The sequence below is a fragment of the Gouania willdenowi genome, chromosome 6, assembly GCF_900634775.1.
Source record: "Gouania willdenowi chromosome 6, fGouWil2.1, whole genome shotgun sequence".
Lineage (NCBI taxonomy): Eukaryota > Metazoa > Chordata > Actinopteri > Blenniiformes > Gobiesocidae > Gouania > Gouania willdenowi.
The window spans coordinates 56,577,675-56,866,032 of NC_041049.1; the positions used below are offsets into that span (position 1 = coordinate 56,577,675).

The following is a 288,358-nucleotide window of genomic DNA, read 5'->3' on the forward strand; positions in this document are numbered from 1 at the left end:
CAACACAGCTGACAAGAACGTTCAACAGTCAAATTCATAGATCCTATTATCACACTGTCTGTATCTGATATCATGTAATACTTGGATTTTTATATGGTTAATATTTGTAAGATACTTTTGTCATCAAACAAAAAATTGCATTTTGTCTCTGGATGTGGCTCCATTCATGACTTTTTACCAATTTCCTCAGTTCCTCCAACATCTCCCATGACAGTGAGGGAATCATATCCACACGTCTTTGACTCCTCCACATCAAAGTCAGCAAAGTCCAGCTGGAAAAATAGCAATGAAGCTCCAGTTAGTCAAACTGCAGCCAGGGTTGTGGTCAGTTACGTTTTTCATTTATAATTACGTCTTCAATTATTTATGTTCAATTACAATTACGAGGACCACCATTTTTTTTCTCCAAATTAAACAATTAAAACTACAAATATTACTTTCCCCCTGAACGTCCATTATAATTACGTTATCAGTTACAGTTCATCACAATTACTGAGCTTTCAATAACTAACCTCATAAACTCTTAAATCAACTGTAAAATACATTAGAATTATTATCTATCATCTCATTTGTTTTTTAATCTCTTGGTTACCTTGTTAGGCATCCCAATCCATGAAAATATTGTTATTAATATTTTTGGCGTTGAGCCTTTTTTCTGGCAGTATACCCCTGAATTTTAATTCATTTGTAATTAGTAAAATGATCCTCAAAAGAACTGACAGATAGTGGAAAAGGTTTATAAAACAAATTTTATTTATTTTTAATATATTTATTATAAATTATAAATGACACCTTACAGACCATGTCCATGCCAATTATAATTAAAAAGTCAATTATCTGAACTCAATTACAACGAGAATGTTTGCAGTGCAAGTGAGGATACAGGTGGTGGCCCATGTCATTAAACATTTAGCATTAGCCTAGCATTAAACTAGCATTAGCATTGGCTAACATTAACATTAGCCTAACATAAACCTAGCATTAGCCTAGCATTAAACTAACATTAGCATTAACTAATATTAACAATAACCTACTATTAGCCTAGCCTTAACATTAACCTAGCATTAGCATTAACCTAGCCTTAATTTAACATTAACCTATAGCATTATCCTAGTAATAGCATTAGCTAAAATTAACATTACCCTAGCAATAACCTAGCAATAGCATTCACCTAGCATTAACATTTGCCTAGCATTAGCCTTGCATTGATCTAGCATTAGCATTACCCTAGCAATAACCTAGCATTAGCCTAGCATTATCTAGCAATAGCATTAGCTAACATTAGCATTGGCTTAGCATTAGCATTGGCTTAGCATTATCATTAATCTAGCATTAACCTAGCAATAGTAATAGCTAACATTAGCATTAGCCCAGCATTAACATTAGCATTACCCTAGCATTAACCATCAGACAGCTGAATATTTTAAAAGTTGAATGGCTGAACAGCTGAGTTCAAATTTGAAGCCATTAAATCTTAAAACACTGAAATTTGCAATTGAAATTAATGAAAACATTTTTGAACAAAAAAATGTATGACAAAAGTACAAAATCCCAAAAGTACAAGCTCCCTAAGCGGAATTTTTTGTTACAATTTTTGATACCTTAATAGTCAAACTCAGTCAAACTCTGAAGGTGTTGAAACGCACCAAAGTTCTGACGGAAGAAAAAATTGGATAAAAATGAAATTATGATTACAACAGCAACAGATTTTTCCAATTACAATTACTGTTTGAATCACGTCAAAATTGGAATGAATGATCAATTACGCGATTATAATTACAATTGACCCTAACCCTGACTGCTGCTGTATCAGGAAAGATAAAACTGTGTGTTGCACCTTCACCACATGTTGCTGTGGCGCATGGATGACACAGGCATTGCTGTAGGGTTGTGGGTAATTTGGGGTGTGGATAGAAGACTGATCCTTCACCAGGATGACTGCCCCACATCCTGACTGCATGTGCACACAAACACACAGTCATTAAAGTGTGTTGAATATACACAATGATTCATCTTTAGCGTGACACTGTAAACTACAAATTAAAATGTGTTGTTTCAGCCTGTCTGCCAAAATGTGTGTGTGTACAGAGGTGTAAAGAGTACTGATATATCCTACTCAAGTAGAAGTACTGTTACTTGATTGAAATTGTACTCAAGTACAAGTAAAAGTAATTCATACATAAAATACTCAAGTATAAGTAAAAAGTAGCTCAATTAGATAGTACTCAAGGTAAAAGTTACTAGTTACTTTCACCTCCAACATTTATTTTTGGTAATAAATCTTGCCACGGTTCCCTTGCGTACAGTAAAACATCCCGTGTATGAACTTAAAAAAGAAGAGAACATGATTTATTTCACACACATTTTACATGTATAAAATAAAACATTTGTCAAAATGTACAATTTTTTAAAAAACAGAATAAAATAACATCAATTAATTCATTTCAAAATAATAAAAAAAATTCTCAGGCTCATATAGCTAAATTCACATGCTCTAAAACAGTACTGTGTCACATGTGCCATGTGGGTAACAACATAATAGGTAGAAACTTCAATTTGAACACAAAAAGTGGCTGGAAATTGATAAAGAAAAAATGCAACAACTAAGATCATATGGAATTATGTTAAATGAAATTCAAATAAAAAATAATAACCACAAAAAACAATAATTTACTCAGGAACGGTTGGGTGTAGAAATGTAACTAATTACTTCACTTCTTTTAAAATTTGAAATATATTCAAAAAAGTACCCATAAAAACAACTACATTACAGTAACGTGAGTACTGTAATGAGTGTGTGTGTGTGTGTGTGTGTGTGTGTGTGTGTGTGCGTGTGTGTGTGTGTGTGTGCGCGTGCATAGGGAATAGAGACAGCTCGTGTGTTTGTGGATGTCTTGTGCAGCTCATTATTGTGTCATGGGACTGTCTTATCACCCTGGTTGCCATGACATTTCCCGTGCACTGACAAAGCAGCAAATAACTTTGTTTACAAGTATGGAGTCAATAATAAACGAGTAAAGATGTGGCGAATAAATTAATTCAACAGAAGACATGGAAACAAGTCCATTCCTCTCAGATGTATTGTAGGTGTGTGTGTGTGTGTGTGTGTGTGTGTGTGTGTGTGTGTGTGTGTGTGTGTGTGTGTGTGTGTGTGTGTGTGTGTGTGTGTAGACACTGTTGTGTTTCCCACCAGGATGAAAGTGTCCCCTGACAGCGTGATGCCTAATTACAAAACCACTTCCTGCCCTGCTAATGTCAGAGGAGAAGAGGAGCTCTGCATTCTGGGAATTGTTCAGTAACACCGGGCTGAGGACCGAACTGCCACAAAGTATGGCTGAAAGAACAATGGGGAAAAATAAAATAAAGTAAAAAATATAAATGTTGGTTACATTTCATTGCAGGTCAAATCTTTTAATTCAGCTCATTTGGCCATTTATATTGAGCTCCAAATTAACCCTCCTATGATCTTTGGGGTCAATTTGACCCCATTCAATGTTCATCTTTCAAGAAATAATAGTTGACTCTTTTTTGTTTTTGCTTCATATTTCATGACTTTTCCTAATTTGATTAATTCTGCGACCTTACATTCCTACGCCTACAGGGATTTGATACATTACACGGGGCGGTGACGGGTGGGTGGGTGTTCATATTCTCATTTTAGAACAGCTCTTTCACAGTGAAAGTGACGTAGAGGAGGATGTGTCTGAGACAAAGGACTTTATAGTGAATAACCCCAAATATGTTGCAAAAAATTAGATAAAAATAGTAAATAAATGTATTTCCTGGCACTGCAGGAAATGTCATATCATCATCACAACCAATAGGGTTCACACTCTTGTGGTCATAAATGTTAGTAAATTTGAGAAGATTTGAATGAAAACTATTCAAAATAAATTAATTGTAGTTTAAAAGTTTGGCCTGATGGTGGCACTAAAGAATAGGTCAAGGTTTTATTATGAAGGGGTTATTTATGTATTCAACAAATAAATTAAGTGCCTCACACAAAAACTTGGTCAACAATTTTCTGAAAATCATTTTCTGGAGGCAAATATTCGTAGGGTCAGATTGACTCCAAGGGTAAAATATGTTAATAATATTTAAAAATAATAGCAGGGTTTAGCATGATAGATAGTTTTTTTTTTTAATAGCTAATATCACTTCCATGATGAAAACAGAACCGTGTTCGGGCCAAACTCACCAACTGGCTTTCGGGTTCCTACGAACACCGTGAGTCGATCATGGTGACAATGTGAGTCGTTCTCCAGATCAAAACTCCCAAACTCTAAATCAATTCTGAAACCTGGAGGTGTGGTGAGATGCCATGAACACAACCTAAAGAAAGATAAAGAAACTGCTTCATATCCACAACTTATAGTTGGGAAGTCCAGGCAGAAAAGTTACGTTGAAACATGTTTGCACTCACTGATTGTTTTCATAGCGATTACCAGGAACAGCCGGGTTTTTAATTACCCCCTCCTCATCAGATACACAGCCATCATTCACACTGCAGAGCCCTAACACGCAGACAGACAGACAGAACATCAAAGAAGTCCAAACAGGATGTTTATTATAGATGAGGAAGAGCTGCTGTGATGAGAGGAAAAGCATCTCACCTAATGAAGTCCTTCCTTGTTGCTGCTCAGCTTAGGCAAACGCAAAAAGAGAATATTAAAGTGAAAAGCATCAAGCTGCAGAAACACTATATTGTACACAATACTGTAAAATGATTGCAATCCTCGTATGAGTAGTTCTGAAAAACCAATTATTCTACATGTAGTAAAAGAGTTGTTTGATGCACATCTTGTGAACGTTCCTCCTAAAGTAAAAGTAAAAAGTACCAGAGACTTAGGACCTGGTTTTACATGGATGTGCATAGTCAACAGTAAAAGGGCTTTCTGTTGCGTTACGATGGAAAAAACACTACCTGACTTTTGTTCTTAACCAAACAGGTGTACGACACGTGTGTTAACAATATAGAGCCCAGATGTTACAAAGACACTTGTACTACACAGTAAGGGTGGAGAACAAATATGAATGCTGTGACAGATGGGAGAGCTACAGGTGAAAGGCCCTTTAATGGGACAAAAAGTGAATCAGTGATCTGAATGGGCGTATCAATATTGATTGTTTTCAAATTCTTAAATAGATAAGGGGATATATATATATATATATATATATATATATATATAATTTTTGTTTGTTTTTTGAAAGGAATACTGCATAATAATAAAATGTATTATTACTGTTAATAATAATAATAATAATTTCCTGCAGAAAATGCAAGTGAGGATGCATAGCTGAAACTCACCACTATTTGGCTGCTGGGGAAAAAGGAGAACCTGACGTCGTCCACCAATCAGGAGCCAGCAGTAGCATTAACATAGCATTAGCATTAATACTAGTTTAGCATTTGCCTAGCATTAGCATTAACTAATCATTAGCAATATTATTAGCCTAGCATTAACCTAACATTAGCATTAATTAAGCATTAGCAATAATATTAGCCTAGCATTAGCAATAACTAAGTATTAGCAATAATATTAGCCTAGCATTAGCAATAACTAAGTATTAGGAATATTTTTTAGCCTAGCATTAGCATTAACTAAGTATTAGCAATAATATTAGCCTAGCATTAGCATTCACTAAGAATTTGCAATAATATTAGCATGGCATTAGTAATAACTAAGTATTAGCAATAATATTAGCCTAGCATTAGCCTTGCATTAGCATTAACTAAGTATTAGCAATAATATTAGCCTGGCATTAGCAATAACTAAGTATTAGCAATAATATTAGCCTAGCATTAGCATTAACTAAGTATTAACAATAATATTAGTCTAACATTAGCATTAACTAAGTATTAGCAATAATATTAGCCTAGCATTAGCATTAACTAAGTATTAGCAATAATATTAGCCTGGCATTAGCTATAACTAAGTATTAGCAATAATATTAGCCTAGCATTAGCATTAACTAAGTATTAGCAATAATATTAGCCTAGCATTAGCATTAGGTAATTATAAGTGAGGATGCCTCCTGCAAAAGGTTACTGTAATATAAGGAATGAGATGAGATCAGTTTTCTAATGAAGTCAACGTACTTGTGACCATGTAATCTATCCATGATCTCAGTGCGACCCTCATTAATAAATACTTCTCATGGTTTAACACAAAGTCATAACCAAAGTGTTTCAACAACTGATTAGACAAAAACGGCACGGATACCAAATGGAGGAAGAAACATTTGAATAACAAATAACAACAAGTAACACATTTTGCAGATTTGATTGTGTTCAAATGTACCATCTCTGAGTTTGTCTTTAATCCAGGGAATAAACAGCCTGACGTCAGTGAAAACACAGGCCGTACCTGGCAGGCGTCTCTGCCTCCCCTGTCTGGACCAGCACATACAACCGTTTTATCCTCCCCCAACCACCCATAATGCAACTCGTCTGAGGTGGTATATTATAGTCAGGCAACGGTAGACAGATCGGCTCAACATGAGCTCCTATTTTTTTGTGTGTGTGATTTAAACTGTGATTAGAGTTCAGAATCACACGATCAAACAAAAATATTTTTATCATCTCAAATGGAACCTACCCATTACAATGTGTTGATCCAACTCCACCAGTGCAATGTCATAATTCATCGGCACTGCATGAGTGTAGTTCTCATGAACGGAGACAAACTTGATAGGAATCACTTGCTCCTCTTTGTCCTGCACAAATTCTCCCACCACAACTCTGACACGGCTGAGAAACTCCCTCAACAGAGGACACAATGAACTCATTAGTCCATTATCGAACAAACCAGAACACATCTATAACTTATCATTACTGATTACTGTGTTTTTACTGTAACAAAAAGGAGAAGCAGTGTGCAGCAGTCATTATCCACCGCTCAGCAATGACGGCCCCTCCACAGAAATGAGAGCCACTCTTCTGCAAAGACACCTGAGAAGTGACAAAAGCAAAGAAACAGGCGAACAAGAAAATCATTTTCTTTATTCAAAACCCAGCAATACCTTGATACATCACCATATTATTTATTTTAAATATCAAGACAAAACAATGCAATCCTGCGGCACAGCAAACCATTGAAAATAAATACAACAGTTTAAAAATCTGAATATTACACTATAATACAATATAACACCTACATTAAAGCAATGCAAAAATTAGTAACAAAAATATTAAAACCAAAGAACACAATGTGCAAATAACACAATAGAATTGAACAATAATTTAAATTAAATAAATATAAATATGGGCAGAAGATCAGTGGGTTTAGTTTCAGATTTTTAATATTAATATTTAATTAAGAGAGAACATGTAAAGTGATTGTAAAGGGTATATTTCACATTTATTATACCTTTTTTTAAAAAAAATTATTATTATTATTTTGAATTTTTTGAAAGGGGTACATTTTGGCACCCCTCCAGCAGATGGCGCCCTCGGCAGCCACCTGGGTTGCCTATCAGGAAGGCCGGCCCTGGTTATTATGTACGTTAAACTGCTCGATGATGATGAGGATGAAGATGACCTGCTGAAATTATAATGTAATACTAGATAAACCCAAAGTGTCTTTGGTTCAGGTCATTATAACTCAGGATGGGCTGGTCGGAGTATTTCATTAACTCATGATCAATTTCTTAGGTTTAGAACTGAGCAATGAAGGAGAACATTTTCAATGAGCGGCAATCACCTGAATAAAAACAACCCTATAAACAAACATACCCCTGACAAACATAATGTCATTTTTGAAATTATTTTGTTTTGAATAACACTGCTTTACCACAAATAATTTCAATAATACCTGGCCAAGGGCAAACAACACGAAACGATACACAGAGTCTTTAAAATGTCACATCCACCAGAGTAGAATCATTCAGAATATCTGTTAAGTTTTGACAGTTTTGTAAACCTCTCAGTTTTAAACGTTAATTTTAAATTTGCTCCAGAAATACTTTGTCACTCGGTATAAGCAAACAAACCAGTCGAATGAGAACCAAGCCTACGATTACCAGTAACTACCAGATACCAAAGCACAACATGAACAGTTCCTTTTAGTTATAGGCACTAAACTCTGGAATTCCTTGAAACACTGACAAGTAAAACAATGGCTGAAGCCAAAACAAATCTGTTAACACTAGGGATGTAACGATTCACTCAACTCCCGATACGATTCGATTCACGATACTGGGTTCACGATACGATTCTCTCACAATTTATTTTACAAAATGGGACTGTAGACAAATTTTTTTCTTTGGGAAAAAAAACTAGAAAATACTGTACTATTTTCCTTTTATTTTTCATTGTCAAAAGAATTCCTTTATAAACTATTCAAAACAATGCAATTTAACTAAAAATAAATCTTGAATGAAATAAATAAAGGAATAATACAAATGAAAATGAAGCCTATTAATTTAAATTCTGGTTCTATAATAAACAATGCAAAACTGCATAATAGTTCTTTTTCTTTTAAAAGTGCAACTGAAAATGTATTTTGTGCCTTAACAATTGGACTTTAAAAAAAAAAAAAAAAAAAAACGATTGCACTGATTTATGTCATATTTGTTTGGACCAGCAGAGGGCGCTGGTAACACAGTGGTCGGTTGGCATGCAGATATCTTGCAGTGAAGAAGAGAAGCTATGCTAGCAGACAGAGCTAATAGAAAAGCGTGACTTTTACAGATATTCAAGTAATATTACAGATATTCTTTCGGTGCTAAAGGGGTAAGGAATCATTTATTAACATATTTAAGAGTAGAAGGCAGCCAGAAAGAAAGTATTAGCAGACTCCGCCCGCCGCCTACACTTGTGTGAAAAAAGTACTGCGATTCAATTTTCAGAAAATCGATATCAACCGTGATACCTATGAATCGATTTTTAACTGCCTTACGATTAATCGTTACATCCCTAGTTAACACTGATTTCACACCGGGCGTTGTGTTTTACTGTGTGTCTGTTATAGAACGTTTGTAGTTTGTATTGTATCGTATTTCACAGTTGAACTGAACACAAAAAACCAGGGACCAAGTTTGTAAATTAGCCTTAGCTGGAAAGTTGTAACAAGTCATTTGTATGAATAAATGTATAATGTAGGCCATTTGTCCTTGTGATTCAATAAATATCTAAATAAAATTAAAAACTGTGGTTGTCACAAGTAAAGCACAACTAAAAGTACACAATCCAAAACAAACAAACAACTAGTTTGTTGTTATAATAGAAGCTAATTGTTAGCATTAAACTTTAGCGGTTGCTCTAACTGTGTCAGAGCTAAATGGTAAAATGTGATAATTGGAATAGGTAGGCCTATACGTAAATACTTCATTATACAGATGCTGAGACATTTTTCTAAGTGTATTAACATATACATTTGTAAATGGCCCTTGAACTCGTAAATAGTCAATATGAGCAGTTATTGCCCTGCAGCAGGATTAAACAAGAGAAGAAATGTCAGTGACAGACAACACAAAACAAATAATTCTTCCATAGCTAAAGACTAGTGTTGTGCTCAAGACCACATTATCCAGGACCAGAATACACAAAGACCAAGACTTTTGGTCGTCGAGATTAGTAGTCAAGGTTGATCCGTTAAAGAGAAATCTCTTTAGTTTTAGTTTCTTTCAAATACATTTGACAGACAAAAAAAAGGAAAGCATGAATCGAATAGATTTATAGTTTTACCAAGTTCTTCTCCTCATTATCACATTAATAAAGTTGAAGAATAGCAGAAATCAGTGCTGGTCTTGACTGGTCTTGATGAAAAATCCAGAGTCTGAGCACTCCGAGACCGAGAAAAGACGGCGTAAAAATGCTTTTGAGTCCGAGACTAAACCAAGATCTTTAGAATGTGATCTTAAGACCGGTCTTGAGTAACACAACACTACTAAATACAATTGAAGGAAGAGAGATTGAAAGTCTGACCAGACATGGGTGAGATCCACGAGCAGCTTCGGTCCCTCCAACCACCCCTGAAGAGAAACTCATCAAAGAAGCCCCACATTTTGTAGCTGGCGGGTAAAGTAAAGCAAAACTCCTCAGAATATGAAACACCAAATCCTGAAACCAGTGCATCCTTTCAGAAATGACAACAATTCCTTCCTGTCCCTCACCTGCATGGATGTTTGCAGAATTCACCCACGAACAAAAAGCGAGCAGAGCAGCAGCCGTCTTCATCACTGACGCATGTTTCAGCAACGTAAAGAGCAATGGTTTATAGAAGCCCAGAGTGTGGAGGGGTTAGCGCTCGCTCATTAACATGGCACTAACTATAGCAGGATGGTGACTGGTGAGTTCAACGATCCCTATAAAATGAACTGCAGAGGTGTAGAGAACATGTTTGTGTCTTGGCGTCATCGGTGGAGCAAAAGGACGAACCATCATGAGAAGGCAGACATGGATGATCTTAAAGGTTAAAGTCAATGTATAAGCTGGTGCAAAAACAAAGAAGAGAAGAATATGTAGAAAAATTCAGGTCTTTTGGTGTGTCTTTTCAAAATAGCCTTAAAGTATTAGCATCTTGTGGCTTACTCTCAAACTAAGGGCCAATTTTCTGGTTAATTTTGAGACAAAACCTTTAAAGTTGATGTAGGGAACAGAAATAAAATACTCCGTGTTCAAGGCGGATTGACAAAGGTTACCCTGGAGGAAAACACCGACCTTCCAGAGCCCCCTGCGGGTCCATTTCAGACTATCCGAAAACCAAGCACATATTTGCGAGTAATCCGCCTTGAACGCAGTATTTTATTTTGAAAATAATCCCCCCAATTTCCATTGTGTTGTGGCTTTCTCTGTTGTGTTGTGACTGTTGTTGGTGTGTTGTGACTGTTGTTGGTGTGTTGTGACTGTTGTAGGTGTGTTGTGACTTTTGTCGGTGTGTTGTGACTTTTGTCGGTGTGTTGTGTTGTTGTTGTTGGTGTGTTGTGACTGTTGTTGGTGTGTTGTGACTGTTGTTGGTGTGTTGTGACTGTTGTAGGTGTGTTGTGACTTTTGTCGGTGTGTTGTGACTTTTGTCGGTGTGTTGTGTTGTTGTTGTTGGTGTGTTGTGTTGTTGTTGGTGTGTTGTGACTGTTGTTGGTGTGTTGTGACTGTTGTTGGTGTGTTGTGACTTTTGTTGGTGTGTTGTGACTTTTGTTGGTGTGTTGTGACTTTTGTTGGTGTGTTGTGACTTTTGTCGGTGTGTTGTGACTGTTGTCGGTGTGTTGTGACTGTTGTCGGTGTGTTGTGACTGTTGTCGGTGTGTTGTGACTGTTGTCGGTGTGTTGTGACTTTTGTTGGTGTGTTGTGACTGTTGTTGGTGTGTTGTGACTGTTGTTGGTGTGTTGTGACTGTTGTTGGTGTGTTGTGACTTTTGTTGGTGTGTTGTGACTTTTGTTGGTGTGTTGTGACTGTTGTTGGTGTGTTGTGACTGTTGTTGGTGTGTTGTGACTTTTGTTGGTGTGTTGTGACTGTTGTTGGTGTGTTGTGACTTTTGTTGGTGTGTTGTGTTGTTGTTGGTGTGTTGTGACTTTTGTCGGTGTGTTGTGACTTTTGTCGGTGTGTTGTGTTGTTGTTGGTGTGTTGTGACTGTTGTTGGTGTGTTGTGACTTTTGTTGGTGTGTTGAGACTTTTGTTGGTGTGTTGAGACTTTTGTTGGTGTGTTGAGACTGTTGTCGGTGTGTTGTGACTGTTGTCGGTGTGTTGTGACTGTTGTCGGTGTGTTGTGACTGTTGTTGGTGTGTTGTGACTGTTGTTGGTGTGTTGTGACTGTTGTTGGTGTGTTGTGACTGTTGTTGGTGTGTTGTGACTTTTGTTGGTGTGTTGTGACTGTTGTTGGTGTGTTGTGACTGTTGTTGGTGTGTTGTGACTGTTGTTGGTGTGTTGTGACTGTTGTTGGTGTGTTGTGACTGTTGTTGGTGTGTTGTGACTGTTGTTGGTGTGTTGTGACTGTTGTTGGTGTGTTGTGACTTTTGTTGGTGTGTTGTGACTGTTGTTGGTGTGTTGTGACTGTTGTTGGTGTGTTGTGACTTTTGTTGGTGTGTTGTGACTTTTGTTGGTGTGTTGTGACTGTTGTTGGTGTGTTGTGACTTTTGTTGGTGTGTTGTGACTGTTGTTGGTGTGTTGTGACTGTTGTTGGTGTGTTGTGACTGTTGTTGGTGTGTTGTGACTGTTGTTGGTGTGTTGTGACTGTTGTTGGTGTGTTGTGACTGTTGTTGGTGTGTTGTGACTTTTGTTGGTGTGTTGTGACTGTTGTTGGTGTGTTGTGACTGTTGTTGGTGTGTTGTGACTTTTGTTGGTGTGTTGTGACTGTTGTTGGTGTGTTGTGACTTTTGTTGGTGTGTTGTGTTGTTGGCACTACTATGTGTTGTATGGTGTAGCTCTGTAAGCCCTGTGGATCATGTTTGTGGCCCACAGGGTGTGCAGGGCACAGCACATTGTGACTCAGTGTTGTGTGGAGCTGCAGAGCCCATGTTACCAGGCGGGGCTGTTGCTAGGTGTTGCATGGACAAGCTAAAAATAATTGAGTTTTCAGTAGAGCCTTCACAACATGTACAGTACACCTCATTTGATTCTGAGCATTGTTTCCTTCACTTTATTACCTGCACACATTTACCTAAAGATAAATATATAGATACTAAACAACAAACTATAGAGATGAAGAAAAAAATAACAAGCTACTTTTTAGCATTATAATAAAAAAATAGATTAATTTGTCATCTTTAGTCAACTTTAACAACATTATATTTAATTTACCAACAAAAAAAAACAACTTATTATGGTGAAGTCTTTTTGTTACTTTACCAACCTTAACGTTTTAGTGGATAACTACAATAAACCCATGTATTCATCTTATGACCAACTTATGACTCCAAATAACCTAGCAGGTAGTTCCCAAACTGGGGGGCGGGACGTGATAAAACATTGAGCATGAAAAACAGATTTTTTTTTTTTCCCTTTGCACTTAAATAAGTTTATTATTACTGTTCTAAGATCATTTTGTCATTTTTAGGAGTTTTAAAGAAGAATAGTCATCATTTTCACCTACCTCAGGTCACATTTCTTACCATTTTGTTGACATTCTGTTGCAATGGGGGAGACCCTTCTTCACACCAGATTACAACAGAAAAAGTCTGAGAACTACTGCTAACTCCAGCTTGATCCCAGGAATGGTTTCACTCTGTAGCAGATAGTGACAACTGCACCACCATGCATTTAGTCTGCACACACAAACCTAATAAAAGTAGATACAATTTGAAACAATCGGGTTCTTTATCTGCTTTGAGTTTAGAACATTTATGAAGCACTGCAGCCTATCCCTGGTCCATCAGAACAATACAGCAGACACGAACGATTACCAACTAGTACATACAGTATTTACCCTTACAGTCATTTAAACTCTCCAAATTAATTGACCTTTTTGGCAGAGTGAAAGGGAAACATAACCACCCATGTATACTTTGTAATTGCAGAAGAACAATTGTTAATGATCTGTTCATGAGATTTTATATATACATCATAACTCACCTTTTTAAATGAGCTTTTAACTTATTGTTTGATTATGTATTTTCTTTTGTTGTTGTTTGTTTCTTTTTTGACTTGTAATTGTTTTAACTGTAAGGTGTCTGATTTTTTTTTTTTTTTTTTTTTTCAAGCGCTTATAAATAAAATGTATTACTGTTTGGGTTTTTTTCCATTAATAATAAACTCTTGGAATATTAAAAAAATAAATATATACAATAAAGTGATTTTTCCGTTGTAAGATAATATTAATAACCTAAAGTCTAAACCCTATGGAGTTCAAATGACATTAAACTTGAAGAACAAGCTTCATGCGGCTTAATGCGTCCCTTTAGGCCAAAGTTCTTTCATTTCCATATTTCATTTTGTGGTTTGATACTTTTTGCACTCGACGCTCTTCATTGTGTTGAGAAACAAACCCTCTCTGTGCGACACTTTGCTTGGCAACCAGACCCTGATGAAAGCAGTGTAATACAGTAATCAGGTTACCCACTTTAAATGAGCTCAGATAGTCCTAATTCTTAGTTCTTAGGTTTCTAATATATTGTCTGATGTTTAAAAACCAAACTACACTAACAAAGGAGTCAAAATGTCGATTCTCGTTCAGTGGGATACAGATGCTAATCCAGGAATAAACATAGACCAATCCTTCCATTCAGGGTTGAGCGTAATCCTGAATGGCAGCATTAAACGTTAATGTCGCTGTTGAAATTGCCTCTGCTTTAATCTGGCATCCAGAGCGTGAAGTGGTGGGTGGATCTGTTATGCATCACAGGAAACAGGTCATCTGGGCAGATCCAGACTAACAGTTTACCTAATAAAACTGTCAATCAGTTCGTCACTGTAGTGAAAACCCCAGATGGAGAAATTACACTCAGACACTGGTAAACAAATGTAACTCAATTTAAATCCCTTTAACTTGCACCTTAAAATACTTATAGTCAGTGACGTGCAGTCAGGGTGGGCATGGATAATTGAAAACGTAATTCGAACTGAGAAATGTAATTGACCCCAATATATCACCACGTGCAACCAGTACAAGACAAAACCGCGTCTGTCGTGGTAGCATTTCAGAGCATGGAGGATGCTGCAAGACGTTTAATATCAACCATTAGGAATGAGTGTATCAGGTTTTTTCCTGCAGTCTGTGCCTTCTCCTCGCCCTCTGAGGGCTCTTTTCTGTTCCAGGTGTCTTGATGCTGGAGCTGACAGTTCCTGATCAATGGTTCACGGCTCAACTAGTCTGGGACACTTGAATGGTTTATCCTTCTATCCTATTCTGTTTGCCCCTCTGTTCACTAACCCCAACCAGTCGAAGTGGACGGCTGCCACCTCTGAACCTGTTCTGCTGGAGATTTCTTCCTATACAAAATACTTCCCACTGTCGCTAAATGCTTATTCATGTGGATCTTGTTGGGCTTTTTCTTTCTTACTATGGACATTCTTTTCTTTTTTTGTTAAGCGCTTTGAGATGACTTTGTTTTAATTTGCACAATATAAATAAAGTTGAATTGAAACCTGAATAAACCTCTAGCATAGAACTGTTGATTGAGAGAGAGAGAGAGAGCAAATACAGGAAATCTACCTGAACCACTGGAAAGAAGCAACCCAAACCCAGAGCAAACTGGAAGTACACTTGGCCCTAAACAGGAAATACATGACGGCAGAATAACTGAACACTGTGACCAACCCACAGCTCAGGAAAATCATGACCTGGTACAGACTCAGCGAGAACAGCCATAGAGAAAGACAGACACCTGGTTCCCCCGAGAGGACAGACTGTGCACCCACTGCCAGGTGGAGACCGAGCAGCACTTCCTGACCTCCTGCCCCCCCCCCCCCCCCACTACCAGGACTAGAGACACACTTCCCCCTAATCACACACACCCACACAGACTTTCAGAACCTGTCTGATGTCCACAAGAAAAGGAAGTCTAACGACCTTCAGCCCCCATAGACCCTACAGTCCCATTACACTTATGTATATAGACAGTCTGCCCATGCATGCATGAATATATACATATGTAGGTGTTTGTGTACATGTATTGTAATAATAATAATAATAATGCATCAGTTTTATATAGCGCTTTATCATAGACACTCAAAGTCGCTTTACAAAATGAAGGCATTATTCTTTCACTCCACACTTAGTGGTGGTAAGCTACTGTTGTAGCCACAGCTGCCCTGGGGCAGACTGAGATGTGTATATATATGTATATACTTGTACATCCGGACACACTGTATGTGTGTGTATAATAATAAATGTAAAATTCTGTACAAAACCTTTTCCAATTTTATAAACTTAATTATAAATTTTGTTCAACATACATACATACATATATATATACATATACATATATATATATATATAAAACCTATTTTTTGTTAATCTTATTGTTTTGCACAAATGTAGCTATTTTATAGCATTTAATCTTTTCGTGTGTACATGGTTCTCACACTTGCTTTGGCAATGTAAACCTGTTTTCTCATGCCAATAAAGCTGTTATGAATTGAATTGAAAGAGAGGGAAAAATAACAAATGAAACCATTAAAAATAGGGTGTTTTTTTTTTAGTTAAAAATGATAATCATAATAATGATGATGAAAATAATCATGATTACAACATGAACTGAAAATACAAGAGTCAGTCTTGTTCCCATACCAGGCAGAACTTGACCGGAAAAAATAAAAACTATAAAATAAATCTATTCTTTCTACTTATCTTATCATATTTTTTCAAATGTATGTTATCATTCATTCATTATGCTCTATAGTTGTTTTTTCCACAGTATTCTGAGCAAAATGTTGTACTAAGACAAAGGGGGTAGTTGATAGAGAAATAAGAAGAGGACCACTGTTATATAGGATATTTCAATAAAGCTTTCATACTATTTAACAAATTAATACATCGCTGAATTTGAAGGCCAGGGAAACAAACTGATAAAACAGAGGTAATATCTCTACAACACAAACCATTTAAAAGCTCGGCCTAAGCAATTCAGCCTCGCTGGAAAGTCCTTGACCAGTTTTTGGTCACCACATGAAAAGCCTTTCTGTTCCTGTTACTAGTTTATTTTACAAAAGTCGAACAATGACGTACCTTATCCACAAAGTGCATTAGTTAGTATTATCAAACTATTTCTTAGGCAAATTAAAACACTTATCACAGAATACAGAAAATGTTAAAATCACAATAGAGCCTTTTTTCTACTCATGAATAACAGATCAATAAAGATCAGTTATCATACAGTAACTTATGATGACCATTAACACAGTCAGGGGTTCAACACATGCTTTTTCTTTGGTTGAACGAGAACAGAAACACCGTATTTTTCGGATTATAAGGCGCACTATCAATGAATGGGTCTGACTGGGTCTATTTTCATAGATAAGGCGCACCGGACTAAAAGGCGCACCGGTTTGTTATTATTATCATTATTATTATTAAGACACATTAAGCGAAACAAAATAGTCTGATAAGTCAAACTTCATTCAACTCATTAACAATAACTCTCAACATTGTTCAGGTTTAACACATAAAATATAGAACATTACACTCACTTTTTCAGTTCAGTATGTTGAAGCACAGTACTGGTACATATCACTCCACGAGGCGCCTGACTACGGTAGCCCTAAAGTGCCAAAAATCCATCAAGAGGTGCAGCTTCATAGTTTACCAAAGTTTTACTACAACATTTTGACATATTCATTTCATACATAAGGCGCACCTGATTATAAGGTGCACTGTCAATTTTTGAGAAAATTAAAGGATTTTAAGTACGCCTTATAGTCCGAAAAATACGGTACACATGCACTCAAAAGTTAAATCAGTTCAGATAAACTCTTTAAAGGAATCTTCTTGCACACTAGTTTCATGTGGTATATTGGATAAATATATTACTTTTTTTTTTTTTGGAATAATAATTTTGTTGAGCTGAAAAATGTTCTTGAAAATCTTGTCTGCTTTAATTTAGTATTGCCCAAATATGCAAATTGTGCAGGTTTTTAATGGAACTTTTTCATAATGAACTTTAAAAATCATTTTCATTTTTGCTTTTACCATTTGAACGCATTAACCCTTGCTAACCCTGAAAAATTAATGCAGAGGTTTTTTTTTTTGATAAACCTCTCCAAAACACAAGAGCAATACAAACTCACTGCACTCAGCCTGAACAGCAAAAAACAAAACAAAACATGGACAGCATTTAAAAACATATCCAACTAGGGATCCATTTAAACCAATTTATTATCATTTATTATCTACATATCAAAAGATTCACATTAACCCCTTTATCAGACCAGCTGGTGCATGTATACACATGAGCCAACCAGTGTCGTATTTGAGACCACAGGAAGTGTTTTGGCTGAACACTCTGCCAAATGGCATGCATTCATTTTGGAAAGAACAAAAAGACATTTGTGTCAAACACCAGAACGTCCTTATTGCTGCTGTTGAGGGAATAAATCAGACGCGCTTCTTTGCATCATAGAGAATCAGTGTTAATAATCCAAAGATTTGTGTGATGTTGATGGCTAAACATTCGTGTGATTCCGAGAACAAACGTGTACACATTCCCTCTACAAAAGAGTTTGAATGCAACCATTCACAAATCACACATCCAACACACATGCTTCCGAAAAATGGCCATCACTTGCTGAATATTACATTACAGCATTTATAATTTCGTTCAAAGTCAGAATGAGAATTTGCTCTGTGCAAACGAATCGCACTCACTGTATTACATTCAAAATGGAGCAAAGGCACAAAGAAAACACACACGCGCCAGTGTAATCAAACAGTTCTATTAGCATGAACTGCTTTACATCAGCTGGACAAAAATTGTTACATATTTACAGCAGGTGAAGTTCATACAATAAGCTTTGGTGGTGCTTTTGAAACTTAAGTAGAAGGATAGATAATAAAAAAAAAATAGACAAAAACATACATACTTACTGCAAGTCTTTGAACATTGACAGAAGTTTAGGCACATTTCAAGGTCCGTTTTCAACTCAGCCACGAGTACAACGGCTCATGCTATAGGAGTGAAAGTTACTTCCTTGACAATCACAGGACAAACATAAAAAAAAGAAGCAAATATGGCCTAAAAATACACAGGAATACAGGTGGATTTTTACGGCTCACACCTTTTTTAATAACCAAAGCACAAAGTGTTATACAAACGGGTTGTAAAGAAAAGAAAAAAAAAAAAGGGTGTGCGCATCGCAGCAACAGGTTTTACACTTTACACTCAAAAGTCATGAATTAGGACGTATGTCCAAACTGTGGGATAATGAAGCCAATAGCTACTGGGTAGATACATTAGGTTTGTATATTTGAGTATGTGAACAAAAAAAAATAAATGCTTTAATAGATGCTTTTCATAAGTGCGACATCATTTGCTAACAATTTATAGCACAGTTTGATTGGTTCAAAGATTCTTTCTGTCGTCTCAATTTTACAGTTTATAATTCATATTAACAAAAATAACAGAACAAAGGCCTTTGGCATAATGCTTTGCGTGGCCACGAGCTTCAAATATAGAAGACATCACATTTTAATAGACATGAATGCCAAGAGGCTGATGTCAAATTACAAGAGCTTGATGTTTTACGAGCCAGATAAACAAAGAGATAAACAAACTTTAATAGAAGGCAACAGAAGCATTCGTTCTAACCCCACATTAAAGGCCCGTCATTGATTGTCTATAGAAAAGAAAACCCTGAAATCACCTCATAGCACTTGCAGTTGATTCCATAAATCAACCAGAGCCAGCTTTAAAATCTGCTCATGTTGACCATTAGTTTAGGAAAGGGATGTGGGCGACACAAAAACCAATGTATCTGTATTTAAAGGAGCTGAAACGCCTAAAAAGTAACATGACAGATGCCGACATGCAGGAATAAAGACGAAAAGAAAAGAAAAAGAAGCTGTAAATAAGACTCCGCGCAGGCAGATGAATTAAATGATTTCCAAGGACTGGAGAAAAGTTCGAGGACGCACTCATCACTGCAGTCACGAGTTGATCAGCTGAGAGGTAAATGTGGTAAAATAATAATATTCTACCAATGACATTCAGGAATAAACCCTGTAGAAAACGAGCTGATGCAGGAATTCAGTCCACAGGCACCGACGTAGAAAAGCCGCTCCTCAGGCCCACAGGGGGACACACACAAGTTGATACTAAAATGACGACTTTGGGTGAGGAGGGATTGTGTAGAAACGAGCTCTTCTTTTTAGTAAATGTATTTTCACATCAAGCTTTTAGTGAAACGGCTGAGCTTAAAATGGCTGATCCTGTTTTTTTTTTTGTTTTTGTTTTATTTCCAATGCGTAGGTGTTCCATGGGAAGACGTCCAAACGCTCCGTACTCACACAGCTGATTTAGCACTGAGCTGCTGTCGGGTGTACACATACACACCTCTTGTAACACATGTTCAATAGAAAAAATCTGACAAAAAGCTGAAGGGAAGAAAACAAAAGGAGGCGTTTTGTGTGATAGACGAAAGCTTTGAACCATTGGCCCACGGAGCTTGATCCAGTCTGTTGCTTTATGCTGGGTGAAGGCTGCAGGTTATAAAGCATGGTGTCCAAGGTGTACACAAGCCTGAGTGCTGAAGGTTTCATTAAACCCTTTAATCATTTCACACAGCGGCTTTCCTCAGGAGGCATCTTCATGGCGTAACATTATAATATTTAATCCCATATTTATTCACCAAGTACATTTAGGTTTTAAAGAAGTTTGAGCTTGAACCCCTATCATCCTCCTCCTCCTCCTTGTGTTTACTTTATTTATCACGCACACGCACACGCACACAGCCATGTCCCGAGCCCATTATCTCATGGTGGAGGACGCTCTGAAGTAGGAGAGGAATTTGAAGCAGAGGCTCACCACAAAGTACCACACATTTCTGGCCATCTGCGAGCGTGCGATGAAGACTCGCCAAATCAGCACCACCAGGATGGTGTTGAAAGTGTAGCGGATGTTTCTCAGCCTGAGAAAAAAAAAAAAAAAAAACACCCATGAATGTCAGGGTCAACTATAATTGTAATCGTGTAATTGATAATTGTTAGGTCCAAATACGTTAAGACCGTTGCTAAAATGTGAATGTTGGGTCTAAATACGTTAAGACCGTTGCTCAATCACATCTCAGGGAGAAAAACACTATCTGACTTAAAGGCGACCAGAGGCAGAGAGGTGCGAGCTGCAGCTCGGAGAAAAACCCAACAAAAAGAGACACAAAAGTCCGATATAAGTTGGATTGCTCTGATGGTGATGCCTCAGAACCAGGTATTTATTATAGAAAACATAGACCACACCCAGAGGGCTGTGCAACAGCGCTCTGGGTGCAGGATTAATACCATATATGGTAACACAAAAACTTTGGGGGAGAAAAAGGCTCATATGTCCATGCAGTGGGTCACATACCCCCACACTGGCCCAAACTAGTTTAAACCAGCTATGGTGGACAATGGATATGTTTTGCAAACACACACACACACACACACACACACACACACACACACACACACACACACACACACACACACACACACACACACACACACACACACACACACACACACACACACACACACACACACACACACACACACACACACACACACACACACACACACACACACACACACACACACACACACACACACACACACACACACACACACACACAGTTAATCATGGATAATTTCATATTCTAACTATCGTTTAATCATTTAACTATAACTAATAAAGTAATAAAAACCACACAGACTATAACATATCTTACAATAATCAGTTACAATTATGTCGCAATTATAATTGTAACTTTAAAAATCAGTTGCATTCGTAGTCGTAATTAATTTGTAATTTACTTCAGATAATTGACTTTGTAATTGTCACTGCCATGAAAATTCTATAAAAATTGTCAGATATAATTTAACACAGAATGTTCTACACAAGTATTTAACAATTATTAAAACGTGTTACATCAAGCTTTCACACATTTTACCATTTAAAAAAATTTAAATCTAGGGGTATAATGACACAAAAAAGGCTCAGACGCCCACACCAAAAATATTAAAATGTACATTTTCACTAAATAGGAAGCCTAACAAGGAAACCAATAGATTGTAAATGATACATTTTTGTTTTTAATGTATTTTACAGCTGATTTAGGACCTGTTATCATAAGATATGCTGAAAGTGAACTTTTATTAGGTTATTTATTTCAGGTTCAGTAATGGTCATTAATTGTAATTGAACTTTAGTAATTGAGAACATAATTGTCTTTCCGAGGATAAAAAAAATAATTTTAATTGGAAAAAATGCTGTAATTGTAATTGAACATGGGTAATTGAAAATGTAATTGTACTTGAAAAATGTAATTGACCCTGACCCTGGTCAGAGTCATGCCTTTAACTTTTATCTGTGTATGGTTTAGACATGTACATTTAGCTTCTTACTCACAGTGTAATCCTTTTGGCTTTAACAGCTTAGTAGATTAAACCTTATATGTATTTACAAGTGGAAAAACAAGTGATTTGTAATGGAAGGATGGAGCGAACTTACTGGTTTATCATCCATATGATGACCTAGATGGAACCAAAACTGCTGAACAGTTGCAGCAGGACGGTATGAATATCCATCTGTGTGCGTGCGTATGTGTGCGTGTGTGTGTGTGTGTGTGTGTGTGTGTGCTGAACAGAATAGAGCTTTACTTGTTGAGGTGTTTGCGTGCAGCTGGAAGCCCCGACAGCTCTTCATTGAGGACATATTTTTTTGTGCCCATGCAGTAACTTTCCATGTACTCTGCCCAGTGCAGCTGCCGCACATCAAAATTAAACATCTAATGGAAAAAACACACGACATCATTTCACACAGAACAAGTAAAAATAAATATTGTGTGCGCACACATGAATGACTGTCCTCAAAGACTAAAAAGTTGCGGTAGTTCTCTACTTTGGAACTATTTCCAAACAAATGTTTTAGCAGGAGTAAATTCTAGCATCATCGGAATAAATGGTGTGACTGATCGTCCAGTGTGGGACTGGCAGGCAGTATTCTGTTGAAAACAATGCAGGCTGACATCATTCCTCATACATTTCAAAAGGCCACCCGTGTTGAGGAGAACAGAAGAAGAATGCTGAACAATGTGTGGTTAACGTGTGGGTGTTACAGTTTACTTAGTGATCCTGTTATCATGTGACTTCTGACAGCATCACATTACAACAGGAGCACTAAGAGAGCGCAATCCTCTGCCAAGTGCTCTTTGTAATACAGTAGTTCCAGCAAAATTCATTTTGTCTTCTTTTTGAAAAGTACAAGTAAAGTGCCCGTCGGAAGTATATATTCATATTGTGGGAGGAGCTTAAGTAAAGTTGTCAATTGTGTCCAAATGAGCTTGTGTTTGAAGGTTGGATGTACAAAGAGGTGTGCATACTCTGTAGTGTTATAAAGGGGTATATGTGCAGATGCAAAGTAACATATCGTGTGCGATTTCCTTGTTTTAATTCCATGGGACATGCGCATGATAAATTGATAAAGTTTGCACCAATGCTGCAGTTTAGGTAGAATCTGATAAAAGACACATAAATTAGTACAAATTAAACTATTTATTTAGCATTTAACATCTCTTAGTGCAGGGGTGCTTATCATCCAAGGTTAGTAATTAATATACTTAAACAGATGTAACTTAGCGAGCAGACTGAGAATAAAGTCATCTATAAATCATGTGTGTGGCCCACACTTCAAGTCTCACACATTGAGACTTCAGAGATTTGCACTGCACAGCTCCGCCCCGGTGTGTGCCAGAGCCAATCACCGTGGCGAGCTAGAGTCACGTGTGTGGCCAAAGCCAATCGCTGAAGAGCTTGAGTAGCTCCGTGAGCACACACCAGATGTGCGCGCACACAGCCAAGCAGACACATGAGAGAGGAAGACAGTTTAAGGCCCTTTGACAAGTTCTGAGCACCTGTGGACTTCTCTTTTGAGGAAACACTCTTTGACTGTTCCTTATTTGGTGATTACATTTCAAAACGTTTTTTTTTTCATATCACCGCGGAATCAACGCTGGTTACACCGGATGGAGAATTAGATCAGAAAGGGGGCGGACCATCTGAGAAGCCGCACAGCCCACTGAGAGAGACAGACACAGACACACGTTATTCTCAGTCTGCTCGCTAAGTTACATCCATTTGTATATTAATTACTAACCTTGGATGATAAGCACCCCTGCACTAAGAAATGTTCAATAAATAGCTTTATTTGTACGTATTTATGTCTTATCAGATTCTACCTAAACCACAGCATTGGTACAAACTCTCAATGTATCATGCGCATGTCCCATAAAATTACACCAGGGAAATCGCACACGCTATTTTACTTTGCACCCACACATACAGTATACTCCTTTATAACACTACAGAGTACAGAGTATGTACACCTTTTTGTACATCCAACCTTCAAACACATACTCATTTGGCCCTAACTGACAACTTAAACTCCTCCCACTATATGAATACATACTTCCGACGGGCACTGTACTAATGTATATATGAAGTAATAAAAGAAAAAAAATCACAAAGAAATACTCAACTGACCTGAATGAAACTATTCCTTAGTTGCTAGCAGGATAATTGAGAAACCAATGCAACACAAGTTGAGTAAAACTTCAAAAAGATCGGTCATTTATGAATCGAGATATGATTTTTTAAAATTCCACCAATGATGAGAGATTAAGAGATGGGGAATTTTCGATTTTTCAAAATGATCCGGAATCAAAATATTGATCTCGATCCCCTTTAAAATTTCATGGAATCTTTCATGATGTAAGGTCCATCTTTGGTTAAAATTTGGTCTAAAACCATTTAGTACTTTTGATGTAACCTTGCTAAAAAAGTCAAACAAACAAACGTACAGAACAGTGAGTGTTTACGTCCGCGTGTCTGCTGACACTATGTATTCCCTCCACCTTTTAACCTGATTATTACACAAAGGAATCCAGTTTGTTCCCAGTTATACTTGTCCACTCTACCTTCTTATCCTCTGGACTCATGTGGGACAGCAGCATGGCCATGTTGTCGTTATTCCAAATCCAGGAGTGGCTGGTAAAATACTCCAGAACCATCATGGCTTTATGGAGGCGACCAATGGTCTTCATCATTCTGTGATGATGATAATGATGACGAATACGAGGCAAGAACAAAGCAGTGAGATGACACACACTGTGTGTAGCTCAGGGGTCACAGCACATTTCTTACCAACATCACCAAACAACATATTTTTATTCCAATTTGTGATCATGAGCGTTAAAGGTCAGTACTGTGATATTGTTGCTGTCTTTTTAAAATGAGTACTTGGGCATGGTTGACAGTTTCTGACAGGCTTACAGCAAATCCAAATCAAAAGATGCTTGTTCAAAAGAATTAAATGGAAACGTTGACAGCAACAATACATTTTCCCAGAGAAATTGAATCCAAATTTGTAACTGAAATTTCCAACACCAACATCAAAGTAGATCAAGTGGTTCAGAAATTTTAAGCAATCAGATCTGACAGACGTCACAAAATTGCATCCTTTTTTGCATAACGATCAAATCGGCCCATTCTCCTGATGTTACAACCAGTTTCATCAGGAGGAACGTCACATTCATCCTACCAAAGGAATTTTCTCATCAGATTAAGCCACTTTAGTTTCAGAAGATCACAAATGGGTATGACTGTTTGAAGATGTACGAACAGAATACCAATTGGATTATCAAAGAATCCGAGCCTTCAAAGTGCGTCGCGTGCTACACGGACTACAATGCAACAGATTGACTTTTTAACAAAAGATGAAAGAAATGCTTCCATGTTTGATCTTTGCAGCAACAGAGGCATATTGAATGACTTGGACTCTTTCTGCAAAGATGAATGATTTAAACAACATGCGTCGGCTGATCAGTGCATGAAGGCAGGAAAATGGATCTGGTGCCAAACCCAGTGGAGAAAAGGCCTCAGTTTGAGTTGGTTTTGAAGCCAGAAGCATTCCAGACAGTTTAATACAGACCCATTAACATTTCACGTGGTAGTTTAACAAGTGTTAACGTTTACCGTCTGAAATACTTTTGGCTGAAATGACTGATAGAATCAGGAAAGGGGAAAAAAAAGTGGACAGGACAAACATTTGGCATGCAGTGATGTTTTCAGTGGGATGTGAAATGTCACCCGCTGAACACAACGTTCTGGATTGGCCACGAAGTCTAATGGACCCTGAAGCTTTTCAGTGATTGGATGATGTTTGGGGAATCATGGGGGAGGGGGTCCTTCTCAGCACTGTTTGATTGGAGAAAAGTGAAGCCAACAAATGCTTAGAGACCAAAATCTGATCATCATCATCCCACACAACCAGGCAAACAAACACAGTCAGGGAAGGTGGGAACATGTGGGGAAAAGCTGGGGGATTGTTCAGTAAGGTTAAAAAAAGGGAGGTGGGATTCAAAAGGTAGCAGTTGCAACCTTACCGGGGCTTGCGGCCCATCAACCTGAGATAGCCGTCATAGAGCAGGGCTGGTATGGTGTGGCTGACGGCGGTCCAGTACTGATTAGTAAAGGGGTTGGAGCGCAGATTGACATTGGGCCTTCTGAAGGCCTGCTCTAAAGGATTGGTCTTGAAGGTCATGTTTATACAGTTTTCTGAAAAGAAGAGATATGACGAGACAGGAAGGACACAGGACGAGGTGAAGAAATGGTTCCTCTTCCTGCTAATGCTATGATTTTTAGTGCTGCAAGACAGAGTCCTAAAACCAAGATGTAAGTTTGACATTTTTTGCACATCTTCCTCCTGATCTCATTGGGTTTCTGACTAGAATGCCTGAACGGCCTTTTGGGTTTAACTATATTTCTTATTTTAATCTAAGAACACAAACGGGTAACCTCAACAGAGAAGATGGTCAATCTGATCAGATCTGCATCTGATCTGATCACACAGATGTTAATTAGTTTAGGGCAAGTACCCCTCCTTGTGCAACTACAAAAAAAAAACAACTATAGAGCATAATGATGAAATGAATGTGTTAACACACATTTTTGAAAAATCTCATTTTGTAAATAAGTGGAAAGAAACGGTATTTAGTGCCTCCTGAATAGATTTATTTCTATAGTTTATCATTTATGGTCATCTCCCTCCTGATGTAGGACCAAGACTGACTTTTGTATTTTTAGTTAATGTTCTAATCATCATCATTTCTATCATCATTATGATCATGTTTAACTAAAAAATAAGCATTATAAAACCCAGTATATTTAATGCTTTCATTTGTTAATTTTCCTCTCTCTCTTCCAAGTACCCTCTGTAGTGCCATCATGTACCCCCATTTGAGAAACACTGGTGTAAGGCAATTAATAGCAATATTTAATAGAAATGTTATTAATAAAACATAACCAATAGTGATGTGTGCTTGCCAATATGCAAACCCTTCATGTGATTTTAGACTACTTCCTGCAGCACTTTGTTGAATGTTTTGATCAACGAATGACTTCCAGTTTTTTTTACATTCATAGTCTGATTATCAAATTGCTGGATAAACAAATGAAATGCCAGTTCTTAATTGAACAGGACTGTCATGGATTTGGTGCCGACATTGTGGAAACCCAACCTAAAATGGCAGAGCGGAACCCATCGGTGGGTTTTACGCTCTGACCCACAACAAAGAGATCTGTCAAATGTCAGCTTTGGGTGTTAGGTTTCTAGAAGAGAAGAGGAAGGACAGAGGTGAAGCAGCCCGAGTGCGCGTGGATGTGTGAAAGGCTTTTGTCATTAGAAGAGCGGAGGGTCCGAGTGCGTCGTCGACGAGGTTACCTGGGCTCTCGTCCAATCAGCCTGAGATACAGATCATAGAGGAAGGCCGGAGCTTTGTGGCTCACGGCGATCCAGTACTGATTGATTAGGCGATTGGTTGTGAGATTAACATTGGGCCGGCGAACCGCCTGCTCAAGGGGGTTCCTCTTGAATGTGGATATTACATGGTACTCTAAGAAGAGAAGGTTGTTCAACACAAGGCGTCAATGAGCACATTTTCAACACTTTTCTTCCCCTTTGCTCTAACACCTGGTAATATGCTGGGTTACAAGATGTTTTTAACTAATGGCAAAATAAAGAGGTAACAAAACAAATTGATCGATTAGCTGTTAATCATTATCATATGATGAAATCCAACACAAAAAACACCCTATTATTAGGAAAACTGATCTCTCCGACATAGTCTATGACAATTAACTCAGATTAATATTACAAAATCTTTCCATTTTCCTCAAATTACTATTACATAATATTTTCCTTAATTAAATAGAAGTTGGTGACAAAAACGAGGACAGTTAAAGAGAAGACCCTGTTGTCACTGACATCTGTCACTTTTTGCTGGGATATGCTTGGTTTCTTTCATATTTTGTCATTTATATATATATGTAGAAGTGCAAACTAGGGAACAATAATGTTGAAATTACTTGTTTTCTTGCATAAAATCTGTGGCCCACTTAATATCAAACTGTCTAGGACAATTATGTCAGATTCTCTTTTTCTCTAGTGGTTTGAAAAAATATATATGTATTTTCTCTCTTCATTTTGATGAAAACGAGAGAGTTGCAGTTTTACTGGCAACAAAAAAAAAAAAAAACTGTTTCATAATTTCTTGATTCACAGAAGGACAGAATCTAAAAACCTGAAATCCCAACTCAACAATTTGGATCTGGTTATACTGGAATGCAAAACACTGCAGCACAAAGAGTTAATCTACTGAGCCAATGCCAGTACTTTAATATGACTGCTCTAAACCAGTATCCACTGAGGTGGTGGGGGGGATAAAAGGGACAAAAGCTTCTGGTATAGGTGTGGTATGCAATGGGTCGAATTACAATCACAGTGTGCATGTCTGTAGACAGTTTGCCTAAAGCCTCCTTTGGGCCTTTGAAAAAGAGTAAACATGTATTCAACAAACACAGTAAAAATGTAAGGTTCCATACCGACTTCTCCCCAGTGAAACGGGTTGATCCCACCCGTTGTGCAGTTGTACACAAGAATGTTTTTGGGCCTAAGAGACAAGAGACAAAGAATTAAAACATTCTACAACAGTGCATGAGCAACAGATGCATAGGAACCTCCCAACCTGTTATGAGTGTGTGATCCAGAGTACCAGGCTGCTGCCAACGTGGCATTAATGACCACGTCTACAGGCACCAGGTCCGCCACAGCGTCATTTGATGCTCGCATTGTACGCAGAATCCCCTTCCCTGCCTGTAAGTGCACAGGAGAATAGCTGTGATTGGAAGTGATGCTGTAGAACAGACATAGGAATCTGTGTACACTTTATTCTTTGGTTATTCCGTTTTAAAACTCAATCAAAATAACAAATAATCGTTGTGGCTATTTTTGTTTTTCTGATTTAAAACCAAAACAGAAATACAGAAAAACCAAAAACCAGATAAGCAGTGTTTTTCTGTTTTTTTTTTTTTTAGAAAAATTGTTCCGTTTGTGTGATGTTTTGATATTTAGGGGGAAATTAGAGCGAGATCTGAAGTCCGCTGCATCTCGTTTCCCTCCACGGGTCCTGGACCAGGTCTCCTCACACAATAGGACTGTTTAGGATTTATTTCAGCAGTTTTCTGGTCCTGCTCATGTTTTCATTCAGTCTGTGGATGTTTTAGCTCGTAAAAAGCTGCTCACGTTTATGTTTTGCTTCACTGTGTTACGGTCCAAATAGTATCCAAATAAACTGGTGACTATCTACTGTGAGGCTGGTGTAGGAACAATAGATGTTAGAACTTCTACCATTTGACATTTTGGCAAAACAATTACAGCTTTTTTGATGGCAGTAAAATGTTTATTTTGCACGTTATAAATACCGCTAATAACAGCCGTCAACACACACAAAAGCTGATTACAAGAAACAAGGAGCACCAGTAGATTCATTACACCACCTCTGATTCCACATGTGCATGTTTTACGTAACATCCATTCTTTGGTTTTGATTTATTTATGTATTAATAACATTTCAATTCACCAGTAATGTGACTTATGCGTTGCTTTTTTTATGTCCGGACCGGGAGCAAAAGTCCGCCCAGTCACCAGTTAATCTAGATACTATTTGGACCGTATCACTGTTCAGTAAAGTTGGCAGATATTCACAGATTCAGACTTCCAGCATCAATAACGCTTTAACGAAACGTCATTGACACACAAATCACACCTCTGCCATCAGTGTGAGGACAATATGAAACAAGATCATTTTATATCAAACGCAGCAGAATAAAAGTCCGTCTGTCGGTCGCTCTGTGTGGTGAGATTAAAACATGAAGCTCTCATCCTAGTTTCCCCGTAAACATCCAAATATCACACAAACAGAACCAGATTTAATTTTAAAACAGAAAAACGCTGCTTGTTTGGTTTTTCCATTTTCCTGTTTCTGGTTTTAATTTAATAAAACAAAAAAAAACAATCCGTTTTCTTTATTTTTGATATTGGTTTTGAAACGAAATAACCAAAAAACGAAAGGTACACGGATTCATAGGCAACTGGCGACACATTTTTACTGTTTTACAAAAACCTTTTACTTTCATTTAAGTAGAATTTGTGTTTGTAGTCTTTTTAAAAACCTAAAAGCTGCTCTTAGATGCAGCTTTCCTGCAGCAATATTACAACCTAAAAACAAAAAAAGGAAACACTGAGACAACATTAGGCAATGAGAAGCCTTGCAAATATTCTGAAGGAGGTTAAAAGCACTGAAGGGTTCATTAAGCAGGAATTTCACAAGCGGAGGATTATTCACAGAACCACAAAACAAACTTTCCTCCTCGAACAACGATTGAAACCTCATCACCTTAAACAGACTGAGTAACATTCAGCCACACAGACGTACTTATGTACACATGCAACCCAGTGGTATGAATTCCATACCTTATAGTTCATTTTTAATAACAGTGTTCATTTTGAAAGTACATTTTGAATTAATTTTAGTCAAAATTAAGTCAACAGGACTATTTCAGTTGTAGATTAGTTTTAGTCAACTAAATGAAATTACAATTTTAGTCAACTAAATCTGTTACACATATAGTCGACTAAAATACAAAGCAGAATAATTTATTAAAGGTTCAATTCCCATATTTGATCATATAAATGTTTGTAAACACACACAGTCAGATTTGATGTGAAGACCACATAATCATGAGTTCTGATTGAATTTCGTCCCATTTGACAAAATTAGAGTTTAGTTTTTATTAGTCGACAAAATTATAAATATATTTTAATATAGCTTTCATGTGATTTTTTAAAATGATCGTATTCATAGTCTAGATCAGTGTACGTGGAGCTTGGTGTTTTTAGACATTTTGTGTGTATTTGAATTCATTTTGTCTATTTTCTTGCCACTATGGCACATTTGTGTGTGATTTTCCAAGTCATTGTGTGTTTTTGTTATACTTTTTGTGTGATCGTCATCATTTTTTAAAATGTTTCCATCATTTTGCGTAATTCTGTTGGCATTTTGTGTGTCTTTGAAGTCCTTTTGCATATGTTTGTAGTCATTTTGTGTGTTTAAGTGCTTGTTTAGTTTATCTTTTCTCTCATTTTGTGTGTTTTATGAATTATTTTTTGTATTGTTTTTAATGTTTGTGTTTTTGTTGTTAGTTTGTGCACATTCTGTGCATTTTGCTGTCATTTTGTGTATTATGTTGGGCTTTGTGAATTACAATTCTGTTTTGGGGCCGAACAAAATGAGGCAGAGGGCCGCCAATTGCCTATGTCTGGTGTATGTGGTTGCAGCAGCTATTTTGACGGACAACGTATACCATAATTATGAGAAGACCATGTATGAACTGGCCCTAGAGGGCATGTGTACGGAAACATAAGCGAAGAAAGGGATAAGATGTGTTTGCATGCACACGGTTAAACAAAAAGCAAGTGATTGACTGACTGTAATAATCAGTAGAAGCTGTCACAATGTCAGAAAAGGTTATGCCCGCCCTTAGAACAACAATGAACAAACGATGCTCTCAGTCTCCATGGCCACGTTTACACGGGAGCTTTAATTCCTCTTTAAAGCGGAATAAAAGTTAATTCCTCTTTAACCTGACCTTTAAACACATTATTCCAAATTAGATAATTCCTCTTTCTTGATGACACTAAACTTGGGTAATTCCGCTTTAAGTTAATTTGGATCATTTTGCGCTTGCGCGATGACACGCGGGTGACGACCTAATCCGAGATGGCGACGGCACGGACTCCAGGACTATTTAATAAGAGCATTAAAAGACATGAATATAATGAAAAGAGTGGATGGACGGAGGCAAAAAACATGCAGACTTTCACACGAACACACACGGACGGTAAACGGAACAGGCTTCACTGGACGGCTGGCACTAGGACCCAGAGGCGGAATAAATGCGTCCCCGTACTGTGTGTACAGGCTGTAATATAACTATCATTTTACCTGTTGTTAGAGCTACTATCTTTACCAGGAAGCAACTATTTATTCCTGGTGATTGTTTTCCAGAGTTTTACTGGGCTTTTTACCAGTGATTAGTTCCTATCTCCCTTCTGCGCCGCGGTCCAAACTGAAACCGTGCGTTATTGTGGAGCTGCTGCTTCAAAACTACAATTAAAGTAAAGTGAAAACAGTTCTCATGTGTGGTTTTCTGTGTTATAGCCGTCAATAAAAGGTTTGTTGTGTGTTTTTCCTGATAGACGTGATACGTCACGTTCTCCCCCTGTCCAATCAGAGCCTTCCTAACCCCCAGACTTAAAGCGTAATTATCTAAAGCCGAATGAACCAGTTTTCCATGTAAACCTCGTCCGGGAATTACCGTTTCCATGTAAACACAAAGCAGAACACTTTAATTTGGAATTATTTAATTCGGAATAAATAATTCCAAATTAAAAAACATGTAACCGTGGCCAATGTCAGAAGCACCTTCTTCCTCTCTCTTTTCTTTTTAACCTCCCATTATTACTTACTGCAATGAATATTCCACTGGGCCCATTGAAGTTGTCAATCCAGCCCTGAAACAAAATGAAAGAAGAAGAATTACAAACCTATTGCAGAATTAAGTGTAAACCAATGAATGAAACACAGCTCAGTTTAAAAAAACGTGAATGTTTTTGCAAATTAGGTTCATTATTTACAAAATCCTAATCCATTAATGGATCTTTGTGGATTTGTTGGTTTGTTTTTTTCTATTTTCTTAAGAATTTTATATTTTGTTACTGCTTCGATATGACTATTGTTGTAATTTGCTCTATATTAATAAAGTTGAATTCAATAAAATTTGATTTTACAACACAAATGCACATATATAAAGTAGACCAAGACCGATATGGGACTTTGTGGCCAATGCTGATATAAGGGGTTTTAAAAAGCCAATATCTAATGTATCTGCCAATAATCAATATATCATTCAATAGCCCATACATCAGCTGCTATAGAAAACAAGAACATTGTTTTATACACTGTATACATGAACACAAACTGTTAGAATATTAAAATGTGATTCAAAACACAGGAGCAAAACACAGCTAAATTAAAATATAGAACTTTTATTAGTAACACTGTCAACATAAGGACCACTGAAAAAATAGAAAAGAAAAGCCAAACTATATTTTTAAAATACAATGTAAAAAAAAAAAAAAAATAAATAAAAATGTAACTGTAAACAATGAACTAATGCACTTCTCCCATTGTCGTCATTTTGTATTTTTTACTGCGGATTCAAAAATGGGGGCTTATAATGCAGAGAGCACATCACAGACTAGGGCTGAACGATTTTGCAAAATAATCTAATTGCGATTTTTTTCCTCAATATTGCGATTTAATATGCGATTATTTTTTCAAGCCTCTCTTGTCATGTATTTTTCAATGAACACAAGCAATAAATCAATCTGTTTCATAATAAACAATTTCAGATTTAGTTAAACTTTAAATAAATATGAAATATACATTTTAAAGCACAGATTACAACAACAAAGCAAACAAATCTGTGGCTTTACCTCTTCAACATATCGAACTAACTTCACGTTTCGTGAAACACGTGGACTGCACTTCTTAAACACTCTCTGAACTTAACAGGACAGTGACTATAAATAAATAAAATAAACAAATTTAGAAAAATAAAAATAAAGCTTACTAATATCCAGTCAGTAACATCACACATACTAAAGTGCAGGGAATGTAAGAACTAATATCTGCTTTAACCAATTGGACGTTTTTCAGGTAAATCAAACTCCCAATGAACTTAAAATAAATTATTACAAAAAAATAAGCAAAAAAATTTAAAAATTGCAGCCTTTGTGATTAGAAAATTGCATTTTCTGACATTGTGATAATAGCGCAAATGCAATTAATCGTTCAGCCTTAGCACAGAGCCACAGAATTTTCACACAGCAAAAAAGGTCAATTCATCAGTTGCTGATTAATCGGTCACACTATTGACGGATGTTATTTATTTGGTGGTAGCTAAAATCACGCTGTAATATAAAGTCTTGGGAACTATTTGTCACTCTGTCGTTTACATTACATTAACAACCTAATCAATTAAACAACAGTTGAATGGTTACAATTTTTTGAGCACACATGACTAGGAGAAGACTCCAACAGTCCTCCACACTCCCTAAATCCCTGCTCCAATCATCAAAAATGCAGCTTTAGACTGAAATTTAGATCAAGTCCCAAGAGATTGCAGATATGACGTTTGTGAACACAAAGGCAGTGTGTTTTACCCACAACACTGTTTGAGGATGTCATCTAGGAAATATTACCCCGCTTTAATACATTAAACATTCATTATGGAATATTTAGCTAAATAGGACAATCTGTCAAAGCAGGAAAAAGCATGAATAATGACAGAAACTGGTTTAGTTTTTTTTCCAAAGCAGCCAAATATGAGACATAATACCAGTTACTCACTGGGAAAGGTTCTTTCCAACTGGCCCCGACAATGGAGGGTCGGACAATGGCTAGGTTGAGGTTTCCAGCTTCCTGTTGCACTAAGTACTCAGCCAAAGCTTTGGTGTAGGTGTAGGTGTTTGGACGCTTTCCAATCAGCTTTGGTGTCAGCGTGGACACCAGGTCGTCATCCATCCAGCTGGAAGGAAGAGAAATAATCCCGTCTTATTGTCAGACAGGGGCAACTGGTGGCCCAGGGGCCACATGCGACCCACGAAGTCCATCCATCAAACCCGCTAATTCCCGTTTATCAGGGTCGCGGGGGTCTGCCGGTGCCAATTTCCGGCTGACCCACAAAGTCAATGCACAAAATTAATTCAAAAATCATACACAATTACAGAAATATACACTAGACAACGTCAATACACAAAATGACTTCAAAAACACAGGAAACGGCAACAAAACAAAAAAACTGAAAACTAGGAAAAAAATTACAAAACAACATCAAAAACAGAAAAAAAATAGACAAAATGACAACAAAAATACACAAATTGGCTCGGAACACACAAAACAACAAAAACGAAATGAGTAAAATATGCAAAATGACTTCAAATACAAACAAAATAAGAAAACATAAAATTTGAAAAATATATACAAAACGACCACAAAAACACAGTAAACGAATACACAAAAAATTACTCCAAAATCACAAAACGACAACAAAAATACCCAAGTTGGCTCATAACACACAAAACAACAAAAACAAACAAAATGAGAAGAAAATACACTAAATGACTTCAAAAAACACACAAGACAACAACAAAAGGCATAAAAAGAGAGAAATAGACAAACTGACCAAACTCATAAACTCATTGTTCTTCCCTGTATTACTGCTCTGATTGGTGATTGTTCTAAATGCTGACATGAAAGTTGAAAATGTTGCCCTCAGATCAGACAATCACATTTTTGTGGCCCTGCTGTGATAAAAGTTGCTCACCTCTGCTCTACATCATTAGGCATCTCCAGCTTTAACCAGTTAGCTACAAATCTGCTACACCAGTAGGCTAACTGGACCTGGATGTATGTGGGTGATCATGCAATTTTAGCCTTGTAATGGACAGGTAATCTGGACAAAGTGTATCCTGCATTCCATTTATGCCATCTTCAGAACCTAGAACAGAGGTGTCAAACTCAGTTTAACTAAGAGGCCAAATATGGACCAGTTTGATCTCAGATTGTAGGTAGAAAAAAAAGCTAATTTGCCATTATTTTTGCACTTCTAAGATTAAATGACAAACAGTATATAAGGCTTGTCCAAAATATGTCTTTGCAGAATCTTCACTTCAAAAAATCCTAATTGAAGGGAATTTTGTGATATATTTTTATAGAAAGAACCCACAAGTGTTTCTAAAATACCAAAATTTGAGATTAAAAAAAAAAAAAAATGTATGACTACAATAAAAATGAACATTGGAAAACATGCACTCTGGCAAATATTGTCGCGTTGCATTGAATTTGTAAATTTGGAGAGACTGAGATATCTACATGTGAATTACTTTGTAATTAATGTTTCCATTGTCATTTTTTATTTCTCCTATGGGCCCAACTGGATGCACCAAAGGGTTGGATTTGGCCCCCGGGCCTTAAGTTTGACATGTGCCCTAGAAGTATTCCACCATAACAGTCAGTTATGTGGCTTTTTTGACATGAATACGACTTTGAAAGTTTACCAGGCTTTTAATATCAGTTTACTGACAAGTTATTTAAATGGTGTATCATACAATTTTTGATTTGGAATGCAGGGAAGGGAGAAAGCTCTATTTCTTGATTGTCTGAAAGTGATCTTAGAATGGCCTCACTCCTTGAATCAGTGACAATAACATTAACATCAAACAAAATCCTCCAAAATGTAACTTGCAAGACATTAAAACTGTACCCGATAATATTCAACCATTACGTCCGTTCACTGCCTAGCGTGGTTGCTATTTAGGAACACGGTTTCTGCTTACTCCAGAGTATCGATGAGCTTGCGGTAGTTGACGGGGGGAGGGTAGATGATCTCCTCGATGACCTCTCGGTCACAGTTGGCGTAGGCCGTGGACACGTGAATGAAGATCTCCAGGTGCTTCATTCTGTGGGCCAGAGCTAGCATCTTCTGGGTTGCCAACACGTTCAACTGCATTGCATCTCTGGAAAGAAACAAGACGACCAGATGAGATGTGCATCAAATTAACCCCAAGAACTGCATGTGTGGGCGAATCGTTCTGTTATTTGCTGCACACCCTTGCAAATAAAAGACAAGTAAGAAATATTTATCAGTAGGTAAAAGAGTGGAAGCATTGTTTAGTGATATCTCACAATGTCACATGTCCATTTATTTACTAATCAATATGTCCATATCAGCGTTGGAGTCAATTACATCTATGTTCAATTACAACTAAATTATGATTATGGTCACCATCCTTTTTTGCCAATTACAATTTTCCTAATATTTATATTCTCAAATACTAAAGTTCAATTACAATTAATCACAATTACTGAGCCTTTAAAGGGGACATATCATGCTAAATCCACTTTTTTTAGCCCTTAAATGCATTTTGTTGTATATTTAGAGTGCTTAGAAGTACAGAAAAAATCAAATTAGTCTCTTCAGGTGCTCCGTAGATATCTTTATATTCTGTTTTGCTCATATTTTTCAATCTGTTTCGATTTTTCTATTCTCTATTACGTTTTTTGAACTATTACATCACAGTATTTGCAGCGGAACTGCCAAATTAGGACATCAACTCCAGGTCCAACACTTCGAGCAATCCGCCATTTTTATTTCTCGCTTTTATTTTGTAGTCCAAGCTCAAGGATGCCGAAGTTACGAGAGGATAAGTCAAAATGTTCGGTTGTTGGATGTAGTAACCCACACGCTCATTACACCGTCTCCCAGCATCAGAACCTTTTCAAAGTGCCTGGTTGAGTTTTATTTTTTATGGAAATGTACCCACATCTGTGGTTAAGGACATTTTTGTGTGTGCGAAGCACTTCAAGGATGACTGCTTCAGCAACCTCCACCAGTATAAAGAAGGATTTACAGAAAGACTTTGTCTGATTGAGGGTTCAATTCCTTCTATCTTTGGAGACGACGAACAGAGCACTTCGGTAAGCTGTAAATAACGCTAAAAAGTGTGATAAGACGTCCCTGTCATTGTTTTGTTAGCATTAGCAGTTGCACCGTCTTCAGACTTCATATGTTAGCGCTGTGTGCTCGTTTTAGATCCTTGATGATATGGCCTACGTGATTTAATTTAAGTCTAAAGTTTTCATTAGTCATTTCATTTTGCCGTTTTTGTCTTTGAAAAGACTGTATTAAAATGCATTTCGTGACGTTAGCTTGGCGCTAGCGTTAGCTCGCCGCTAGCGTTAGCTCGGTGCTTGTGTTAGCTCACTTGTTAGGGTTCTGCAGGTTCATCATCTTCATTTTCATCTCGCTCCGCCGGGTCCGACTCTGGCTCGAACATGTAAGGCTGGATGGACAAGTCTTCTGTTGTTGACATTTTGTAAATATCCTCTGAATAAAAAGTTTATGCACCGCTACATAGCCGTATCTCTTCTATCAAACTACAAAAATGGCCGAGCAGGGTGGAGTTGAACCGAGTGTCACCTGAAGAGGGGGCGGGGTATGGAGTGTCTCATTTGCATTTAAAGAGACCGCACCAAAACGAGTTGCTCTCAGACGCACATCAGAAAAGGGGTAGAAAAGGGGTGGAGCTATAATAATGAGGAATTCAGACCCAAGCATTGCAGTTCCACTTTATATAGACCACAACTGTATGATTTATATGTAAAAAGGAAGGATTTAAAATATATGTCCCCTTTAATAAATAAGTCCATAAAACAAACTTCCCCTTGTGTTAGCGTTCTGCACTTACTGTAGTTTTGAATTACATTTAAGACCATTAGAGCACAAGAATGAGCTGGTCTTTCCAGTGTACTAATGTAACGGAGGTCTGACATGTAAGTTGTGTCCATCACTAATCTATCATATAGCATCATACAATGGTGCAATTACCTTTGACACCCATTTTGCAGTATATATATATTCTTTAAATAATAATGCATCAGCTATTGAATGTAACATTAAACAACAACTAACTTATAGGTGCTGGTCATATAATTAGAATATCACAAAAAAGTTGATTTATTTCAGTAATTCCATTCAAAAAGTGAAACTTGTATATTTTATTCATTCATTACACACAGACTGATATATTTTAAATGTTTATTTCTTTTAATTTTAATGATTATAACTGACAACTAATGAAAATCCCAAATTCATTATCTCAGAAAATTAGAATATTACTAAAGATTTCTAGAAATGTTGACCAACTGAAAAGTATGAACATGAAAAGTATGAGCAGCGACATCACTCAATACTTAGTTGGGCTCCTTCTGCCTGAATTACTGCAGCAATGCAGCGTGGCATGGAGTCAATAAGTCTGTGGCACTGCTCAGGTGTTATGAGAGCCCAGGTTCTGATAGTGGCCTTCAGCTCTTCTGCATTGATGGATCTGGTGTCTCACATCTTCCTCTTTACAATAACCCATAGATTTTCTATGGGGTTAAGGTCAGTCGAGTTTGCTGGTCAATCAAGAACAGAGATACTATGGTCCTTAAACCAGGTACTGGTAGGTTTGGCACTGTGTGCAGGTGCCGAGTCCTGTTGGAAAATGAAATCTGCATCTCCATAAAGTTGGTCAGCAGCAGGAAACATGAAGTGCTCTAAAACTTCCTGGTAGACGGCTGCGTTGGCCTTGGACCTAAGGAAACACAGTGGACCAACACCAGCACATGACATGTTACCCCAAACCATCACTGACTGGAAACTTTACTCTCGACCTTAAGCAACATCGATGTTGTGCCTCTCCTCTCTTCCTCCAGACTCTGGAAGCTTAATTTCCAAAGGACATGCAAAATGTATTTTCATCAGAGAACATAACTTTGGATCAATCAGCAGCAGTCCAGTCCTTTTTGTCTTTAGCCCAGGTGAGACGCTTCTGATGCCGTCTCTTGTTCAAAGCTTGACACAGGGAATGTGACCCATGTTACATACGTCTGTGTGTGGTGGTTCTTGAAGCACTGACTCCAGCTGCAGTCCACTCTTTGTGAATCTCCTCCACATCTTTGAATGGCGTGGTTATCCCTATTGCTTGTACACTTTTTTCTATCACATCATTTCCTTCCCTTTGCCTCTCTATTAATGTGCTTGGACACAGAGCTCTGTGAACAGCCAGTCTCTTTAGCGATGACCTTTTGTGTCTTGCCCTCCTTGTGCAAGGTGTCGATGGTCGCCTTTTGGACAACTGTCAGGTCAGCAGTTTCCCCACGATTGTGTAGCCTACAGAACTAGACTGAGAGACCATTTAAAGGCCTTTGCAGGACACCAGGTGTCTTCAATATTAAACCTCTCCACAATATTCTAATTTTCTGAGATACTCAATTTGGGGTTTTCATTAGTTGTCAGTTATAATCAACAACATTAAAAGAAATAAACACTTGAAATATGTCAGTCTGTGTGAAATGAATGTATACATTCACAGTTTCACTTTTTGAATGGAATTATTGAAATAAATCAACTTTTTCATGATAATCTAATTATATGACCAGCACCTGTAGTGCCATGCTTAATTATAAGATTAAAATTTTAATTTCAATTTGCAGACATTTATTAAAAGCGATGTACAACACAAGGTGTTAGGGTTAAGGTACTTGCTTATGTCCAATAGTAACAGCGAAGGTTGGATTTTAAACATTAAAATAAAATAGGCTATATTTCCAAAACAGTTAAATTATTCCATGACTTTTCAAGACTGCCATGAAAAATGTAATTGGAAAACTTGCTTTACAACTTACTTTTGTTAGAAATATTCAAATTGTATTCAGGGTAACTTATTTATAGGTCTGTATATTTTGTATAAAGACAACCAGCCAATGAATGAGAATGAGAAAAGTAAAAAAAAGGACCAACTTGAGTGGCTCATTAAAGCGGATTGTGGCGGCACAGTGGAAGACGATGTGGATGTTTTCAGTCAGGATGTCCTGCTCCTCTGTGGACAGGTCCAGCTCCGGCTGTGTCAGGTCACTTTTTACTGCAATGATCTTCTCAGCGAAGGCCGGCTGCTCTTCCTGCAACCTTTCAAACAACTGACGGAAAGAAAAAAAAAAAAAAAAAAACTGGGGTTAAAACAGTAAATATTGGACAGTTAATATTTCAACATTATTGCGCAATAGTTTGCACTTCCATGTATACTGTAAATTATATACAGTATGTAAATACAATATCCAAAATATAAATGGCAAATATCAGTTCCTTCACTTTAAAAAATGAAATCCCTGATTGTGACTAATTTCTGTGTAGCTTAAGATAATGATGATTTTAGAAAAAAGTGAAACTTCTTTAGGCAAATATTGTGGCGTTTTATTGATGTTGTCATTATAGAGTAATATGTGTCAAACTCAAGGCCCGAGGGACAAATCCCACCTTTTGGGTCATCCAATTCGGCTTGCAGGAAAAAGCAAAAATGACAGAAAAAGGGAAATCATTGTGTAAATCATACTTAACAATATTTGCAGGAGCTCACAGTTTTTCAGACGCTTATATCGCATGATCGCAGTCATTTTTAATGTTAAACTGTTGAAAAAAAACAATACAATTTTTACAACATCTTTTGTTTTCCTAAAAATATTGCCTAACATTACCTTTAAATAAATAGTAATTGGTGACAAAAATCAAAGAAATTTAAAGTGATGACCCTGTTGGGACTGATATTTGTCGGTTTCTTACATATTTTGTATTTTATGTATACGTAGAAGTGCAAAATAATGATGAAATTACTCGTTTTCTTGCATGAAATCTGTGACCCACTTGAGATCAAACTGCTCCATATTTGGCCACTGAACTAAAATGAGTTAAACGCCCCTGATTTAGAGGGACTGAGTACTGTATTTTGTTTTAGTAATTTACAAAATGATTCATGTTTTCTCTGTCATTTTTACTTTCGCCTGCAGGCCGAAATGGATGCTCTAAAGGGCCAGATTTGGCCCCTGAGCTTTAAGTTTGACACATGTGGCTTAGACAATTCAGCTTGTAAAAATAAAAATAAAAATTAAGCACTTAATTTCTGTTCAACATTTTACATTTCATTTTAGAAGAAGAGCTGAATCAGTGACTGTTTCTACCACCATCCATCACATCCAACCTATTTGTAAAACATGTCAGAGGTAGCGTCGCATTTTATCTCCAGTTCACTACCTTCCAGTCCATTTACTAAGTCCTGATGAAACAACAATAATTAACAAAAATAATGCTGACTCAAGTAAGCCACAGATTTTATGTGGGAAAATTAGTCATTTCAACATTATTGTGCCCTAGTTTGCACTTCTACATACACGTAAAACACAAAATATGTAAAAAATCAACAATATCCAAGCAATAAGTGATAAATAGTCTCAAAAGGATCTTCACTTCAAATTTCCTTGATTTTGTGAGCAATTTCTATTTAATTAAGGGAAATATTATGTAATAATTTGAAGAAAATGTGAGATTTTGTTAGAATTTTGAGTTTTTTTTCAACAGTTTAACATTAAAAATGACGGCAATCATGCAATACAAGCACCGAAAAAAACTGTGAGACCCTGCAAATATTGTAGAGTTTCATTTACACAATGATTCAGGTCATTTTTTTATTTTTATTTTTTTTACTTTCTCCTGCGGGCCAAATTTGATGCTCCAAAGGGAGGGATTTGGCCCCTTGGGCCATGAGTTTGACACATCTGCCTTAGCTGCATTTCATCCCCATTCAAATAAATGGCAAAACTTCACCATAGATAATAAAAGTCTGGGCTATAACAAATTAAATAATTACTTTTTAAAGCAGCACTAAAAAAAAATCATACCTGCAAACGCTTGGTATCAAGGGCTTCAATTTACGTTTTCCAAATTCCTTTTCAGGGTTTACCAATTTCCACGTCACAATACAATTTTTGTTACTGTTTCATCATCTTTCCCTGTTTAGATGCTTTTACTGCCTATTAAACTGCCCAAAATCAAACCAAACATGCTAAATAAGGTTAATAGGGTCAACTACTGTTATTCATATATATATATATATATATACACACACACACACACACACACACACACACAGGGCTTTAAATTAACTTTTTAGATCACCAGCCAGCATGGCTAGTAGTACATTCTTAAAGTTAATAGCCAACCAGATTTTCCACCAGCCAAACTTTTTTCCAGCAAAAATAAACTAAATTATGAGCCACAGAATAGATTTAACCGTTCACGTTTCTTTAAATAGTTTTTTTTTTAGTCGATTGGAGAAATACATTAAAATGATAAAAATATAAACATTTTATTTAAAAACAATGTTGTAACAATACTTAAAAGGTGTAACATGGAACTTTGGGTGTGTCGGAGAAGTGAACCTTTTATAAAGTGTATTATCATAACTTAATAAACAAACTTAACTCAAATGAAAATTGGATCCGTGGAACACTGAAGTTAATCAGTACTAAGAATTACATGTAATGTAGAGAAAAAATGTTTTACTAGCATGCATGCTTAATGTAAACAAATCCCACTCCCACAATCTGTATAGTGCACATTTTAAAGGTGAACAAATGGTAGAATACCAGCCACTCACGACCCGACTTCCAATTTCTTCTTCTTTTCAGTTCATCTACATTTTCCCGTGTCGGCAGCAGCCTTCCTTTTATGGAGTTCAGGTTTTTCAACACCCGATAAATATCTCCATGTTTGTTTGTTTTTCCCAGTTAATTTTACAACATAATTCCAGCTCCTATTGTTTGTTTTGCGCTGTTATGTTTGTCTTCTGATACCACAATCACGCTAACGTAAGCACGTAGCTAATTGTTAAATGCACGTTACGACAGTGTTCATGGGAAATGTAGGATTAGAACAACAAGCAGTGTTGCCAGATGCATATTACCATTTAAAGTCTAAACACAAACAAAAACCCTCAAATTTCTTGGCTGAAAATAGCCCAATCTGGCAACAAAGACTTTCCGCAGCCTGCTGATTTAAACGGCAGCAGCGGTGCTTCATTGTTCACCAGCCAAAATGGCTAGTAACGCTACAATGTTACCCGCCAAAGTTAACTCTTACCCGCATTTGGCGGGTTGGCTGATGTTAATTTAAAGCCCTGTGTGTGTATATATATATATATATATTTATTTATGTGTTTATAAAGGGTGTAACAATACATGTATTTGTATTGAACCATTTTGGTACAGGACGTTCGGTTCGGGTACAGGGTTGTGCACAGGTGAGTTCTTGGAGTTCATGTTTACTCCCGCCTGCAGCTGCATGTGCAGCCCGTACGTCATGGCTAACGCTAGCGAGAAACCAGAGCTGGAGGACCCTATCCTGTCGCTAAAGTCTCCTGCTTGGGAACACTTCAGCTTCCGGGTGAAATACTGCAACGGAGAAAGACCAGTGGATAAAACGAGGGCAGTACGCTGACATTGTTCAGTTGAGATCGGGTATGTATCCGGCAACAGGACAAACATGCTAACTCAATTAAAACGGCATTGTATTTTTTTTTTAAACTTAAATACATTGTTGGTTTACTAAAGTTTCGAATAAACAACAAGCAAATTTATGTTTTGCATTTTGTTCCATCTGTACCGAAAATGAACCGAACCGCGACCTCAATACCGAGGTACGCATCGAACCGTGATTTTTGTGCATCATTACACCCATAATATATATATATATATACATACTTTGTGAAAGACAAAAATCTGTTTGTAGCTATTTTGTATTCTAATTGAAACCCAAACACTTGAATTGTCTACAGTCCCTTATGCATCAGTAAATAATATAAAGGATCTCTGCAAACTAAAACTAAATACTGATATTGTCTCCATTAACTTGAGAGTACATCATAAACCCTCAGACGCGCACACACAGGACTAGTAATTATATCAACAGATACACGCCTACCAGTATCGTGTTTAAACACGCTCGCACAATCTTGTGCTAATTTGACATTGCAATTCCACATGTGCAGTGTGCACACTGGTGGTTCAACTGTCACACACTGTCACATGCTAGGAACAAACCAAGCTTCAGTTTTTGTCACCAAACTAGTTTGGTTTAGCTATTTAGACACATTTCTTTGTTTTTAAAACTGCTGTTCAATTCTTTTAGGACTTCCCAATTCATTACCGCACAAAGGTTTATAGGGGAGTTGGCATTGAAAGTGCTGATGGTGCATTACTCACATTAGTGACGCACCACGTTCACAGCTTCTGACACAGCAGGTGCAAATATCTGCAGAGTCCGTGTCTTTGTACTTTCTAGCCTCTCTCATGCTCACAAACAAGAGTTTGTCCACGTCTTACCTTGGAGTTGATCATTTCAGAAATGCGGGCCTGAGGGCTCTGGCCAGCTTTAGATCGGACCATCACGTACACGGCTTTGACTTGTGGACAGGAGCGCAGCAGCTTCTCCAGCAGCACCTTAGATAGTGAACAAGTAAACAAGCAAGAGGGGTTCAAAAATAGGCTTTTATCTTCAAACATGCACAAACAAATAAAGCTTGGGATTGTATCCTTTTTAGTTTATTTATTTATTCCTTTCATTGAAAATACAAACCCATTCTCCATTTACATCAAATAATATCACAGTCCAAATGAAACATTTTCATGATTGGAAAAAAGCAGTAAGAAGAATAAAATTCTTATCAATACATAGTTAATGACCCCACCAAACTTCCCCATCAATCCACGCCATTTTCACTATTCTCTAATAAATAACACAAAAATGACAAATCAAAATGTAAAGCATATTTCTAAAGCATATTGGCAGATTTTTCTTTTGCCCTATACTTTTTTTTTTTTAATTGACAAATATTTGTACAAACCTTCAAATCATTTTCTTGAGCATTCCACAACCTTTTACTGACAACAGACAAACACATTAGTCCTAAAGAAGTACCAGCTGCTTGGTGTTTAAAATCAAAGTTCCTCCTGTGATCATCATTCTCAGACTGGCAGCGTTCTTCTTCTGGGTTTAAACATAAAAACTAATGTTTGCAGTTCGATTATGTCTTTAAATTGTAATAATCCTGATTTGATAAATAAGGAATGTGTACGGTCTCTAAAACAAACTTTGTAAATAATTCTGATCCTTCTTTTTTGTGACAACATCAATGGTGAAATGTTACTCGTGTGCAGCAGTTAGCTAACCTTTTACGTTAGCCAAAAGCTGTTAGCCAACTCTATGTGTTAGCCCACATCAACAAAATAAGTGAAATATGGCAAAATAATAGAACAATATGACATTCTCAAAATTTTACAAGGTAAAACATACTTAGATTTGTTTAAAAAAAAACAACAACTTGATATTGTGGTTTAAAGCTGCAAGAGACTGTTTTTTTTTTCCTTTTTAAATCAGAATTGTGCAGTGCTGGTAGGAAATATGTATTGCTATAGAAAAGTGGGAGGATAAGTAGCTTGATGGTGGGACGTCTGGGACATTTAGATTTGTTGTGAAATGTGTAGAGTGATAACTATTGTGTTTTCATATATTTTGGCTTTTAGCAAGGACACTGTATGGAGTTCAACCCCATCTATTTCGATTCCAGTTTGTTGTCCTCGCGGATCCGGATCTCCTCAGACCGGAACAGACTCGGTCTGGACTCGTTTAGTGTCATTAATCCACAAGAGTCAGTTTAGATTCACACGGAATTTGTAAAGCATTTATGAAAATTCCTTGCTTTTATAGAGAGATAATTTATTAACGGCATCATTGCAGTCCAAACAAATCTGACATCACACACCCTTGAACCAAGCAGCAAACATGTGCACATTCCGTAAGCAACAGTCACGGTTGAGGTAGGACTGATGACATCATCACTGTAGAGGAAGGACCAATGTTCCAATGTTCTAATATTCCAATGTTACAAAATGGGTGGGGCGTAGGGGTCGGCTCTCCAGTGATTGGCTCTGGCTACGGTGTGCAGTGATTGGCTAGGTAGAACCAATGTTCCAATGTTCTAACTGATGACATCATCACTGTAGAGGAAGGACCAATGTTCCAATGTTCTAATATTCCAATGTTACAAAATGGGTGGGGCGTAGGGGTCGGCTCTCCAGTGATTGGCTAGGTAGAACCAATGTTCTAACTGATGACATCACTGTAGAGCTCTGACTGATGCCACTGTAGAACTAAGACTAATGACATCATCAAGCTGGACTGATGACATCATCACTGAGTCCAAACAAATCTGACGTTGCTCATTCTTGAACCAAGCAGCAGCCATGTTGAAACTCTCAGGTCAGTTTGATCCTGATCCGCAGAGATATTTGAGGAACACACAGACAGACAGACAGAGATTCATTGCTTTTATAGAGATAAATTCATAGTGTAGGCCTCTGAGATCAATAAATTGAAGCTTATTTGCGGATGAAATCCAAAGAAAATTATAATCTCCAGCGTCTTTAAATAAATCATTAAAATTAGAGTGAAATCTAATCTGTGAGGGCTTCATTAAGGAGGTCTATCATTCCCAAGTATGTGTTGCATTTTGTTACCTGCTCAAAGAGGCTTTCTGGTGTACTGAAGTGCAAACATAAGAGACACTACAGCTGCAAACCCCACATGTGAAGACACGTTCATCTGAATGAGAGTAGACAAAGCCTTGGTGACGTGCCTGCCTATTACAGCAGAGCAGACCAACACTAGACGTGATTGTGACACAACGCATTGACACACATAATTGGTTCAGCTCCGCCATGTGCTCTGGGTCACACCCTTTTTAAACCGTACCTTGCCCATGAAGCCCGTGGCCCCAGAGATCAGCACATTTTTTCCTGCATAGTAATCTGGGATGGTCACCATGATGTCTGCAAACTGTTGATATCACTCCACCTGCAAGATGGCAGCATAAAAACAACAATAACAGATTAAAACAATGTTCAGATTAAACTTTCAACAGCATTCTAAGGTATTATTGGAGCTTGTTAAACCTGCCTTTGAAGACGTTTTTATTGTTTGTCAGTTTTTCACCCAAAGGGCCAAATATTAGCATTTCTTCCAAGAAAAATGGAAAAAGTTTTTTTGCTACAAAAGTCTTGCTACACGTTTGGAATGTTTGTAGCCACATTTGTACGCAAAATATATTCAGAGGCGCTGTACAAATAAAGTTGAATTGAATTGAAAGTAACGGATTATAAGTACCACAAAACTGTCAGAGTTGCTTTTATGGGTAGTATGTTTCTAAATAAGTCATTTTACTTGTATGTTTTAAAAGAAGTAAAGTAATTTATTACATTTCTACACCTAACCGTTACTGAGTAAACTATTATTTTTCATTTTAAGATGATCAACAGACATTGTGAAACTACAAAAAATGGAATGACCAGACAACAATCAAATGTGTCACATCATAGCCGACCAACCAGATTAAACGTAACCCACAGCGCCAAAACAGCATTGAATGCTGTTATTTTCTTTGTTTTAGAGTTCATAAAGTTAGCTTTACTTAGAGCCTGACCTTTTTTTTTTTTTTTTTTTTTAATTGCACTCGTTGTTATTTTATTTAAAAGCTTAGAAGTTTAAAAGTTCAGGATTTGGTCTCTTCCATTTTAGGTTTATTAATGAGATGTTTACTGTACGCAAGGGAACCGTGGCAAGATTTATTACCAAAAATAAACGTGGCAGGTGAAAGTAACTAGTATTTTTTACTTTGAGTACTAATTAATTGAGCTACTTTTTACTTGTACTTGAGTATTTGATGTATGGCTTAGTTGTAATTGAGTACAATTTCAATCAAGTAACAGTAATTTTACTCGAGTAGAATATATCAGTACTGGATATATCATCTGGTCTTGTTTTGTTCCTAATGCCACTAAACATCCATGTAATTGCATGGCCTCAGCTGGGCTTGTGTGGCATTAGCAGCTGATCATTAAATGTGGACGGGTGATAAATGCTGATTGGAAGCATCACATTCAGTCGAGTGGAGCATAGGAAAGTGCGATATTTTATCGTCAAAAACATTCTCACCGGTAAGAATTTGTCATCCCACGAAATAAACGATAAATTCCCATGTCGGAAATTAGTGAGGGCCACGGGCCATTTGTCCCTCAATTTAGCCAAGAATGCTCCTAAAAATCCTCATCCCATTGGCCAAAACTGCCCACAAGTTTGTTGTCAACAACTTAGTATTCTCTGGAGAAGAATGCTGTTCACGGCAGCGGAGCCTCCATGGTGTGCACTACCGCCGCTCCCGCCCCTCAGCCCTCACACCCACCCACCCACAGTCATCGGTGCTCGTCACGGCTACCTGAAACTGCAGAGCTGCGATACATCATGGACCCCTACTGGGTTAAAACCATCCAACAAAGTGAACCAATCCAAGTTCCTCCATCAGATCCACCCAAAGTACCACAAACACAGGGACAGAGATGAACCCGCATGAACGATTATGAACTGGAAACTCAACTAAAGCTAACTATGCTAAGCTAACACACTGACACACTCCATATAAGGAATAGACCAAGTAAAACCACAGAGAGCCAGGGCTTGTTTATGGTCAGATTTAACACTTTACTATGGAAGGATTAAAGCTAAATATGTCACACGTGTAAAATAAATGTTAGCATAAATAATAATGTCACTATTCATCTGTCCCAATTTGTGAAACCCAATATTTTTTAATCATATTTCACGTGTTCACAGAAAAAGCTGGTCCCATTAGACTAATGTAACTATTGTGATTATTACACATAAATATACTGAATGATTAAATCATCAGCTTGATCTGGTTTAATTATAGGAAATCAGAGAAATATTTATCAATCATGACTTTATGTAACTCATTATCAGATAATGAAACAAGATTCAGCAACAGTAAAAATACTAATGGAGTTATTTTTGCTTTTCATGTGCTTTTTTTTTAGAAAATAATTGTATTTCAAATGAGGAAATAAATGAATTACATACAATAACACTAGTGATCCACATGCACAAATATATTCCATAAAATATCAGCTCATTAACTCTTTGAGTCAGCAGCTATTGTAGCCTTTTTAAATGTGTCTCGTGTATTTATTTATTTGTGTTTGTAAGGAACCTGTTTACACTAAGTTGTGAATTTTTTTTATTTATAGTTTTTATTTATCGTGATTTTTATCGTTATTGTGATAAATACCAGAAATGATTGTGATAATTTTTTTTGTCAATATCGCCCATCCCTAGTGGAGCAAATGCATTAGGCATGGCGTAAACGCAGGCAAAAAAACAACTGTGGGTCAGCTGGGGCTCAGGTGGTTAGGACACTTCATGTATGGTGAACTTTCATTACTTAATGGTTAGAAAACCCATTATGACTCATATTTACCTATTCACACAAGCACAAACTCACTCAGGCATCACATTCTGAGCTTAGAAAGGCAGCGTGCAACGTGTTTGATCTATTCTGGTAGCAGGAAAAGAATTGATAGCACCATTAATCCATCTTTAGACATGTTTTCTATGTCACAGGACGTGTTGCTGGCCCATTGCAGGATTCTTTTGTCTAAATATGCTGCATTTATTTTATGATCTTTTATGATTAATGGGTCTTTTCTTGAAAATCTGTAGTTCATTACCTTACGGCCCATTTACTAGGTCCTAGTGATCCTTACCGGTACATGTGCAGAAACACAAAAAAACTGATACAGATAACGCTGACTTTTGTTTTTTGCTTTGTTTCTCTTTTAGAGAATATACAACTTAATTGCTCAAATTAATAAAAAAAACAACACCATTGACAGTTAAAGTCAAGACTATAACAGACTTATGAATTACTTTAAAAAAAAGATTCACAAAGTCTTTTAGAGCAGCACTAAAGATTAATCATGAAAACTGGAGCTATACCAGCAAACGCTTGGCTGCTAGGGGTTCAATTTTCAGTTTCAAAATTTCCAAATTCCGTTTCAGTGTTGATTTATTTCCGCGTCTTGTTACAATTTTTGTTTCCATTTCTTCATTTCTCCCTTTTTAGATGATTTTACTAGCTATTAAAGTTCCCGCAACCGAACCAAACATGCTAAATACAGTATGTTTAAAAGAGTCAACTGCTGTTATTAATTTAATTCTACACTTCAGATGAATTACAAAATCGGTATGTTACACTAAAATCACTCAAAGTTACATCACAAAAGCAACGTTAGCCTAGCGACACTGCTAGACCCCCAGCTACGTGTTTAAAGAGAAAATGTATGGTTAAAATATGTGACTTGGTCCCAAAACATTATTTTCAAAACCTTTAAAGTCTGTGTAAAGTAAATTCAGCCATTTTCTTCTAAACACATTAAATAGGTCATAAATGCATTCCTTAAAACACGTAAAAAGCCATTCATCCATTTAGAATTAATTGTGGAGCGAGGTTTCACAAACTGAACTTCAAATTTCTGTGTTCAGGATTTAATGTAACGGAGCCCTCATTGGTATAAACCCGACCCTGCTGCCGAAACACACAAACCTTTCGTGGCCTCCAGCGGGCGCGATTCAGCCCCGAGCCAAAAACAAACCACATATTCGGACTCGGGGGGAATAAAACGCGTCCGCTGATGTCACATTTTCCATGAAATTAGCACTTTTTTTGCACCATGATTGTGTGTTTCGCCACTAGCGGCCGCAGTTCTGACTCTACCCGGGAGAGATGCACATATTCGGACTCGGGCAGAGCAGACCTTGATCCGAGCATTTTTGGAAAACCAATGGGAGAAGCACTATCGACGCTGGAGCCGCTTTCACACTGCCCATAGACACAGTACAAGAAAGCGGCGCCCTTCGCGCGCGTGGGTGTGGTTCCAGAGTCTCTAACTGACACGCCCCCAGCATTTCAGAGCAGAGAGAAGTGCTTGTTTTTCCTGCATTTTGAGACCAAATTTTACAACCTTTTCATCTGTCAAATTTGGCTCAGTGGTCAATGACACATGTTTCTGTGGTGTGACAAACTCATAACACACATTTATTTCTGCTTTACACGGACTTTAATTACTGTCGACCGGCTAATCACCCACAAATTTCCACGCAGGCATGTGATTGGAGGTGTAATGCTTCTGCCATGATGTGTCACCAGGTAAACCAATTGAATGCAGTTATAGTAATCTGAACCGCTTGTTCATCACAACATGAAAGAAGAGCAATAATATGTATGTATATAATGGTATAAAACATTAATACTGAATAAAGATAATAAAAGGTATTGTATATATTGTGAGAAAGAATATTAACTATTTAAATATTGCCACACTATATTTTCTATTCAAAATTCAATTGATGATATTTGTGTAGTAAATATTAAATAGTATATTATTAGTATTATGTACATGCATATGTATGTATATATGGATATCTCTATACGTCCCGTTCTTTGCTTACCCGGGGTCACATTTTAAATCATGTTTGCAGTTTACACTTTAAACGACTCCATAACACACAACTCTGACTGTACTAACTACTGACGTATTCCACATCCACGCCATAAAGCAAGGCTGAGGCTGAAGTGGAAGAGCAGGTTATTGGGTTCATAAAATGGTGCTTTGAACTTTGACCCTCCATTGCTCTTTGAAAATATTATTATTGAATCTTAAGATGCTCCTATAGAACAACAGATGGCAGTTTTGTTTTTCACAAACTAAATTCAAATTCAGAAAATGCCAACAAGCAAAGGTTACCATACAGATAATCATCATTCACCAACAGGAAACACAAGACAAAAAGACAATTCTCAGCTTTAGCTGCAAACGTTGCGGCAATTTAACAAAACCTCACGTGAATTATTTGAATAGCAAAGCATTACTGCTGCAATAATTACATAAGTGAGGGTGTAAAGCAGCTTGTGTAACGTGGAGCTTGAACTATGTTTGCAGATGATTTAAAAACAAAGCCAAACAAACTGAGGAACTAAAGGAGAGGCTGTGGTCAGAGGTGCTTGAGGCTGATGTAGCTACAGTTAAACCAGTTATGCTTCTTTCAATATGGGAAGTCATTCAAACTGCACATGATGTTGAATGATAAACTAACTTTTTTCAAAATAGGATAGTAATTTACGAATACACATCATCACGTGCAGTCCTCCCCATTTGGAAAGTGACATCAGTCGTTTCCTCTTTATGTCTGACTTCAGCTACTGTAGTAAGATGAACAAACAGTGAATAAAAGGCACACATTATCATCGTGAACACATGACCTGGTGGGCGGGCTCTGTCAGTCTTCTCACCACAGCAGAAGAGGACAGTGGCTGACTTTATGACGGACTGTAAGACGTTTGCGGCGGTAGAAAAGATCGGTTTCATATGCAAGGGTCGGCCGATCGTCGATTCCCCAAAATAAGGGAAATCGGTACCAATCGATCAGCCGACCGACTGTTAGGTGCATCTTTATTTAGAAATGTTGGCTAGTAACAGAAAAACATGTTTTTGGGTGGCCGCCATTTTGAATTGTCCAATACGGCGACCCCATTGAGAATTTGCTCCGTCTCCCGCCAGATTTGAATTCAGCAGGTCAAAAACTGTCTGCAAGCTTGTAGACAAATTTTCACAATTCTTCCCGCAACAAACCAGACTACTATAAGAGACAGCACATGTGAGTGAGTTCTATAGTTTGTTTGGGGGAGGGTCTGGGTTAGGACGCACTCAGCGATTATCTAACTGAGTGTTTTATCCTGTTCTGAGAAGTAGAGAAAGCAACGACTCCTAAAACGAGTATTTCAAAACAAATTAAGCTATAAAGAATAAATATGGTATAGCAATACAGGCGACATTGTAATTTTCTATATCGTCAAAATAGAAAACTAGATACATCATGAATCTTGATATATCTTTAAGTCCTATTACACACTGTTTTTACAGTGCAATATAATCAAAATTCAGCTCAATAAAAGTAAAAAACTAAATCCGTGTTTAGTTACCAGTACTTGTTTTATCTTTCCCCAGTCCAGGGTAAACAGGTGGAAAACCAGTGGGCATGTGCAGTATATGGTTTATGAGGAAAAAAAATTGACAATTGTTTCAAAAAGATGCAATACAAAATCCAACAGTCACTGATGCTAAAAAACAACTTTCGGCATTATGTTTTGTTTTTTTGAGCATAGTATAGTTTTATAAAGAAGACTTAAACCGTTTATATATATATATATATATATAAATAATAATAGATTTCATTTATAATGCACGTTACATTTAAAGCAAATCTCAAAGTGCGACAAGTAAGGATAGTAAGGATGCACTGATCGATCGGCCAGCCAGACCACTCAGTATGCAGCATTTGAAGCGAGGAATCAAGCTAATGCTAAAGCTACAGCTAGCAGTAAACAGAGTCAAGGATCCAGAGAGCGCTTATCAGTGAAAAGAGCAAAACTACTACGAGGAAAATGATGGAGTTCATAGCTTTGGATTTGAATAAAAACCTTCAACTAATGTATAAGTGACTGTAATAAGTGAGAACAACTAACCTGTGTCATTTTCATTCTGTCATTACCCATTGACTGATGAAAATGTTACACATGACGCACTTTATTATTTCTGTACAATGTTTGACTTTTAGTTTTTGTCCTGTCAATTGTTGCAAGTTATTTTTAGAATAATATTTTTGACATTTAAATAGCCACAAAGCTGCTGCATTTGGACATTTTTTTTTAATTTTGCTCGACAAGGAAACTTAAAAATCAGGACACTTTGTTCGTGGTTTATGATGTTTTGTTAGTTTGTCCTGTAGATTATTATGTTATCACCTACCCCAAACCCTGTGATTTTCTTTATTTGTTAAACCTAAACACTGCTGTGCACTTTATTTTAGTCAAAGAGCTCCAAACAGGTCTGCAGTGTAACTTGTTGGACACGTTTATTTAGTTTTTAAAATGTGAAAAATGAAACGCTAAAGAAAGTGATATAATTTAGTATTTTGGACAGCAATGTTCTAAACTTTTCATTCATATTGAGATAACTACCTCATGTGCAGTTAAAACAACATGTTTGTATTGTTCCACTGGTATTGTTCAATGTTTTACAATATATTAAGATTGGAACATTCAAGGTGTATGAAAAAAAAAAACCTGGAACGGCCAAAATTGGTATCGGCCGGTCAGGCTTTAAAAATCACTGATCGGCCAGAAAATTGCAATCACTGCACACCTACTGCATAGGAATAAAAAAAAACAAATGAAAAGAAATAGCTGAGGGCTGCTAAAATAAAAAAAAAAGGGTGGGTGGGTGAGTGGGGGACTGCATCGTGGAGCAAAATGTCCAAGTTGTCTGTTAGATGGAGAGTTTGATGGTAAGTTTTAATTTACTTGGTGTAAGTTTAGTCGGGCTTGTTTTAGTTAGTCGACTAAATTCAGTTTAGATTAGTGATCGTCAAATTCATCGGCCAATTTTTGCGTGTTTTTTATGTGTATCGACATCGGCTGATGCGCGCTGCTGCGTTCGCCGATCCACATTATATACAGAGCGGCTGCTACAGGCTGCTTGTGTTGCTGGAGACAGGCTACAGAGCCCCTCCCCCCACTAGCAGAGCATGAAGGAAGCTCTTAAACCCCAACGGCAAGTTTTAAACTTTCAAAGCATCTTTTAACTGTTTAACTTAGCTGTTGTTCCATGGATCCAAGTGTTGTTGTCGCTGTTGTATTTAACGAGCAGCTGGCTGGAGGTTTGGAGTGTGTGCATGTGTATCTTTCCCTCTCTGCTTCTCACTTAGCGCTGCGCTGAGAACAAGTTTTTAAAACTTTGAGAAGCAGTTTCTGACTTCTTTGAATATTTATTCCTGTTAATGTTGATGCAATTTAGAACAGAAACAAACAGTTTGTTGCTTAATGCGCATCTGACATCACGTAATTTTCCTCTGCTAATTTATGTTCTGGGGTTGTGTTGGAATTGACTATTATTCATGGCTTCTTTTCGTGTTTAATACTATAATTATATATCTTAATACTCAATAATCCTGTTAATAAAATATATCTTCAGTCAGGCCAACTTTTGTCAAAGCTATTTTCAGGACATTCATAATATTTCATGAGTGTCTCACTCTATTTTTTTTTTTTACTTGTTCTTGTTCTACATCCCCTGTTTTTATCATTTGTTAAATATGTTTTACTTGGTGTCATTCTACCTCACCTTTGTCAATTTCAATAAATGTTCCTTTTTTAGAAAAAATGAGACTTGTAGCATTTATTATCATCATTGTGTAATTCTTATGATGTAAATTGAGGGAGCAAAAGTAGTATCGGCTCCCAATACCGGCTCAAGACAATCAGTCCGTATCGGTCGTCGGCTAAGGCTGATGGGAAAAAAAAGAAAATCGGTATTGGCATCAGCCCTAAAAAATCCATATCGGTCGATCCCTAGTTTAGATGACTAATTGTATGCGGTTTTAGAAAAATCCTGAATAAAATAAATCAGGAACAATAATAACTTTAAAAATTTGTATTTTAGTTTTACCCTAGTGAAGTAGTTTAATAAATGTCAAGAGCACAATAATAATTGTCATTTTTCCACATGCATTGTTTTGTTCAGAAATGTAATAATAAAGTACAGGCCCTTTAAGAGTTAAAACATGCTTGTCAATTCTACGCTGGCTTTTTTTTAACAACAGGAAAAGAAAAAACACACACACACCTGAAGCACAGGAATCTTATTGCATAGAAATCAAGATGAGCACCTGGACAGAGGACTTTCCATACAGCTTCTGGCTAGCCCAGCTAAACATGATGAGAGACTAAAGACGCTCTAGGAAAGCATGGCCAGCAGCTCTCTACAACACTCTTCCTGTCCTGAATTTGTTTGATTGGTGACAAATAGATCAGCAACAGATCCAGATCCTAAGCACAAAAGATTAGTTAAACTGAAAAGCAGCAGAAGGCAGTGACAGCAAAGCATCAAGTGCAGGTGCTCATTGAATTAAATGCAGTGATTTAAAAAGTGAATAAGTTAGGAACATAGTGCAAATAAAACATAAAAAGCAATTGCCTAAACGTTTAATAACAATTTGGGGTTTTTTTGTTTTGTTTTTTTATATTTGGTGCCAGAAACAAGTTTGAAACTTACACTAATTTTTGCGTACACAGCGCTTTTTGTTTCACATATTTTGGTGAGCTATTATTGCAAGTTACAATGTAAATTGTAGTATTCAGGCTTCTCGCCAGCGCTGTTGAGCATTCTACATGTACGCGCACGGACATGAATACCGTCTGGTTGAAACGTGTTCGGGCTTAAAGAGACATCAGCTTTCATTTGAATTTGAAAAAACTTCGGAACTTTGGAATAAATAGTTATTTCTTGTCTATACAGTGTCTGTGTATTTATTAGTCAGTTCCTCCAGGATTTCGCGGCCAATTTCTGTGATTGTTGCGGCCTAAAATGCCTGATTGTGTGGCAGCTTTAAAAAAAAAAAAAAAAAATGTGGCAAAGGTTGCCGCATTTTGAGGCTTTATTATTCTCTATAACTTTACCTAAACTGGTCAATTTGCCAAAAAACCTGATTGCCTTTGAATTATTTCATAACAATAGAGTAAAGAGCTCAGATCCACAATAGTTTAACAAGACATGGATTATTTCCATCACATTTTAAAGGTTTCCAGTGCAGAGAATATTACAAAAAATCTATTTAAGTTTTTGCAGAAGAGTCTCGTGTTCAGCAATTTGTAAATTTGTGCATGGAGATACCACCAGGGGGCGCAAGCACCAATGATATTGGTCACTACAACCGTTTAAGACGGTACCTGTAATGAAGCTCTATCAAATATCATATATAATAGTAGAAGTTTAATAAGGTTATTTTCTTTAAATGTCCTTCTAGAGCAGCAGGAGGTCATTAAACAGTTGCGTTCGTGAGACATGTTTGACTAGGGATGTAACGATTCACTCAACTCCCGATACGATTCGATTCACAATACTGGGTTCACGATACGATTCTCTGACGATTTATTTTACAAAATGAGACTGTAGACAAATGATGATTGAAAAATATTCCTTTATTTTTTTGGGGGGAAAAAAGCTAGAAAATACTGTACTATTTTCCTTTTATTTTTCATTGTCAAAAGAATCCCTTGATAAACTATTCAAAATAATGCAATTTAACTAAAAATAAATAAATTCTGGTTCCATAATAAACAATGCAAAACTGCATAATAGTTATTTTTCTTTTTAAAAGTGCAACTGAAAATGTATTTTGTGCCTTAACAAATGGACTTTAAAAAAAAAAAAAAAACATCATTGCCCTGTATTTACATCAGATATTTGTTTGGACCAGCAGAGGGCGCTGGTAACCCAGTGGTCGGTTGGCATGCAGCTAATCTAGCAGTGAAGAAGAGATGCTATGCTAGCAGACAGAGCTAATTGAATAACGTGACTTTTACAGATATTAATGTAATATTGCAGATATTCTTTCGGTGCTGAAGGGGTAATGAATCATTTATTAACATATTTAAGAGTAGAAGGCAGCCAGAAAGAAAGTATTAGCAGACTCCGCCCGCCGCCTACACTTCTGGATAGCACCCCCTGCTGTTAAAAAAAGTACTGCGATTCAATTTTCAGAAGATCGATATCAATCGTGATACCTATGAATCGATTTTTAACTGCCTTACGATTAATCGTTACATCCCTATGTTTGACACAATTTTGCTTGAAAGAGTCAGTTTGGCTGTTGTGACACAGTCTGTAACCAGACTAAATGGTGATTCCGCTCGCACCGGAGGACTCCCGGCTGCTGATGGTGGCTGCCGGCTTTGGATGTTGATGTGGCTCACACAAGCCAGACAGACTTCACCCATGTCGTGCCGCCAAATCGACCGTAATCTTTAGTCAGATTGGTTCAAATTGCGGGAATGATGGTGGTGATTGGACAAAATTGCAGGGCCGCGCAGAATTCGTGGGGATTGGCTGAATTTGCATCAATAGCTGCGATCACAACATTGCGAATTCCTGGAAGGTCTGATTAGTGGAGGACCTATACCAAGCATGAGTAACTCTAACTATATTCATCATCACCTTCACCAATTCAACAAATAACTTTTAGCTTTAAAGGAAGGTTGGAACAAAGATTAAAAAAAAAAAACACAACTTTAGCTTTACTTCAATAAATTTGGCCCTCAGAGTGTTATAAATGTCACGCAGTAGGCGCTCGCTTGTGCGCCACGCGATCCCTCAAAGCTGGGAAAATTTCCTGTTGATAAATCTCAACTGTATATGAAGTATAACCCTAAATAAGCTGTATGGGAAATTTTAAATTTTTAAAAAAATATTTTTAGAGGAGAATTTATCTGCATTATCGGCTGCACTTTCCTGATGACATTACCTATACCTCTGTATGATCTTCTGCTGTGTGTCTGGTTGCTAATAAAGAGTGAACCTGACAATCTTGGGCCAACAAGGGCCTGGTCTGGCCTTTGATAGAGTGCCCATGAAAAAAGCCACAGTGGATTATAATCAGAGGATGAGGCTGCAGCACACCGTCTGTGAATAATTGATCGAATGCATTGTAAATGCTTAAGCTGAAGTACCTGCTGCAGTGGTTTAATGGTTACTTTACTTTAAACGATGGTCCAGGGGGAGCAGTCAATCGGAATAAATGTGAAAATGGAGACAAGGATTAGGTGAAACCATTTGCAGACATCTGTCTTGTTTAAATATCTTTATTTGACAACTAAGTGACGTGACACCAGACAGTCTGCCATCCCTTGTTTTATTTATGCAGAGTCAAATCTCAAACAAGCATTTCATGAATCACTTATTTTCAGATTTTTCTTATTATAGCCCGCAGCCTGAACTGTTGTTCTTTTTTCCCCAGTCGACCACAATTTGGGAAAGACAACAAACAATGAGGAGAAACAATGACTTTATGTGTTTCAGTAGAGCATGAACTCGCATTTTGAAATCAATATTCTGCATTGTTCCAGATAAACAAATGCTCATTGTCCCATCGCTATAACAGAAACGCCTGATGGTGTTTTTATTGTAACATTTGAATAGAAAATAAAAAATAGAGATAGCAGAGATGGAGAAATGCTCCGGAGCAATGAAGACGAGCCACACTTTTTAGGCCGTCTCACAAAGCCACATCAGTTCCACATGGCTTGCAGGGACTTGCACAGTTGTACTTCTGGTCAAATCACCCACACGAGGAATGTCATGGGGTAGCCAACAGCGAAAGTGAGCCAATGATGGGTAAATTTGAATACTCAGCTATACCTCAGTGCTTTAAACTCATCTTTGGTCAACAAACAAGCAACAAAACACTTTCCCATTATCAAAATCAGGGGTCACCAACCTTTCTGAAACTACTTCATAGGTAATGTTAGGGCTGGGCGATTTTGCCTAAAAAAAATCTATTTATAAAGAAAAATTCGAGTTTCAATTCGATTTTTGATTTTTTTTTTTTAATGCACTTAAAAATGACTGCAGACAACAGATTTATTGTCAATAGTGCAACTTTATTGCTGTGATTGTCCTCAAGAGTTAAAATGTATAGAACAATCCCAAAATAAAAAGTAAAAGATTCTCTGTCATTCAACAATTTCAAACTTTAACCCAGGTTTAAGCAAAAGTACAACAGCAACTTCAGAGTAGATTCAAGCGAAAAAGTTCAAAAAAATGTGGTGGGAAAAAAAAAAAAATTAAAAAAAAGTTTTTTGTTTTTTTTTTTAAACTCGAATTTGCAAAATAAAAATAATTTTTATCTACAAATTCGATCAAATTTTTAGATTTTAGATTTTTTGCCCATCCCAAGGTACAGTATAGTCTGAAGGGCTGCCAGTTACAAAAGCACTTCTAAAATACTTCATTTTCACGGTTTGTACATTAAGTAGAAAGTGAGATAATAAGGAAGGCTGGCAGTAACTTAAAAAGATTGGAAATGTTGATTTCAACATGAAACACACTCTCTCCAATTATTTCATTTTCAATGAATTTTATAGAAAATCCACCTGGCTTTTTAAAATACATATCTGAAATATCATATTATATATAACATACCACCGACCAAACACCAGATCTGCAACACCTAAAGACTTTTGCCACAATGTTTCAGTGAAAATAAACATTTAAAGATGGTTAATTTAATACAAAAACTTTATCAGCAGTATTTAATTTTACTAAATAAGAACTACATCTCTCATAAGTATTGATCTTTGTGAGTTTGAATCCTGGAAAGTAAATCAGATTTTAGATAGAGCTCATCATTACTAGTGCTTCTGAGGGCTGGGCGATATGGACCAAAACTCATATCTCAATATTTTTTCTCAAAATGGCGATATAAATATCGATAATATTATTTCAAATGAAGTCCGACCAGAAAGGCAATTCTTGATCAAATTTGCTGATGCAAAATGCTACACAGGTTCATTTATTAACAAACAGCTGCACAATATGTGCCACTTTTGGCTTTTTCACCTGTAAGGTTAAGGGACAGCACGTGTGAGTGAGTTCTGTAGGGGTTGTTTAGGGGAAGGTCTGGGTTAGGACACACACAGGAATCCATCCATGAGCTTTACATGCTGTTCTGAAAAGTAAAAACAGCAACTCCTAAAATGAGCTATAAAATATATGTATCTATATATGCAATATTGTAATTTTCTATATCTCTAAAATAGAAAATGATATATCGCCCAGCCCTAGCCCCTCACATGGTCTATTTAAAAAAAAAAAAAAATATATATATATATATATAGTCAATATTTTTGTGTATTTGTGAAATATTTATGATGGCAGTGTGTAATGCCTGCAATATTTATATATGCACAGGCATTTTATTTTCATATAATCTGTTCAGATCAGTGTTCAAACTGACACAATAGGAGAAATTATTTTTTCTTATTTTTGTGCATTGTCAGAAACTCAGGGTGATTCATCCTTAATATTCTCACTTACAGTTGTTACAATGCCGTCATTATGTTGTCATGGTTACTTTGAGACTTCTACACAGTAGTTTCAGTGAAAATAAACTTGTTGCACATTATTTTATGATGGCAGTGTGTGACTACATTTTCTTTTTTTCAGTGAAAATGTGCAAAAACACTAATAATAAATAATAAATAGGTTTTTAAGCAAATAGTTTTGACTCAATTTGTCCTCTGAATGATCAATATCTTCTGATGAACATATACAGCAACTTGATTTTTCATCTCTACGTTTCATCTTGATATCAACTGGGTAGAATATCGCGATAATATCGTATCGTGACGCAACATCCTTGACAATACTCACCCCTATCAACAAGAACATTACATCATTCAACTTTCTTTAAACTAATGAATGGTCTGGGTCTGGGTGTGCGTGCGGGTGTGGGTGTGGGTGTGTGTGTGTGTGTGTGTGTGGGTGTGTGTGTGAGATAATCAAAAGCAGCTCTCGTTTACAAACTGTCTCCATGGACGCTGTTTGCATCCTATACAACGTGTACTACTGGCTATGTAACAACCGTGTAGCCAGGTGATGCTAACATGTCCATAGCCTGGAGCAGCAGGTCTAGTGTAATATTCATCATCATGTTATTCATAAACACACACAGTCTAACATACACTCTGTTAGATGTATATGACTTGCTGTGGAGTGATTGTACAATACACATCTAGTTGAGCATAGCCTTAGTTCAGACAGGCTGCGGACGCCAAGCCAGCCACACCTCAAATCAACCGACCGTCCAGATTGGCTCCCTATTGGTCAAAGCATACAGGAAGCACTACTTAAACCGTGACAGCTGCCTCTTACGACCTCAGTAACCATCTCGCAACCCACCTCCGCCCCAACTCCTCCAGGTCACTATGTATCCAACTAACTGGGGGTCATTTTTGTTATTAACATATGCTCTGATCTGTTCCAGGGGGTTTCTGCTAACCGCTCTCCTTGCTTTAGCCTTTAGCTAGGGCTCATGGAAGGTCAGGGAGGAGTGCTCTCCCTACCTCCGTCTTCCACGTAAGCCCGTGGAAAGGGCGAGGAGGTCCCAGAACAGACCCATACCGCCAAATATACAATTGCATGCATATCCATGTAAAGCGCTCAAAGCCCCTATATACTGTAAATCCTAATGCACATTTATTGTAAATCAATCATTTATTTTGACCTAAGTGGTCCTGACTGAACTGCTTAAATGTACAGTCTTTCCCTTTGTACAGCACTGCTGTGTTGATAAAACAGAGTTACGCAGGTCGACAGTGTCATGCATGACATACATCACAATATAATGTATACAAGACTGTATGCAAGAACATGGTGTCATTTTTTATAGGAGGTTCCACAAACTACCTATAAACAAAAAAAATAATGAAAAAAAAACATTTATTTTATCTGGGTTTCATATTTGATGCGTTTGAAAAATGCAATGGTTTTTGTTAAATATTTGAAGAATGGAGGTGGGTTTATTTACAAAACCATTATGGCCGCCATCGTCTCTCAATTGCATATCTTACTTCTGGGCTTTTATTGCCACAATGGTAATTATCAATACTGTACATAAAGACATGAAATATCACGCTACATTCAAAAAATGAAGAATTTGATTTTGTAATTGGTGCCCACTTTAAAATGAGTGACACAAATCTAACTGGAACTTTTAAATACTTTAAAAGTAACCTTATTATTAATAGTTTAGAGATATGTTAAAAAAAAAAAAAAAAACATTCACGGCAAAATATTATTTACAGTATTTCCTTAGTGATTTTACGACTTTAAATTTCTGTTGATTGTTTGAGGTTTTTGTTCAATATATTCATATGTCTCAGGTTAAATAAAAAAGGGCCATGTCTATTAATGAGACATGAAAATGAAGATGAATAAAAATATAACAGATTAATTAAAAATACTAATAAGGTGGCATGTCAGAAGAATCACTGAAAAGAAAAACACAGACAGAATATTGCAGAGGTTCCGTGTACCCCCTTTGCAATTTTGTGAGAAAAGTGTAATTTAAACAAGCATATAAAATACAATATAATAATAATAACAGTACGTATGATTCGTGTTGATATTGGATCGATATTGGCCAATACTCAAGGCTGCAATATCGGTATCGTATTGGAAGTGAAAAAGTCCTATCGGGACATCCCTACGTATGAGTGAGTTGTGTAGTGTGGCTTGTTTAGGGGACGATCTGGGTTAGAAGTAGGGGTGTTGAAAAAAATCGATTTGGCGATATATCGCGATATTACATTGCAAGATTCATTTTTTTTTTTTTTGTACCTTTATATAACCAGGAAATTATTTTCCACTGCAGGAGACATTGCAACTGCACAAAGAAGTGCTAAAACCTGGGCATGTTGACCAGCTTGTGTTTTTTCAATAAAATCTAAGAAGAAAGAACTAACTTTCTGCATTTATTTGTTGTTCTAGGCATAAACCTCAGTTAAGTTGCACTAAAGTCAAAGATGGTTTAAAAGCCACAGGCAGATTGTGTGTTACTTTTTATTTTAAGTTGTTGGCACATGGCATGTTAAAGCCAATGTTTTGCGTGTAAAATATGCCAATAAAATATATTTCATACATAATGTTCTTATGAAGGTGTACACATTTACAGAGCAGTTGTTTCTGAAGGTATATATTTATTAAAAAAAAAAAAAAAAAATCCTTATACTTTAATATCGGGATATGTATCGTATTGTATCGTGACATATGTATCGCCAAAATAGAAAACTCGATATATCTTGAATCTCGATATGTTGCCCAGGCCTTGCAGTTCATGTTAAATGTGTCCATAAAATAGCCTCAAAACTCAAAAGGAACTAAATGGAATTGATAAATATTTCCGAGTACCCCCATGCAATGTTCTCCTGTACCGCTAGGGGGTACGCGTACCCCTGGTTAAGAATCACTGGAATATTGAACCAAAATTTCAATGACTGAGTTCAGCCTCTTCATAAATAATAATAATAATAATAATAATAATAGGTCTGCAAACGGGATTAAGAGCTAAACATTTAGATTAAATCAGATGCTTATGGTGAACCGTTTCCCTGACACATTATTACTGAGATGTGCATGTGTGGTTGAAGAAAATCAGCCCAAATAACAACCAGTGAAACCAGAGCCCAGATGACAAATCCCAGACAGCGGATCCAGTGTTTGACACGAACACGACCGCCTCCCTTCATTACCTCCACCGCGGCCGTTTTAATGTGATTACCGCTAAAGCAAAGTGATGAGGCTCCGCTAAGCCTCTCCGTAAATGAAAAGTGTCTCTGAGATCCAGGCTTTATTCAGTCGAACCTCAACAAACTGGATGTAACGTCTCGTCAGGAAGGAGGTGAAGAGCTGACTGGAAACAAACTCAAGACTACAACTTGTTCCTAAAAATACGCGCAGTTTTTTTTTTTTTTTTTTTTTACACAACACCCCGCATTGAACTTGGCGCATCTTCGCTCGTGCTTAACGCAGTAGTTTCCGCTTTAAACCCGGTCGAAGGCGTCACATCGTGCTCGGTTGTACGTACCCGGATTCCCGATGCTGCTGCTGCTGCTGCTGCTGCTGCTCGCCTGACGGACTTGGGTGCGTGTGCTGTGAGGCTCGGTGCGGGCCGGAAAGGCGTCACATTTACTGAGAACCGCTAACAGTGACGGAGGCAACGTAGAGCAGGAAGCCCGGAGAATAAATGAACCGCCCCGACGTCAAGGGAGACGGCACAGTCTCAGACCCACAGATAGGAGCCCAGAGTGAGGTCTCACTCCTCCAATAAGTTCTGTACATTCACTGCAGTCAAAGCTGCTTGGAGTGCAACACATTTGAGCTAACACCAAAACTGATGAGAAAATAGAAGTATGGAACATTTAAAAATTAAACCTGTGTCACACATAACAGTCCTATGAATAAGCAACTATTCCTAACGACAGTTATTTACAGCAGTGGTTCCCAACCAGGGGTATGTGTACCCCAAGAGCAGACATGGGCAACAGGTGGCCCCCAAACTAATGCACAAAATGACTGAGGAAAAAAAAAACATACAAAATTAAAGAAATATACAAGACCAGGGGTTCCCAAACAGGGGTACGTGTACCTCTGGGGGTACAGGAGCACATTGCAGGGGGTACCCAGAAGCATTTAAAAATAAATAAATAAATTTAAATCTGGAAAATGTTCCTCGTTCTTTTTTAGGCTATTATTTGGACAAATTCACCACAAACTAGCAGTATTATTGTTACTACTTTTATTGATACCACTCAATAAAATACTATTATTTTCTTGGAATTTATTGAAACGGGATTATTTATTGCTACAGAGGCCATTTTGTCAGACTTCTGAAAGTAGGAGACAATAATTAGCAACATTTTACAAAGGAGACCAAATGTACTTACAAATGAAGTAATCACCTAAAAGTTGCATTGTGTGTGTGTGTGTGTGTGTGTGTTTTTTTTTTTTTTTTTTAAAGAAAATGTCTAGAGATATGTTAAACACAGCCATAGCCCCCGGGACTATGGGTATGTTTCTGGATCTTTTCTACATAAAAGTAATGTGCCTGTGTCTTCACTGTGTCAGGATTGGTTTAAGCACTCATTGACTCTTCTTTCTGCTAGCGTGGGTTCAAAACCCACTTTCAACAAATGCATTTTCTAATTTTAACATATTGAACAGGACAAATTCTACCTTTAAGAATATATATCTGACAAAAAGAAACATTTTACCGTATTTCCTGGGTTAGGATTTGGGTTACAGTGAGGGATAGGGTTAAAATAAAATGGTTAGCGGTGTAGCTAAAAATAAATATGAGCTAAAATACAACTGACGGAACTTTAAGTCACGTGGTGCACATATCACGTGACCTAAACTGGGTATGCATAGAGTGGCAGTCTATGGATGCATTTAACGTATCCATAGCCACGGCCTTTTTTAAATTCCCCTTTACTTGAACATGTTGCAGCAGGTACTTGGAAATATTTAAGTGACTATATTCCCAGGTATAAAATATGTATGTATGAACTCGAGGAAAAAGTTCATTACTTAATTTTACTTACATCTGAAGATGTAATGATGAAATTCATTCGTAGAACATCAGGGGAAATATCACTTCTGAATATTAGATAACTGTAGAGTTTTGAATGTATAAGCCACTGTTGCTTTAGCTGAAGAACAGTTTTTTTCTTCTAAATTTTATATGACTAATGAAAATAACATCTGATTTTTATCATACCAATTTGGGGTTGAGATGACTTGATAAAGTGGATGGATATTAAAAAATAAAATAAAATCATCCATAGATCTGGTGAGAACAAAGATCACAGTGGGGGCAACACAAATGTGACTGTATCTGATCTGAAGGCTAAATTATCAACATTCACGTCAGAATTTAAAATAACGACCAATCTGAGCATTAATACAGGAAATAATAATGAGTTTCTGTGTGTTTCAGTTGCTGTTTTTTTTTTTCGGGGTTTTTTTACCTTTAATTTTTGTAAATTCTGGTTCTTGTGTTGTGTGTTTTAGGAGTCATTTTGTATGTTTTTGTATTGTGTTTTTGAAGTCATTTTGTATGTTTTTGTATTGTGTTTTAGGAGTCATTTTGTATGTTTTTGTATTGTGTTTTAGGAGTCATTTTGTATATTTTTGTATTGTGTTTTAGGAGACATTATGAATATTTTTGTATTGTGTTTTAGGAGTCATGCTGTGTATTATTATTGTACTATTGTGTGGTATTATCTCCCGCCACAAAGTGTGGAAGGGGGATAAAGGTTTGAGCTCCATGCATCCATCCGTCCGAGTTAAATGGGACAGCTTTTCTCAGAAACTGTTTAAGATAGAATAACCAAATTCAGTGTGTGACTTCAGGGTATCAATGCCTTAATGGAGTTCGAAAATGAGAAGCGCACACTTATTTTTTCTGGAATTGTTGCCCTTGTTCCATTTTTTGGACTCTGTTCGAGGTATCTTCAAAGGGGACAGCTTTTCTCAGAAATTGTTTAAGATAGGATAACCAAATTTGGTGTGTGGCTTCAGGGTATCAATACCTCGATGGAGTTCGAAAATGAGAAGTGGGCAAATATTTTTTCTGGAGTTATTGCCTTTGTTCTGTTTTTCTTTACTCTGTTCTTGGTATCTTCAAAGGGGACAGCTTTCCTTAGAAACCTTTTAAGATATTTGGTAATTTTATAATCTGATGTGGTAATATTTTCTTATGTATACATCTAAGTTCTTAGATTTAGGACATTTAGGAAAAGGTTGAGTTATAATGACAATCAATCTGGCGGGGGATGTTGATGACTATGTCTTCTTGTTGAAGTTTTTTTTGGGTCTTTTATTGTCATTTTATGTGATTTACTGTCATTTGTGTGTTTCTAGATTTTTTTTGTTCAATTACCTTGGGGGCCGCACAAAATGAAGTCAAGGGCCACATATGGCCCTTTGGCCACCAGTTATCCATATCTGGATTAAAGGATCTGCAGGAATTGCAGAGAAGGCCAAACAGGTGATGCAAGCGATTTGTGAAAATACTGTACATTTAATTCATGTAAGAATTACTTCTACTTTCATTCCTGGAAGATTGCTTAAGTATTTGGCTTTGAATATTGCTTAAATGTCAGTTTCAGTATTGATAGAAGAATTTGGTGCATACCTTCAATCTATGGCTCTCAAACACTTCTCTTATCAATATGATATCTCTTTAATATCCTGGTGAAAGAAACAATAATATTAATTTCTTGTAATTTTTTAAAATTTAATCTCAGCCAAGAATAGGTTTGTTAGATATGAGTGCAAGTGAAAAAAACAATAGGTGCTGATGATGATGATGGACGTGGAGCCGTTTCTTCCTACTATTCTTTGACATATCTTATCTGTGTATTTTAAATGTTTGTCACTCTTTTGATGCAAAGCCTCTGCATTCAGGTTTCTACAGCCGAAACAATGGCACAACAACTTCCTGCAGCATAATAACATTTCAATTATTATTGTAACTCTCTATGATCTGACCCCCAACCCCTGTAACTTCCTCAATAAATCTGTGCTCCTTTCCCACAAAAAAAGAAAAGCCTGCCCTCTACTGTTCTTTTCAGTTATTTACCAAACTGCTTTCTTTTGGTTCAACTCAAATCAAGTCTTTTATTAGATAGTTTATCATAGAAAGTATGTGTTTCTAGAAAAGGCATAAATAATACACTGAGTGCAAGAAATCTTGGTTCTTTGGTCTGATTTGTCCTCATCCACCCCTACGCTCCACACATGGATCCACGGCTGGAAGACAAAAATATAATAGATACTTACACCAAAATGTACACTTTTAGATAAGATTGCAACAAACAAAAAAAGGTGAACCTGTGAAGTTGACAGTGGAGGAGGTCAGCACAGGGACAGTGTTCCCAGGGACCCTCCTGGTCCCATGCCAGCATGTCCATCAGCAGGTTGGGGTGACTCAGACACGACTCCCCCTTTGATGGTCTGGGGTTGCAAATTGGAAACAAAAGCTCTGATGGTTGCAGAAAGGGGACAAAGAAAGGAAGTGGGTCATTTTTTTGCACCTTTTTTGGCCTAGTAAAAACTAACATAAATAGCTCTATGCTTGTAAATGAATGCAGGACTGAAATACATGATGCATTTTTTGAACGACCAGGGTCTGTCGCACCGTCGAATAAAGCCAGATATGAATCTTTTCTATAGACATCATTTTTCAAAGGTACATTGTCAGTTATTTGCAATGTCTACCAAATTAATTTTCTGAAACACTATGACAAAATACAACATTAAAATACATTTTAATAACTGTTTTGCACTGTAAAATCATACAATACCATTAATTTTTGGGGTATTGTAATGTTTATATGCAATTTTGACGTTTTTGTTGTGTGTGCGTTCGTTAAATTAACCTGACCCGACGACGTCCGGAAAAGACGTCTTCTCAACGTTGTTTCAACGTTGACTTGCTCAATGGGAGCTTGACATTAATTATTTCTTAAAAAGATCGCAGAGCATAAATGTTAATGAAGTACACCTGGATATATACTTAGTGACTGTAGATAATACTGAAGAATGATTTTTAATAAACAGAAGCATGTGTCAATGACTGAGTTTGGCATTGCAAGGCTGTTTAAATTTCATATGTGAAATTGCTTCAAACGTTGAACGTCATATCAAGGTCCAGATGAGGTCGTGGTCATGACGTCAGATGCCGACCTATTTTCAACGTCATATAGACGCGCAGGTGAGGTCCAGACCGACCAACGCGTTATGAACGTGATCTGGAGGTCCTTGGACGTCGGATGTCTAGTGGGTTAACATTGGCAATAAGTTTGAACGTATTAGCTGAACATGTTAAAGGTTGAATGGTTTGTAATTTGTTTGCAAAGATTTCAAGGTGAAAACTGGAGCAGCTCCTCTAGCTTAACAAGCTGTCCACTATAAAAATGGGAAAAGTCAACACCGTTTCACAAAATATTTAATAACTCAAAAAGTTTAAATGATAAAAGTACACAAATCTCGGGAACTTTCTGAACATTTTGATAGTTTATTTGTCAAAATCGGACAAACGGTGTAGGAGGATTTAACGCAGACGGGAAAAAGAACAGATAACAGTAGTGAGGATGCCTCCTGTATCCTCACTAATAATCAGCACAAATATTTAATTCAATGTTGACAATGGGACAAAAAATGCAAGATTCTGAGCCCTGCTCTAAATTACTGATAATGCATTGGCTCACCTCGTAGAAAGGCACAACAGAGGTGTGGCTCACAGTCATTCTGACCCTGACAGATAGTTCCCTCTGTTCCTCTGGTGGCGTTCACCGTACACTGGCCCCACACACACATCTGATCAGAGCAACACTCCTCATCTTTTGTGCACGGCTGTGTAAAGAACACACATTCAGACATGACACGATAAAGATTTTCACAATAAATTAAAAAATAAATAAATAAATATTTTCAGTTTACAAAAAAAAATCTAACTGTATAAAAGTTGCCACCTTATGATTTCCCTGTGTGTTGATTCATATTGTAATTAAGCTTCCTAATCAGAGTCATTTTTGTTACACAGAAGCATTAGTACAGAAGCATTAGTGTTAAAGGTGAAACGTGATCCATTTAAAGACTCACCATATCTGTTGGTATGCAGGGGAGGCACTTGGAGTTCTCAATCTCATACAGGCAGTATTTCAGCTCGCCGCAGTCCTCGTCCACCATGCATTCCTGTGAGTTCAAGGGTAACAGTTCTAAAGGAGAACAGTGTACAAATAAAACCTGCCCCACATAAGCCAAAATGACCAATAACACAACTATGTAGATAAACTAGATAAATAAATAGACTAATGGTTTACCAGTGCTAATACTGGCATTATATCACCTACAGAAAACAAAGATATGCACAAAAAAACATTTCATTTATTGACACAGGTTGACATTCAAAACAAGAGCATAAGACGTTTCTCTGCTGTCAGTTCTCGTAATTCGTCCCATAGCTCCATGTATTCTCAGTATTTGGGATTCCAACCTGCAAATGCATACAGCTCCTGTGAAACGCTTCCTTAAAGGCTCCTAAAAACACACTGCATGTTGCTTTCTAGTCCAATGAATAACTATTGCTGATTTTTTTTATGCCTGGGATGTGAAGAATGTGATTTTACATGCCACAATAACAAATGTAAAATAGCACAAAAACATCAACCATTGAAGGCAGATGGACTTCAAATTGAAGGCGGATGGACTTCTCTGTCTGCTGCACAAACATTCAATAATGTAGAAAACAAAATAAACAAAAAACTTTCTGTTTCACAAACTTTAAAACCTAATGTTATTTTCCCCCATAATCTAATGTCTCTGCTCCGTCAGGTTCCTTCTAAGTTCCTGCAGCGCTGTGTCACACACACTCTCAGATGTGAAAATTGTTCCATAATGGATTATTCTGGCCTGACGCTCCTTGCATCAACGCAACACAAGAGTTTGACGGTCAAAACATGTAGAGAAAGACACAGGAGCTCCCTGGAGCGGTGCGTCCGGAGCGACATTCACGGAGCCACACTGGACTCCAGCTGCATTCATCTCTCTCACACCCTCTGCATTTTCTTTCAGTTTTTGTCAATATTAACAATTGTTTAATTGAAATTATTTTCTTATACTAGAAAGGTTAACTGGAGTTTTTTTTCCAATCTCCGCTGTGTTTTGTGTCAACATTCAGTGCAGCTGATCTCTGCGTGTGTGTTTGCACCAGCCTGTGGCTCGTTCCAAATTTGATGAATTGCATTGCGTCCACTGCATTAATTTATTTACATTTCCTCCCCACATTTTTTTGCTCCCCTTATTAGATACTTTACATATTCATCAGAGGGAAACAGGATAAATGGATTGTGGGCACATTGTGATGCGCAGAAGACGCGCAGTCCTGATTTCCTGGGGTTTTTACCCCTTATTAGCACATGGAGTGACGTTTGCACACGTTTTATAGATGGAACAATCTCCCCGCTGGAGTGAAGCTTTTATTTTTAGAGCTCCCCCTGCTGACTAGCTGCAGTATAGGTCATAAATGCCGCCTCCTCAATGATAACAGATGGGATGTGGGTCAAACTGTAAACTTGATGTAGAGACAAAACAAGGTGACATTATGGATGAAAAGGGAAAAAACTTCCAAACACCTTCGAAAGAGGAACTGTTCTTGAACTGGAGGAATGCTAACAACGTCTGGCAGGGAACAAGGCCAACACGAACAAAGATAGAGGACAACACTGACTACAGACGGTTCAGAAGAAATCAAGAATGTTTTGACCAGAGAGACATGTAAACCCATGTAAATTTGCGATGGTAAAACAGGGGACGGGACCCGGATAAGCAAACTGCTTCTCTCGTCTCCTTTTTCGGCATGTACAAAAAAGAAAAAAAAAGAAAATGTGAATGTAACCATGTCGGAAATAAACTGAATAAATAAAAAAAAAAATAATAAAAATACTCGTCACATAATTTTTTTCCAAACCTAAATTCTGCTTTGATCAATAGTTATTATCGCCCTACATTGTGTTCAAGTGTGTATTTTTTTGTGAAATTTGTTTTAAATAAGTTATTTGAGGTTGAATAATGAGATTTTACATCATATATGACGATGATTGACAGCCACGGATCTTGCGTAGCTCTCTATGTGAATAGCAGTTAGTCGTGAAGGAAAGCCGAGACGCCATTTAACTAGATATTTGAGTTGAAATATATTGTGGTTTTGTACTAACCTTTATGATCTGAACGAGACATTGGTAGAATTTCCAGGGGGAAAGATACTTATGTTCTTGGTGTAGCTGGGCTGCGTAAGTCATCAGGGCAGTACGCTAAATGGGCGGGGCGTGCGCAGACTCTGGTTCCAAATGACATCAAATTTGCAAGACGGAAGCAAAGAACGTTGAGTGGGAACAGCTACAGTGTGCGCTACTGGAATGAATCATAACATAACCTAACCGCTAGAGCAGACATGGGCTTGTCTGTGAACGGTCGCATTTACAGACCTTGGAGTCGCTGTTAGTTTACCAATAAATGGGAAGAGATTCGTCGCCTTTATAAGTATTGACTAGGCCACTGGGAGTGAGGCCCACGGCCAAGACAGGCTGACTTGATAATAATGTATCATGTTTTTCTGCAGTCAGTGCCTTCTCTCTCTGCTCTGTTTCAGGTGTCGTGAAGCTGATGATGGCAGTTCCTGATCTGTGGTTCACGGCTCAACCAGTCTGGGACACTCTGATGTTCAATCTCTCTATCCTGTTCTGTTGGTTTTTCTGTCCACTAACCCCAACCAGTCGAGGCAAATGGCTGCCACCTCTGAACCTGTTTCTGCTGAGGATTTCTTCCTGTTAAAAGGGAGTCGCTTCTTCCCACCGTCGCAAAATGCTTGTTTATGTGGATGTTGTTGGGTATTTTATTTCTTATTATGAATTTTATATTTTGATAAGCGCATTGAGATGACTTTGTTGTAAATTGTGCTAAACAAATAGAGTTGAATTGAATTGTTTTTACACCGTTGCTGCCCACTGCTCCTCAGGGAGGAGTTAAATGCAGAGAACACATTTTGTGTATGTAGCTCGCATGCCTTTAACTTCGAGTGAGTGGGCGTGTATGTTGACTGTGGAGGCGCAGCCGGCAGCAGGCACTTCTTGGAGGGGGCGGTTCAGAATTCATTGCCGTCACTAAAGTCTGACCGATCGTTTTACAGAAGAGAGCAGAGCAGCAGCTCAGAGAGCAGGATGAGTGAGGATTGCTCAGAGACGCAGGGAGGAGCCCAGTAATAATTTAGGGGTGTTTTTGATAAGGAATTAACATTGTAACAAGGCTAAAAGCTCAAAAAAGGTGATTGAGCATTATATAGGCCCTTAAAGAGTAGTAAAAAGAGTTTCCTAATATGGCTTTTGCAAAAGACCCCAAACTTGAAAAACTGAAATTAGGAAATGGAAAAGAGTGATACTAGTTTTACCCTCTGGGCTTCACACTCATCTGCATACACTAGATATTACATTGGAAAACAACACAGTGGTGATGAGTTATTTGCTTTATCCAGTATGATTCACATCATGAGACATGCCTGGATAACAACAGCGCAAATGTTCCAATTCATGAGACAATAGGGATTTCAAGTCTCCATAAAAAATGTTGTTTCAGCTTGCTGAGGAACAGCAGGAACTCAAACAAATTTTTCACAGTCCTGTACCACTTCAGACATTTAACCTAAAGCCATGTACATCCCACTCCTACACACTTAAAAAAACATAATAATGTAATGTCAGATGCAATGTAGCCCTATACAGTGAAATGTGTTTATCCTATTGAGGAATAATATATAGTAAATAAAGAATGATAATCAATAAAACATCTTGTTCAGAGTTATCACTCAATTGTTTTAATAAATTAGCCTACTGGCATTTCCAGAGGATGCACAGAACTCAGCAATGTTTGGCTGAATTTGAGAGAGTGAGTCTTTGATCTTTCTTAATGTAAAGTTGTGTTCTGTATTTTGTTTTCATGTTTGTCAAAGCTAAAAAAAAATCCAGTACGTGATGGCAAAGGACATCAAAGTCTTGACAGCACGTTTGGCTAGCGCAAGAAGCCTGATAAGGTAACAAATAGGAAAGAAATTAGATGATAGATATTTGTTTTTAGTGTATTTTATAGTTGATTTAGGACCAGTTATCATAAGAGATGCTAACAGAAAGCTAACACAGGAGGAAGGTTAACTTTTATTAGGGTACTTATTTCAGGCTCGGTAATTGTAATTAATTGCAATTGATCTGAGGTATTTGAGAACGTAATTGTAAATGACTTTATGAGGATAAAAAATAATTGTATTTTAATTGTAATTGGAAAAAATAAAAAAAATGCTGGTTACTGTAATCATAATTGAATTGTAATTGAACATAGGTAATTGAAAACGTAATTGTAACAGAAAAATGTAATCAACCCCAACCCTACCGGGGGTACCCGTACCCCACTTTTGGAACATAGGGTAAAACATGTCATTTCATTACATTTACACAGACAGAGTTGATAACTAAATGTTCTATGTTCTATATTCTGCAGTAGGAGACTTAATAGTGTGACTAGTCTGCACATGTCAGCTGGAACGGTGTCGGCCAACAGAGAACGAGCGTTCTCTGGGCGAGTCTCTTTTCCTTCGTCCCAAACATCCTATCACAGTGTTTGCTGCTGCCTGTGGGAAATCTAGGAGCAGAGCCAAGTTCCTGAAACGCTGCACATTATTAGGACTTCCTGGACCATGTCAAAGTCAGCAGCAGTGATCTGTTTATTATTAAACTATACTTCGCTCAAGCTAATGTGCCACAGAAAAAGGGAATATTCTCAAATGTTATGCATGGCCACTGTGTAGGGGTGAGTGAGTGTGTGTTGGTGATGCATAATGGACTGGCTTATAGGATTGAGGCACAATCTGTAATAGATCAGTGTTTTGAGAGCTCCAAGCATTGTAGATCACATCCCCCTCCTGCTGTCAACACCTGAGGGAACAAGCTCTCCCTACAATATGGAGAACAAACTGTAAAAAGAATAATTATAGATGTCTGTTCCTTATGGGTACTATCCACCACTCCATGCAACAAAAATCTGGAATGGCCATCATTTATATTGGCATTAAACGATACCAGTGTAAAAAGATCGACCCTCTAGCTTTATTTCCTCTCCTCACTGAACTGACTGCTGCGCTTTCAACAAAAAGGCGACCTGGCTGTCTGTATCTGTATCTGTGTAAGTGCTTGTTCAATTCAAGTTTATTTATACAGCACAAATTACAACAATAGTCATTGTGCTAACAAAACATAAAATCCTTAAGAAAAATTAAAAAACCCAACAAATCCACATCCTATCCTAATCCTAGTCCTGTCAGTCACAGCATGGCTCTCCATCTTCTTCTTTTGATAAGTTTTATGTCCTCCCGTCTGGTGCTTTGCATTTTCTGTCATTTGTTGTAGTGTACTTTTTTTTTTTTATGAAAAACAAAATCCAGAAAAGTGTGCACTGAAGGGAAGAAAATGCATTATATTTAAATTGTGTTTATTTAAAAAAAATCCACATATGATAATGCTTGTTTTTTGTTTCTGTCACCTATAAACTATTATTAAAACTAAAATTTATCCCCATTAATAACAAAAGAGTAGGTCCAAACGTATATGGGCACACCCATTTTTAAAAAAAAATAGTGATTAAGTGCGCAAATTCGGATCTGATCAGGATGAAACTCTGGGGGATAAATGAGGAATAAACTCGACATAACTGAGACAATTTTCATGAAGATCGATCAATTACGAACCGCGATATGACTTATTGAAACTTTGCCAATGATGAGAGAAAGAGATTTTTCTTTTTTAACTGATCCAGAATCAGTATAATGATCTGGATCACCTCTACAATTTAATGGAATCTTCCATGGCGTAAAGTCTATCTACAGTTAAACATTTGAAAAAATCTATGAAGTACAAACAAATGAAAACGCTCGTGCTGCGCAGACTTTCGAAAACGCCCAATTTCATGCTTAGCTGTTTCCATCACTGACAAAATTTGTCATTGTCAACGACCGCGTATGCGTGACTTGGCCCCCAGGTTTTGCGAAGCCCAAGGAATGTTATGAAGGATGACGGGCTAATGCTATCCTAGCTCAGCGCTGACTTTCAGAGATGAAAACTAGAGAGAGAACTTTTATCTGCTACTACCACCTCCTCGCTGATTCTCCTCCACGCCAAATCCTTCCGAGTCCGGTCCTGGTTATAAAGACCGTGTCATACAGCTCCAGGTGGTCACACACAGCTTCTACTCTATGGTTGAATGGGTGAACAGACCGGGGTCCGTGATGACAACAAAGACTCTGATTGGCTTTCGTCTTGCAAAACAGCCGCAGGAGTTCAATATTTTCAACTTTTGTGAGTGTGCGGATATGCGTAAAATCGGGAGCGCGCTCGCACGGCCAACGAACTTGACGTGCGGACCGCACCACACTGCCGCACTGGAAAGATTTAGCATCTGGGACGCATCTATCCATTGACTTTGTATGTAATCTGGATGTACGGACATTTCATGACGCATTCGGTGTGAACACAGCATTAGATGTCCATTGTGACAATACACCTGGATCTCCTTGTAGAATGGAAGACGAATAAATGGAGCATTGCATAAAGAGCACACAGATGTCTTCATCTTTTCTATTGGAAAAGCTGTGACGTACTGCTTTCTTTTATAGATTTTAAAAGCATGATACTGTTTACCACTAAAAAAGAATCCCAACGCAGACTGATATAACTTTAATCTTCAGTTTCAAGCATATTCCCTTTAAAGTCATGCTTAGCCACAGTGTAGCTTCATGTCTTCAGAGTGGAAACTTCTCCACAGACTGTACAGTGGCCTGCTCACAGACTTACCCACTTCCCCAACATTTTTTCCATTAGCCACCTCCATTAACACAACCACCATCTGTACGACTGCCAGGAAAGTAAAAGATCAAAACTGTCGTTGTGAAGTAAAATGGCAAAACAGGCGGCAAGCTGTGGTAATGAGCTCAGTCTGAGCAGTGAAAAGTATGGTTAGGTCTCGTTGCTGGATGAACTCATAAGAAAATGATTTGGGGCAATGCAGCCAGATACAGAACACACTGCTCCTTTATGTGTCCTCGAACAAACACAGTAGGTATCAGGATATCAAAGGAAGAGGACTGAAGAAAAACAGGATTTAAAAAAAAAAAAAAAAGATAAAGGAAAGCTTTTGAGCTCAGAACAAAAGTTGACTGATTTTTGGCCAAAAACAACAGTCTGACAGTGATTGAGCAAAAACCCAACAAAGCATCTTGAGTCATTTAGCTATCCACTGAATCATTGTAATGCCACAATCTCAAAGAAATGACCCACGGCCTCTCTGGATCAATTGGAGAGTCTAAAAGCAAGACATTTAATGTGAAATTCTTCATATCTACTGCAGACTAAACATAGAGCATAGAGGGTGACTCACATGATTCACTGTGTTCCACTGACCACTGATCTCCACATGGACGTGTGAAAGATGACTTTCTCCTGTTTGGTTGTTGCTTTTCTACAAAAAAGAAACAGTTTGTTCAACAGGTCTTCTCACAAACAACAAAGACACTTCCCTGGAAATCATATACTTGAGATTAGTGAGGCTTTAAGTTGATATTCTAGTGTGTGGCTGTTGGTCTGAGATGTTCTGTGTCTCTTTTTCACTCCCATTTTGTCGATGCCTGTGTGTGTGTGTGTGTGTGTGTGTGTGTGTGTGTATGTGTGTATCCGAGTGTGTGAAGTAGCTTCTCACAGCTGTCACAAGCAGTGTTCATTTTGACATTGAATTTTGACTTAGTTTTAGTCTTTTGACAAAACTGCAACTTAGTTTTAGTCCAGATTTTGTCATCAGGCCTTTTTCAGCTATAGTCTAATTTTAATCAACTAAATGGCATTAGGATTTTAGTCAAGCATAAGAGTTCATGCATTTTTTAAAGCTTGAATTACTATTTATCAACCTGATAATGGATGGTAATAAGGCTTGTCCCACCTTCCACATAACAAAAGTACTTTTGATTGGATATCTTCCAAAAAAGAAACTTAGTTCTGGTTGGATTTCATGAAAGTTTTTCACCTGGGCTTTCCCTTATTGAGGTGTTTCAAACTCAAGGCTTGCGGGCCAAATCTGGCCCAGCAGAGCATACAATTTTGTCCGTGGGTTTCTTTAATCACTTCATATATCTTTAACTGATTACTTTACACCATAGGAAACTCTAAGTAATTTATATAAAGAGTTTACCTGCGGAGGAATAAACCAGTGTACAGTAATATAGAAAAAGCACTAAAATGACTATAATGAATGTAATATTCCTGTCAGTCGGGTCTCTGGCCTTGTTTCATAATACAATTTAGCTTACAGGAATATTTTGAATACAATATAATTTAAATATAGGGAACCTTTTTAAAATAGGTAAAAGAACTAAAACACTCAAGATGAATGGTTAATGATAGCAAACCAAACGTGTCACCTTACCTTATCAGTTCTATCCAAGACCTGAACTGAACCATCTGCATTTTTAATGATCTTCGTGGTTTCGTTGAAATAGTTTGGCCACAGACTGAGAGAATTTGAAAGGGATTTGGCACTCTCCGTGTTGATCTGCTGTCAAATGTACAAATGTTAATAACACGTAAAGAAAATCTGCAGCTACAAATGTGGAAAAATAATTTCAGTTTTTAATATTCAAAGGCTGACAATGAGCTGCAAACAAGCAAATAATGACATTATCCTTTTTTTTTTTTTACTTATTAATTAACCTTCCCGTGACCCTGAATAACAAGCGGGTCTGAAAATGGATGGATGGATATTAATTAACTCCTCCCCCCAAAAAATTAAAAAATAAAAATAAAATAAATAACTAAATTGACTTGTAATCTGATTCTGAGATCTAGGTGTTCCCAAATCATCTGCAAACCAACTTAATAGTCAACAAATATTAAAGACTAACAGGTATATAGTAAATTAAACATAACAACTATCTTAAAAAAAAGACCTTAAATTTAAAAATCCAAACCAAAACACATGTTTAATCAAACATTGTCCTTGTTCTATTTATTAATAAATCATTTGATTTGAATAATTGTAACCACAATGATGACTTTGAACAATATAAACATACTGCAACCATGAAATCTGACCAATAAAGCATGACATCACCCACAATGACAAACATTCAACAAGTCGTGAGTGTAAAATAAGTAAAAATAACTGTTGTACAGGTCGATGGGTCAATGATGTGATACATGTTCTGTCTACTGCATTTATTTCAGTTAAAAAAGGTTTAAATGCATAAAAATAGACCAAACATGTATTATATCTCCCATATATGCACTCACTTTGAATTTCCCTAAAACATGACCCATCTGAAATGTATTCTATTTATTAAAAGTGTCAAAATCATCGCTAATATTAGGTAAACTTAGTCCGATGTGGCCCATTTTAGGAAATATTATGCTGTGAAAATCCTTAAACATCCTTGACTCAGACAGAAAAGGAGTAAGATAAAGGCAAAGTGAATGGGGACCTGGTCCACAGCCTCCTCCAGGATGTGCTGAGTGTCCTCCATCAGCTCCTCCACCTCCCGGAACATATCGTTCAGACTGACCGGGCCTCGCTCCACACTGTCCCGCAGCTTCACCGCCCGGTTCCCGCTCCCTAACCCGCTCAGCACCGACACCAGACACACAGTCACACCCACAGACAGCAGCGTGAGCCCGGACATCTTCCCTTCTTCCTTTATCCACTCTGTCTGTCTCTCTGTCTGTCAGTCTGTCGCAGGAGCAGAGCACTGTGACGCACACAGGACGCACAGCTGCGCACAGCTGGATTGGTTTTTATATGGAAATGATGAGGAATGGAGGGCGGGTATCTGTCTGATGGCGAGGAGTTTAATAAGTTCATTTTTATAGAATGTGACCGTCATTATAGTAAATTAAAGGTCTGGTAACATGTTCACATTCACACAACAGCTAATAGAAGGTTAACTACATTTGGCTCAGAATACTGTGAAAAACCACTATAGAGCATAATGATCGAATGAATGAGTGACAAAACACATTTTAAAGAATCTAATTTAGTAAATAAGTGGAATGAAACAGTATTTAGTGCCTCCTGAAACTAGAATATTTGAATTTCCTGAAGAAAATGCAAGTGAGGATGCAGGTGCTGGTCCACGTCACACTGCAATAGCTTAGCATTAGCATTAACTAGCATTAGCATTAGTTAGCGTTAGCATAATCATATTCAGATAGCACGCACTCGTCTCGCCGATGTCGGCCTCGGATCGTGCGTCAGCGTTCTAATCCTAATGCGTCATTTTATGTGTTTTTTTCCCCCCAAATCGGTGATAGCACTTAAATTGTAGAACTGTAAAATGTCAGTTTTTGTGCTGCTGAAAATACATTTATGATCATGAACTGTGTCTCTCTTTATTTTGTCCACACATAATAAGCTATTTAGTGGTAGTATATAGTTTTTTGTTGTTGTTGTTGTGATATTGCCATATTCTTATCAGATTTCAGTAAATACTCGACTATGGATATGGAGATATTTATACTAATTGAATGATCCGAGCTAATTAAAGGTTCATGTAAGCTGTAGAGAGGCCACGCTGAGCATCTTTAATCCATCGTCCAAACATCGTCCAAACGCCGATGTCTCCGCAACGTCTGCCCATTGAGCAAAGGCTCGCCATAATACGTCTCGCCGATGCAACTTCATTCATCGTGTCGACGTCAGCAAGATGTATGTGTGCTATCAGGGTAGCAGTAATCTAGCATTAGCTTAGCGTTAGTATTAGTCTAGCATTAGCATTAGCTTTGTCACTGCCTAATATTTTCACAAACTGGATCCTTTCAGGTCCTAACAAACTCTCGAGGACATCTCTACGACAACGCCGTCCCACGCCAATGGCATCGGAGACGAACTGTGTGAGAGAGAGCAGCAGAGTGAGTAAACAGGCCTTCCTACAACACATACATAACCTGTTTTTTCACCGTCTCCTCTGGCTGCAACTCTCCCCTTTCCCAGCAGATGGCATCAGTAGGCGAGCCGTAAAGGCAGCGCCATCTTGTGGCTGACCTGTGATCTACTCATCCACAAGACAAATTCCCTGCGCTAACGTGCTGTTTTATTGAATTGAATGTTGTGTTTGTTGGTTTTTGTCGCAATGTTAGCTGAAGTGTTTTTTCATGATCCCAAACTCCGCCCCTCAAGGACCTAGTTTGGTTTTTTGCCTTTTTTTACCTCTTCTTCTTACCCATTGTTTCATATTTCTCATCTATGAACAGAGTGCTGCTCTGCTGTGGCTGCTCCCCAGTACTCCCGTACCTGTCCCCCCATGTGGTTTGCTGTTGTCTTTCATGTTTCTTAGTCGGGATGTAACTGAAACTGAATTGCTCCTTGGGGACAAATAAAGTATTCTGAATCTGAATCTGAATCCTTTCAACACATGCGCGTAGACTACGTCACTTGCTTCACTCGCAATCCATACAACACTGCTGAGAAGTGATATTTGAATGTAAATCGACCATACGACGTTTGTTAAATATTTTAATAGTACACATTTAAATATGTGACTGTTTTGTGGTGTTTTTAATTGTTCTATAAAAAAAAATGTTAAAAAACACAATACACAACATTGAAAATTAAAAACCAAAAAGTAAATAAGATAAAGCAGATGGACGCGAAATGTGTGTCCATCTGGTCGGCCTATTTTCCGGTAGTTCATGTACTATTTAATTAAAAGGTTGAAACCCTGCTATTTGAAAATAATTACAAATTTATATTTTGAGTTAATTACGATTTATTTTGGTTTTTCTCTTATTTTCTGACTGTATTTTTATTCTTTTTTTTTATATTAACAATTAAAAACATCACAAAACAGTCACATATTTAAATGTGTACTATTAAAATATTCACCAAAAGTTGTATGGTCGGTTTACATTCAAATATCACGTCCCAGGATCTTTGTCGTAAGCATTGCGAGTGAAGGAAGTGACAAAACTATCAGGCCCGTAAAAAGATTGGGCACTGACTGCATTAACCTAGCATTAGCATTAACCTAGCATTAGCATCAGCCTAGCGTTAACATTTACCTAGCAATGGCATTAGCCTAGCATGAGCCTTTTCACACTCTGGAACTGTGCATGTGCGATCTGGGGGGGTCATAGGTCGAGACTCAAGAAGGATAAAAATGTAAACAAGCTCCGTCACTCTTTTGATATTTCCAACCTAACAGTGTTTGTAATTTTATTCCAGAGATCTTTAGTGTTTATATTATTATTATTACACATATTCGGACTCGAGGGGGGACCAGGGACTTCCGCTGAAACCCCTTTCGGCCGATCTGAACACTTTTAAAAACCAATGGGAGCAGTTCCAAGAGATTTCCAAGAATGTGAGTTCTCACTTTGAAAAGGTAAAATCACAAGGAACACCATTCCCTAACCAGGTCCATGATTATTTCTATTACGCTATTATTTAAATTCAGTTTAAAAATTTGAAGGAAGTGCACAAGATGGACAGTAAACAGGCCGATAAGTGAAACAGCACCGTTTAGTTAATTGGTCACTGTTTACAAAGTCAGGAAAAACTTGCGTTTTAGGCTTGTGTGCAGCATTAGCTTTAGCAGCTAACTCGACATATCTTTGGAGACACATACCACGTTCCAGCAAAAAATATTTCAAGGAATCAATGGTCTAATGGTAAAAGTAATCTAAATCTCTGTCAGACTCGTTGTCAGCCAAGGCAAGTTTATCCCTTTTGACCATTGAACCATTGAACGAGAGCGAGATTTCCGAGAGTGTGAAAAGGCATTAGCACTAACCTAGCAATAGCTGAACATTAGCAATAACGTTGAAAAAGGTTGCAATGGCTTGAAAAAATTGAAAAAAGTTAGCAGCACCTGCATCTCACTTGCATTTACTTCAGGAAATGCAAATGTACTAGTTATTGCTACAGTTTGTATCATTTACAGCTCATTTCCAATTCACCCTTTGCATTTTCAATTAATGTTCTAATCAAGATAATTGCTCTCTCTCTCTCTCTCTCTCTCTCTCTCTCTCTCTAAGTACCCCCTGTAGTGCTATCGCGTACCCCAAGTTGAGAAACACTGACCTACATAACGTAGTGTAATTCTAAAATTTGTCTGAAATGAGTAATTTTATTTCTTTTTTTATTTGTATTTGGCAAAGTTAACATTAACAATAAGTATATGAGTTTACATTTTGAAAGACATAACAGGGAAAACAGAAAACCCTCAAGGGGTTTAAAGAAAAAGGCTCCATTAGGTCAGTTAAGCTTTAACTAAGAGAAAACACAAAAAAACAAAAAAAAAACAAATAATATTTACAAAATGCAATATTACATAGAGAAACTCATCAGACTATTATCCTGTTTCTTAATTCCTTCTAAGAAACCTTATAGAGGCTGAAGGGAATTCCATGTTGTAAGTAATTTCTAGTTTTGTGGTTCTGTCTGTTACTATGTAAATGATGCTGATGCGTTGTAAAACATGTGTAACTGCAAATTAGAACCGCTAGATGGCAGTCTTTTAAAAAGGATTGTTCTCTCCTAGTTCCCTTCAGAGGACAACATCTACAATATAATAGTGTATTGTATTATTGTGGTGATTGATAGTAATATATATTATTATAAAAGAGAGACTCTAAAAACAGTGTATTTTTTTTAAATGTATGAGAAATAAGATTTATTTTTTGTAGTTGTTTTTACAAGCATCCGATGTGTCGCACAGGTATTACAGGTTTGACTATTTAAACTTGTTTGTAATTCCTTTGTAAGTTTATTGTTCTTGCAACGAACCGCGTGCATAGACTTAAGACAATTAACGACGTCAGAACCCTAATTTTAGAAAAAAAGTGTCATTACTTGTTTTCAGGCCGAACTAACTTTAATTAACACAATCCTACTAATGAAATGGGCGTGAAATAAGGTAATTTACAAATGCACAACAACCTTGAAATAAAAGGTCCGGTTTTTGCCTTCAAAATAAAAGTCTCAGAATGAGACAAATCTACTTAAAAGAATATTCAAAGTAGATGAATAAATGTATAAATGAACTAATGTCAATGAATGAATTCCTGCAACAGACTAATATCTTCCACCCAATTATGAGCTGGATAAAGATGATTTAGAAAATAGATGGATTGATGGATACGTTTATATATTACTAAATTTCATTTACATACCGATATACTATGATAACTAAATTTATCACTTGTTTGGGCTAATCATGTATCTATTTGATGTGTTTTCGGAGCAGCGTATTATGAAAATACACAACCGGAAGTGCATCAGCTTGCTGTCAGGTGACTTGACACCGGTCTAGAAGCTGTTCTCACGCGGACTGTCTGTGTGCACCACTCTCATGACTCAGTTGTCATGAGTGGAAACAGACGTGGATAAATCACCGGAGTACCGACATCAATGAGCCAGCATCCCCAGAGGACAGTTGATGGTCTCACGGTGAGCAGAGAAAGCGGCACTGCTGTCACCCGCTTTAATGAAGCATCCGGTGCGAGCAGCTGACAGCGTTCCAATCCTCTCTGAGCGTGAGTATAACGTGAACGCTTTTATATATCACAACTGCTGTTTTAATATGTTGACTTTATGACGTTGAGCTCCCACAAAAAAGTCTGACACGAGCAGTTTTATCGTGTCTGTGTTTTGCTGCTGACTTTTTAAACACTCACTCACGCTGGTAGTCAGAGGTGCAGCAGGTGAACGGACCAGAACTGGGCTCGAGGAGCTCCTGTCGCCAACACGTGTTTGACCTCTTCTACCTTCAGATAACTACACCTTTAATTGTTCCAGGCTCTGCATAGTCACTCCTTAGTCTGATTGGGCTGTTTTTCCTGTCGTTCTGTTTGGGTTTTATGTAGAGGTGTGAATTGCCTTGCCCGATACACAGGTCACGATGCGATATATCCCGATTTTAAAGTATAACGCGATTATTGCAAATTTTCCCACCAATATATGACTTAAGAAACAACTAATCTGTAATTTTGTACACCTTCATGAGAACATTATGTATGAAATACATTTTATTACCATATTTTACCTAGGGATGTCCCAATAGAACTTTTTCATTTCCGATATGATGCCGATGTTGCAGCCTAGCGTATCGGCCGATACCCATATTGATCTGATATCAGCATGAATAATTAGGGATGTAACGATTAATCGTAAGGCAGTTAAAAATCGATTCATAGGTATCACGGTTGATATCGATTTTCTGAAAATTGAATCGCAGTACTTTTTTTAACCAGCAGAGTGTAGGCGGTGGGCGGAGTCTGCTAATACTTTCTTTCTAGCCGCCTTCTACTCTTAAATATGTTAATAAATGATTCAGTACTCCTTTAGCACCGAAAGAATATCTGTAATATTACTTGAATATCTGTAAAAGTCACGTTTTTCTATTAGCTCTGTCTGCTAGCATAGCTTCTCTTCTTCACTGCAAGATATCTGCATGCCAACCGACCACTGTATTACCAGCGCCCTCTGCTGGTCCAAACAAATATGACGTAAATTATTGCAATTTTTTTAAAGTCCAATTGTTTAGGCACAAAATACATTTTCAGTTTCACTTTTAAAAAGAAAAATAACTATTATGCAGTTTTGCATTGTTTATTATAGAACCAGAATTTAAAGTAATAGGCTTCATTTTCATTTGTATTATTCCTTTATTTATTTCATTCAAGACTTATTTTTAGTTAAATTGCATTGTTTTGAATAGTTTATCAAGGAATTCTTTTGACAATGAAAAATAAAAGGAAAATAGTACCGTATTTTCTAGTTTTTTTCCCAAAAAAAAATAATTGTCGACAGTCCCATTTTGTAAAATAAACCGTGAGAGAATCGTATCGTGAACCCAGTATCGTGAATCGAATCGTATCGGGAGTTGAGTGAATCGTTACATCCCTATGAATAATACATACTTTTATTCCTTTTTTTTTTTCTTTAATAAAAAATAATAATGAATTATTTTGTAGTGTGGAATGTTAGAAAAGGCTTGATCAAGTGATGTTACTCAGAGAACAATAGTCAGCAACAGTAGGTATGAGAAAAAGTGACCCATTTATTATTAACCAATTGGTTACATACATTTTAACCTTCAACATAATATCTATAGTATTCTACAATTGAATAAAATAAATAAAAAATGATTGGGAAAAAGAATTTAAAAAAAAATTGAAAATAAAATTGGAAATTCAGAAATTTGAATCCGATATTCATTTTCAGGATGATATTGATATCTGATCGGGACACCCATAATTTTACATTCAAAACATTGGCTTCTACATGTCATGTGCCAACAACTTAAAATAAAAAAATAATATATAATCTGCCTGTGGACTTTTAAACCAACTTTGACTTTTGTGCAACATGACTTTAGTGCAACTTAACTGAGGTACGTATATGCCTAGAACAACAAATAAATGCAGAAAGTTAGTATTTTCTTTTTAGATTTTATTGAAAAAACACAAGCTGGTCAACATGCCCAGGTTTCAGCACTTCTTTGTGCAGTTACAATGTCTCCTGCAGTGGAAAATACTTTTCTGGTTAAATAAAGGTAAAAATTTAAAAAAAAAAATTGTGAGATTGTAGCCTAGGTTAATTTTCATCCCTAATCCCATATAAGGGCATACAAATATTGAAAACATGAATGCAGTCAAACAAAGACTTGAAATATAACTATGTGTCATAGATGGGCAACTTTGATCACAGCATTGGCCACAAAAATGTGATTTTTCTGCTCTGAGGGCCACATTATCAACATTCATGTCAGTATCTAGAATAATGACCAATCTGAGCATTAATTCAGGAGGACACAAAGGGTTAGGTCTTCTTTTTTGTTGTCAGTGTTCTCTTATTTTGTCATGGTCTTTTGTGTTTTTGCATTAATTCTGTGTTTTAGCTGTTTTGTGCTTTTAGACAGAGAACCACCAGATGCCTATGTCTTCTATATATTGTTTAAAAAAACAACTTGAAATACAGTATGTTTAATACTTTGGCCAATATTACATTTTTTTTAAATTTTTTTTTTACCTTGTGGTGGATTATAGACATATTTAAACATTAAATGTATTCATATAGTGGGAGGAGCTTAAGTAGAGTTGTCAATTATGGCCAAATGAGTATGTGTTTGAAGGTTGGATGTACAAAGGATGTCTTTTTGCATAATTATTGTATTTTGTTGCCATTGTTGTTATTCTGGAGTCATTTTGTGTATTTTTTTTGCATTTCTGTTTTCATTTTGTGTATTTTTTTTTGTATAAATATTTGGTTTTGTGTATTTTGACTCATTTTCATATTTTTGTTGTCGTTTGGTGTATTTTTCTGAAATATGTGTTTTGTTTTTTTTGAGTGAGTGCGTTTGTGTGTGTGTGTGACTTGCTACCTGTCCTCCTGGTGCATTGTGGGACTCTCTCCATCTCCTCTGTGGGTTCTCACTCACATGCGCATGCACATACTCTGTCACAGGTTTTTGAAATGCGTTTTGAGAGGAAAAAAAAAAAAAATGGACCCGGAAGTACCACGACGCGAACGAAGTTGGGAGCCATAATCCAAAACAAAATGAAAATAAACATTTTGCAACACCAAATAAGTCCAGGATAATGCATGCACACACTCAACCTATGTGCAAGCAGTCAAAAAAGTTTCAGGTCAAACAGACAACGCGTTGGGGAGAAATTCGCTCCACAAACACGCACGCATGCGGAACTTCCTTGATTTATTAGAGAGATCATATATTGTTTTTATTTTGAAATTCATTTGTGGGTGATAAATTATTTATTGTTTTGTTTACTCTGTATTCAATGCATGTGTCAAATTTCACCTTATAGGTAGGGCTGGGCGATATATCGAATATACTCGATATATCGCAGCTTGTAGTCTGTGCGGTGTTGAAAATGACCATCCCGTTAAACTCACGGACTTTTTTTTGATTTTTTTTTTTTTTTGATTTTTTTTTTTTTTTTTTTTTTTTTTTTTTTGAAATGTCATCTTAATGACAACATGCACAAAAGGGCACTATTTGTTTTAAAATATTGTAGTGGCATTATGTACAAAAAGTGCACTTTAATTTTGTGTTTTGAAATGCCATGTGAGTTGCATCCTGCACTAATGTCTTGTTTTGAAATGTCTCTGTGACAATTTTGCACAGAACGTGCACTTTCTGTTGACAATTTTATGTTTGAGCCACTCACTGTTTAATAAATACAGTTATGTCAACTTTGACTTAGTTGTGATATCCCCTTTTTTGCATGAAAGTTTAAAATTGGCATATATTAATGCAGTATGATCAAGAATGTTTTAATGTAGACATATAGAATCATCATACTGGTGTGATTTTGTGCATCAAAGTGTTAATTCAAGGGTAATGCAAAATATCGAGATATATATCGTATATCGTGACATGGCCTAAAAATATCGCGGTATTTATAAAAGGCCATATCGCCCAGCCCTACTTATAGGTGACTTTGTCATTGGTCAAGATTGATAATTCATTATAAATTACAATGCAGACTCAGTAAAAAGGGAAATGTTGAAACTGTTTTAAGTTATTCACATTTTCTGATTAATCTTATATGGTACACCTTCTTTATTGTTGGTCTATAGATCGCTAACAGGTGGCATTAGGTCCTCTGAGACCTGAAATCAGTCAGGCAAAGACGACTCATTAGCATGTTATAGACAGCTACTGTTTCATTAGCTGGATAAACTTTCTCTCTTTTGCATGTGGGAAGAAGAATGGATCAAACATCATTGGAAATAAATCAGCTTTCAGATTTATTCAAGTCTTTGTAGGCTGTGTAGGAATGATTTTTACTTGCACACTGTATCATAATAATTCCTCTTTTGTATGGATTATGGGTGTGAGGTAAATCGGCTTTAGAAAAAACAATTGTAGCAAGTAGTAGATTACAGGCACTGATTGTTTGTGGGTAAGAGGCGGAGCCTGGTCAGCAATGAGGACTCGGGCCAGAAGTCCAGGAATTCGTGTTTTTCTTCAATAAAAAAAATGTTTTGATCATAAGTATCAGTCTCATCAGTAAACAGAACACATGGGAGTTAGTTTTCTTCCTTCTGATGATCTTTTTTTTTTTTTAGCTATAATTTTTGTGTTTGCAGCTTTGTGCTCAAATCCAGCAGGGCATTATGCATAGCATTAAGCGTCCCTGAGCAAGACCCTTAACCCCAAAACTTTCTTCCCAGGTGCGTGGAATGTGGCCACTGTTACCACCTTTCACCATAACGTGATCCTTCTGCTGAGTAATATTATTATTTATTGATTTTTACCTCCAACAAGATGCTAATATTCTCACCGTTTGTTTATTTACATTTTTAACCAAAAGCAGACCTTATGTCATGGAAAATTCCATTACATTTTGGACGTATTCATCAATATACTGATTCTGGATTAGTTTGAAAAATCGATGCATTCCTATTTCCCGTCATTGGCGAAATTTGAAAAAATCATATCGGTTTGTAATTGATCGATCTTTATGTAATTTGACTCAGTTATGTTTGATTGGTTCCTCTGTTTCCTCACAGAGTTTCATCCAGATCTGAGCTGGATTGCACATTTCATCAACGATCAGGATCACTGATCCAGATAACTGCCAATATCTGGTTAAGAGGAGATTTGGTGCTTTGCGGAGGTTTGAGCGCTCTGAGTGCTTTTGTTCTTGTTGTTTCAGTTTAGACAATGAGCACAGATAGTAGTTCTATAGCATCAGACTACATCTACGTATCCCATCTATGAACTATATCAAAATATGAAATAATGTTAAAAAAAAAAAAAAACATGATTTGTTGCATTAATGACTGTTTGCACTTTAAGGTGCATTAATTAAGGCCTTGCTTTAAATTACCATTATTAACTCACTGAGTGCCATTCACGTCTAACAATGTTAATTGTGTTTTTCGGCTTAGGTTGCTAGGAGTGTGACAAAGCTCTCCGGTGAATATTGAACTTGTACCATGATGTAGTGACCAACTGGTGACATGTAGGTGCACCTTTGGATGAGAGATCACCTGTTATGGGCAGAGCTCAGAGGGAGAGGAAAGGAGTTTACGAGACAGAAATTGGCGCTACAGGAGTTGATTCTGAAGTACCAGCAGCTCACAGCAGCACACACTCGACCAGAGCATTCATGGAACTTAAGTGGACTATTGAGAGTGTCATGATGGTGAGAGAAAACTACCGTATTAAAAAAAAAAACGGGGCAAGCGCTGACACTCGGCATGTCCAGGATGAGGAGGAAGTTGTGTGCGCGGAGAGACTTGGAGAACGGCCAAAATACAGTAAGAAATCATTCAATTCTGACATAGATAGCAAAATAATAATAATGATGCCATCAAAAGCCTGGTCTCAGTGTTGTTTTTGTAGTTTTATAGAAGGAAACAATGTTGAGGTGTCACTAAAGCAAAAAAAAATGCTTCAAAGTCACTAATAGGTTTTTTCAGAAAAAGCTGCTTTTCTCAGCTTTTTGTCACAAACTGGCGATTTGTGTGAGACTTGCCTCTATTTAACTGCTGAAGAACGAAACAAGCTAGAAAGAAAAAAAAAAATAAAAATTCTGATGAAATTAGAGACTTTAATCTTTCAGAATCTGGTGTCAGAATTCACATTAGTCAAAATGCTTTAAAACAGCTGGCACTGAGGGAGTAGAAATTTTGAAAATGGCTGGCACTGAATGAGTTAACCACATTTCTGCTTTTGTTTGTGCTTTCACCTCCAGCCTAAAGTAACATTAGGTTACTGTTTATATAAATAATATAACTGGTGCAATTACTTAAAAAAGTAAATATTGTGTAAAATAAGATTAGAAATCGTTGTAAAAATGTTTTTGTTGTTTTTGTCTTTTCATCTCCACTTTGTACCGTGGTCTAGTCCTCGGATGCTAATCTACAGGAGCATCTCATGCTGGTGTCTCCTTGTTATCTGTTAGAGATGGAAAAACATTCAATTGTGTTGCATACTAGGCTGTCATTTCCTGAAATGAGCTTTTGACTTATAAGGGGGTGTCACTGCATGTATCGGCTCAGGGGAAAAAGCAACGAGACGAAAATACACCAGGGAGCCAACGTCACTGTCGCACCAAGCTGAGATCCAGTGTCAGAGGAAGCCCACGTTAGTGTTGTTGTTGGATGATTGAAATGGCTTTTGAATGGAAACTTGTTCAGTTAATAATCTTTGTATGATGTTATTGTGATAGTAGTAAAAAAATAAACTTTTACTCATCATTTCTCTAGTCTAAACAGTGTTGTATCAGGCAACTATTTAACAGGCAGAAAAATCAACAGTTACTCACTTTTTCTTGCTGCTCTGTGAAGCATTTCAAGTTATTCCTGTTTGGCATTATTTTTTAAGGTTCGCTTTGGTGTCTGATTTTTGGAGTTTGAATGGATTGAAAACATGATTTGAAGAGCAAGGGGGTTAGCAAATATGTATTTGAGAAAATTGTTAACCAGAATATTTGCATTTGCTGGCTGCGTCACACTACATTAGCTTAGCATTAGCATTAACCTAGCATTATCATATAACATTATCACTAACCTAGCAGTAGCCTAGCAATAGCATTAACCTAGCAATAGCCTATAATTGAAGTAATTTGCGCTTCATAAATAAAGTTGAATTGAATTAGACTAGCATAAACCTAGCTTTAGCATTCGGCTAGCTATAGCGTTAAACTAGCATTAGCATTTGCCAAGCAATAGCATTATCCTACCATTAGCACTAACTTAGCATTAGCATTAATTTGATAGTCGCATTAACCTAGCTTTAGAATTTGCCTAGCTATAGCGTTAAACTAGCATTAGCATTCGCCTAGCAATAGCATTATCCTAGAATTAGTACTAACCTAGCATTAGCATTAGCTAAGTATTGACCTAGCAATAGTTTAACATTAGCAATAAGGTTGAAAAGATGAGAAGTCACAAAAAAAGTAATAACTCAAAAAGTTTAAAAGTTAAAAATTATAGAAGTACAAGCAAACATCTCAGGAACTTTCTGAACGTTTCGATAGATTAATTATCAAAATCGGACAAACGGTGTAGGAGGAGTTAACGACAGATGGAAGAAAAAATGGACAACAATGGTGAGGATGCCTCCTGCATCATCACTAATTAATATAAAACCAAAGGAGGTTCAGTGAGGAAAACGTTTATTTAAAGATCAAAAGATCCTAAAATCTTCAGAGAAGTTAGAGCAGGGCTCCCTCCCGTACACTCTACACCCATTCAGGGATTAAATCTTATTCAACTGCTAAATCTTGCTTCCCATGGACCCATGGGTATAAAATGTAATCCTAACCAATGCTAAGTCTAGACAGTGTGATGCATTGTAGATCTATGGTGCAGCTATCAGAGATTGTAAAGCAGGGATGGGATGTTGTAATTTAGTTTATTTTTCTGCATTCATATTGTTGATTCGTGCGTTTTTGGGGTCACTTTCTGTATTTTTGTTGTGTCTATGTTTGTAGTGTCATTTTGTTGACAGTTTGTGTGTCTTTGGAACTATTCTGTAATGTGTTGTTTTTTGTGTTTTTGTAGTATTCTGTCTAAGTAGTTGTTGAGTCTGTCTTTGTTGTCATTTTGTGTATTTTAGGAATTTTTTTGTGTACTTTGTGCAATTTCCTGTCAATGTGTCTGTTTATGTAGTTATTTTGTGCATTATGTTGGGCTTTATATTTCTTCCAACTTCTTGAAATACCATTTTTGGGGATTTGATTTGAGGGCCACCAGTATAAAGTCTGTTGTAACAGATCCGTGTATTGTTATTTCCATGCATTACATCACTGTACTATGCTCGCTTAAACCAGTTGTTGTTTAAGTCTACTAATGTATCCTTCCTTAGTGCGCTTATCTTCCTTTAAATGTTGCGCTATCATGGGTTCACACTGTGTTGAACTGCAAACTGTAGTGGGTGTAATCCAGGCAAAGCTAAACCTGTGGTCTGGTATTATTACGGTAAGGATTAGGAGTTTGATTATAGGGCCCGTATCTACGGACCAATTAAATGTTTTCTCAGTACAAAGAAGCATATGGTGCTCAGACAAAGCCAGACAAACTGTCTGAGGGACAGGAACATGTGGTGAGACACCAGGTTTGTTTTCTTCAGTCGACCCGTTTTTAGACAAATTTTTGCCAGATTCAATTACGTAAGGAAAAATTAATAAAAAGAAGTTCAACAGTTTATTTTATTCTAATCCTCCAAGATCAGGGCTAGGTGCAATTTGCATGTTGTTGTGGTATTTTGAGTTAATTGAAGTTAGGGTTTCCCTCCAAAAAAAGCAAAACTGAACATTTTTAGAGTGGCCTTTTATTGTGGCCAGCCTGAGGCACACCTGTGCATTAATCATGCTGTCTAATCAGCATATTGATTTGCCACACCTGTGAGGTGGGATGTTCTATCTCTGCAAAGGAGAAGTGCTCACTAACAGATTTGTGAACAATATTTGAGAGAAATAGGTGTTTTGTGTACTGTAGTCCCTCGTTTATCGTGGGGGTCACGTTCTAAAAATAACCTGCAATAGGCAAGATCCGCAAAATAGTCAGCTTTTTTTTTTACAATTATACAAGTTTTCTCAGACAGGAATGAACATTTCTCTCTTGTTTAAACTCTCTCAAAGTTCAAACCTTCGTAGATTTTAAACCACAAACCTGTTTTCAAACATACAGTCACACTGCTAGCGATCAGACATTGATGCAGAGCGCATTCAGAGTCTTTGTTGACGATGACATCAGGCCGTCAACACGGACACCGGTCTGTTCACCCATTCAACCATGGAGTAGAAGCTGTGTGTGACCACCTGGAGCTGTATGACATGGCCTTCATAACCGGCACCGGACTAGGAAGAATCAGTGAGGATGTGGTAGTAGCAGATAAAAGTTATCTCTGTAGCACTGAGCTAGGATAGCATTAGCCGCTAATCACATCAGCTTTTTTCACTGTTGGTTTATGTTTATGAGAGGAGAAAATAGAGCGCAGCTCCTCGCTTCAGCAGGCAGTGAAACTCACTGAGTTGGATGTGTTACTGGTGGACGTCACACGCCTTTTTATTTTTCAGCATTAAAGTCACTGTTTATTCCTTTGAAAAATGGCATCACCATTAGTGCAGTAGTTAACAACACTATAACCTGCACTGACTTTGTGGTCACTTCATTTGAATAGATTTGAATTTAGACTCTCTGCAGGTTTCGGCCACAAACACGTCAGAATTTTCAAATGAATAGATTTTCTGTTTACCTATTTCATAATTGCAACTCCTAATAAGTCATAGAAACTCATATATTATGTCTTTATTCCTCTTTAATTATCTATACAGTTTTTTGGTAAAAAAAATAAGCATAAGCGGATATCACTTACTCAAAAAAATGTGTAAAAAAAAAAAAGCCTTTATTTTTCATTTGATGGCTTTCAATTTGTAAAGATCAGCAAACATTACATACATAAATTATTTTCTAACCTTAATAAATAGTGAATATAGACATCTCATCCATTGCAAACTTGTAGAACAGGCTCAACACTAAAAAATGACACTGATTTTATTTTGTGCAACTCGCACAACAGTGAAGATAACTCGACAAGTTCAGAGGGTTCCAGTCAAAAAGCAATCAAAATATATATATTTTTAATTTGTCCCTGTGAAATACTACAATTTATATTGGAAAAAAGTCCAGATGGGGTTTTAAATTTAGGATAAACTGCAGAGTAAATTTAAAAGAAATCAATTCTACAGATTTTAAACATTTCGGACAAGTATAAAATTCAATACTGCACATTTGTTCTCAACACTTTGGTCTATGAATCTAATACTAAATAGATGAGTTTGATGCTGTTTTCATTTTGTAAACAGGGCATACATGCTTTTGATCTAATAGTTTAGTTTTCCTTAGCAACTGTGTAATTTGAATTAGTATTTTTTTGTCATTAAAGTCACTTTTTCTGCTATTTTTACCCTCCACCGCTACTGCATTCAACAGGTTGCAACAAGTTGCCTCAATGTTACAGTGTTACAGGGGATGCATGTAGTGAAACTGCAAACTGATCTTCTGCTTGTTGCTTTGGTTATTATCAGTCACTGAATGGTTATGTCTATGCTTAGCGCTCACCTGCAGAATGAAGTCAGTCATGGCACCAACGTCTCAGATGTTATGCTGTACAGTTTTGGCTCTGACACAACAGCCGTGAAACCTGAGAGTGATTCACTGTAAACCTTGTATTGCTGTGACATACATGCACTTACTAGGCTTTTCAGACTGAATGTAAAATGTTGGTGAAGGCAAACTAAGAAAAAAAAAAAAAGGTTGAATAATTACTAATTATGTGCAATGTGTAGGTGTAAGTAAAGAAACATAGGCTGCGTCTGAATATACCCTCCTATCTCCTTTCCTATTCACTTTTCCTTAACCCCCGGAAGTGTTTAAGTGGCGGCCATGATAAAGAGCGTTCCAATTCTTTAAAAGCTAAGGAAAGGTGGCTCAATGCTTCCTTTATAACCTCCTTTAGCCTTGGAAACACTGATGCCTTCTTAAAGGAGACCAGATAATGCTGACCCACAATTCCTTTTGGCGACAACATCTAAAGGGAATTGCTCATCCGAGTGTTCACGGAAACCCATGATGAATGAAAAGGGATGTAGATCATGTAAGTTACCAATGCAATAATATGTCTTGAACAACTTTAAATAATCTAAAACTCATATTTTATCAGATGAAAGCCATATTATCAGATTATAACTGACATAAAACAGAGCACTCTGTCGTTAAAGAAAAAGGGATACTTTGATTTTAATTCAAACCTTGTTAATATTTGAGATTATAACAATGGTTAGAGACACAGGGAAAGTGTTATAAATGCTCTTTTAGTAGTACATTTTCTGAAAAGTGTATTTTTTTTCAACCCAGCAGTCGTCACTAACCTTCAGCACTGTTGGATTATTACGTCACCTAGTGGAAGTGCGTCTGATTGTCAAAACAATGTGATAGCCTTTTCTTAACTCAGCGGTCACCAACATGGTGTCCGCGGGCACCAGGTTGCCCGCATGTACCATGTGATGTGCCCTCAGGTCTGTGTTGGAGTTCTCGTCACCATTGTGATCCATCTAAAATCTGATTTACTTTCCAAGCTTCAAACTCACACAGATAAAGACAGATGTAGTTAGTGCCATAGTAGGGTTACATACTGCAGCACTTAACCATCTTTAAAAATACATTTCACTCAAACATTGTGACATGTTTTTTAGTGTCACAGATTTGGTGTATGGGTTGTGAAAGGTTCAAAAAGGCAAAGCGGACCTTTGAAAAAATATTACATAATGGTTAAATTGTAGAAGTACAAACACAAGTTACATGTTTTACTATTAATTGAAGTCATTAGTGGATAGTAAAATAGGAACATGATGATTTTCTGTGAAACTTATTGAAAATGAAACTTATGCTTAAATAAGGAGAAATAAAGTTTTGCATGTTGAAACTTAAAGGTGCTATTCAGACTTCCTGAGAAACATCTCGATGTCCCGCCCTAAACAGCTTCACTTCCTCCCACTGCCTCTGGCAATCACCCGGGAGCCACGCCATACTTTTCTGCATGCGCATCGCGGAACATAACAAGGTCGCATTGATATAGGTTTATGGGTCAGGTTAAAGCCAAAATCATATTTACTGTTGTGATGCACGGCCTTGTTTTCGTGCACAGTTCTGCATTCACTTTGATTGACAGTCTCAAAAACAGGAAGTTGAAGCCTATTGGCTGGGTGCACTCATCATTCATATCATTTCCATTTGTATAGGGGTCTATAGGACAAAGGAGGGACACATATACATTAATGTATATGTATGACCACCGGCAGTAGACCATAGTAATAGACTAGTTAGGTATTATTTCGCATTTCAAAAGAATCATAGACATAAACATAGATTTCTCAGAAACTCCGGATATTTAAAGTGGGGAAAAAAAGTATTTAATAAGTGCTTTTTAAACTGGTAGGCATTCGGACTATTCACTAGCCATTTCAGTAAGGATGGTGACCCCTGTCCTATCTTTTTCTTAACCCTATGACGTCATCCACGGGGTTAAGGAAAAGTGGATAGGAAAGGAGATAGGAGGGACTATTCAGATGGAGCCATACACTGACGACCTCCAACAAGGCAAGGCAAGGCAAGGCAAATTTACTTGTATAGCGCATTTCATACTCAAGGCAACTCAATGTGCTTTACATGATAAAACATTCAATTGTTTAAAATCAATAAGAACATTTAAAATCATCAGTAAAATCAATTAAAATCATCAGTAAAATCAATTAAAATCATCATGACATCAACAACATGACTAAGTATAGTTCTGAGGCTGACTGGGAGCCAGTGTAAAGACTTTACAACTGGAGTAATGTGTTCTGACCTCTTTGTTCTGGTTAAGACCCGAGCTGCAGCGTTCTGAACCAGCTGTAGCTGTTTGATGCTCTTTTGGGGGATTCCTGTCAGAAGACCATTACAATAGTCCAGTCTGCTGGATATAAAAGCATGGACCAGTTTCTCCTGATCTTTCTGAGCCATTAAACCTTTCACTCTGGAGATGTTCTTTAGGTGGTAGAAGCTGTTTTTGTGATAGATTTGATCTGACTGCCGAATGTAAGATCTGACTCAATCAGAACACCAAGGTTTTTGACTTGGTCTTTAGCTTTTAAAGATCGAAACTCAAGATAATTGCTGACAGCTGTCCTCTGATTTTAAACAATTGAATGTTTTATCATGTAAAGCACATTGAGTTGCCTTGAGTATGAAATGCGCTATATAAATAAATTTGCCTTGCCTTGCCTCTTTTCCTTGTTACCAAAGACAATCACCTCCATCTTGTCATGGTTTAGTTGAAGGAAGTTTTCACTCATCCAGCAGTTTACTTTTTCTAAACAGTCACACAACACCTCAATGGGACCATAGTCATCTGGGTTCAGTGATAGATATAGTTGTGTCATCTGCGTAGCTCTGATAATCAACCTTACAGTTCTGTAAAATTTGTCCTAAAGGAAGCATATATAGGCTAAACAGAAGAGGTCCAAGAACAGAGCCCTGAGGAACCCCACAGCACAATGGTAATCTGTCAGATTCAAAGTTTCCAATGCTTACAAAATATCTTCGCTCCTCCAAGTAGGACTTAAACCATTGCATTACTTTTCCATTTAGTCCAACCCATGTTTGCAATCTGTGCAACAAAATTGTATGATCTACAGTGTCAAATGCAGCACTTAGATCCAACAGAATGAGAACAGAGTGAAAAGAATAAAACTGATGCTTGATTGTGGATTTGTGGATTGTAAATGGTTTTCTGAATAAAGGAAAAGGCTAAAAAGAAAGGATTAATGACCTAATTTTCAGCACCGTGGCCTCCCACCATGAGGGAGTTACAAATATGCAGCTGAGGAGAGTTTAGTGCTCCTAAAACGTCCTTATCTTAAGGCTAAGTGTGGGTGTGTGCTGCTCAGTTGTAGAGCAATGTGATGACGCTCAGAGATATCTACACTGGAGTTTGCCCTCCATAGAGAACTTCAGCAGTGTGAAAACTAATTACACTTGCTTGTTATACTCTTCCTGGATGTTAAACGTCTTTAGGAAGTTTTTTGTTGGGGAAAAGTCATATCGGGTCATAAATCAGCTCTAAAATACACTCAAAACAAATATTCATTGTTTAATTTATTTAGTATTTATTGCTTACCTTGTTAGGCTCCCTAATCAATGAAAATACTTGAAGTATGGAGCAAGTACAAGTAAAAAAGACAAAAAAGTTAATTTAAATGTTAAGGTATACTTGTTGGTAACAGGGAAAAACCTATTAAGATACTTGAGTTAGCTTGAGACAATACTATCGAATAGTAGGGATGTTCCGATACAACTTTTTAACTTCCAATACGATACCGATATTGAAACCTTGAGTATTGGCCAATATCAGATCCATTATCAGTACGAATCATATATACTTTTATTACTTATTTTGTTGTGTGAAATGTTAGAAAAGGCTTGATCAAGTGATGTTACTCAAACAGAGAACAATAGTCAGCAACAGTAGTTTAATTTACCCATTTATTATTAACCAGTTGGTTACATAAACGTTAACCTTCAACACAATATCTACAGTATTCTACAATTGAATAAATATAATATATATTGTAGATTTTAGATGCAGTTCGATAAAGTCCGATATTTGTTTTCTGGCTGATATCGGGCCGATATTCTATCAATATCGGATCGAGACACCCCTATTGAATAGTATTGAAGGTTTCAAAAATAATACTTATTATTGACACTGGCACAAAAACACATTTGTGACAAATGAACAAGTTTAAAGAGAGACTCGAAACATAATGTCAAACCTTTCCTCTTAAGTAACAACATGACGAAAACACATCTCTGTAATGGTAAGAAGTAGATATGCATTGACTTGGAATAACAAGTAGTTTGAGAAACATATTTCTGTGTAAAGCAGTTGTAGAGGGTACGAGATGTACAGTATATGTTCCATCAGGAAGGTTGTCACTGTCTACTTGGTTGGTTTTATTCATGACTCTTAGCAAAGCTTGACTGTGACGATGAGGAACTAAACGGTGTTCATAGCTGACTGCATTTCCCATCACAAAGCCAGATGACCTTATTGCCCTATAGCTGATTTTTTTTTTTTTTGGTCTGATCAGCTTAACAACAAACTGGTTGAGCTGAGTTTCAAAATTGAGGTCAATGTAGACCTAAGACCCTGTTTGAACTCAGGTGCAAAGAAAACCGTAAGAAACTCCTACTGGACATTATGTAGAGGTAATTCAAAGTTCCAAAAAAAGGTTAGCTGATAAAGGTTAGCTGATTAATGTTAGCCAAAAAAGGTTAGCTAAGGTTAGCCAAATGTTTAAAGAGTACTGATATATCCTACTCAAATAGAAGTGCTGTTACTTGATTTAAATTATACTGTATAATAAACTGTATAATGCTAATCATTCATTTACTTTCTAGGTCAGTGACCTTTGTGGGTTATAAGTTTATGTTCAGACGATTAAAGTTTTTGCTTTTAGGTTGCATCGATCTGTTGTTGTAGCCATAGGATCAACAAATGATAAAAGCAGTGCAGTTCAGAAGCCTGACAGTGATTCAGTAAAGGAAGGAGGAAAAATGTTTTTCTTGTGAAATGACCTTGAAATCCTCTGCAAAGTGTTGAGTTCAGAGTCATTCGTGTCTCAGAGTTATGGGTAACAGTTATGTTGTTTTAAGGACTATCTTTGTGTTTTACAGGCTAATATAAATACATTTGTCAAACCAAACCAATGTAGTGCTAATACAGTAAAGTCAAAGGCTGGGAGAAAGGAATATGCTACTTTTGATACTGTTTATTTGAAAAAGGCCATAATTGAAAGTTTTTTTTGAATGTAGCCATTACTGGCATAGAGCAATCTTGTGATTTTTGGCTAGCACATTTTTCTGGGGCCTGTTTCTCAGAGGACAGTGGGTCCATGCTTTGGCTTTTTGACATTCCAGCTGTTCATATTTCCTGTTTGCAGAGCTAATCACCAGTGCTGGAGCTAATCGACCTCAACAACCAGGAGCACTGGCTGTCCTAGCCAAGTCCTGTGTTCTCTGTGGTCATGGCTAAATTCCATACATTTTCCATCTAAAGGATCAGCATGGCTGTCTATCTTACCTTCCTCTCCTGTCATTCCATAGCTCTGGGCAGAGACGTGTTGACTCAGTTTTGATCCCTCTGGCAGACATGTCCTCACAACACTCATTCATATCTCTCTTGTGTTGTGTTGTTGATTCATGTTGTCTTTAAATCAGCATATTCTAGGCCTAAATTCTAGACTGTAGCACCACTACCTCAGATTGGTGCATATTAGATACTAATGTGGATTTATGGATTTCTGCCTATGGATGTCCTACTCAAACTTTGCTTGAGGTATATATAGGCTGCAACAATGTTCAGCTAACACATCAGTACACTAACAGAGCTTCATTGGTAACATTTCCTTTCATGATGCAAACAAAGGAGGAAATATTTCTTCTTCTAAACAGCCAGTTTGTAAAAAGTGTTTTTTCTACTATAGTTTTTGTTTTTTTTCCCTTTATTTCTCTAAAACTTTTAGAAAGGTTTTATGCCTTCTTGGGAACCTTAATAGATTTTCAATTAGCTTTATTGTACAGTTCTGTATTCATTTGCAAAAATGCAATTTTATATACTCCTTATAGTCATTGGCTGAGTTTCTATTAAAGATTTTTGCAAAATAAAAATTGTGCGAGACTTTGCTGCCAGAAGATGGATGCTCAGAACCTACTTATAAAACTCTGGATTCCTTTGTTGTGTGCCGTCTAATGTGGCAGTAATATTTTTTAAGTGTAATGTTAAGAAATGTCTCGATCTTCTCTTCTGTCTACATGTGCCGCGCGATTTTCTTGGAGAGAAGTTGTCATGTGACCAGCTACGTCACGCCATGTGACGTGTATTTGCAGAAAGAGTGTTTCCATAGCACTTTAGCGACACATTTCAATATTGAAACGCCTGAAATTCCTCCTCATGAAAGCGTAAAAACTTTTTAGCGATATTTGAGTATTTTCTTTAAATTACCAGTTTTTATTGCGCTATTTTGCACATTTCCAAGGGTAATGGAAACACAGCTAATGCTTGCTTTTAAAAACCAAGGAGATAGAGATGCTATTGGGTAAATCCAAATTGTATTTCCTGTTTATGTCCAAAAATATTTTTGCATCAGCATTTTGTCTTTTATGCCTAAACTGCTATCAACATTCGTTTAAACATTTTACTGTTTTGTTAACTTTTTTGTTAAAACATCATAAACTTGGACTCTGAGGATGCTAATATAATAGTATCCTATTAGAAATATAAATAAGGAGTCCCTAGTTTCTTGTAAACTTAAAAAGGTTCTTGGGTTGCGTATCACTATTCTTATTAATACCAGCAGCTACTGAGTGGACTGACCTAATAATTAGGTTAGCCATTCAGCATTCAGGAATAGATGTGACATATATGAGAGCTTGGTGGTAATGTGGTAGAAATGTCTCATCTTCTGTACCTGCTGATCCTGCAGAGGGATGGAGCTTATTAATGGAACAAGTTAGAGTAACCCCACCTCAATAGAACAGCAGTGTGGCAAGGAGTAAGTAAGTCAGGCAAGGAGCCCAATGACCCCAACACCTTTCTGCATTAAGAGGCAACAACCAGTGCTCCACTGGACCTTATTTAGACTACCAATTCCGCTGTCATTTTCCAGTTTGCAGTCAGAGCAATCATTTTCTATACATGTCAGCAAACAGGCAAATACGATCATTGCTTATTTAGGTGGTTTAGCCTAAAAATATTTGTTCAGTTGCTTGGGAAGTTTTGTCCAGTTTCAGAAGAACAGGATTATATATAGCACCCCTTGATTAATTAAAAAAATGCTTTGTTTTTGTTTTTTTTTATCGTAAAAATAGAGCCCCAAGTTACTGAAATCATCTTTGAAAATATTTCATTTTAGGGAAGTTTGACCAGAACATACGGTTTATATCAAGAGTGATTTTTTTTTTTTTAAGAACAATTAGTTCCACAAAACAGAAACTGTGCGTGGTTTGACACGAGGCATACCATGTTAACTGTTTTTATTGGCATGTTGAAGCATTCCAGAGTGTGTCTAAAGCAGTCGCTTAAAATCAAATAAATATGTTTGGTCTTTATCTGCTTTGTTTCATACTAGAGTACTTGATCAACCAAGATCAACTCTGTGTGTAGTCAGTAAATAAAACCAGTGTGCTGTTCAAAAAAGAGCAAAACCATATTCATGTGTTCGTATGGTCTTTAAGTTGAGGTTTCATTTATTCAGACAAGGTTTTTCAGGACTTTTTTTTGCCGCCCGACGTGGAAGGAAGGAAGGAACCATCAAAGGCGATCAGCAGAACATCTCGGACAAAAACTGGCAGTTGACGGTCGAAACATGTCGGGAGATTAGAAATTTCCAGAAAAACCTTGTCTGAATAAACAAAACCTCAACTTAACATACTGATAAAAAAATAAGACAAAATGAATCTCGCTGGAACTATTTGTATGGTCTTTATTTCCTTAAAATGTAGGTTGATGTGGCAGGGCTCGAGACTGCGACCAAATTGGTCGCATATGCAAGTATTTTTTCAGTGTGAAAATGTAATCTGGTCGCATCTGTGCAAGTGTGTAGGGTGACCTTATTTTGAAAATCCAAAAGGAGGAAACTGAGAGTTATGCACTGAGGCATCCGGGGACGTGTAGCACTAGAGCACATGGGGGGCTCGCCGAGTTGACTTGGGCGAGAAGGGCAGGGTAGAGCGCACTGAGAGCACCGAGCGGATTGAGTGATGGCTTCGGGATGGCCGTATCAGTAAAGTAACGTGAAGAAGAGATGGTATATCTCGGCTCCAAAGTTTGCGGCAGCGAACGAAAGCCCTGGTTTTCCACGAACGAGTAAGGACGTAAATCCTTAGCAATAAATGTTGCAATCGACTTGTTAATCCACTTTACCTTTTCCGAAGAGGGTGGAAGCTTTGTTGTGACTTGTTCGACTGTTCTCTGGTTAGCAGATGAACTTTTAGCCACAGCAGCAGCCGAAACGTGCTATATGGCTTCTCATGTTCGTTGTGTTCCCAAAGTACTTAATTTTAGTGTAACAGAGCTTACATACAGTGTGGCTCTTGTCCAGTTCATTTACACAGTAAACATTAAAGAAACGTCAGATTTTAAGCTGCACGGGGCTGGTCTTAAGTCCCGCACATCCATGCTTCCTTGTTGTGGTGCTTTCTTTAGTGTTCCTCTGGAAACGCGCTGCCGCCACAGTTCCGCGGCCTTTTTGTTCGGACTTGTAAACGGACTCTAAAATTTAGATTATCGATTACTGGAAATTTATGAATCGATTCAGAATCGTCTACCTCCGAATCTCGATGCATCTAAGAATCAAATTTTTTTCTCCCACCTCTAGTCGCATCAGTGCCACCACTGGAAAAGTTTGTGTAGAGTCCTGTGTGGTGTAATGTATTGTCAACCATCCTGACCACTGTCATACAAGATACTAAGTTAAACACTTCCTGCATCAAAGCTCCCCCTGCCAGATTTGGGTTTGTTTAAAGCACAGCTCACAAGGTTGTGACCTTTCCCATAACCATGAGCACTGTGCATCCTCACACAGGCTTCTTATAAAAAGTGAATATGTTTTTGTTTCCCACTTGGTGTCCTGTACTTGTCCTTGTTTGCCAAAGGGGTGAGATCAAAGATCACCATGTATTTAAGTGTTATTATCTGAGGCTATCAATTGACTTGTCAAACCTGCAGGTTATAAACTGCAGGGATAAGGTTCTTCTCCCCAGGGCTGGAAATGGCATGAAAATTTAGAGGTGTGTGTTGGCGTGCAACTGTGTGCACGTCTCTGTGTGTTTTTAGAGGGGTGAGTAGTAACCGAGAGGAGACCGAGTGATGCCAAGTTATTAGTAGATATATGAGAACTCCTCCAGGGTTTACCAAAGGATATAATAGAAGAGTACGTGTTTCTTGGGGATGTAAGGGACCGACCAGGTGTTGAGCTTGGGCATTACGCATATACTTTTCCCTCAGCGATGTGCTACGTGGGCTCACACACAGCGTGCAGAAACGGGTTCAGCTAATTTTGTTTTTAGCCTTTTGGTTATTGTGTGTGAATGTGTTTGAGAGAGGGAGAGAAATGCAATCCTTTCTTTGTACTACTACAAGAAAGCAGATTCCATGCCTGTAATGGTGAGAATGATGCTGAGAGGTATTCAACGATCAGGATCTGATACTTTGACAATGAGGTTATCCAGGAAATGCTTGGCCTCAGATAAAAGAAAAAAAGGTTCTGTATTGAGTAGAGTTTAGGAGACTGAATCGAGTGACTAAAATATGACAACTTCACACAGGAAAAAGCATCATTTTTTTGTATGTTCTCTAAAATTTGGAGATTTTTTTAAATCAGGGTTGCCCAAATTCTTTTCATTGAAGGGCCAAAAATTAATCGTGGTGGAGGGCCACTTGAATTTGCAAATTAAAAAACGTTTTTATCTACAAATTTGATAAATTGATTAAATCGATTTTTTTTGCCCAGCCCTAATTTCAGATAACAAACCAGGTATCAGGGGGGAAAAAACATGTTGTAATAATAAACAAGCTTTTCGTGAAAGTGTGCCACACAAGTTATGAGTCTATGCAGTGAAGGGACAAAGACAGTCATGGAACTGCAGCTTTTGTTTGATTGTAGATATGAGTTTTTCCTCGTAGTCCTGCAGCTACAGCTACTCCCGTGACTGCTCAGCTTAGTCCCTGCGGGCGCACGCTTGGTCTTAATCCTACCAGGCATTCAGAAAGGAGGACGAAGGAAAAAAAAAATGGTCAGCCTTGGCTATTCAGACTCAAAGACTGAAATCATTTTGCATTTGTTGCTAAAGGTGTCAGTTTGTTATTGAAGATACTGGAGAAACACATTACACCACATAAAGCATATGGGGTACTAGCACTACAGGGAGTAGTTGAGAGTGACAGAGAGGGAAATTAACAAATAAAAGCAATAACAATATGGGGGTTTTATAAATTCTATTTTTAGTTAAAAATTATAATAATAAATGTTACAAGCAACTCAAACACGTGAAATAAGAGAAAAATATACTGAATAATAAAAAGAATAGACAAACGACAACCATTTACACAAAATGACACCAAAAACACTGAGAGAAAAATACTTAAGAAAGAATGACAACAGACACACTAAATGACAGAAAATACACAAGATGACTACAAAATATAACAAAGAAACAACCAAACGACACCAAAACACAGATGGAATAATTTAAATAATACCAACAACACACAAAATGAGAGAAAAATATACTGAAAAACAAAAATAACAGACAACAACAAAACACACAAAATGATTTAAATTATCTTTATTATAACATAAACTGAAAATACAAGGGTCAGTCTTGGTCCCACATCAGGAGGGAGATGACTGGAAATGATAAAAAACTATAGGAATAAGTCTATTCAGGAGGCATTAAATACTGTTTCATTCCACCTATTTACAAAATAAGATTCTTTAAAATGTATGTTTTAACTCATCCATTCCATCATTATGTTCTGTAGTTGTTTTTCACAGTATTCTTAGCAAAATGTAGTAGTCAGACAAAGGGGGTACTTGGATTCAAAAGTTAGAGAAAGGGGGTACTTGAGCCAAAAAAGTTTGAGAACCACTGTCATAAAGTATGCTGGAGACAGGTTTATACAGGTGTGCTGTATTAAACTGACTGTTTATTTCATTATGATTATTAGCACAGTTACTCACTGTAGGCTATGTGGTGCAGTTCAGTGATGCTTATTTTTCTGGACTTTATGACCAGTTTTGTTTCTTTTTTCCCCATTACATGCAAAAATTAAACTGTATTAACCTGTGCCAGTAAAGATCGTCACCGTATGTTAACATTGAAAAATGATGTGAGGCTTATCGGACAATTTTTTTAAATTCTCATTTAGCTGCTTTGTTACTAGAACCACTGCCAAAGTGTAAAATGTTGCTCTTGGAAGCTTGAAAAATACAGCATGGCATGTTCTGTATTCATTGCAATCAATTTAGATTATTTGTAATTAACAAAATACTTATTGTTTTAGACCGTTGGATGTACTCGAAACCCTCATTCAGCTGATGTTTAATTTATTTCATAAAAAAACATGTAGTTACAATACAATATTTGCCATTTTTCTGTCTTTCTTTCTCCAATTAAAACTGTACTGGTCCATAAACTGTAGCCATCATCAATAAACTCAAATTCAAACACTGGGTGAATCTAAAATGTAAAAGGGAAACATACTATTGTATCAGGTGTACAGTTGTGGACTAAAGGACTTCAGTAAGTAGTGCTAGCTGGTTAATGACTATAAGGAAAACAAGTAGAAAATTTTTAATATGTTTTTTTTTAATGTGAAATTATTTTATATTATGCATTCCTACACACCCTAACAGTTGAACTACTTCAATTGTTGCTGATTTTTTTACATTTTTTCTTTCTTACAGAAGAAGAGCTAAACAGGACAGCACATATGCTCTAGACGTGTAGAGACGTGGTGGTAGAAAAGAGAAGTTAGAAGAAGAGTCTGAACTCTAGAGCAGATGGGTGAAACGGAGGATGAACGCACGGCTCAGGCCAGTCAGCTCTTTGAGAACTTTGTCCAGGCGTCCACCTGTAAAGGAACTCTGCAGGCCTTCGGCATCCTCTGCAGACACCTGGAAGTGGACCCTCTGGACTACAGCAACTTCTACAGCTCTCTGAAGGCTGCCGTCAGTTCCTGGAAAGCTCAAGCTCTTTGGACCAAATTGGACAAGAGGGCGCAACACAAGGCCTACAATACCAACGGAGCCTGCCAAGGCACAAGGGTAAGGAGATGAAGGCAGTGGGCCTTCTCTTGTTTTTTGAGTTTGTTCAATGCCTTTGTTTCTACAAATATGACAATAACAGATCATTTTAAAACCAAAATGTGGTGCATTAAATGAAGGGTTGCTGTTTCGGCAAGAACCTAGTAACTCCTGTGAAATCTCATCCCACGAGACTTTGCTGCAGAAAGATGGACGCTCCAGACCTCCTGATAGCATTCCGTACTCCTTTGTTGTTTCACGTCTAGTGTGGCAGTAATCATTTTAAAGTATAATGTCCCCGTCTCCTTTTCTGTCTATATACGTACCGCGCCATGTTTACTCAGAGAGCAGCGGTCATGTGACCAGGTACATCACATCCTGTGATGCGTATTTTTTTCACAAATTCTGCCCTATGATCCTTTAAATTCAAAATAAAATAAAAAAACAAATATCAGCTTTAAGTATAGCTACATTTATGAACTGTAAAACAGTGTCGAGCCAAATGTGCCATGTGGGTAACATCGTAATGGGTAGAAACCCCAACCTGAACCCAAGAAAGTAGGTGGGCGTTGAGCAGAAATGGCATGACTAAGAACATGTGGATTATGTTCTATGACTATGAAACAGAATTAAAAAAATAATAATGTAGTCTGTAACGGTTGGGTGTAGAAATGTAATGAATTACTTTACGTCTTTTAAAACATTCTTAAAGGTCTTATATCATGCTTTTTTCACCCTTCTATTTTTGTTCTAAGAACCCCAAAAACATAGTATTTGAGGTTAATTTTCCCAAACTCACCTGTTTTCTAGACTTTTAGCCTCTGAAAAGTCACTTTCTGAGCAACTCTACAAACAGGCTGATTTGTGGCCTACTTATGCATATTCATGAGTGGGCGTGTCTACAGACAGGACACTGACCTCCTCCCCACAGGGTGACGTAGGGCCAGAGGATGGCCCACCCTCCTCCCACCCATTCCGTAGCCGAACTCATGCTGCTTTATAAACACGAGGCAGAGTGTGGGGGCGGGGCGTTCGCTGGTACATACATAGACTGTAGAAAATACATACATAGCACTACACGAAGGATGCTGAAATGCTAATCATCGTGGGCGTGTTTGTTTACATGTCATTCACGACAGAGAGCTTCCTGGAGGCGTGGCTTCTCCAGCTCAGTGCCGCGTCAAATTCGTCATCAAAGTAGGAACGCGTCATGAAATTGGAGCGAGGTGTTTGGGCTCACCCTGCAGTAAGAAAGGAGCAAATCACCCTCTAACTAACCATTGAGGGAATCAATTAAAAAAATACTTTGGGCATGTGTATGAAGCACAAATAGCACTTTTATGATGTTTAAAGCACAGAAAAGATGATTTAGCATAACATGGGCCCTTTAAGTACAAGTTAAAGTACTGATTTAGAAATATACTCAAATAAGTACAACTACTAGTAATTCAATTACAATAACGTACTAGTAATCCATTACTTTTACCTCTGGTGATAGTCAGCACCCCTAAACCAACCCTTCTAAAAAGAGCAACGTGTGCTGTACACTGCAACCCAGATCTGTAACTGTTTACAGCAATAAATCTTCATCTTTCTTCAGTGCGTATGTAATGTAACTGTTATTTAGTATGAACCAGTTTACACAAATGTTGCTCATGTGTTCACATGAGTCGTATGTTTGGTATCTACTGCCATGTGACACTGTATGAGCATGTCCAGTAAGTTTAGCATCATAGTGGAAAGGCTTGATGTCTGAAGGAAAAGATAAAGATGTCTATGGGGAGGTGGGGGGGAGGCAGAGAGGGGAGATTAGTTGTGGGTGGGCCAAAAATAACAACTTAACTGTTTTTCCAGACATATTTGGTCAGAAGCTCTGATCTGAAAAAGTGTGGCATATTTTATTCAGGGTTGGTTGGTTCAGTCTTTCTTTTCTTAAACACTTTGTCAAAAACCAGACGGTAACCACATTGTTTGTGTCTTTTTTGTGAATTACTGGTGCATTAGCTCATTATTTTCTCACTAATTTGCTCACAGCTAACATTTCCCAGATGGCTGATCCTAATTACTTCTCTGTATATTTCCTTCCTGACAATTAAATGGCTTTTTTAATGTTGAACAGGAAATGAGGTAATGCCTTTATTGTTGCGTCATAAATTACAATGTGGAGATGTTTGCATGTTTTTCACTCCACGTCTTTTCTCACTATTCACTTTAATGTTGTTTACATTTTGCCAGTAACATGGACCTCTCTTAATTAAAATCAATTCCTTTTATTTCTCCTCCCTCATCTTATCTTATCTTAGGCCTAACCTAGCTGACTCTGTGGCTAAGGAAAGGTTATGTCAAAGGGCTAACGGACAACAAGCAGGATCTTACACACACACACACACACACACACACACACACGCACACACACTCAGGAAAAAAAAAGACTATTGTAGTTGTAAGGCTACTTTTCTAGCTACATTTTGCTCACTTATGTTGCTTTTTTTTGTGTATTTTTTCATTTAGTGTCTAATCATCGGTGGCGGTCCCTGTGGCCTTCGTACAGCCATTGAACTAAGCCTGCTGGGTTGCAAAGTGGTTGTGATCGAGAAGAGAGACACCTTCTCCAGGAACAATGTGCTCCACCTCTGGCCTTTCACAATCCATGACCTCAGGGGCCTCGGAGCAAAGAAGTTTTATGGAAAGTTCTGTGCTGGTTCCATCGATCATATCAGTGAGTATAAATCTGTGATGCTTGTTCATTAGTGCATTTTTTTTTCTTTTACTACTAACCAATTAGCTATGCAACCTTACAGCATCATTTATGTAGTTTGTGTATTAGTTTCAGGATAGAAGGCACGTTCCAACCAGTATTGAGTAATTTGAGTTAAGTTGTCTAGGGCCTAGGTTCCCAAAGTGGGGTACTGGTATCGCCAGGGGTATTGTCATAAGGGGTACATTAATACAAATTTAAAACAGCGTGGCAACATTGGAAACTACAATATAAATAGACCAGCAGTCAGGAGCCTCCATGCAATGCAACAAATTACACATTGGCCTCTGTAAGACTCATCCTACAGCACATTTAACAATAAACAAGGTTTGATCAAAGTGCAGCACAATAACACATAAAATGTAGATATACAACAATGTAAAATATCAGTATTTAAAAAAACATTTCTAATAATAAGACATCAACTTAGACGGTGTTAAAAGCCACAGCAAATAAGTGTTTTTAAAAGAGATTTAAAAATGGGAACATAAGAGGCCTCTCTTATATACAAGTGTACAATTTATTTTCCTTTTATACATTTGAACAATTTGGACAAAAAACTTAATCCCAACAAACAAAACAAAGAAAACCCTCACTCACCCCAAACCCCCTGAGCCTCTTAAGCCTCTTTTATATTTAATGGTAGTTTGTACATTAGCTGTGGAGCTGCCACTACCCTCTAGTTGTGAGCAAATTCATTACATGGCCAGTCGCCCTGCTCTCACAGAGATTTTCATTAAAGCTCATTGATTTACATCTGTGATAATTCTGATTAAGATGTTTTCTTATATTATTATTATTCATCAACAGGATAGGTAAAATTCAAAGACAAACTTCCCTGTAGGGCTACATTGTATCTGACATTACATTATTGTGTTTTTTGAGTGTGTAGGGGTACATGGGTTCAGGTTAAATGGGTAAGTTAGAAGTTTGGGAACCACTGGTCTAGGGCATTATGTTAGCTCATCTACAAATAAAAATGATTAGAAAACATTACCTTGAACGAAAGTTTCTTGACCTTCTGTTTTCATTTTGATTATTTTGGGTTGTATGAAGTTTGATGATAAAATAGGTCTATCTTGTCTTAATTGGGGTGACCGTGTTCCCATTGCTATACATGTCGATGTGTCCTTGGGCAAGGCACTAAACCCTAAGATGCTCCCAATGGTCGACTAGTGCCATGCATGTCAGCTCTGGCCCATTGGTGTTTGGATGTGTGTGTGAATGAGCTTAAAGCATTTTGAGACAACTTCGGTGGGGATAAAGCGCTATATAAATCAAGTTTATTTACCATTTTCCCTCTGCAGGTATCCGTCAGCTGCAGCTGATGCTGCTAAAGGTTTGCCTTATTCTTGGTGTGGAGATTCACGTCAACGTAGAGTTTGTCAAACTTTTGGAGCCAGCAGAGGAGCAGACTGATCACAGTGAGTCTGCCTTTATCCATCATACTCCAGACCATTCTGCTGAGTGTTAGACCATTATCACAAGTCCTCATTACCTAAGAGATCACTTATTTTTAATGTTGAAATTAGTTCTCGTATTCACTGGGATCATTGTTATCCTATTACTGTGACTCCAGGAGTAATGAAAGTATCTTATGTCTAATATTATCTCTGTGTTACAGAGTCATAAGTGGCGTTGACACACAGATACTGACGACGTGCATATCTCAGTTATATTTGGAAAGCTCTATGCATGCAACATGTGTTAGAACGCTTAGAACTGTTCTAGGAGAGGAAACATTTGCCGTGGTGACATGTGACGCAAACCCTGTGGATAATAACTCGATTAGAATCTGCTCTTCTGAACCCTTTGGTCGAGCTTTGGATTTTTTTTTTTGGGGGGGGGGGGGGGACCCTGAAAATAAACCAAGCCCCTAAAATATGTGAGGTTGATGTCAAGGCTGAACAAAAGTCCAGGAGCCTCATTTATTAAACTTGATTATGTAAAAAAAAACGGGGCTTGAAAGCCAAGCAAGGGTTGTGATATATAAAAATAAACGTAGCATGAGAATGTGTGCACTGGTGCGCTAACTCTGAACCTGGGACACGGACACTTTGGAGACGTAGGAAAACTACGGTGCCGACGGTGAGGTGGTGAATTGAAACAATTTGACGTTTCATCTGACGGAGATTTTGCTGAGACAGAGTTTTTTCCTACACCTGAAACCTCACTGTGAGACCTGAGGATGTCCTAAAATGTAAATCATTGACGATGCATCTCAGACGCTTCTTTTCACCTCTGTTACATTTTACACCACAGTGACGACTGCTGTAAATAACTTTTTTATTTATTTAAACCATTACTGTGACCACCAAATCAATTTTATTTTTTATGACCTTCATCACTTACACTCATTCCTGTTCCTTTTCCACTTCTGCCATAAACGGTTATAGAATCTCATTGGTCGGCAGCTTGTTTTGATGCAAAAACCATTCATGAGCTCCTTTGCATTGACCATTTATGGTAGAATGTGAATTCACTTGCACCAACTTCTAGCTGGGCTGTGATTTATAAAGGGAAAAGTACGTGCAGGTGTGTTCCACACAGTCTTTTATATCAGTTTTTTTTTTTTTTGCAGTAGCACATTTTCACATTTTTTAAGTATGTTCACTTTGTGTAGATTCTACTCAATGTTTTATAAATGAGGCCCCAGCTGTCTTTATTACCCTAACTAGTCCTGAGCTTTTAAACTAGTCACTGACTAGTTTGAAGCAGAGTGCTTCATTAGACCTTAGCCACACTCTGTATAAAGTTGACCTGAGTTCTGTAGACACCCACAACTGAAGCATTATTCATAATTTATAATAGTAATACTCTAACCTGCATGGCTGCAAATATGTCACTGAATAAACTTTGTATTTGTGCACAGGAACACTTCACTCCTGCTGTGGTGATTGTTTTGTTTTATCTTTTGCAAAATGTCACAGTAAGATTATCTGAATGTGAAGTTAATAATTAATGTATTTTTATCTTCACTCTCAACCAGTGTTTTCTTGTTTTTCTACCACAGCAAGTCTAATCATTACCAATCAGTTTCCAATGGACACTTGGGCTTTGGGATTTTTTTAAAAAAATTTTTATTCAACCAACCAAATTTAGTTTTTTCTCAAAGTTAGCTGTTGAAAACACGTGTATATAATTTTTTTAAAAACATAAATCTATATATTTTGATGTGCAACATGCTTTTCACAGCATTCCTGTCAAAAGACAAGTTTCTTTAAAAAAAAAAAAAAAACAAGTCACACGACAGACATTAAGTTTTTTTTTTTTTTTTTTTTTTTTTTTAGCCAACTTTCTGCGACCCACCCAGTACAGATCCGCGAATCTGAGAATCTTTTTTTTTTTTTTTTTTCTTTTACCGCTTTTTATTATTTACTCAAACACCAGTAGCAATCTATTCAATTTAGGTTGGCTTAGATTTCTGCGCTATGAAGAAGAGAACAATTGCAATGTATGAACAGATGTGTAATTCCTTCATTCTATTCTATCCATCCTGTGTGTCATTACACATTTGCTGAAGACGTTTAAAGACTCTCTAAGATCAAGCTTACATTCTGGTTCATTCATCTTTAGGTCCTGGGTGGCGAGCAGAGATTCGACCCTCCACCCATCCTGTCTCCGACTTTGATTTTGACGCAGTGATTGGAGCAGACGGCCGCAAAAACACTTTAGACGGTGAGGAAGTAACAGAACTCCCTGATGGCTGAGGTGCTGTAAGGCACACAAAGCCAGTTTTGTGTGTGAAAAACATTGGGGGGACGTTGGCCCCCGCACTCAAAGCAATACTTGTTTTTTAGTGGAAATGAGGTGAGGCGAGCCTGCTTTCAGTCAGTGGGTTAAGCTTTTCCTGTTGACATAGGTTTAGCTAGGCGCTAAGAGGGCTGTGCGTTTGTGTATTTATCCAATATCTGTTCAAACTTTATAGGCCTTACAGGTGTTTACTGTGCGTCTGTGCAAACATTTATACACTGCTTAACTCAGTCATTTTTTGGCTTTATTCTGCTTCAACCATCAGCTCCTCAGGGGTTTTTTTGGTTAATGGCTTTCTCATGAAAACAGAGGTGTGAAGATAAGTGTTACCCCAAATTTCCACTGGATGCGGCTCGGCTGCGTTACGTCACCCCCACGCCACCAGAGCTGATAGGTTTCCACTTTCGTCTATGTGTTAATTTCCACCAGGTCCGCTGCGGTGTGTGTCTGCTCCTTCCCAGCTGCAACAGTCCGGTGCCCTCCGCCAGATATACGCTGGGCTTCTATTTCTGGTGGACACCAGAGCACCACCCATCAATCAGCACAGAGCAAATGAAGCTAAACAGGAAATTAAGCACGTACTCCGCAATAAAATATCCAGTTACTTTTTAGATTTAAACACTTCAGATTATATTTCAAGTAACTACATCACCAAAACGTCATAATGTGTAAAAACAAAATCACATTCACGATATTGTTTCCTCTCATACTGTAACTGCACTGTGAACTGCAGCAACTTTGATTTAGTTCATGTTTTACTGGTGCAGTTTTATCTCTTTTCTGTTGGCTGTTGATAAAAAATGTAGCTATGACAAAACCGTTTATAACACATACATTTAAAGTGATTATATAAATATCGTGAGAACTGCTCTGTCTCGTGACGTCACAGTCGTCCAACAGGAGTGCACCATGGCGCACTCAAAACGCAACCGGTGGGGATTACCGGACGGCGGACAGCGGTGAAAAACTGAATCGGTGCCGTGGCGCAGCGGAGACGTATCCAGTGGAAACCAGCCAGTTATAGTCGGGGTTGGGGTCAATTTTAATTGTAATAGTAATTTTAAAAGTCTGTTCCTGTCATAATCGTTATTAAATTGTATGGAAGAGTATTAGGGCCACAGAAGAATAAAAATATATTCTGAGGCTAAAAAAAAAAAAAATTCATGCACTTCAAGAAAAAAGTCGAAATTTGATGTCAACTAATTTTTCCATTATGCTGACTGTACAAAATGCCTGTTTGAGGAACTGGTTAAACTACACTTACCATTATCCTATCTGTTAAGGATTTTGTAAATTGGACATCCTAAATCTTCTCCATTGTTTTACAGTCAGCTTGCAGATTTTTAAGTTGCATTTGCAAAAATGTAATTATCACAGCAGACTGAATCAGACTAAAACACTGTTAGTTTCTGGAAAGGTAATTCAAACAAATGAAATGTTCTATAAATTTAGAAAAAAAGCACAGGACGAATAATGATGTAATCTCCCCATCGTGGAATTTAACCCCGGTCTCCCTCGTGACAGGCGGGAATACTGACCATCATACTAACGAGGAAGCACGTAAGCAGAGTCACAGTTTTTGCACTTTGAAGTAAGAGTAATCTGTAATTATTCTAAAGTGTAGTTTAACCAGTTCCTCAAACAGTCAGCATTATGAAAAAAAAAAGTTGACTTTGATTTTTGACTTTTTCTTGAAGTGCATGAATTTTATCTTTTTTACCGCAGATATTTTTTTTTTTTTCAGTGGCCCCAAAAAATGTCGACATCGATTTTTGACTTTTTTTCACCTCCAAATTAATTTTTTCGTCTTTGGCCCTAATCGTCTTCTGTAAATTGTCTGTAAAATTTTTTAAAAATTGTCAGTTATGATTTAATGCAAAACTAGGGAACCATGTTACAGTTCTATGTACAGTTTTACACATATGTAGTTAACAATTATTAAAATACATTTTATATCAAGCTTTCCCACATTTTACCATTTAAAGAAAATCAAAATTGAGGGGTATATTGACACACACAAAAAAAATATTTTTATTGATTAGGAAGCCTAACAATGTAACCAATAGATAGGAAATAAATCAGATGATATATATCTGTTTTAGTGTATTTTACAGCTGATTTAGGACCTGTTATCATAAGCGATGCTAACAGAAAGCTAACACAAGACGAAGGTTAACTTTTATTAGGTTATTTATTTCAGGCTCAGTAATTGTTATTAATTGTAATTTAACTTTAGTAATTGAGAACATAATTGTAATTGACTTTCTCAGGATAAAAAAAAAATTTGTAGTTTAATTGCAATTGGAAAAAATTCTGGTCACTGTAATCATAACTGTATTGTAAATAAACATGGGTAATTGAAAACATAATTGTAACTGAAAAATGTAATTGACCCCAACCCAGGTTATAGTTTTTATCTAATGAAGCTTTTAGTGAACATAGTCGAGGGAAATGTATTATTTGTATAATGCATTTTATACATAAGGCAGCTCAATGTAAAAAAAAACATTTAAACAATAAAAGCTGTAAATAAGTTTTAGTGCTTTGTAGATTTTACTGCGGTTTTGTTATCCCCCCCCACCCCCCGACAGGTTTCAGACGAAAGGAGTTTCGTGGAAAACTGGCGATTGCCATAACTGCCAACTTCGTCAATAGAAACACCACAGCTGAGGCCAAAGTGGAGGAAATCAGTGGTGTGGCATTCATCTTCAACCAGAAGTTCTTCCTGGAGCTCAAAGAGGAGACGGGTGGGTCACAAACTCAGCAGGTGTTGCTTTCTATTCTTCCTTATTAGTAATGTGATTGCGTCATGTAAAAAGTGACTTTCTGTGTCCGCAGGAATTGACTTGGAAAACATTGTTTACTACAAAGACCACACCCACTATTTCGTCATGACCGCAAAAAAGCAGAGCCTGCTGGACAAAGGCGTCATTATACACGTGGGTATAGTCTCAGATGAGCCTGTTTTCACAAGTTGATCAGAGGATCAGAGGTTCATATTTCCTCATCCACAGATAGGATTATTATCCAGGGATCAAGGGTAATAAAACTGTCATGAACACAGAATGAGTCCCTAAGCATTTTAAGTAAAGACACAGACATGAATAGCTAGCTTTTAATACAGTGTAGTCACAGACTCTATTTAAATAGAACATCTGTTGTTTTGTTTTTCATTAACTTTTTTTTCTTCTTAATTTTTCTCTTCAAAACTTGTAAATCTTGTTTATTTTCACACCAATAATGTAAGGTAGGGCTGTACGATGATGGTCAAAATTATAATTGTGATTATTTTTTTTATCAATATTGTAATCACAATTATTTATCATGTTAGGGAAAAATCTGTATTACTTTGGCACTACTTTTAAAAAAAAATAATAACTATATGAACAGTTTACAGTGCAAAACGAAGCTTTAAATAAAAATCATACCAAGAAAAAATAAATTAACCCAATAATTTAAAATGTACCAAGGGTTAACTTAATAAATACACTATTACAGAGTGCTTTCACCAAATGCAACTCATTGGAAACAATTGTAGCTCACAGTTCTCATCAATCCACCAAAATACTCAAAGCTGTGCCTGATTTGATTTGCAGCAGAGCCCACATTTTGTGTGTAAATATTTCCCACGATCTGGTAAATAAAATTGATCTCGACTAAAATTTGATGAATTGTGCAGCCCTAATGTACGGTTAATATTGACGTGGCCAGTGAGAGCACAGATTATGCTATTATTGGAAAATGTTTAAATATTAACTTGCAGTTGGACATAAAGATTATGGGAAAAAAATCTAAAGATCTTAACCTGGATGTAAGTGGAGTTCAAAAATACATGCATAAAGGAGACCAAAGCTGGTGGGAACATTACTCCCAGTGGTGAAGATGGCTTTATGAATCGCACACAAGGTCTTGAACTGACATTATTATTTGTAAATTCCCCTTGAAACGTCCCTAAATGTTCTCCATGGGATTTATAAATATAAGTAAGTGTATGTTCAAGGTCAGTGATGTGGAAAATCAATTAGTTTGAAATTATACATGCCTCTCTCTCTGTGTGTGTCACACACACACACACACACACACACACACACACACACACACACACACACACACACACACACACACACACACACACACACACACACACACACACACACACACACACACACACACAGTTTAATCCCAGAGCACTATACATCCTGAGTGGCAAATTTGCACAGGGGATGAAACTGTAGAAGGCTTTAATTGAATGCTTGTCCTTTCCTCCCTCCTCTATCATATACACATACACACACGGCCACACACACACACACACACACACGCGCTACAAATTAAACCTTTTTAGATGAGGTGTGAGTGACAAGGGAAATGAACCCCCGTCATGCAACTCCTACCACGTAAATTACGTATAGATGCAAAAGCACAAAGTGTTAAATTAATAAGAGAGTCGTGACACAATTACTGCAAAAGCAGGTGTGTTTAAGTCATTTTAGCTCAGGGGCAAAATATGGAATGATTTGATTACAAGTGGGCCACAGATTTAAGGTGGGAAAACTAAGCAATTTGAACATTTTTGTGCCCTAGTTTCATCTGATATATGCAGAATGTAAAGCGGGGACAGTATCATTTCAAGCAGCAAATGACAGATATCAGGGCTGGATCTATTCATACATTCTGTATATTTTTTGGTGTAATACAGAGGAATTTTGTGGGATTGTTTGTAAGAAATTGCAGGATTTTATAAGACTGGAGCGTTCTTTCGACAATTGTGATGAGATTGCATTTAGAAATGCAACAACTTTGAGTTAATGTTGACTAAGATATCTACATTTGAATTAGTTGGTAATTTACAATGATTCATGTTTTCTCAGTCATTTTTACTTCCTCCTGCGGGCTAAGTTGGATACAGGCTGACACGTGTGCTAAAAGATGACCATTGTAAATAAAAACCTGCCATAGTATCCATGGTGGATCTATACAAACCATTCAACCATTCTTTGTTGAAATAGGTTTTTTCCAGTTAGATTGATTGAATGGTGATCAAGCCAATCACAGCCAGCCATTTGACAAAGCTGCTGTTCTAAGAATATAAACAAAGAGTTAGCGATGAGTATAGTGCCTAAAATGGGCCAAAAGCAGTCGAGTGGCAAAAAAAAAAAAAAGAAACAGGTGCTAAAAGGAAAAGATAGTTTAAATGAGCAAAATGTGGCAAACAATAATGAAAAAGGACACAAATTTGGAACAATAAAATGCAAAATGTAGGGGAAAAAAGGAAACGTGTAATTTATTGGGCAAGTTAGCTTATTTAGATGAGAAGTGGCAAAAAATGGTTAAATAATCGACAAAAAGTGGATAAAAGTGTAAAAATGGACTTGGAAAAATGGACAAATCAGGAAAAACTGATATTTATTGGCAAAATGAAGCAAAAATCAAAAATAATTGTCAAGGGACAAAGGAAGTTTCAAAATAGCCAAAGAAAAAGGTACAAAGGGGTTAAAAGGTTTACCCATTTTAAGGTTTTGTGGGGGAATAATAATTAAAATTAAGACATAAAGAGCCACATATTGAGCATAACTGACTTAACAACAGCTTTATCAGGGTTTTATTAAATTAATGAAATAAACTAGATTGGGAGTCGATGGTTTCCCTCCCCTTGGAACACCCTCACTTTTCAAATCACTGCTCCACCCCTGGGTAATGGTAATTACTGTGATTTGGATCGCCCAAAATAAAAAAAGACTATGTTTGTATTTTTAACTAATATTAGCTTTGTTACTGACTGAAATCTGACTCTAGTTCACTGAAACTAAAATCAGATCAAAAGAATGGCCATTAGTCACCTATTTCTAACCCAGAATCCCATCCTGACCTTTAATGTGCTGACTGGCTTCATGTGGAGTTGTGTTTGTCAGCATAACAGAAGCTGATCTCTGCCGTGTGGCCGTGCAGACAGATTAATACTTTCTCAAAACAAGTAAGCCCACATAATGTACGTTGCCAGTGGAACTCTTTGCAACTGTGGCCTCAGTGGGCAGCTTCTCAACTTACACATTACCCATCAGCGTGGAGTGATATGTCCCCACGTCAGCTGTGACAGCCCCTGCTCATTAACTCTTTATCAGCCGAGTGACGTTGAAACTTTGCTGTGCAAATAAATACATTCTTAATGATAATTATTAATAAATAATAATATGTGCTCCAAATACTTTATTATTTTTCTTTATTTTCTCTTTGGTACTCTGATTTTATGCAAGTATCTCTTCACCCATCAACCCATATTCATTCAAATACAGTTTTAAATACACTAAATTCTAGAGAGCATTATAAACATTTCCGCTGTAAATGGATAGCCATATAAGGAGTTCCACTTTTTCTTGTCGTTATCCATAAAAGCTCACTAAGAGCTTCTCACTTTTACCTATAGCGTAACACCAAAATGCTAATGCACATTCAAGAAAACCACACTAAACTAAATTACACTTCACAACTCTAGCTCATTCTAGTTGATGAAATCATTCATGTTTAGGTCATGGAAACTTGAAGAACAATTGGCTTTTTCAGCCAATTTCTGACTTTCACATGAAGTTCAGTCATTTTTTGCAACCAATTAATCCTATTTGACTTTGCAAAAAACGTACCAGTGTTTGATGTTAGGATTACTGTAGCCTTGTCGTAATGTTTTTCAGTGTTAGAGTTCAGCTTTGGTCATCTTGCCTTTTGTATTTTCTCAGATTATGACTGAAAAAAAATAACACCACAAAAAATAGTAAAAATTAAAAAACTGACTCCTTTACCAAAAAGAAAAACACATAAGGTGATAACTTGATCACATTGTAAATAAGGCATTGTCAATAAGGCATTATAAAACTATTGTTGTTACAACTATTTAATTATGGATGCTTGCTGTTCCTATCTTAATTAGTAGTATCTCTCATGGATGAGTTTGTCACTACGGTTATCAAACTGTATTTACCTTCAACTTTAGGACTACATTGAAACAGATCGACTGCTTAGCCCTGACAACGTCAACCAGGAAGCTTTGCTGTCTTACGCTCGCGAGGCAGCCGACTTTGGCACCAACTACCAGCTGCCATCCCTGGACTACGCCATCAACCACTACGGGCAGCCAGATGTGGCCATGTTTGACTTCACCTCCATGTACGCCTCAGAGAACGCCGCCTTGATCAGGGAGAAACATGGACGTCAGCTGCTGGTGGCGCTGGTGGGAGACAGCCTGCTTGAGGTATATGCGTGTTTTCAGGCCACGCAGTGATTGAGGAGCTTCCTGTGCGTTTATGCTAATGTCCTGTATCTCACAGCCCTTCTGGCCAATGGGGACAGGCTGTGCTCGGGGCTTCCTGGCAGCCTTTGACACAGCATGGATGGTGAGGGGTTGGGCGAAAGGCAGGAGCGCCCTGGAGATGCTCGCTGAGAGGTGGGGAGATTTACAATGTTTACAACCCCTGGCAAAAATTCTGGAATCACCAATCTTGAAGAATGTTCATTCAGTTGTTTCATTTTGTTGAAAAAAAGTCGATGACAGACATGCCACAAAACTAAAGTCATTTAAAATGGCAACTTTCTGGCTTTAAAAAACACTAAAAGAAATCGAGAAGAAAAAAAAATGTGGTAGTCAATAACAACTGCTTTCTTAGATCAAGCAGAGGGAACAAATTATGGAATCACTCAGTTCTGAGGAAAAAAATATGGAGTCATGAAAAACAGACAAAAAAACACAACAACACACCACTAGTACTTTGTTGCACCACCTCTGGCTTTTATAACAGCTTGCAGTTTCTGTGGCATGGACTTAACAAGTGACAAACAGTACTTTTCAACAATCCGGCTCCAAATTTCTCTGATTGCTGTTGCCAGATCAGCTTTGCAGGATGGAGCCTTGTCATAGACCATTTTCTTTCATTTCCACCACAGATATTCAGTTGGATTGAGATCCAGACTATTCGCAGGTCATGACATTGACCCTGTGTGTCTTTCTTCAAGGAACATTTTCACAGTTTTTGCTCTATGGCCAGATGCATTCTCATCTTGATAAATGATGTCATCATCCCCAAACATCCTTTCAATTGAGGGAATAAGAAAAGTGTCCAAAATGTCAACATAAACTTGTGCATGTATTGAAGATGTAATGACTGCCATCTCCTCAGTGCCTTTACCTGACATGCAGCCCCATATCATCACTGACTGTGGAAATATACATGTTTTCTTCAGGCCGTCATTTTCATAAATCTTATTGGAACGGAACCAAACAAAAATTCCAGCATTATCGCTTCGCCCAATGCAGATTCATCCACAGTCCACTATTGCAGATTTAATCTGATGCAGGTGTTAGTTTTGGAAATGGAAACTCACAGGGTGATAACATATTTTTTTCTTCAGAACTGAGTGATTCCATAATTTTTCACTTCTGCTTGATCTAAGAAATCAATTGTTATTGACTACCACAGTTTTTCTTGATTTTTTTTTATTTTTTATTTTAGTGTTTCTTAAAACTAGAACGTTGTCATTTTAAATGACTAGTTTTGAGGCACGCCTTTGATCGACTTATTTTCTACCAACTTAAACAACTGAATGAACATCCTCCAAGACTGGTGATTCCATCATTTTTGCCAGGGGTTGTATAATATGTAAGGGGACAGAAACTTGATGTGTAGTTTTGTTAATTTTTTTGCCATATAAATCCCCAGGTAATATGTGGTGAAATTAATTATTTCTGTTCATGGGTGGATTCTTATTGCAGGACTAGTAGTAAACTATGGCAGGTTGTTTCAATTATGATGCATCACCGATGCAAAGCTCCCAAGTTGTACTTTTGTCTCCCTGCATCCATAATTTCAATCTGTCACATTTGCCTGATGCATTTGTTTTTCTTAGGGAGAGCATTTACCGTCTCCTGCCACAGACCACCACAGTAAACATCAGCAAAAACTTGGAACAATACACCATAGACCCAGCTAGTCGCTACCCCAACCTGAACTCTAGCTGTGTGCGACCACATCAGGTTAGTCAAGTGCCCGTCCTTCCCTCCAGGGAAACCTGGCTCACCTTCACCTGTCAGTAATGATTTATTTAATCTATGGTCTATACTTAGTGATCTGCTCAGCGGGCCGGAGCTTGGTATCGACTTTATTTGCACTTTTATCTCTGGTTTTGCTCCTCCAGGTGCGTCACCTTTTTATCGATGGCCAGCAGGACTCGAGTCATTTGGAGAGAGGAGACCTGATACGAAGATCAGTCAACTTGTCTCGCAGAGGTAAGCCACACTCTTTTTAATTTAGACCTAAAATGCTCTTTCTTTTTTTATAAGTTCAGATTCACGGCTGTGTTACGAGGTCAGCGTCTAGTACTTACATGGAGTAAACAACAAGAGATAAATGAATGAATGTGTGTGTGTGATGATCATCAGGGCCATCATCAAGCTTTTCAAAGTTGAATTTTAGTCTTAAAATGATGAGAACTAACTCTTCACCTCCTCGTGTTGTGAGTATAAAAGCAAGTTATCAAGTCCTAAGCTATGAATCAGTCCTTCTCACCCAGATATTGAAGACGGCTCAACTAGTTTGGAGTAAGCATTGTAAGAAATTGCTGCATCACCACAAAAATAGCACTCAGCACCAGGGGTTGATTTAACTATCAATATGTGTAGCTGAATATGTCTGATGTTAAAACCCATTTTGACATTATGATTGCTCAAGGAAGTGCACCATTCACGTAACTCCATTGTGATGAGGTTAAAGGCATTCAGTCATTCTGATTTAAGCGTAGACTTACCTGTTTTAAGGTGTCTACCTTCAGCTGCAAGGCGTGCATGGATCTGTAGTAAGATGGCTGATGTGCTTTATCCCCACACTGAAGTAGTCTCGAAGCGCTTTACAATATCAGCTCATTCACCCATTCACATTCTCACACCAATTGGACTGAGCTGACATGCAAGGTGCTAGTCGACCACTGGGAGCTACTTAGGGTTCAGTGTCTTGCCCAAGGACGCTTTGAAACATAGACAAGTATAGATTGCGCTGACCAGCATTTTCAAAGTAAGCGGTAGAAACCGATCATGTAACACATCTGGTCACATCTGACCACAAGTCAAGGATGAATAGAGTAGTTTTATTGATCCCACATTGGGGAAATTTACCTTCATGACAACTCAGATCAGATAAGGTGCAATAAAAAGAAACAACAGAAGGCAACACACAGAATACCCAAAAGACACCCAGAAAATATTGCAATGAACAAGAAAAATACGACAATACAAGAGTAGACTCTTTCTCTATATAGAAATAGAAATAGAAAATACAAACAGAAAAATAATATAAAAAGTATAAAGAATATAGATATATACATATTTACAGGTGGGGCAAGTAGAGATATTTACATATTTACAGACGGTGCAAAGAAAGATGCCTCAGACTGTTTTGTTATACAGTCTGACAGCGGTCGGGATGAATGCCCTGATTCACATTTTACAGCCCGACTGTATTGCTGTTAGCCGTAATCTTCAGGATTATTAAACTCAGTTTTGTTACATGGTGGCCATCTTTGTCTTTTATCACACATTGAATAACTATCAACTTATCATTGATGCAAAGTGCTGCTGTCAGCCACTTACAGGACAGTGCAGAAGCCTGTAGGTCAGGTTGTAATAATACCCGTCATCTTGTGGGTAGATAACAAATGTAAAAACACCCTGGTGTATTGTTAGCGAACTTTAATAACTGTCATTTGACAATATCTGTAAGCTATCTTTGGTAAAGACTGAAATAATTGTTAAACTTCTCAGTTCAAGTGAAGGGACAGACGTCATTGACATCATAATGAGGAGGTGAGACTTTAGCTCACAAACTTGACACACCTTTTCACAGACAATAAAGCTGGATAGCATTACACTGAGTGTTCGGTTTGACATAGCATGTGCTGACCTGCCCTGCTTTGCTGCTACCAGCTCAAACATTGAAACAATGCACTGGGTTTTATAAACAAGCAGAACAAAAAGGTTCAATAGATACACAATGAATGCTTTATTAGGATGTAGCTCCTTTACTGGGAATGTTTGTTAAATCATTGCTGCCAAAACTGTGTGTTGTAGTCGAATTAAATCTATGACGCCAAAAATGTGAATGTGAGGTAGAATAATGTTCAGTACTGTTTCAATACACCCTTGACCTCACAAATCAACTTTAATGTGTGGAAGAAACCATGTCTCAAGGGTAAAGTCAAGAAGCCAAACACTCTCAGTCACTTTGTATTTATGTGCTTACAACGGTTGCAAAGGGCAAAACATTTCTGGTAAATTTCCACAGGAACTTAAACTCTGAAAAGTTTTGAATAATCCCAAAATTCCTAACGTTGAAACGAAAGATGCAAAAATCTGGAAACTTTCCATGGGAGTTAACAGTGAAAATTTCCAAGTTCAAGATTCAAATAGAATATTTGCATTTCCTGAAGAAAATGCAAGTGAGGATGCAGATGCTGCCCCGTGTCGCACTGCATTAGCATGTTTTGCATTAGCATTAGGTAGTGTCAGTGCCCAATCCTTTCACGGGCTGGATCCTTTCAGATCCTTTCAACACATACGAGTAGACTACGTCACTTCCTTCACTTGCAATCCTATCATAAGTAAACTGACATTTGTTGAATATTTTAATAGTACACATTTAAATATGTGATTGTTTTGTGATGCTTTTAATTGTTAATTAGAAAAAAAAGAACGGATAAAAACACAATACATAACAATGACAATCAAAAACCAAACAGAAAATAAGATGAAAACTAAAATAAATCGGAATTCACTCAAAACATAAATTTCTAATCATTTTTAAATAGCAGGGTTTCAACCTTTTAAATGGTACATGAAATGCCATAAAATAGGCCGACCGGATGGAGACACCTTACGTGCATGCGTTGGAAGGATCCAAAACGATCATGGCCTGTGAAAGGATTGGGTACCACTGACAGGTAGCATTAGGTAGCATTGGCTAGCATTAGCATTCATATCAGCTAGCATTATCATGAATATAAGATAGCATTAGTATTAGCCAACATTAGCATTAATGTTAGCTCGTAATAATATTTGCTAGCATTAGCATTAGCACGAACCTAGCGTTAGCCTACCAATAGCATTAGCCTAGCATTAGCCTACCAATAGCATTAGCCTAGCATTAGGACTAACCTTGTGTTACCATTAACCTAGCAGTAGCCTAGCAATAACATTAGCATTAGCAATAACCTGGCATTAGTATTTACTTAGCAGTAACCTAGCATTAGCATTAACCTAGCAATCGCATTAACTAACAATAGTATTAACCGAGCATTAAAAGCAATAACTTAGCACTTAATCGGGGATTTTAAATATAGTCAGTTAAATACATTTTAGCATCATCTAAAGCATCAGTTATTAAAAGTTCCTCAGCTTAAGTTCCCGTGGTAGTTAACTGGAACTTTTCTGCCCCTTTGCAACTCTATGCACCATTTTTTTTTTTTTCTTTTTCAGCCTTGGACTTGTTACTAAATCAGGAAATGCAACACTGTATGAAACAAAATACCCTTCAGTCTTTCTTCCATTTCAAAGACTACACATTGTGTACTTTGTGGCGTTTTCCATGATTAGATCTAGCTGACAGTATGACGTGACATTGCTGCTCCTCTCCTGCAGAGTCTGAGCTGCGTCCTGGACGTCTGCTGACCTGGTGTCAGAAACAGACTGTCGGCTACAGAGGAGTGGAGGTTATCAATCTGACCTCTTCATGGAGAAACGGTCTCGCCCTGTGTGCTCTGATTCATCACCAAAAACCTGAGATCATGTAAGAAGACACCGATAAAGAAACCATGTCTGAATTATTGACGACTTTTTAAATGGGATAATATACTAATTCTGGTTTTTCACATCATTACTTCTGAAAGGAAAAATCCTATTTTGCAATTTTAATACTTTATTTACATTGCAGTGTGGGCAACTTTAAAAGTGTGGGGGGAAGTGACAACACTGAGTTACAAGTTAATACGCCCAAAGTTTTACTCAGTTTTAGTTGATTTTGTTGCTGCTTTGGAGAATTCTCCAAACAAACAAGTTATTTGGCATTTGTGCATGTGTGTCTGCTTGATATTTGAAATTCAGAGCTCTTTCTGAAATTGTATAAGTTTGCTGTCTTACACAGTTTAAAAAAAACAAATAAAGGAAAAATGTCGAGGCAAAGGACTAGAATACACCCAAAAGACGTATAAAAATACTAAATACCTGAGGTTTTGGATAGAGACATAATTCTAACACAGAAATGTTCAAAGGCTGAAAGTACCAGGGTAAAAAAAAGTATGTTTCTGATTAACAGGAATTTAGAAAAAAGGAGGAAAGTTATTGTGTAAAGTCGCAGAGATTATTGTATGTTTATTGGTCTACATTGGTTATGAAACATGATACCACTTCCTTTTCATTGTGTTTAACTCCCTCCATCAGAACAACAATATTGGTTTATCTCATTCACAGAGATTCTGATGGCTGACCTTCCTCATTCACTCAGCTGTGTATTTGTTTAGTCTCCAGTTCAAAGATAAAGCCGTCTGCACACACAACAAGGATGCTGGGTTCATGTTTATTTTCTGCTTTGCACATTTTTTTTTTTTTTTTAAATCAGTCTGGAAAATCAGTAGAAATCCACATCAGCGTGGCTTTGTTTGCGTGCATAGTTCTAAATAAGTGTATATAATATATATTGCTTGATGTGATTAACAAAAAGCTCATGTTCTTGTTCATAAATGTATCTTTTGTTGTTTTTAGATATAATAAGTAGAAGTGAAAGTAATGGAGTACAAGTACTCACGTTACTGTAATTGAGTTGCTTTTATGGGTACTTGTTCGTTTTTTGAGTATATTTCTAAATCAGTCATTTTACTTGTACTTAAATAAGTTTTAAAAGAAGTTAAATAATTTGTTGCATATCTACGGTGGCACAGAAGGGCCAACAACACAACACACCAACAAAAGTCACAACTCTAAAGTCACAACACAACAGCAAAATGTAAAAGAGGGGGGGATTACTGTCAAAATTAAATACTACGTGTTCAAGGCAGATCATTATTATGACTATATGTTTTCTGTTTTAAAATGATCAACGGACATTGTGAAACTAAAAAATTTAATTTCCATACAAAAATCAAATACGTGACATCATAGCCGACCAATCAGATTAAACGTAATGCACCCAAACACTAAATGATGGTTATTTTCTCAGTTTTAGAGTTCGTAAATGTAGCTTTTAGAGCTTGAGGATTGTTTTATTTTGAGTTGAATTCATTGGTCTTATTTTATTTTAAAAAAAAAAAGAATTGTACATTTTGACAAACTTTTTAATTTATATTAAGGCCTTTGTGGAAAATAAATTAAGATTTGTTACCTTCATTTTTAGGTTTATACATGAACCTTGGCAAGGTTTATTACCAAAAATAAACGTGGGGGAGTGAAAATAACTAGTGACTTTAACTTTAAGTTCTATTTAATTGAGCTACTTTTTACTTGTACTTGAGTATTTTATGTATGGCTTACTTGTATTTGATTACAATTACAATCAACACTACTTGTACTTGAATAGAATATATCAGTACTGTTTACATCTCTGATAATAAGTTAGAAAGTGCTTGCTCCTTGATTTGCAGAAAACAGTGAAATTGGTATTTTCTTGTTGATGTTGGTTGATTTGGCTAATTATCATGTATGATAAAGATTAAAAAAAAAAAAAAACTTCATATGCTTGAACTTCTGCCAAAATATTCTCTGAACATGATCAATCTCTCATTGGTTCCCCCATCAGTGACTTTGATTCTCTAAATGAAGAGGACGTGGTGGGGAACAACCAGCTGGCCTTTGATGTGGCTGAACAACACTTCGGTATCCAGCCAGTGACCACTGGGAAGGAGATGGCCGCAGAGGCCGAGCCGGACAAGCTGCTGATGGTCCTTTACCTCTCCAAGTTCTACGAGGCCTTCAGGAACTTACCAGCAAACAATAACGGTCAGTCTCTGATGTCTAATAGAATAGAATAAACCTTTATTGATCCCCATTGGGGAAATTCACACGTTTCAGCAACACCATAGAATAGCAAAAGGAAATGGTAAGAACAAAAATAAATGTCAACATAGGATAATAGTGCAAATATACAACTGTGGGTCAGACATAAATGAGGAAAAAAAGATTAAAATAAAATGTAAAACAAAACAACAGCATTAAAAATCACAACAATATGCAAATGAAAAATGAAGGAATATGATTGTTACAGTTATTGAGTTAAACAATGGTGTTGAATGTTTTGTAAATGTCCTCCTTACTTTCTTATTATTATCCCCCAGTGTGAAGGGGGATATAGGTTTGAGCTCTGTCTGTCCATCCAAGTTAAAGGGAACCGTTTTAGATAGGATAACCAAATTCGGTGTGTGGCTTCAGGGTATCAATACCTTGATGGAGTTCGAAAATGAGAAGTGCGCATTTATTTTTTTCTGAGTTATTGCCCTTTTTCTGTTTTTTTTTACTCTTTGAGGCATCTTCAAACCGTTTAAGATAGTTATTAATTTTATATTCTGATGTGATAATATTTTCTTATATATGAAGTTCTTAGATTTAGGACATTTAGGAAAAGGTTGTGCAGTATTACAACCAATCTGACGGGGGATGTTGATGACTGTCCTTTTTAAAAGGTGGTGTAAATTATCACGTGCTCACACACACATCTGGATTACCAATGTAATTGTGATGTCTATATCAAATGAAGGGAATTATAAAAACAGTTCTGTAAATTATAGCATTAAACTAATTTTAAAGTCTTAACAACAATCCATAATGTTCTGACCGTTTCCCTTTAAACTGGTCCCAGTTAAAAATCGCTGATTTTTTTTTTTTTATAGCATCAAGGGCTGTGATTTCCTTAATACAATACAGTTGTTCTGGAAGTTACTAAAGCATATAGGATTAAAATTAAGCCAAACAGAATTAGTTTTGCAATCATTATCATGTAATAGTTGTTGGAAATCTCTGCATTCAGTAAAGTTGACGACCTATTTTAATACACCTTTAAGAAAGCGTTGCTACTGCTGTAGAAACATTTTCATTGTTTCCTTCTGTGCTCCAGTCTCTCAGCATTCTGTCAGATTATGAATCCAGTCTTAAATTGCAACTTACACAACTGTGGTCACATTCGTCCCTGACTGGGACTGAACTGGTATGCATGCTATGTGTGTGGAAGCTGTATCCAGTCTCCAGCTCACCCTCACACAGCCACAGTGAGCTGCTGAGTCGGCCGTGTTTAATTTCACTGCCTTACTGTAAGTGTCCAGCTGCAAACCTTTGAGTTAGCCATGCTGCTGTCACCACCGTCAGGTTCACGCCACCCAAAGGCTTCACAGTTATATGTCAGGAGTGGTTTTACAGTCCAATGGGTGGAAAGTTCTCCCAAAAGTCTGAAATGTTAGATGAGCAGCAGCTTATTTGAAGCCTCCACAGTTATCTGCAAATGTCCCACCCTACTACACACCCAATGATGCACACTCTGGCTTTAAACTATCTAACCATGCACTACATCCCACTCTTTGTCACAGGTTAATCATTAAATTAGGATCTAATTGTTATGCATTGAAACTGCCAAGGCCATGATATTCTTACGACCTACATGTAAACGCTGATGGGCCATATTTGGCCATCAAAGCTTCCAGTCTGGTCTGTGGGATGATTTGCACAAAATGAAAATTACAAGGAGAAGCTTGATTAATTAGGAAAGGCCATAAAGATTAATTCCAGATGTTTGTGAACAAATGCTTTACCCATGCAAACTTCCTGTATATAATGTAATAAAATATGTACTGATGGCTCAATCTCTGCTGAAAATGTATTTTTTTAAAGGGGACATATTATGAAAATCCCCTCCACTCATGGACTCCACCCCAACCTGATTAAACCTTTTGTGAAAGTCCACCATTGTTTTTCTCGCTAGCGAAGGAGTAATGGCTACCGGTAAAACTAAATAGAGAACTTTCCTGCTGCCGGTGCCTCGCCTCCACAGTGAACGTACACTGTAGTGTAAGCACCATTTGTTCATGCAGAGGTGTACTCCGCTCTTATGGTTTGGTGCATTGGTGAACCTGTTATATTGCCTCGTATCGCTGATCTGACATGTTTGTGACACAATGTGACGCAGCGATTGGAGAAAACAAATGATTATCACATTAAATGCTCTATTCCTGTAGTTAGAAGAGCAATGGAGGAGGATAAAGTGACTTAGCAGCTCAACACTCTGGTGAGAGTTTGAGTGACTGCTGCTGAGCAGCTGCTGAGATGCACGGACCCTGAAGCGCTGAGACGGACTCAAAATAACAATAGCTGCTTAAATAGCCATGTGTTTTACTGTAATGTGCAGTTTTTTGGCTGAAAACAATACCAGTGTGTAGATGACGAAAATAAAATTGCTTCGGTGATCACTGATCACCCTGTAAAAGAGCGAGACATGAAGTGAGTGAGTGTCTGTGGACGCGCCCACTCATGAATATGCATAAGTAAGCCCCAAAATGGCCCCATTTTCAAGTAATTTTTCAGAGGCTAAAACTTTGGAAAACAGGTGAGTTTGGGAAAATAAACCTCGAATACTATGTTTTTGGGGTTCTTAAAACATAGCATAATATGTCCCCTGTAATTTCTTTAATCCTGAAGGTTTACAACCAGTGTGTGACCTGCCACCTCAGGTTATGAGGTCATCTAAATACAACATACTGTGCTTTGATTGAGATAAGGAAAAATTAAGATGGAAATGTATGAAATATGGAAAGCAGGTTTCATAAAAATATTGGTTAAATCGTCACACTTAAAATCTTTGAAGAACATGAGATGGTGGTCTGATAAGGGTTCGTCAGCTAAAGAATGTCTAAAGAACACACATTTCTACTGTGTGTGTTTGCAATGAGCAGTCCTACTAAAGACAAGTATGTCATATTTCAAATGAGCTCATATTAATGTGCTGCTTTTGCTGTATTGTAGAACAATTCTCAATAATACCTTGAGTGGTTTCCAAGTTAATAAATCATTTCTTCTTATTTACTCTTAAGCATTTTTTCTTGTCACTTTGCAAATTTTGTGTTGTTTATGTTGAACCAAATGCCTCTTGTGAATATCTCTTAAAAAAATGATGATACTAATATTGTTTGTGCGTTTCAGTTGACAAAGACACAAATGAGAACAAAGTGCTGAACCAGCCTCTGCCCAGGAAGAGGATACCCAGGGTAATAAGTGACATTTGATTGGTTGCATTGTCCTCTTTTAATGTATTTCCTTGTATATATATTCAGCACATGTCACTTTTAAACTTATTGTATATTTTAACTGCATACTGTCTGTTTATACTGCATTACTGAATCATATTCATATCCTTATTTGTAAATTGAGTTATAGTGTTTTGTACACTTGCTATATTTTTCATATGGCATCTACTGGATTGCTCCAACAGTATTTTGTTGTACTTGTACAGTGACAATAAGATATATTATCTTATTTTAGTCCTTTTTTTTTGCTCTGCTTTTCATCCATTCGTCTCCTGTCATGTGGTCAGTTTTACAACCAAATCAAAGACAATGCGTGTAATTTAATCAACAACAATTGTCATCATAGTTTTGTTTACTTTACCTTTTCACCTAACAAAGAGGAAATGCAACCAAAGGGCTGGAGCCTTCCGGTAAATCTTTGACTAAAATTCGTGCCATTTTTAGGGAGGAAAAACAAAACAATGAAATTATTCAAATGCTCTTAAAGACTTCATTAGAAACAGTTTAGACCAGTGGTTCCCAAACTGGGGTACATGAGTACATTGCAAGGGGTACTCTGACATATTTAACAAATGATTAAAAACTGTTGGGAAATGTTCCTAGTTCCTTTTTAGGCTTTTTTTTTTTTTTTGAGCAAATTCACCACAAACTACCAGTAATATTACTCAATAAATTCCAATATTTTCTTGTAATTTATTTAAACAGGATTATTTTATGCTGTAGAGGTCATTGTATCACACTTCTGGCAATAGGAGACAATAATTAGCTACATTTTACGAAGGAGACCGTATTTATTTACTATTGAAGTAATCACATATAAGTTGTTCTTTTTAAATAATTTACACTTTGCACATATTGTTTAGAATTTGTAGATTAAGCCTGAGGAAACCAATGTTTGAGACACATTTAGGGGTTTATGAGATCCTGCTGTTCCACATATAAAAAGCATATGAAATTGTGGAGATGGTACTTACGGTATGAAGAGGGGGGTACACATGATTTGACAAAAATGCAAAGGGGGTACATGGGACAACAAAGATTGGGAAACCACTGGTTTAGGCAATTTGTGGCTAATTGTTAAATAAGTTGGGGTCAAAGGCCAGAACATGATGACAACACTTGCTCCTCAGAACTAATCACTGTGTTAGATTTAATCGACTAAAATCTATCCAGACTGAAACTAAAATGAATTCTAAATTGTGAGACAAGTTAGCTTAAGATTCTGCTAACGTATGTAACTAAATAATATGTCGGTTCTTGTCTGGTTCATAGCAAAATGTGTTTTTTTTAAATTTAATGTATAGTTGATTAAATCACATTAATATTGAATGCAATATTTTTGCTGCATAATGATACATTAAGTCAGGGTTTTGTGGAGCAGGAAATGTAATAACAAAACAATATATCATGAAAAGTGAAATGTACAAGTGACTCAAAAATATTTCTGTAAATTTGCACTGAGCAAATATTGCCAGCTGTTTTGTAACCTTTAAAGTTTGTATGTTTCTGCCTCAGGAAGACAAGAAACTGGAGGATGACTCAGTCAACAAGAGACGAAGAAAGGGCAACCATTACCTCACAGAGGTAAGAATACACATGACTCAGAAATATAGGTTTTAAAGGCAAACTTAGGACAGGTTGAGCCTCAAGTCATTGAAAATAAAATATTTACACTTTTTCCACTTTGTTCAGTGTCATTACTTTTTTGTGGATTCTTATTTAAACTTTCCTTTCTTCTTCTGTAACTCTGTTTCTGTTGACATTATGCCAGTTGTCCTGCCACAGTGCGCCTCCAGCTGGTGAGGATGGGTTACTGCGAGAGAACAAGGTCCGCTCCATGGCCACTCGGCTGCAGGCCAAGCTTGAGGAGAACTCATCGACGGGAAAGGTACTCGTGAGAAAAGGTTTACTTCATAAACACTGTTATCATTTTTTTTGAGTGTTTGAGCATCATCATTGATGCCTGTGTTTCAAATGATTTATTTCTGGACTATTTTGAGCCTAAAGCTGCTATTATAATTTTTTTATTAGATAAAATAATAGCGTATGCATCATTTAATTAATGAGGCATATGTTATCAATGAATCGAATATCATTTATTCCGATAAGAAAGAAAAAAAGGTTGAAAATACCATTTGAAAGTTTGTTTTTATCTCTACCGTAAAAACATGCCTGTTGTTGTCATTTTCTCGCACTGCATTGTGGGATGTGGAGTCCCGTAAATTGATTCACCAAAGTGTTTTTTCTTCATTCTTATCATGATTTCTTGTGTTTCTTTGTCAGACATGGATGACAGTGATTCTCTTTTTCACCACTTTTCACTGTTTTTGTTGTAGTTTGTTCCCAGTATTCCCTGTGATCTGAGAATGAAGTAAAAACACTTCTATGCACCCGTATCTGCGACTCCACATCCCACAATGCAAGGCGCGAAAATTTCAACAAACCGTGTTTACTGTTGAAATAAAAAACTTTCAAGCAACAATTTATAACTTTAACATCTTTTTTCAAGCAAATGATCTATTTATTGATTGATGAGGCATAAGCTATGATTTCATCTATTAAAAATGATTGGGGGGTTGCAGTTTTAACCAATATCTCCTATATTTAGCTTTGGTAACACTTTACAATAATGGTCCCTTAATTAGTGTTAGTTATTTATTTAATAAGCATTCATTTACATTTTAATAATATGTTATTCATCATGATAATGTATTACCTAACATTAATTATCACAGCAGTTAATGCATTAATAAGCAGTTAATGTCTACTGCACAAAGTTATTTAAAACAATAAAAGTTAAATAATGTAATTTGTTATTCTTGTTAATGCATTAATTAATATATTAGTAAAGCATAATAACTAATGACATAATAAGCAATTACTCATAATTAACTATGGTTAAGTAATGTTTTTATATCCTCTACATTTATTAAGGTTTTTGTCAAGTTGCTAATGTTATGTAACACCTTACTTGATAAACACAAGTAAGTAATGTAACTATGTATGTATGTAACTAATATATGATTTAATAACAAGTAATGCATACATACGGATAATTACATTATGTAACTTTTATTAATGCTTAATAATGTTTTAATTAGCTATATGCAGTAGACATTAATTAACTGCTTAATATCAATGAAATGGCCGATATGTTAATTCATGTTAGGTAATACATTATAATGATTTATAACATAATATTAAACTGGTATTTAGTTATTAATGATGCATTAACAAAGGTTCATTAAGGGACCCTTATTGTAAAGTGTTACCTTTGCTTTTTGTGGTCCTGGTTGTGGTTTTATAGTTCCTTTTCCTTTCTTTCATTTTCCTTTCCTTTCCACATTACACATCTTTCTACTTGCCTCAGTCTGATGAGGACCTGTCATGTTTTTCCTCCACCTCCTCCGTTTCCTCCTCTGATGAGGAAAGTGAGGAGGAGGAAGAGGGAGAAAACCCCCGTTTTGCAAAACCCAAAGAAATTCCTCCTCCGCCGCCTCAAGCTCCCCCACGTCCCAAATGGCAGGTACATGTTCCTTTGAATATCTGTTGGCTTGTTTCCTTGTCAATGGATAGAGAATCATTCATTTTCTCTGCTTTCTTCCTCTTTCCTTCTGCTTCACATCTTCCCCTGTTTCCAGCCTTCTATCTATCTTCAACTCCTGGAGAATTCCAGATCTGTGGCTCAACATCCAAAGTTGATATTTGAATCGAAACGCTCCCGTTCTTCGTCACCTTTGCGCTCAAATAGCCCCTCCAGTCCTCCACGCTCAGTGAGCCCTGGTGTCACTGATTTTTATTACCTAGAACAATCCACCGACACTCAGCTCTTTGCCAGGCGGTTTTCTCCTTCTGCTTCACCCATTACCGACTTTGTTCAGTCCTTTGAGAAGTCAGAGGAGTCTTCCCAACTCCAGGTGAAGTTAACTGTAGTAAACATTAGGTTTTGTCTATTGTTTCCTCATCAAATTGGATTCCTATCCTCACACCAACTGTGACTTCTGCCTGATGTGCCCTTAGAGTAAAACTCAGCGGCCTTCTGCCAGGGAGTTTTCCAGAAGGAGCATAAAGGAGAGAGCTTCACTTCTCTCCAACATGTTTCCTGGATCCATCAAAGCACATGTTCATCTTCCTTCGCTTTCTACATCTAAGGTTTTGTATCACAACGGCATTAAAAGCAACAGTTTTTATCGCCGCAGTAACAAGGGCTCTGTGTGGATTATATCAATATCAGCAATGTGGTTCGATGTTAGTTAATGGATATTTTGTGTTGTTTAAAAGACCTTTAACAGTTTGAGTGTTTTTACAATGTTTACATGAAGGTGGGATAATAACAATATGTCTTTATATTTGGTGACTGATTTTTCTGGTGCTGGTCGTGATGTTAGAGAAATGGAACTGTGGTCATTCCAATGTCTAAAACTACCAGGAGAGTGACAGTAATAGAGTAACTGAGTAATACTTCCTAGACAATATACGCTAACTGCTGAATTCTTCTAAAATGTTGTGAAAAGCAGAAAAAAATTGTGTATAAGTATGGTTGAAACCCGGCAAGTGAATTTTGCTATTAACAAACAATGGTCGTTTGTGACATCGTTGGGTCTTATTTCATCACAAACCACCTCTGTTAGCCCCTCCCCTCCTATTAAAACTAGCACACAAGCGATTTGGAGGAAAAAAATCTGGTATCGAATCGAGGAGCCAATCGAATTGTTGGTTGAGTGTATCCTTACACCCCTATTGTCTAGCATAGCATAGATTGTTCTTTGGAGATTTTATCGTGTAGACTGGGCGTGTCTTTACTGCTCCAGAAGCGACAACCATAATCAAGTTGTTTTTACTCTTACGCTTGTCGGCCAAATCTTCTGGGCTTAGTTACTATTTAATTATATTTGTTGGTGCGTAAAGCAAAATGTTACACACTAGTGGTTCGTAGTTTTTGAAGCAGTGATTACTGCAATGCAATTAATGAGGTGGTAATGGGAACTATATCGCCCGTTAAAAATGGTACAAAATCTGAGATTCAATTGTGAAATTAATTTAATGTAATTCTTTAATCTCTGTGTTCTTTTTCTTACTCCTCTTTTGTAGATGGATGAGTCTTCCTCCTCATCTCCTTTTTCCTCCCCTCCTCCTCCTCTTCCTCCTTATGCTGCACCTGACAGCCCATCCATCTACCCTGTGGTCCACCCTGTCCCTGACCCCACCGTGCAGTCTTGCTTTTCCTCTTTCCCGTCGCCCACTCCTGAACACAAAGACAAGGCACACACACTCCTGACCCTTACCTCATCCCACGCTGAAAAAACAGTTCATAGCGCTGAGTCATGTCCACCGTGCAACAGAGCAACTACTCCCATTTCTTTGGTGTCTTCAGATGAGAGCCAGACACTCCCCTCTTTGGTTTCAGTCACATTTGGCCCTCAACATGACAACAAAACCATATCTACTCTCACTGCTTCTTCTTCAAAAATAGGACATCAGCAGCAGAAAATACACAAAGTTGTAGAAGATAAAAGCAAAGCAGAGACTAGTGTCATAGAGGTAATGTGGATTTAATATACATACCCTAAGGGTTGCATGGGTAAACAGGCCAACCAAATGTACAGTGATGCTTATTTTTAATCTCCATTTAGCAATTGAGGAGCATTGATCTCAAACCCCTCAGAGGGCTCCCTCCAAAGTCAGTTGTTCGCTCTGAGAGTTGTCCAACAGGAGCTGTCATGTACAACAAAGAGGTACAAGCACTAAATCTTTCTCGAACATTTCACCTTTTATGTATCCTCATTCTTTCCCTCTTTGTGGTTTCTGATGACCTGTTCGTCTTCTTTTTTCCTCTCTATCTTGGTGTTCTTTAATTGTTGGCATTTTGCAATAATAATAGCGTACAGTCGGAAAGGTTTCATCAACCATAAATGCTAAAGCTCAGATGCTGGCCCTCCTCTATGAGACAGACCACAGGCCAAATGCTACACCGGTAAGATGCATGGGAATGATGATCTGACACAGGCTTTTTTTATGTATATAAATAGTTTTTGCCTGGCTGTTGTCTTTGTAATGTCATGAATTTGTCTCTCTCTATTAACTACCGTATTTTGTGGGCTATTGAACGCACCGCTGTATCGGCCACATTCCAATAATTTAGCAATTTTCCAAGAAAAATCCACGTGAAGGCCGTACTCTCACATATGCCGCACTCTATTGGCTGATGACGGTGCCGTTCAAACGACTTGGCCAATCAGAATGGGGGAGGTAGGTGGGCTGCTAGACTCCCAATCGGTTTTACGAGATTTCCATGTATTTCCGTGTATTCTGATTAGTTTTAACTGATGATGTCACCTCCTCACTGCTCCACGTTTGCAAATCACTCCATTTACAGCTTCTTGGTCACTTTTTACTGAATCCAGAATGATATAGCGCTTCGTCAGTTCTTGTGCACCATTGCCTCAGGAGCAATCACGTCGAGTCTGGACGTGATCACTCCTTAACAAACCTAACATGGTGATTTGACAACTTTTGGCCATTTACTATTTCCTAGTATTAGAACTGGCTGATATATCGCCGTAAATGCATACGTGTGCACAGTGACGTGCAGTCAGGGTAGGCAAGGTAGGCAGTGCCTACCCAAGGGTGAATTGATATTTTGATTATTTATTTTAATTATAATATAATTATAAATTATTTATTTTTCAATTTCCGATGCCTACAGTACCTATAAGTTTGAAAGTGTCAGCATTTTGTGCTTTTCACATCTCAAATTGCTAAACATTGCTATTTCCTGACCGCTGTAAGGCAGGAGGAGGCCACACCCCTTCTCAAAAGCACTTTGCTGCTCTGCCTCTGTTCCCATAGCGCGTTTTTGTGTTTGCACATGTGCAGTCAGTTCCCCAAGATGACAACCATTTACGTAAAAAGGAAGTTCTCTACGCTGCCTTTGGACGTAACCGTGCTATGCTAAATGCTATACGTAAGTTCACAGTACATTAGTGAATTGATATCACGTGACCGCTGCTGTTACATTCTCTAGCTAGTGGACGGGATAACACTACAGGCAGGATGACAGCGCTAGAGACGATAAAGAAACTTTTTTTTTTTTTGAAGAAAAACGACAGCTTTTAAAAGATGGGAGACCAACACCTAAGCTACTAGACCTTCAGCAAAGGAAAGGTCAGAAAATTGTTCATATTTTCCACAGTGAATGGTACAAAAGGTAGGATTGGCTTTGTGGATGTTCCTCACTGAGGCTGTTCTGAGTTGTGGTTGTCATTTTCTCTGTGTTTCTGTGTTTCCAACACAAACAACGGATGCGCTGTCGTGTCATGAGATATATCTTGTTGGGAGAGTATGGAGGCTATATTAAATAATTGTTTATGTTTATTTAATGGTGTTTTACGATGTTGATTTTGTTAAATGGCTAAATGCTTGTTCGTGGATCTTGTTGGGTTTTTTCTTTCTTATTAGGAATTTTATATTTTGATGAGCGCGTTCAGATTACTTTGTTGTAAATTGCGCTGTACAAATAAAGTTTTATTGGATTGAATTAAATTGAATTAACACTTGCCAGCAGAAACATATGAAATTGTCATTGGTGTTGACATTGGTGGTCTTGATTTGGAACCCCCTGCTTACCCAACCCTAGTGCTCACGGCACGTCACTGCATGTGCACCACTCCCCGGTCCACAAACTTCCATTTATCACCGGTATTTGATTTTTACTCAAGCAAACATCTAATTTTAGGCACAGAAAATAATAGAAAATATTCAACAGATGTATGACTTCTGCTGTCACCCGCTCCCACGCAATTTCCCTCCACTCGGACTCCCTCCTGCAACACGGAGCTCGACTCATCCATCCTGAGTTATTAAAGCTGTGAGAGCTTTCACTTTCCCTACGTTATCCGAAGCTTATTTTTCAACGTTAACTTCAACATGATGTTCCAAGTCAATCGCTGTAGGGGTGACTGTCCGTAGTATTGTGCCTCCCGACAGCCATTTTCACAGGACGCATGTGTGCGACTGACTGAAAAATTCACACACAGAGCGCTCCGCCATGTTGGCCGCACCCTCAACTTTAAATGAAAAAAATAACGTTGATTCTTAACCTGCTTTCAGGGTGTTGTTCCTTCTATATGGAGGTTCAGATTAAGTGTTTTACCTGAATTAGGTTTCACTTGGTTATTTATTCTCTCCATCCAAGAGTTGTGCTCTTTTGTCCTGTCTTTGAAACTTGCATTAATATGGCCTTAAAACTAATGCTGCGCTATGCAATTGTATTGCAAAAAAAATGCATAGCACTAAATTAATACTGTGATTAGTTATTGCCTAACAATGTATATGCATTTTATGCACTTTTTAAAAATGTGCTTGATGTTTCCTTACAAGCAGTGTTCAGAGTTTAATAATTTTATGTGTTTAGACTTCCACGAACTGCCAAAATTTTAAAACATCAACCACTGCTTCATTCTCAGTTAGCTGAATTATAACGTATTGGTCAAGATATGGTGTCATATGTGAATGAGCTTACACAATTCTGTATTATTGTTTCAGCTAAAATGTTTTGATTTTTGGATGCATATATAATGGCAAAACTTAGAAATTAATCTGCTTTTAAGTAACATGGATCCTGTGCATTGTGTGTGAGGCTGCGTGTTTTCTCCGAGGCGTCACTTGAAGGCCAAAAGTCCTAAAACGTGAAGTCTTTTCTAAGTTCTTTCCTCTTGTGTTTTGTCTTTCCAGTGTGTTGCCCGTAAGGACTTCCCTCCAGGCCTCGGCGGCAGCGACATCTGTCACTTCTGCTCCAAGAGGGTCTACGTGATGGAGAGACTCAGCGCCGAAGGCTATTTCTTCCACCGCGAGTGTTTCCGCTGCAACATCTGTAACTGCACTCTCAGAATTGGAGGGCACACATTTGACTCACAGGAGGGTACGATTGAACGCAAACGTAATTTGTGACCTTAAAAGCGTATCTTCCAAAATGGTCCTTTAAGTGTTTCATGCTTTCCATCACAGCTAAGTTCTACTGTAAACTGCATTATGCTCAGCGTCAGTCCGACATTCATCAGAGCCGCTTCAGGAGGAGAATGGTAAGGAGCACTTGTTCTTTAAACTCCAGAACTTCTGCATGTTGTGCATTTGTTGCAGATTTCATCTTGTCATTGGCTAAAGTTAAAAGAATTGTGGAAAAGGCTTGAACTTTTTTAGCAAATACACATTGCATTCATTCATTTCCTTGCACTTTCAGCAACTGAACTAAAATATGCTTCATTGATTTGATATGCAATGCAACTTCATTAATAATCATTCACCTGCAATATTAACTAAGTCAAACTGTCCTGACAGAAACTAAGAAGCTTTGTCTGGTAGAAATATAATATATTTACTGGGTTGGGTGAAGATACATTGTCTGATTGCATGATTTATTTTTAGTTATAGTTTTTTGACTAAAATACAACTAGGTTTTAGACATCAGAACTGTTTCAGTTGTTAACTTAATGGCATTAAGATTATAAGAATATAAAAAATATGAAACATAACAGTTTTTTAAAGATTCAATTACCTTTAATCAACCTGATATTGGATGGTATTAATATTTGTAAATACACAGACAGATTTGATGTGATCAATGCATAAGACTTCATGATCACATGAGCTCTGATTGGATTTGGTCCCATGTGACGAAATTGTAGTTTAGTTTTTATTAGTCGAAGGAAATATTAATATATTTTTATATCGTTTTCATGTTAAAGCTGCAACTTTCTATTTGAACCCACACTATGAATAAATCTTAAGTGTAATTCACTCTTTTCTCCTATATAAAACAGCTGCACTCACTACTAACCAATGACTAAGTTAGTTAACTATGACCTATTGTCTTTATTTGTGAGATGTTGAGTTTATTGAACAGCTCTTTGTTCTTTCAGTAATTTGTTCTAAAAAAATGTATTATGGTAAACTTTAACAGATCAGTGTTTTCTTATTTGAGTCATTTGTCCACCTCTGATTGTACATTTTACGTTCTGTAGGTGGAAAAAAGCCGCATTACGTCGTCGTCTCTGGACAATGGAAGCTACTGTGCTGCCAGCAGCGTCCACATCCAGCCTCCAGGTACTCTGGTTTCCTTGCTAAGACGAGGCCTGAGCTGGCCCAGGCGTGCTAGTCGAGCCGTGTGTGTGTTGCCTCGTCAGCTGTTGGCACGTGTGTGTGACTTTTTGACAGCTGTGGCTTCCCACATCAGGTGCTACTCACATGACTATTTGTTCCTGTATGAACTGCTGAGTCTGGGCGGACCTCTGCTGTACACCATGTACGAGGTGTTGGGGCAGATTTACCAGGAGCCTCAGCTCACAGAGAAGTGGTGCTGATTACCAGAGATAGAAATACATCACCCTCTGCATCTGTTAACAAATATAACCTGTGCAATATTTGATGTACATTCTTCTCTTTAAGTGTTCACAATCAGATGCCTTTTACTGGCTCAGGTTGCTGTGCTGAGACTTTGGCATCACCTGAGGTAGAGGTTTTAAAGGGGCAGTAATATGAAAAAATCACTTTATAATGGTTTTGCTATAGTGATATACATTCCTTTACTCATTCAGAGGGCCAAAGTTGGAAAAAATTCAGTTTCCTCCCTCCCTTGTTATTCCACATTTTGTAAAAAGTGAACTCCAAACGGGTGAGTTAGATTTTTCTCGCCTTATGAGTCATAAAGGGGAAACTCCTCCTCCTGACAATCCTGGCTCCTCCTACCCTAAATGAATGTGAGCTCCTCCCTTTCAAACTACCTTACAGGTAAAACAAACATGGCGAAGGCAGCTTAATGTCACAGTTAATATCTTTACGTTCAGTTTCACTTTTTGTAGCTGTTATACCGCTTTGTATCGCCTTTATGGGATGATCTGACGTGTTTGTAACCTAATGCGATGCCGCGGTTGGACAAAACGATAGACTCGTCTTAAATGGACTATTCCTGTTGTCAGAAGAGGTGAGGAGGAAAGGAAAGTGGCGTAGCAGCTCATGTGAGTTTTTGAAAGACCTGACTCAGCTGATAGTTGAGAGTTTATTTGCCTGCCGCTCAGCACGAGCGATCACAATCAGTTTCACTTTTAGTAGCCGTTATTCCGCCTCGTATCGCCTTTACGGGATGATCTGACGTGTTTGTGACCCAGTGTAACGTGGCGGCTGGACAAAACAATGGACTATCGTCTTAAATGGACTATATTTGTGGTCAGTAGAGGTGAGGAGGAGAAGGAAGACTGTTAATGATTTACTGCTGCTGTGATTAACAGCCTGTGTGTTTACGCCCACTCATGCATATGCATGAAGGCCCAAAAAACAGCTTGTTTTTAGGATTGCTCCGAAAGTAACTTTTCAGAAGGCTAAAACTCCAGAAAAGTTTTGGAAAATAAACCTGAAATACTATCTTGTTGGGGTTCTTAGAACAATTGGAGATGGGTGAAAAATACCATAATACTGGACCTTTACAAGTGGGGGATGGGCCTCCTTTGTAGCCTTGAATCCAGTCTGGATATTAAGTGTTTAAAGGGTGTTAAGTGAGGATGAGATATATCATCTTGAAGGGTATATTTAAGAGATTTCGATAGTTCTAAGACAGTACTAGTAGGTTCAGTTAAATGTGAGGAAACCAAATTCTTCTCTGAATTGTTTGACTTTATAATAATGAGTAAATCTAAACAAACGGAGGACAAGGAAGATGATCATGCATAGTTTTTTCCTAACTTACTTCATGAAGGGGTCCACAGACGTTTAAAACCACCTCCTGGTGCTGCCAAAGACCCACAGCAGAGAATTCAGTGACCAGTTTTCAATTATAAATTCTGTTTTGCTGCATAAGCAAAACTTTTGGATTTTTTTCAGGATATTTTTTAATAATTAACTTTAAAAATACCAAAGCCTTGTCTGTCCTGCAGACAACCATCAGGTGCCTCACCAATGAAAAAAGACTGATGATGTTTCTATGTGAGACTGACAGCATACCACCCTAACCCTGAACCACAGAGATGTGCAATGGAAATGCCAAAACAGTATTTGCATTAATATAAAAAGACAAATGGGAATAGTATAAGTAAACTCCACGAGTATGGCTTCAAAGACTTTAAGCTTTCAATATATTTTGTTCATTTTGTTGACTTACACTTACATATTTAAAGCTTGAAATAATCTATTCAAAGTAACCTTTTAACTTTGTTTTTTAAATGTTTTTATTATAATAGCACTTTTTGACTTGGTGAAAATCTTCTTCTTTTTTTTGTAATTTCTTACCCTCTGTCTTGCTTTGTATTATAAATGATGCCAAAGGTAAATTGTTGGGTTTCAGTGTGACCTCTGACCTTATTGTTATGACATCAGTATCTTTTTTTTGTAACTTCCAAGCACTTCTGACGTTTTCTTTCCATCTTCTTTTTTTCCTTTTCTCACACCATACTCCGCCATCACTCTTTTTTTCTCCTCCAATCACCTTTCTCTTTATCATTCACTTCATTTTGTTCAGTCTGTTTCGAGTTTCCAATGCTGCACCCTCTGATTGGCTGACTCCTGCCAGCGCAGAAGGTGATGATTGGTTGGCTATGGTCTTGAACGCTTGCCTTGTTGCTTTATGATTGGCGACATTGTTCCATTAGTCTCATCACTAATCAAAATCGACCAATCACGGACCAGCATGGGTTGTGAGCATTCGCCTAAGCAGCATGTGTTTAGCTTTGTAATCTTTTAAGTTGGAATTAAAAACAATAGTGGGTTTATGGCAACTAATAAAAAGCACCGTAGCGACCATTTAAGAACCAAAACTTGGATTTTTCAACATAGGATTAGAAGGCATAATCAGTGGCATGATAGAATTAAGGCACACGTATCAAACTCGAGGTCCGGGGGCCAAATCTGGCCCTTTAAAGTGTGCTTCTCAAGTGGGGGAACGGGATGGCACTACAGGGGGTACTTGAGAAAGAGAGAGAGAGAGAGGAAAATTACCAATTGAATTAAAAAGAACCCGAGAAACAACAACAAAATACACAAAATGAGACCAAAAACACAAAATGATGATAGAAATGATGGCTTGGTACAAAATCAGGAGGGAGATGACCGTAAATGATAAAAACTATAGAAATAAATCTATTCAGGAGGCATTAAATACTGATTCATTCCACTTATTTACAAAATCAGATTTTTTGAAATGTGTGTTATCACTCATTAATTCCATCATTATGCTCTATATTAGTTGTTTTTTCATAGTATTCTGAGCAAAAAGTAGTATTTGGACATAAGGGGGTACTTACATTCAAAAGTAAGAGAAAGTGGGGACTAAAAAGTCAGAAAAACCATGAATACTTACTGTAAATTACCAATTAATTCTGTTGTAGATATCTCCAAATTAATAAAGAAATCCAATGAAACTTTGCAGGGCTCACATTTTTCCCACACTTATATCAGATGATGGAAGTCATGTTTAATCTCAAATTGTTCAAAGAATTCTCAATTTTTCCCAAATCCTGCAATTTTCTCCAAATTACACCACAAAATGTCCCCAAATTGAATAAGAATATTAATTGAAAGTGAACGTGCAGGGACTGATTTCTGTCACTTATTGCTTCGATATTATCAGTGCCGTACATATTCTATCATTTATTTATACATGGAAGTGCAATAATGATTAAATTACTCATTTTCCCATCTACAATCTGGGGCACATTTCAGATAAACTGTTCCGTATTTGTCTCCTGAACTAAAATGAGTTTGACACCCCTACATTAAGGCCTCTTGATCAGATACAAAGAACCTTAATGGGAACGTTTACGTCACACACTCGCATTGTTAACCTGCTGTTCCATCGCATGGACTAACGCCTCTAATACTTCTGCTCTGCTCGTACGTAACATCATTAACGCCAAAGATCCATCTGATCACCGCTAAGTTTACATTTTCTCATCGTGTCCCCTCGGGGCCCATTTGACAGTGACCTTTGTGTCCACGTGTCTGTGGTGTGTCTGTGGTTCCCTCTTTTACAGAAGAAGGCCCTCCCCCCTCAGAGTCCCTCTGCAGGTCCTTGTCCTTTACTTCCTGATCAATCAGGAGACTGATAGCAGCTTTTTGCACACTGCCACATACACCCCCACCCCCCCACTGGCTGTACTGTTCCATCATTGCTGTTGATAAATTAATGTCAAGATGCACAATTTATGATATTCATAAGCTGTAAATATATAATAAATAAATACATTTATTGACATAAGTACTTTTGAGTTGTGGTTTGTTACCAGCCATTATAATAAAATAAATAAAAGACCCTGTCAGCTCAATGGCTTGATTTGTAAAATGTTTCCTTCAGTATTTAACAAGACAATGTTCAACCATCCTTGCGTCCCTGTTCCTGAGCTTAGACAACCTAACATACCTCACACAGGTAGCGCCTGCATCACAGCTTTTGTTAACTCAACACTTAACCCGTGCAAATCGCAAGCTTACGTAGCTTCTCACCAGATTGGGAAAAAAATGTTGGGACAAAGCTAAACAAGCTTATTTTGTAGCAGAAAATCAAAGCAACTTAAAAATGTTTAAATCTTTAAAATAAAAAATGGAATAAATTGAGTAGTACAAACATGATTTAAATCAAGGACTGCACAGCCAGCCTGAACAGAACTGAAGTGGATCTCTTCACAGCTTCTTTGGGGGTTTTCTACACAGGGTGGTCTTTTCTGTACTTTTTCTACATCTTTGGTACCCATGTGTCATTTAGTATTGTTTCCTTTACCTTTTATTGAATCGAATTGCAAATTAATATAGTCACTATTGAGACCAGTCAAAATGAGTTCCATTAATTAAAAAAAAATAAAAATAAAAAAGATTACTTGGACACAATGGGTAATACCAAAAGACTTTTAGATTTTTTTTATTTTATTTTTTATTTTTTTGCTGTGGCCAAGTGGGATCAGCTTCTGTATTCTGTTGACTTCCTTCTTCTGTGAGTATCCATAATTATGCTATAAATGTTGGCGCATGCATGCAACTATTTTTAAAGTTATGATTACTAGTTTTTTTTTTTGTTTGTTTTTTAAGGCAAATTTGTAAATAACAAGGTTGTAATATTAGAAATTAGCCTTCAGATTTGGTTCTAAATTGAGAGTAACAATGAATATTCAATTATTATTATTATTATAGTAAGATCCAGTGTTTTGTTGTTTCTTTTTGAATACAGGTGGGCAATTTTTTTTTTAACCTTTAGTTTAGTCTGTAAAATCTGTAAAAAAAAAAAAAAAAAAAAAAAAAAAAACAATATTTGCCTGTCTTTTCTTTCTTTTCTTTTTTTTTTTTTTGCATTAACCTTCAGGTGAGATGTGCATGACATGTGATGTGACACCGTGTTTCCGCTTTAGATCAGCATTGGTTCGTTTCTATGTCATGTCCACAGAATGTTTGTATGTGCAGGTGCGACATCCAGCCTGCGATCAGAGCAGCTCCATAAAGGCCCAGACAGTCGTCCTAAAGACCCTAACATGGCTGCAGAAGCTCTTTCTGCTTCCTGCGTAATCAACCACGCACAGCAAGGAGACGCCGAGGATAGAAGTCAAAGTACGGCTACTATGAAAGGTCAGCGCGCCTCCTTCCTCTGGTCTGTCTATTGCAGTGTTTCTCAAATGGGGGTACGCCACGGCGCTACAGGGGGTACTTGAGAGAGAGAGCGAGAGAGGAAAATTAACAAATGAAAGCATTAAAATATGGGGTTTTATTTTTAGTTAAAAAAAAAAAGATAATCATACTAAATATTGCCAGCAACTCACAAAATGACAACAAAAACACACTAAATAAGACGAAAAATATACTGATGAATAAAAATAACAAATGACAAAATGGCACCAAAAATGCACACACTAAAAGAGAAAAATATTATGACCAGTAACACACAAAACGGCAACAAAGACACTCTAAATGAGAGAAAAATACACAAGATCACTACAAAATACACAAAAATAACAGAGAAACATACAAAACCACACCCATGACACACACACACACACACGCACACACTGAGAAGGAATAATTTCAAATATGCCAACAATACACACACATGACAAAAAACAACACACAAAATAAGAGAAAAACATACTCAATATTGAAAAGAACAGACAAACCACAACAAAATACACAAAATGACACCAAAAGCACACAATCAGAGAAAAATATACTGAATTATAAAAAGAACAGACAAAATGACACAAAAACACACAAAATGATGATAGAAATGATCTCGATTAGAACAGGAACTGAAAATACAAGGGTCAGTCGTGGTCCCACATCAGAAGGGAGTAACAGGAAATGATAAAAACTATTAAAATAAATCTATTCAGAAGGCACTAAATACAGTTTTAGTCTACTTATTTACAAAATGAGATTCTTTAAAATGTGTGTTAACACATTCATTTCATCATTATGCTCAATAGTTGTTTTTTTCACAGAATTCTGAGTAAAATGTTGTAGTGGGACAAAGGAGGTACTTGAACCCAAAAGTACCTCCACTGGTTTATTGTGTGTATTTATCTGGGCTGAAGTTGTCTTGTCCTTCTATCCAAAACTATAGATTTATTGCTGCTGAAATGGTTTTTCCCTTCTTTGTTTTGAGTTTAATTCCATGACGGTCCCAGAGGGAGAACCAGAAACTGAGTGAACTTCAACTGGCGACCCTGTGTTGTTTGTTAGTGTTGGAGTCCAGCCCTCCAGTTCTGTGTGGGAGATGAAGACGGAGCAGTCATGCCTTGCAGCTCTCTCTCTCACACTTAATATAAATATTTGTAATTTAATATCTGCTGCTGACATTTCTCTGAACTTTTAAAGTCTGTCCACACCCAAACCTGCTCCTGAAATTTGCATCTAATTCATGAGGAGGAATCCTCACTAGCGTTATCAGTTTTTTTTCTTCCATCCGTCGTTAACTCCTCCTACACAGTTTGTCCGAATTTGACAAATAAGCCATCTAATGCTAAAGGATGCTAATTCTAGCTGATTTTAATGCTAGCTAATGTTAACAAATGCTAATGTTAATACAAGTTATGCTAATGTTAATACTAGTTAATGTTAATGTTTGCCAATGCTATTACTAGCTAATAATAGTGTTAATGTTAGGGTAATGTTAATGTTAATGCTAGCTGATGCTAATGCTAACTAACACTAATGTTGATACTAGTTAATGCTAATGTTTGCCAATGCTAATACTAACTAATAATAGTGTTAATATTAGGTTATTGTTAATGCTATCTGATGCTAATGCGAACTAATACTAATGTTGATACTAGTTAATGCTAATGTTAGCTAATGTTTATACTAGTTAATGCTAATGTTAGCCAATGCTAATACTAGCTAATAATAATGTTAATACTAGTTAATGCTAATGTTAGCCAATGCTAATACTAGCTAATAATAATGTTTATACTAGTTCATGCTAATGTTAGCCAATGCTAATACTAGCCAATAATAATGTTAACACTAGTTAATGCTAATGTTAGCCAATGCTAATACTAGCTAATAATAATGTTAATACTAGTTCATGCTAATGTTAGCTATTGTTAATACTAGTTAATGTTAATGTTAGCCAATGCTAATACTAGCTAATAATAATGTTAATACTAGTTCATGCTAATGTTAGCTCATGTTAATACTAGTTAATGCTAATGTTAGCCAATGCTAATACTAACATTGGTAATGGGTGTCTATACTTTTTGTGGTATCCTTCAGCACTTTAATTAGATAAATGATTGAGGTCAAAAGGTCACTCAGTCTCTCGTTCTGTTTTGACTCCTGCAGATTGTGGTAACCCCAAACCAACCAACCGCTGGAAACGGAAGATCCGAGCAAGTACGTTTCTTATTGTTTGGGTTACATTGTTAACATGTTACATCTGTGTTACATCTGTGTTATATTGTTTCTAATAAACCTTTCTTTTATTATATACATTCTACGTGTGCTTGCATGACTGGACTTGGGGCTTTTTTATGCCTAAAATAAGGGAGCTCTTCTATTTAATGCACACTGAACGTACAACTCTGGTCAGTGTTTGAACCACACAAACTATCTTTAGATATGTATACCACAAAAACGCTACAAATGCAAGCTAACAGCCCCTTTTTTAAACTCTAGATACATTTAATCATGTATTGTTTTTTATGCAAGTTAGGAGCATGTTTATTAATAATTATATTATAATTATAATGGTATGTGTTTGATCTGCACAGAAAACAAATAATCTTGTCAGTCACATATCAAACACAAGAGGTCAGTGTTGCTCCTTTGTGTTAAACAGATGGTGACGAGCATCCATCATTACTGTCATCAAAGTACATTTTTTTAACAATTGGATAGAATAATGACCCATTAATTTTGCAAATAATTCCAGTAAGTTCAGTTTGTCTTCATTTTTTTAATGGATGTTAAGGTTTCATTTATTCAGAAATGGTTTTTCAGGAAATAGAAATAAAAAATCCTGAAAAACCTTGTCTGAATGAATGAAACTTTAACATATACAGTAATGTTGCCCCACTGCATGGTATATACTACCTTTGGGGTTCATATGTTGATACTTTCTGTTTGTCGTCTCTGTGCACGCAGCCTTTCCTTTGATCTTTGTCAAGAACTTCCAGAAAGGACCAGAAACTGTTCCTGAAAATGACTCTGACTTTGAGGAGATCTCGACCTCTGAAAAACAAAAAGTACAAGTACTTCCTGTTATTTTAAGATGCAAATCACGTTTTCATCAGTGTTTTCAACCAGGGTTGGGGTCAATTAAGTTTTTCAGTCACAATTACGTTATCAATTACCCATGTTCAATTACGATTACAGTGACCAGCATTTTTTCCAAATACATTTAAATTACAATTTTTTTTACCCTCAAAAAGTCAATTACAATTGCGTTCTCAATACTAAAGTTCAATTACTATGAATTAAAATTACTGAGAATGAAATAAATAACCTAATAAAAGTTAACCTTCCTGTTGTGTTAGCTTTCTGTTAGCATTTCTAATGATAATGAGTCCTAAATCAGCTGTAAAATACACTAAAAACAAATATCTATCATCTAATTTCTTTACTATCTATTGATTACTTTGTTAGGCTTCCTAATCAATGAAAATATAGGTTTTAATATTTTGGTTTGGGCGTCTGAGCCTTTTTTGTGCTTTTTCTTTAAATGATAAAATGTGGTAAAGCTTGATATGAAACATATTTTAATATTTGTTAACTACATATGTGTAGAACTGTACATAGAACTGTAACATAGTTCCCCAGTTTTCAGTTAGATTATAATTGACAATTTTGGTAGAATTTTCATGGCAGTTTCAATTACAAAGTCAATTATCTGAGCTCAATTACAATTTAATTAAGATTACAACAGAATTTTAAAATTATAATTACGCCATAATTGTAATTCATTGTTAATTAAGCGATTATAATTATATTTCACCCCAACCCTACTAATAACAGCCGTTAAGTCTTAATGGTGGTTTAATTATGTGACTTTATCTGCTGGTTCCCAGAACTGTTCAGCAGGAGAGGAGAAGAGCCATCAGAGTTCAGCTGTAACGACAGACGTCTGTCTTTCATCCAGCTCAAAGAAACGCCTGATGATATCCCAGTCTGACAAGGAGAAGCTTCTGAATTGGGAAGTTGTTGACAAACCAGTGGAGGGCACCAAAAACACACATCTGCATAAAAACCAGGTGCAGCCTTGATTCTGTCTCTAAACAAGAAGATGAAAGTACACTATAATTATTTACACATTATATTTGACCACATGTTCCCTCTCCTATAATGTTGTTGTTTTTTTATCAGGTACCAGCAGATGCAGACACAGATAAACCTCAGACAATCCCAGGCCAGAACGGAGAAGCCCCTGAGGGCCAAACTTCCCCTTCGGCCTTCAGAGCCATCGCCAACGCCTTCAGGAGGACGTTCAGTGGCACCATTCATTCCAACAGCTCCAAAACCGCCGTGATAATGTGCGTGTCTAGTGCTGGGTTTATATTTTCAGTTGATAAAAAAACAATCAGCCGTAACATTATCACCACCTGCTTTGTACTATGCTGCTTTTTTGCCACCACATCCTCTACCAGTATGTTCTCTGACACACCGGGAGAGGAACCAGCATTAACATCTTCATCATAGGTTCTCCACTCATGGGTCAGGGCCCAAAAATGGGTCACAGAACGTTTTTGTTGTTTGCAGACATTCATTCGGGCCAAAAATACCAACAAACAGAAAAGATGTTGTCCTGATTTTAGAGGTATTTATTTATTAAGCCTGGGACAGAAAACAGATAAATTACTATTTTGTTTCCTTTCAACACCTTCATTTTGTAGTCAGCAGATTATATGTATAATATATCATTTTAAATGTATTAAAGGTCCTATAGTCACCTTTTTGTGATTTTTAATTTTTTTTTTTAACTTTTGGATTTTGGGTGATTTTGTCCAAAATTCATAAATAAATAGGAGTTGTAGAAATTAAAAATTTGATATATTCAAAATATATCGAATTTTCTATTTTGGGGATATTAAAAATGACAATATCGCTATATCAGTATATATATATATTTTATAGCTTATTTTGTGTTTAAATATTTGTGTTAGGAGTCGCTGCTTTCACTACTTCTCAGAACAGCATGAAAAGCACAGTTTGATGGATCCTAACCCAGACCTTTCCCTAAACAAGCCACACTACAGAACTCACTCACACGTGCTGTCCCTTAGAGGAGTAAAAGACTCAAGTGCCACATATTGTGCAGCTGTTTGTTAACAAATGTGCTTTTGTGGCATTTGGATCATCAAATGTAACCAAGAATTCTCTTTCTGGTCAGACTTTATTTGAAATTAAATGATTAATCGCTATATATTAATCACCCAGCCCCAGTAGAAATTAGATAAACATTTGGGTTTGTATTTAACAGAGCAAGCAGTGTGATTATAAACATATTTGTGATTGTTATTTAAACATCTGTTCTCTCATTTTTGTTGTCACTAGGAGATCAAAGCAAGACAACAACCGCAAACGTAGACCAATGTCTGAAGGGACGTTCAGCCTGAGTTCACTCTTTAGCGCTGTGACGCCAGACATGAACGGAAGAGAGAAAAGGAAAGGGGCCACTTGTGAACCACACTGGGTGTCTGATGGGACCAATCCTTGGGGTTCAGAGCGAGATCTGCCCGCTCTGCTGAAGAGGGTGTCCCTAAAGGGCCGGCGGGACATAGGAGAGGTGTTCTCCGACGACATGAGTTCACGACCCCGTCGTAGGCTCGACTTGTTCTCGTCCCTGCGGCTAAAAAAGAGGGATTTCTCAGAGGGTGACGGGAACGATCAGGAGGTGCAACAGGAAATAAGGACCATCTTTTCCAACCTTAGAAACAAAGGTTGGTACGATGAAATCATCACGTTTTTTATCTGGTATCCAACAAAGTTTCAACGTTCGCTGTCATTTTTTACTCCGTTGCTTCAAAACTATTTAAAGCAGGGATCAGCAACTCTATCACAGCGTGTGCCACAAAAATGTTATTGTATCTGATCCCAGGGCCACATCAATATTCATGTCAGCATTTAGAATACTGACCAATCAGAGCATTAATACAGGAGAAAATGTCTTTATGGTTTTGTTGTTTTGTCAGTTTTTATTCATTATGTGTGGTTTTTGTTTTTGCGTTCTTGTTGTAATTTTCTTGTGTATTTTTCTGTCATTTTCTGCATTTTTGTTGTCCTATTGTGTGTTTTTTGGGGACATTTTCTGTATTTTTGTTGTTTTTTTATTTTACGGCCATTTTGTGAACAGTGTGTGTGTGTCTTTGGAGCTATTCTGTAATGTGTTTGTGTTTTTGTAGTCATTTTGTTTGTGTCCGTCTTTGTTGTGAGTCATTTTGTGTATTTTTTGAAGCATTTGTCTTTTTCTTTGGGACTTTAGGCTCAAAATTACTTAAGAAGGAGGAGAAACTTGATGCAAGGTGATCAAAACATCTCACGAGGATCATCTTTTGCACATTTTTGGCCATTTTTTACTTCCATTAGATGTTCTTTTGGAGAAGTAGGTCAGATCCATTTGTGCCTTCAGAATTCCTTAGATTTATAAAAGCACAGATTAAACAGAGTCTACATTTATAGACTTCAACACAGTTGCTCCCCTATATATAAAATAAAAGTTTATTACTGCCTCATTAAACATGAAATGTTTCTCTTACTGCCAGTCTCCAGTCAGCAGAATGTGGACGAGCCATCGTCAAGTGAAGATGAAAATGAATCCCCAACATCTGATCTAACGGTATGTACTTGAAGGCACCATACAGTTCCGCGTTAACATATATGACATGAATGTTTTGGCATCATGTTGTGTGTATATTACTTTAAAACGTGTTGTGCTTTGTGTGTCAGTTACATCCAGAGAAGCTGAAGAAGAAGCAGGAAAGGATGGTGGCCCAGCAGGAGAAGCGAGATCAACTGAAGAGGCTTCACAGAGCTCAGGTTCAGTTTGTTTGTCATAAATTCAGTTTGAAAATCAAATATGCACAGAAGCCTCTAGTAAAAAAAAAAAAAAAAGACATCAAGATTAAAATGCAATCTGTTTAATGGCCTTGTATTGCAGCACTCATCGTTTTAGGCTGAAATAAGCACAACTGACTGCGTACTTTTATTTTATTTGACACATTTCTTTGTAATTCCGTTTTCCATTGATACGTAATGTTTTTTTTTTTTTGTTGCTTTTTTTCACATCTAAACTGCAATATGAGGAAAGTGTCGCTCTTGATATTTCAAATGATCTCATTTAAGAAGTGAGTCAATGAAAAAATAGTTACTGACGTTGCAGCAAGTGTATATTTAGATGTTTTTTTTTAATAATTTAAAAGAACCACCAGCGATGCCAAGCGTCAGTAGCATTAGCCAGGCTTTTGTCCACATTTAGGAGCTGCTCTGTCTCGCATTCACTAAATTCTTGTTTTGTAGAGGGGAGCAATAAAAGAGTGAGTAATGATGAGTAATACATTCTATAACCCTAGTACATATTTAGCTTTAGCATCAAAACACCAATATGTGAACGGTACATTTCAACATGTGGATGCTGTTCAAATGACCTTATTCAGTAATTATAATATGTACTACTTCAAAGTGTAATTGTGGCCCTTTTGCTTCCCTTATTTTACTCAATGAACTCCTGCAACACAATTTGACTTTGGTCAGATTCAGTCAAACCTTTGTTTGACTTCCGCATCTTCTTTGTATTCAAAACATGACTTTTAAGGAAGGAAAAATAATGTAAACATAATTGCCGCTTGAAATATACATATAACCCTAACAAACAAATGCATGATAAAAAAAAGAAGCAACAGCAGTGGTTTCCAACCTTTTTTGGACAGTGACCCCATTTTTAGATCACAAATTAGTTTTTGATTGTGTTGTTATACTGTGTAACAAATACAGAGAAGCCACAATGTGCCAGGTCAGATATTTGTATACTGTATTTTTCCTTATACAGGATTTTATTTGACTAGATTTATATTTCAGAATGTGAAAGTATAGAATACAGTTGTTTCAGGATTGTGTTGCACTTTAATTTGAAAAGGAATAATGATTAAAACACATAGAAAAAATATATATTGAATCATTAATTTTTAGAAATTAACTCATTCCAGGCTACCCCACATGGGGTCACCACCCCAAGATTGAAAAACACTGAGCTACAGTGTTATAGCTGTTAGATAAAGTTTAGTTCATTAATTTATGAACAGAACTGTTGACAAAGGGCAGCCCTAGTAGAGTCCAACCCTCACTGGCAACTGTTGAGGGTTATTTGTATTTCAAGCATCTATAAAAGAACTACTGTATAACACCCTTTGTGTTTGTTTTTGTTTTTTAACTAGTACATTTTAGTGCTATAACAACATTAGAAACAAATTGTCTAATTTTTTATGTCATTTTTGTGTAGGCAATTCAAAGACAGCTTGAAGAAGTTGGAGAGAAACAAAGAGATCTGGAGGAGAGGGGGGTAGCGATAGAGAAGATCATCAGAGGAGAAACAGGTACGCACCAGCATCACTTCAGATCTGAGTCATACAGTCAGATTTATAATCCCAGTGTGGTGGGAAGCTTCTACATCAGCTAATGGCTTCACATACCAAAGACGGGGCTTTTATACGTTAATGCTTCTGTACAAGGTGGACTGGGATCATTTTGTGTCCACACCAGCACCATGTAGAAGCTGTTAAGTCAGTGATTCTCAACACGTGGCTCTTTATGCCTTAATTTGAATAATTATTCCCCCAGAAAACCTTAAAAGGGGGAAACTTTTTAACCCCTTTTTACCCATTTCTTTTGGTCATTTTGCAACTTCCTTTGTCACATTTTAGTCCCTTTTCAAAAGGTTCTGACATTTTTTCTTTTTTAGACTTTAGCTACCTTTTGCCAATAAATATCCCAATAGAAATATTTTTTGGTCCATTTTTGCAAGTTATTTTTGACACTTTTATCCAATTTTTGTGCTTTTAATTTTTTTTTACCACTTTTCATCCCAATAAGCTAATTTTCGCCCAATAAATACCACTTGTTTCCTTTTTTCCCTACATTTAGTCTGTTTTTGTTTTACATTTTGCCCTTTTTCACTATTGTTTGCCACATTTTGCTCATTTAAGCTATTTTTAGCCATTACATTATACATGGTTCCTCTTTATTTTCCCATTTTTTTCCACTTTTCACTCTTTTTTTGCTACATTTTTGCCACTTATGGACCATTTTTGACCACCTGCTAGTGGACCGGACTGGCCCACTGAAACGGTACCCGGTATGCCAGATGACCAGTCCACCCCTGTGTCTTTGTGTTTGTCAGAGTGACATGAATGTATGTGTAGTGACTCACGTTCATTCCTTATTCACTCTCCTACTGTTGTTTTGTTTTTGTTTGTTTCAGCATCTCCTCCATCAGACGACCATGAGGAGGCTCATCTCTATCAGTCCTGGTTTAAACTGGTCCTGGAGAAGAACCGGCTTGCACGTTACGAGTCTGAACTCATGATCTTGTAAGGGACTTAAAACGTGCACAAAAACAATGTTTTAATGCTTTTTGAGCTCATGTTCCACACAAAATAAAAAAAAAAAACAATTGTGTTTTTGACACAGTGTGCAGGAGCTGGAACTGGAGGACACCCAGAGCCGACTGCAGCAGGATCTGCGTCATAGAATGGCAGTAGAGGGTACGACTATAAACATACGATGCTGTGTTTATAATAATACGTTATTAATATTATTATTATTGCTTTAGAGCCACAGGTGCATGGTGACCTTAAGGCTGTGCTTAGATTCACTTATTCTTTCATTATCTATACACACTTTATTGTGGAAATTGGGCATAAATTTGATAGATGTGACGTTAACATAGTTAAATCTAACCCAAAAAATACCAACATTGCTCCAAAGGTGTCATGATTTAGAGAATGACACTTAATGACAACCTAATGACACCTTATTCATGCTAATGACAGATAATGATATCGTAATGTCAGCCTTATGAATAAAACTTCAAGTGACGTGCCGTGACCACTAGGGCTGGGTAGGCACGTTGCAAATCGAGACCACCAATGACAATTTCATATGTTTCTGCTGTCAAGTGTTAATTCAATTCAAATCAACTTTATTTGTATAAAGCAATTTCCAACAAAGTCATCTCAATGCGCTTATCAAAATATAAAATTCATAATAAGAAAGAAAAAACCCAACAAGATCCACATGAACAAGCTTTTAGCCATCAAACAAAATCAACATCATAAACCCCATTAAAGAAACATAAACAATTATTTAATATAGCCTCCATTCTCTCCCAACAAGATATATCTCATGACATGGCAGCACATCCGTTGTTTGTGTTGGAAACAGAGAAACACGGAGAAAAAGACAACAACAACAACTCAGAACAGCCTCAGTGAGGCACAACCACAAAGCCAATCCTTCTTTTTGTACCATTCACTGTGAAAAGTACCAACAATGTTCTGACTTTACTTTTGCTGAAGGTCTGGTAACTCAGGTGTTGGTCTCCCATCTTTTAAAAGCTGTTGTTTTTCCTCAAAAAAAAGTTTCTCTATCATTCCTGGCGCTGTCATCCTGCCTGTAGTGTTATCCCGCCCAAGAGCTAGAGAACGTAGCAGCAGCGGTCACATGGCATCGATTCATTAATGTACTGTGAACTTAGGTATAGCATTTAGCATAGCACGGTTACGTGCAAAGGCAGCTCTCTACGCTGCCTTTGGACGTAAATGGTTGTCATCTTGGGGACCTGACTGCAGGAGGCAGAGGAGCAACGTGCCTTTGGGAGGGGGCGTGGCCTCCCTCTGCCTTACAGTGGAGTAAAAAAAAAAAAAAAGACTGCAGCTGTTCCAGGAAATAATGTTTAGTAATTTGGGCTATGAATCTCACAAAATTCACCCTTGGGTAGGCACTGCCTACCTTGCCTACCCTGACGGCACGTCACTGAGTATTACCAAATATTTTTGGCAATCTTTGATTTAACAAGAAATATATGAGGCTTCCAGGATAAGTTTCTGTCAATAATTACACCAAGAATATATGTTATATAATATTTAACACTTATCCATTGTTTCTCAAACTTTTGTACCACCTTTTTCTTATTTCTGAATCCAAGTACCCCCTTTGTCCAACTGCAACATTTTTCTTAGTAAACAATTTAAAAACAACTATAGATCATAATGATGGGATGAATGAGTGATAACACACATTTTAAATAATCTCATTTTGTAAATAAGTGGAAATAAACAGTAATTAGTGCATTGGTTTCTACCTTTTCTGGATCGTGACCCCATTTTCATATTAAGAATTTCTGGTGACCCCAAAGACATTTTTTTTCTAGAATTAGTTTTTTTTTTTTATCACGTTTGAGCTCAGATCATTTTTTTTTTATTTATTTATTTTTTTTACTGCATTTTAGTTGAACTAGATTTATATTTCACAAAGTGAAAGTATAGAAATGCAGTTGTTTAAAGGGGCCATAAGTAGAATTGTGAATTTTCGACTTTTAAATATGTCTGAAATACCTAAAATCAAAATTAAGAAACATGTCCTGAACTGTCATGCTATATGTGAATATTTTTTAGTCTATATACTGTAGTTATATATACATTAATAAATATTGCCGGCCTGTCCAACTTGTAGTAGCTTTTTTCCACCGGTTGAGTGAGTAAAAGCCTATTTACAGCAGAACCGTCCCTAAACTAGGCCATCTTGGGCGTGAACTGATTTTTCTCAGCCTCTGCTGGGAGCAGGGTTACTTACTGGTTCACTTGGAGGTGAAATACTTGAAGATGTCATCTTTTGGAATAACTATACACTTGTATTCATCCTGTTGACGCCTTGAGAGCTTGAGAGTGGAGGATTCTTCTTCTTAGACGCCTCAGAGGCGTATTGCCTCTTGGTGGTGGCAGAAATTGCTTGCAAAATCTACATATGGCCCCTTTAAGATTGTTATTTTGATTTTTTTTTTTTTTTTTTTTTCCAGAAATTTCAGGTGACCCCATTTTAACTCCAGCCGACCCCACATGGGTTGAAACCTGATTTAGTGGCTCCTGATTAGGTTTATTTCTATAGTTTTTTTTAATCATTTCTGGTCATCTCACTCCTGGGGTGGAACCAAGACTGACACTTTATTTGTTAATTTTCCCTTTTCTCTCTCAAGTACCCCCTGCAGTGCCACCGTGTACCCCATTTGAGAAACACTGCACTCGTCTGTTTAATATGCTTTTGGAATAATCCAGTTAATTGATGATTCTCAATCCAATGGTTTAATTTCAGACACAAAGAAGAGCGCCTCCGAGCTGCAGGCGGAGCAGGAGCTGCTGTCTGAGATCATGAGGACGGTGGAGAAGCGGGACATGTTGGTGTCTATACTGGATGAACAGAGGTTGAAGGAGAGGGCTGAAGACAAGGACCTGGAAAGCCTCATCCTGTCCAAAGGCTACGAGTTCCACTGGGCTCACACCAGCGACTCTGGAATCTCCGGCTCTCCTGTGAGCTGGAAGAGCCAGAGCGATAAAAACGAGTGAATGTCGTGTCAGATGTTTGTCTCTTTGCATTGTGACACATAAAGGCTTTTTTTTAAAACGCTGGCATTGTGTGCAGAGCTCAGAGGGATGATAGGAATATTAGTTTGAGGCTTTAAAGTTTCTGTGGCTGTGACTGACCTGACACTGGATGTAACCAGCTTTAATAATGTGACGTTTTGCACTTGAACTGAACTGCTGAGTAATCATGGCTGCTTTAGGCGTTTGCACCTTTTGTGTATTCATTGTGACACTTCACTGGATTGCACACATTTCAATGTTTTCGCTCACACCGTGTAGTTCAAGTTTGCTGTGTGTGCGTGTGTGTGTGTGTGTGACCTTAAGATTGAAACTGTAATATAAATAGGTGTGTGAATCAAATATACTCCTTTTCACACTAACATTCAAAATGTATATACATCTTCTGTCGTATTTATTTAGAACGTGACTCACACTCATTAACGCATGTCTGGCTTCTCTCCACCAGTTTTAATCTGATGCACCTATTTGTGTGTGATGTGAAATCTGAAAAAAAAGAAAATAATTCAGCGCTTTTTTAATGTCGTAATGTATTTACTTCTTAGCAAAAGAAAAACCACTTTGCTCGGTTTTTTGTTTTGTTTTTAATGTGACAAACTCATCTCTCTTCAAAGAAGACAATGATGTTTACGTGATCTTTAACCACATACTGTAGGACACACACTGGTACTTGTTTGTTGTGATTCTGGACAGTGGAGGCGGTGTACAAGTTATGTTTTTAACATAAATCTGTACACTGTTTTCTTTGTTTTGAGTCTTTTAAAAATGGCATGTATCTTTAATAAAAATTAAATAAAAATATTTAATTCAAATAAATATTTTAGTTGTTTTATTAAATGGGGAAACTTGTTGCAGTTTGCCGTCATTTAACCTTTGCACTTGATGTTTTAGTTTAGGAAACTTTATATTAAATTGAGGCTTAAAAAGACACTAAACTTTTTGTATCATTTGGAATAAATACAAAGCAATGCCATCTTACAAGTGAAATTATCCAGACTATACTGGCGATTTGTGTTGGATAGTGATGGTAATATTTAGTCATTTTTGTACTTTTGACACATGATTAAAATATTTTAGTCATGATCAAAAGAGTGAATTTAAATGAGATAATATCAAGATTTTAAGCATCTTACAAATTGACCAATGGTTAACCTAAAAAAAAATCTAATTCCATCATAAAATCTGAAAATACATACATTTTTCACTATTTTACACCACTTGTCAAACACATTTTGTTTTCATTCAGATTTGAACTCCATAATTATTTTTCATAATCTGTGCGTTTGTGTGAATTGTACATATTGTGAAAAGAATTTTTAAATGACAAATGTATCAATCACCCTAAAATATAGACAAAATATATTTTTATTTTTATAATCTTTTTAAGGGGGTTTTTCTTTGCAAAAATTAGTGTATTTAACTGTAAGCTCATAGATTGCATGTTTAAAACATGAGACCAGACATGGGCCACATGTGGCCCTCATAATACACAAGTACACAAAAAGACACGAAAAATTCCCAAAATGACAACAAAGACAGACACAACAACCACTGAAACAAAATGACTACAAAAACACAAAACAAATTACTGAATAGCTCCAAAGACACACAAACTGTTCACAAAATGACAGTAAATTACAGAAACAACAAAAATACAGAAAATAACCCCAAAAATGCACAAATCAACAACAATGCAGAAAATGACAAAACACAAACACAAAAAATAACAAAACTACACAATTGCAACAAGAACACGAAAAAAATTCGAAAACACACAAAACAACACATTACAGAATAGCTCTAAAGATACAAACTTACAGGAAAATATAGAAAACAACAAAAATACATAAAGTGACATCAAAAACGCCCAAATCGATGACAAAAATGCAAAAAATTATAGAAAAACACAAACACACAAAAATAACAAAAACACAGTAATGACTCCAAAAAACACACAACCTATTTCTCCCAGTGTTAATGCTCTGATTGGTCATTATTGTAAATGCTGACATGAATATTGATCATGTGGCCCTTGGGTCAGATACAGTCACATGTTTGTGGCCCCCGCTGGGATCGTTATTCAATCAAAATAATAAAACATTTTAATAAAATAAAATAAATAAATAAAATCACTTTTTTTTTTTTTACTTCAATCAAAAAAAAAGTTTACTTCAATCAAAGAAAAAGTTTACTTCAATCAAAAATGAATATTTTTTAAGAAAATAAAGTGTTCAAATGCAAAACAAAAATTGAAAATTTTATTTTTGGTTGAAATAAACTTTTTTTTTTGATTAAAAGTTTTTATTTTTTGATTGAAATGTTTTATTTTTTGATTGAATAATAAAGACACAACCACTCATAATATAGCACAAATACAAAAAAGATGACTTCAATAAAAATAAAAAATAAAAAAAAACCTTTTCAATTAAAGAAAAAAAATTCAAATGCAATTTTTTGGGTCACAAATATTTTTTTTTTTTTACATTTCAACCCTTTTTTTTTTTCAAAGGAAAATATTCATTTTTGATTGAAATAAAAGTTTTTTGTTTTTAATTGAAAAGTTGTTTTGGTTTTTTTTTTTTAAAGTGATTTTTTATTTATTTATTTAATTGAATAATAAAGACACTAATCTACTCCATAGTGGTGGTGTCTGCTCTGGTCGGGATTCGAACCCTGACCTCTCGAGCTGCTGTTGTTGAACCACCTACTCAGAGGAGGGGCCACTTCAGTCCAGCCAGTCTCACAGAAAATGTCTGGAATTCCGTTTCCGCTTTAGGGAGTGGAAAACAAATCTTTTCCTCCAGTCCTCCCTCTGACCAGCACCACAACCCCCGTCCTGGTCCACCTCAGCTCAGCCTCTTAAAGCGGATTCAGCGGCTCAGGGACCATGGCCTCTTCGCCTCAGAAGTCTCCGTCCTCTCCCAAATCCCCGACGCCCAAGTCTCCGTCCTCCAGAAAGAAGGACGACTCTTTCCTGGGGAAACTTGGAGGAACTTTGGCCAGAAGGAAAAAAGCCAAAGAAGGTAAAAAAAATGAACAAACTTATACAAACGGATAGAAAACACTAGTTTAACTTGACCGTTTATTTACGCCCCAAAGTTTCCACATCACTAACTATTTATCTTTATAGTTCATAAAACACCGCAAACTGACCATTAACTGCAGCCAAATGTCAGACACGTTCACAGGTTAGACTTTTTACACAGTTTTGATAGTTTTGGGACAAACCCACCGTTCTGTGGGAGTTTTCATGGCCCCGGGCCGTGAACGCAACCTTTTAAGGCAGTGACTCCGCTCCTTGTGGAATAAGTGAGGAATGAAGGATGGTCAACAACACAGGCCTCTGAGGAGGACTGGAAGGAGCTGCTTTCCTTCACACTGACACAAATACTGTATGTATGGAGGTAGATTTTTATTTTTTTTCAACTTTTCAATAAGTAATTATTTTCAATCAAAGAAAAAAGTGTTCGAATGCAATTATTTGGGTTTCAAATATATATGTATATATGTTTTTTTTTTTTAAACACTTTTTTTAATGAAAGTGTTTGTTCGTACGTTTGCCGTACGAACAACCCCTTGTGCTATTGGTACGTTTACGTAGAGTCTCAGGGTTAGTGTTAAGTTTATGGTTATGTTTAGGGTTAGGATTAGGTTATAACCCTACTGTATATTAGTAAACTAATAAGTATCTCCAATAGTGCTTTCTGTAAACAAAAAATAGCGTCTTTCTTACCAGTGACACCATTATAGTGCAGTATTCCAGTAAACAAAATAAACAGTAAACAGTGACACATTTTCTGTGAAGACCTACAGTACCTGCACATTTTAGTGAAAAAGCAGAAAAGGTTTTAAAAATAATAAAATAAATTTTAAATCCAAAAAAAAAAAAATCGCGAACATATTGATAATCGATCGTGTCAAAAAAAAAATATCGCAACATAGTGCCGTATCGAGATATCGTCACACTTCTATGCATGAAGTTATGCCTGGAGAAACACTTTGAGACCCTGACGTTAACATGGGAGCTTAATTTCCTCTTTAAATCGGAATAAAAGTTAAATCCTCTTTAAACTGACCTTGTAAACACTTAATTCCTAATGCAAATTTAATTCTGAATTAAACACACGCACGATTCACCCAAAGCGAGCAAAAAGTGAAGCCACTCCAGAGGAGTGTTGGCGTTATGCGGGCCGAGGACAGCCCACCTCCAACCCGGCCAACCCAGCCCCGGGCCACCGCGGCGCCCTCGCCCAGGACAGGCTGTTCCCGGCCGGACACCGTCCGCCCTCTGCCTCGCTGCCCACAGTGGGACACCCACAGGCAGCCTCTAACCCAGCCAACTGTGATGCGTGGTCAAAGCCAGCAAAGGCTCAATCCACAGTAAGGCTGAACGATTAATTGCATCAGCGATATTATCGCGATATCATAAAACGTGATTTTCTAATCGCAAAGGCTGCAATTTTTTATTTATTTTTTTTGTCCTGTCTTGTTTAGTTCAGAGAGTGTTTAAGAAGTGCAGCCCATATGTTTACATGTTTCATGAAACGTGAAGTTAGTTAGATATGGTGAAGAGGTAAAGCCACAAATTTGTTTGCTTTATTGTTGTAATCTGTGCTTTAAAATGTATATTTTATATTTATTTAAAGTTTAAATAAATCTGAAATTGTTTATTATGAATCAGATTGGTTTATTGCTTGTGTTCATTGAAAATTACATGACGAGGCCCTTGAAAAATTAATCGCATATTAAATCGCAATATTGTTGGGGAAAAAAATCGCAATTAGATTATTTTACAAAATTGTTCAGCCCTAATCCACAGTGATGATGTCAATAGTTCTAAAATTTCATAAAATTGTCTGCTTCCTGTGGACTACTTTATGAAATAATTTATTAATGGTTGCATGCCATTGAACCAAGCAGCAGCCATGTTGAAAGTCTCAGTTCTGTCTGTCCCTGAACCGCAGCGATATTTCAGCCACACACACACACACACACACACACACACACACACACACACACACACACACACACAGAGACAGACGGTGATTTCTTGCTTTATAGATGGAGCGATGTACCTCCATGACAATTTGTGTACCCCAGGGGGTTCCCGTACCCCACTTTGGGAACCTAGAAATTACATGTTTACAATTATAATTGACCCCAACCCTGATCACAACTGTAGAATACATTTGACCAAATTGAACCATTTATATCAACCCAACACTGGAAATGTCAGTGTTATAGATCAACCGTATCTTTAATACTCCTTCACATGCATGCGTTTAAAGTGCACTCATAGGAATTTACTGTACAACCTGACCTCATCTTTGCATTTTTAAATATCACATGCTACCGTGAGCGTCAACTGTCACAGGAAATGCCTTTATTTTACAATGCTTTGTCTGGTTTATTAGTATGCTGGTGGCTTTTTTATTTATTTATTTATTTTTTGCAAATGACATGACATTGATAGCGGAAGGCCAGGTTTTATCATTGAATGAGAAAGGTCTCTCTCAATTGGATGATTACTGTGTGTCCGTCAGACCTCTGCAGCACAGCTGAGCCCCAGGTTTGTTGCTTTCGCCGATAGGACATGCATGCAATCTCATTATTCTCCTGCTGGCTCATGTTCCCTCCACACACTCAGTAATACGTCTACACACGCACACACACACACACACACACACACACACACTAAGCTATGAGCTGCATGTTTGAAATGTGCTCTGTGATTTGATGGAAAACGTGGACCGGGCGCTCCCATGCTGATCAGGGAATAAATTTAAAGTCCATGTGACGTTTATTGCAGCCGCTGCATAATATGGAGGGTAGATAGAGGCTATTGGCTTGAGACGGGAATAATGACCGGATGGAAGGAGGCACAGAAAAAGGGTTAAAGATGAGTTGAAGAATGAGAATGAGCTCAATAAGAGGAAAATGAGATGGTTTGAAAAAGGGAGGAGAAGGTCAAGAGGTTTTAGAGCGTTTAGAGGGAAGGCTGTGCGGATATTAACAGTGAGATTATACAGCCGTGTGCAAAGACCTGTAGAGGTAACATGTGATTCTATGCGCTCTTTAAAGACATTTAGAAGTTAAATCCAGGGATTGTTACAGTTTGGTTTATTTAAGGATGAGCTTTAAGGGTGAAAGATGGTCCCGTAAGCCAGGAGAAGATGCATGAGGCTGGGGACGGACAGAGGCAAACATGGGCTGTGGAGCGCTCTGCCCTCCAGGTAGGACATCATTTATAACCACGCTTATTTCCTCATCGCGTAATTTACCCAAGTGGATGGATATTTGTTGCCATTTTTATGACCCAGTGGGGGAGGAGTGACACACGCCCAAGACTCAGCTCGGGACACCTTTGAATCCCTTTTTTTTTTGTATTCAGCAATGAAATGTGTTTGGAGTGTAAACATTGGCGTTAAAAGCAGCGAGCAAATTGTTTATTGCCACGGAAACTGGTGCAAAATCCACTTTGCAGAGTAGCTGCTCACACCAGCGCCATCGCACATCTTTTATTTAAATTTCAATAGAAATCTACCAGCCGTACTTCCTCTGAACAAGCCCGGGATTTCCCAAGAGTGAGTCAGACAGAGCTATCTCTGCAATATCATCAGATGGTGCAAACTGATATAGTAATAATAATGATAGTTATTATACTACAGCCTCAGCTCCTGTTTGTAGATTTCTTACCATATCTAATTGTGTTCAAGAGAATATAAAGAATATCTTTATTAAAAAAATAAAAAAAAAATAGTTATCGCTCATAATATATAGAGTTGTTTTTATATTTTGTCCTCATGTTGTCCTCACTTAAAACCGCACTCTGTTGCCCTTTAAATTAAAGCTGCTCGAGTCAATTTCTTTTTTTGTATCAGTTAAAGACAAATGTTGATCTCGTAGATTCATAAATCAAAGATCATTTGCTTGAGAACAAATTGTAAAAGGTTTAAATTGCCTCTCGAAAGTAACTTTGTTTTGATCTCCGCTGTAATTACTCCGTTTATTGACATTGTCAGAAAAGTTTCCTGCATTGCATTGTGGGATGTGGAGTCCCGTCACCATTCACCAGTGATTGGCTTGACACCATTTTGGTTCTAATTCCCCATGATATCAACTCCAGTTCTCACCCCACAAGACATTCCGTTTGGGTCGGATTGGAATCTTTCCGTGTAAAACCCAGTCAACATCTGTCATCGTTTTGCCGCAATTTTCAATCTGTGAAAACGCCATGAAGTAAAAACCCTTCAGTGCATCAGTCTATGAGACTTCATGTCCCATAATTCAATGCATGAAACTTTTTTGACAATATAAATAGGAGGGTGTTTACAGTGGAGCAACAATTTCAACCTTTTACATATATTTAAATCGAGCAAATGATCTTTGATTTTGATCTTTTGCATCTGGTGCTTTAAATGAACCAAATTTACAACCTAATGCCTGCTTGCAGCAAATCTATTGTCTCCCTCATTCTTTTTTACCGCTTTGATCAAACTATCACATGCATCAGCTCTAACTGCATTTATTACAACCCAGCCATACTTTGGCTAAACCTAAGACCTACTGTACATCATTATAGTAACATTCCTGGTTACACAAGTCTAGTTAAAGAATAAATGGGAAACAATTAGGGATGTCCCGATACAACTTTTTTATATACCGATATTGCAGCCTCGCGTATCAGCTGATACCGATATTGATCCGATATCAGAATGAATCATACATACTTTTATTCATTTTATTTATTTTTATTTAATAGAAAAATAATAATCACTTATTTTGTAGTGTGGAAGGTTAGAAAAGGTTTGATCAAGTGATGTTACTCAAACAGAGAACAATAGTCAGCAACAGTAGGTATGAGAAAAACTGACCCATTTATTATTAACCAATTGTTACATACATTTTAACCTTCAACATAATATCTACAGTATTCTACAATTGAATAAATATAATAAAAAAATGAATTGGGGAAAAAAACAAAATAGAAATTTGAAACCAATATTTATTTTCAGGCTGATATCGATATCCGATATCGATATTAGATCAGGACACCCCTAGAAACAATGCACTTGTGTAATTGACGATACCCAGTTTTGGTTTTGTTTGATTGATATTTTAGTGGAAAATTGTTTCCAAATATTGTCACGCAGCACTGGTTTTGTCCAGTGAAGTGTCATACTGGTGTAATGAAAAATCCAACACCCCCACAGATGCAGTGTAGCGGAGCAGAGCTGGATATTGTTTCTGTTCAACTAGACTTGCTTTGATGTTGAGTGAGTGTGAGGTAATTGGCACAGAGACATGGGTGAGTTAATGCCCCTTCTACCTGTTAGTGATGGGATGTGAGCTGCTGCACGTGGAGGCTACGTCTGAACACTGAGGATTAAAAGGATGCTTGGGGGGGGGGGGAAGAAATGCAACAGGATGTTTGCTTCATGTGCTCACCACAAACGTCTATATAGAGAGATGAAGCCTCTATAGGTATCCACTATCCAACATGCAGAGAAAGAATGGCACGCTGGGTTTCTCTGTGACGCCTGTTGTGAAGCAGGAAACGGCATCGCTCTCAATTCAAGGTGCTTTCAACCAAAACCTGCAATTTATTGTCTTTAGAATTGAGTGACTCCAATCTCAGCCTTAGTTAGTTTCAGTTGACCTCACCAGCATCCATCTATCCATCCATCATCTATCCACCCATCCATCCATCCATCTACTTGTCCTTCTTTTCCCATTTTACCAATTACCACTTTTACTTTTATTATTTTCTTGAATTATCATGCTTCCTGCTGACAATCTTCTGTTCTTCTCTTTTTTTCTTAATTTTCAGTAACAATCACACAAAGTTTGTAGAACTTTTGTAGAACAATGTATGTAATATAATGATATATTGATAAATTTGTTTTTGTTTTGTTTTAGTGTCTGAGCTTCAGGAGGAGGGAATCAATGCCATCAACCTTCCTCTTAGCCCTTCACACTATGAGCTGGACCCTGAGGACACCATGCTAGGTAAACCACATTGTCCGAGACCAAGACCAAGTAGTACGGCACTTGTTTCTGTCGAACACAACACTTTTTTGACTATAGAATAAGATGACAGATGTTTAGATCAATGACTGGTTTATAATTTCATGTCTTTGTCCCTAACTGTAACGTTTCACCTGCTTCATCCACCAGAGGAGAACGAGGTGCGCACCATGGTGGACCCCAACTCCAAGAATGATCGGAAACTACAGGAGCTCATGAAGGTTTTTCTTTAGTTACTTAACCCTTTTTTATTTAAATGAACAGTTCCATACACCAGTCTTTCTTATGATCTGAAAACAAAGTCATTCAAAGACTGTTAGGCATTACCTTGATCAATTCCCTCCATTTTTGATTCCTTATGCATTCCATAAACACAACACAGTGCATCATATTGGCAGGTCAATCATACCAGCAACACCAATACCAATACATTTATTTTGCATAGGATCACTGCATGTGTGGTTGGGGAAAAATGAGCTCTCCAAATTTTAAATTGGAAAATTTAAGATACGTGTTGGATTTGATATCTTTTAATAGTGTATTAGAGTTCTCATTAATATCTTCTTCTGCTCTGTATAGGTGTTGATTGACTGGATCAATGACGTTTTGGTGGGGGAGAGAATCATTGTGAAAGATTTGGCTGAAGACCTCTACGATGGACAGGTTTTGCAGAAACTGTTTGGTAAGAAGGTGATTCTCGCTCCCATGTTGGTGCTTAGTTAGCACATTCAACAGGTAACATCATCAAATTAAGACAAAGCAGTTAGAATTTGGTTCAGATTAACAAAAATATTGCTGAATTTATTTCCCATTTAGTATTAAGGTTTTTTTAGAGCCTTTATGCACAGTTTTATTCGGAGAAGGATTGAGGCGTCCCACAAGGACCACTGTTAAGCCCACTGTTCCTTTTTGTTTCTAAGAGTTAAACTTTTTATTATAAAGCTTACTTTTGGCATCTTTTTTTTTTTTTTCCCGCCAACGGCAAACTGGATTTTGACTGAATAACTTTCTTTCAATGAAAACATCAACATAATAGACTAATGTCTGACCACAACTGGACAATTTGAGAGAATAGGGCACAATGCAATTTAAAAATAATTACCAAAAATTAAAGCTAAGGATTTTGGAAATACTGTTTGATTAAAGATTAAGGAGTACTTTCTTATTTCCATTATATCTGAATTTAAAATGTGTTTTTCGAATAACGTGTTGTTCAATACAAATTCAAAGGTCCACCGTGTTGCAGAATTTTAGATTACACTTCATAATAAACAGCTACAAACTGTAAAAATGAATAATGTTTTTTCCCCCTCTATTTTTAAAAATAATTTCATAAGTTAAAACATACTTTTATCAGAGAGCCTTCTCTCATTTTTTGTAACTTCTAACTTGTTTTTATGTTTCTGTTTTTAAAACTATTTTAATCTCTGACCAAAAGTTTATATATTTATTTTTTAATCTATAGCTGCCTTTGGAAAGCACTTTGTAACGTGTTTTGAAAAGTGCTATATAATTAATGTTTATTATTATTAGTTTCCAATTGTTTGTTACCATTTTGTGGTATATTATGAGTTTATATTTCAAACAAATACAAACCTTCTGATACTTTTAAAAAACGTCAACTTGAGCAGGTACTCATGATATTATCTTTAGATGATCATTTGCTTTTCTTAAATGAGTCATTTTGTTACTTTGTGCTTGTTTGTAAAATTGATTAGAAAATGACACAAGATGTCCTGGGACTTTCCTGAATTAATGCGTAATTTTCTGCTAACTTGTTTTGCAGAGAAGCTTGAGGGTGAGAAACTGAACGTGGCGGAGGTAACCCAGTCAGAGATTGCTCAGAAACAGAAGTTGCAGACTGTCTTGGAGCGCATCAACGACTCACTCAAACTCTCCACCCGAAGCATCCGCTGGAACGTTGACTGTAAGAAACATTTTAAACATTTCATCTTTGTAGTGAAAGCAGTCGTTGAGATAACTTTTCAGGTTTAGTCTTGTACTCTTTGACATTAACTCATTTCCTTTGATTCGTCCAAACCTGATGACTGATGAGCATTGAAATGACTCTGCATGGTGTGTAATGAGACACTGTTGATCAGTTAAATTGTGTGAAATATGTGAAATGCTACACTGTCACTTAGTTTCATTTGATTAAAATTTGAATCTCTTTTGAATTAGAAACCATCTGCACACAGACGTTGTGAAACCCAATATCTAGTGAAGATAAATTGCGACACCAGTAACCCGGGTGACAGAAAGGATTGCCTGCGAGACAAATATTAAATCACAATAATAAAACCTGATGCAGATTAGATCCAAACCATTTGCAGTGATGCTGACAATCAAATCCTGCACTGTTCTTGAGCTTTTTGCACGTGTCATTTAAATTGTACATAAAGTACTGTGATCTGACTAAATTGTTGGGATTTATAAATCTTAATAAAGTAAAATATGGCTGTAGCTGATATTACTTTAGCTAGCATTGTCAAACACTGTATTTCAGAACATTTACATTAATTCATTTTCTCATAAAACCAAAGCCTACGCAAAACTTTTTCTTCTTGCCATGCTCCTTTAAATGAATACACGATTCCTCTCCGATCAATAGGAATAAGGTACAAGTAATGATAATGGATCACTGGCAAAACAATGTCTTCTTAGACTTACCGTCAGCAAAGGCCAAATATATTTTTTGTTTTGTTTTTTTTTAACCTTTTTCTTGTGCATTAGAGAAATGTATTATAGCAGAATTTCCACAAAGACCTATTCAAGCATTAAGATTCAAACTGCTAGCCAGAGCTCCATTGTTAGCTCTGTACGGACTGCTTTTAAAAAGGGATTCATATTGAAGCTCCCTTTGCCATCAGATTAATAAGCTTGGTTTTCTTTTCTCCTTTGATGATGCTTTTCTATCTTAGTCAGACTGAGCTACTTCCAGTAGAATGTCTTTTACTGGCATTATCAGCTGTTGCATACAGTGTGTGCCAAAGCTTTTTTTTTTTTAAAAGAAACTTTGATATTTACTTTAACTTTCCAATTTGAAGCAAATAATGATATTTTTCTATTGAACCAAACACTTGGAATTGTCAAACTAAAATGTCCAGTAATTGTTTTTGATCTGTTGGATGAAACTCATGGAAACTTCTCTGTAGAGACAATTATTGGGAGCACAAAGGACAAAATATGGACCAGATTTTTCATCAACAATGTTTTTAACTACACACTGACTCAATCTTAAAAGACACAAATGTATGTTCACTAAGGTGTTAAACAAATACAAAACTGGAAATTTCAGGGAGCTACATTTGTTTCAGCTCTTGTGATGAGTTGTCCTTACTAAAAAGCAAAATGGGGAAGTATAAAGCAGTGGAAAAAAGAAGAAAAGTCAACGTGTTGTGTAAGAATCAAACCAAAAAAAAACATGTTGCAATGACAAACACCCTGAGAGGCTTCCAGAGGAAAGATCCAAACAATTCAGAGCCGTGTAAGACATCAGACGTGATGATCTGATGAATGAAGTGTGGCGCACGACATGTGATTTGGAAAACTGCGACATGTCCTGAAATCTAATTGGATTTTAATCATCTGACTCAGGAGGTGCTTAATGGTTTATCTTTTAGTGCTAAATATTGTTTGATTCACTGGGATACTCAGCTTAGTCAAACATTTGCTTCTTCCATTTGTAAAGCTGTAAAAAGTGTTTAATGGCTAAAATAAAAAGACAACAGACTTTTCCTATCGCTTATTGGCCAAAAAAGTTCAAAATTATTGGTCGAATTAGTCTGAAAACTTCATATTGGTGCATCCTTAATTAAAAACATTAATAGTTGTTGCTTACTTAAAGAGTAACTAAAACCCTGCTTTCTGCTGACCTGCCACGAGGAGGGAAACACAAAAATGCCTTGATTATGGGCGTTACTGCTGTTGCAGTAAGATACGCCCATTCAGTGCAGACGGTAATACACACAATTATGTTCGTACACACACACATAACGAGTTCACAGCTGAGATGTGTCACTACAACCACAGGTACACACAATCCCGACATGAAGTTCACACACAGCCCTACTCTCTCACCACCTCACGCACACAGCGATAAGGCGTACACACACGTCCGCGCACACGCAGAGACAGACGGGAATACACATGATGTGTCTGTAAATACACACATAGCTTGATGAAGCACAGAGTCCAAAACATCACAGCTGCAGCGTTCTTTTTCACACGGAACAGTGGACTTCCTCATTAAAACTGTCAATCAATGCTCACTGAGGGCTGTGATTGGAGGAAACCCTCCTCTCAGGTTTTATAGGCGGGGCGGGGCCAACAGTGAAAGTCGATGACGCAGGGGAATCTTAAAGAATCCGTTTCAGCCAAAAGCAAAATTCACTTGTAATAGCTGGCGTTCAACCCTTAGAAGCCAGTAACTCTGACATTTTACAACTAAATATGCAAAATTAAAATACTTTTACTGAAATGTGAAGAGTGGGACTAGGATTAATAAACAGCACTTTTCAGCAGAGTTTGGGGTTTTGTTACTGCTTAAACTATAGTGGAATTAATTCACTATTTGTAATTATTTGTTGTTGTGTTTTGTTCCTAGCGGTTCATGCTAAGAGTATTGTCGCTATCCTTCACCTGCTGGTGGCGCTGTCGCAGCACTTCAGAGCACCAATCAGACTGCCAGACCACGTTTCCATTCAAGTCGTGGTCGTCCAGGTGAGTGTGTTGAACAAACCGTATAAAAACTAAATTTAATTAATATTATTATTATGATTGTAAATCAAACCATTAATTATACTCTTTAATTTAATTTATTTCCCTATTTGCTGCTTTATTTAAAATTAATGTCCCTGTGGTGGGATTAATAAAAGGGACAATTGTTGATTTTAGAAAAATAATAAAATAAACAATACAATATTTAGTATCGAGATTATTTTGTTCAACATTCCTTTGGATTTTTACTAGTCCAGCCTTTTGGACTCGTGTTACCAGAGTTTTTGAAGTTATATTTAACATTGTTTTATGAAGCTCTTGCCTTATTTATTGGTCAGTATGTATGTGTCCCCCTGCGTTTGCATCTGTTAATGTTAGTTTTATCAGCCTGCTGTCTACTGTGAATTTATCAGTGACTTCTCCCTTTTCTTTATCCGTACCTCTCTGAGTTTTTCACTTTGATTCTTTTCACGTTCGTATTCAGCAGGAAATGAATCAAACACGTGTATGCCATGCCATGCTTTTTTTTTTTTTTGTGCGTTGCAGAAAAGAGAGGGCATTCTTCAGTCCAGACAAATACAAGAGGAAATCACTGGTAACACAGAGTACGTATGAATGTGACTCATTCTTAGTTCTCCCAACATGAATAGCACTTATCAGTGTGCAGCCATTGGAGCTTTCTGCCAGGTTGAAAAGGAACTTGTCTTTATGGACGCTTTTCACCGCAATAGCTACATTAACAGGAGAAGCTGTGCTATTTTGAATGTACTACTACTATTCCAGTGTGCTAGAGATAGTAGATTTATTTTTTTTTGGTAAATGGATTTGATTTTATATTACGTCTCTATGCCCACACTGAAGTCGTCCCAAAGCACTTTACAATATCAACTCATTCACCCATTCACACACCAGTGGAACTGAGCTGCCATGCAAGGTGCTGGTCAACCACTGGGAGCAACTTAGGGTTCAGTGTCTTGCCCAAGGACACTTCGATGTATATATTACATTTACATTGTAAGCTATATGCGACCCCTAAGTCTAATTTTGTGCGTCCTTCAAAAGCAAACGCACAAAATTCTTACAAAAACATACAAAACAACAAAAAAATATATACAAAATCACTGCAAAAATGTAGAAATCGAGGAATCTTTACAGAAAATGTCAACCAAAATACACAAAACGATAGAAAAATGAACTAAAAGACACCAAAAACCAACAAAATGACAACAGAAGTGGATAAAAACCACAAGAAGAACACACAAATTGAGAGAAAAATATACAAAATGACTAAAAAAATCTACAAAAACACAAAACACCTTTGTTTTCCCCATATTAATGCTCAAATTGGTTATTCTTAATACTGATATGAATGTTGATAATGCGGCCCTCTGTCTAATTTTGTGCGTACTTCAAAAGCAAATGTGCAAAAATATACAAAACAACAAATAAATATACACAAAATTACTGCAAAAATGTAGAAATTAAGAAATCTTTACAGAGAATGTCAACCAAAATACACAAAACGATAGAAAAATAAACAAAAAAGACATTAATAACTAACAAAACATTAACAAAAGTTCTCCAAAACAACAAGAAAAACACAAATTGAGAGAAAAATTACTTGAAAAATAAATAAAAACACAAACCACCATTATTATTTCCCATATTACTGTTCAAATTGGTTATTATCTAAATACTGACATGAATGGTGATAATGTGGCCCTTGGATCAGCCCCCGCTGTGATAAGAGTTACCTATATCTGGTTTACGGACTACCCAAGGTCGGTCTTTTTCAGTCTACAGTAAAAACATATATGTTAGGTTATTTCTTGTTTCTTAGTGATTGATGCAGTAAACCATTATTATTATGTAATTCATTTGCCAGATCTATTCATATGTGATAACGGCAAATTTGAGCCACCCAAAGATTTTCTCTAATGAAACATTTTTATTGTTAATATTTCTGTGGAAAAGTAAAGATAAAGCAGGTAAATCTACAACATTTTATTTCAATCAAAGATTTAGAGGAAAAGTAGAACGATAGTGAAGGACAACATAGAATACCTGAAAGGTGACATTTTTTTTTAAGTTAACAGACAACCATTGTACACACAAAAAAAGAACAATTTGATGGTTCCCTCAGTTGAAGAATTAGACCTTTGATATTAGACAAACACACACAGTCAGTCACACACTATCTCACACTCTGGTTTTGTTTCCCTCTGAGGCTGTCCTGCAGCCTGACGGCAGCAGCAAGGGAGATAAGAGCAGGCCAACACACACACACACACACGCACACATTTTGTTACGGTAGATGGATGGCATGCTAATAACAACACACACAAACACACACACAGGCTCACACTCTCACATGGTCACAGTGGACTGTTGCCCAGACCTGCCTGCCGTCGCCATCCCAGATTACACCATGAGCATGTGTGTGAGTGCGTGTGTGTGTGTGTGTGTATCTGTGTGCCTGCCATTTCTTGCTGGCCTGTCCACGATGATACTCCGCCCCCCCCCCCGTGCTGCAGCGCTCCCTCCAATCCAAAACCACCTGGCCCCATCCAACAACAACATCCTCCACAGTGCTAACAATGTAATAACAAACAAGGGGCCCTCCATCCATTCCCACCCAACAGGCCGCATGTCTTCATCCATTGTATCAACACCCCTGCTGTCCAGCTCGCTGCATTGTGTTATAGTATGTGATTATTGTGATCGTCCCACTGATGAATATTTCAGCCCCCACTGTGGACAAGTGTCCATTGTTAATGAAATTATGAGACCCTGGCTGGTGCATTATTGTGTTGTCATTTCTGTCATTTAATCCCAGCATGCTCTGCTCTGCATTCCTTAGCGATTGAATTGAAAGCGTTTGTCTTTTATTTTTCTCCTGTTTGTTTTGTGTGAAATGGTGAGTAAGCAGAAAGTGTCTGGGTTGCTCACGTTTTGACACATTTTATGTTGTTTTCTCCTTTTCAGAGCTTTCTCTGGCAGACATGGTATGTTTGCACGTGGAATGAATCTAAACTTTGCCTTCTTTTGTATTTCTTTGTTTGTAGTTGAATAATTTGTGGTGTTTTCCTCTACAGAGCGGGATGCTTTTGACACCTTGTTCGACCACGCTCCGGATAAGCTGAACGTTGTGAAAAAGGTACCGACTACTATTGTGTGCAAGGAGTGAAAAGAATCGACAATAATATGAATTCATAAAAATGTTGGAATCTCTGCCATTTTTTTACTTAATGCCGTCCATATTAGAGTGGTTCACAAATTAACTTTCACCAAAATTTGCCGGATTGCGTTTTGCCATGTTCCATTTGACACAGTAAGCATCTGTTACCAAAAATGGAGGCAATCGCTGCACATTTAGGGGTGGCCCACTTTTTATATTTTCAGGTAGGGATCGACCGATATGGGTTTTTTAGGGCCAATGCTGATACCGATTCTTTTTTCCATCAGCCTTAGCCGATGACCGATACAGACTGCCGATTTTTTTTTTGGAGCCGATATTACTTTTGCTCCCTCGATTTACATCATAAAAATTACACAATGATGATAACAAATAGTACAAGTCTCAATTTTTTAAAAAAGGAACATTTATTGAAATTAAAGGTGAGGTAGAACGACAACAAGTAAAAAAAAACAAATATTAAAAACGTGATGTAGAACAAGTAAAAAATATTTCTGCTCTCTGTAAATAATGCGGATCGCGAACGCAGCAGCCCACATCGGCCGATGCTGATACACAAAAAACGCAAAAATCGTCCGTTGTATCGGTCCATCACTATTTTCAGGAATCGTGTATTGAACTGTTCCAATGTTCTTACTTATTTATTTTAAAACAGGGACAAACTATTAATGCCCAGACTTCCTTTTGGAAGCTACACATTCTTTGGTTGAGCAATAAAAATTGTGGAAAAAGTGTGGCACCCTTTACGGACGTTATAGTGGCTCAGTTTTTGGTACAGATGTTCAAAATATCAATAGGAACCAGGCTAAATGTATTTTTAGACCATTATATTGTGAACTACTCTAGTCCATATTCTAATGTTGTGTGTGTGTGTGTGTGTGTGTTACCTTTAGACGCTGATCACGTTTGTGAACAAACACCTTAACAAGCTCAACTTGGAGGTGTCGGAGTTGGACACACAGGTAGGAAACATGTCTACATGCCTCCTACTGATGTCTTACTAATGAATAAGAGTTAAATGCAGGCGTTAAATGATCATTACTGACACAGAGCTCTTATATATGTGTTCATCTAATGTATTTCCACCGGTTGGAAGGACAATTCTGTGAAATAATGTTATGGAAATGATCTCTACCAGTTTTATATACTGCTGTTAACTCTGTGGGAGGCTTAGCTGTGGATGTTTATCACAAATTTAAACATTTTCATTGTTATAGCTTTGATTCAGCTGCTGTTTAGGTGACTGTGCTGTGGTTCTAGTTTGCAGACGGTGTTTATCTGGTTTTGTTGATGGGACTGCTGGAAGGATACTTTGTGCCACTCTACAACTTCTTCCTCACTCCAGAAAATTTTGACCAAAAGGTATTCCATCCCTTTCCATAGATCCATTTTAGACATGCTGTATTTAGGGCTGTGCAAAAGTTTTCATGTTGTCACATTAAAATAAGCTTCAGTTGATTGTGTTTTATGTGATGATACCAGTAGTCAATTATGTACTTGGGGCAGAAAAGTAACTAAACCCCAAAACCATTTTTTTCTGCTGAAATCAAACGTATTTTATTTGGGTATGAAGTCATGTTATTGATTGATTCATGTCCAAATCTTGACATTTTAGTCAAAGAATTAAAATTTGACATTTTGGTGTAAGAGTGACTGCCGTCTATAGGTTGAAACCAGTGGGCGTGTACTGTAACTGTTCCCACTCAACGTTCTTGAAGCCAAAATACAGCCCTTAGGGGTGCTTCCATCTTGCAAATTTTATGTCATTTGGAGCCAGAGGCCCTGGTAACACGCCCCGCCCATCTATGGTACTGCCCTGATGACTTACGCACTCCAGCTACGCCAAGAACTTAAGTATCTTTCCCGCTAGAAACTGTACCAACGTCTTGTTCAGATCATAGAGGTTAGTACAAAGCCACAATATATTTCTATCTGGTTAAATGGCGTCTCGGCTTTCCTTCATGACGTAACTGTTATTCACAAAGAAAGCTACGCAAGATTCACTGCTGTCAATCATCGTCATATATGACGATAACTTATTTAAAACACAATTCACAGAAAAATGAGCACTTGAACACAACGTAGGGTGATAATAACTAATGATCACAGCAGAGTTTAGGTTTGGAAAAAAATGATGTGACGAGTATTTTAACTTTACAGTTTGACCCACATTCCGTCTGTTATCATTGAGGAGGCGGGGTTTATGACCAATACCGCAGCCAGTCAGCAGGGGGAGCTCTAAAAATAAAAGCTTCACTCCACCGGGGACATTGTCCCATCCATTCTTTTTACAGTCTATGGTTGAAACCCAGCTATTACAGTTTAATTTTGCTATTTGCTGTAAATGGTGGTTTGTGATGTTTTGATGAAGTCTAATGCTACGTTCACACCAAATGCGTCACAAAATGTTTGTGCGTCCAGATTACATACAAAGTCATTGGATAGACGCGGCCCAGAGGCCAAATCTTTCCTGTGCAACGGTGCGGTCCATTCGCAAGAGTTGAAAATATTGAACTCTTGCGACTGTTTTACACGACAAAAGCCAATCAGAGTCTTTGTTGACAATGTCGTCAGTCCGTCAACACGGACACTAGTCTGTTCACCCATTCAACCATGGAGTAGAAGCTGTGTGTGACCACCTGGAGCTGTATGACACGGCCTTTATAACCGGGCTGGACTAGGAAGGATTTGGCGTGGAGGAGAATCAGCGAGGAGGTGGTAGTAGCAGGTAAAAGTTCTCTCTGTAACACTGAGCTAGGATAGCATTAGCCACTAATCACACCGGCTTTTTTCACTGGTGGTTTATGTTTATGAGAGGAGAAAAAGAAGCGCAGCTTCTCCTTTCAGCAGGCCGTGAAACTCACCCAGTTGGATGTGTAGCTGGTGGGCGGTGCTTCGCTTCAAATGTGCATATGAACCGAATGGGGACATTTTTTTAACCTGCGGAACGTTTCGTGCGGCAGATGCGTCCGGTGCCGCAGAAGACGCATTGTGAACACAGCATAACGTCATGAACCACCACTTTTGGCCCCGCCCCTCCTCAAACTAGCACCTGTGGATTGCCATATGTGGCGAATAGGTTGACTGAGAGAATTGTAAATAGAGATGTATAGTGAGTATTGAGTAGGTAGTTAGCTTAGCATAGCATAGATTGTTCTTTGGTGATTTTATAAAATGAAAGAGAGGTGCTGCTCCAGATGCCCCGTCCATTATCAAGGCTCTTTTTTTTTTTTTTAAATTTCCATCCAAAACCTCAGGGTTTAATTACTCTTTAATAAAGTTTAAGGTAATCATCAGCGTTGGGGTCAATTACATTTTTCAAATACAATTACGTCTTTAATTATCTATGTTCAATTACAACTCAATTATGATTAAGGTAACCAGCATTTTTTCAAATAAAAATAAAAAAATAAAAATTATTGTTTTCCTCTGGAAGTCAATTACTATTACATTCTTAATTACCAAAGTGCAATTACAGTTAATCACAATTACTGAGTCTGAAATAAATAACCTAATAAAATTTAACCTTCCTCTTGTGTTAACTTGTCTTAAATCAGCTGTAAAATACAATTAAAAAATATTATCTATTGTCTAATTTGTTTTTCATCTCTTGGTTGCCTTGTTAGGCTTCCTAATCAATGCAAATATTGGTATTAATATTTTTGGTGTGGGCATATGAGCCTTTTATCTGTCAGTATACCCGTAGAATTATTATTCTTTAAATGGTAAAATGATTCTGAAGAGAAATGACCGTTAGGGGAAAAGTTGATGTGAAACAAATTTTAATAATTATTAACTACATATATGTAAGCCACAGAACTGCAACAGTACTGTATACCCCTCGGTTTGTGTTTAATAAAATTGTAAATGACAGTTTTTACATCATTTCCATTACAATTACAAAGTCAATTATCTGAACTCAATTACAACAGCAACATAATTTTCCAATTAAAATTATAATTACACCATAATTGTAATTAATTATCAATTACATTTATAATTGACCCCAACCCTTCAATCACTGAGCTTTTATTACAGCTCAGTTTATTTGTACAGTGTCAAAGTAGCACCATGTAAATAGGACAAAGGGAATACCACTGATAATAAAAATAGATTTAAAGGGTTTAATAGATTTTGATCCAGGCATCTTGGTCTAACATACGTGTTAACATTTTGTCCTCCAGTATATTGAAGGTAGTATTTTTCTTTTCCAGATTCTTAGAAAACATAGCTATTTCCCATCTTTGGTTGTGACCTATAGTTGTAAGGAAGACTCAAAAATCAATACTCAATTTGTGAGGAGAGCGTGCATTTTTAGCCAAGACTCCTCTGCTCTCAATAGCATGATAAATGCCATCCGTTTTCCCGGGAGTCCATTCAGGGCCGAGTCATCCCTCCTACCATGGGCCTCTGTCGTACTGTGGTATTCTGGACAGGCAATCTGCAGAGACACCACAGTTGCCTTTTGTCTGGGTTTTGGCCAGCAGCCTCTGCCAAGCTGTGAGCCCAAATGTGCACACACACACACACACACACACACACACACACACACACACACACACACACACACACACACACACACACACACACAGAGAGAGAGAGACTCCTGGCCTGAGAGAATAGGCACAGGCCCCACAGCATCTGTAATCTCATCCTGCACAGGGAAACACTGGAGTAGCTTCTGGGCTCAGCTCTATTACGGTTCTCTGTGTGTGTTTGAGGGCCTCGAAGGCCTCTTGATGATTGGTCTGGGACGAGCTCTAAAAAGGAGCTTCAAAAATCGAAAAAGCTTCTGCTTGTAGATCTTTACTTCAGGTTCTTTCTTTGGCTTTTTTTTTAATCAGATGGGTTAAGGTCACACTTTTCTCACAATAAGCCCTCACGGAGGTTTTAGAACATTCAGAGTGAATTCACGCACTTGGATCGATTGGGTTTAGAAAACCATCTTTCCTTCTATTAGTTTTCTATCTTTAATACACTGAACAAAAATATAAACACTTTTTTATGCTCCCATTTTTCATGAGCTGAACTCAAAGATCTAAAACATTTTCTATGTACACAAAATACCTATTTCTCTCAAATATTGTTCACAAATCTGTCTAATCAGCATCTTGATATGCCACACCTGTGAGGTGTGATGGTTTATTATTATTATCTCTGCAAAGGAGAAGTGCTCACTAGACACGTGTGAACATTATTAGAGAGAAATAGGTCTTTGGTGTGTATAGAAAATGTTTTAGATATTTCAGTTCCGCTTATGAAAAATGAGAGCAAAAAACCAAAGTGTTGCATTTATATTTTGGTTCAGTGTATAATTAGCTGCTCACACAGACTCTAGGGCACGTTATCAACATTTGTGTTATCATTTAGAATAATGACCAATCTGAGCATTAATACAGGAAACAGAGGGTTTTGTCTTTGTAGTCCTTTTGTGTGGGTTTTCTTGGTGTTTTTTTTTTAGTTTTTAGACATTTAATATGTTTCTGCATTTATTTTGTCTATTTTCTTGTCAACATGGCAATTTGATTTTTGCTTATTTGTGTGTTTTTTTTTTAGTCATTATGTGCATTTTTGTGATATATTTTGTGTTGTTGTTTTTTTGTGTTTTGTGTCTTTGAAGTCCTTTTGTGTATGTTCTTGTTTTTTCTGTTTAAGTGGTTGTTTAGTGTGTCGTTTTGTGTACTTTTGTTGACATTGTGCATTTTGCTGTCATTTTCTACGTTTCTGGAGTTTTGTATGTTATGTTGGGCTTCATAAAGCTTCCAACTTCATGAATTATAATTTTGTATCAGGTGCCACACAAAATTAGACCGAGGGCAGCATGTGGCCCCGGGCCCGCCAGTTGCCTATATCTGCTCTAAATCTAGTGTCTCTATTTCTCTGAATGCTTTGACTGAAATATTCAAAAGAAAATCCATATTGGAAACCTGAGCAGTCAGAGAGCACAAACCACCATCAAACGGAAAATATCCTCTTGACCAGATATCGGCAGTTATCTGGATCAGTGATCCTGATCATGGTATAATGATCATTCACACTGTAAAGGCTTGGAAGAAATGTCTATCCCCATTTATAACCATAGAGTAGGACCAAATGTATGAACATTATTTTTAGAAAAATCATGACAATGTCCAATACTGATCCAATCCCGATGCAATTTTGAGAGGTGATTGAGCAACCAACCTGACATAATTGAGTGAAATTTCATAAACAGAAACATTTTGCCAATGATAGGGTTTTTATTGATCCACTTCCAGTGTAATGGCATTTTTTTTCAGTAACGGGGTAATCTAACTAATTACTTTTTACGCCGTTACAACGCCGTTAACGTTACTGAACGTTAAATGCGGTGCGTTACATGTATTGATTGAATAAACTGTTATCTGAAACCATCCCTGGCTTCTTACGCAGCTGTAGAGAGGAGGTGGGTTTAAAACAAGGTGAGCGATTATGATTGGCTAAGGCGGTGTCATGTGTCATGGTAGCCAATCAGAGCCAGTGCTCATACACATGTGCCAGCACACACGCCACACACACAACCACTACAGATTTGATGAAGCAGCAGAGATGGTGAGCGTGGAGCAGTCTGATGAAAAGTTGTCATTTTTAAGGTGACGATACAAACACTACTTTAAATGAATTGTGGTCAAAGACAAGAACGTGTATGTGAAGTGTTCATTATATCCAGGAGTGAAGACTTTGTCCACATCCGTTGTAAGCAACTCAAATTTAATGAAGCGCCTCACAACGACACGCATCTAAAAAATCTGAATTCTTTGACATATAGCAACTTATTTTTTTTAACAGTAACGCAAATAGTTACTTTCCTTGGTAATGAGTTACTTTTATTATAGAGTAATTCAGTTACTAACTCAGTTACTTTTTGGATCAAGTAGTGAGTAACTGTAACTAATTACTTTTTTATAGTAACGTTCCCAACACTGTCAACTTCCCTCCGAAATGTAATGTAATCATCCATAGTGTAAGGTCTGTTGTTGGTTATAATTCTGTTAAAATCCATTCAGTAATTTTGCTAACAGACAAACATACAAACACATACTGTAATTGTTGTTGAAAATATTACCTCCTTGGTGGAGGTAACAAGGCCAATGTTGTTCTTGAATATTGTTTAAATGCATCTAAAATAATTTTTCTCCCCAATGGCAACCTGGCCAAGAGGCACCCCTGCACAACGCTAAAGAGCAGACAAAAGAAACTAAAAATACACTAGAAACAGTATCGTTTAATTGTTTAAAACACAGTTGAAGAATAGCAATTGTTCTCTTTTGTTAAATAACATGAGAGTATGTATTACAAACTAAATGCTGAATCTGTTTTAATGACCAAGGTGGATGTTGAAGAGGAGCCGATGGGATGTGAGGGAGCTGTTAAAATAGCAGTTTGCCCTTTATAAACAAATACAAGCCAGTCTGGTCGTCTCCTCAGCCTGAGTGAGGAGTTCACAGTGCTGGGTCCTAACAGCAGAGTTTGTTTAAAGAAAAAAAAAAATAACATCAGTTTCATTCTCATCTCTTTATCAATCAGTAAAATGTTCACTCAAAAATCACATGCTTTTGGTTGTTAAGAATCTAAGTGATATTGTGAAACAAACTTTATCCCTGAGTACAAATATTACAGTTTTGTTTTTACCCCATAATGTCAAATATATCACGAGCTGGGTTTCCATTACAGATTTTTGTAAAAAAAAAAAAAAAAAAAAAGGCACCATTTCTAAAAGTCAACAAAGTATAATAGCACTTATAACAGGTTTTCATTAAAGGTTGTTTTGGGCTGGAGCCTCGTAAGAGTTGTAGACTTTGCTGCAGGAAGATTTACGCTCCAAACCTCCTTATAACACGTATTCCTTTGTTGCTTCATGTCTAATGTGGGAGTAATAATTTTAAAGTCTATCGCTAAGAAATGTCTAGGTCTCTGTTTACACATACCACGTCTTTCTTTGAGAAAAGTGGTCACGTGACTAGGTACGTCACGTTATTGCGACACATTTCATTATCAAAACGTCTGAAATTCCTCCTCATGAAAGCGTAAAAACTTTTTAGCAATATTTGAGTTTTTTGGGGGTATTTTTCGTAATGAAGGTGTTTCCATTACCAGTTTTTATCGCTCATTTCCAAGGTTAATGTAAACCCAGCTACTGTTATAGTGTTTAGAATGCCCTCTGTGCTTTTTCCATCTTTAGGTTTTTGTTTTTTATTTTGGTAGGAATGTTTGAGATTCTGGTATTTGAAAGAAACTATTTTGTTTGTGAAAAATTTTAAAGTCATTAAAGAAGTGTTTGGATACATATAGCCTTAGTTTATGTTCATTCACCTTCTTGTAATAACTGTCTCCTTTCCCCACGCTCAGGCTGTTTATTTTGAATGAGACGTGCCACATGTAACCGTTGATAAATGAGCGAGCTGAGTGTTTGTGCAGCTGCTGAAGACTTTGAGATCTGCTGAGCGCATTAATAATTGTCCACTCTTTATTAGACGGAGTTGTCCTCTTTGTAAACGAGCCTGGATGGAGTAGCTGAGGTCAGATACCTCTGCTCACGTCTGTCCTTCTGTCTGCAGGTCCACAACGTGTCCTTCTCCTTTGAACTGATGCAAGACGGAGGTCTGGAGAGACCAAAGCCTCGACCCGAGGGTAGGTTACCCCCATATCGCTTTGTCTTTAGAAATGACACTAGGTTTAGTTTTATCTTTTGAGCATTTGCTAAAATGGTACCTGTAGTGAAAATAAATATAACAGAAAATGTGTTTAGTGTACTGTAATACCAATAAACAAAATATGTGCACCTTTTTTGATAAAATACCTCGTTAAAAGGACTTTTTAGAACGATTTTACACCGTTGGGCATCAAGTATAAAGAGTCACCATTTTGCACAGGATATGACGCACATTTGTTGATTCCTGTTAGCTGTTCTTAGGAACAGTGTTCCATTGGTCTACAGTTTCTGAACAATGGCGGCGTATAAAGCCAATGGTTGTTATAACAACAAGAGGAAAAACCTCACCAAAACATTTCTTTTGCGTCTCTAATTCAAATAACGACACTAAGTCAGAGTTAATCAGACATTGGCTACATAATATTGGTACGGTATCCACACTTAAAACCTTTCCGTTTGGAAGAATTTCTGTGATATGCGGGGACCGCTTTAAACCGAGCTGCTATGAGGGGGATCTGTGGGCTAAGCTAGTGGGCTAAGCTAATGGACATAAAGCCAAAAGTTACATCTGAAATCAGATTCGGTCTAGACACAGTTTCTTCAAAGAAAGTCTCAGGGGCGGATTCACTAAAGGTTTAGGGGTATTAAAATATGAGAAAACATCACTCCACGTGCTAATAAGGGGTACAAACCCCAGGGATTCAGGACTGCACTTCACAATGCGCCCACAATCGATTTAGCCCATTTCCCTTTGATGAATATGTAAAGTAGGCGGATCTCATAAGGGGCGCAAAAAAATGGGAGGAGGACATGCAAATAAATTTATGCAGTGGGCGAAATGCAATTCATCAAATCTGGAACTGTTTGCGGTGATTGTTTTATGTGCTGAAAATAGTACGACCCACAGGTAGGTGCAAACACACGCAGAGGTCATGGCTCCACTGAATGTTGACACAAAACACAGCGGAGATGGAAAAAAAAGTCTAGTATAAGTAAATAATTTAAGTAAAACAATAGTCAATATTAACAGCCACTGAATAAGAAAATGCAAAGTGTGTGTGAGGGAGAGAAAAAGCTGGACGCCCGAGGCAGCGCGTGTGGAGTCCAGTGGCAGCGGTGCAGAGGATGCTGTGCGCTCCAGACGCACCAATGAGCTCCTGTGTCTTTCTCTCGTGTTTTGACCGTAAAACTTTTGTGTCTCGTTGATGTCAGGCCAGAATCAGCTGAGCGCTGCTCGGGAGCTGAGACCTGCTGGATGATGCTCAGTAGATCATTTTCAAATGGTCCTTATCGACTGATTGACAGACTCTGTTGCTGCATTAACTCAGATCAATAGGACGATTTCTGCCTGTTTTTCATGGAGTGATGAGAGCAAAGTTACAGGACCTGACGGAACAGCCACATTAAATTAGGGGAGAAAAATACCATGACTCTTAACAACACAAAACTAAAACAAAAATCCAAAAACCCATTGTTCTGTCCTGTATTAATGCTCATATATATTCACATGAATGTTGATATTGTGGCCCTCGGAACAGACGCTCACATATTTGCGGCCCCTGCTGAGATAAAAGATGCCCGTCTCTGCTGTAGTTGATTATTTGAACTCTTAATCTTTTTTTTTGTTTGTTTCTCTGCTTTTACAGATATCGTCAACTGTGACCTGAAATCTACTCTGCGTGTCCTTTATAACCTCTTCTCCAGGTACAGGAATGTAGACTGAACACTGCAAACCACAATCCCTTTTCTACTCCTATGGACCACGTACCAAAGCTTAACAATCCATTTTTATCTTTATTTGTTGTAAACAAAAAAAAAAGTTTTGAGTGCTTGCATCACATTGTTGAATAATTAATTCATCACACGTCTGTTCTTGGTTTTATTCTTCATTTTGCTAGATTTTACTTTTCTGCTCGGTTCTACATCGATGTCCTGCAGACTTGTATGACTAAGTTAGCAACATTGTCAGTGCTATGTTATGATATCTATATGAATCTGTGTGCCGTTAGTTTTTTAGTTAATCTGTTTGAAAATCAAATCAAAATGACAAATAAACGTTGTGGGTTTTTTGTTTCACTGACTTAGAACCAAAACAGAAATACAAGAAAAATCTTGTTCTGTTTGTGTGATATTTGGACATTTATGGGAAAGTAAAAACTGAAGTCCACTGCACCTGGTTTCCCTCCACAGGTCCTGGACCAGGTCTCTACACACAATAGGACTGTTTAGGATTTATTTCAGCAGTTTTCTGGTCCTGCTCATGTTTTCATGCAGTCTGTGGATGTTTCAGCTCATATAACACAGCTCCCGTTTCTGTTTTGTTTTATAGTGTTACGATCCAAATAGTATATAAATAAACTGGTGACTGACTATCGACTGTGAGGCTGGTGTGAGGGACAATAGATGTTAGAACTTCTACCATTTGACACATTTGCAAAAACAATTACACAACTATTTTGAGAGCAGTAAATAATATTGATTTTGCTCTTTATAAATTCCGCTAGCCAGCTATCAACAAACACGGAAGTTGATCACAAGAAAGGAGGAGCACCAGTAGAGTCATTACACCACCTCTAGTTCCTTTAATCACATATCATCTGCATGTTTTAAGTAACATCGTATTTTTTTATTTTCATTTATGTATTGCTCCTTTTTTTTGTCAATGATTAAAGGTCCGCCCCCGTCTGTGGGTCCCCTCTGTGTGGTTAGATTAAAACATGAAGCTTTCAACCTAGTTTCCCCTAAATATACAAATATCACACAAACAGAGCAAGGTTTCATTTTAAAACAGAAAACGGCTGCTTGTCTGTTTTTTTTTTTTGTATTTTTTTGTATTTCTGTTTTGGTTTTAAGTCAGTAAAACCAAATAACTACAGTACACTGTTTATTTGTCATTTTGATAAGGTTTTAAAATGGAATAACCCACTCTTAAGATTTCAAATAAAAACCATGAGACATGATAAGTCTTCACTCACCTGCCATTGGTCATAATGTATTGGCTGATTGGAATACCATGAGTAGACCTTTTAAACCTCGACTTCTATTCTAAATGTTTAAAGACCCTATTACTGTATTTATTGTACATTTTGAATATGTATTTCCTGCTTTAAACTTGCAGCTGTGCTATCAAGTCATTCCACTCTTCTTTTGGGAACGTTATTTCCAAGAGTATTTCCTTATTTAAACGCGGAACTATTATTATTTGCTCCCAGTAGTAGTTTCCAGTTCTGCCATCACTGCTTTTTGACAGAGTTTTGTGTCTCCATAAAAACACCCACACTTTTCTACATTTTAATAAAAGTATCCGACTATGCTCTGTTGCTAATCTTGTTTTATAATCATAAAAGCCGCTTGCTTCAAAAAACTGTTGACACGCTGACTCCTAATCCTCTGCAAGTGATAAAATCCAGGGAAAACAATAGGAGAGCTCCACCTCCGTCACGATACGATTGTTTTATACTTTGTATTGTGTGTTTTTTTTAATACATTAATATCAAATCTTTGTGTAAAACTCTGGTTTTGCCCGATTTTGATCAAATTGGACTAAATGTGGCTCATGCACTAAAATGGGTCTGACACTGTTTTGAAAGAATCAAAGTGGAAATCTTTTGTAACAAAACGATAATTTCGGTGAAATTGTTCAACATTGAAGCATGAGTGAAACTCTACCAGGCTTTGGGTCAATTCTAATTGTAATCGTGTAATTCAGTGTTTCTCAAATGGGGTCACGTGTACCCCTAGGGGTACGCAATGGCACTACAGGGGGTATTTGACAGAGGGAGAGAGGACAATTAGCAAATAAAGGCATAATAAATATGGGGTTTTATGTTGTCATGTTGTTTTTTAATTAAAATGATAATCACACAGAATATTACCAGCAACTCACAAAATAAGAGAAAAATATACCGAACAATTAAAAGAATGGATAAACAACAACAAAATGACACAGAAAACACAAAATGATGAATAGAAACGATCATCATTAGAACACTGATTCTCAACTGGTGGGATGGAACCCTAAAGTGGGTCGTGGACCTGTACTGGGTGGGTCGCAGACTGCTAGTTAAAAATAAATAAATACTCAATATGCCTTTTAGTTTTTAAGAAACTTTTCTTTTGACAGACATGCCTTGAAATGCATGTTGCGCAGGAAAATATATAGAATTATGTTTTTTATATAAAAGGTTATATATTTGTGTTTTCAACAAACAAACAAAAAAAAATTGGTTGATTGAATTTTTTTTAAAAAGTGGGTGGAGATTTAATGACTGGCAAAATGTGGGTCCCCCCCCCCCCCCCCCCTGCATTAGAACATGAACTAAAACACAAGGTTCAGTTTTTGTCCCACATCAGGAAGATGACCGTAAATGATAAAATTATTTATTATATTATTATTATTATTATTTACAAAATGAGATTCTTTAAAATGTGTGTTAACACCCATTCATTTATTCATTATGCTCTATAGCTGTTTTTTACAGATTTTTGAGCAAAATATAGTAGTTGTACATAAGGGATTCAAAAGTAAAACAAAGGGTACATGAGCCAAAAAGTTTGAGAAACACTGATGTATTTGATCATTAATTACAATTATGGCGTAATTATAATTGTCATTGTAATTAAGAACATATGTTGCTGTCATAATCGTGATCAAATTGTAAATTAGTTCAGATGATTGACTTTGTAATTGTAATGGTGATGAAAATTCTATCAGAATTCTCAATTATAATCTAACGCAAAACTGTAGAACCACGTTACAGTTTTATGTACAGTTCTACACATACTGTATGTAGTTAACAATGATTAAAATATGTTTCATATCAAGCTTTCCCCACATTTTACCATTGAATAAAATGAAATAGAGGGGTATACTGAAGCCCACACCAAAAATATTAAAACCTATATTTTCATTGATTATGAAGCCTAATGAGATAACCAATAGATAGGAAATAAATTAGATGATAAATATTTGTTTTTAGTGTATTTTACAGCTGATTTAGGATCAGTTATCATAAGAGATGCTAACAGAAAGCTAACACAAGAGGAAGGTTAACTTTTTATTGGGTTATTTATTTCAGATTGTGATTAATTGTAATATAACTTGAGAACGTAATTGTAATTGACTTTGAGGATAAAAATGTATATATACTGTATAGTATATTTATTTGTAATCGGAAGGATTGCTGGTAACTGTAATCATAACTGAATTGTAATTGAACATGGGTGAAATATGTAATTGTCCCCGAACCTAAACTCTACCATAATAATCTGACAGTTTTCTGAATTGAAGCATCAACGTCAACATTGCCTGAAAAATGAAGCGGTTCATCCTTCACCGACGCGTTCCAACGGCCTTAGAAAATAAAGATGGTGTTTTCAGCAGCGCCTGTGTTGATTTATTATTGATAATCCTTCACTATTGCAGCATTCCTTCTCCATTCACACTGTACGTACTGCATTGCACAAGAACTTTAATGATTTTGATTTCAAAGTTGGTTTTCAATCAACTTTTATCCCATTGTGTGTGTGTGTGTGTGTGTGTGTGCAGTTTTGTGATTATTGTTTGTGTGTGTGTCCAGTCTATTAAATCTAAGGGAGGAAACCCTACTGTAACATATTTCTAAAGTAAATGCATTGTACAACTATAATTTGATTTTCAGTGGAGAGTTTACGAGAAAAGGCCAAAGTGCCCTGTGTGCAGCAGCAGCAGCAGCATCCTGCTCTCATTGCAACTATATTTTACCTTCCAGAAGCTCTTAAATCCTCCACATTTTTTTGTATTAAAAATGAGCTCCAACCACAAATACAATAAATGTGTGCACGCCATATGTCCAACATGCAGAACAACATTTGGCCCAAGTAACAGTATCCGCTGATGATTACCCCGTAAGATGCTCTAATGTCAGTCGCAACAGATCCTGAGGGATCTGAAAGCATCTAATGATCATTTCCTCTCACTCACTCGCCCTGGGAACGATTCAGCCGCTCGAGTTATTACAGAGTTACATTATTGTTATTGCATTACTGTTGCATTGTCGTTTCCACGTGGGGAGACGGCAACATTCCTCTGATTGAGGACACGAACACCGCATCAGCAGCAGAGATGGAAAGAATGCATCAAGTGAACTTTCATCACAGTCAGTGTGATGATGATTACACCTGGAGGGAGAGTATAGGCTTTAAAGTTTATAGAACACTTGTTTTTCAGTGAAATTTTTCTTAAAATTTCTTAAAAAATTATTTTTTCTTAAAAAAAAGAATTTAACTGTGTAAATTGACCTTCACGTGACAAAGTGCAACAATCTTACTTTAGTCTTTAGAGTTTCTTTGACAATGATAGTTTCACAACAGGTTTGTGTTCATTTACTTTTCTTTATTATAATTTAAAAAAAACACACGAATGCTTTTGGTGGGTTAACATTGATGACCATATAAAAGATTATAATAGAACATTATATGCCTGAACCACACTGATCATCTTGTGTGTCAATGCTTAAATAAAAGATGCTTTGATCATGAAAGGCTTTATGAGACAGTCTCTCCTTTGCTTTAGATGCTTTCTTCTATTAGGTTATTTACTTATTTGCATTAGATCTTGGCTGTTTTCTGTTTTAGGGAAATCAATTTTTCCTCGCACAATTTCATTAAAAACCTCTCCCAGGATTAATTGCTATCAGTGTTCATCTGGACATGTGCAGAAGGAAATTCATACCCCCATTGAGCTCTTTTATAAATATGTAAATAAAATAGAACAACATACGTACAGACCCTTTCCAAAAAATTTGAATATCATGGAAAAGTTGTTTAATTTCCATAATTCCATTCAAAAAGTTAGACTTTCATAGATTATAGATTCAGGACCCACAATTTAAACAATTTATTTGTTTATTTTGACATAATTTGGGCTTCCAGCTCATAAAAGTTTGAATACTGAAGAAATCATCATTTACTTTTCAGTTTTTACAGGACAAAAAAAAGAGGAGAAGAAAGACTGGACAGAACATTACACCCCAAATCATGACTGACTGTGGATATTTCCCACTGGACCTCAAGCAGCTTGGGTTCTGTTCTTCACCCGAATATTGAGCTTGTACCATGTTGTAGTGACCAACTGGTGACATGTAGGTAACAGCAGTGCACCTCATCTCATCAGTGGATGAGAGATCACCCGTTATGGGCAGAGTTCAGAGGGAGAGGAAAGGAGTTTACGAGACAGAAATTGGCGCTACGAGAGTTGATGCTGAAGTACCAGCAGCTCACACTCGACCTGAGCATGTGTGGAACTAAGTGGACAATTGAGAGTGTCATGATGGTGAGAGAAAACGATCAAAAAAACGAGCCAAGCGCTGACACTCGGCATGAGGAGGAAGTTGCAGGAATGACGGGGGAGAGACTTGGAGGAAGGCCAAAATACAGTAAGCAAACCATTCAACTCTGAAATAGATAGCAAAATAATAATAATAATTTTGCCATCAAAAGCCCGGTCTCAGTGTTATTTTTGTAGTTTTATAGTATGAAACTAATGTTGAGGTGTCACTAAAGCAAAAATTAAAAATTATAAATTGCTTCAAAGTCACTAATAGGTTTATTCAGAAAAAGACATTTTTCTCAGCTTTTTGTCACAAACTGATGATTTGTGTGAAACTTGCCTCTATTCAGCTGCTGATTACAGAAGAACGAAACAAGCTAGAAACAAAATTATTTTTTCTGATGAAACTAGAGAGTCTAATCTTTCAGGATCCTGTTCAGATTTAAGATTGTCAAAACATACAAAATATTCTGTGGCTGCTCTGAACAGGGCTGGCAGTGAAGCAGGTACCCTTTTATTATCTAGAACAAAACATGTAATAAAAATCATGACAATTCTTGTACTTATTAGTTTGATGATTCTAAACATTTTTTTTTAAAGGGATCATTAAGTTGAAGCAAAACCTCCTGATGCATGAAAGTCTGTGGAGGTTAGAGTGAATAAACCAATAAACCAGTGAGGAATTGGATCCTGGTGTAAATTGGTGGTGTTTCCAAAACTTCATTGCCTCATGTACCCCTGAGCCTTTATTTCTTATCACAAGTGCCCCTTAGATCATTATTCATTTGTGTCTGCAGGCTTGTATGAACTCTTTCCTGTGTCTCATCCAATATTATACTCAAATTTAGGCCTTTTTATTCATTTAGTTGTGATGTTTTACTCGTTTTCGAATTCAAACTTTACCTTTTGGTGTATTTTAAAGGGTCGTGGTGCCACAAAATGATCATTTATAGTTGAGAAAAAAAGTCTGTGTACATGTAAAAATATATAGATATAAATATAATGTTAAAAAAATAAACTGACAAATGTTTCTGTGTACCTCCTGAGAGGTGTTCAAGTACCCCTAGGGGTACACATACTGCCATAGTTCTGTTCTCTGAGGAGGAGAAACACAGGGAAATACACCCATTTTCTCAGAAATACATATCCTGAGATAGGGACAGATATGGAGGCCATGTGTGCTGTAAATATGCTTATCTAGTGAAGGATCACTTGGCACGAACATCTCTCTCACCGTTATAACCCTGTCAGGGAGCACAGCGTTTTTCAGATGTTGTCCCTAACCACTTATCATGCACTATAATGACACAAAAGGTAAATCTGATTAGATCAGTTCTTACTCTGGGGGTAGCGCTGGAGTGAAGGGGCTTGGGGACCCTCTTTCCACACGCTTATGTATTCTCTGCCTCCCTCCGAACGGTGTCATCAAAGCAGATCATGGAAATTGAGCCAGTAAACCTCAATTCCGTGAGCGAGCTCTCACTGTCCATGCATCAAATGAATGTCAAATTTTCAAAAAGGAGGCTGGTCTACTCTTCTTTTGTATGAAAAGCAGCATTTAAAAACACAAAAGGACAGGGGCCCTACGAGTACCCTGAGCCCTGTATTCCTTCGGCACACTCCATTTGCCTTTTTTTTTTCCTATTATTATTTTTGCACAGCACTGCCTACTGTTGAGAGTTCATTGTGCATTGTGTTTCTGTAAAAAATGGAAGAGCGAGGCAGGCTGGCTCCTAAAGGCAGAGTCACCTTGGCCTTCAGAGAGTAGCTGTGATTAAAACTGAACCCTGCAGAGAACACAGAATAAACTACTCCCACTGAATCAGGCTGGCTTAGGTTCACAATCACACTATACGTATGTCCAAAGTGTACACCTGATGTTATTCAGTTCACGATGACTATAACATTTGAATGTGTCAAAGATGTTTTTAGTGTTTAGCAAGAGCAAAAGGCTGGATTAAAATATTCTATATTATAGATGCTGCGCAGCAATGGTTGGGGCCAGGCAATTTTAGGCAGAACAGGAAAGCAGCCGTAAGCATTCGAAGGCAGATTTCAACCTGCTATCAAAAATGAAGTTATTAAGACAAAAATAGGAAAATACACATTGTACATACTCACAAGCATATGTTTGTTGAAGCCGAAAATACAGGAACTTAATTAGTAGGAAGGCCATGGGCTTCAAGGTGGCGACTTCCGACTACTACGGCAACAGTGTTAAGACAAAACACACAAACTCACCCAGAGTAAAGAAAAGCAGAACAAGGGCAATAACTCTGGAAAACATAATTCCGCACTTATCATTTTCGAACTCCATCAAGGTATTGATACCCTGAAGCCACACATCAAATTTGGTTATCCTATCCTAAACAGTTTCTGAGAAAAGCTCAGACGGACGCACATACGGAGCTCAAACCTATATCGCCCTCCCACTTTGTGGCAGAGGATAATAAACTAGCATGTAAAAAAACTAAATATTTTTTTTGTGGCATTGACATGATAAAAGTGCTATTAGGGCTTCAACGACATACCCAAAGTGTTTTTTTCATTCGTTAGTTAGAGGGTGATTTGCTCCTTTCTTACTGCAGGGCAAACCCAAACACCTCACTCCAATTTCATGACGCGTTCCCACTTTGATGATGAATTTGATGCGGCACTGAGCTGGAGAAGCCACGCCTCCAGGAAGTTCTCTGCCATGATTGACCCCCACACTCTGTCTCGTGTTTATTAAGCAGCATGAGCTCGGCTACGGAGTGGGTGGGAGGAGGGCGGGCCGTCCTCTGGCCCTACGTCACCGTGCGGGGAGGAGGAAGTCAGTGTCCCGTCTATAGACACGCCCACTCATAAATATGCATAAGTAGGCCGCAAATCAGCCTGTTTGTGTGGAGTTGCTCAGAACGTGACTTTTCAGAGGCTAAAACTCTGGAAAACAGGCGAGTTTGGGAAAATAAACCTCAAATACTATGTTTTTGATAGAGATGGGTGAAAAATAGCATGATATGGGACCTTTAATGCTCCAGGAGGACTTACACTTATAATGAAACTGAAGTCGAGGAATATAGTTGAAGCTATTTATTACAAACACATTTTAAAAGTGAGGACAAGACTATGCAGCACAGGCCCTGTGTTCCTTCATGGTGCGTTCCGGAAGCCGAAAGAGAGCGAGCTCCTGGCCTCCCCTCGGCTTTGTCTTCTCCCCCCACCCCCCTCCTCTAACCTGTCAGTGGTCTACGTGACATGCAACGGTGTATGAGACGCAGTGTTTCAAACCGAAGTGTAGGATTGCGTGTGTGAGTGCACAAATACCGTCCCTCACTGTGTGACAAAAATGAAGTGCCTGTATCTTTGGTAAAACTGTCATTTTAGGTTTTAATTGGTGAACGGAAATTGTTTTGGGGCTATTTTGAGTTAGGTTGTCCGTGAGTGTTTTTTTTTATGGGTCTAAGTGGTCCTTGATCTGAAAAAGAATGAGGTATTCTTTAACACGTGTGCATGTGTATTTGGTCACTGAAATAGTTCAACATTGATTGATTGACTGACTGAAACATTGATGATAAGTGTGATACCCCGATTGATATTCAGGCGCTCAGAATCGTAATACATTTCAAGACTGTACGGCGATGACACAAACAAAATATGGTTTCATTAAAAACCATGCTGTAGTAAAATTGGTTTATTTGGATTTAATCACAGAAAAGTACCCTCATTCAAATGTTAATGCAGAGAATAAAAGCCTGAATGAATAATGAGTAATGAATAGTAGACGTGCATTATTACATTATATCCTTGTGTTTGTCATACACTATGAAGAGGCCTTAACGCAGCAATCAACACAAACACATTGTCATTTTCCATCTTTATTGTAATGTTAGCTGCACTGATTTGATTGTAGCAATGAATCACAGAAACATGTTTACGTCTCCACTCATGTCAACACTTGATGGCTTGATATGAATATAAATATATCATATGAAAATGTTGATTTCTTTAACTACATACTGAATCCTTTTTCATTCACATTCATGTTTAACATTTAACATGACTGCTTTTCTTCCAGAAATCCTAACGTACATCACATTAGTCTCTATGGTCAGGGTATTGTGTATGTTTTTGTCATTGATTTTTCCGGTAAGAAAAGGAAATCGAAAAAAAAACAAACAAACAAAAAAAAAAAAAACCTTGGTTATTTGATTTTTGCTTTCAAATTGAGAAACCAAAATTGAAATTCAAGTCATATTTCTTCATCAGGGTCAAGAAGGGATAAACAAACATTTAAAAATCGGTTGATTTTCAATATTGTTTCTAAAACAAAAAAAAACAGAAATACCAGGGGACAAATACCAAAACAAACGCCAGTTGATTATTGTGAGAACGGTAGTTGTTCTTTTCAAAATAAGAGCACATATATGAGGACGCTGCTGTCTTTCTGGTGCCAAAATATATGAAATATCTCTATATTTTCCCTGCTGTTTATAATATCTGTGGAATCGTACTCTGAAATCATTTCTGAAATGGCAAAACATCACATGTCATCTGCAGAAATCGATGCAAATATATCCCAGCATAGTGGGAAAATATAGAGATAATTCATATATTTTGGCACCAGAAAAACAGCAGCGTCCTCATATATGTGCTCATATTTTGAAAAGAACAACTACCGGTCTCACAATAATCAACTGGCGGTTTTTTGTTTTTGTCCCCTGGTATTTCTGTTATTTTTTATTTATTTATTTATTTATTTTTCTTTAGAAACAAATTTGAAAATCAACCGATTTTTAAATGTTTGTTCATCCCTTCTTGACGCTGATGAAGAAATATGACTTGAATTTCAATTAAATTCCTCATATATGTGCTCTTATTTTGAAAAGAACAACTTCCTGTCTCACCATAATGAAAAACGGGCGTTTTTGTTTGTTTTTGTCCACTGGTATTTCTGTTTTTTGATTTTAGAAAAATAACCAATTTTAAAAAAGGTTTGTTTATCTTTTCTTGACCCATATATATATATATATATAAAATGCCTTTAATTTCAATTTCAGTTTTTCAAGTTGAAAACGAAAATTAAATAACCACTAGTTTTTTGTTTTTGGATTTCCATTTCTGAACGGAAAATTCAATGTCAAAGACATACACTGACCCTCTATGATAGGTTTTAATGATAAAAACTGAAGGATGGATGAATGCTTGGACACAGTCTATAAACATGAAATGAAATTTCCATTGTTCCGTTACCTTTGAGTGCTTTTATTTTGAAAACCCTTTTGTCTAACACCTGATATACAAAAAGTGTTCTATAATTAAAGTTATGCATGTTTGCCAGTCCTTTCTACTTAACTCCTATCTTTCTGTGGGTCAGGAAGGAACAGAAAACAGATACTTCTGTAGACAATAATTATGTAGTCAGTCAATGTAAATTAAATGACGGCAGCGATTGTGATTTACAGAAGTTGTGCTCAGACTGTCTCAGATTAATGATGGGCAGATTCAAGGATTTCACTGACGTAATAGCTGGAGGTACGTTTTTAAAAACCAGTGAGCAATGCTTCTAAAATAAATCTCAGTGAAAACCTTGAGGTAGTCGAGCTGCGGATGTATTTGAAACAATATTTGTGTGGAGAGAAAAAAACTGATATTAAACATGAAATCCACTGGAAGAATGATGCACATGCTCCATTGGTGTGTAGATTATAAATGTTAACATGTTGAGTGGAGTCACAAGTCCCAAAACTACTCCACAAATCAACAACTAATGCACGTACTGTATACGCTGCTGAATATATCCAGGTTTGAGCTTTTTTTGTGTTCCGTCCTCTTCTCCTCCAATAACATGAATTCCAATCGGTGAACATTTGATTCAGTTTTGCACTCAAGTACAACTTTAATTTTTATTTTTTTTGTCATGGCCAGGGCCTGGTTCAGTTTGGTTTTTGAGTCAGTTTAAATCAGTAACTACCTACTCAATACTACACGTTTTGGTTTGTAAGCGGGTACACCCCCTCCAACGGCAGAAACACCCCCTTCTTCTTATTCGCTTCCGGTCTTGATCGGTATTTCAAAATAAGATATTGTAATAGAGTTAGAGTTAGGGTCATATTTTCCATGACCAACATGCTGAAGCAGTAACCAAGCCGGAATTGAAGTAGCAGAAATGACATTTTTTCGAACCCTTTCTGATTGGTTGGTGACCCCACAGCTGGCCTCCTCTCCAACATACTCTCCACAGATTGCAGAGACGACAGGTGCTAGTTTGTAGGGAAGGGGTGTGGCCAACAGGGTGGTTCGTGATGTAAGAAGCCACCAAAATGTCACAAACCACCATTCTGAGCCAATTGCAAAATTCAATTGTAACAGCAGGATTTCAACCAATAGAGGGCAGTGACATTATTACGATATATGCCAAATTTAAATACTTTGACTTGATTTAAATTTTTAAATGTAAAATTTCAACTATTGTGATGATTGCAATATGTTCATATTCTGCACAACCTGGTAAACATTTGGCTATCTGTGTACTTTACACACAGCACAGCATTTTATAAATGGGTTGAAGTGCATGTTCACAGTAATACTATTGAACACTTTCCAAATACATTTCTTAAGGTACAAGATAACTTCATAATTAGACTCAAATGTAATTTAAAATACGTTCAGATCTAATATTGTATTGATATAAAAATGTACTTATGCTCTCAGGGGCGGATTCACTGAGAACGCAGTTTCCTCACCTGTTCCGAGGAATTCACTAAGACTGCAGCAATGATTAGCGTGTGTGCAGAAGTGGTGGAGACCGCCCTATTTAAATGAGCGTTTTACTCGTTCAATGTGGAGAGGTGAGGCGCACAGAAGCACACAATGACATTTGAGGAAGCTAAATTGGAGGCAGATTGGCAGGTAGCATCACTGCAGACCCCTCACACCCTGCACACAATCTGTTTAAACTCCTCCCCTCCGGCAGACGCTACAGATCACTGTACGCCAAAACTACCCGCCATAAAAACAGTTTCTTCCCCGAGGCTGTCATTCTGACCTGTTTCTGTTACTGTGAAATAACCTGGAACTAAACATAACAACCCTGGAACAACCTGTAACTGCGAAATGTTCATGGACATAATTTTTTCATTTAAAAGTTCACCTGCACTACTCATCAATGCACTACTGCACTATTATCTTATTATTATTATTATTGTATTTTTATTTTATTTCATTATTATTATTATTGTATTTCTATTTTATTTCATTATTATTATTATTATTATTATTATTATTATTATTATTATTACTATTATTATTATACTTCTTTTTTTTTTTTTATATTTATTTATTTTTCTTTATTCTAGTTGATTGTTATTATTTAATGTTACACTACCTGAGAGAGCACAGGTCACCAAAAGAAATTCCTCGTGTGTATTCATACACCCTTGGCCAATAAAGTTGATTCTGATTCTGATTCTGATTGACTTCTCTGTCTGCAAAACACACATTAAAAAAGGCAAAAACTAAATAAACAAATAAAAAATATGTATTGTGCATACAGAAAGTATTCACAGCGCTTGGCGTTTCCCACATTTCATCATGTTACAGCCTTATTCCAAAAGGGATTAAATTCACTTTTTTCCTCAAAATTCTACACATAAAACCCCATAATGACAACTTAAAAACGTTTGTTTGAGATTTTTGGCAAATTTATTAAAAATAAAAATGAAGAAAATCACTTGTACATAAGCATTCACAGGCTTTGAGATCAAGCTCAAAATAGAGCTGAGGTGCATTCTGTTTCCACTGATCATCCTTGAGATGTTTCTACAGCCTTATTGGAGTCCAACTGTGGTAAATTCAGTTGATTGGACAAGGCACACACCTGTCTATGTAAGGTCCCACAGTTAACAGTGTATGTCAGACCACAAAACAAGCATGAAGTCGAAGGAATTGTCTGTAGACCTCCAAGACAGGATTGTCTCAAGGCACAGGTCTGGGGAAGGGTACAGAAAAATTTCTGCAGCTTTAAAGGTCCCAATGAGCACAGTTGCCTCCATCATCCGTAAATGGAAGAAGTTTGGAACACGAGGACTCTTCCTAGAGCTGGTCGTCCCTCTAAACTGAGTTATCAGGGAAGAAGGGCCTTAGTGAGGGAGGTGACTAACAACCCGATGGTCACTCTGACAGAGCTCCAGGGTTCCTCTGTGGAGAGAGGAGAACCTTCCAGCAGGACGACCATCGCTGCAGCACTCCACCAATCAGGCCTGTATGGTAGAGTGGCCAGATGGAAGCCACTCCTTGGTAAAAGGCACATGGCAGCCAGCCTGGAGTTTGCCAAAAGGCACCTGAAAGACTCTCAGACCATGAGAAACAAAATTCTCTGGTCTGATGAGACAAAGATTGAACTCTTTGGCATGAATGCCAAGCGTTATGTTTGGAGGATACCAGGCACCGCTCATCACCTGGACAATACCATCCCTACAGTGAAGCATGGTGGTGGCAGCATCATGCTGTGGGGATGTTTTTCAGCAGCAGGAACCGGTAGACTAGTCAAGATTGAGGGAAAAATGAATGCAGTAATGTATAGAAACATCCTGGAAGAAAACCTGGTCCAGAGCGCTCTTGACCTCAAACTGGGGCGACGGTTTATCTTTCAACAGGACAACGACCCTAAGCACACAGCCAAGATATCAAGGAGTGGCTTCAGGACAACTCTGTGAATGTCCTAGAGTGGCCCAGCCAGAGCCCAGACTTGAATCCCATTGAACATCTCTGGAGGGATCTGAAAATGGCTGTGCACCGACGCTCCCCATCCAACAAGATGTAGCCCGAGAGGTTCTGTAAAGAGGAATGGGCCAAGCTTGTGGCTTCATATTCCAAAAGACTTGAGGCCGCAATTGCTGCCAAAGGTGCCACAACAAAGTACTGAGCAAAGGCTGTGAATACTTATGTACATGTTATTATTTCATTCTATATTTCTAATAAATTTGCAAACATTTAAAAAAACATGTTTTTCATATTGTCATTATGGGGTATTGTGTGTAGAATTTTGAGGAAAAAAATTATTGAATCCCTTTTGGAATAAGGCTGTAACATGATGAAATGTGGGAAAAGCGAAGAGCTGTGAATTCTTTCCGTATGCACTGTATATATATATATTTTAAAAACCTAGTGATATTTTCTCCCCTTAATTTATCGTGGCTTCTTCGTCAGGTCCTGTAACTTTGCTCTGATCAGTCCATGGAAAAAAGGCAGATTTGGACAAAAACCATCCTATTGATCTGAGTTAATGCAGCAACACAGTCTGTCAATCAGTCTGCACCATTTGAAGATGATCTCCTGACCATCATCCAGCAGGTCTGAGCAGCGCTGTGTCATGCACACTCTCATATGTGAACATTGCGCCATCACTGTGTAAATTACGCATCTGATCAGCTGATTCTGGCCTGACATCAACACGACACGACAGTTTGATGATCAAAACATGGAGAGAAAGACAGAAGCTCACTGGGGCTGTGTGTCAAAAGTGACATCCATGGAGGTCCGTGCACAGCGACCCTTCAGGCATCCAGTTGTTCTCTCCCTCACACATACTTTACTCACACTTTATTTTCTAATATTGACTATTGTTTTATTTGAATTATTTTCTTATACTAGGAAGCTTAAATGGAGCCTTTTTTTCCATCTCCGCTGTGTTTTGTGTCAACATTCAGTGCAGCTGATCTTTGTGTGTGTGTTTGCACCTGCTTGTCAGTCGTACTATTTTCCTGTGCTGAAACAATCACCGCAAACAGTTCCAGATTTGATTCATTGCATTGCGCCAACTGCATTCATTTATTTTCATTTCCTCCTCCCATTTTTTGCTCCCCTTTTCAGCTCCACCTACTTTACGTATTCATCAGAGGGAGACGCGCTAAATGATTTGAGGGCACATTGAGATGTGCAGCAGCCGCGCTCTTGTACGGCTTATTAGCGCGTAGAGTGACGTTTGCACACGTTTTAATACCTCTAAACCTTTAGTGTATGATAAGCATTCATTTTAAAGTTTGTCAAAAAATTATGTGTAAAAACAAATTTCAAATAAGTGTGTTGTAGTAACTATTTCTGTGAAAGAGTGATGTTAAAGTACAATTTGTGCATGTATATTTTCAATATACTAGTGACAATTGTAATATACTTAAAATACAATAAAGTGTGTTTTTTTTAACCTGGGTACTGCATACATACATACATCATACATTTGTTTCACCAGAAAAAAATGGTTTTGGGGTTTTGTTACTCTTTAAATGAAAAGTCTTCTTCTATTACTAAAAGGAGATGCTGGAAAGGCCCATCTAGAGTAATCAAGGACCTCCAGGAGAAAAATGATTGTGTAATTGAGGCCACTCAGTGGTGTGATGGTTAGCGTTGCCGGCTCACACTCGCCCTGCTCTCTTTGTGTGTGTGGGTTTGCATGTTGTGTTCGCCTAAATGGATTTTTCACATTATCCTTAGGAGTGTGTGTGTTTGTGTGTGTGCGTGTGTGTGTGTGCGTGCGTGTGCCTGTGTGTGTGTGTGTACGTGTGTGTGTGCCTGTGTGTGTGTACGTTAGCTCTATGAGAAACACGCATGAATAAATGAATAAAGGAATGAAGGATTTAATTAATGACCTCCTGATATGTTCTGTGAGAAACACGTACTGCAAAGACATGTTCTCCACGTGTGGAGAGACACATTCTACACATGGGATTGCTCTATTAGGGATTTTGAAAGGAATGAAAGCCTGTTGTATCCTTTTGTGGTTTCATGATCTGAAGACATTAAAGTGTGCATCAATTGCACTCTGAGATGCTGCATCTGATGATAGACTCAGCACAGTAGTGCGATGATCCAGACTATTTTCATGTTCATGCTAGCGATTAGCACAGTTTTTCCAGTCATTAAATCCAGTGACAAATTCATTGTCTCTTATACTGAACAACTTGCAGCAGTAACAGAATACAGTGCCAGTAGACGGTGAGTACACTAACTATTTTCTTGACAGGGTTTCTCCATTAAGCTTTTTTCTAAAGAAATGTTCCTTAGTTAAGCTTCGGTTAATGTCTCCATAACCGAAGCATCTCTGTGATGCAGAGAAATCTCCAATATTTTGACAGGGATTGTTTAGTGAAAAGTACTCACGCATCCTGTCATCAATTTGGTCCCACTTTGCAGGATCAGATGGGTAGCTTGCTAATACCCTTTCTGGGTCTCGAGGCTCCTGCTTCAAAACGATATTGGGCTCACTTCTGGCACATCTGGCTGTTCTTCCATCACTTTGTCCGTCTGTGACGGCGCTGATGTTGACGGCTTCACTGCGTCTTCCACCGCATTTCCCGCCCCGTCTTCGGGCCGTGTCTCCGGGCTTGTCTCGGCCTCTGGCTCTGCTGACTCCAGCAGGTTCACACCTGTCGGACGGCTTCCCGACAGAAACTTCTGTAAAGCCCCCCGCTGTCTTTTCTTTTGTTCCTCTTCAATTTTTTTCTTTTTACGTTTTGCCGCACCTGAAAGCATCTTGAATGTTAGCCTACTCAAAAAACGACCTGCCTGCTAGCTTTGTTGTCCCGCTCTGACTTCTGACCACGCTGCTGACGTCCCCTCTGATTTAACTGACTGGCGTTAATGTGACGTAATGTAACAGTCTATGGTTAAGATAAACATCTTGACTATTTTTAGTTAATTAAGAAATATTGAAATAAATTGTAGATAGGACATTTGTACATTTTTATTTTTATTTTTTAATCTTTTTTTTTTTTTTTTTTTGTTTTGTCCCTCTGTCTGGGCCCCATCCCGTGAATCGGGCCCTAGGCACGTGCCTAGTTTGCCCTTGTGTTAATCAGGCTCTGTAGATGCACAGAGCTACTCCTTCTAAGTACTTTGGAGACTGAAAACCAAGCTGCTTTTCTGACAGTGTTGGACTAGAAATCTGCAGAATGCAGGTTTAATCCCTGCTCGCTTTGATCGTTCCCGAGTAAGACACACTGCACTTACCTATTACTTATTAGATAAAAGCGATCGCCAAATCAATTGATCTTGCATGAACAATCAAGGAGCTGCTGAAAAGTAGCTTTTGGTGACAGAGCCTCAAAGGTTTAAGGTTTGAATCTATGATAGTGAAATTGTCTGATGTTATTCTTGCCACGATGACTATAACGTTTGAATGTGTCAAAGATGTTTTTAGTGTTTAGCAAGAGTAAAAGGCTAGATTGAAATATTAAATATTATAGCTGCTGCACAGCAGTGGTCGGGGCCAGGCACTCTTAGGCAGAACAAGAAAGCAGCTGTTAGTGTTTGAAGGCAGATTTCAAATGGCTGTTAAAAATGCAGTTATTAAGACAAGAATCAGAAAATACACAATTTGCATCTAGATGTTAGGATCTGTATTAGTTTAAAAAAAAAAAATTTGATCAGTTCTGTCCAAGTTTATTTAGTTGTTTTAAGGTTAGGTTTCTCGTTGTTTTGATTCATGTTTTAACGCGTGTCTTTGTGTTCTGAGGTTTTTCTGCTCGAGGCTCCACCTCCAAGTGATGTCAGTGTGTTTGGGTTGTGGGTGTTTAGCTCCCTCCTGTTTGGCACTCAGGTGTGGCCCATTCCCAATCAATTGGGTCATGTTTTTGCTGCTGCCCCGTGGCATTTTTCCTTACCTCCAGTTTCCCTCGTGCCTGCCTTGTTTCCCGTAATTATTTTGGGGTTTTTTGACAATAAGTTGTAGATTCATTTTTGGATACTCCAGCATTCTGCCTCCGTCTTGCTCTGTCATGTGACCCTAGACAGCATGGAGATGTTAATCATTTGTTTTGTAACATTTTAACGATTTATTGGCTCCATAAGTGAAAAATCTATGATTTTGAGTATTTACTCAAATTGTTCACATGAGAGTGAAATTCAAAATGCTGTAAACAAAAAAAATAAGAATACATTTAAAATTAAAAAATTAAGCCTTTGAGATAAAATTTTGATATTTTCCAAAAGTCATCTCCAATGACTACACATTGAAAATATTTTTAGCAAGAATTTGCAAGTATATGTTTACAACACCATTTACAGTCAAACATTTTAATGCACTGTCGGCTCAATTTTTGATCGAACCAAATCTGTGTGGATCGTTTGTGAAAGACTGTCTGAAGATGAGCTGCAGCAAGTTTGGTGTCAACTGAGAAAAAATTGTAGGAGGAGATAGGTTTAATAGGTTTTACAGTTTTAGACACAAACAGAGTAATGGGCTTCATAATCTGCAATATGTTTAAGGGTCCACTTCTTCAGTGTCGGGGCTACATCTTGGTGAAAGCTGCAAATCTGCTGCACACATGGTTGATTTGTTGTGATTTTTTGAAATGTTGAACTTTAGAAGTTTTCTGTAGCTCCACTGTTAGGACAATTGGCCTGTTTTTGCAGCTGTGGCAATCTGGCATGGATAAATTTGGCTAAAATTGGTGATTGTTTACTCATGACAAGTACGATTTCATCAAAAGAAGAAGAAAATGATGTAGGATACCAACAGGTTCCCAGCAGCTTTTGCTGCCTGGCCCCTAACAATAAAGGCCAGTTTCCACGTTTCCTTATCACCATTAACTGGGTCACCGTCTTTGTGGTCCCCATGAGCAGCCCTGCAAACTCCATTCCATCACTGCTTCTGGGTACTGGTTAAATGCATCTGAACATTTTAAAGCTACTGGGAATGATAACATTTTCCACTATATAACTGTACTTGTATTTTATCCAAAGTTGTTCTCATTCACTACTAATGCCCTTGTGAATCCAAAAATACTGACAAAGTAACAATTCTGGTGTTGCCACAGACTGAAAGTTGTGCCAAAAACAATTTGCGGATGTTGATATTGTGACTTTCCACAGAAACACACAAAATGTAATGTCTCACGAAATGACGTCATATCACGGGGAAGAGCGTATTACCAGATCTGAACCAAAATGGCATCAAGAGAATCACCGTCTTCCTTGTCTGGAGAAGAAACACAAGAAATATCTGTATGAATGAAATAAAAACACACAGGATTCCCAATCCCACAATGCAATGCACACAACTTTAGAAAAGTTTTCCAAAGTCACATGACCATTTGTCAGCAAACCCATTGTTTGTGATGGAGTCAAAAACAAACAATTTTAACCTTGACCTTTGTGTGTGAGTAAACTCTCCATTTTTCGGTAGAAATACCTTCAATTTATTGATCTATGATCCCTCCACTATGTCTTTATCTCTGTTATAAAATATTGTTAGGGTTCTAACTTCTGCTTTTTCAAACCATTTCTGAAGGACTTGCCCTTTCTCAGCTGCACAGTTACCACGTTGATACATGCAGTCGGGACTGAACGCCTCTTTCATTTCAATATAAATGTCATCCAAACCTGGGCTCGTATATTTCTGCTCAAACCAGCGTGGAGGCTCTACGCCCTCATTGTTTATATCGCTGTCCACAGACCGCAGAGAGGGTTTCTGCTGACATTTTGTGTCCATCAATATTGACATACAGCACTCAATCTTGATTTCGTCCCTGTCATTTTAGGTACAGAAAAAAACCAAAATATGAAATCATGGACAAACTGAGATGGATGCACAGATTAGAAGGTTCCACATAAAGCTATGTGCTGCCTAAAGTACAGCTTTGCTGCTTAAATAAGTCTCACCACGGAGTTGTTTTTATCATCTTAAAGAGCATTCTGGGGTGAGAAACACATTTATATGGATTTTTAGTTTGTTCTCTGACAAAAACTGACTAACTTTGATCTCGTGTGGAAGACAAGTCAATAATATTCGTATTGAAAATGTGATCAAATGTGATCAAATGTGATCAAATGTGATCAAACACATCCTCGTTTTTTAAACAGATGGCCGATGTGTTAATAAGCCATCAGGAAAGCAGGTGAGGTCAGGCTGCAGGTCAGACTCTGACCCTGAGGTCACTGAGCTGAATGTTTTACGAGTCGCCTCCATGTTTGCTCAGCTCAGTCTGGCAACGAGACACACATACCTCCACAAAGACGTCTCAGGAACAGACTCTTGTTACAGTGCGAGTCAGCTGTGTGTGGCTCTGTTTGGGAGTGCACAATCTCCCTAATGCACACAAACACAGACATGCTGCCGTGTGGAATGCTTGTATGTGCTACTTGGCCTGGCCTGAAGCCTGGCTGTGGTGTCTGGTTGCAGTAGGTGTTCCAGGCGGCGACCCTGGCATATCTGTGTTTGTTTTATGTCACTGCCCCTCCCTTCAGGGAGATGACAGTCCAGCCAGGCCTGAGGGGATGAAACCTGAGATAGGCAGAGCTTAGTAGTAAACAACAAGCTCTTTATGCTACGGCGCTGCCGCCTGATGCATTCAAAGATCTGAAGATGAGACAAAGATTGTTTCTGTTGGGGTTTTTCCACGAGGGAGGTCCAGGGAGTTCCATGCACTACATTTACCCTCATCAACTGTTTATTGGCTTAGTTAACAACTCAAATACCAACAATGATCTCATAAATACATCTTTGACACTAAAATTTGGACTGAATAGTTTTAACACGCACTCATCCAGCCAGAGCTAGCCTATCTGTTCTTCCATTGGATCTGGGATCGACTAGTGTTCCTCAGGGTCAGGGTCAATTATTATATAATTATTATTTTTCCCCTGAAAGTCAATTACAATTACATTCTAAGTTACTAAAGTTTAATTACAATTAATCACAATTACTTAGCCTTTAATAAATAATAACCCCATAAAATGTAAGCTTCCTCTTGTGTTAGATTTCTGTTAGCATCTCTTATTATATTGGGTTGGTTCTCATCTCTTGGTTACCTTGTTAGGTTTCCTTATCCATGAAAATATTGTTATTAAAACATTTTGGTGTTGGCGTCTGAGGCTTTTTTCTGTCAGTACACCCCTAGATTTAGTTTAAAAAAAATATTTAAATAGTAAAATGATTGAGAATTGACAGGGAGTGGGAAACATTGATATGAAACATATTTTAATAATTAACTACATATGTGCAAGCCATAGAACTGGAACATGGTTGCCCAGGTTTGCGTTTAGTAAAATTGTAATTGATAGTTTTTATAGAATTTCCACGACAATTACAATTACAATGTCAAATATCTGAACTCAATTACAATTAGAATTATGTCATAATCGTAATTAATTAACAATTACGCAATTACAATTATAATTGACCCCAACCCTGGTGTCCATGACTCTGCCATGGTCTCCAGTTAACCAACAGCTTAGGAATTATCACACCACTAAAGCAGGAAAGACTCGCCATATAATGATTTATTAGTTAGTAAAGGCGTGGGACGATATATCATCCAACAGGATGTTGCGATATTGAAACGTCACAGATATATCAGCAATGGTACGAGAATACCTCTCCATTCCCGCTACATCCATCCCAAGCGAGGAGTCATCCTTTGTGTTTCCATTACCCTTGGAAATACGCAAAATCGAAATAGCGCAATAAAAACTGGTGATGGAAACACCTGAATTTTGAAAAAACCCTCAAATATCGCAAAAAAGTTTTTATGCTTTCATGAGGAGGAATTAAAGAGGTTTCGATATTGAAATGTGTCGCAAAAGCGCTATGGAAACACTTTTTTTTTCGCAAATACACGTCACGTGACGTACATGGTCACATGACGTGACGTACCTAGTCACATGACGTGACGTACCTGGTTACAGGTACAGAAGAGAAGACCGGGACATTTCTTAGCATTAAACTTAAAAAGTTCAAAGTGTCTATTTTGTACGGTTGCCGTACGGACAACCCCCGGTGCTATTGGTACATTTACGTAGTGTCTTAAGGTTAGGGTTAGGTTATAACCCTATATCGCAACAATTTTTATGGTTAGGGTTAGGTTTACGGTTAGGTTTAGTCTTAATCACGTGACTGGCCAATGACTGACCTATCACGTGACCTAAACTGGCAAATGAGGGGCGCTGCGTACGGATAGAATGTCGGTATATTGACGCAACAACTGTACTAATAGCCACTGCCTAAAAATGATTACCGCCACATTAGACGTGAGACAACAAAGGAAAATGGAGGTTTATATAAGGAGGTTTCCAGCATCCGTCTTCCTGTGGCAAAATTTCACGGGATGAAATTTTATGAGAGTTATGAGGCTCCAGCCCAAAAACAACATTCAATGGACATGTTCAAAGTCCAATCATACTTTCTCGACATTTAGAAATATCACTTTTATTTTGCCAAAATCTGTAATGAAACCCAGCTATAGTCAATCTCCAAGGGTCTCATTTGCTGCCAGAAAATGTAGCCACGTTAATACTGTTGAAAAATAACATGTTAAACTTGTGCTGCGTAGACAGTTCTGGTTTGACGTTTTAAAAACCTTGTTATGCAAAGTTCATGCACAGAGATGAAGTGTTTTGAAGAACGTCATGATGATGACATGGTTTGGTTTTAATTTTAGACTGGCATAAGTTATCAGTCTCTGTTTTTGCTTTCTATTTGCTGAGTGGCACTGTTTGCACTTTAAATAGGAAATATTTGTGTAATTTACATTACTGCTTATTCTATATTTCATATTCACTTGAGTTGAAAAGGTTATACCCAGAGAGTATAGATACGTATGACCAGATATAGTCAAGTGGCATGGTTACTTTTGCATAACCATAGACTTGTGTCATTATCGTGAGCCCAGTCTCATATTTCGTCTCGTCTTGTGAATTTGTTTATCGTCTCGCCACTATTTAGTCGTATTCCTACACTTGAGAGACGGGATCCAAAGTGAATCACATCCTTATGTGTTTTTATAACAACAGGTTGACACAGTTTTTGAAGCTGTAGACATTGTTAAATGATAGTGTACATGTACAGTATGATGATACTGGTTCTTATCATTAACTGTATGTGGCCCAAACAAATGTGCTTGATCCAAATCATTTGGGTGAAGTTTGCATGGCTCTCTCTCTCTCTCTCTCTCTCTCTCTCTCTCGCTCATCCTTTCTTGAGATTCAAATGAGGAAACTGTGATGTCAGCTTCTCAGCAGTCTTCATTTTGACAGCATGTTTTGATTTAGTTTTAGTCATAGCCTTTGGAGTTACAGTAAAAAAAAAACATGTTATCAGTACTATTTCAGTCTTGGTCAAATTAATTACATTTAGATTTTAGTCGACTAAATCTGTTAAAGATATAGCCGACTAAAATATAAAGCACAAGAGTTTATGCTTTTTTAAAAAAAAAATAAAAATAAATACGGGATGATATTAATGTTTGTAAATACACAGACAGATTTGATGTGATCAATGATTAAATTACGGTTTTGTTTTTATTAGATGATGAAAAATTTAACATATTTAGATGTTATTTTCCGTCAAGTGTGAAATTAGTCATAGGTTAGTTATTGTCACGTAAAACTATTATGGAACATTTTCTGTCAACAAAATTTACACGGGTTTTCAGGCTCATCCACATGGTGATAACATGGCTAATGATTCACCGGACACACATGTGTGTATATACAGTAGAGTTATGTACAATTCTGGACATAACGTTTTCCCCTTTTATAACACTTATAACATAATTGTACATTTTGCTCTACATGTATATAGTGAAACCCTATTTTATTGTTTAGCACATCACAAATGTTGTTTTTTCCCTTTTTTTGTTCATTTATTCTTTTTGTGTGCACATTGTTCTATGTCACTTGCTTTGGCAATGTAAACTTGTTTCTCATGCCAATGAAGCTGTTTTGAATTGAATTAATTCTATGTTCTTCTATTTTCTGTTTGACTATTATACACATCCTGGCTCATGTAAGAACTGTCGAGCCATAAAACATATTTACTGTATGACTTGTGCTCGCTGATAGAAAAAATATGGTATTGAACAAGTTTATCAACAATGGTGACCAGATAGGCTCACTTAGCTTTTGTATGGGGGGCCACATGAGGCCCTTGGTCTAATTTTATGCGGGCCCCAATGTAAACGTACAAAATGACAGAAAAATACACAAAACAAAAGGGATAATACATTAAAAAAAAAAAAAAAAAAAATACAGAGAATTACAACAATGCAGGAAGAAAAACACAGAAAATACTCAAAAAACACACAAAACTACTACAAAAATGAATGAAACAAGAACAGTAATGAACAAAATTACTCCAAATGACACAAAATGAATACAAAAGTGAGCAAAAAGACAAGAAGAACAACAAAAAAATTTACTCTGTAAACCCACGGTACTAACAAACAAGCAAACTGACAACAGAAATACACCACAAAAAACAAACAAAAAAAAAAAAAACGCAAAATTACACCAAAAACGCAAAATGACAACATAAATACACAATATGATTCCAAAAACAAACATTTTACAGAAAAAACAAACAAACAAAATGACAACAGAAATGCACAAAACGCAATCATCACAAGCAAGAAAACAACAAACATACACAGAATGACAGAAAAACACAAAATTACTATAAAAACTTTTCCTGTGTTTGTCAAACAAACAAATACATTTCTGTGGCCCCTGCTGTGATATAATAGAGTTTTTATGGCATCGGAATTAAACACCTTGTAGAGTTTTTTTTTTTTTTTTTTAGTAGAACAACTTTGTAAAGCTTTTGTTTCACATGTAAAGGTCTCAGAGCTGCCCGTGGAGACCTTTCATGAGCTGTGCCTTATCTAATTTGTTGTCAGCCAACAGCGTGTTTCTATCTGCCTCCCTCCTCCTCTTCCTCCTCTCTATAGAGTTTGAGCTCTTTCCTTTTGTTGTTCCACGCAGCCCATACAGTCCAGCCCCTTCCCCCTTCTCTCCTTCCCTCTCTCTCTCTCTCTTTCTTCCACCCATCCTCCCATCTCTCCCTTACTGGGTTTCATTCGTGCAGGGTGACGCCAGTCTCTCTCACCCCGCCCCGTTCAACTCAGTCCACTGCGTTCATTTCATTCCTGCTCCCATTCCGCGCATATTTCGCATCCTTGGAGAGACGCTGCGCATTTTACGCACTCAGCGCGCCCGGAGCCTTCATCAGAGGGAAAGCCACAGGACGCCTTGGAGTTGCCGGTGCGCTTCCCACTGCTGTAGCGGCTCGGATTTGTGGAAAAGTGTGGGAATAGATCCTAACAAGGGGCGTATTAGCCGAGGTAAGTTCCCCGAGGAGGAGTCCCTTCTCCCGGCAGCCTGTGCGTCTGAACGGCTCCGGTCGCTTAGCTTATTTCTAACAACAACAACAACAACAACAACAACAACAACAACAACAACATACATACATAAAACCCCCAAAGTGATCACTGGAAGTGGAAATAAAGCACTTCTGCTTTCACTGCAAGGCTTAACAACACAGTGTGTGGATGTGTAACAAGTCCAACAAGCTTTGGTCGTGTTGCGTCTCAAAGAGAGAGAGAGAGAGAGAGAGAGAGGGATGACGCTTTTACTACTTCTATTTCTATTCTCCACACACAAACCAGGATTCCCGACCTTTAGGAAGAGGAATATCTGTGTGTAAGTGTAAGTTATCCAGGCGTAACAGTTGTGCTTCCATGCGAGAGAGCAGAGAGGGATGTGGAGGCTGCAGGGCAGCCAGAGGAAGGCAGAGGGAGGCTGGGAAGCAGCTTAACAAAGCTGGGAGTGAATGGGAGACTTGTTGCATCGGCACAGGCTGCAGTGGGAGACACAGCTAGGCCACAGGCTCACACACACACACACACACACACACACACACACACACACACACACACACACACACACACACACACACACACACACACACACACACACACACACACACACACACACACACACACCGATGCTTTCCTGACACACCTTTTCCCCCATTCCTGCTGACATCACACATGATACATTCACAGCAATGTTGACATTTTTTTAAAGTGACCATAACAGACCATGACACAGCTAGAAATACATGGAAATGAAAACGGTATCAAAAATATGTTAACATTTTCCTCAGCTGATAAAAACTAAAGTATAGTTTCATCACATGTATTAAAAAACAACATTAATACCATCATAAATGGTAATTGAATCTCTCTCTTTTTTTTTTTTTTTTTTTTTTAAAGTGCATATAACCATATCTTAACAGATTTAGTGGACTAAAATCATGATGTCATTGAGTTGATTAAAGCTAGACTATAACTAAAGGCTATTCATACGGTTGTCGTATCAATAAACCAACATTCTATCCGTACGCAGCGCCCCTATTTGGCCAGTTTAGGTCGCGTAATAGGTCAGTCATTGGCCAGTTTAGGTCGCGTGACTAAGACTAAGACTAAACCTAATCCTAACCCTAACCTCTAATCCTAAAACACTGTCCGTACAACAACCGTACAAATAAACACTTTCATGACTAAATGTGGACTAAAACTAAGTTGCATTTTAGTCAAAAGACTATGACTAAAGCTAAATGAAAATTTGCTGTGGAAATCAACACTGACTCACAGCCACTAACTCAATATCTTCTGATTTCAAATGACGTTTTTTAAGTAACAATAACTAAACCATCGGTTATTTTCATCAAGTGATCAAAACACAATTATAATTTACATATAATTTAATATAATATACAGCTGAGGAAGGGCGATAATATCTAAGTATGAAAGTATATCAGCCTTGTGTATGTTTATAATATTAATTAATGTATGTAATGCAGGAACACAAGTTTTGAAAACTGTAGGTGGGAGATAATAAGTGCTACTACATCCCACTCCCTTTTCGAGCAGTGTATTTATATTATCTACAATATTTATGTAAACACAATTCATTATTATTATTATTATTATTATATCATGTACAAATGGAGAAAAATATGTACACATACTACTAAAGCTTTTTCTGTTTGTATTAAATTGCTCGATATAAAAAGTAAATGAATAATTTTGTCACATGTATTAAAAAAACATGAATACCATCTTATATTAGGTTGATGAATGGAAATTGAATTAGAAAAAACTGCATAAACTCTCATGCTTTGTATTTTAGTCGACTATATCGAACAGATTTGGTCAACTAAAATCACAATGTCACTTAGTTGACTAAAACTAGACTGTAGCTGAATTAGACCTGATGACTAAATGTGGATTAAAACTACTGGTAAGTTACATTTTAGTCAAAAGGTTATGACTGAAGCTAAATGAAAATCAACACGGATTCACAGCCACTAAATGACCGTTTCATGTTCTAAATCTAACCAGTGTGTGGTCACTCTCCATCAGCCTTCATAGCTTTTTAACTCCTTATGCCAGCGTCGAGCTGTGCTTTCTGCCTCCTTTTAAATATTGATTAAAGGACTGCTCTTGTCCTTTATAGCTGCAGATCTGTGGGAAAGGCAGACCAAACCACAATGTCATTATGTAAGAAAATTACAGCCTATAGGATGAAACGCTGTAGATGCATTAATGCTATAATAGTAATCTGGCTGTCAGGCAGGAGGGACGCACACACACACACACACACACACACAGATTTAAACACTCTCTCTGATGTCTTAATTATTACTTTATAGAAATGTCAGGAGATCATAAAAATGTCCAAAACTAAACATGTTAATCGTAGTTGCTGTTTGTTGATGAGATCACCTGTTGACGTGCAGTAGAGAGAAATGTTGAATTTTTATATTTTTATCTATTTCTTTCTCCACAAATATCCCTAAAGAAAAAGAAAACCACAGCTTACTCAACCCCCAATTTCACTCATTTATTTATTTATATTTTTTAAATTAAATGTAATCTTTATGGCTTAGAAAAACTTAAAATAGGTTTTTTTTCTTCTGTTAAACACTGACCAACAGTTCTGACAGAAAAGGAGATGTTTATTCCAATAAATTAGATCTGGCAACCCTGCATCTCTGATCAGCTTTTATCAATATCTGGCAACACTTTGTGAAGCATCAATTTGACTTTTATATATATATATATATATATATATATATATATATATATATATATATATATATACAGTATGTATAATGGTGTATGTTTCCTTTTGAGATTTCACTTGTTTGTGCAAATTTGGGTTTCAGAGTTTTGGCAGCTGAGCTCACATACAAACAAGTATAAAATATATTTTAACAGTTTTTTAAATTAATGTTTTTAAAAAACTAAAATTGTAACAGAGAAAGCGGCGAGTCTTTGTGTGTGTGTGTGTGTGTGTGTGCGTGTGCGTGTGTGTCATTGTCTTTGCTGTGTCTGGGCCTGTACACAGCTTTGTCAGTCACTCTGGGCAAACAGCCTCCACTTTCCTCCCCTTTTCTTTTCCCCTGTAAACCACCCACCCACCCACGCCTCTCCCTCTCCCTCTCCAGTCCGTTGACATCTGTTTTGAGTGCTCCGTGCACCTGTAGAGGCCAAGGAAGTGTGTGTGTGTGTGTGTGTGTGTGTTTGTGTTGATGTGTAAGTGAGTTTGACGGGGAGGGAGGGAGGTGTAGAATGCAAATCCAGGCATTTGTTCTGGGTTTAAGCAACACAGACTGACTAACTAACGACCATTTGGTGTGCGTACACACATCTTATTTGTGTGTGTGTGTGTGTGTGTGTGTGTGTGTGTGTGTGTGTGTGTGTGTGTGTGTGTGTGTGTGTGTGTGTGCCCTATTGTTGCAGCAGCAACAGGCGTCAGTGGATGAGGACGCACCATATGGCCTGTGTGTGCTTTAGTCACAACCGCTGTGTATGTGCACGTTTGTCTCTGTGTGTGTGTGTGTGTGTGTGTGTGTGTGTGTGTGTGTTTGTCCTTCTACTTCACCAGTGCTGTAGCAATATGGTGGCTTTTTGGAGGGACAGGCTCCACGCTGCTGTGCTCCCAGTTGTTTCACTCACTGTCACATTTGTAGTCGTGAGACCAAAATCCAGCTCCAGCTCTGGGATATGTTGTTGTTTTTTTTTTTTTTTTTTAAAGTGCGACTAGAATTGTGTTCCTATGTGTATTTGGAAGAAGAAGAAAAAAAAAAATCACGACCATATCTTTGAGTAGTTACTGAGTGTTTTATGGTAACGCTATAAGCAACAGGTGATACAACAAAGACAGGGAAAGGTAATCTGCTCCTTTCTATATACGTACGTATGCTGCTGAGGGGCCTGTTGAAGGTTTACATTTAACTCTTTTTTTTTTTTAATTATAATACCTATAGAGGAATTACGTGGTGCATTTTGAAATGTGTAACTCTTTGAGGGCCAAATTAAAGGGAAGTAAAGCAAAAGTTGTTACTACCTTACTTTAAAGCATAAAGTTTATACTTCCTACTACTTTTTTCCATCATGTACAGGCTTCACCTGCAGGATTTTGTAACCATTTATTCTCACTTTTTTATTTTTAAACACTATTATTATTAATACTATTATTATTATTGTTATTATTATCATTTACATAGTGGTAAATAAACTGCTGAACACACGTTCATGTTTAAATTAAAATCAAATCAAATCAATTGAAAAGGGGTCATGATGAATGTAGTTAGAGTGGTATAGATACTCCACTAATAAATACTCACTGTAGAGACAAGAAATACCTACCGTAATAACCCTATACCCACAGTAATGTTGGGATTGTTGTGCAGATTAAAGAGAGTTAAAACAACCTGTGCACGCCTGGAAGTCCCTTTTGTGTTCAAGTGTGCAAAAATTATTACAATGGTACCAATTTCCATCCATCCATTTTCATACCCGCTTATTCCCGTTTAACAGGGTCGCGGGGGTCTGCCGGTGCCAATTTCCGGCTCTCATAGGGCGCTTGGCGGGGGTACACCCTGGACAGGGCGCCAGTCTGGTACCAATTTAAAAAGGAAAAAAAAACCAACTGAAAAGCCCCCCTACACTGCTGAAAATAGAGCATAGGGGGTGACATCACTCCATAGCAAAATTACGACGTCGGGGGCCCCTATGCTCAACAGTGGTGGCGAGAACCCTGATTAACTTAGTTTGACTCCCATTTCATGCTCTGATGTAATTTTTTTTTATCCTTTTTTTTAAAAAAAAAGAGAAAAAAAAAAAAAGGAAAAAGAGCTGTTATCAAAGCTGATAAACTGTGAATAATTAGTAGTGAGGGATTTAAAAATGGGTTGTTAAAGCTCACGCCTAATGAAATTTATAGAGCAGTGCTGGCTTGTTGATCGTTAATTCTGTGTGTGTGTGTGTGTGTGTGTGTGTGTGTGTGTTTAGGATGAGGAGGGGTATTGGAGAAGGAGAGGTTAGTGTGAGTGTCGTGGTGGTGGTTGTGGTGGGGGGCAGCCTTTGTTTAGGGGATTGTGGGGGGGGGGGGTGACAATAGGCATCCTCCTGGTTGGGCTTGGGAAGCAGGGGGTGCTGATGGTGGACCTGCTGGTTTCTTCATCCACTGCCAACCTGTTGGAATGACCCGACTCTGCGTTTTTTGTCCTTCACAATAGTTCAACAGTTTTATTTTGAGCAGACACTTTATTTTCCTTCTCAAGCCCCTGTTATTATATTTAACGTACAGGTGATGCAAATCTTGACTTTGATCCAATTGTCCACCTATCAATGATTTTCTGGTATTTAAAAGAAATGAACAGAAGAGCAGAGATGAAACAGGTTTTCAAGGGAAAGGAAACGTGGCTTCAGCTTCTCACACTAATGGTGTCTGTATTTTAAAACACACACGTGTGCATTGTGTGGGTCAGCAGCAGGAAAGGGAGGAAAACGTGTATTGACGCCGTGATGTCGGCTGTTTACTGGCTTCCTTTTCTGTTCCACAGCCACAAATAAAAGACATAAAGAAAGAAATGTTATGTTGTCTTAGGTTTATCAGGATTACAGTTGTATACATTATTAGCAGACAGACCTGTTGTTTTTAGCCTAATCTGTTTAAAGAGCCCAATACGTTTTAGTTTAAAAACTAACAGATCAAATCCCTAGTGTTTCAAGACAAACATTAATACGTTTTTGTTTTTGTCACACTGTAGAACTTTTGGAAAAGAACTTCTAATTAAAAAGAAAATCCTGGAAGATGATATTTAGTTTTATTTACACAGCTTCAATAACTGAAATAAGTTTAACCCACTCACAATCAGAGAGAACATACACACTTAGGGCTGGGCGATGTATCAAGATTCAAGATATATCTAGTTTTCTATTTTGGGGTATTGCAATGTCGCCTATATTGATAAATTCTTTTTTTTTTATAGCTTACTTTGTTTTAAAATGCTTATTTTCGGGGTCACTGCTTTCTCTACATCAGCATTAAAAAGCACAGTTAGAGGAATTCTGAGTGCGTCCTAACCCAGACTTTTCCCTAAAGAAGCCATACTACAGAACTCACTCACACGTGCTGTCCTTTATAGGAGAAAAAGACAAAAGTGCCACCTTTTATGCAACTGTTTGTTAATACATGTGTCTGTGTGGCATTTTGCATCAGCAAATTTAACCAAGAATTGTCTTCCTGTTAAGACTTAATTTGAATTAAAATTATCGAGATTTATACGTAGATATCGCCATTTTGAGAAAAAAGTATCAAGATGCAAGTTTTGGTCAATTCCATAATGTTGTATTTTCGAGGCAGCTTTGCTAACTAGTGAATCGGGTGATTTATTTTTGAATATCAAATAAATATGTTGAAAACAAGTCGGTCATTAATATTTCTGTTGGCATTTACTCACTCTTTAAAAAAAAAAAACATGATTAAAACTGCTCTCATTTCATGGCATGACAACAATAAATGGTAAAAATATGGTTTTTGTCTTAAAGTTGAGTCACAATCCATGTTTTTATAATGTATCATGTTAGCTTGCCATGAATAATCCCAGCATTTTCAGCAGATGAATGGATGAGGCCAGCTCACTGTTTATGGGAAGTCTGATTCAGCCCTTGTATATCCTGACCTCCACAGGAAGTGAGCAGGACGTCTAGATTTCAACTACTTGTGGACTTTCCCAAATCCGGGGAGTTGATGAAAAACAGCCAGCAGATGGGAAGACTGCTGGCTTTTGTTTCCACTTTACTGTTGTGTTCATGAGCCACATTGAAAAACAGTCTTTTACGCTACATTAGTCCTAATTTACTGTTGTTTTATAGTCTTCTATAATTACACATTAGAAATATCGTATTGAGTGCCAGAAACTACAGGTTTTTAAATACAGAGTTTGTTTCATAATATTCTCCTAGACGTTTAGCTAATAGTCGTTAGCAGGAAACACTGAACATTACAAAACTATCTTGTTTACTTTCACACAGTCAGTGGCACTGTTGGGTTTTCACATGTTCAAACATGGCCTCTTCACTCTTTCTTAACTTAATACAGCTTTTCACAATTTAAACCCTCTGCTATTTTTAGGATCTTTAGTGCTTAGCTAATTAGCTTTTTATTTTTTTTTATTTATTTATTTATTTATTTTTTTTTTTAAAAAACCATCACCAGCCCTCCCTAAGGAAGGGTAATACTGTACATCTTTTATTATAGGGAGGATATAAAAAGGGAGAGCAGTGTTACACCTAAGTGGAGGGGGAGGGGGAGAGGAAAGGGAGCGGGGAGGAGAGACTCAAGATAGGAAATATAAAGGGTGGGGAAGAATAGATTGTTTTACAGTGAGGGTGAGATGTGAAGTTGTAGAACATATTGTGCTCATTATGTTGTGTAATCAAGCCAGTATAGTGACAAGTGTGAAGCTTAGCTATAATGGTGGTGGCTGTGGACAGGGGGAATGAGTGAGTGGTAGTACCTAAAGCAGGTATTTGGGATTAACGTGTCTAAAGTTAAGCCCAGTATGAGTTTTATTCCACATTCCAAGGCATGCCAGTGCATCGTAGACCAGTATATGTGCAAAAACCGTGACCGCAAACCCAGGAACTGCCCCGGGCCCACAGATGCAGCCAGACCAGCAGAAAGAGTGGGGGCCAGGCAGCCCCAGGCCACCCCCCCACAGCCAAGCAACCCCCCAGACGCCCCCAAGATCCCAGGCCGAGAGGCAGCCACCGCCCCCAAAATGCTAATTAGCTTTTTAGCTAATGCTAATACCAACCAGGAATTTGGGAAGTTGGGCTTACGTCACAGATGACATTAGCATTAGTAAATCACTGGGCGCCATCTTAAAAATTGGGTAAAACAACTCGTTGGCCTTCTGTTTGTCTGATATCAAAAACGTATTTATTCCAATAAAGGAGTGATTTATTTTCCGGTATGGCATACAACTATCAAGAAACACTACCAGAAGAGGCCAGGAGACAATATAAGGCTAAAGCCCTATTCACACGGGTTAAGTATTATCTGGAGACCCCATGTAATAAATAAATGAACCCCCAACGTCTGCTTTTTATGCGGCACATTTGCACTGGATAACCGAAGCCTGAGATTTTGTTGACATTTACGGACATCTGAAAACGTGAAACAGTGTGAGTTGATGTTAAAACAACTTTGCAGACTTTTGACCACAGCTTGGTGCTGTTACTGCTAGCGCTAGCCAGCTGTATTAAATAAAAGGCTACAAACGAAAAAGAAAAAGATTCTTACCTCACAGTGCAAAGCACGACGTGATGTACCATTTGCTTCTGATATTGCTCCTTCTCTCTTTGTTGCCGTTTGTTACGGGCCGATAAGGTTTTGCTGGCCCGCGACCCATAAGGTTTTCTAAACACTCCAATGCAGCCTCCATTCTTTGCCATAAGTAAATAAACATGCGCTCCGGTGTCACGGTCTGAGTTTACCTCGTACTGATATCAATTATGAGCATATATGCGCATGCAACCCTAAACTTAACCTTAACCCTAAACTTAACCTTAACCTTTACTCTTAACCCTAACTAGGAGTGTGACGATATCTCGATACGGCGATATATCGCAATATTTTTTTCGCATGATCGATTATGGATATGCTCGCTAAGTGTTAAATTTATTTATTTTTTTTTCTAAAAATCTTTTCTGCTTTTTCACTAAAATGTGCAGGTAGGTCTTTATTTGTCACTGTTTGTTGAAGGAACCAATATTTTGTTTACTGGAATATTGCACTGTAATAGTGTCACTTATTGGTTTACATTGGTATGTTGACACTTATTTACAGAAATGTTGCATTAAAATAGTGTCACTGTTCATAGGACACTATTTCAATTTATTGTCTTTCAGAGATATGAAATGAAAAATTGTATTTTTTCACTTAATTTTTTTTTTTTGTTATGTCAGATTATCGTAGATTGATTTCTGAACAAAATATTGATAATCGCAGTATCGTCATATCGTGAGATAATTGTTATCGTGAGCTTTGTATCGCGTATCGTGAGGTATCCAGAGGTTCCCACCCCTAACCCTAATCCTAATCCTATAAACTAATACTGTTCACTTTCAAAACAAAAATAAACAAAACTGAATTATTGTTTTTTCTTTTTAGCAAAAATTCTTTTTCCGGTTGTGCGCATGCTTAATAGGTGCTGATTTGTATGTCAGTAATATTGGCATTTCTGTATTTATAATGTTCATATTTACTCTGCATCACAACATAATTATCTTTATTTTATTGCTGCAAAAAAAAGATGTTTTCGGTAACGATAGAAGAAGTCAGAGCAGGAGAGGAAAATGAGGTCTCCTTATACACTGGTGATACTGGTGACACTGGAAATAACACAGCAAGGGCAATGGTGCGATAACACGGCCCAAAGTTAACTGTTTTGTTCTCTGGCCCTGGAGCCTAAATATACAGGGATAGGATTCAGTGCACACACAGCGGTCCTGAACAGGAAAAAGTGTGTGGAAAAGATGAATGAAGGGATGCAGCTGTCTCATACACCTTCCTTGATTTTCATTTTTTTCATTTAGATTTTCATAACTGGGCTACGGTGTAAACCGGAAAGAAGAGCTGCTGATAAAAACCAGTTCTCTCCTTAAATAACCTGTAAGCCAGCATCATGTTTAGAAGATCCAGAGCCGATGCACTCCCTCCCTGCAGACTGGCATCAGTCTAAATACAGCAGAGCCCAAGTTTTAATGGAGCGCAGATGGAGAACACAGTTCAGGAGATAATTCGTTTTGCATGTTAGTGTTTTTTTTTTTGTTGAGGAAAGCTGAGCCTGTATTTGCTGTGGACGATGTACAGTACGAGAAAAAGATGGAGGTCAGTGCACTTCGCTTGAGCTCACGTTGCCATGAATGTTGCACCAGGAGGTGTGTGATGATGAGACCAACACAGGCATCCATGCATCACATTGGTCTCTGTCTATCTTACCATGTTCACACTTATTAAAATGGTGTTGGTATTATTCAAACCTACCCAGGCCCTTTTTTTCCCCCACTGGTGGAGAATGTTGTCTCCGACTGGCAACATGTGACACACACACACATATATACAGAAAGAAAAAGCTGACTATGGCCAGCCTGACTCAGCAAGAAAATAAATAAATAAAAAATGGACAAAGAATGACCGAGAAAAGGCGAACCACCGACAGAGGAGCTGCTGGCTAAACCTTTTACCGTCACATTTTCAGGAGGAAAAAAAGCACTTCACTGTATCAGTGTGCAATCTGCGACCAATTACTGTGTGTGCATAAATGGTAATGCTTCTGAGAAGAGATGGTGAAATAATGAGGAGTGCATGCTGTGAATCACAGCCTCTTCCCCGCGTACAAAGCAAGTCTCCCTCTCACTTTTTCTGTCTTACTTAAGTGTGTATTAGTCCTGGGAAAGGAGAAAAGAAGCCTGGCTGGTTTCTCTTCACTGGTTTTGCCTTTTCTTTCAGCTCCATGAATATCGGCCTTTGTTTTATTTTTGCTTCCTTAAAATTAGGTCAGTACTAATCAAACCAACAGAGAATTTTGAATAAGGCCATATTTTGTTCTCTCCTGCTGGCTCTGTGCAAGGAGAGATAATCAGTAATGGGTTCATAGAAATCTTCACCATGTGAAAATGCACAATGTGAGACAAAAATCTTTAGAAATGGGCGAAACAAAGCTGTATACGTGGGAGAGTTCGACATTAGTCATTTATTAGCATTACTGGTAAAGAAAGCTACAAAGTAGATCTTCATTGACCTTGTATGTTCTATTAAAAATGAAAGTGATTGATTTCTATTTGAATTTAAAACTTCTAAATATCAAAATATCTGATGCATACATGCTTACTATTCATTGCCACTGTATAGGTGTAGTGTTTGAAATCTATTTAATGCAAATAAGGTATTAGTTTCAGAGTTTGGACATGTTTGATATCACAATTATAAATCTTAGCAGAAAAAACTCACAATATAGTTTAATCAGCTATGACTATTCAACAAACCTGAGGGTAAATCCATGTAAAGGTGGACTGTCTAAATATAGATATAGAAAAATAGATATGAAACTCTTCCAATAAGTAAACATTTGTGATGATCATCCATGAATTTGTGACAAAAACTATAAAATCCATTGAAATTCCACCACTTAAAGGCGATCAGTTGCTAGTTACATTTATCGAAATAAAGGGTATCCTGATTCGATATTGATATTGGATATTGGACCGATATTAGGGAAAAAAAACAGTATGATTTTATCAGGCCTGCTCCTAAATTCTTTGTTACATAATTGTTTTTTATTGGATTTATTGAGTATTGATTTATTTTTTAGGGTCTTCTAATCATTTTTTTATTCATTTGATTTAATTAGAGTATTCTTATGGGTTAGGGTTATTTTTCAGGGTTTTCTAATTTCTTTTTTTTCTTCTTGTCAATTATAGAATATTCCTATGTTTAAGGTAAACTAGTAGTTATTATTCCAATTATGAAATAACAAATCAATATAAATATATGTATATATTTTTTCTGAATTTATTGAGGTTATTTTTTGAGGTCTTCTAAACAGTTTTTTATTCATTTGATTTAATTGTCGAGTATTCTTACATTTAGTTAAACTAGTAGTTTTTTTTGAAACATACATTACATAATTTTGAGGTTTTTGGGAACTTACTTTATAATTTTTTCAGGGTTTTCTAATTTATTTATTTTTCTAGTCAATTATAGAATATTCCTATGTTTAAGGTAAACTAGTAGTTATATATATATAACTATTCATTTATTTTTTTGTCAATTTATTGAGGTTATTTTTCAGGGTTTTCTAATTTCAGTAAGTATTTATGTATAATTGTAGAATATTCTTATGTTTATGATCAAATTATATGTAGCCTAATGATTAATAATAAAGGTGTCAGATTTTTCCTCATACCTACTGTTGCTGACTGTTCTTCATCTATTTGAGTAAAATCCCCTGAAAATATGTGTGATTCATGCTCATATGATCGTATTGGATCAAAATAATATAATACGTAATTGGCCAGTTACCATGGCAGCAGCATTGGTTTTGTATCGGAGGTAAACAAAATATGTATCTGGAATTAACGAGTCAAAATATTACGATTGATAAACCTATTGTAGTATCATGATACTCCTGTGCTGTTTTATTTTATTTTAGATCAAAGTTGCACTGCTTCACTGAGTGTCACAGTTGGCTGAGGTGTATCAGATTTAAACTCACAGCTGGTGGCCACTATTTACACCTGTCCAAGCGCACATTTTAGATGACGTGCGTGGCAGCGTGAACCGATACAGTGAATACCTCTACTGAGAAGCGTAAATGTGTCTGGTATGCAGCGAGGATACTGGAGGTCTAGGCAGCAGCAGCCAAAGGCCCCCGTCCTCACAGGACCCCGTGTGTCAGTCGCCTGTGATGACCCCGAGTGTGGCTAATGCACGCCCAATCTCTAAAATACACACAGTGGTTGATTTCCTGTAGCTAAACAAGCTGCACATTTAACCATCCAATGCACTCAAAACAGCTCCTGGACACTAATGTTACTCATTTGTGTGTGGTGTTTTTTGTCTTGTAGGTTTTTTATCTTTTGGGCCAAATTTAAAGCGAAGAAAAAGGTCAACATTACTATATGGCTGGACGATATGGACTAAAACTCATATCTAAATTAGGGCTGGGCAATTTTGCCTAAAAAAAAGAAAAATTACAGTTTCAATTGTTTTTTTTCAATGCACTTAAAATGACTGCAAACATCGGATTTATTGTCAAAAGTGCAACTTTAATGCTGTGATTGTCCTCAAGAGTTAAAATGCATAAAACAATCCCAAAATAAAAAGTAAATGATTCTCTGTCATTCAACAATTTCAAACTTTAACCCAGGTTTAAGCAAAAGTGCAACAGCAACTCTAGAGTAGACTCATATTTTTGATTAAGAAATCAGATAACTACATATTTTATAACATCTAACATTACAAATAAAAGAATAATAAACTCTTCCCTTGGCTTACATCATAGTAGGAATAAAAAATTAAACATGCCTGTTGCACACATAGATCCTACTCAAAGGGTAAACACATGTAAACAAAGGGGGCTGGCTGACATCACGCTACTTTAACCCACAAAAAAGTCAGAAAAAACTGTTGTGGAAAAAATAAAAAATAAATTATATATATATATATATATTTTTATTTTTTTTTTAAACACAAATTTGCAAAATAAAAATCTTTTTTATCTACAAATTCGATAAATCAATTTTTTTTTGCCTAGCCGTAATCTCAATAGTTTTTCTCAAAATGGCGATATACAAAATTAATCTCGATATTTTTAACTCAATAAAGTCTGGCTAGGGTTAAGATTGCTGATGAAAAATGCCACACATTTGTTAACAAACATCGATGCCACTTTAGTGTTTTTCACCTGTAAGGGACAGCACATGTGAGTGAGTTCTGTAGTATGGCTTGTTTAGGGGAAGGTCTGGGTTAGAACGCAATCAGAAATCCATCTAATTGTGCTTTTCATGCTGTTCTGAGAAGTAGTAAAAGCAGCGACTCCTGTTTGACTGGACTCTATGAATAATATGTAATACTATGTGATTTGGACTTTGTGATTGTATACATAAAAAGAAGTTTAAAAAGAAGTGTGTATATATATATACAGTATATATCTCGATAATGGCGATATTGTCATTTTCTATATGGCCAAAATAGAAAACTTGATATATCTTGAATCACGATATATTGCCCAGCTCTAGAAAAACGTAGACATAACTATAGATTTTTAACCCACGCACATTTTTTAGTTGCTCTAAACTGGATCTAGTGCAATGGTTCCCAATCCAACTGATTTGGCTTCAGGACCCATTTATTTCTGTTAAAAAACTAACAAGAAATATATACAGAAATATAAATATCATCCAGTAACTGGAAACAGAAGAATTAAAGATTTCAAATCAAAGACAGTAAAAAAAGTCAGTAAATATCATAGTAGTTGGATGTGGAAAAAAAAAAACAAAAGTAAACTACAAAAGTGTACCAGTAAAGTAGCTATATAAATTAGTCTCCTTCAAAATAAAAACACAAGTTCTCTAAAAAAAAAAAATGTCCATGACCCACTGAAAACCTGTCAACGACCTATTTTTGGGTTCTCACCCACATATTAAGAATTCCTACCCTAGTCTAGAGTAAGAACAATAAAGCGATTGATTAGTTAAAACTATTTCTACCTGTTTTTGGTTAATAACATATAACACAAAGCCCAGTAGATACGTAGGTTTAATATTAATGTGGACTTTCAGGCTCTGCATGGACTCGTTTCTGACCTGAACCTAATCAGAATCACTGACTGAAGGTTTTCCAGTTACATGTAATAGATATTTCCAAGTTGTTCCGTTCTTTGTATCACGTTTCTCTTGGTTGTGCTGCTTCAAGTAGTGTATATTTATATAGCAGCTTTCACCCAGTCATAAATCAGTCATTGTGTGTACTGTGTTGCCAGGTTCAAAGAAATCTGCCGGAGGATTTTAAAATCAGCAGTGTAGATGTTTTTAAGTGGCCCTGTTGCTCTAACCAATCAGATTTTGAGTTGCCCATTCAAAGCCTGCGAGCAGGGACAATGTCTGTGAGTTGAAAGCAAAGGCTGAAGAGAATGAGGGTATTTGGTAGAAGATCTAGAATACATTTTCCTCAACCATTTTTCTCAGCAGAGGCTTAACGGACACTGTTGGAAAAGGTCAAACTCATATCTTGATATTTTATCTCAATGAAATCTGACCAGAAAGACAATTCTGGGCAAAATTTGCTGATGCAAAATGCCAAACAGGCACAATATATGTCACTTTTGGTGTTTTCTCCTATAAGGGACAGCACGTGTGAGTGAGTTCTGTAGTGTGGCTTGTTTAAGAGCGATATTATAATCTTCTATATCTCCAACATAGAAATCTCGATATATCTTGAAAATCGATATATTGCCCAGGTCTCGTCCTGCTTCTAAACCTGTCACAACATGAGGTACATGAGGACAACTTCATCTTTTTTTTTTTTTTTTTTTTTTTTGCAGTCCTCTTGGAGTTGCTTTGATTAATCATTTGTGCACATATTTTTTTGTTTGGTGCAAGATTTTGCATTACATTATCTTTGTAAAGTCAAGGTTTCATTTATTCAGATAACGTTTTTCATGAAATTTCTTATCTCCCGACATGTTTCGACTGTCAACTTCCAGTTCTGCTGATTGCCTTTGATGTTTCCTTTGAAGTTTCACTTCGCCTATCATTTTGTCTTCTTTTTCATCAGTATGTTAATATGAGGTTTTGTTTATTCAGACAAGTTTTTCAGGACTATTTATCTCCTGACATGTCAACTGCCAAAATTTTCTAAAAAACCTCAACTCAACATTCTATTCAAAGACGACAAAATGAATTTCATTGTATCTATTACATCATCTTCTATTGCCATTTTTACACCGGCTACCGGACTCAAAATGCCACTTACTTTGTTCTTCTTCTTGTTCTTGTTGTTGTGTACACTAGTTAAAACCGCCACTCCTCTGTTATTCGTGAACGGATCGGGCTGAAATTTGGTAGGTATAGTCTATGGATGTGTACGCATCGACACTCGGAGCCCGATTTTTGATTTGGGGCCCCCAAAAAGAGAAAAAAAAGAAAGTCGATTTCTCGTTTTTTTGCGAGTCAAATATTACGACGGTTGATGGAACCGAATAATTGGCACATACGAATATATAAATGGAGCCCATTTATATAGTGGTATGTGCAAATGATTTGGCGGCGCCAGGTTCTTCAAAGGGGGGGCAGGGGGCCCCATTTTGAAAATGACTACTGCTCTGTTAATGCTCCGAGTCATTTGACTGAATTCACAGGAACGTGGTACGTGCTATTCGTCGCGGAACAAACATGAAAGCAGAATAAAAAACAAGACTTTGCGTGGAGAACGATTAAAGAAAACTCTTTAATTCAGCCAAACATTGCAGAGTTCTGTGCATCATCTCAACCTCACCCTTCACATTAAAGTTGTCGTGAGTTATATTTCACAGTTTCAGGGTCATGAAAAAGAGAAATGCCAGTAGGCTAATTAAATAAATCAATTGATAATTCTAAATTACATGTTTTATTGTGTCCTTACATATTAAATATCATTTTATACTATCTATTATTCCCCAACAGGATATGTCAAATTCAGAGACAAATTTCATTATAGGGCTACATTGTTTGACATTACATTATTGTGTTTTTAAGTGCGTAGGAGTAGGGGGTACATAGCTTGAGGTTAAAGGTCTGAAGGGGTATGGGATTGTGAAAAGCTTGGGAACCACTGGTCTAGGTCATGTTGATAAGGCTGAATGAATCCTTTAAATGGTGGAATATCAATCTGCAACTCATGCTTAAATTCAGTTGAACATGAAGGGAAACCATTTCGCAATGAACTTCTCTAGAAATCTAAGGAGGATTCCTCCGCTGACGTCACAGTCAGAGTGCTGGATTTCAGCAGCAGCGGCGAAAGTGGAAAACACGATGTTATGAAAGATTACGGACAAACTGAGCATCGTTTGTCACTTCAATTACCAGATATCAGCATGATTTCTTTTTTCATAGAATAAGATGGTGTTGAAAAACACAAGATGTCAAAACTGGTGTCATGTTACCGTCAAGCTGTACTTCAGGTGAATTAGGTTTGTTCCTCGTATCCATATGTTCAGGAACGAAAGGCTTCACACTTGATTCCATTCACTCAGTTTGATAAAGAGTTGCACTTAAGTGACCTTAGCTTTCAGCTTTTACGCCTCTGCGGAGGTGGCTAACTTAGGATAAATGAAGCATCCCTGGGAGTGCGCGGATATTAAGCACTAGACGTATTTCACTGTAATACCAAATGAATACATGAATGAATACAGCACAGGCTGTGCCGGGAGAAGTAATAAACTATCATGCTGAATGTTTCCTCTGTTGCCTGCAGGCTTTTACATTAAAATATGGCAACACATTGTAAAGTGGAAAATTGTGAGCTTTGAGGATTATAAGAAAACCCTTTTGTGCCCGAGCAGTGTGTGCTTGTGCTGTATTTGTCAGTGTGATGTTGCATTGTTGTATCAGACGCGTGTGTTTGTGCGTGTATGTAAATCTTGGAAGCTGTTGAAAGAGATGCTGTGTTGTGCTGGGCAAAAGGAATAGACTAGCTGGTGATAATACAGTGAACTTGTGTAGCAGCTCGGCCCCCTGGAGAGACACACACACACACACACACACACACACACGCTGCAAACATTTGCACATCATAGCCTGAGCATTTCGTCACAGCCTGTTTTCAATATGAAGGAGGAGTTTCTAAGCACAAGCACCAAGGGCTCACGGTCCTGCAGCCAAAGAAGCAGAAGACGGCACAGAGGGAGGACATGTGGGTCCAAGGCAGCTGCAGGACTGTGGCTGGATGCCCCGTGTGTTCTCCTGAGAGCTGGCACTGACACCGTGAGGCCTGCTGTCCTGGCTGGAGTGGCCCGGGCCTGCCTGGTGACAGGGGAGGGGTGGGTGCCCTGGGTGCAGAGTTGTTGCTCAGTTGTCAGAGTTGATTGTTGTGTGACTAATGTCTCTCTCCAGCGTCCATCTGTTACTGGGCCCCTCTAGCCCTCACGACCCATGAGCTCCACTGCTCTACCATTTAAGCTCCACTTTTTTTGTCTACTTCTATATCAGACCATTAGGGCTGCATGATTATGGTTAAAATGATAATCAATAATTTAATCACCATAATTAATCACAATTATTCATTCTGTTAGGGAAAACAGAGATTTTATTTAACTAGTTTTTAGCTTTTCTTTTGCACTACAAACTGTTCACATATTGCTTTAAAGGGGCAGTATTATGAAAAATTCACTTTATAATGGTTTTACTACAGTGATATACATGCCTTTAGCCTCATTCAGGGGGCCACAGTGGAAAAAGTTTTGTTTCCACCCCCACTTGCTATTCCACATTTTGTAAAACGTCAGCTCCAAACGGGCGAGTTGGATTTTTCCTCCTCCTGACAATCCTAGCTCCACCTACCCTATAAGAATGTGAGCTCCTCCCTCTCAAACTACCTCACAGGTCAAACAAACATGGCGAAGTCAGCTTAATATCACAGTTAATATCTTTACGTTCAGTATATAGATAATCTAGTATAGAAAAACCGAAGAGCGCTCACAACAGTTTCACTTTTAGTAGCCGTTATACCACCTTGTATCGCCTCTATGGAATGATCTGACGTGTTTGTGACCTAATGCGACGCAGTGGTTGGACAAAACAATAGACTATCGTTTAAAATTGACTATTCCTGTGACCAGAAAAGGTGAAGAGGAGACGAAAGCAGCGTAGCAGCTCATTTGAGTGTTTGAAATGGCTGACTCAGCTGATAGTTGAGCGTTTACTTCCCTGCGGTGCAGAGAGAGCGGTTACAATCAGTTCCATTTCTAGTAGCCGTTTTACCGCCTCGTACGGCTTTTATTGGATGATCTGACGTGTTTGTGACCCAATGCGATGCAGCGGTCGGACTAAACAATGGACTATCGTCTTAAATGGACTAGTTCTGTGGTCAGTGTTTATGATTTACTGCTTCTGCTGTTGCTGCTGTGATAAACAGCATGTGTGTTTACGCCTGTTTTTCAGAGGCTAAAACTCCAGAAAACAGGAAAAAAAAACCTCAAATACTATGTTGTTGGGGTTCTTAGAACAAATGGAGATGGGTGAAAAATAGCATCATACTGGACCTTTAAACAAGAATAATAATAATTACCCAAGAATTTGAAATGTACAATGGGCTAACACCATAAAAAAAGACTTATGTCAACTTGTTACTGACCTCAGCCCATGTCAACCTCGCTGCAGGTTGGTCACTCGACCCAAAGCTGCTGAGCCGCTGAAGCGTTGCACGCTTGTTATTAAGGTATCTTAATAAGGCCTTGATCACGTGTTCGCCCCCTGGTGGTTGGCTGATTACTGGTGCAGATAAAGTGCTTGATTTGATATGCAGCAGAGCCCGCATTTTAAATGTAAACATTGCAGACGATCAAGTTAATTTAATGGTGGAGGACAAAATCATAATCCCGATTAAAATTTGATTAATTGTGCAGCCTTACCTACCATGGAAATGTACAGACAGACAAATGTATTTACATTTTTTTTTTAACTCTTTATTTACATTTTTTATGTTACATAAACAACAATATATATATCCTTGTAAATATAAAGTCCTTTCTCTTATAGTTCTTCATAGTTTATCCATTTGGTCCAGCTGTTTCCATTGACTGTATTTCCTCTAATATATTCATCCACTGAGTCACTGTTGATGGGTCAACTTTCAACCAGTTCTTCATTATGCTCTTTTTTGCTGCGATTGTCATTATTTTAAAAAGACAAACATCACATTTGGAAACCAAGGTAAAAAATCTTAGGATCAACAGGAATTTTAAAACACAGAACAACTTCGATTACATGTACGACGTCCCTCCAAAAGAATTGCATTTTTTAACATGACCAGAAGGTGTGCGAGTGGTCGGCACCTGCTTTTACATTGTTATGTTAAATACTGCAGCTGTCCTTAAATAGCGTAGCATAAAGATGTTTGCATTAGTGCAGCACTCATAGAACCAAAACCTCCTCTTTGCCAGATATTTGCAGTTATTCTGGATCATTGATCCTGATCATGGTAAGGCTGCTCAATGAATCGAAATTCGATTATGATTTTGATTATTACACCCAACGATTACAAAAATAACAATTGAGAAAAAATGATTATTAAAAAAACAACAAAAAGAAACTTTTTAAAAATTTTTATTTTATTTATTTTATTTTACATATGTTTTATTTGCTAAATAAAACAAACCCAATATTTTGGACATTTACAAATAATAAAACTTGGCACACACATGTTATTAATACTAACTTTGAGTTGTTTAATCCATGCACATGCAAGCTCCTCCCCTCCGCCCCACCCCTCTCAAAGGTGAAGCTAGCCTGCAGGCCAACACGAGGTAACTTGTTGCTAGTGGTCTTTGAACATGGCAGGAGAAACGCAGCAAAAATACTTGGTAAACGAGTGGCAAGTCATATTCTCTGATATGGGAACACTTTGGGTTTGATGATGAAGACGTAGAGCAAAGACACATCACGTGCAAGAAGTGTTTATGTTTTGTGCAAAAGTGAACATACTTGAATTGAGTGTTTGAAGGATTTTATTTATGTTTAAAGAATATAATTTATGTTTTTTTTTGTACCAAAAATAAATAACTTTTTGGTTGTCAAATAATTGTTTGAAAATTTGTGATTTGAATTATGACTAAAATAATTGTGATTTTAATTTTTTCTATAATCGAGCAGCCCTAGATCATGTTACCATGATTATTCACGCTTTAAAAGTTTGGAAAAAATTTCCATTTCCATTAATAACAATAAAATAGGTCTAAATGTAATGACACGCCCATTCTTTTGAGAAATCGCAATGAAACGCACAATCCGGATCCGATCCGGATGGTATTGAGAAACCGAGATGTGAATTTATAAAATTTTGCCAATGATGAGAAAGAGTGATTTTTCAATTTTTGAAACTGATCAAGAGTCAATATATTGATCCAGATCCCCTCAGAAATGTAATGAAATCTTCCAAGGCACAATGTCCATTTTTAGTTAAAGTTCTGTCGAAATCCGTTAAGTGTGTAATCCTGCCAACAGTTAAACAAATAAATAAACGCTAGTGAAAATATTATTTATACCTCCTTGGATATAAAAAAAAAAATACAACAAATAATATAATGTAGACCACGTTAACCCACAGAGCAGCACAAAGTCTTCTTTGACAATCTGAACTGTCTTACACGTGCTGCAGATATTTTTTTTTCAGATTTTATGATTCCTGTTAGACATCCTAAGCCTCATCAAAAGTTATTGTGGTTTTAGTAAGCATTCTAATGTTTTTAATCCAGCTCTGCAAAGTGCTTGCGGATATACCCGAAACTTCTTTATTTCAAAATAGACTGGTTTATCGCAATGAAGTACGAACATAAGGAGACCTTCTAGCTCTGTGTGCGCCCCAACAGATTATAAAATAAAATGAGAACATTGGAGACATCCAGACATTTTGCATTTGTAAGCTTGTTATTCGTTGATTTAGTATTAGCAGGACAAAGCTTCATTAAAAGCCAAAGTTGTATCACAGATGGGAAGAACAGCTTTTTGACGGGCAAGAAAAGGTTAAAAAAAGAAAGAAAAAAAAAAAAGGTTTCTGACAACCGCCAGACTTCTCACCTGCATGTGCAGCTGTTCTCCATTTTAAAAGGTTCTTAAGAGCTTTATTGCTCATTTGAGATCATTGTTTAGCTCTCTGGCCTCACAACCTAACTATTTTGGCGCCCTCCACTGCGTTTAGTGTAGTTTATGATTGAAACAGCAGCTGGTAAAAAAAGAAATTCCTTTAAAAGTTAAGTGACCCTGTATCTTAGATTAACTGCCTCCCTTTATATAGTAACCATCGTGAATCATCCTAGTGTATCCACAAGTTATAACTTTTTGATGAGAAAATATTTGTACCTTTCAAACTTACTCATTTAAAATGCTAAACATACAAATGCTCTTGAGAGAAGATTCACCACTCTAAACTTTAGAAAATATATTTCAACATTACATGCATGCTTTACACTGATACTGGAAAATGTACTTAGAAATTCATTCAGATAAACTTTTGTCTAAGCAACACAATGGCAAACTCTAGGCCCACTACTTTTATCCTCATGTTGTTGTTTTTTTACACCTTTTTTATGAGGCGGATTAGTCAAAGATGTTTTCAAAAAAGGGGATTTTCGGAAAATTGCAATGATACATTTTAAATTCTACGTGTTCGCCTGCAGCAACATAGCTGTTATTTGGGGGCGCTAACTTGCTATAGTTGTACTTTTAATAAAACTGACTCATTCTAAGAGTAGACAATCTAAATATATCACAATTTTAGTCTATATTTGTCACTTTTTATCAATTGCCCTCTGTCAAAAGGGTTAAAATGGCTATATTTTTTTTTAATAATGAATTCAATTCAACTTTATTTATATATCCCTAATTACAACAAAAGTCATCTCAAATCGTGAATGTATTATTAAATAATGAAAGTTGGTAGTAATCCTTCCATCTTCTAAACTTGCTAATAATCTAGTTTAAGTTCAGAAGTAAGAGTGTCCTGATCCTATATTGATATCATATATTGGTCCGATATCAAAAAAAACAAACAAGTATCAGATTATATGATATTATACTGTTGCTGCACTTGATCAGGCTTTTTTTAGCGGTCCACGCCACAAAATAAGTAATAAAAGTATGTATGACTCGTGCTAATATCGTACCGGATCAGAATCGGTATTGGCCAATACGGAATGTGGCAATATCGGTATTGTATGAGAAGTAAAACATCGGGACAACCCTAGTCACAAGGGTACTGGTTATTGTCCACACTGATACTGGGAGAAAAAGCCACCATGGATTGGGCTCCAGTCCATTACAGGACTCCATCTTAAGTCACTGACCATGAAGACAGTACTTCTGATCTTCGTACTCCTTTAATAATTAACTGCGATAAATTATTAGGAATGATTAGCTTTTGTTGTATAAACAGGTTTTTACACTAAAATGGGGATTATCAGAAAGAGGGTTAACTAATTGTTGCTGCTGGCTTTCCAGCAGCCTGTTCGAAAGAAAGAATCTTTGTTTGGAAGGAAAGTAGAGAGGAAGAAGCAAAGAAAGGGAGGTTGGAAGGTTGGAGGGGATAACGGAAATGAGGGTGAAACAGAACAGAATACGCTTGAAGAGAGAACCAGAGTGGACAAATCGGTAAAAGTAGCAGATCCCATTCATTACATGTTCCTGAATGCCAGAGCCAACGGATGTTTTCCTGTAGACTTGCAGCATTCTCCCCCAGGTGTTGTGAGACTATAGCTCCAGAGTGCTGCCAGGGTTAAAAAATGTGTCCAAAATATTGCCTGGTGCTCCACATGCTTCACTTTGCATGTGTGTGCACTCTCATGTTTAATTGTATTCATGTTTGCCAGGCTCAGACACACACACACAAACACACACATGAAATTCACACCACAGGCTTGTTCAGGCCGTGGCAAGGAAAAGTGCACGGGAAGTGTGAACAGTAGAGGACCAGACAAAATGACATGTGTTCGCCCAAGGGGCTGGCACTGTAATGGTGTGTGTGCGAGTTTGCGTTTGCGTGTGTGTGCACACATATGTCGATGTGTTACTGTGAAGTGCACTGTGCCAACCCTGCTGTTTACCGTGGGGGATTTCAGAAGAATTGCAGGCAGCTGGCAAGCCCCTTCACTTTTTTTTTGAACCAACCCTTCCTAAAACTGCTTTTAGCTGTGAGCAGCGCTTCACCGTTTGTCTGTCTGTCCCTCTTTTACTTGTGCATGTCGATTTGATGTAACACAACCGTTTAACAAAATAGGCAATTTCCATCCTAAAAAGAGCAGTAATTTCCCCCCCAGCAGCTGGGAAACATGCTCAAGACGCAGTGATTGGAACTTAAAGGTGCATTAGAAAATATTTTCTTGGTCTGGTCGCCAGCATGAATCACCAAAGATGCTGTAGAGACGACGAATGGCCTATTTCCATTTCATGTGCTCTATTTTGTAAGATTCAAGTCCGGATTGTGGTGATTACAGCTGCACATGGAACAGCTGAATTTAAAAGTAAAATCCAAGATTTTTTTCTCATTTGCAGTTTGCAGCAAAACACCCAACAATCATTTTGTTTTTTAAAGGTTCAATATAATGATCGACATTCATGCTTAAACCATTGACTCTTGGTTGTTGAACTATTGTACTTGTGTGTAGATCAGACTTGACATGCTACAATATGGACCAATCAGTTCACTGTTATACACCAAATGAAAAATACATTTCTTCTACTTGACTGTTGTTTCTAATGACAATAAAACTCATGTCAATGTCAGAAAGCCTTTATGCCTTATTGAGATCAGCAAATATTGAGTAGAAATACAAACGCTCTGGTTAAAGTTAAGTGTTCAAATTTAATGGTAGTGAGGCTAATCAAACTATACATTTCTCTTTATTAAAAGAACACAGAAACATTCCCTTTGCTTAGTCACAAAAATACATTCAAATCCGATGGTTTTAATGGAATAAAAGCATCTGGTTTTTGACAGTTTAATGAATATCAGTGCTCTGTGTAGCTGAATCATTAACACCACTTCTCTTTTTGTCATTTGCCTGTAGATCCCTGATGGTGGATTCTGGACAAAGTACCTGAGATCACAAGACTCCTTCATCTGCAGCATTTCGGGCTCCAATTACTCAAAAGGCAGTTTGTATTAAGCTTGAGTTTGTAGCCGTCTGCAGCTGTCTTTATTCAGCTACTATTAGTTATTTTACTCTCACTGTAGAAGTATATGCTTGGCAGCAAAACTTTGGAGTTGTTACCGAGTTGGAATCAGCCAGTTGAAAAAAGCTGCCAGTATGGAGCGTAGTAGCTGGAGCGGGAGTGAGAGTCCGGGGGAGGACATGGACAGACTGAGTGATTCAGGAGGGGACAAGACCATGGATGGGGATCCCGAAGGGGTCTGGAGCCCAGACATCGAGCAGAGTTTTCAGGAGGCACTTGCCATCTATCCGCCATGTGGAAGAAGGAAGATTATACTGTCAGATGAAGGAAAGATGTACGGTAAGTGAAATCCTGTAAAAGAAATATAATTATAATTCCTTTACATTGTGAAGTTACATCTTTCACATGTTATTTCAGTCACTCTGAAGCAAGATATAGAGACTCAAACCACATGTGGAGCTTTATATATTTGACTGAATGTTCCTAAATTGAAATCTGATTTATCTAAACATTGATTTTACCCAAAATCCCTTCACAATACATCTGGCTGGAGACTGTTGGTGTTTTGTCTGTTACTTTTTGTTGTTGTGCAGCTCTCAAAATAACTGATGTATTGATGCAATGAGTGACATTGGCCAGAGCAAAACACAACATTTTTCTGCACAGCGACGGGAACTCTAAACAAACTTGTATTTGACACTTAACTTTTTTTTTTGGTAACACATGAGGCTGGCATTATGCTGTCATTAGCATGAATAAGGTGTCATTTGCTAAATTATGACACCTGTGGACTTATGTTGGTATTTCTTAGGTTAGGAGGAGGGATCTAGTGAGATAAGGTAGGGTTAGGGTTCAGTGTTTAGGGTTAGGGATTAGGGGTTAGGGTAACGAACGACAGTTAATGATTGCGTCCATGACACCTTATTCATGCTAATGTTTTATGGTTTGATGTCATAATGAAGACAGTGTAATGTCAGCCTTATGTATAAAACTTCAAGAAGTGTTACCACTTTTTTTAATATTGGGTGCTTACGACATAGAAGTTTAGCACATTAGCAGTCTCTGATTTGTTTGCCCACGAAGGCGTCAAAGCCAATTTAATATGTGTGAACAAATGTCTGAAAATGCCATTATTTCACACGGTGCGATGTGTTGTGACCTTTCTGAAGACTGAAACAATCTCGGTGATTTGCTGATTGCTAGAAATACTTATCGCGTGGCGTCGCTGAGGATGAAAACATGCAGGTTTGGCTCGCTGAGCATCAAGTCTCCAAGAAGCGAGGATGAAAGATAAGCTGTAAAAGAAAGGAGATGGAGAAAGTCGCCTATAGGTTCATTGTGTGTGCGTGAATGTGTGTGTGTGTGGTCGAAATGGGAGAGTATATATATTTCTGCGTGTGTGTGTGTGTGTGTGCGTGCATGTGTGTGTGTGTGAACTAATAGAGTGATGAACAGATGGTCCTCTGCCTGCCACCAGCTGTGGCTCCCTCCCTCTCTTTCACGCTGTCTCCCTTCTTTTTCTCACCCTGCATACAGAGTACACACACTGTGATTTCTTTACAATACTACTTATGTTTTGCAACTCTCAAAGTTAGAACTTAGATCTGAGACATCCATCCATTTTCATACCCGCTTATTCCTGTTTAACAGGGTCGCGGGGGTCTGCCGGTGCCAATATCCGGCTCTCATAGGGCGCTGGGCGGGGGTACACCCTGGACAGGGCGCCAGTTAGATCTGAGACATGAGATTCCTTTTTTTTTCACCTCTTTGCATGCACTGAGCTTTACAGCTGCACAATGATGGTGCGTGTATAGTGAGTTGTCTATTGGTGCTCTCTTGTATTTACCAAGTGAGTTTGATGAGAGTTCGGGTAGGGATTGGGAAGTCAATCTGTTTAGTGCAACGTGACACATACTCAAGAGTAAGAAAGGTTTAGCTTAAGGACAAGACAATATAAGACAGGACACCTAATTAGTCCCAAGTAGGACCTTGGGCACTCAGAGACCACAAACCTCCGCCAAGCACCAAATATCCACTTTGCCAGGTATTGGCAGTTATCTTATGGATCAGTGATCCTGATCATGGTACAATGATCATTCACACTTTAAAGGCTTGTAAGAAATGTCTATCCCCATTAATAACGGTACAGTAGGTTCAAATGTAACAGCACCTCCACTATTGAAAAATAGTGTGAAAATGCACAATCCGGAACCCATCCAGATTAAACTCAGAAGGCTAATTAATGAACCAACCCAACATAACTGAGTAAAATTTAATAAAGATCAGTCAATTACGAACCTAGATATGAATTTCTGAAATTTCACCATTGATGACAGACTATTTAATGTTAAAAAAAAAAAAATCAGTACTTTTGACATGATCCTGCTAACGAATAAAGAAATGAATAAACGTGGTGAAAATATACCCGGTGTCGTGTACTGAGTTTACCTCCGTACTGAGATTATAACCCTAGAAATAACCCAATCCAATAAACGAATAAAACATGGGTTCGTTCACTTTGAAAACAAAAATAAACAAAAATTATTATTTTTTTTTTGTGCGGATGTGCGCACATGCGCACATACAATCTCGGTACGATGCAAACCCTCCTTAGCGGAGGTAATACGTAATAAACAGTGAACTGTAAAGGCACTGGGTTACATACACAAAGAGATCAACCCATAAAAGCATGTTACGCACATGTGTTGAACGTATGGGATTGTCGAACAGTCTGATGGTTGTGGGGATGGATGAGAGACGTAGATCCACAGGTCCTGCTGTAGTTAGAAGAGGTGATGAGGGTTATCCAGGATGTGTAACATTTTGTTACGCCTGGATGTTTGTTTGCTGCCAGTTGTGAACAGGGATGGGAATTGATAACAGTTTAGCAATTCCGATTCCATGATCGATTTTGCTTATCTATTTGATCGTTTACCGATTCTCTTATCGATTCTCATTGGGTGAGGGAATGAAATAATACAAATAGAGTTGTTTGCTTTTACTCTTTATTATCTTATCTTTGTCTATTTAATTTCCTGCAGGGATGTCAGCTCTCTTTTAATCCACCAGGTATAGATTGTTTTCACTGGATAATAATATTTACAATATATGACACTTTGGCTACATTTGAGAATATTTACAGTGCTCCTTTTGAACTTGAACAACTTGATCCAAAAATAATTCAGACAAAACAAATAATTATTCTGTAAAAAAGAACATATTAACCAAAAGTACAGCTGCACTCATCAACTGTGGTATGTTAACAATTTTTGTGCAGAAAAATGTGCATGTTTGCCTTGTCAGGAAGGATACAAGATTGTTCTGGACTTAGGGTGTCTCCAGCTGTGGAGAACACCCTAAGTCGAGGTGTCCAGGATGCTTGGACACAGAGATATTTCTCAGCTAAAGCTGACACCATTGGCAATGTGTCCCTCTTCATCCACCACCAGAGGGTGGCGCCGTCTTTGGTTGGGATGGGAGGAAGTTTTCTATATAGTTGGACTTCTTCATCCACTCTTTGGACTATGTAGGGCCCTATAAAATCCACGTTCACGGAATCGCGGACGGAATGACGGAATCGACCAATGAAAATGGAATTCCCTGTTGAATCAGCATGAAACACTGTCACCGGAACTTTTTTTAATGGGGAAATGTTTCTGGGGGAACATCAGGTGCACTGCCCGCCCCCTCCCGTCCTGGCCACTTGAAACAGGCTTCAAACACCACCTAAATCACCCGAAACACTGTCTAAACTGCCAAAAAAACTACGCAAATCATCAGTGACTCGTAAATACGGAGCCACCAGTTTGTGGTTGAAACAACACGCTGCTTGCGTGTGATGTCATCATGTATTTGCGACTTAAGAGGAACGATAAGCGGAATTGACAGGCAAGCAAACAAACCATTCCTAGGAATTGGATTACTGAGAACCGGTTTTCAGAAAGAACCGGTTTTGGTTTCCCATCCCTAGTTGTGAAGCATGGTTGGTTTGACCTGCAGAAGAGGCAGATCTGCTTCTTGTACACAGTGCTGACGTTGGCACTGATGTAATTGGAGACAACTTTGTAGCACTTGTCCACCTCCACAGGAAATAGTCCTGATCTCAATGGCTTGACTCTCACCATTCCTCCTGACAGCTTTGTTTGGATTGGTCAAATGCGTTATTAAATGATTTAGAGTCCAGTGACTGTATTTGAAACTGAGCTTTTTCACACAACTCCATCGCACATCTTTAAACTGATAACAGTGTGTGCACTCACATACATAGGATTTAAGCATCCAACAAAGCTTTAATTACATAAAGAGTAACTAAACCCCTGCTTTCTCCTGACCTGCCACTAGGAGAGAAATTCAAAAAATGCCTTGATTATGGGCGCGGCAACCTAGAGCTGTTAAGACACGCCCAGTCTATACTATAAAATCTCTAATGCACTCCCTTTCTCCATGTTTAGATCGAAGACCTAACAACGATGATACATCTGAAATCCTGACATGAAGAAGAGACTGATACTGACAAACCAGCTCAGTGTCTCTTCTATGTCATTGATTCTTTGCCGATCAATCAAGTCTTATTCTGTTCTCAGCCTTGGTGGCATGTTCAGAGCTGTTTGTTTGACTTGTTGACTTTGAGTCCAGGTCTCTGACACGTTTATCACAGTGACCTAATAAGGTTAGACAGTGTCTGTTTTCAGAGGCAGAGCAGAAGAGGCATAAATGACTAGAGGGGATGAGCAGCCTGGAAACCAAAGTGGAGGTGAGGTGGGGTTAATCGTTACCTAGAACTTCAGTGATAACCAGCTGTATGAAACAATAGCTGGTTTGTTCTCTGTGTAGCCATAGACACTTACGTAATGAATCCAAGTTGGATTGTTTTATCTTGCAAACCCAAATCAGAGCCTAAAAACACATTTACAACGTACCTTATTGCCTATAAGAGTTGTTTTGTTATTTACTCAAGCATTATACAACCCTGTCCCATTGAGGCAATATGGCAGATGATTTAAAAGCTAAGGTTAGAAGGAGGAAAAGTGCTCGAACAAACCAAAATGGAGAAAATTTCACATTTAGACAAAGAAAGAACGGTTTGGGTGTCCCGATAAAACTTTTTAAATTCCAATACAATACCAATATTGCATCCCTGAGTATCGACAGAAAACCTACAATTCTGATTCTGATATCAATCTGAAACAATATCAGCACGTACCATACATACTTTTATTACCTATTTTGTAATGTGAAACAAAAAAGGCTTGGTCAACTGATGTTACTCAAACAGAGAACAGTCAGCAACAGTAGGTATGAGGAAAAACTGACCCAGTTATTATTAACCAATGAGTTGCATTCATGTTATGATCCAGCAATAATAACTGTTTCAATAAATCATTTCTCTCTAAGGGTGTCCGGATCCAATAATGATGTTGAATATTGATTCGATATTAGCGAATAAGAAAAAAGTATTGTATTATATTGGGATTTTTTTTAAGGTAATTTGTCAGGGTCATCTAATTTATTTTTTTATTTATTCTACTAATTTGTAGAATATTCTTATTTGTAAGGTCAAAATGAATGCAACTCCATCCATCCATCTTCTCCCGCTTAGCCATTTCCGTGTCGCGGGGGCAGCATCCTCAGTAGGGAGGCCCAGACTTCCCTCTCCGCGGCCACTTCCTCCAGCTCTTCCGGGGGGACCCCGAGACGTTCCCAGGCCAGCCGAGAGACATAGTCTCTCCAGCGTGTCCTGGGTCTTCCCCGGGGCCTCCTTCCGGAGGGACGTGCCCTGAACGCCTCACTAGGGAGGCGTTCAGGGGGCATCCTAATTAGGTGCCCGAGCCACCTCATCTGGCTCTTCTCGATGCGGAGGAGCAGCGACTCTACTTTGAGCCCCTCCCGAATGACTGAGCTTCTCACCCTATCTCTAAGGGAGAGCCCAGCCACCCTACGGAGGAAACTCATTTCGGCCGCTTGTACCCGTTATCTTGTTCTTTCGGTCATGACCCAAAGTTCATGACCATAGGTGAGGGTTGGAACGTAGACCGACCTGTAAATCGAGAGCTTCGCTTTTTGGCTCAGCTCCCTTTTTACAATGACGGACCGGTGCAGACTCCGCATCACTGCAGACGCCGCACCAATCCGCCTGTCGATCTCTCGCTCCATCCTTCCCTCACTCGTGAACAAGACCCCGAGGTACTTGAACTCCTTCACATTATTAAATCGAATACCGGTATATATTTTCGTTATGATAGGAATTTTTAATATACGGCCGTACCGGTGTATTTGATTACACAACTTTCGGAACGCTTTGCTGCACCGCGTTTCAGACCGGACCCTTTTCAGCGTTGCACTTCTCAATAGGAAGGTAAACAGTAGCGCTCTGGTGTTAGTTGCGTGTGTAAATCATATGCGTAAATGGATAAGAAAGACACAATTCAAAGCTCTGAAGCTTTATGTGAGCATGTGCCTTCGTGCGCATGCCTCTGCTACAGGAGAACAACGCTCAGTTTAAACTGTAATTTTTTATGTTTTGTGATATTTTTAAACTTATTACAAAGTCAGTTTTGGGTACTTTTCTTAAACTCCTCATGGCAGGTGGAAATATATGGATGTGGTTTAGGCCTTGTGGTGTGAAGTATTCATTTAAATTATTTATTGGTTTGTTGTTGTAAAGATTGATGACTGGAGTGAGGCATTGGCTGTCATTCACCTGACAGAGAAAGTCTTAAAATATTGCAACGATACATTAGTTCAATGTCACATGGCCTATAGTATCACTTTGTTGTTTGTGGAGAGTCAAAGAAAAAACGCCTCAAGCTAATGAACTCATGTGTGAAAGCTCAACCTGTAAATTCTTTTTCAGTCCTATGGATGTTGTAATGCCGAGACTCTTCCTTGGTTGTGGTGAGTCCAGGCTCTGGGCCAGAGTTTGGCCCCTGTGGTTTCAGAGGTCTTCCTCAGCAACACAATAATACACATCGCTTAACTGCAGCCTTGTTAGCGAGAGCGGTCAACGAGGCTTCGATCTTCTCCTGTAAGGGTTTTGAGAGCTTTTCTATGAAGCAGCTGATATTGACGTGTTGGGACTAACAATTACAGTAGAACTGACCCCCTTACCCAGGTGAAGCAAATTCGGTAACTGATAGTTGCAGATGTTTCTATACTCTCTAATGCAGTGGCGTAATGAGGATGAGAACGGCCTTGCTGAACATTAAGCATGAAAAGCTGTTTTTTCTTTGCCTTTTTTTGCGCTCAATAATTTTATTATTACTGCTCAATAACCATTTTGTTGACATATTGTGATACAAAATCTCTGTAAACAACTTTAATATTGACCTATTATTCTTCTGATGGTCACTTTTGGGGTTTTATTGTAAACATGGGGGTGAAAATTGTGGAGTATTGTGGTTTCCCACCTGAGTAGAGTGGCATGGTTCACCTCTCCTAATGGTTCCTTCAAGGGTTTTGTTCTCTCACTGAGCTTCTTTTACCCCTCAGTGAGCTTTCAGGGTTGTGCCTTTGGAGTCCAGTTGGCCAGATGCCCACTTCTCTGGAACGAAGCACCGACTCTGAATGATTTCTGTTTGTGAACAGCTTTGTCTCATTGTGAACTGGTGAATACCTAAAGAAGTTTAGATGACTTTGTTACCCTCTGAAGGTTTATGCTACTTCTGCAGACTGACGATATTACTGTAATGTTTCCTTTGTAAGTAGAATTACCCTGGTCTGCTTACTTGGACTGAGTTCAGTTTTTCCAATTCTTGACATTTTGTGTAACATTGTTGATGACTTTGATGCAAGTCTTATCACTCTTTGACCAATTTTCATTATCATTTCCAAATGAAAACAAAAGCTAAAATATATATTTATAGTGTGTTCTCTGCCTTTTTATTTCATTCTACACATATCTGCATCCTTAGTCGAAGAGTTAGAGGGAGCGGGAGGGAGGGAGGGAGCGGGAGGGAGGGAGGGAGGGAGGGAAGGAGAGCTGGATCTGCTTCTGTTTGTCACGGTTAATGACCATCTGACTTTGGCCTTGAAGTCTTTCACTGAGCAAGTATGGAGAGTGAGGGAGGAAGAGGGAGCAGAAGGGAAGCCCATTCACAACAAGAGCGACAGAGGAGGGGAGAAGGAGAATAGCCAGAACACAGGATGGATAGATGGACAACGACAAAGAGGGAGGGAATGAGAAGTGTGTGTGTGTGTGTGTGTGTGTGTGTGTGTGTGTGTGTGTGTGTGTGTGTGTGTTGTAGACATTTGGAGAAAGAGGGAGGGCAAGGGATGTGTGCCGCAGGGTTAGTGAAGGATGATAATTCACCGTTAAGCCTCCTAGAAAGACCAGCTGGCCCCTCTGGAGTCAGATGTCAGCCTCTGCAGCCAGGACTCTCTGCGTGTGTGCGTCTGCGTGTGTGTGTGTGTGCGCGTGTGCGTGTGTGTGTCTGCTGTCGTCAGTCACAGCTTTTGACTGCTAGAAGGAAAACACCTGCATATGGAGCTGTAGATTTTATCAGTCTAAGCTCCCTATCTCAGTGAGAGTGGGACCGGCCATAAGTACACACACACACACACACACACACATACACGCACGCACGCACACATACACGCACATACACATGCACACACACACCATCTGCTAGTTAGTTAGGGCTATTGTTGTAAGCCATTTGTGTAGTGTGTATAGGTTTTGGCTTTGTGCTGATCTTGACCATCAGTTAGCCAGCTGGCCCAACTTTTGTTTTCCACTTGGTTTATAACTGATAAGAGGCAAGCACAGAATCCAGAATTAGACACAGAGCACTAGCTTTAGGTGGTTAGCGCGTGTTATAGCCAACCGAGGGAAAAAAAATATTTTTCCGAGTTATGTCGAGATTTAGTCCTCGAGCAGTCCAACGCGTGCTGCCATTCTGTAGAGTTGATCACACATTTACAAAAGAAAGTTGTTTCTCTCCACTGTAGCTGATTCATGTCCATGTGGATTTGTTGGGGGTTTTTTTATCTTTTTGACTATTGTTGTAATTTGCGCTATATAAATAAAGTTGAATTTAATTTAATTGAATTTAGAAAAAGACTTGTCTAACATGTAAAGTTGTGCTTTTTAACTTCCTTTCCGTCCGTCCCTCTCTCCTTCACTAATCTATACTAGCCAGGTCATGCTGAGTCTGGTGCGCTCCCTTGTGAATAGGTTGAATTATTCAGCATTGTGTGCATGAGCTCGTGCGCATGTATAAGCATGGGTACAGCTGGCCTGCTGGTTCCTTTAATCAGGGAACGGCGGGTCTGCATGAATGCCTGTATTGTTGGGTCGTGTGTATTCAGTGAGATAGTGTGCGTGATTTTTTGTGTGTGTGTATTTGTATGTGTGTAGTAGGACTGAACAGGGGTATCAGTGATTACAGTATTTCTTATGAGAGGCTGCACGTCACAGGGTCGCTGGGTCAACAGCTTTAAATCAGCCGCTCAGTTGTTAGTGTAGGTCATGCCATTTTTGCAGCCTTTGTGTTTGAGAAGGTTCAAATGTTCACCCTGTGTGTACGGTATGTGTAACAAAGGGAATAAAGAGAAACCATGTGTGACGTTTCATCTGTACGTTCTGTGTTTTATGCCTGCAGGTCGAAATGAGCTAATAGCTAGATACATCAAGCTGCGAACAGGCAAGACGCGAACAAGGAAACAGGTAATAATGACACTGGGCTTCAAATCCAATCACACTGTCTACAGTATGTATCACCACTTATTGAATTACAGGATTGTTACGTAGGAAAAAGGTGCCAAAACTCCTTATCGCAATGATAAGAACAAATGAGGGGTAAAAAAAACCCTTAGCTGTGATTCATATTTGCTATAAAAGAGAAAATGGTTAAATATTAATCTTTAAGGGTTTTTAAATACTGATATTCTTGAAAGTCAACTCATAAAGAAATAATAAAAGCACTGGTACATGAAACCAGGCATTCAGCTGGCATGAGATTTCTTTTGACTGACGCATTAATGTTTGAAGTAAACATATTGTATTTGGTTTATATTGTGAAAATGAATATAGTGACATAAGGTGTGTCATCCACACGTCTGGCGCATCAAAACAATGTGCTGTAATTGAATGCAGAAAGAGCAAAAAGAGAAAGCTGTTAATATGAAAGCAATCCTGGCTCTGGAAAAGATGTAAACATTACAATAAAAGCTGGATATTTGAGTAGCAACTGTACTCAAGCCCACACTATTCAAGAACAAGACTTCCCCGAGGCCAGAATGGACCAAGACCAAGACTTTTGGGCATTGAGACTGAGTCAAGACCAAGACTATAAAAATCATTTTAAAAAAACAATGGCAAGGTTGAACAGTCAAAGAGAGTTCTGTTTTAATTTTAGTTTTCTTTTAAATACATTTGTCAGAAATAAACAACTCTTTCAAAGCACAACATTCAAAAATCTGAAAACTCTACAAAAAAATGATCTGAAAATAAGATGTTTTTTTGTCAGGTTAATGAGACTTAAAGTAAGGGCTAAGGTATTTTCTGCCTTTAAATAAGATTGACTGATGTCTGAGCTTTTGCATAAAGCATAAGGCGCTTAAAGATTTTGGTAACACTTTACTTGAAGTTTTACACATAAGGCTGACATTATGCTGTCTTTACTTGGAAATTAGCATGAATAAGGTATCCTGAAGGCTGTTGTAAAGTGTCGTTTGTTACCCTAACCCCTAGCCCTTTGTTACCCTAACCCTTATCCCTAACCCCTAACCCTAACATTAACCCTAACCCTACCTAACCTTAACCCTAACCATTCTTTGCCCTAAACCCTAACCTTAACCCCAACCCTTAACCCTAACCCCACTAGATCCCCCCACCTAACACAAAAAATGCCAACATAGCTCCAAATGTGTCATAATTTAGCAAAAGGTGTAATTTAGCAAACAACACTTAATGACAGCCTTCATGACACCTTATTCATGCTAATAACAGATAATGACAGTGTAATGTCAGCCTTATGTATAAAACTTCAAGTAGAATGTTACCATGATTTCTAGAACAGTCAACGTTAATCAATCAGGAACAGATCAGGTGCTTCTCCTTATTATTACACTAATGAAGTTGAAGAATAGCAGATCAGTGCTAGTCTTGACTGGTTGGAAAAATCCCAACTCAGCCGAGTCCGAGACGGAGACAAGTAAAAATGCCCCAGAGTCTGAGACAAGACCAAGACCAAGACCAAGACCTTCAAATGTTGGCCTCAAGACCAAGACCGGACCAAAGTAATACAGGTCCTAGTTCCAGTTAAAGAAGAGTTATTTGTGTAAAGTTTCATCTGTGTTGTTTGTACAGAATTGTTCAAGTTTGTGAAGTTCTGACACAAAGCGACACCTGCTCAGGTAGATCCAGGTGGAGTTGTAGCGCTCATGGTGCTGCCAATGTTTGGATTCTAGACTGTAAATCAAACATCTGTCGACTCCTTAAAACCTGTTAGAATGAGGACTAACAATCTTTGTCTTAGACGTAAAATGTTGCTCACAAAGACTTTCGTCTATCACTGTTTTGGGGCGCCTCTACTTGAGGTTATTTGTCTGTTAATTATTCTGTATCTTAATGTAGCTATTGCGTTTTCTTTTATCAGTTTTGCTTGACTTTGGGCTTTTTATGTTTAAGATTACCGACATACATATGGGGCAGGAAACACATGCAGGCAATTGTTGTCATTTAAATAAGGAAAATAAATTGCTAGGTACTTGTTTTTAGCACGTGGTGTGTATTTTCTGCTAAGTTCATCACTGACACAGAAGTGTAATCTCACTATCTCAGCTCTTGGCCCGTGTTCCCAGGTGTCTTTTTGTGCTCTCAAAAGATGTGCATTGATGGGTCTATTCACCGTTGTCAGGGGAGTTTGTGTGTGTGTGTGTGTGGGTGCGCGCGTATGTGTGTGTGTGTGCAAGTATGTATGTGTGTGTAGTTTTCCAGTGTGGCAACAGTCTTTTCATAACCATGGCAACTCACTGTTTGGTCCTCCCCCACTCGCTCCCTTGTCCTCCTCTCCTCTTTCCCTCTCGGCTCTCCTCTTCTCCAGGTATCCAGTCATATACAGGTCCTGGCCAGAAGGAAATCCAGGGAATTTCAGTCCAAACTAAAAGTAAGTGGTGACAGTAACCTCTTTTTTTTTTATTTTTTTTTTTTTAAATCATCGTCAGATGACCTGCCATATTTTGTTTAAACTTTTAGAAATAAACTCACCTAATCTGCACTGGTGGCAGGGTTTGAGTCAATTATAATTGTAATCACGTATTTGATAATTATTGTATACAATACAATTATTGTATTACTATAATTATAATTGTAATTTTAAAAAGTTGCTGTCGTAATTGTAATTAAATTGTAATTGAGTTCAGATAATTGACTTTGAAATTGTAATTGGCATGAAAATTCAATAAAAAATTGTCAATTATAATCTTAAGCAAAACTAGGGAACCATGTTACAGTTCTATATACAGATCTACACATATATAGTTATATATATATATATATATATATATATATATTTATTTTTTCTTTTTTTTTCTTTTCTTTTTTCTTTTTTTCAATATACTGACACATCAAAAATATTAAAACCTATATTTTTATTGATTAGAAAGCCTAACAACGTAATCAGTAGATAGGAAGGAAATTAGATGATATATATTTGTCTTTAGTGTATTTTACAGCTGTTTAGGACCCGTTATCATATAAGATGCTAACTGAAAGCTAACACAAGAGGAAGGTTAACTTTTATTAGGTTATTTATTTCAGGCTCAGTAATTGTGATTAATTGTAATTTAACTTTAGTAATTGAGAACAAAATTGTGATTGACTTTCTAAGGATAATAAATAATTGAAATTAATTGAAATTGGTTAAAAAAAATGCTGGTCACTGTCATTGTAATAAAGTTTTAATTGAACGTGGTAATTAAAAACACAAATGTAACTGAAAAAAAGAATTGACCCCATCCCTGACTGGTTGTGATAAAGGATTCCACACATATATTGAATATGTAAAGCCCTAATGTAATAAAATCTAAATATTATCTATTAGGTTTTTAAGAATCATTATCATATTTGGAACATTAATCAATTATTTCCCAAAATTTAAAATGATTCACCTCACACTCGACTCCTTACCCTTGATGTTAAGACCTTGATGATAAATTTTAGATCAGTGAATTATTTAGAGTTTTCCTGAGGCTCACAGAGGAGAAAACGTTCACTTGTTTGATAGTGTCTGTTTACTGCACTAAATAAATAAAAAAAAGAATATCCATGGTGGTTAAACTCTGTGTATCTGTCAGAGGGTTACGCTCAGATTACCCCGGTGTCTAATTAGAGCTGTTTGGTTTTTCACCCCCGCCCCACCCGTCTCCTCCTCCACTTCCTGTCATTCTTCATATCTTTACTTTCATTCATGTGTTCCTCTCTACGTCCTAACTCTCTCTCCACCCTACGTTCAGTCTATTAATCTCTTCCTCTTGTCTCGTCTTTTTTTTCACTTCCACGTTTGTTTTTTCGTCCTCACTATTGTAATTAACTGGGTGTGAAGCAACAAAAGAGCACTTGTTTTCCCAGACGAGCATTCAGGGCTGTGAATAGAATAGAACCATAGTATAGGACATATGATTGTTTGTTTCTACAGAATAAAAGGTACCGTCAGGGGTGGACTGGGGCAAAAATTCAGCCCTGGCATTTTATGTCCAGACAAGCTGTTATTAAGTCAGTAGCTGGGTTTCCATTACAGATTTTCACAAAATAAAAGCGATATTTCTAAATGTCGACAAAGTACAATTGCGCTTTGAAAGTGTTTCCATTGAAGGTTGTTTTGGGCCGGAGCCTCATAACTCCCGTGAAATCTCATCCTGCAAGACAGCCGCAGGAAGACGGACGCTCCAAAGCTCCTTATAACACTCACCACATGTATTTGTTTGTTGTTTCACGTCTAATGTGGCAGTAATATGTTTTTTAAGTATAATGCTAATAAATATCTATTTGTCCTCTTCTGTTTACACGTACCGCGTCATGTTTACTCGGAGAGAAGTAGTCATGTGACCAAGTACGTCACGTTCCACAGCGCTTTTGCGACACATTTCAATACTGAAACGTCTGAAATTCCTCCTCATGAAAGCGTAAAAATGTTTTTGTGATATTTGAGTGTTTTTTCGAAATACAAGTGTTTCCATTTACAAGTTTTTATTGCGTTATTTAGATTTTGCGAGTTTCCAAGGGTAATGGAAACGCAGCTAATGACGCTTAACATGTGGCTCTTTGTCTTAATTTTAATTGTTTTTCCTCTTGAAATTCTTAAAAGGGGAAAGCTTTTTAACCCCTTTTTAACTATTTCCTTTAGCCATTTTGCAATTTCTTTTGTGGAATTTTTTTGCCCTTTTTCCAAAAAATCCCTTTTTTTCCCTATTTTTTGTCCATTTTTGCAAGTTCTTTTTGACACTTTTATCGAATTTTTGTTCTTTCTTGAATTTTTTTTGGCCACTTTTCATCCAATACATATCACTTGTTTCCTTTTTTTCCTTACATTTTGCCTCTTTTTGTTCCACATTTTTGCCCTTTTTCACAATTGTTTATTTGCCCATTTTTGGCCACTCTTTGCTGCTTTTGGCCCATTTTAGTCACTTTTCACTGTTTCTTTACCACGTTTTTGCCACTTTTGGACCATTTTTGGCCACCTGTTACCATGTCTGCCTCGACTCTCTCGTCAAAAAAAAAAAAACGTAGCAGACCGGACCGGCCCACTTTGGGTCGACGGCCCACTGGGACGATGCCCGGTATGCCAGATGGCCAGTCCACCTCTGGGTACCTTAGATGGTTCTCTAAAGTCATGAGCAGGTGAAACCTATCTTAACATTGCATTTGAAGTCCTTCTGTACACCTTTAGTAGAGTTATTACTAGCATAGATTAGCTCTGAATTCACCAGTTTTTTTAAAAAGTGAATTGGGTTTTTATGAATAAAAGAGTACAAAATATTGCATTCGGCTACATTTAATCATGAGAATTTAAGCTGTGTTTTCACTAGCTAGGTGCTAAAGCGTATCAATGCTAGCTGAAATATTTAAAACTAACACAACAATTGTTATTGTTTCTAAATATGACATTTTTAGTTCATGTTTAGGAGAAAACATTGCATTTGATTATTTTCAAAGTATTTATTCAATCAAGTCTAGAGTACAGAATGCTGACTCACTGCTAAGCTAGCAGAGTTAGCTTGCAAGTGGGAGAGAAAGTGGCGCGAATGAAACCTTAACTTCAACTGAATAAGAGAAATATCTTTTTTTAAAACATTTTTACTAAACTATAATAATATTTTTAATAACCTTTTTTAGTAACACAGGTCAGTTAACAGTCTAGTATTTAATAAATGGTAGGCTAGAGTTTTTTTGATAATCAAAATCTGCCACGATTTTACTGTACATGAAAAAAACTTTCCTTTTTTTTTTAAAACAAATGCTAAAAACACTTGAATTATTCTGCTTCATGATGTTATTTGTGGCGTCAATGCCCTCCAGTTAGAATTTAAATCCAGTTTTTGGCCACAAATGTACATGTTTTCCCTAAGGTTACAAGAGTTTCCCTTGTATTTAACAATAGAGGAAACCTTTCTTTAAAAACAGCTTAAATGAACCATCATGGCTTAAATGTATTAAGGCAATGAGCTAAGGTTGAGGATGTTATCACACCCATATGGCTCCCAGTGTTAAAATTAAAACCCAGAAGCTCCATAATGTTATTAGCTCCCTCAGGAGGGGAGGTTTATCCTGGTGCCAATTACCTTGAGTGAAGATGCCAATTATTAAGCATTCTCCATTTATTGTCGTGCCTTCATTTCTGTGCGACTGTTTGTTTCATTTTGCTTTTTTTTTTTGTTAAATGTGCAGTTAATAAGCTCACAAGTTCAAGCATGCTGTAAGTCTGATGGGTGTTACGGTGTAACCCCGAGGCATCAGCTCCACACTGATGAGCTGCCTTTTGCTTGTCTCAGCCTCATTTAGCTTTGCTTCTCAGTTTGTGTTCACTCTTGTTGTTGCTATGACGCCCCTTAGAGGGTTACTTTGCTAAATCACTTCACCCCAACAGCACATGAATAGACAAGGGTTCATGTCCTGACTAATCAGCAGAGGTGAAAGTAACGGATTTCAAGTACTCACGTTATTATAATAGAGTAGCTTTTATGGGTACTTCATTTTACTTGTAATTACGTATGTTTTAAAGGGAATAAAGTACATTTCTACACCCAACCGTTACTGAGTAAGTTATCATTTCTTGTTTTAAAATGATCAATGGACATGAAATGTCCAGACAACATAGCCGACCAATCAGATTAAACGTATTGCACCGTGACAAAGCAACATTGCATGGAGGTGATTTTCTCATTTTTAGAGTTCATAAATTTAGCTATACTTAGAGCCTAATTTTTTTTTTTATTTTGAAATGAATTAATTGGTATTTTAAAAAAAAGAATTGTACATTTTGATAAACCTTTTATTTTATACAGACGCATTTTTTGAAAATAAATAAAGGTCCAATTGTAATTGTAATTGTACTTGAGTACAATTTCAATCAAGTAACTTACTTGTACGGGTTTGTGTGTGTGCGTGTGCGTGTGCCTGCGCGCGTGTGTGTGTGTGTGTGTGTGTGTGTGTGTGTGTGTGTGTGTGTGTGTGTGTGTGTGCGTGTGTCTGCGTGTGCGTGTGCCTGCGCGTGTGTGTGTGTGTGTGTGTGTGTGTGTGTGTGTGTGCGTGTGTCTGCGTGTGTGTGTGTGTGTCTGCGTGTGTGTGTGTGTGTCTGCGTGTGTGTGTGTGTGCGTGTGTCTGCGTGTGTGTGTGTGTGTGCGTGTGCCTGCATGTGTGTGTGTGTGTCTGCGTGTGTGTGCGTGTGTGTGTGTGTGCGTGTGTCTGCGTGTGTGTGTGTGTGTGTGTGTGCGTGTGTCTGCGTGTGTGTGTGTGTGTGTGTGCGTGTGTGTGTGTGTGTGTCTGCATGTGTGTGTGCGTGTGTGTGTGCGTGTGTCTGCGTGTGTGTGTGTGTGCGTGTGTCTGCGTGTGTGCGTGTGTGTGTGTGTGTGTATGTGTCTGCATATGTGTGTGTGTGTGTGTGTGTGCGCGTGTCTGTGCGTGTGTGTGTGTGTGTCTGCATGTGTGCGTGTGTGTGTGCGTGTGTGTGTGTGTGTGTGTGTGTGTGTGTGTTTTAAGGACCAGAGTGCCAAGGAGAAAGCCCTGCAAAGCATCTCCACCATGTCCTCTGCTCAAATCGTCTCAGCCACTGCCATCCACAGCAAACTGCTGCCGGGCATCGTACGCGCCAGCTTCCCTGCCAATGCACAGGTAACACACACACACACACACACGCACACACACACACACACACACACCTTGTCTTCTACCAGTGTCCAGTTTAACAATGAGTGTATGTTCATTTCAGCTGTGGCAGGGGATGATTCCAGGAGGACAATCCAGCTCCACCACAGAGGAGTGAGTCACACACTCACCCCGTACTCAGTCTTATCTGACGTTAATATGTCACTGCTTCACCATCGCTTTTTAGCGGTTATGATAAAAGTGCTCAGTTTCAGCCTCGGGATTTTTGCTCTATTAACTGTAGCTGATCTAAGGACCAGTCTGTTGGTTCATCTTCATCTTCACAATGACACACAGATACAACCTTATTGTACTTAGCAATCTTATTTATTTATTTATTTATTTATCAAGGGTGTACCCATTTCTAGCACCTTTTGAGAGCGATGAATGAATATGTATTTATTTGTTTGTTTGTTTCATTATTAGACAAAAAACTAGAGGAGAAACATTTTGACCTCTTTACCGAAATTCTATGAAATTCACATAAAGTAAAACTGTATCTATTAGAGGTGTCCCGATCCGATATCGGATATTAGATATTGGATTCAAATTTCCAGATTCTCCAATTTATTGTAGTATACTGTAGATATTATGTTGAAGGTTAAAATGTATGTAACCAATTGGTTAATAATAAATGGGTCAGTTTTTCTCATACCTACTGTTGCTGACTATTGTTCTCTGAGTAACATCACTTGATCAAGCCTTTTCTAACATTTCACATTACAAAATAATTCATTATAATTTTTTTATTAAATATATATATATATATAATTTTTTTAAAGTATGTATGGTTCATGCTGATATTGGATCAATATCGGTATCATATTGGAAATGAAATAGTTGTATCGGGACATCCCTACTATCTATTTATGACACTTGTATGCTGCTTGCAAATAGTAACTGATTAAAAAACAAGATATTTATTTCACCTTTAATTCACACTCAGATCACAATCTCCCACAAAAGACACTTGGCACAAAGATTAGCGTAGCACTTGTACATTAATATCATTTTAGATACACATTACACACAAATCCATATCAGTGAATGCAGAGGTGAAAGTAACAGAAGTACTCATGTTACTGTAATTGTACGTTTTTGAGCATATTTCTAAATCAGTCATTTTACTTGTACTTACAGTAAGTACGTTTTAAAAGAAGTAAAGTAATTTGTTACATTTCTACATCCAATCGTTACTGAGTAAATCATTATTCTTTTTGGTTATAAAAAGATCATCAGACATTGTGAAACTACAAAAAAATGAAATAACCAAAACAACATTAAATGGAGGTTATTTTCAGTTAATAAATGTAGCTACACTCAGAGCGTGATCATTTATTTATTTTGAATTTAATTCACTGGTGTTATTTTATTTCATAAAAAACAATTGTACATTTTGACAAACCTTTTATTTTCATTTTTAATTAAGCTCCAATTGCGCAAGATCTCGTCTCTTCTGTTGCCAAGTGGATTCATTCATAGGAGTTTGACTGAAATCCAGGTGTTATTATTAGGAATATCAGTTCCTAATTTCTTAAAGTTCTCCCTATTGATTACTTTCAGTAATTTTAATTTGGTTGATTAAAAAAAAACATTTGACAATGCATTTTAAAAAAATAAAATTTTTCTTGGCTTGTTAAAAAGTTGACCATAATTGTGTTTAAAATGATCTCATTTGTTCCTGTTATTTCCAAGATCCTAAATGTTTTCTAAGTTTGGAGCAAGTCTGATAGAAATCTGAAGTTCCACTTCCTGCTGTTTTCCTGTCTGCCATTAGCTTCTGACTTTATATAGAGCAGCAGGTTGAAACCCTTGTGGTTTCAGTTCAGTGTTAGATGATGATAATGGTGGTAAATGTGTCAGGTGTGGCTTCTTCTGAACACTGAACACAAAGCGGCTCTTGACCCTTCTGCTCCTGCTTCTGTTCATTGAAGACACCGAGCACAACTCCTCGGTGCGTAATGCAGGAACAACGACACGGGTTCCGACTGAGTCTCTAAACGCTCTCCTGTCTCTCTGTTTTTCTCTCAGCATCAAGCCATTCTCCCAGCAAGCCTACTCTGTGCAGACAGCAGGAACCACCACAATCTCAGGTGAGAGAGTCCGTGCTACAATTATCTCCTTTTCTTAAAGTAACACCTGGAGGTGCTCTTTGCTGCCATTACACAGTGGGCTTTGACTGTCTGGGAACCCGGGTCTCCACTATGTACTCTTGTTGTTACTTAAAACGGTCAGAAAGGAAAAGTGAGGGTCAATCTGACTTTAATTTCATTATTTGGATCCAGCCAGGAAAAAAAAAAAAGAAATGACACTTAACTTTAAAATCAATATCAGCTTTAAAGGACATGTGAATCAGTTAAAGTTTTTTTTTTTTAAACATTAAAACATTAAAAATAAAATCGACAACAATAAAACTTATAGATTTAGTAAAGTTTAAAGTGTTTCTGTGTATTCTGAGCAAGAAATAAAAGCCTTCCTTTGGGTATTATATCAGTTTTTAAACAAAGAGAAGGAAAATATCATTTAACAAAGGTTTACATTTTTGAACAAAGTAAATTTAGAACAAATGTTAAAATGCGTTTCTGTTTACGGCAGGGATTGGGCAACTCTATCACAGCGGGGGCCACAAAAAATTGATTGTATCTGATCCGAGGGCCACATTATCAACATTCATGTCAGCATTTAGAATAATGGTCAATGAGCATTAAGACGGAGAGAAAAGGGTTTTCTTTTTTTGTCATCTTTTTTGTCTTTGTTTAGTTGTTTTGTCAGTTTGTAGTCATTTTATGTGTTTTTTGGGTTATTATGTGTTTTTGTGTATTTTCATTTTGTGATATTTTATTGACAGTTTGTGTGTCTTTGGAGTTATTCTGTAATTTGTTGTTGTTTTTTATGTTTTGTAGTCATTTTGTGGTTGTTGTGTTTGTTTTTGTTGTCATTTTGTGTATTTTTGGATTTTTTTTGGCTGTTTTTGTGCAATTTGCTGTCGATTTGTGTGTTTTGGGAGTTATCTTGTGTATTATGTCGGGCTATATATTCCTTCCAACTTCTTGAAATACAATTTTTGGAGATTAGTTTTGGGCGCCGCATAAAATTAGCCTGAGGGCCACACGTGTCCTAAATGAAGCTGTTATAGATACAGTATATGTCTGGCCTCTGGGCCGCCAGTTGCCTATGTTTGGTTTGCGGTGTTAAAGTTTGGATCTTGAGGCTCACTTTAAGTTAATGACTTCACTGTCAATGGTAAAAAAAAATTGTTAAAAAAACCAAAATGTTTTGCACCTGTTGAAACACGAGTTGATAAGCTGATGAATAGAGCTGTTATTGAGGTGTTTCTATTGTGTTTTTTATAATACTGTTTGGGGATGGGCTTCGATAAACAGTTCAGCCCATTTCATTTTTGGTTGTTAAAATGAATATTTATTTTCTGTATTGTATTGTATATCTTTGAAGACCATCAAGAACAAATAAATGTCATCATCATCATCATCATCATCATTTTCTTACTGAAGTTTTATTATGTACATGAAATGTGCAGAGTTAAATGTAATGCGCCCGTTTGTGAAGGAGCTGAGTGTCTTTCTTTAACGTCATGCTCACGAGTGTGCTAATCTGATCATGTGACGCACTACTAAGTTAGAAAAGCAGAGCTACTTCTAGGAGTTAAAGAAAGCTTTGGGTCACATGACTCACCTGCCCTGCTGACCCCTCTTATGAATTTTACCAGCCTCCAGAATAATGTTGATTGAAAGTTAACATGAGTGATACCAGTCAGCACATGGATTCATGCTGCCCTGCTCCTTCTTACATTTAACACTAATGCTGCATCATTCTTTATGTATTTATTGTATGGTAGTTGGGTAATAGAAGTAGTAATAGAATAGTAATAAGAAACAAGACAAACTGCATTTCCCAAAGAAAATGCAAGCGAGGATGCATATACTGAACGACACGGAGCCAGTATAACTTATCAGAGTCAATATAACCCCTCAGAGTCAATATAACCCCTCAGAATCAGTATAACCCCTCAGAGTCAATATAACCCCTCAGATTAAGAATTCCCCCTCGGAATCGGTATAATTCCTCAGAGTCAGTATAACCCCACAGAGTTAGTAAAACCCTTTATTGTCAGAATTATCCCTCAGTGTCAGTATAACCCTCAGGATACCCCTCAAAATCAGTATGTCACTGTTCCAATAGGTTTAAATGGGTAATTTTTCTTTTTTTAAATTGCTAATTAATCAATAACCATTAAACTTATGAAAACACTGTCTTTACTATTATTGGTGAGTATTCTGTACTCTGGGGTGCCCTGGTTTGTTGGTATATACTGTAGGTACAATGGGACTAAATGTAGAAGGACGAGTTAACGGCCTAAAATCTACAGATTGTAGCAACATTTTCAGCTATAAATTGTAGCTGTAGCTGCAGAATTAAAGCTTTTACAGCAGTTTGCTGACAGTAAAAGAGCAACATTTGACACTAGCAGACCTATTCAACCACTCAGTCATTGCATGATCACAAAAATGTGCACAAAATTTTGAATAACATTAAAAGTAAGAGATGTATCATTCTACAAATTAGCTATTATGATTGACACTGAGGAGCATAACATATTGATCTTTGAATGGTGTAAATTGGTTAAGTCGGTTTTGCCTAATTAATGAAAAACAGTGTAAATTAAAAAATTCATATCAATTTATTTTGTCAGAGGGCAACCTCTAAAGGTGAGTCAGAATTGTAGATTAGAGAGTGGGCTACATTTTAATGCTAAATTTGTTTCACTGAGTTAAAAATTGAGTGATATGGCAGTTTACAGTAAAAGCATAAAACCTATTATTACATTAAAAGTATAAGCGTTAGCATATTTCAACTTACTTAGCAGCATTGTTACTATGCAGTGGAGCATTTTGCGATTGGAATAGTGTAGATCGGTTAAGAATTTGGCTGAGTTGTAGCAAACTAAAATATGTACGGAAGCATTCCCACAATAATAAAGTCCATAAAACACTCCTCACTAATTCAAACTGGTATGATGGTTTGTGTTTGTGTGCAGCCTACGAGCCTCCAGCTGCAGCTCAAACCCACAGAGAACCTGCCTGGCACGGCCGCTCCATCGGAACCACCAAACTACGACTAGTGGAGTTCTCCTCTTTCCTGGAGACACAGAGGGACCAGGAGGCAGTGAGTGACACACACGCACGCACACACACGGGAACCGTGGCAAGATTTATTACCAAAAATAAACGTGAGTGGTGAAAGTAAATAGTAACTTTTACTTTGAGTATTTAATTGATATAATTTTACTTGTATCTGAGTATTTTATGTAGGACTTACTTGTACTTGAGTATAATTTCAGTCAAGTAACAGTACTTCTACTTGAGTAGGATATATCAGTATCCTTTACACCTCTGCACACACACACGCACACGCACACGCACGCACATGCACGCACGCACACAGAGGCTACAACAAGCGCTCCCTATTGTCCCATAAACAGGGATGACAGATAACCCTGGCGCATGGAGCTGCGTTAAAGCCCTTTGTGTGTCTTTTAGTATGAATAACCTTTGTGAAGCTCCGTGTCTCCGTCCTCTCAGTCTATCTGTCATTCTGCCACGCTGCAAACTCACTGTCATTTTTCTAGGCTGGCCTCACCGACAGCTGGCATTCATCTTGTTGCTTTCTGTTCAGACAGTAAAGAAAATGATATGATACAGTGAGTGTAGAGAGCTTCTGCTGTGTGACCAACTCCCATTGGTGACATTGTTTACATTGTTGCAGTTTAGAGGTCAGATCTTTTACTGTGCGTGACAAAGATAGAACTCCTCCTTTGTAAATACAATTGAAACATTAGGAATACAGCAGGAGGACAGTAGCTGTGTTTCCATTACAGTCTTTGGCAAAATGAAAGCGATATTTCTAAATGTTGACAAAATATATTTAAGCAATATCACACACAAGGGAGTGCGGTTGTGATGAAATATCAGCACTGGCGTGATTTGGTCGTAGATAATCACACCAGTGCTGATATTTCACACAACAGTACGACCTCGAGTGTAATGTTGCTTTTATACAACAGTTCTACAAGTGAATTTTATTAGTAAACAGTAATATTTGACATTTGTTTATTTAAAAATTTGGCTCCGCCAAAAAAAATAGCTGCACAAGTGGAGAACACACACTCTATGTTCACACTGCAGGTAAACGCGACCCAAATCTGACCTTTTTGCCCATATGTGACCTGTATCTGATCTGTTAAAGACAGTCTGAACAACACAATTAGTATTTTAATGAACACCGTATTGTCGAAGCTGCTGACATCCCTATCCCACCACTGTTGACTCTGACTCCACCTCCAAACAGTCCGTTGTAAAGATGTAGCAGCATCACAGCTAACGGCTAGTGATAAACATTGCTCTATTCTATTTCTCTCTTTTTAAAGGTATGAAGCTCTGACTTCTGTTGGAAAGAAACTTTCTTTCAGCGCTACACACAGTCCTACACTGTACCGCCTCCATGTTTACTTCTGTAAACACCGTGGGGTCAAGGGTTACCATAGGATCTCTTATGCACATGCGCGTCACATCAGGGTCACATTCTGTTCATACTCCAAACTGATTTAAGACGCTTTTAATATGTAACATGATTGACGTCGTTAAAGAAAAAAAAAAAAAAGTTTGTGAATGTGGTTAAATTAGGGCTGGGCAAAAAAATCGATTTAAATGATTTATCGAATTTTTAGATTTTTTTTAATTTTCTTTATTTATTTTCCACCATGGTTTTTTCGGACTTTTTCGCGTTCCGTCCTTGTGGGTTACTGAAGCGCGATCTGAGCCAGCCCTTTCTTTGTTTACGCTTTGAGTAGGCTATATGTGTGCCACAGGTATGTTTAATGTTTTATTCTCACTATGCTGAGATGCTAAGGGAAGAGTTTATTATTTTTTATTGTAATGTTATATGTTATAAAATATGTAGTTATCTGATTTCTTAATCATAAAATTTAAGCTACTCTAAAGTTGCTGTTGCACTTTTGCTTAAACCTGGTTAAAGCTTGAAATTGTTGAATGACAGAGAATCATTTACTTTTTATTTTGGGATTGTTTTATGCATTTTAACTCTAGATGACAATCACAGCAATAAAGTTGCACTTCTGACAATATATATGATGTCTGCAGTCATTTTTAAGTGCATTGGAGAAAAAAAATCAAAAATTGAATCGAAATTCAAATTTTTTTTTTTTAAAAATCTGAGGTTTTTTTTTAGGCAAAATCACCCAGCCCTGGGTTATATTGGCATGAAATATGGTGAAAAGACGTTAAACGTGACAATAATGGGTCAATATATGTAATATTAGGTGGGAAAAGTGGTTGAAATGGTTTAAACGTGCTGAAAATGTCCTGGAAGTTGAACAAATGTGCGCAAAAGGCATTGAAATTTGATGGAGAAGTGACAGAAATTGTAGTAATGCAGCAAAAATGTATTAAAAGGAGCAAAAATATGGCAAGAAAAAGTAATTGAAAAAATAGGCTACATTATGGCAATATTGGTGTAGTTGCAGAAAAAGGGTAAAAATAATCAAAAATAGGCTCAAATTGTTAAAAAAACTATATTCTTAGTTTCTTGAATGCATCTAATGACCCTCTACCAGTGTCTCATGACCCTGAGGTTGAGAACCCCTACTGTAGATAATAAGAGAGATTAATGTTTTTAATTTTATAGCTAGATACCATGTGACACTGCTCACAGACAAGCTAATAATATAATAATATTACTTGTGATTTTAAAGATTGTCAGCATTTATTGTTAAATTTGACAGCAGATGAAAATGTTGAAAACGTGCTGTGTGAAGTTTGATTTCCACCTGTTCTCATCTGCTGACTCATCATTCCTCCTCAGTACAACAAGCACCTGTTTGTGCACATCAGTCAGAGCAGCCCGAGCTACAGCGACCCCCTGCTGGAGTGCGTGGACATCCGGCAAATCTACGACAAGTTCCCCGAGAAGAAAGGAGGTCTGAAGGAGCTGTTTGGGAAAGGCCCACAAAACTCTTTCTACCTGATCAAGTTCTGGGTGAGCGAAAGAAATGAATACGTTTTATTAGATGTCATTAGTTTGGCTGACTATTGCAGGACAGTAGAATTCTGTAGCCCTCTGTCTATTTTTGTGGCTCCACTGAATTAGTGACTCCAGACACACAAAGTGACGGAAACATACACAAAATAACTTAAACACACAAAATTCTAGAAAAATACACAAAAACACAAAATTACAGGAAATAAATCCAAAAACACAAAATACAACAAACAAAATCACTATTGAAAAAGGACAATGCGGGTCTGAGAAAGGATGGTTTGATGGAAAATTACTATTGAAACAAAAATAGACAAAATTATATGTTTTTTAAATAACTAAAAGACAGCAAAAATACATGAAATGATTCCAAAAACACACAAAACAACAACACAAATATTCAAAGAAGCAGGAAAACATGCAAATTGACAAAATAACAACAATAACAAAAAAAAAAAAAAAAACAGGCAAACCCAAATTGTTTAAATATGAGTAAATAAATAAAACTTGAAATGTAGTAACTGGACCAGTTATTTATTTACATTATTGATCAGTTAAACTAGTAACAAATGTGCTGAGCCCAAAATGTAATAAAAAGAATGTAATAAAACCCAAAATGTTACAACTGGTCAGTAATGTAACAAGATGCTGAGCCCAAAACATTAAAACTTATTACGTTTTGGGTTCATTATTACATTTTTCCCCAGATTTTTCATCAAATAAGTACAATGATTTTTCCTTTTTTTTTATTACATTTTGGGCTCAGCACCTTTGTTACATTATTGACCAGTTATTAAAATGGACCAAAAGCAGTCAGGAGTGGCCAAAAAATGGGCCAAAAAAGAGAAACCAGGTGGTATGTAATGGCAAAGCGTATCAGAAGATAAATATTCAACTTGCACAAACAAGACAACATTTAACATTACAAATGACCACGAGAGAGCAACTCAGTAGTTCACTGAACATTTCAACCTTTAATCATCACGTATGCACTGTTTCTATCTGGCATACATGGCGTCGTCCCGGTGGGCCGGTCCTGTCCGCTACGCTTTTTTTTTTTTGACGAGTTAGTGGAGGCAAACATGGCAACAGGTGACCAAAAATGATCCAAAAGTAGCAAAAACGTAGCAAGAAAAGAGTGTAAAGTGACTGAAATGGGCCAAAAGCAATCAAGAGTGGCCAAAAAATGGGCAAAAAAGAGGAACCATGTGGTATGTAATGCTAAAGGTAGCTTAAATGGGCAAAATGTAGCAAACAATAGTGAAAAAGGGCAAAAATGTGGAACAAAAAAGGAAACAAGTGGTATTTATTGGGCAAAAGTTAGCTTATTTGGATGAAAAGTGGCCAAAAAATTTAAGAAAGGACAAAAACTGGATAAAAGTGTCAAAAAGAACTTACAAAAATAGACAAAAAAAAAGGCAACAGGTAGTTAAAGTCTGAAAAAGTGTCAGAACTTTGTGAAAAGGGGCAAAAATGGGACAAAAAAATGTCCAAGGAAAATAAGTAAAAAGGGTTTAAAAAAGTTTCCCCCTTTCAAGGTTTTTTTGAGGAAATAATAATTAAAATGAAGACATAAAGAGCCACATGTTGAGCATCACTGACTTCATAACAGCTTCTATATGGTGTCACTGATAATGTAGTGGACTGGTCTGGATAAAAAAATGCCATGACTGAATTTTTGTCCCAGTCCGTTCCTGATAAAACGTGTTTAATAATTTGTCTACGTGGTGATTTTTGCGTTGTCAGCAGAATAACAATCAAGGCTCACCTATGAATTTCATTAAAAATGTCTGAGAGTTACCACATTGGAGCATGTTCCTGATAATCGGCTTTATTGGAGCTCAGTGTGGTGCTGAACCGTGTGTGTGTGTGTGTGTGTGTGTGTGTGTGTGTGTGTGTGTGTGTGTGTGTGTGTGTGTGTGTGTGTGTGTGTGTGTGTGTGTGTGTGTGTGTGTGTGTGTGTGTGTGTGTGTGTGTGTGTGTGTGAGAGAGAGAATGAATGCACGTGTGGGGTTTGACATATGGTGTGTGAGATGTTTTATGTGTTTTTCTCACTCCTGAGATACAGCGTGCTCCTTGGAGAGCTCATTACAAAACAGAACAAACTCTTCCCCGGTAATCTGCCGCACGCTGTTCTTTGGACTCGCATTCAACTTAGACTGCAGTAAACCATCCTTTCATCCATCCATTCATCCATCCATCCATCCATTCATCCATTTCTGTAAACCATTAGTCAATTAATCACATAAGAGAAATCCTATGTTTTGTTGTCTTTTCTGCTTCTTGATTTGATTCCATAACTAACAGATTTACGTGACACCAAAATCTACGTACAAGAATGTGACTAAACCAGGCGACCGTGGCTCAGGTGGTAGAGGGTCCTCTTCTGATCGAGAGGTTGGGGGTTCGATCCCAGTACCTGAATATGTGTCGAAGTGTCCTTGGGCAAGACACTGAACCCTAAGTTGCTCCCAGTGGTTGACCAGCGCCTTGCATGGCAGTCCTGTCCCACTGGTGTGTGAATGTGAGAGTGATTGGGTGAATGAACTGATATGTAAAGTGCTTTGAGACTGCTTCAGTGTGGTGATAAAGCGCTATATAAATCAAGTCCATTTAAACAATTAATACCTTTTATACTGTATATATATAGGTTTTTACAGGTTTGATACTGTCAACAATGTTGCCTAAATAAACACAACCATCGTGCTACATTGAGGTAAAACAATTCAACATTTAGAAAATTAATTTTGGTTTAAAAATAATAAATAATAATAAATAAATTAAATGAAAAAATAATAGTAAAATAAAATTTGAAGTGTTACTTAAAAAGTAAAACACAACTAATTTAATTTGATATTTTTTGGCTGTGATAATGTGCAACACTTTGTAGTTAAGGTGTGTTTTATCACCAATGTCATTTCCTCCAAAAACAGCTTCTTTTAAACAATAAGCTAACAAAATAAAAATACATTATTTTTAAGTAAACATTTCCATCGATTTTTAAGTGTTTTATTAATATTTATGCAAAAATAAGAATTTTTAATCATATATTCTGTCATGTTTATTAAAAAATTCCAAAACAATTGAAATGACAGAGGTTACACATGAATTTATACATAAATGGTCAAATCTTTTCCAGGTTTTACACAAGAACTTTTTCAGGAAACGTCTTTGGAAAAACCAAAAGTGTGAAACACAAAAGATAAAACGAGTTAAGGTGAAAAGGTGAATTTAGTTTTAGTTTTACTCGTTTATACCCACCCTTTTAAATGTACTGGCTTTTACCTGAAATTAGCATTTCATTTAGCGATAGTAGTTCTGATTGGAAATATTCTTTTAAAGCATTTCAACTACTTTTTTTTCTTTACTGATTAAAATAATTGTCAATTTAATCCCAATGCTTGTATACTTGCTTTAGTCTTCGCTCTCATCAATTAGGATCAAAAGTGTCTTTGATTTTTCTTAAAAAAATACAAAAGTATAAAAGTTGACTACGCTGCTCCTAAGAAATACTGTAACCTCCTGCTCAGTTTTTCATTAAATCCATTTATTACTTACTCTGTCCTAGAATCTGGTGCACTATGTTGGATTGTTTGCTGATGTGTGTATGTTGGTCGTCCTAAAGACATGCATCCCGAACAAAACCTAGTAGAAGAGAGCAGCATTAAATCATAGATGCATGTTTTTCCTGCTCAAAAGCTTAAGAATGTGTTTATTACAGCGTGTTTACTGTGTGAATGCACCCCCCAGTGGGCTCTGTGAGTACTGCAGGTATGCCATACCATCATTATGCTCTGCTAGTACAGTGTCCGTCAGAAACAAATAGGGGTGGGAACCTCTGGATACCTCACGATACGATACGATACGCGATACAAAGCTCACGATTACAATTATCTCACGATATAACAATACTGCGATTATCGAAATATTGGTCAGAAATCAATCTACGGTAATCTATGACATGAAGAAAAAAAAAGATTAAGTGCAAAAATACAATTTTTATTTCATATCTCTGAAAGACAATAAATTGAAAAAGTGTCCTATGAACAGTGACACTAATTTAGTGTAACATTTAGTAACATTTCTGTAAACAAGTGTCAACATACCAATGTAAACCAATAAGTATCTCCAATAGTGCTTTCTGTAAACAACAAATAGTGTCTTTGTTACCAGTGACACCATTATAGTGCAATATTCCAGTAAACAATATATTGGTTCCTTCAACAAACAGTGACAACATTTCTGTGAAGACCTACCTGCACATTTTAGTGGAAAAGCAGAAAAGGTTTTGGAAAAAATAAATAAATTTCAAATAAAAAAAAAAGAAAAATCGATACTCAGCGCGAGCATATCGATAATCGATCGTGCGGAAAAATATCGCGATATATCGCCGTATCGAAAATATCGTCACACCCCTCGTCAGAAGTATGTATTCATATAGTGGGAGGAGCTTAAGTAGAGTTGTCAATTATGGCCAAACGAGTATGTGTTTGAAGGTTGGATGTATAAAAAGGTGTACATACCCTGTATTCTGTAGTGTTATAAAGGGGTTTATTTGTGGGGACAAAGTAAAATAGACCTGGTTTAATTCTACAGGACATGCGCATGATAAATTGATAAATAAAGTTTGCACCAATGTTTGCTGGACTTAAGCAAATGGATAATAAATGTTACGGAGAATCTACTGTCCTTAAACCCTCATTTGGCAAGGAAAAACGAAAAAAAAATAAATTTCACAGAAACATGTCATGTACATCCTAGGTACGCATTTGGTTTATATAGAAAGTACATGACATTTATATAGAAAGTACATTAGATTTTTATAGAAAGTACTTTAGATTTATATAGAAAGTACATTACATTTATATAGAAAGTACATTAGATTTATATAGAAAGTACTTTAGATTTATATAGAAAGTACATTACATTTATATAGAGTACATTAGATTTATATAGAAAGTACATTAGATTTATATAGAAAGTACATTACATTTATTTAGAAATTACATTAGATTTATATAGAAAGTACATGACATTTATATAGAAAGTACATTACATTTATATAGAAAGTACTTTAGATTTATATAGAAAGTACATTACATTTATATAGAGTACATTAGATTTATATAGAAAGTACATTAGATTTATATAGAAAGTACATTACATTTATTTAGAAATTACATTAGATTTATATAGAAAGTACATGACATTTATATAGAAAGTACATTAGATTTTTATAGAAAGTACTTTAGATTTATATAGAAAGTACATTAGATTTATATAGAAAGTAATAGAGAGCTTGTTTGTATGATCTCATTCATTGTTTGTCCATACTGTATTTTTTAAAATTTTGCTTTCTTCTCTCTTTTTTTTTTATTTTTATTTTTTACGTTTGAAATAAAACTAAACTAAACACGTGGTGAAAATATCAGCGTTTATAATGCCGTGTTCATGGAGACGTGTGCATGTTTCGCTTTCAAAATTGGACCAAGGTCGGGGTGTGAAGCATTTTGTGTGTTTCTGTTGTCCTTTTGTGTATTTTTTCTGTAAAATATATGTTTTTTGGAGTCATATTGTGTATTTGTGCAATCAGTTTGCATTTTTTAGAGTAATTTTTGTGTATTTCTGTTGTTGTTTTGCTTGTTTCGTAGTACTGTAGGTTTGCAGAGTCATTTTTTGTGTTTTTCTGTTCATTTGGTGTAATTTTGTTGTCATTTTTTGTAATTTTGTATATTTTTCCGAATAAATTTGGGTGTTACTGTTTTGTTCATTGTTGTAGTATTTTCAGTTTTTCTCTTGTCTTTTTCTGTATTTTTCTGCAATGTTTGAATTTTTTGTGTTTTTTTTTTATGTATTCTTGCTCTTGCTTTGTGTACTTTTCTGTCATTTTGTACATTTACTTTGGGGGCCGCATAAAATTAGACCAAGGGCCGAATCTGGCCCCCCCCGGCTGTGTCTGGTCTAAACTGACGCGTTATCATAAAAGATGCTAACAGAAAGCTAACACGAGGAAAATTAGGTTTTATGGGGTTTCACGTTTGGTAATTGTGAGTAATTGAATTTGACTTTCAGGTGAAAAAATAACAATCGTAATTTAAATTGTACGGTAATCGTCACCATAATCTTAATCGAATTAAGATTGAACATGGATAATTGAAGACATAATTGTAACTGACCCCAACCCTGAATTGGACATTTCATGTGGTTTTATGAGATTTTATTGCTGGAGTCTTTTGCTGACTGCAGTGTGGTGCAGTGACCAGCAGAGGGTGTTGTTTCCTCACCATGAACATAATGGCAGATTCCACTCTCTTATTCAGCGTCCTCATAAAAGCTGAAAAGAAAAGATGTTTTGGTTTCACGTCTCTTTGTTTGACAAAGCAAAACTCACCGTGCTGCTTTTATGTTCCAGGCGGATCTGAATTATAGCGTGCAGGACGATCCTGGGGCTTTTTACGGCGTTTCCAGCCAGTACGAGAGCTCGGAGAACATGACCATCACCTGCTCCACCAAGGTCTGCTCCTTTGGCAAGCAGGTGGTGGAAAAAGTAGAGGTGAGGACCAACGCCACATTTCACAAGGCAAAATTATTAAATAAATGTATTTATTAGTTTTTTCTTTGACTATGCTTTCCAAAACTGATATTTCATAAAACCAGATTATTCTCTCATACTTGTAATCATATTTTTTTATTTTTAATAAACATCTTGCAAAATGTACACTGAGAATTGTGGGCATGTCTGCTGACGTGTGTATTATCAGATATCAGATTACCAAATTCTCTATACTGGTATCTGTCCCGTCAACTGATACCTATATTACGTGATTTATAATTCATATTTTATTTGATATTTTGCAGATTAAAGGCTTTCAATATGTGTTGATTTAATATTCGAGCATCACATTTCTACTTATGATTGTCAAGTTGCACATGCTAAAATAAACAACAACTTTTCCCAACATTTAGCAACAAACACTTTTAAAACGTATGTGAATGTTTTAATGTTACTTTTGACCAGATTTACAGCAATATTTGTGAAATGTGTAAAAAAATGTTTATCTTGTATAATATAATGTCAACATTAAATCTAAATGTTAAATATTACGTTTAAATATAAATGTTAAATCTAAATGTTAAATATTATGTTTAAATATAAATGTTAAATCTAAATGTTAAAAATGATGTTTAAATATAAATGGTAAATCTAAATGCTAAATGTTAAATCTAAATGTTGAATATTATGTTTAAATAAAAATGCTAAATCTAAATGCTAAATGTTGAATCTAAATGTTACCTTTAAATATAAATGTTACATCTAAATGCTAAATGTTAAATATAAATCACGGGTGAAACTAAATATTTAGCTAATATGCAATTTCACCTGAAATACCAAAATAAAAGCTCATTTAGATTTAACATTTAACATTTAGATTTCACTGTTGTATTAAAATGTAACATTTAGATTTAGAATTCATATTTAAGATTTAGATTTAAATTTAACATTGACATATATTTACAAGAAAAGTAAATATCACAAACTTTACAAATATTGCTGTATATCTGGTCAAAAGTAACTTAAAATAGTTTTTTAAACACGCTTTGTTGCTAAAAGTTGCTGTTTATTTTAGCATGCGCAACTTTAAAATTGGCGCCCCATATTGGAGTGTGTTCACTGTGTGTGTTATTTATTTCAATGTTGTGTGACATTCAGCTTCTTCCTTTCTGACAGACGGAGTACGCCCGGTTTGAAAATGGGCGTTTTGTATACAGAATCAATCGCTCGCCGATGTGCGAGTACATGATCAACTTCATCCACAAGCTCAAACACCTTCCAGAGAAATACATGATGAACAGCGTACTGGAGAACTTCACTATTCTGCTGGTGAGAACCTCAATCACTCCCTGGAATCAGTCAGTCTGTTTAGTTCATTGCGTACACATACAAACATTCAGAATTAAACACAAAGAAAAAGAAAAAAAAACCTGCTTTACTGGGATGTTTTTGTCATTTGTGCATTTCATGAGACTGGAAACAACACAAATAAATTGTGTTTAAGAGGATTCTTGAGAAATTCAATGCATCAAAGCCTTGATATTAAAGTTAAGTTACATATTCACGTGATTTTAACAGAGCAGAAATATAACGCTAGCCTTCTGCTCTAAAATGTGTGCTTTTGAAAAGAAGTCCTATTTAAATAACTCAATCCACTAAAAAAATACTTTTCCTTTTGTTTTTAAATGTGTAACATCAATAACAAATGAACAAACACTAACATTTTAGCTGATATTTGGCAATGTATGAAGTCAGAACACTTTCAACATTTTAAATCAGGTTTTCCTATTGTGGTTTTATTATACACTGTTCAGTGGCCTTGGGTGACCTGAATGGTGCTAATTTTCAAACAAAATGTATTAATATTATTATTATTATTATTATTATTATTATTATATAGACTGTCTCTAGATTTGCACCAACCACAATGTGTGTAACATATACAACTAGAATATTTGCATTTCCTGAAGAAAATGCAAGTGAGGATGCAGGTGCTGGCCCGCGTTGCACTGCATTAGCTTAGCATTAGCATTATCTAGCATTAGCACTAGCATTAACATTGGAATTAGCATAGTATAGCATTAGCATAACATAGCATTCACATTAGTATACCATTAGCCTAGCATTAGCATTAACCAAGCAACATCATTAACCTAGCATTAGCAGTAACCGAGCATTAACACTAACCTAGCATTAGCCTAGCAATAGAATTAATTCAGCAGTAGCTAAGCATTAGCTATAAGGTTGAAAAAGGTTGTAAAATGTTGAAATGGGTTGAAGAATGGCTGGTGATGAAGGGCTTGAACGTTGAAAAAGCTGAAATTCCCAAAAGCAATGAATGGGAAAGAAAAAATAAAATCAGTCAAAAAGTTTAAATGTTACAAATTATAAAATACAAGCATAAATCTCTGGACCTTTCTGAATGTTTTGATAGCTTATTTGTCAAAATCAGACAAACGGTGTAGGAGGAGTTAACGACGACGGAAGAAAAAAATGGATAACAATAGTGAGGATTTTATTTATTTAGTTATTTAATTGCACTCATATGAAGATACATTATGTCAAGATAACAAACAAAGGATTGAGCAGGAGAGGAATGAAGCCTAATGACTTGTAAAATACCCAAAAATGTTGCGTCGACGCATCGTTCAATGTTGCAAATTCATGATAAAATCAGACCGGCGGCTGCTTTCTGCTGCAGTACCATACATGAACTGCTGGGTGCAGTGTCGCTTCGCCATTTACATTGTGGACAACAATTGCACAACAGAAGAAGAACCAACCTAAAGTTTGGGACAATTTCACTGAAAACTTACACTACATACCTGAGGTAGAACTAACATCTGTGACATGAAACTAACAGTAAACAGTTAAAAACAAATTCAAATTAATTTGGGAAAACTGTAATGAAAACTTTTGGGCGGCAATGCTCCCCCTGCACCCCCGCAAACGCCGCGTATGCATGCGACAACAACATGCTTTTATTTTGGAAGTACTTAATGTCCAATATTTGCTCTCTTCCCCTTTGTGTTTGTGCGTCCAGGTGGTGAGCAACAGAGACACTCAGGAGACCTTGCTGTGTATGGCGTGTGTGTTCGAGGTGTCCAATAACGAGCACGGTGCACAGCACCACATCTATCGACTCATCAAGGAATAACACCTACGCACTCACGTCTACAGACACTCGACCACGGCCTTTTCTTGTTGATTAGTGGAGGTGAAATGGCTCAAAACTGAATCCTGCGGGAAAGAGGAAAAAAAAAAAAGAAATCAGCCAAACACAACTTAGAGATGAAACACACATGGCTGCATTATCACTGAAAAAAGAGAAATACAACACATTACAGAAGAGGACCATTAGCTTAACACTGAAAGTGACACCGTGTGCTCCTCATCAGGGGTATTTCAACACTTTAAATATCAACTTCTACCTGACGACATGTTGCTCATTACTGCGACGCCGCACAGTGGCAGCGCAGCCATAGAAATCAACGGGGAGTGGTTTTCCCAAGAACACGACGACTCTGATAACACTTCATTTCCTCCTAATTCCTTTATGTCCCAGCTATTCAGCTGATGGAAATCAAAGTGAGCATTTTTTTTTTTGTCGTGTGCTGTTGGGAAAATCACGCCTCGGAGGATACGGACTCAAAGACTGTAGGTGTTCACCCTCAGTGACAAAGAAGGTTTGTGTACTTAAGTTCAGACCCTGTGTATCATCAATAACACTAAAAAGGTGCTGCTGGGAGGAACTAACTCATAATCCTATAGCAAAGAATGAAGTGTATTTGTACAGATAGGCACTGTAAATGGTGTAAGCCAACTTCTTACGCAAAACACGAAGTTTGTCCCAAAGAAAATCCAATTTTTACCTTTTTGTATGTTTCATTTTAAGATCAAACTTTTTTAATAAAAAATAAAAAGTCGCCTCTAAATGTTTTGCGATATTGTGTATTAATAGCAGCATATATCCTATATTTAAATCCCACAATCACTATTGAAAATGTATCATATCATAGAACTATATGTTAAAAAAAAAAAAGAAACAAAAAACTAACAATTCAGGTAATTCTATGTGCAAGACATCTTTATTCAGATAAATAAATCCCAGTTCCAGGACAGTGCAGCTCATTGGACTTCAGTTTTAGCTGATTTGAAAACATCTGTGGAGACATCAGCAACAATATAACCTTTTTTTAATGAGATTGCAGCCACATAAAGAAGTTCATAACAAACGGATCTGCTTTGATGATATCAAAGGTTTAACTTCTGATTCTCTGCACTTGTTGTTTCCATATATTGGTCCGAGACTGATTTCCTTAAAAGCTCTTAGATAATGTCAGAGTCGAAGCTGTTTATTAATCATAAAAGACCAAAAATCTTTAAATGGAGTGTACTGTAGCTGGTGTTGTCAGGTGGATTGTCTGTGTCATACTCAGCAGTGCCTTTGGCTGGAAACGCCTGTAGACGTCTCTTCTGTTTGACACTAGTCGTGATCATTTTTGGTGTTGTTGATGATGTGAAGAAATAAAAGCCTTATAGTGTTTATTTAACATACATTTTGGTCCGGTTCAGTTTAACCTACCCAACGCTGTATGAAGGTTGTTTTTTTTGTAAACTACAAAACCTTTTGTTCCACCAAAACTTTAATACATAATGCCGACGTCAACAGTACAACAAAATATCATTGTAGCATAAAACGCTGGGTTTTAAATGGCTGTATAAGATCTATTTTTACACTCTAGTCCAGACTCAAAACCTTGCGCTAGCCTAAAACAATGTTAAGCCTAAAACTCATTGTGCTAATGTTGCTAATTAGCAACATTTTATTTGTGCTAATTTAGCAAAACTGGGTTAAGTCTGTACTCGTACAAGTAGCTAATTTCTTTTAGCATTTCTCAAGCTAACTGAGATTTACTGTAATCATTGTTTTATCAGACAAAAGTCCAACATACTGTCAGGCGACACATTTTGGTCGCGTGAAAGCTAACCTAGCTAAAATATGTCACGTGACGAATGTGCTAAAATGCTAATTACAGCAACTGGAACTAATTTCATGTCTTTATAAAACATTAGAAGGGATTTCTGCGTTCATGTAACAAATAAGAACGCTGGCTTTTACTGACGGTTCGACAACATAAATAATTCTTATTACATAATAAACTAAATCAAAAAATCACATCTTTTTCTCGGAAACAATTGACATTTGTCATCACAATTAATTAAAATTAAAATTTTCTTCATGTATTTGAAAATATTACGTAATTAAAAAAGAAAGGTGCGTAGACTGGTATCATCTGCTGTTTTTTCCTTAATATCAGGCAGGGCCGCAATGTATCATAAAACTATTAATAACTAGTAATATTTTGTGCTGAATATTAAAATAGACTTGAATTACTGCAGCAGGACAGTTAAGCCTTGTAGAAGTAATCTGTGTTTTAAAAGGCCTTAATAAATACTGGTTGGTTCAAATATAAAATGATGAAAATCTAAACACAACGTGGCTGGTTTAATAGTAATACCTTATTTATATTATTTGAATCACATTCTAAAAGCACTTTTTTGATCGTCTCCGTAATTTAAACAAACTTGAGGTCTTTGCTGTTTTTTTCCAAACCCACAAGTATTGGATTTTTTTTGCAAACCTAGTTCAGGTTCAACTTTTCCTGAGTTTAGTCTCGCACTGTAGTAATGTGTTGTTTGTAGAATACCTGCTATGCCTTCACGTGAACCTATCAGCATGTAACATGGAAATGATGAACAACCACATGGTCTCAGAGGGTGTGAAGCTGCACTAAAGTCCCTCTGCTTGGACGTGATCTGCCACCTGCTTACCAAAGACGGTCACCATGTGACAGTAAAGAATCAATGAACGTGGTCTCCCAGCTACTGTCAATACAAAGGCGTTTCAGTGTAGAGAAGAGACGTGTAATATGTTGAGCAGATTAGCATACTAAAGAACCCTCAAAGGAAAACCGACTTCATAAACATGTTCATTAAGACAGCTATAGGGCTTTAACGTCATATACAGTAGCGCTCATTGTTTTTGTCCTTTCTTGAATTTTTTTGGCCACTTTTCATCCAAATAGGCAAACTTTTGCCCAATAAATACCACTTGTTTCCTTTGTACCCTACATTTTGCCTTTTTTTGTTCCACATTTTTGCCCTTTTTCACTATTGTTTGCTACATTTTGCCCATTTAAGCTACCGTTAGCATTACATACCACCTGGTTTTTCTTTTTTTGCCCATTTTTGGCCACTTTCGACTGCTTTTGGCCCATTTCAGTCACTTTACGCTCTTTTTTTGCTACGTTTTTTGCCACTTTTGGACCATTTTTGGTCACCTGTTACCATAATTGCCTCCACTAACTCGTCAAAAAAAAAAAAAGCGTAGCGGACAGGACCGGCAAACAGTGCATACGTGATGATTAAAGGTTGAAATGTTCAGTGAACTGTTAAGTTGCTCTCTCATGGTCATTTGAAATGTTAAATGTTGTCTGGTTTGTGCAAGTTGAATATTTATCTTCTGCCGGGGGGGCCACACGTGGACACAACCCCGCCCCCGCCTGTAATCAACTTCAAAATGGCCTTGAATCTTTTTGCCCTCGTGCCCTACTCACGTCTGCTTGTGCACTGAGGCTTTTTTGATAAGGTGCTTTGTATTAAAAAAAAAAAAAAAAAAAGTGACAATAACGTTTATTACAGATGTTGTGTATATCTTTGATATTCTAATGTTTATCTTTTTTGCAGAGCACGTTTAGGCAGGAGGAATCCTCTAGCTAGCAATGTGTGTGTCTATTGGTTCTGCACAGGGTCTGATCTTTGCATTGTAACATGTTCCCCCTCATGGCTTAAAGTACGTTAGAGATTTTCTAGCTTTGTAGAGACTTTGTATACGCAAATGCTATTCAGTTTGAATAAATGGTCAATTCTAATCACTGCGTTTTCTCATTACTCATCTCACCTTTCAAAAGCAACACATTTCACCATAACAGCTGTTATATTTAAAAACATCTGATGACCAAAGGTTATGAGTGCCACTGCCATGTACTGTATAAGTAACTGTAGTGTTGCACACAATGCTATATAAGTAATAGACAGGCCCACACCTGCATGTAGAGGGAACCCTTAAGCCCTCTGTGGAGGGATTTCAGTTAGGATATTTTTAACGTTTTACTGTTGGCAGTAGTTCCAAATCTTTTTCTGTTCAGCCCCCTTTGAAAAATTGTATATTGAATAGTGTCATGGCAAATTTGCGGTTGACCTCATTTGGAGACATGATTTATTGCTCTGGTTGAATGATGGAGTCCAGGCGAGGCATTGATGATTTTATAAAAAAAGGTTTATTATAAAACTAAATAAAAAAGAGTATAAAGATTGACAAAATTAGTGACCGCCACGGGCGGACGTCCGATGACAGAGTGGCACAGTTCTAACTCATCATGTATATTCCCCCTCAGTCCCCCTCCCTCCTCCCCCCAGGAGAAAAAGAGGACAGGGTGGAGGTGAAAGAAGAGGGTGAAAAGAGACAGTTTCTTCTTTGGGTCAAAACAACCAGTTCTCTGGTATCTCCTGATTGTCGTGAGTGTTGGAGGTGTGTGCGTGTATGGTGTTTGTGTGTATGAATGGATGTGTATTGGGTGTGTATGTGTGACTATGTGAGTGTGTGTAGGCATGTGAGTGTGTGATGCCTCTGTGTCTGAGGGATAAGATTTGTTTTGGGAAGCTGACCTCGAGAAGAGAGCAGAAAACATGAGACAGCAGAAATGAAAAGTCTCAACTTAAAGCCTTAAAAAGAATAAGGTCTATGAGTAAATATGTTAATAAACATAACTAACAATTTTGCCCTGACAATAGTATCAATAAATAAATAGAATAAAAAGTGTATTCTTGAAAACGGAAAAAATTGTGACTATTCTTCTTCAAAACTAAAAAAAATATATATATAAAATGATCAATCACAACAGTAAAGATAAAGTTAATTGAGAGCAAAAATATATATTTATATATACATAATTTTTTAAAATGCTTAATGTTCAGAAAGGCTACCCCCTGAACCAGTGGATTAAGTCAGCAGGCCCTGAAGTGGACCTCCCACATAGACACAACCAGAAAAAAGGCACAGCAGAGGATGTACTTCCTGCGTCAGCTGAGGAAGTTCAACCTGCCCCAGGAGCTGCTGACCATGTTCTACACCTCCATCATTCAGTCTGTTCTGTGCACCTCCATCACTGTCTGGTTTGGATCTGCAACCAAACTAGACAGACACAGACTACAAAGGATAATCAGGACTGCAGAAAAGATCATTGGTGTCGATCTGCCCTCCATCCAAGACTTATACCTGTCCAGGGTCAGGAAACGGGCAGGTAGCATCACTGCAGACCCCTCACACCCTGCACTGCATCTGTTTATACTCCTCCCCTCCGGCAGACGCTACAGATCACTGTACGCCATAAAAACAGTTTCTTCCCCCAGGCTGTCACTCTGATCAACACAAAACAGTCAAAGAGTGTCAGACCTGTTTCTGTGAAATAACCATGGAACTAAACATAGCAACCCTGGATCAACCTGTCACTGAGAATGTTCATGGACATAATATTTAATTTAAATGTTCACCTGCACTACTCATCAATGCACTATTATCTTATTGTTATTATATTTTATTTTATTATTATTATTATTATTAATAGTATTAGTATTATTATTATTATTATTATTATTATTATTATTATTATTATTATTATTATTATTATTATTATTATTATCTTATCTTTTCTTGTTATTGTTATCTTGTTATTTTATTTAGTTTTGCACATATAAGTCTAACTACTGTTTATATTTATGTTTATGTTTATATATATATATATATTTTTTTTTTCTAGTTGATTGTTATGATTTAATGTTTACACTATTAGAGAGAGCACAGTTCACCAAGTCAAATTCCTCGTGTGTCAATAAAGTTGATTCTGATTCTGATTCTGAAAAGGCATTGAATTTTGATGGAGAAGTGGCAGAAATGGGAGTAATGTAGCAAAAATAAATTAAAAGGAGCAAAAATATGGCAAGAAAAAGTGATGAAAATAGGTTAAAATATGGCAAGTTTGGTGTTGTTGTCCCCAAATGGGGTCCTGACCCCAAAGTTGAGAACCCTTGCCTTAGGGAACCATGTTTGAGACACAGGAAGAAGTTCAGGAAAGCAAATGAAACAGCATATGTAATCATGGTGGGGGTCCTTATGATATAAAAATTCCAAAGGGGGTGCACGAGACAGAAAGGTTGGGGAACACTGGTCATAAACTGCATGTGTATTCATTCACCACCAGGGGGAGCCACACTCAAACATGTAATCACAATATCTACCAGCTCCTGCTACAACTATGTTCCCAAAATAGTCATGCATAGTGTAAATATGAACCTTTTTGCCTCCATTCTTCATTTTTCTTTTATAGAAAACCATCAATAAACTAAATTAAATTACAAACATTTTCAAGACAATTGTCTCATAAAAATGCAACAGAAATAAGTGCAAGATTTGTTTTTTTTTTTTTTTTTTTGTTTTTTTTTTTTAGAATCTGGACTTTTATTTTCTTGATCATGGCTGATAAAGTCTTTGACTTCAATCAAAGTTGGAACAGCCAAGAAAAAGTTTCCAGGTCCGATAAAGAGGGTGACCTCACAGGAAATAACAGTGAAAAGAAAACCCTTTAATCCCATTCTACTGTGTAATGCATAGTATCAGGCTTGGGCTCAATTACATTTTTCAACTGTACATGTTCAATTACAATTCAATAATGCCTACGCTAACCGGTATTTTTGCCATTTACAAATACGTTCTCAATTACTAAAGTTCCATTACAATTGTACCAACTGTTATTCATATAGGATTGTGATGATTGTATGTGGTTTTCTGCATGTACAATGTCATTTTAGGATCTTTACATTTTTATTTTAGTGCATTTATTATAATATCTTATGTAAAAGCCCAACTAGGGTCAAGAGTTACATTAGTTACATTCACAGTATTGTTACTCTGTAAACATGTATCGTCTCTATTCTATTATATTCTAACTCCAACCCCTATCTTTTCTAACTCTTACCACCTGTATTAGTGTGAAAATTCACTGACAGGATGTGGAAAATCTTAATATGAAACATATTTTAATATTTGTGAACTACTTATGTGTAAGCCATATAATTTCCATGGTACATACAATTGCAAAGTCAACTAAAAATCCTCAATTTGTTTGTTTTTGTGATGTCGAGGGAATAAGAGAAAGGAGATGGGAAAGCAACTAAAAAGGAACAATGATGACGTCAGCATAGAAATATATTAATAGATTAGTTAGACAGAGATTAAACAAAATAGAATTTACTCTGGAGAATAGAACATGTAACTAATGTGGAGGAGCTACCATTAGTTAGTTAGTTTAATTTGGACATGAAACATAAAAAAAGTAAAGATTAAAAAATAAATAAATAAATAAATAATAATAATAACATAGAATATGAATGGATGGAAAAATGATGAAAATGATACATAATGATTTGATTCGATTTTTTTCGGCGACAGTTTCTTAAAAATACATTTGAGATTATAATTATGCCATAATTATAATTAATTATCAATTTTGCAATTACAATTATTGACCCCAACCCCGGTTAGTGTAGCAGTGTGATTGTTTCTGGTGTGTTTGGTGTGTTTGGCGTGTTTGGTGTGTCAAACACTCCCACATGTTTTCCACATCAGTTATTTTACCAACAAACCTGCCCTGGAGAAGTACTCTGAGTAATACTCTGAGTATAACTCTGAGTAATACTCTGAGCAATGCTCTGAGTATAACTCTGAGTTATACTCTGAATATAACAGTATAACTCTGAGTTATACTCTGAGTATAACAGTATAACTCTGAGTTATACTCTGAGTATAAAAGCTACAATACACAGACACGCTAATGGTGCCATGGCACAGAAGGGATAAACACTACTTTAATGTAACAGGGGTACACACACTTACACACACTTACACACACTAAAATGCTTTTTAACAGATAAATCCTTTCACATGTTTAGTCGACTCGGCCATATTTTGTCCATAAATAGTTGAGGGAGCAGATTAGAGGGTTTGAGATGATGATGATGACGATGATGATGATGATGATGATGATGATGATGATGATGATGATGTGACATCCCCACTGCAGTGAGTAGATGGATTTCCTGCTTTCTGCTCTGAACAGATGAGCTCTAAACATCCAGCTGTGTACAGATTGTATGACAATGAAACTGCAGTGTAATAAGGCTGAGTAAGCACTTTCTCTCCTCTTGTGGGCGGGACTCATTAGTTGTGATTTAGGAGGAACCTTAGTGTTTGTCCTTTGATTTTAGTTTGTAAATTACACATTATATTGGTTGAAATCTTTTTTTTAAAGACACATCTTTCAATACAGGAACAATTGCAAGTTTAAAAGGTGAAAAACCAACTTATCCCTTATTATAAATTCTTCTTTAGGCACTAGAAGCATAAAAGTAAAGCATGGATGGACATTTTAATGTTTAAACTTGGATTCATTTAAATTATCAGTGAAGTAAAGAACAGTTGTTAAATATATAAGGCTTAAACAAACCCATAGGAGAAATGAGCTTTAATCCTAATAAATAAATAAGGAAAACAATTCTTCATGTGTGCTTTCTTTCTGATATATATATATAAATATATCAAATTTAATAAGTTGACAGATTGAAGTATTCATCATCTCCTGCTCAGTTAAAGCACAATAGGAACATTTATAGAACTTTTTTTTTTGCTGCAGTTTTTTGTTGTTGTTTTTTTTGCCCTGAGTATTAATTTAATTACTTTAGTGGTTAATGACATGTAAGCAATTTTACAACTATTTATCTTAAGTTTTTTAATTAATTAATTTGGCACCCCATCTTTTTGTTAATGAATACCTCGTGGATTCTGGGGGTGAGTATTGGCAAGAATGTTGCAACACAAAACGTATCGCGATACAATATATAGCGATATCGCAATATCATTGTTGTATAGGTTCATCAGAAGATATTGATTATTCAGAGGACAAATTGAGTCAATACTATTTGCTTCAAAACATCCTATTTATTATTTATTATTAGTGTTTTTGTACATTTTCACTGAACTTTCTTTTCACTGAAACTACTGTGTAGAAGTCTCAAAGTAACCATGACAACACAATGAAGGCATTGTAACAACTGTAATGAGAATATTAAGGATAAATCACCCTGAGTTACTGACAATGCACAAAAATAAGAAAAATGTATAATTTCTCCTATTGTATCAGTTTAAACACTGATCTGAACAAATTATATGAAAATAAAATGTCTGTGCATATATAAATATTGCAGGCATTACACACTGCCATCATAAAATCAAGTGCATCAAATAACTATCGCAACACTTTTAAAGCATTGTAACCACTGAAATATTGCACAAATACACAAAAATATTGATTAAATATTTTAAAAAATAATCCATTTTTGAAATAAAAAAAAAAGATTTAAAATCGGCACCCAAAAAATCGCGGTATATCGTGAAATCAATTTTTTTTATTCTCCTCTCTCAGAACTCACAGATTTAGTGCTTTAAATAAAAAAATAAAAAATATTCTGAAAGTTTTACCTTTTCTAACTGTTCCAATTCAAAAATAAATGACTAATAGTTTGAATACTGTTGACATTTGTAATTTAATAATAATTTGATCAAATTATAATAATTATAATAATTAGTTTGTTTTGTTTGGGTTTTTTGTGTGCGCGCGCTTGAAATCAAATAACATCTGTATTATTTAATTTTCAGGGGGGCGTGTCTGATATACTTTAATATTTGTATTTTTTTCTGTCTCTGTGAGATTAGATGTAACTTCTGTTCTGTGGGAACAAAGACACCTTTGGTCTGCGTCAGTCCTGGTTTGTCTGTGCAGGAAAAGTGTGTGTGTGTGTGTGTGTGTGTGTGTGTGTGTGTGTGTGTGTGTGTGTGTGTGTGTGTGTGTGTGTGTGTGTGCGTGTGTGTGTGTGTGTGTGTGTGTGTGTGTGTGTGTGTGTGTGTGTGTGTGTGTGTGCGTGTGAGAGAGAGAAGGTGGTGTTAGTGGGTGGAGGTGTGTAAAGAGGCGTGTCCCAGTCAGACTGTCACAGTAGAACCTGCTGTAGGACCAGAGCCTGCCCGGTCTCCTGTGAGGACGCACCGCCAGGCCGGGGCCAGAGTGATGAGGTCCGCACAGACACACACGGAGGTCCCGGGACCAGGGAGGAGGACCTCAGCACCAGTACCAGTACGGACCTGTGAGATCATCACTTTTTAATCCATGTCGTGCGTCACTTATTAGTCTCAAAAAGAAGCGCAACAGAAACTCGAACCGGAGACCAACTCTGGAGACGATGATGATGATGATGGTGGAGCCGGAGGAGGGGAAGGTCTCCGTGTGGGTCTGCCGGGAGGAGAAGCTGGTCTCCGGCCTGACGAAGCGCACCACCTGCTCCGATGTGGTCAAAGTGCTGCTGGAGGACCAGAACCTGCAGCAGAGCGTCTCTGCGGCCATGCTGTCCGGTCCTCCTCACTCCTACTGCGTGGTGGAGAAATGGAGAGGATTTGAGAGGATTTTACCCAACAAGACTAAAATCCTCCGGCTGTGGAGCGCCTGGGGGGACGAGCAGGAAAACGTCCGCTTCGTGCTTGTTAAAAACGAGGCATCGCTGCCCAACAACGGCCCCCGCAGCGCAGAGGCCCGGGTCGTACCGAGCCGGGACAGCGGCGCGCCGGGCGGCTTATTGCTCAAGGGCACCGGAAGGAGCGGCTGGGCCGCGGTGGCCGCTGCTGCCAGCCTGTCCCAGGAGAAACAGAGACGCATAGTCAGGAAGGCGTTCAGAAAGTTAGACAAAATGAATAAGAAGAAGGAGCAGGTGAATGTTTCTAAGGACAATAAAGGCTCAGTGGAGAAGATGGAGACCCTGGTCCACCTGGTGATCAGTCAGGACCACACCATCAGACAGCAGGTCCACAGGATCAAGGAACTGGACCGGGAGATAGAGCGCTACGAGGCCAAAGTTCACTTTGACCGCATCAAGAGACACGGAGTGAACTACGTGCAGGACACCTACAGGGTGGACTGCTCCCCGGAGGCTGGTGTCTCACCAGGGGACTGTAAGCGCAAAGCGGAGCGTCAGGACGCATGGCGCACGGCGGAGGCGCTGGTCCAGTTTGAGGAGTACACCCTCCGCTGTGAGGAGGTGGTGCGGCTGCAGGAGGAGCTGACGGAGCGGGAGGCGCTGGTGGAGAGCATCACAGGGGAGATCCAGGAGGAGCTCAACCGCAGGTGGATGAAGCGACGGCGGGAGGAGACGAGCTCGGAGGTGGACCAGGACCAGGACCAGGACTCGGACAGCACCGCAGAAGAAACCACGCTGGATCCAGATGTTAGAAGTCTGTCAGAGAACGAGCTGGCAATGGAGGAGGAGAGGATCAAAACACAGCTGGACACCAGTTTGTACATCGGTCTGAGGCTGAAGACGGACCTGGACGCCATCAGGGGGGACTTGGACCTGAGTCTGGCACTGTGGGAAACCAAAGAGAGTGAACTGTTGGACCTCCTGGCCAGAGTGGAAACTATGGAGCTGGAGCAGGCCAGCAAACAGGTGACTGAGGTGGGGGCAGGGGGCTCTGAGGCAGAGCCTGCTTCAGTGGAGAAGGGGGGAGGCTGGGTGGAGCAGGCCCGGGGTCTGTCAAAGGCCTGCAACACCAACGATGAGGACTCGGACACGGGTCTGAGCTCCATGCACAGCCAGGACTCTGACAACCCGCCTGTGTGTGAATCACTGGTGTAAACAAGTATGGAAACATGTTGAACTTTTATGCAATTTAAAGGCACTAACTCAGGGGGAGAGAAACCAGTGTTGGCCAGCATCTAAAAAACCGTTTGCAGCAATAATCTCATTAGTAGTAATAGTAGGGCTGGACGATATGGACCAAAACTCATAGCTCGATATTTTTTCTCAAAAAGGTGATATACGATATAAATCTCAATCATTTTATTTCAAATAAAGTCTTTGCAAAAAGACAATTCAGGGTTAAATTTGCTGATGCAAAATGCCACACAGGCTCATTTATTAACAAACAGCTGCACAATATGTCCCACCTTTGGCTTTTTAGGGACAGCACGTGTGAGTGAATTCTGTAGTGTGGCATGATTAGTGGTAGGCAGGGTTGGGGTCAATTACATTTTTCAGTTACAATTCCATTTTCAATTACCCCAAGTTCACTTACAATTCAATTACAGTTACAGTGACCAACATTTTTTCCAGTTACAATTAAATGAGAATTGTTTTTTTATCCTTAGAAAGTCAATAAAAATTGCGTTCTACATTACAATTACAATTAATCACAATTAATTAAATAAATAACTTCATAAAAGTTAACCTTCCTCTTGTGTTAGCTTTCTGTTAGCATCTCTTATGATGACAAGTTCTAAATCATCTGTAAAATACACTAAAAACAAATATCTATCATCTAATTTCTTTCCTGTCTATTGGTTTCCTTGTTAAGCTTCCTAATCAATGAAAATATAGGTTTTTAATATTTTTGGTGTGGGCGTCTGAGCCTTTTTTGTGCCAGTATACCCATCGATTTAAATTTTTTAAATGGTAAAATGTGTGAAAGTTTGATATGAATTATATTTTAATAATTGTTAACTACACATGTGAAGAACTGTACATAGAACGTGGTTCCCCCAGTTTTGCATTAAATTCTAATTGACCATTTTTATATAATTTTCATGGCAAATACATTTACAAACATTCATCTGAACTCAATTACAATTTAATTACGATTATGACAGCAACAGATTTTAAAAAAATTACAATTACAAATATAATTATGCCATACTTGTAATTAATTATCAATTACACGATTACAATTATAATTGGCCCCAACCCTGGTGGTAGGTCTATAGGTTAGGACGCATTCACTGATCATCAAACAGAAGCAGAGACTCCTAGAACAGGTATTTTGATACAAAATAAGATATAAATATGTATACATATGTCGATATAGGCAATATTGTAATTTTCTGTATCACCAAAATAGAAAACTTGATATATCTTGAATCTCGATATATCGCCCAGCTCTAAGTAATAGCACAATAAGCTTGAGATGACATCATGCTGCTTAGTAATTTAATATGCTTATAGGTTCTATGGTTGACCTTTGACATCCACGAGCAAACGTAACAAAGCAGCGTTTGTTGGAGACACATTCAGGCCGACTATCTGTAGCCCTCACACTAAGCTGAAGTTGTATCTGATCACAGGCGCACAAAGAGTTACCAGCTCACATTTGTCCGAGGGTCTGATAACAAGTGACCAGTCTAAGGCCGGGGCCCCATAAAGTCTGAAACAGGAGCTAAAAGGGCCTCAAACAGACGCTGTCTGATGAAAAGTCAAGTGTCGTCTCATGGAAAAACAGACCCAGAAATCACCAGTGGGACACTTTTAGTGATACAAACAGTTCAGATGCTGTTGTTCACACAAACACCAGCTTATTTTAAACCCTCATACACATTTATATCAGTGTTAAAATAAGCTTATGTTGCAACCACATGAAAGACAAACATTGGTTTTCATCCTAAATGCATCTTATTTGTGCCGTAAACCTTTGTTTATTTTACATCTCATGCAAAACGGAAGGGAATTCTCAGACTGTAGCCTTTACATGACAAAACTTTATTGGGTTTAGATTCAAAACAGTTCATACTTATTGCTTCTCTTAAATCTCTAGATTAGGACAACACATTTCTATTAAATGATCAAACTGGTGCCCTTTGATTTGATTTGATTTGATTTATTATTTCAACATATTCTCTGCTACTGCCCCTTTCTTGACACATTGGTTGAATTTGACTTTTTTTTTTTTTTTATTTTGATTATTTTGAAAAACCACCAACGAATGATTAGGTGAAATTCTGTTATCATTTTAAATTAAAACAACACCCGATCTTAAACAACTGTATTTCTATATTTTTACTTTGGGAAATATGAATCTAGTTGAACTAAAATGCAAAAAAATAAAATAAATTAGAAAATTAAAAAAAAAATAAACTGAGCTCAAACATGATGAAAAACTAATTCTAGAAAGAAAAAAAAAAATGTCTTTGGGGTCGCTAGAAATTCTTAATATCAAAACGGGGAACCACTGCACTAAATATTGTTTCTTTCCACTTATTTACAAAATGAGATTCTTCAAAACATGTGTTATCACTCGTTCATTCCATCATTATAGTTCTTTTTAAATAGTTTTATAAGCAAAATGTTGCAGTCGGACAAATACATATTATATTAGGTTTAGTTTCAAAACAGTTCATTCTCATCTCTTCTCTTAAATCTCCAGAGAAGATTAAAGTCAACACGTTTGCATTAAATGATCAAACTGGTGCCCATTGATTTAATAATATTTATTATTTCAACATATTCTGTGCTACTGGCCCTTTTCTTGACATATTCTTTGAATTTGACTTTTTTATTTTAATTTAAGTAATAATTTAAAAACCACCACCGAACAATGATATGAAACTGTTACATTTTCCCATACCATGCAGATGACTCACATAGACAGGTTGAGATGGGCTGTTTGATAATAATAATAATAATAATAATAATAATAATAATAATAATAATAATAATAATACAAGTAAAAAATAAATTCATAAAAACAGTTGTGAGGCAGTTGCTATATTTTTTATGAATAATTTGACAGTAGTTTTTAAACATATAAGCCACATTTCTACTTAATAAGCACAGAATAAATAAGTCCACTAACCCAGGGGTTTTCAACTGGTCTCACACTGGGACACACATTTTGCCATAGTCATTAAATCGCGACCCAAATTATAATTTTTTTTAAATAGCTGTTGAAAACACACACATATCTAATCTTTTTAAGAACATAAATCTATATATTTTCCTGTCCAACATGCATGTCACAGCATGCCTGTCAAAAGAAAAGTTTCTTTCAAAATAAAAGACAAGGCCAACATGAGAGGCATTAAGTATTTATTCATTTTTTCACCAGCTGTCCGCTACCCACCCAGTACAGGTCCGTGACCCACTTTTGGGTTCCAACCCACC

At 37.3% G+C, this 288,358-nt stretch overlaps 7 protein-coding genes across 21 annotated transcripts in view; 4 read left to right on the forward strand and 3 right to left on the reverse strand.

Moving 5' to 3' along the window:
* Nucleotides 1–6,924, reverse strand: part of LOC114465536 (procollagen C-endopeptidase enhancer 2-like) — a 9,831-nt gene extending 2,907 nt beyond the window's left edge. The window contains exons 1-9 of one of the 6 annotated variants that reach the window (XM_028450611.1): nucleotides 6,600–6,924; nucleotides 4,614–4,643; nucleotides 4,424–4,514; nucleotides 4,199–4,332; nucleotides 3,191–3,334; nucleotides 1,838–1,954; nucleotides 1,602–1,653; nucleotides 179–272; nucleotides 1–8 (exon numbers count right to left, since the gene is read on the reverse strand). The exon at nucleotides 1–8 is cut by the window's left edge and continues 124 nt beyond it. In XM_028450611.1, the coding sequence (XP_028306412.1) occupies nucleotides 1,616–1,653; nucleotides 1,838–1,954; nucleotides 3,191–3,334; nucleotides 4,199–4,332; nucleotides 4,424–4,514; nucleotides 4,614–4,643; nucleotides 6,600–6,819 (774 nt within the window). In that variant the 5' untranslated portion in view covers nucleotides 6,820–6,924 and the 3' untranslated portion in view covers nucleotides 1–8; nucleotides 179–272; nucleotides 1,602–1,615. Of the gene's footprint in view, nucleotides 9–178; nucleotides 273–1,601; nucleotides 1,654–1,837; nucleotides 1,955–2,809; nucleotides 3,335–4,198; nucleotides 4,333–4,423; nucleotides 4,515–4,613; nucleotides 5,426–6,599 lie in introns of those variants that run through there. The other 5 variants (XM_028450614.1, XM_028450613.1, XM_028450612.1 and 2 more) reach the window with 5 other exon arrangements.
* Nucleotides 6,925–18,163: 11,239 nt separating this feature from the next.
* Nucleotides 18,164–65,034, reverse strand: far1 (fatty acyl CoA reductase 1). Of its 2 annotated transcripts, none has more exons than XM_028449746.1 (13): nucleotides 64,896–65,034; nucleotides 47,262–47,363; nucleotides 44,834–44,950; nucleotides 40,425–40,600; nucleotides 36,418–36,597; nucleotides 34,430–34,607; nucleotides 32,485–32,529; nucleotides 28,643–28,770; nucleotides 28,500–28,567; nucleotides 27,340–27,511; nucleotides 24,536–24,665; nucleotides 22,221–22,348; nucleotides 18,164–20,494 (listed from the first exon to the last, which is right to left on the reverse strand). In XM_028449746.1, the coding sequence occupies exons 2-13, from the start codon at nucleotides 47,331–47,333 to the stop codon at nucleotides 20,335–20,337; spliced, it is 1,554 nt and encodes a 517-aa protein (XP_028305547.1). In that variant the 5' UTR covers nucleotides 47,334–47,363; nucleotides 64,896–65,034; the 3' UTR covers nucleotides 18,164–20,334. The 2 variants fall into 2 exon arrangements, with proteins under 2 accessions (XP_028305547.1, XP_028305546.1); XM_028449745.1 differs by lacking the exon at nucleotides 27,340–27,511 and adding an exon at nucleotides 26,003–26,174 and having other exon boundaries at nucleotides 20,335–20,494.
* A 3,230-nt stretch (nucleotides 65,035–68,264) lies between these two features.
* On the reverse strand, nucleotides 68,265–80,243 carry dkk3b (dickkopf WNT signaling pathway inhibitor 3b). Of its 2 annotated transcripts, none has more exons than XM_028450116.1 (7): nucleotides 79,938–80,243; nucleotides 78,887–79,015; nucleotides 77,849–77,929; nucleotides 70,478–70,570; nucleotides 70,084–70,228; nucleotides 68,705–68,855; nucleotides 68,265–68,623 (listed from the first exon to the last, which is right to left on the reverse strand). In XM_028450116.1, exons 1-7 carry the CDS (start codon nucleotides 80,133–80,135, stop codon nucleotides 68,599–68,601), a joined length of 822 nt encoding a protein of 273 aa, XP_028305917.1. In that variant the 5' UTR covers nucleotides 80,136–80,243; the 3' UTR covers nucleotides 68,265–68,598. The 2 variants fall into 2 exon arrangements, with proteins under 2 accessions (XP_028305917.1, XP_028305919.1); XM_028450118.1 differs by having other exon boundaries at nucleotides 68,284–68,623; nucleotides 78,887–79,012.
* A 4,490-nt stretch (nucleotides 80,244–84,733) lies between these two features.
* LOC114464610 (protein-methionine sulfoxide oxidase mical2b-like) lies at nucleotides 84,734–161,577 on the forward strand. Of its 7 annotated transcripts, XM_028448984.1 has the most exons (37): nucleotides 84,734–84,984; nucleotides 107,503–107,862; nucleotides 110,353–110,560; nucleotides 111,907–112,023; nucleotides 114,176–114,277; nucleotides 116,944–117,099; nucleotides 117,191–117,291; nucleotides 121,338–121,595; nucleotides 121,672–121,787; nucleotides 123,245–123,371; nucleotides 123,533–123,623; nucleotides 127,023–127,170; nucleotides 129,172–129,371; nucleotides 132,555–132,619; nucleotides 134,174–134,242; nucleotides 134,430–134,546; nucleotides 136,029–136,184; nucleotides 136,300–136,575; nucleotides 136,679–136,810; nucleotides 137,750–138,199; nucleotides 138,292–138,393; nucleotides 138,540–138,632; nucleotides 141,392–141,578; nucleotides 141,665–141,738; nucleotides 142,678–142,759; nucleotides 148,091–148,252; nucleotides 150,461–150,511; nucleotides 151,262–151,362; nucleotides 152,185–152,367; nucleotides 152,480–152,646; nucleotides 153,668–154,053; nucleotides 154,876–154,949; nucleotides 155,060–155,149; nucleotides 156,609–156,702; nucleotides 157,587–157,695; nucleotides 157,796–157,869; nucleotides 160,475–161,577. In XM_028448984.1, exons 2-37 carry the CDS (start codon nucleotides 107,599–107,601, stop codon nucleotides 160,723–160,725), a joined length of 5,433 nt encoding a protein of 1,810 aa, XP_028304785.1. In that variant the 5' UTR covers nucleotides 84,734–84,984; nucleotides 107,503–107,598; the 3' UTR covers nucleotides 160,726–161,577. The 7 variants fall into 7 exon arrangements, with proteins under 7 accessions (XP_028304785.1, XP_028304786.1, XP_028304791.1 ...); XM_028448985.1 differs by lacking the exons at nucleotides 136,029–136,184; nucleotides 136,300–136,575; nucleotides 136,679–136,810; ... (1 more) ...; nucleotides 138,292–138,393; nucleotides 138,540–138,632; XM_028448990.1 differs by lacking the exons at nucleotides 150,461–150,511; nucleotides 151,262–151,362; nucleotides 152,185–152,367; ... (6 more) ...; nucleotides 157,796–157,869; nucleotides 160,475–161,577 and adding an exon at nucleotides 145,164–145,222 and having other exon boundaries at nucleotides 148,091–148,156.
* Nucleotides 161,578–163,383: 1,806 nt separating this feature from the next.
* parvaa (parvin, alpha a) lies at nucleotides 163,384–189,687 on the forward strand. The gene is made up of 13 exons (XM_028450569.1): nucleotides 163,384–163,784; nucleotides 169,681–169,770; nucleotides 169,939–170,009; nucleotides 170,368–170,470; nucleotides 171,575–171,715; nucleotides 174,395–174,510; nucleotides 175,054–175,112; nucleotides 177,493–177,512; nucleotides 177,603–177,664; nucleotides 178,597–178,665; nucleotides 178,964–179,065; nucleotides 186,280–186,352; nucleotides 188,021–189,687. Exons 1-13 carry the CDS (start codon nucleotides 163,649–163,651, stop codon nucleotides 188,095–188,097), a joined length of 1,119 nt encoding a protein of 372 aa, XP_028306370.1. The 5' UTR covers nucleotides 163,384–163,648; the 3' UTR covers nucleotides 188,098–189,687.
* Nucleotides 189,688–213,583: 23,896 nt separating this feature from the next.
* On the forward strand, nucleotides 213,584–274,328 carry LOC114464713 (transcriptional enhancer factor TEF-1-like). Of its 2 annotated transcripts, none has more exons than XM_028449198.1 (12): nucleotides 213,584–213,776; nucleotides 238,118–238,562; nucleotides 247,823–247,887; nucleotides 250,268–250,330; nucleotides 255,421–255,552; nucleotides 255,650–255,699; nucleotides 257,617–257,678; nucleotides 260,642–260,769; nucleotides 263,485–263,658; nucleotides 270,071–270,211; nucleotides 271,388–271,540; nucleotides 273,255–274,328. In XM_028449198.1, the coding sequence occupies exons 2-12, from the start codon at nucleotides 238,358–238,360 to the stop codon at nucleotides 273,366–273,368; spliced, it is 1,287 nt and encodes a 428-aa protein (XP_028304999.1). In that variant the 5' UTR covers nucleotides 213,584–213,776; nucleotides 238,118–238,357; the 3' UTR covers nucleotides 273,369–274,328. The 2 variants fall into 2 exon arrangements, with proteins under 2 accessions (XP_028304999.1, XP_028305000.1); XM_028449199.1 differs by having other exon boundaries at nucleotides 255,427–255,552.
* An 8,999-nt stretch (nucleotides 274,329–283,327) lies between these two features.
* On the forward strand, nucleotides 283,328–285,720 carry LOC114464712 (ras association domain-containing protein 10-like). The gene has a single exon (XM_028449197.1). It carries the CDS (start codon nucleotides 283,622–283,624, stop codon nucleotides 285,062–285,064), a length of 1,443 nt encoding a protein of 480 aa, XP_028304998.1. The 5' UTR covers nucleotides 283,328–283,621; the 3' UTR covers nucleotides 285,065–285,720.
* The last annotated feature ends 2,638 nt before the right edge of the window (nucleotides 285,721–288,358 follow it).

Bases quoted from the DNA above. Each gene is read 5' to 3' on its own strand.
- parvaa (XM_028450569.1), top strand. From the start codon at position 163,649: ATGGCCTCTTCGCCTCAGAAGTCTCCGTCCTCTCCCAAATCCCCGACG. The intron at 175,113-177,492 runs GTACGTATGAAT...TCTCCTTTTCAG, and splicing joins GAAATCACTGGTAACACAGA to AGCTTTCTCTGGCAGACATG. The intron at 179,066-186,279 runs GTATTCCATCCC...TTCTGTCTGCAG, and splicing joins CAGAAAATTTTGACCAAAAG to GTCCACAACGTGTCCTTCTC.
- dkk3b (XM_028450116.1), bottom strand. From the start codon at position 80,135: ATGTCCGGGCTCACGCTGCTGTCTGTGGGTGTGACTGTGTGTCTGGTG. The intron at 70,229-70,477 runs GTGAGTCTTTAA...TTCTTTACACAG, and splicing joins CCTGCATACCAACAGATATG to CCGTGCACAAAAGATGAGGA. The intron at 68,856-70,083 runs GTGAGCCAATGC...TGCAACCATCAG, and splicing joins CTGTTGTGCCTTTCTACGAG to AGCTTTTGTTTCCAATTTGC.
- LOC114464712 (XM_028449197.1), top strand. From the start codon at position 283,622: ATGATGATGATGATGGTGGAGCCGGAGGAGGGGAAGGTCTCCGTGTGG.
- LOC114464610 (XM_028448984.1), top strand. From the start codon at position 107,599: ATGGGTGAAACGGAGGATGAACGCACGGCTCAGGCCAGTCAGCTCTTT. The intron at 151,363-152,184 runs GTACAAGTACTT...GCTGGTTCCCAG, and splicing joins CGACCTCTGAAAAACAAAAA to AACTGTTCAGCAGGAGAGGA. The intron at 156,703-157,586 runs GTACGCACCAGC...TGTTTGTTTCAG, and splicing joins GATCATCAGAGGAGAAACAG to CATCTCCTCCATCAGACGAC.
- far1 (XM_028449746.1), bottom strand. From the start codon at position 47,333: ATGGTGACCATCCCAGATTACTATGCAGGAAAAAATGTGCTGATCTCT. The intron at 32,530-34,429 runs GTGAGTAACTGG...ATTTTGTTTCAG, and splicing joins GTTGGAAAGAACCTTTCCCA to GGCTGGATTGACAACTTCAA. The intron at 20,495-22,220 runs GTAAAGCTCTAT...TTTTTTTCTCAG, and splicing joins GCACGCAAACACCTCAACAA to GCTGAGAAACATCCGCTACA.
- LOC114464713 (XM_028449198.1), top strand. From the start codon at position 238,358: ATGGAGCGTAGTAGCTGGAGCGGGAGTGAGAGTCCGGGGGAGGACATG. The intron at 255,553-255,649 runs GTAACACACACA...TGTTCATTTCAG, and splicing joins GCTTCCCTGCCAATGCACAG to CTGTGGCAGGGGATGATTCC. The intron at 263,659-270,070 runs GTGAGCGAAAGA...TTTATGTTCCAG, and splicing joins TCTACCTGATCAAGTTCTGG to GCGGATCTGAATTATAGCGT.